Consider the following 245,000-nt stretch of genomic DNA (forward strand, 5'->3'; position numbering starts at 1 on the left):
AAAAAATCCTTGTTAAATATGCAGATATTTTCCTAAACATCAAAATATACTTGTGGCGGATGATCTATCGATTTTAGCTTCACTGGTATTTTGAAATCAGTAAATATTTATTTTATCATTATTACCAGCAATGGAAGATTTCACTTTAAATAAAATCAAATAAAAAAGACCATTAAAAGAATAGTTTTGGCATTGGAAAATAGGCATCAATTTTTCTGATTCCGATTAATCGTCACAACACTAATATATATATATATATATATATATATATATATATATATATATATATATATATATATATATATATGCACATAATGTTTATAACAGTATATAGGGCCTGAGCAAAGCCGGGCTGAACTGCTAGTTGACCATATAATTAAGAACGCAGACACAAGGCAAGGAAGGTAACGGCAAAAGAAAAGAGATGCCAATAGATTTTGTGTATTTTATTTACCACAGGAAAAAACAGTAAATCGTAAGGCAATAGAAATCATGTACCTGGATCATTTTGGAGTGAGGACAGGTGTCTCATGGGGTTGAAATTTATGCCTCCCTGAGGTAGAATGACATGCCTTAGGTTCGTCTGGGCTGCATAGATGGGATCTGATGCTGGAAACTGGTAACTAGACATCACTGGGCACTGAAACTGGTAGCCTGAACCACTGGAACTGTTAACTAGAACTGCTGGAGTTGCAGGAAGGTGGAGGAGTGAGTTGGAGCTGCTGGAGTCAGCTGGATTCACTGGAGTTGCAAGAAGCTGCCGGAGTGAGCTGGATTGACTGGAGTTGCAGGAAGCTGCAGAAGTAAGCTGAAGCTGCTGGAGTGAGCTGAAACCACTGAAGTTGGAAGTGCAGTCTGTGGGGGGGGGGGGCAGAAAACAGGCAGTAGCATTCAGTGAGTCGTCCTTACAAGAATAGTTTGAAATTCATTAATAGTTTGTTAGTTTGCCTTGAAAAGAGCTGTTTGACTACTGCTGCTGAATCCCTTGGCTGCTGGGCTCAATAATATGACAATAGCGTGTTAAAGATAGGATTTGGGAGTCTCCATGTTTCCAAGCTGTGCTGTAGGTTATTTATTTTTCTCCTACGGCAAAAATGAGACACAAGCGTCAGAAAGTGGAATTGAAAAAGTCAGGAGGAGCACTTTGACTTTGCATCAGCATTCTAAGCAGGGCATCTCAGGTGAGTAGAAATAAATTAATTCCTTCTCAAAGAGAGAAGACTAAGCCTGGAGAGGTGGACCTCCTAAAACTGTACAGAACCAGCATTATACTGCAATCAACAGGGAATATGTCATTACAGGAATGGTCTATTTACATTTTAGGGGCCGAGAGAAAAAAATCCCAAGCTGTGCTGAAGATTTTTACTGAAAAAATTGCCCACTTTATGAAAAGACGTTCAGGTTACAGAAATGGGTATGTTAAACATACAAATGACTAAAATTAATTCCAGGACGGATGTCTTACAGTTGAAAATGTCTTTGGTGTTTACTGAGTGTGCATATATTAATCTCGGTCCAACATTAAAGTTGGTTGATTTGTTTAATTCGACTAAAATGAAAATTTGAGTTTTTTTCCCTTTGTTATCAAAAAAGTTGTCACTATTTTTAGCATGCATGATCGGATGTGTTCGGGGAGTGTCAGCGAGTATGTTTGTGTTGTAAACAAAAATGAGAACAGTAATTTGACACCTCGACAAGGCTCACTACCTGGATAATTGATCATTATCAATTAGAAATAGACATATGTTTTGTATTTCTTCAGGACCGTAATTTTCCTTCCTAGACAGATCTCCCTGGTTAGAGTGATGGGTGCTTCTGGTAGTGACTCTAACATTAGTTGTGATGGTTGTGATTGTCTGGTTCTTGGGACAGGTTGGGCTTCTGGATGAGTCAAGATCGGTTCTGTCTCCTGTGGCGATTTTCCCAGAAAGCTGATTTGATTGTGTCAATAGAGATGGTGTCCATCTGATTTCCTCAGTCAGTGGTGAGATGCTTTTCTGAGCATTTTAAAACTTTGAAGGGACTCTGACATGTTGGTGTTAGTGGTCTCTTTACCGCATCATTTCAGACAAAAATGAACCCACAGTCCTGTAGCTGTTGAGTGACATAGATGATGGCTACATGGTCTTTACTTCAGTTGGGACATTTTATGGCATACTACCTGAATGAAAGGATATTCAATAGTGACGTTGAGTATGGTGTCATCAAAATATTGGCCGAGTAAAGAGAGTACTGTAATGAAAACTATTTCAGCTTGAGTTGCGGTGAATGAGGTTAATGTTCAACGTTAGTTTCTTGTTCCCATAAGTTTCTATGACAGAACCATTTTCTGCCTGAAATTGAAATGGAGTGGGTTTCACGGCAGATTTGTTAGTGTGATATCACGCAGATGGCTGCAACAGTGTCGACTAAGAATTTAAGACCATTCTTACAGTCCCACATGTAAAGGAAAAAATAATGTGAGTGTGTATTGACAGAGGTTGTCATCATTGCCTGTTGGTTTATTCATTTCCTTGGGTTTTATTATATCTGCAGGGAGAACAACACTTGTGGGTCGCATCACTGAAGCATTGGTAATACCAGCATTCATCAAGGTTGTTTCTTCGTTCTTAACTTGAGCTATGAATATGGTTTTGATTCTGGATGTGTGGTGCTAGGCTTAGGGAGAGTTTAAGGTCTCTCAATTCCTCATGTATTTGGGTTATCTCATCTTTGAGCCATTGTGTGTGGTTTCCGGCACAATTCTTGACTTGGTGAACCTTTTGCTGAGCCTGAAAGTTTATATTGTCAGCTGAATCGGCAACAATGTCTAGGGTTTCTACTGGCATTATGTTCGGTGCTAACCGATCCATCCATGGGCTTCAGGGGATGGTTTCTATCATAGCGTTGTTTCCGAGGCGGCTCTTCATTAGGCGCAAGAGCTCTAATGGGGTTCTATCACCCACAGACACATTAGTGAACAAGTCTCTGATGAGATCTTTATTAGAATATCCCGTTCGCTTGAGGCAAGTGTATGGGAGATGGTTTGGAGTGTCGAGAAGGATGTCTTTCACTTCTTCCACGGTTGATGATGGTAGGGATTGTACCATAGAGACATATTTTTGTTTTGTTGTGTGACTTTTCTAGCTGGAAATATTGCCTCGAGCTGAATGAACTAACTCTTGGTGTTGACTACATTTTATGGTGTCAACTTTATCAAGAAATCTGATGGGTTGATTTATCCAGAACACCTTGTATTTATTAAGTTCTATTTATTTTATTTTATTTATTGTTTGTTAGGACGATCAAATTGCATGGACACACATTAAGGAAAGCCGTTTTTATTAGGGGGTGGGGGCTTTGCCTGAGTGTAAAATACACTTAAATATGATATTTTAATTTGTCAAGATTTCATATATATTATTATAGAGTGATTTCAAAAGTAAAAAAAATAGTTAGGTGCCATCAGTTAGAATCGAAACCGAAACTATAGCATTCAAAGCTGGTGGTGTTACCACTGTAACTGCATCAACATAACATACATATAAAGTGATTAAAAATAAAAATAAACTAAGATGAATGTAAAAAATGTTTAACGACTTCATTTTGACTCGTTTTTGACCCCTTAAAAATAATTTTAGCTCGCTAAAGACCCATGAAAGAACGGCCCATAAAAACCCCAATCATTTGAGGCCCCTAGCGCCACTCTGCAAATTTTAGTTTTGGAGGAGATAGAGTTTGAAAATATGGAGACAGACAGACAGACAAAAAAGATATAGCCTTTTATATATTAGATTTTTCTTGTTTCCTGGAATATTATTATTTCTATTTTCAACAGGATCGTGATCGCACAGAGAGATTCAAGATAGACATAGAAGACTCGAAATTTGGGGCCAAATTTATTGATGACATCCCAAAATACCAAAGCTTAAAACAATTGCCAGGAGTTGACGGATTCGAAATGCCGGTTGACCCATTGTATAAGGTAAGCATAATAATCTATCTAAATTAAAATCAGTTTCATCTCCTCCAATACTTTTGTGATTAATAGATTTTTATTACTACAAGTTACATAAAAAAATCTGTTTTTCTCTTTTTTATATGCAAGGGAGTCACCACTTATCAAGGCCTGGAGGCCACTTGAGGATACGGATTAATGAATGTAAGGCGGTTACAGAGACAACAGTGTAGTGCTTGTTAGTGGTGGAAAATTGGGTAAAATTTGATTATTTAAGAAGAACTTGTTTACATTGGACTTGAAGACGACCATCTTGTAGTTAGCTGGAAAGCAGACCAGTGGAACAGAGTTCCATAGGCGGGCAGTTCTAGCAAAGAAGTTTTGTTCGTGGAATTTGTGTTTAGATTTAGGCACAGATAGAAAGTTGGGGAAATTGTTGATAGTGATTGTAGCTAGTCGAGTGTGAAGGTTTGGCAAGGAGAGGCCATAGATTGAAGCTCGGACGAGCCATTAACATGTAAATAATGATAGAGCAGAGACAGGCTCACAACGTCTCTTCTGCGAAAAAGAGGTTATAGGGAATAGAAAAAGGGCATCACCTATTAGGTTTCAAAGTCAGTTTTGAACTCTGTCACAACTCTGAGCAATTTCTGTTCAGATGTGGCAACAGTGCTCCATTTTAGGATATATTTGGCTCTTATATAGGTAGAGGACTGCGTTGGGAGTAAAATAAGTAAGAGCGATAGAATGATGCAACCAGAAGGTATCTCACTCCCAACGCAATCCTCAGTGATTTTATCAGCCATTTAGGGCAAATATGGGTCAGTGTTGTTAAAAATAAGAATTTCTAAAAGCTGTCCAACACATGCCAGCATGCCAAACTGAATATGATGATCATCTTCAAAAATGCTGATGAGCGCAGAGGAAGATTAAATCTGGACAGTATAGGGAAATATGAGCAGAAAAGTAGACTTTGATGGTATGGTCACATTGAAAGAATGGATGAGAGTTCTTAGGTTAGTAGATGTAACACAGTTGAGGTAGAAGGGTCAGTTGACAGGAGACCAAGGAAAACATGAGAGGAAGTGGTAAGGATGGATAGGAGAGAAAGAGACATAGATAAATACCTGGCCAGAGATAAGTTAATGTGGAAGTCATTTTCTAAAATTCGTTCAACGCATGCTAGCATGTAAAACAGACAATGGTGATGAAGGTTGTTGTTGAAAAGGAGGAGGGGGAGAGCATCATCATCATCATCATTCATGATTTTGTTGGTATTTGCTTCCCAGGCATCCCTCTATTAAGAATTCTTTCAAGAAAGACATTCAGTACTTACAGGAGGGGGGAGGTACACATGAAAGTTGCCAACGTTCCTAAGCGAAAGTGTTTCTGTGGAACGATATGGATTCGAATTTGGTATGGTCCCTCTGGCCTGACTTTCATGAAAACACTCATCTATCTGAAACCACAATCAATAATTTTCCCCACTCTTTATCTGTGCTTAAACCTAAATGTAGATACCATGAACAAAGCTTCTTTCTTAGAACTGCACGCTTGTGGAACTCTGTTCTGTTTTCCTGCTTTCCAACTGACTACAATAAAAGCGTTTATGGATATAATTGGAACATTAGGATGTTTCATCTGATGTTCCTTTTGGCTTCGTAGGCTCGAAGCATTTCCTTGAATAATGGTGATGGTGAGTCTCTCTTAAAACCATTTAATCAGTTTAACGTTTCATCTAGTGCCATTTGGGACATGATGCTGAAAATAGTCATGTAACGCACTCTTGCTATACCAAAGAACAAGAGGACTCAGTTTTCCTTCTCTTAGACCGGCTACTCCTTTCTTTCAATATGGTCGTCTTCAAATCCAACATGAACAAGTTCTTGATGAACCATTCCCTTAAGTAATACAATTTACCCCATTCCCACTACTAACGATATTACGTTCAAGAGGTAACAATTAAAATTATGAACGATATAAAATATGATTTTAAGAAAATGATATTTTCCTTTATTTTCAACAAAAACAAAATAAACAAAAGGAAAACAAACGAAAAAGGTTGGTTAACAAAAGATACAGTTGTTTAGAATTATTACTCTCAGTGCTAAAAAATAAAGACGGCTTGGTGAAACTCAGGTCAAAAAACAGGATGAGGAAGTGGAGGTTATGAGGGAGAAGAAAGGGTAGTCAAATTTTAGAACAGCCGGCAGGCCCAACTTCGAGTGACTCTTCACTCTATTAATAACGAAATTCAATGACAATAAGATTCCTTTTATTTTTTTGTTTTTCTTTTAAACGTTTGGTCAATAAGAAAATTTCAAAAATCTATTTACCACTAGTCCAGAGGGCAATTTCTGCAACTTTCCGTGGGTTGGGGGGGGGGATGTATTTTCCTTTTTTGTGTTTTGGATTCTTTCGGCTGGACTTATCCATGAATCAGGGACCAGAGTTACCTTATCGAGTATAAGCTGATAACTGATCTGTTTCCCTTTCCACATTTATTTATATGGCACCATAACCCATTCTAGGTTATTGCAGAACCCTCTGGAACCTTCTAGATCATTCTAGGTCCTTCTAAACTTTCTATTACTATACTCTGGTTTTTAAACTATTTCATGAATTAAAAACTTTTGAGATTTGATTATTAGGACTGCCTAAAATACTTTAGAACACATTTTAAACTGTTTTATTGATTTTTTATTATTATTTTATAGAAATGCTCCCTCATGAAAATGATTAGATTTTCTCATTAACCCTTATCCTCGATGTGGTGACTCCTTTGTAAAAAAAAAAAAAAACTAGGTTGGCAATCGATGTCGTTAACTACTTACCCACCATCATTTTCCTGCTGATGTTTAGCATCATTCACAATGCTTTTGTTGGCATTCGTTTCCCTGATATCTTTCTATGAAGAATTCTTACTTGAAGGATATCAGCTACTGATGAGAGGGACTATGTAAAAGTTGCCAACATCCCTAAGTCAAAGTGAAATGAACTGGGTTTGAACTTAGCACATCCAAGTTGTCAACCCAGGTCATTAACCACTGAGCCTCCATCATATCCAAGTCGTCATCATCATCGTTGTTATTATTATTATTGCTGTCAATATGATAAAAATAATTTTAAAAGGGTGTTTGAAGGCTTGTCAGTGCAGGTATTATTCAGTTGTTGAAAACAGATACATAATTATAAATAATTCAAAGGGTTCAATAATTTTCAATAAATATTCATTTACCTGACTGTAAATAGTATATTCCCTCATTTTCAAGAGGTAACAAATCTACATCAACTTTCTATGCTTTCTTTTATATAGATCAATTCTGGACATCAGTGGTTCCTACAAGTGTTGTACGTGATTGGTCCATCAAATGGTACCGTTCGCATCCGGCGTTCAGCCATACTGGCAAGCGGAGGGCAGAGTTTGTTGCAAAATGGTACCAACATGAAAATGCTGACGTTGGATGAGGAAGATTTGATCTCTCAGTCGACGGAGATCATCAGTACGATTGTTCCGGGCGTGGCACTTTTTCTTTTGTTCCTCGTTGTTATTGCATCGATTTTCATCTATAGACACTTCAAGCGGAATTAGGGTCAGCGTTAATCGATCATCAATTTCTAAGAATTAGTTGCTTTTTGTGGTTTTAAAAGGAAATATTAATACTTATGCAGAATATGGACTATGTTATCGTTGGCATATTCCAGTAGGTAAACTGTCCGTAGGTGCTAAATGAAAACTTTTGGATTTTTTTTTTTTTTTTTTTCAAAAATGTTGGCCAATGTTAAAACGCTAGCAAAAGTTAAAAATTAAAGAAAACACATAAATACAGAAGAAAACAGTCATCGTATGGTAATTTCAATGAAAAAATGTTGTTACAAAAAAAAAAAACGTACAATGAAAAATTTTAAGAAAATCAAAAGAAAAAAGTTCAAATAAAGTAAAAAATACTTATTGTATAAGTTTCATTAATAAATATTTATTTTCTTGCTAGCAGGCCACCTGGCATTGCCCAGTCGTAAAATGTGTTTAAATATATTTTGATTAATGCAGATTTCGTATTTATTATATGATACTGGACCCAATATATAAGAATGACTAAAAAAGTTAAAAGATTTGTGCACCACCACCGAGAATTGAAACTAAAACATTTAGCTTACAATTTACTTTTTCCTTTGCCATTAATGACGGAGTTATGAAGACATGTTTGTTACAAGGCTAAAAATTAAAACATGAACCAATAGCTATTACGTTATACATGCATACTCAGAATGCCGTCGTTCGACCTTCACCTGGCAAATTTAATTTTTTTTAATTTTCACAATTTTGCACGGATTTTCCTTGGCTAAATCACAAATATAAAGTTTTGCATGGGTTCGAATACTCTATTACTCTATATATTAAGTTTCATGTCTGAAGACCAAAAACTGACAGAGGAGTTTGGTAGGCAAAATTTTTTATACAAATATATATACACATACCTAAATATATATGGAAAGAGGTTTGTTTGCTATAACCTTTTTATGCACATATTACGCAAATATATATTATGTAGAATATCTGCATGAATATAATTACATTTAATAGTTAACTAAAGATGATCACCCCATAAGAAAACTGAAAGAACAATAGGGAATTAAAAGGAATGTTTAAAAGAATATGCAAATTAGCTAGATCTTTTGCAGATGAATGCAATTCCACGACCCATATATAACAAAGTATTTTCTTTTTAAATAGAGAAAAAGGGTTTTAATATGAATATCAATGCACAAAAAATAAAACAAATTTATAGGAATATATATATATATATATATATATAAGCATAAAAAAAAATTAACTATTATATATTGACTACATATCTATATAATTATAAAACTCAAATGACCTTGTAACGGATGTTGTAACCCCACATCTGGTTTACGACTTCCGGTTTCGCATGCATACATAATTGTTAATACTTCCTGCTTTTTTTTTTTTTTTTTTTTTTTTTTTACATCGTTCATTTCTGTATTACGTTTAAGTTATTTTAACAATTTTCTTACAAATAAATCAACTTTAACCCGTTGACAACCATAAGAGCATTTTGCAACAGCGATTTACCCACCGCCTCCCTTTTTTGTTTCATTTTTTTTTTTTTTTACATAGGCATCGCAACTTATCAAGGCCCAGAGACCACTCGAGGATAAGGGTTAAGAATTTATAGGAGTAAAGATGACGAAGGATTATATTGTCTGTTAGGGTTAGTTTGCCTTGCTATTTAGATTCATGCTGACTTTATTCAATTTTCATAAATTTATTTAATTTTCCACAATGTTTTTATCATGTTCCCAATGTCGGTTGCTAAGAAAGATTTCATTGGCTAAGCGTTTCGGTACCTTCCGGAACATACCAATCAAGCATCAGTCTTATCACGGTCCATATTCTGCCCAAGTACCAAAATATTATCGAACCTTGTAACTTTACCTTGAAGTTCCGTCATCTCCATGATGGTTTTGTTTGACCGTCAAGCTGCAAGTAATTTGCAAAGCAAAAGCAATATTGTGCAACTTTTGCGTCTTTTAATAAAATTTTATAAATTGTTTCAAACTTATTTCCTATTTATACATTTTTGAGATGAGGATTGGTTATTTCCATTATTTGGATCCATTGGACTACTATTCTTATTTTGAGTGTCATTTTCACGTTTCGGTTGATGTAACCTCCGACCTTCTTCAGGTGTATGTTTTTTTTTTTTTTTTTTTTTACACAGTGGTCACCACTTATCAAGGACCGGAAGCCACTCAGGGATGAGGGTTATTGCAAGTACATTACGTTAGTGTGGAGATTTGATGAAGTATTTACTTAAGGGGGTGGTTCATTAGGAATTTGTTAACGTTGGACTTGAAGCCATCCAAGTTGTAGTCAGGTGGGAAGCAGGCAGACGGAACAGAGTTCCACAGGTGTGCAGTTCTAAGAAAGTTATTCTCACATTTTGGTTGATGTAACCTCAAACCTTCTTCAGTACACATTGTTGAACTGGGTAATCTGAACAGAATTTTGTTGTTGCTGTACGTCATCCACCCTAGATAGGTTTGAATTAAATTCACAGGCCGTCCCCAGTAACGTGTAACGTTTGGTGCATTTTGGGTAAGAAAGCTAGTATCTTCAGACAACTTGTTGAACCCTGGAACGTTTCTGTTTAACTTGGGAATCTAGATGGAATTTCGAACAGAACCCTTTATTTGCTACCCCTGTGAAATAAATAAAAGGCTTCTGTTCGAAGTTCCGTCCAGATTCCTCGAAACGCTCCCGAGTTCGACAAGATACACCTGAAGATTGGAGATTACAGCGACAAAAACGTTGTGAAAATGACACTCATGATGAGAACAGTAGTTCAAAGATTCCGTATAATAGAAATAATTTATTCCCAATCTGAATGTTTCTTTTGTTTCAGAATTTTCCTAAGATGAGAATTTTTAATTTGGATTATTCGAACTCTTGTCTTCGATGTTATTCTCACGTTTTGGTTGATGTAACCTCAAACCTTCTTCAGGTACACCTTGTTGAACTCGTTAATCTGAACAGAATTTTGTTGTTGCTGTACGGCATCCACCCTAGACAGGTTTGAATTAAATTCACAGGCCGTCCCCAGTAATGTTTGGTGCATTTTGGGTCAGAAAGCTAGTATCTTCAGACAACCTGATCTAGTACCACCAGATGTCCTAAAAGGTATTAACACTCAGGGCCAAAGTCGACCTCGGAGCAATGGTAACTAAGGGACAACTCCACAGCCCTTAAATGGGGTCTTATCAATGGATATCTTTTGCAGTCAATATAAGGTCATAAGACTACACACCTAAAACAAAAATAGGTTTAAGGCTCCTAAAATTCATAGAAAAATTGTCCACAAGGATCTGTGGCGTAACGGATAAAGTGCTAAGTAAATCGGTTCTAAACGACAGTGTTGGAAATACAGTTAAAAATTACGTAAGACTGCTACCAGTCATAGTTGATGGAACAAGAGCAAACTACCCTTGTGGACTAAATAAATGGTTAAACAGATACATTGAGAGCATTGCCAAGGCTACTGCGAAGAAAGTGGGCTCTCTCTACCATGCTAGAAAGCTATTTACACCTGAAAGGATCCTGTATCTCTATAAAGCCACCATTCGCCTATGTATGGAGTATTGTTGCCACATTTGGATTCACGTATCTGCAACTAGTCTCACTCCTGGACAGGATTCAAGAGACTCGCCAACCTGATAGACCCTGAACTATCATCTAGGCTTCAGCCTCTATTCCAGCGATGAAACGTTGCATCCCTCTGCCTGTTCTATAAGTATTTTAATAGCGAATGCTCTGACGAACTACAAGCATTCGTACCCCCCCCCTTGACGTAAATACCCCCGACAATCAGCAAAGTCCCACCTCTTCGCAGTAGAGATCCTTAGGTATAAGAAAGCCTTCTACTCCACTAGTTTCTCTCTCAGAACTGCTAGACTTTGGAACTCTCTTCCGGGATTCTGCTTTCCCAAATGCGCCAACATACTGAAGTTCAAGTGTAATGTGAACAGACATCTTGCTGCTAATCTTTCTTCAACTTATGTCTCCAATAGTAGCCCCCTACTTCGAAGTGGCACTGTGCCTTGTTTGGGATAAAAATTGAATTTAAAAAAGGGGGGGGGTACAAAATAGAATTTGTGTAAAAGAATAAAGTGGGAGCTTAATTGCCAACCCAATATTTATTTACACACTCAATTGTAAGATATGTTTTGAGGTTGATAAACTGGCTTCGCTGCAGGTTTTGTAACCTAAATCATCAGACTCGCTCAATCAGCAACCAAAGTATTTAAAAACAGGCCACCTGGCATTGCTCGCTCGTAAAATATGCTCAAATATATTTTAATTTATGCAGATTTCGTATTTATTATTATAGAGACAATTATATATCGATTATTATATTGTACCCAATATATAGTAGTGATTTCAAAAATTAAAAAAGAAAAAAATTGATTAGAATTGAAACCAAAATATTTAGCTCTCCCATATTTTATTTATTCATTTTTACTTTTTTACATGGTAATCACCACTTACAAAGGCCCAGAAGCCACTCAGGGATAAGGGTTATTGCGTGTACAGTTGTTACACCCAAAAAGTAAATGCCAGGAAGATCAGAAAGGTTCTGATCTTATAAAAAAATAAATAAATAATTGTGAAGTCGGCCGTGAAGGGCTGACTGAAAGAGATATTTTGTGTTTTTTTAGCCTGATCTTTCTAGCCGTGTGGTTGTGTAGATGTAAAAATAAAAAATGTACTAAATTTTAAAATGCATACATTTTTTTTTGTGAAATATGGAAGGGAGGGATGTTACATGATAAGGGCTGTCCCCTTTTCATGTAAGTATAAAAATAGAGAGATTAGTTAAAATGTAAATGAAATAGCATAGGCGAAATTCGAACCTGGTAATTTAGGTTTAGAAATAGATTACGTGTGAGAATTTAAAAATGTAAAAAAAAACATTTGTTTAGAATATAGATAAATATTTCAAGGAAAGAATGTGAACTCTCAAGTTTGTTATGAAATTTTAAATTGAAAGAATGCAGCTTATAAGATAATGTTTTTAACATATTGGAAAAATAGGTTACTGAGAAATAGGAAAAGTTTTGGACACGTATGTCCAGAACACGTGAAAGAAGGCACATGTTTTAACATGTGTATGACGTCACGGAAAATAGAAAGTTCTAGGAATAGAGAAAAAACTTTAGAGTAGTCAGTCAGAGAAAAAACTCAGAGAGAGTCAGTCATCTAGGAGCGAGACGTCACTTCAAGAAAAAAATGTGAAACTTTGAATTCTTGGTGATGGAAACGGCCGGTCGTGACGAAATAAACCATTATGTGTTTTGTAAAGCTTGTCTTGTGTTTATGATTCTTACAAAAAGGTAAAGTTAAATTGTATTATATATGTGTGTTATAAAATGTCTTTTCATACACATCTCGACTTCTCATATCCACAATGTGAATCTATATCATGTCTACACAATGTCTGAACACTATGTCCTCACTCAAAGAGCTTTCTTCTTCTTCCAATCTACATATCTAAGGAATGAACATTTTAATATAAGAATCTCTCTAAGTCTCTTACAACAACATCTTTCTCTCGGAGTCGTTCTAAGCATCACTTCTAATAAGACTCTTTCTAAGAAATTCTCTCTAAGACTCTCTTTTGATGAAACCCCTATATGTAACACAGTAATCAATGGGATAATATCGTAGTAATCGTTAGTAATGGAGATTTGATAAAGTGTCTTACTTAAGGGGACAGTTTATCAGGAATTTGTTTATGTTGGACTTGAAGACACCCAAATTGTAGTCAGGTGGGAAACAGGCAAACGGAAGAGAGTTCCACAGGTGTGCGCTCTTCTAAGAAAGAAGCTTTGTTCATGGAATCTACATTTTGATTTAGGCACAGATAAAGAGTGGGAAAAATTATTGACAGTGGTTTCAGCTAAACGGGTGTTTTTTGTGAATGATTGGAGAGGGGGACCAGAGATTGGAGCTCAGACGAGCACTTGCCATGGAAATAACAATAAAACAAAGACAGACTCGCAACGTCTCTTCTGTGGGAGAGAGGTTGCAGGGAAGAGAAAAGCCACTAAGCCACAAAGTCTATTTTGTACTCTGTCAAGGCAGGATAGGCTGTTTTTAGCAGCTCCTGCCCAGATATGGCAGCAGTACTCCATCCTGTATTATTCACAACCATTTGAGCTAAAGCCACATACTCATCAATTTTACAAATAAGCAGCTTTTTTCCACAATAGTCTGGTGAAGACCGTTCTGCACCTACACACACACACACACACACACAAGTTCACTTTTATATATGTAAAAATAAAACATCTTTTTCGAGTGTGAAGTCATGGTAAGATTGCAAACCAAATAACTTGACAGAAAGATAGACTTCTTTTCTAGAGAAAACAATTATCAAGGTCCCAAAGCCCCTCTAGGGTTAATGATTGTCAGGTGGTCGATGAAACAACATCGTGATGATGATTGGTAGTGGTGCAAATTGGGCAGAATTTGATCATATAAGAGGACGCAACAAGAACTTGTTTAGATTGGGCTTGAAAATGATGTTATAGTCAGCTGGTAAGCAGCCCTACAGCATTATGTTTCATAGATGAGTAGTTCTAGGAAAGAAATTTTGCTCATGGAAGTCTTGCTTTGTTTTAGCCATAGAGAATAAGGGAAATTGTTAACAGTGGTTGTAGCTTGATGAGTTTGTTCCGAGTATTTTACGGGCGGGTGGGGGGAGGGTGCATAGCTTGAAGCTCAGTCAAGCAACTGCCATGAAAACAAGCCAAGCATGCAGGGTCCCTCTCCACGAGTGAAAAAATTTACTTTCACCATGACGAATGTTTGTGCAAAATTTCAATAAAATTCAAAGAGTGGTTATTGAGAAAAGTGCAAACAAACGAACAGACAAACGAGTGAATTACTAGGTCTAATCCCTCTGTTTCTTCGGGGGACTGATAACGATAAAGCAGAAAAAAGATGACAACATCTCTTCTGCAAGAAAGAGGTAGTTGGAAGGGGAAAAAATATCACCTACTAGATTTCAAAGCCACTTTTGTACACAGTCTGAGCAGGGCCTTCCCAGATTTGGTATCAATACTCCATCTTATTTGGCTTTTAATAACATAAAAGATTGTGTTGGAAGTGAAATATCTTTTGGAACGGAACCATCCAATCATTTTTCCAATGACCTTGGCAACAGATCTGATGTAAGTTTGCCATTTCAGGTCAATCCGAAAAGCTTGAGAAAATAAGATATTTCCTCAAGACAAGAGCCATATATATTAAATGAGATCAAATGGAGATCAGAGTTTAGTGGTTGGAAAAAAAAAAAAAAGCTAGAAGTTTGACTTTGGACACATTAAAGGAAATTTGTTCTTTCATAATGAATTGTGTATCAAATGTTTTTATTTTAAACTAGCAGGGCTACCCAGCATTGCTCAGGACAAGAATAACCTATTTTTATGAAAACACTGATCTCCCTGTAAATTCATAATTTTTAAAATAGACCAAGTGTTGTATTTAGAGGCTTGCAAAGAAAATAAAACCGAGATGAACGTTTTAGGTGAAAGAGAAGTTATTTTGTTCGGTTTTACAACATGACACAATATGTCCTCACTTTCTCTTTTCTATCAGTTTTGTTTTTAACGACACTTTGCTGTTGTGTTGCAATAATTCTCTCTAGGACCCACAGGTCAGCCGATTCATTTTCGAAGGAGGAGGAGACTCATGTGCTTGTTAAGCATACCTTCCAAATTGCTACACATCTTTTTCTCCTCTGGAGTAGTCCGGCAAAATTCGCCTATTGCAGCTGGTTGTTTCGCTTAGAGAAAATGTTAATGTGGAAAAAAAAAAAAAAAAAAACGACCATGCAAGTCGTCAATATGCATACGTGTCCTGGCTGAATCATTTAAATAACGGAACTAGTGACCATGTTACATCTCTACCCCTTTCTTATCATTCTCTCTCCAACCTTCTTTTCTTCTAGCCAGACCTCTTTAACTTGGCACACACACACACACACACACAAACATTTCTCCATTATATAATAGATTCCTTGAGGAATAATGGCATTTTCTTATCAAAACAATACATAACACAGAAAAACCCCTCCACACACTGATGATATTTTACCATTTTACCCTAGAGAATATTTTCCTAAATTTTGGATACAATAAAAGGGCAATGCAAATTAGGAATATATCAACTTTGTGGATGCTTGTTTAGTAGTTTTTGGCTTTTAGCTGGACATACAAACACACATACAACTGCCGTTTGTATAATAAATAAAACAATTTTAATTATAAACAAAAAAATAAAAGCTAAATTTGTTTTGTTAAACGTCCTTTATTGAATAGCCCATTCTGCCTGATCCTTCAGAAAAGCTACCCTGAGGAGAAACAAATAGTTTTTCTTTTTAAAAATATACATTTAACGTAAAATAAAAAAAATAAAAATAAAACAAGAATTTCACGACGAATCTGTAGTGGTCGATTTTGATGTGAATTTTCGAACTTTCAATTTTTTAATTTGATTCTGTAAGGAAGATTCCTGGAAAAGAAGAGAAAAGGGTAATTCCTTTAAATATACATTGATATATGGATAGTAGTGTTAGGATGCTTACTAGGCTATAAAAAAAAAAAAAAAAAAAAAAAAAAAAAGATTTTTGGAGATATTAATTAAAATTTAAGAATTAAAAATGTGCCCCTTTTTCAATGTCAAAAACAATTCTTTGGTTTGCTTTTGTTTAAAACTTAATTTTCTATTGCTAGCACTAATGATAAAATAAATATTGATTTTAAACTACCAATAAAATTTAAATGTATTTTAACGTTTGCAAACATACATGCACATATTACATGGGTTTTTACAACAAAAGAATAACAACTATGGCTAAATATTTAGATTTTAAAAGAATCGGAATCTATAATTGTATTGGAATCAGGGAAAATATAGGAATCATCCCATCGTTAATGGTTAGGCTAAATTTTAATGAGAATTTGAATACATGAATGCGAATAGCCAATGGAAAAAAAAAAAAACAAAGTAAAATTGAGATGAATGTCCAAACTAACTAGCATCTTCTACCCCCGTCCCTTTCATCAGCACATGTAAAATTGTATATTTTTTTAATTTTTTTTTTTTTTATTACATTTTCACCCCAAACAAGGCAAATTGCCACTTTAGTGTAGGGGGCTACTATCAGGGGCAACAACTACTGGGGTACTATGTAGGGATTTGGGCAGCAAGGTGTCGGTTCACGTTACACTTGAACTTCTGCACGTCAGTACTGTTGGGGAAGCAGGGACCTGGAATGGAATTCCAGAGTCTAGCGGTTCTGGGGAAGAAACTATTGGAGTAAAAAGATCTTTTACATCTAGGGATCTCTACAGTGTGGGGGTGGGATTTAGCAACCTGTCGGGTTTGTCGAGGGTGCTCACGTCGTGGGGGCACAAGTGATTGCAGTTCGTCAGAGCATTCACCACTAAAATACTTGTAGAAAAGGCAGAGGGATGCCACATTTCGTCGATGGGACAGAGGCTGGAGCTTAGATGCCAGTTCAGGGCCTATCAGGTTTGCGACTCTCTTTTGAACCTTGTCAAGGAGCGAGAGACTAGTAGCAGCCCAGATGTGACAGCAATAGTCCATACATGGGCGAATGGTGGGCTTATAGAGATACAGGATACTTTCGGGTGTTAGTAGTATATAAAATGATCAGTTTAGAGCCATTTAGCTTTTTAAGACAGTTTTTAAAAAAGATAATTGAGCATAACACAGCAGCTAAACTTTCAATCATCAGCGGGCGCTCGTATTGCTCAATTGAGGTATGGAAGAACAAAATAGAAACAATACTTCCGCTTTTCTCTGAAACTGTTTAATTTTTTTTTAATACTTATTTTCTATCACATATTTTCTTCTAAATAACTACGTTTTAGTTAATGTTATACATTTTGGTAAACTGTTTAGATATTAAAAAAAAATATAATATCTATCAACATAAATATAAAAGAAAAAACAATGTGTCGCATTGTGTTCCAGTTTAAAAAAACTTTTTTTTAAAAAGTGTCTGTTTCATTTATCTAGATATTCTGAAAATGTATTTATTTATAGAAACGTGAAATATTGTTTTGAATTCTAATACGATTATTCGTGCAAATATTAAACTATTTTCTTGCACATTCACCATTTTGTAACTGTTAAAACTGTAAAAACATGACACATTCATGGTTTTTGTTTTTGTAAATTAATTCATTTTTAAAACATCGGAGTAGTTTGCCAAAAATAAATAAAAACTGATTAAGTTTACAAATTCAACATTGTTTTTTCATGTTTCTGTTAATAAATATATTTTAAAACATCAATATATCAACACAAAATATCTTTATATTTTGCCCAAATATATAGCAGTTTTGGAGAAAAGCAGAAATATTGTTTACATTTTGGGCTTCTATACTTCAATTGAATGATGCTGTCTTTCTCTCTGAGCAAGAGTGGTATTTTATCTCCTTTCCTCCTAATGCTGCTGCTAATCTCCCCGCAAGCCAGCCACCCTTCACTGAGATCTTCCTACACGCTCTTATGCATTATGTTAGAATTCGACTTTGAATGCAAATCACTGATAAAACCAAATCTTTTGAGAAAACTGGAGTTAGCCCTTAACAGACTAAAATGTTTCAAAATCAGTATATTTATATTTTGCAATTACAGGTGCCATTCAAAATTTCTGGCACTTTTAACAAATTAACAGTTTCCAAACTTTAATTATTGTTATTGCAATATCATTTTCCCAGTTTTGCAAAACACTTATTTACAGCAAATGTATATTCAGGAAGAAAGAAAGAATTTTGACTTACTAATTCTTTGGGGTTGTACTGAATACCGAGTGCTTCAAGTTTAGCCTTTTTCTTGCCGATGCCTTTGAGGACTTTATTCATTGATGCTAACTGTTGGGTTCTGCTTTTTGGTTTGTTGTGCCGTTTGCGAGCAACCTTATGGGAAATAGGACGTCGGAACTCACGATTGCAGCCGATAAACAGTCCAGGTTTTACTTCGTCAGCAGGAATCACTCGACCTAGGTAAAAAAAAATAAATAAATAAAAAAAAAATAATCAAAATTACTAAACCATCTTTATCACTGAATAGAACAAAATTATGTGATGTAAGATATTGACACTAGGGTCGGGAAAGTCCTGCCCCGAATTAGGAGCACTCTGACCTGCAAAAAGTGCCTGGACAGCTCTGTTGGCATTCCCCAGTAGAAAGAAGTGCCTTAGGTTATTAGCAATAAACTAACCTTTTTTCAAAGAGAGAAGATAAAGTCGGACCTAGAACTGCACAGAACCAGTAACATACCGCAGTCAACCAAGAAAAGACCATTTCAGAAATGGTATAGACTTAATTTTGGTGCAGATAGAAAAATCCCCACAGCTGATTCCAAACGGATTTTTTCAAGATATCAAAACATTTTTTAGATATCCATACATAGTGTTGCATAAAAAAAACAAAAAAACAAATCAATAGTCTGAATATCGGAAGTTTTTTTTTTTTTTTTTTTTTTTTTTTGCTTTTTACAAAGGAGTCACCACTCATCAAGTCCAAGAGACTATTTGAGTATAAGGGTTAATGAGTGTACAGTCAATGGGACAATATCGTACTAATCGTTAGTAGTGGAAATTGGGTAAATTGGATTACTCAAGAATTTATGTTGAACTTGAAGACAACATATTGTAGTCAGTTGGAAAGCAGGGAAACGGAAGAGGTCCATAGACATGCAGTTCTAAGAAAGAAACTTTGCTCGTGGAATCAAAGTTTAGGTTTAGGCACAGATAAAAAGTGGGGGGAATTATTGGTAGTGGTTTCAGTAGACAAGTGTTTTTCATGAAAGTTTGGCAACGAGGGACCATAGATTAAGACTCAGACGAGCACTTGTCATAAAAATAATGATAAAGCAGAGACAGGCTTGTAACGTCTCTTCCGTGTGAAAGAGGTTGCAGGGAAGAAAAAAAAAGCATCCCCCCACTAGACTACGAAGTCTATTTTTAACTGTCAAGCCAGGATAAGCTGCTTATAGAAGTGCCTGCCCAGATGTGACAAAAATATTCCAGCCTTAGACGTACTTGGTCCTTATACAGGTAGAGAATTGCATCAGTAGTAAGATATCTACTGGAGCGGTAGAATGATCTCACCATTTTTCCAACGACCTTGGCAACGAATCTGATATATGTGTTCCATTTCAGATTAGGAGTAAAGGTCAGACCTAGAAGCTTGTCAAAATACAGAGCCTTCCTATGACGAGAGCCATTCATTTCAATTGATGCCAGATGAGGGATCAGAGCATTGATGATGTAAAGATAGAAGCTTGGTTTTAGATGCATTAAAATTAACCAGCCACGTCTTTCCCCATTGCACCACGAGCTCAAGATCAGAGGAAAGAGATTCAGAGTTGGAACTCTCTTGCACTTGATTCACTAGGAATATTCATCAGGTACTTTTTGAAACTCTTTTTTCATGAATCGGATAACTCCTATGATTTCTGAAACGATGATCTTAAGAATTCCAGTTTCTTCTTATGTTGTAAATATTTTCTCTCGATTCTTTAAGCTAGTATTATTAGGGACACTGAGTTTTATTAGAATTAATTCTCTCTCCTCTCCATGTCCCATTACAATGTTAAATAAAATTGCCCAGTAATTTATTAAATCTTTGCTTTTAAACAGAAGAGAGAAAAAATGTTTTAGATTCATGATTCTAAGACAAAAAAACAAGCTGCACGTGTGTGGTCCCCCTCTGGTGCTGCATGTGAGATGACACCACAAAAAATAGTGAAAAAATGATGAATGTGACAAGTGTGAAGAGCCAACTTTGCCTTCACATTTTCGCCAAGTTTCAGAAAAATTTAATGGATGGGGCAAAAGTTATGGAATAAAAACTGTCATTTTTTGCAATTTGGGGGTATTTGTGACCCCCTTTTGAACACCTGGGAATTCAAATCCCAGTGAAAATTTGGGAACATTGGGGGAATTTTCTTAAATTTTGTTACAATCAGACAAAATTTTTTTAGAACTTTAATGTTACAGATTTGATGCAAAATTGCCAGTTGAAAAGATTAAGATGGCTGATTCAGTTGAAACATTTTTTATTTGGTGCTATGACCAGGATAAACAATTACACCTGGAGAACTATATCTACACTTCATTTTAAAAGCACATCATTAGCAAACAATGTACAGCATCAGGAATGGTTGCAAATACTTACATTTTAAGAGTTTTTCATACATTAAATAGTTGTTCATGGTTTCCGCTACAATTTTAGCAACATCCTCGCAAGCAAATTCAATGAATGCAAATCCTTTCGAATTACCAGTCTGAAAAATACAAGATGAACAAAAATGAAGTTCTGTAAAAGCATCAAATGTCTCTTAATTGCTAATTTAAATGAACATGGGTGAGAAAATTAAACAGGCAACAATAGTTGAAACTAGCAGGACCTGTGGACATTCCACAGAACTCATAAATATGTAATATAGTGATGCTGGCATTCAGTGTAAATGGAGACGCATTTTTGTTAAAACTGCAAAAGTATTTATCTAAGCTAGCACGAACTCCCGGCAAAGCCCGGTCGTAAAGTATGCTTAAATGATATTTTAATTCTTGCAGATTTTGTATATATTATTATAGAGTTAATGTTCTATTGATTTTTATACATTATAAAGTTGCGATTTCACAAATAAAAAATCTATCCATATGACTTGGGTGCATTAGCTTGAATCGAAATCGAAATAAAAATTTATGAAAAAATATATATATATATATATATATATATATATAGATATATATATATATATATATATATATATGACTTAAGTGCCATCAGTTATAATCGAAATTGAAACCAAAATTATGAAGAATTCTTAGTAAAATTATTTATAAAAAAAATTAAATGACCTGCGTGCCATCAGCTATAATTGAAACCGAAACCAAAACTTATGAAGAATTCTTGGTAAAATTATTAATTACAAGAAATGGAAGTACATAACAATTAAACGACCCAGATGTAAGCGTGATATAGAAAATAACACACATGCTATCGTATTAATATAAAATAAATGTAGCTAGTATTGTCCAAATTGGAACCGTTATCATATAAGTGTATATTTTTAGACTATTCAAACTATTGTTCTCACATTTCGTCCAATGTAATCTCCGACTTTCTTCAGGTGTGTTATTGAACCAAGGGGAATCTTTCTGTCGAACTCAAGAATCTGCACAGAATTTCTAACAGAACACTTTATTTAATACATGGGTGTAGTATGCTCTCGTTCTGTCAGTCATGACCAGGTAGAAGTATCACTTGCATGTACGATTAAACCCTTAGGCTCTCAGAAGAGTGACACAACTAAATTCTATCAAGTATTTTATTCGTGGCACCACCTTACAGGCAATTCTAGTATGGATTTTGGAAGCCTTAAATGTATTTTTGCTAGAATTATTAATACAACCTTATACTTAATTCACAGGAGTAGCAAGGACCTGTGGTGTAACGGATATAAGTGATTATTAATAATCAATTCTAAGTGACAGTTTTCAGGTAATGCTAAAATTTCTTTCCAGTAATGGCTGATGGAAGGAGGACAAGCTATCCCCATAGATTAAATAAAAGGTTCTGTGCAGATCTCACGAGTCGGACAAGATACACCTGAAGAAAATCGCATGTTACATGGTCAGCATTATGAGCATAAAATCTAAGATAAAAATAATAGTCCAAATAATCAAATTCTCAATCCTCATTTCAAAATTCAAAAATATTAAACCTTCAATTTTTGGGATTGCTATATTTATTTCTGTTGATTCTATACTAAAAATACCAATCTGTATTTGTTTGGAAATAATTACCTTTGAAAAAAAACAAAAAAAAAAAACAACTTTTTTTCTGAATGTTTTGAAATAATTATTTTTAGAAAAAAAAAAAATAAAAAAATAATACTTTTTCTGAATGTTGTTTGAGAATTATTATTCACTACCAGAAGGAGGCTACATAGTAACTATGTTCGGAGCTTCATGCTGTATAGAGGTGAATGCTGAGCCAGAAATCCAGTCCTTATCTGTCTGACTTCAACACTGACAGTGCAATTATAAGGCGGATATACAAAGTTGGGTCAGGTGAATATTCAGCATTTTAGCTGATAAACTGCTGGCAACGTTGAATATACAAAAGCTTGATGAGCTCTTGATGGTCAGTCGATTATGTTGGTTTGACCAAGTCAAAATGAGCGTCAAGGTAAAGATCTGTCTTCATGTAAATGACTTCAAAAACTCTTTGCTTGCCGAATGGGTTCACCCTCGAAAGTCAGACTTTTTAATCCACTGCTGATGATCAACATGATACATGATCCATGTTGTTCGGTCGATGTGCAAATGTGTCAAGATAACGCTTCAATGATCGCGGCTTTTGAGCCGTGTCAAAATATTGACTGGTGATTTTGATTTCTCCATCCTCATCGACTCATTGAACAGGGTAAAAGTGTCGGTAATTGATCCGTTAATCTGCAACTTTTTTTGTGCAATCCAATTGTTTTGTCTTACACAAAATACAAACATCCCTCAAGCTTGAAACGTGTTTATTTGAATTTCAGATCCTTCAGCGTATTGTGTACAATAACATTGACCCCCACCCTCCCCAGTGTTAGGGATAAAAAAAAAAAAAGTATAACAAAAAAGAGGACATAAGTTTAGCAATAACAAAAGTATACAAAATAGGGTTAGTGGAAAGACAAATGCGTAGGAAGTAGTTTACAAAGGAACACAAAAGAAAGCTAGGATGGGAGTGTTGGTCAGCGTCAATGTAATGGGAATAAAAGGACTGACTATACATTTAGAGTTATTTTACGGACAGTTTTGAACAGTTTTTACAACAGTTGAAGATTGTCTTGGGTTTGTGGCAGTCCAGTTGAGAATTGGACAGAGTCGAAAACAAGTTGTGGCTCACAGCAGATGGAGAAATGAATTGATCAACTAACTGACAAAGAGGCATCGGCAGATGAATACTAAGAAATGGACCATAAACATGTAGAGCAGGGATTGGCAACTCATTCAGATGGTGTTATAATTATGAGTCACACGAAAGTTATTAATCAAAAATTGAGGAAAATTACATATACAGACTCCTGTCAAATATAAAAAACAATTAAAATAAACATTGAGTAATAAGAAAAACAAATGAAAACCTTAAATAAAAAAAATAAAAAAATAGCTGAAAATTAATTTTACTCAAAGAATGTCAAAATACTTCAAAGTGCAAAAAAATCAACCGAAGTGAAATCGGTGAAACTATGACGTGTATATTTAAAAAGCATTATTGAAAATTGTACCACAAATGAACCACACACAAACAAAAACGAAACACATATATAGAAGTACAAATAGCTGCAAGCATCTACACTTATGCATGTACACACGTGGTAACATCCACACATTCGTGAGGCCTGAAAGAGAAAGCTGACTGAGACAACATTGTCCCTTTGAAGCTGTTCTCGCCTAATGCCTGTCGTTGGTCAAATTGACTGTGTTTTACGTTTATTTTTTTTTAATACTTTATGCAGAAATTGAGATAGTTGGGTTGTGATAGTGTTTTTGCAGTCAGAGTATTCAAATTCTGCTGGGCAGATCAGAGGAAGATAACAACAGGTCATTTGTTGAATTCAAAAGTCTCATCTTTCATGTTAAAAATAGGGTCACTAGTAGGCTATCGGGCTAGTCAAAATGCATTTGCAGGCCAGATCTGGCCCATAGGCCATAGTTTGCTAACCTTTGGCATAGAGGATTAATGGTGTCACACACACAGTGTTACTGGTATTTGCAGAATGTGTTGGAGTTTGTTTTGTTTTTTTTTATACTTGTGAACCCGTTCACCCTCCCTCAGCAACTGACAATCTGAGAGATGACAACATGATTAGAAAAGAAGTCAAGGAGAAGAAGACCATAGGAACAGCCTTAGGGTTGTCAGCTGTTATCGAGCAGGGTAGTATACATCCTTTTACTGCCCAATAATATATTTACTTACAATTCGCTTTCGATGTTTTCTTTTTAAACTATGTAGCTGTTTTATTTTTTTGTTGAAATATCAGCAGACCTGTATGAGAGTGCCCATCCCCTAAAAATGCATGTTCTACACATTTTTTTAAACTTTTTTTTCTGACAAGTATCATATTAGCAGAAAAAAATTTGGAAAAAAAAATTTAATGAATTTTAAAAAGGAGGGTTCACTTTGTTTTATTTTTTTTATACTTGTGGATTCCCACCCCCATTCACCCTCAACAGCAACCAATGTGAGAGACAATGACACTGCCAGAAGAGAAGATGAAGGGGAAGACCATGTCACACAATATTGGGGAGCGGTGATGTTGGCAAGCAGGGCAACACACACTATCACAATTTCCTTGCCCATCATTATGTGATGACCTCAATTTTTACTTCTAGGTGTTATATAAACATTTAGAAGATTTTGTTTATTTTTAGTTAATAAATCATCATTATGAGATATTAGTGTCCAGCCATATAACTTTTTATGATACATTAGTAAATTGTGATCTTAGTGCCCAGTCATCCAACTTTTTATGATATATTGATTCTATTGAGGAAAAAAGAAGTTTCAATTTGTTTAAACTAGTTAGCTAGGAAAAAAATGTTGTCTTCATATAAAAATGAACCCGCTACTAGTCACAAAATGCGCCTAGCATATTTAAAATGGGTTGAGCCTTTTTCAAAAGGCTTTTTAGTATATGACTTTTAGCGGTTTTAGAGATATTTGCTGGTCAAGGCCAAAATATTTGGGTTGATTTCATGAAAAAAAAAAAAAAAAAAAAAAAAAAATTTTTTAAATAAATAAATAAAATAAAAAATTTGATCTGAAAATTTTATTTGTTTAATCTTTTCGGCTAAATTTCAACTTTTTTTTCTATTGAGAAGTCAAAACTATGCAACTTTGTCCATCCTGCAATTTCCTTCACATTAGGTGATCCATCAAACTAGAAAAGGTTAATTTTGACGCTGCAGATAATAGGTTTAGATAGTGAAAAAAAAAAAAGGCTTTAGATTACCATAAAAGCAATTCTAGAAATACTAGCTTCTTAAATTTCTTTGTTGTTTCAAAAATTTCAAAAGGGTTCAATTTATGAACAGAATTAACCATAGTGAAGACCAATATTTTTTGCTTATTTCCAAACTGTGTAATGTTACAGACCAGCATGAACCTGGTGAAGAGCCATATTCCAAATTCCAAGATGTTATTTATCTTACCATTCATTTCTTTCAACATGTCAGAATGTCAACTTTCTGACAACACTTGTTTCGTAGCACAGAAACAATCAATTATTATTATGTCAATTTTAAATATTTTCCACTCTTCAGAAAAGTAGGAACTTTTTAACTGTTGCTCGGGATTGAATGTTTCACACTCCAATATTTTTATTGCCATCGAAATCAGTGGAATTGCTTATTTTTCAGTCAAATCGATTGTTAACCCATTGCAGTGCACTGGGAGGAAGCTTTAAATGCCTGCCTGCAGGGACAGTCCACAACACATTGTAGTCTACATTGCACTGTAGAGAACCTGTTAATTTTATAAAAATATTTTTTTATATATAACGACTTGAATTAAAAGGTTAAAATGCAAAAGTCAAATATCATAGCTCGATTGTACTCTACACAGAAACACTCGAATGCATCCCTGTCACATCAAAGAACCTACTGTAGATTTTATATGCTAGGCCTTTCTGCTTGTTTGATAAAAATTTAAAATCAACTTGTGATGTTAGGTTGTACAAGGTGTTAACTTTGGTTCAAATCGCCTGTCTTTTCTTTCAGATTTATTTGATTATTGATACTTATTGAAGATATTCTGATACAAAAGCTATCTAAGAACACTGCCAGATACATGAAGTACATTTGTGTGAAATTCCATTAAAAAAAAAAAATCGACCCAACCATTTCGTAGTCCATAGGGAACAAACACACACAAAGTTCCTTTTATACACACACACACACACACACACACACACACACACACACACATTTCCCAAAAACCTCTGGCCTTGATGAAGGGGAGACTAAAACTTGCTGCTGTGGTTTCAAATGATCTGAAATAACAGCAAGGAGAGACTTCATTTCAAATATTTATCTCCCCTCTTTTGGAAATAGGACACGATTATGAATATCTCCAGTATCAAATAATCTTTATACACTGCGAAATTTACTTTATGTATGAAAACAAAAAGAACGGAAATATAACATATGAGAACTGTTTGAAATCAAGTCTCCCCTTGCTGTTATTTCAGATCATTTGAAACCATAGCAACAAATTTTAGTCTCCCTCCCTCAAGGCCAGAGGTTTTGAGGAAATATTAGATATTTTGTAATTCATAGACAAAACTAGGAAAACAAATGACTGATTGAAACATTTTATGGTTGTAAAAAAGTGCCAAAAATAGGCTCTGGATAATAGATGATCTCCTTAATGTGGGATCTTAAGGGCAAATGTCTCATAGCCCACTAAACAATTCAGGTCATAACCTTTCCAATGAGCCTTCATTTGTTAAATTCTGATCAAAAGTTGCTGGGATTTGGAACTTATAAAATTGCCCAAAAAAGGTAGTATACATATGCGTGTGTGTTTGTGTATATATATATATATATATATATATATATATATATACACACACACACACACACTGATAGCCAAATTGAACATTGAAATGCTCATATCTTTGGTTCTATGGGACGAAACTATATGAAAATTTGCAGGCTTTTTGAAGATTATAATATTATTCTATGGTCAAAATTTTATGACAATTGGTAAAAGAAAAACTATATTTTCAAACCAATAAAAAATGCTCAAATTTGCCTACATTTGTGTATATATATAGTGTCCTGGCAGGCTAGCTTCACTTTTGCTGCTTTAGGATGAATTTTCCTTAGGGTTTTTCTTTGCTTGGTTGTATCCCCTGTGGTCTCGTCAGGCCACTAATATATTTTATTCACTTTTAATGAACCAAATTTACATTTATATACACACACACATACTGGTAGCCAAATTGAACATTGAAATGCTCATATCTTTGGTTCTATATGATGAAACTATTTGAAAATTTGCAGGCTTTTTGAAGATTATAATGCTATTTTTGGTTAAAATTTTATGACAATTGTTATAAAAAAACCTATATTTTCAAACCAATAAAATATGCCCAAATTTGCATACATTTGTATATATAGTGTCCTGCAGACCAGCTTTAGTTTTGCTGCTTCGATTGTCTCCCTTGCCAGGTCACTAATGTGTGTGTGTGTGTATATATATATATATATATATATATATATATATATATACATACATACAAAGAAAAATGAGAGTTAAATTCTGTAAATTCAAATTTTGAGAAGGAATACAAAAATATGTACATAAAATAGAAAGTCAAACCTTTTTACTGCGTGCCAGTCGGAGACGTCTGACCTTTCCAAATTGGGCAAAAAATTCTCTCATCTGGTTTTCGTAAAATCCATGTGGAATTTCTCCAAGGTAAACAACACCTGGTTTTACTGTCTGCAAACAAAAAGAACACACTGTTAGAAATGAGCAGATTCGGAACAAATTCATTGGGTTATGGGTCAGTATGAGATCACAGAAACAGAAGAGAACTTGTCTGTGAAGTAATTCTATTTGGATGGTGAAGTTATTTAGAAGTTTTGTTACCATGGTGATAGGAATTGAGCATAGGGCGATTGCAAGAGTTACGAATGGATGGAGGAAGTTCAACTATTAATAAGCCATACAATGTTACCATTATCAACCAAGAAAGAATCTTGGAAACATAAGTGCTATGATGTATGGAAATGAAACCTAACCAGTGAGGGTCGAGGACATGTGTTGCATGGAGAGAAATGATACAAGAATAACATATATAATAACCAAGCGAGTCTAAAAGTGGAGGATTAAATCTGGACAATCTTTGTCAAAAAATGAATTCTTGCTTTTAGAATGTGTGCTGGCATGTACCCAACAGCAACGGAAACAGGCTCATGCAGTCATGTTGAAAATTCCTCAACTAGTAACGTCAACGCAGATCCGTTAGTTTCTACACAGACTTGACCAGTAACGCCAACCAGTCATCATAGGAGCAACTGGGCTTATGAAAAAGAACTTTAAAAAGTACATAGCAAGCATACCCGGTGAACCAAGTGCAAGTGAAATACAAATGATTGCACTGAAAGGGACGGCTAGAATCCTGAAAAGATCTCTTGGTTGGACTCACTAAAATAGGGGTAAATGTCAGACATCTGGTTGGATGTCCCATCCCCTAGAAGAAAAAGTTTAAGAAAAATGAAAAAAAAAAGAGAGAAACAATAACGTTAACTGACGAATGACTCTAGTGTTGATTTTATATCGCTTCTGGACAAGTGCATTCTTGTATCTAGAGGAACATCCAGTGGGAGCACACAAACCGTTCCCCAATGTTCAAGATTTTTCAAGGCCTTCTCCAGACAAAATTCAAGTTTTCAAAACAAGATTTGGGGTTTGTTTTACAAGCCACAGTAATTCAAAAAAGTGGTCAAAATACAACAAATAAACGTTACCATAACCAATAAAAGTTACTTTGCAACCTATCTGCATCATTTTTTGGTGTTTCTTTTAGTAGTTTTAAATGCTTTTTATTTCATCTCAAATATCAACTCCCTTTATGGCTTTTAAATATCCAACTAAAATGGCTGCTGCCTTGTCCATTTTTATTTTAAATTATCACAACTTTTTGAGGGGGGGGGTATTCGCCATTGGAGTCCCGTCCGCACAAGAAAAGTATTTTTAGAGGGGGAGGAGGCATAATTTTATTTATGGCGGCTTCCCCTACTCCTCCCCCTACAAAATTAAATTATAAATGAGAACATAAATAGACTGAGATTTGAATCTTTATCACAAAACTAGCCAAGTTAGTTTTCTGATAAAGGGACATAACTCTTGTATCCACAATAATACTATGCAATTTTAGAACAATGTATTTCGATTTTATTTTTAATATTTAAAAAAAATATTTTAATGGTATTTTTATTAATACTTAAAAAATAATGTAACATTATTTATTTCGATTTTATTCTTAATATTTTAATACAAATTTTACTAGACATAAAGAATACAATTTTCAAAGCCTTTTCAAGAAATTTTCAAGGTAATTTCAATGTAATAATAGAAATAAAGTCTTTTCAGGGCAAAAGTCAAAATTCAAGGACTTTTCAATTCTGTATGAAACCTGTTCTACATGAGTAAACATAAAATTTCTATATTGCAATGGGGGGGGGGGCAGATTACTTTTAATACGTCTAAAAAAGTTTCTTTCATTTCACTACTAATGCTTGGATCCTCACTTTTCCCCAAATGGATGACCCTACCATTAAGGAAGCTTTCTGCTTTGGTAAGATTCTGGGACTAAATTTCACTTCAGACTTGAAATGGAAAACTTACATCAAATCCATCGCCAATGGATAAATGGTTGGATCATTCTACCGCTCTAGAAGGTATCTCAACCCTGACGCAATGCTCCACCTGTATAAGAGTTAAAGAAGTTACGATGGAGTACTGTTGTTACATCTGAGGGGGGGGGGGCACCATTCAGAACACCTTTTCCCCATCCTGACAGATTATAAAATCAATTTTGAAATCTAGTGAGCAATATCCTTTTTCTCACAGTTGCTAATCTTTCTCTCCTCTCTCATGATTTTCATGGTATGTGCTCAATGGAGCTCCAATCTATGCTTGTTGCCGTAAAACATTCGCAGCAAGAACTTTGGAGATGATGGTGGTCTAATGGTTAATGATATTAACTCGGTATAGTTTGAATACAGTTCGTTCCACAAAAAAAAAAAAAAAAAAAATCACTTTCACTTAGGATGTTGGCAACCTTCATGTGGTCCCTCCTATAATCCCCAAAGTTTTTATAGAAAGAATTCTGACTAGAAAAATATTACGGACATCAATGGCAACAATAGAATCTTCGGATTCATATATGATTAACAAGAAATTTGTCTAGCTACAACCATTGTCAATAATTTCCCTTTCTCCCTCTGTGTACTTGAAGCTAAATTTTCGGCAAGACTGGAGTTTAGGTGGAAAAATAATCGCGAACCCTTTATCACATAAAAGGAACTAATTTCCCTAATCACCAGTACGTTACTATGTCAATAATATAGGTATTTCAGAAGTTGTTTTTGAAAACAACTTAAAGAAGCCCAACTTTTTACTTATTTATTTTAAAATGTTTCACGATATCTTTCTTCTCTCATTTTTTACTTCATTATTTTAAACATTTTTTAATTTTAATCAGAACGTTCCACGATATCTTAAACACCTTTTTTTTTAGCACGGAAACAAAAATACATAAGTACCGAAGGTTTTATAATTAATAAATTTAAATTTGAAATAGAGAAATAATAAATTGCAAGAGATTACGCGTGTTTAATATTAATTTGTATCGTTTATAACTACTCACGTAATTTAATAATAATCACGCGATTCAATTTTTAATTAAAAAAATATTGTTTAAACTTAAACTTTAAAAAGTCTGATAATTTATTATTTCTATTTATGTATGGTTTATCATTAAGGTACTAGTGCATAGAGCGATCCGGACGTAAATAATAACGTTATATTTAAAAAGCCATTCTTAATATGGGGAGGGGAGAGTGTTTTGTACTTCAACCTTACAATTGAATAAAAAACATAAAACTTTAATTAAATTTGGAAATACGATTTAAAAAAGCGCGGATCACTCTCTGCACTAGTACCTTCATTAAAAAAGGTATTCATTAAAAAACACACACACACACACACACACACACAGAACATATAAGACATTTAAATATGAATAGAACTTTTCATAATTGTAACCTACGAAAACTTTTTTTTATTTTAATTAAAAGCAATATAAAAAGAAGTTTTTTTTTTAAAAGTTGTTTTCAAAAACAACTTCTGAAATACCAATATTGTTTATATATTATTGACATAGTAACGTACACCGGTGATTAGGGAAATTAGTTCCTTTTATGTGATAAAGGGTTCGAGATTATTTTTCCACCTAAATTCCAGTCTTGCCAAATTTTTACGAGCAGAGTTTCTTTCCTAGAACTACTCATCTGTGGAACAGAATACCAGAGAGCGGGACATGATCAAAGTGTAGTATCTGTTCTTCAGATGCTGCACTTCTATTTCTTGTTCTCTTTCGGTGGAGGAGAAATCCTTCACGACTGAGACAATTTTTATTTTTGTACCTTTTCTCCACGTTAAAAAACGACCCTGGTGTCTAACTCTGTCCCGTGGGGAGGCATAGTAAATAGGTACAATATAGTCGTTTTTTCAAGTCCAATGTAAACAATTTTTGTTTAGCGTTCCTCTTATATAATCAAATTCTGACGGGTTACGAATCCTCATCATATCTCACAGTTCAGTTGACAAATTCATGTGGCCTTGGTAAGTAGTGATTTTCTAGTATCAAAAACAATTGTTCGGACAGGAAAAGGACACATACCCCTGTCACTTCAACACAAATCTCAAAGGTCCTTTTTCACACACAATAATCAACATTGCCATATTCACATACCAGCCAGAGGCACTGACCCTAGGCGGATTGAACCGATTTCCTACAAGAAGGAAGGGAATATCAAATTCACATACGGTTCGCAGCCGCATGTATATCTCGGTCACAAAAAATGACGTTATATTTTTAGGGTATGGCACTTCACGAGAAACGTGGACCCTGCATAAACGGTTTTTCTTTTTAATGGCTGCTCCCTGAAATGCGCAAAAGGTTTTCTTTCACTTCCTTTGTATATATCTTACAGATTTATTTATTTATTGTATTTAAATCGCGCATGCATTCATTTGGGTTTGCATTACTGTACACATAGATACGAAAAAGTTGTCAAAACAACAAATATATAACAAATAAATATTATCAAAGGCAAGTAAAGTTATTTTTCTACCGAACTGGATACATTTTTTGTGTTTTTATTCAATGTAACATGTTTATTCAGCTCGAAAAACATGCAGTGTTTACCGATCGGCGATGTATTGGAAAATTCAAAATGGCGCCCGACACTCTCTTTAACACGGTAAGTTTGGGAAAAGGTGTTATAAATAATAAACTAGACAAAATACTATTTAAAAAACACCGAATATATGTCAACTTATGTCACGGTAACATATATTGGGCGAATTTCTAACAGTATTTTGTCTAGTTTATTATTTATAACATCTTTTCCTGAACTTAACGTGTTAAAGAGAGACTCGGGCGCCATTTTGAATTTTCCAATACATCGGTAAACACTGTATGCTTTTCGAGCTGAATAAACATGTTACATTGAATAAAAACACTAAAAACATATCCAGTTAGGTAGAAAAGTAACTTGTCTTGCCTTTGATAACATTTATTTGTTATATATTTGTTGTTTTGACAACTTTTTCGAATCTATGTGTACAGTAATACAAACCCTAAATATTTTTATTTTGTTAGTTAGATTTTTTTTTCATACATATTCCACTAATGATTTGGGCCTTTTTTTTTTTTTTTTGCCTCAAATAGTACCTTCAAAAAAGTTTTTGTGATTAAATAAAACAAATGAAAACCTTTTGTGCGTGCGCTTTTAGGGAGCACAGCCTACAGCCATTAAAAAAAAAAAAAACACGTTTACGCAGGGTCAACGTTCCCCGTGAAGTACCTAGGATATTTAGCAGAGAAGACAACGAAGTAAAGGGCCAAAAATTCAAATACATAACAAATAAATGTTACCAAAGGCAAGATAAATTACTCTTCTACATACCCGGATAAGTTTTCTGTATTTTAACAGAATTTTAAACATTTATTCAATTCGAACGACAAGCCGCCGAATATATGTCAACCTATGTCACGGTAACATATTGAGCGAGTTTTTAACAGCATTTTGTCTAGTTTTTTTATTTATAACACCTTTTCCCAAACTTATCGTGTTAAAGGGAGAGTCAGGCGCCATCTTCAATTTTCTAATACATCGGTAAACACTGTATGTTTTTCCAGCTGAATAAACATGTTATATTGAATAAAAACACGAAAAAATATATCCAGTTTGGTAGAAAAGTAACTTATCTGGCCTTGGATAACATTTGTTATATAAACAAATATAACTTGGCACCTTTTTCGAATCTATGTGTACAGTAATACAAACTCCTGCGGTTTTACCTAAATTAATTTGGTCAATTTTTACGACGTGCCCCAGCGTATTATAAGCATCCCGACCTCCGTATGTTAAGAACGGTTTTCGGAATACCCCCAACCTCGAAAGCCGTTCTTAACATGGGGAAGTTGGGGCGCTTATAATACGCTGGAGTACGTCTTAAAAATTGACTATTAATTTTTGTTATTTAAATGTGAAATGATACAAAAAAATTGACAGACATTTGAACAATTTTAAAAACAACATGACACGTGGTGTTGAATATAAAAAAATATAGAAATCTCACATTGATAACTTCATTAAAAAAATACAGTAAATACATACAACTTTTTGTGGTGTGTTCTTTATCTTTTTCACAAAATCCTTCTGTTCGTTTACCTCAAGGGAAGCATTTTCAGGCATTTTTTGTTTTGCCTGTCGTTTACGCATGTTGTTAGGAGCCATTTTGCAAGAACTAAAGAGAATGACTACAGCGCATCCTAGCGGAAGTAAAGCAAACGACAAGCTACTAAGGGAGATAACTTTGTACGCACGCTATTCGATAAAAATTGGTTGAATGAAAATTAAATCAACCAAATTATGTTTTTACATTTAAATTTGTTATCATTATCAATAATTTTTGTTTCTCATTTTGAATTCAATCTAATAAAAAATAAAAAAAATACGGAAAAATCTGTATGATATACGTACTCGTCACAAAACGAAGATGTCTTATTCCAAAAATCACGAAAATGGATCAAGTAGTATAATTTTTAACTAGGAAAATCAGACACAATCTCTAACAATTGCGTTCCCAAAATTAAGACGGCGACACGGAAATCACTAAGCATGAAACGAAATACGAAACCATATAGTAATATTTTATTTCAAAAAATTATTTTAGTTTTAACACTTCTTGTGCTATCATAAAACAAAAGAAAACTTTTATTTTTGCTAAATAATTTTTTCAAAATATTTAAAATTTGGGAAACAATAAAAACTCATTTTTTTTTTTTACATTTCTATAAATAAAGTTTTCTTTAATAGTTTTTAAATTTCTTAGATACAATGTCTTCCATAAGTAGTTTAATTACATAATTTTGCCATAGCGTTTCATGCTTGCTTAGTGACTTCCACTCTGTAGTTACATTATAGATTAAGGGTGTGAGTCGGTGTTCACCAATTCATAATCGGGATCTATCAATTTTTAAGACCGAGGTCGCAGGTGCAGGAATCTCTAGAAGTCGAAAGTAGTAGAGTATCCACGGGACCGTTAAAGGTAAATTTAACCTAACCTCCAATTTGCAAAAGGTTTCCACCAAACCACATCCTCACACATATAAAATAAAAAAAGATATGAATAACTACAGAAAAAATTGACAAAAATTTGACAAGGAACTCCAGATCGCTGTATTGAAATGAAACAACATTTATTTAGGTGTTTAAGAAACATTAATTCAAATCATCCAAACATTAAGATTTTTTTTGCAATGAGTGTTCATTAGGCAGGCTTATCTAAATGAGTTCCTTGTGAAAAGGGCATGCAGTTTAAGATTACTGATTTTTATGAACAGAGGGACACACATGGTTATTTTTTGAGGGGAAAAGAAAGTCATTGAAACATGTAAGCGGGATGTGTGTGTTTGTGTGTTCATCGCATAAGAAAACAATACTTTGAAATAGTATTGGTGGAAAGAAGAATTAATTCTCGTTTGATATGGTAACTTTCCATGATGAGAATAAAGGTACATATTTCACAACATTCACAGCAAAGCTGTTTTATGTCTGAATTAATACAAAATAATGTCAGAGGTGTTGCGGACCAGGATATAAAATACCCTAACTCGCTACAAGAAAAAATAATGAAACGAATTGAATGAATAAAACACAGAACTCAAATGCTGGAATAAAATAAACATGTCGTTTATTTTCTGTTGAGAAATGATGGTCTTCATGTACACGTGGAAGGAATAGAGAAATGCGAAGTGGCAAGCCGGCTGTAGAAAGAAAGGGTTAAACTCAGTAGAAAGTCACGCACATGTCTGTGTCGATGGGCCAAAGCGAAGGGGAGATAGAGAGAGTAAGTCAATCCAGTTCATGGAGAGGGAAAGCATATTAAGTGTGCTTGCGCTTGCCCCACATTACAGTAGCAGGGAAAGTGACGTTAGAACATGCGGTCAGTTCGTCGACTAAGCAGATCGAACGCTGGTCCAGGCGCAAAAAGAGGAAGTTGACAGGTTTTGTTGACTTTTATACTGGGGTCAGTGTTCTGACTGCGCATGTCTGGCTTTCACTCTAAAGGAAGTGACGTTTCGCATGTGTGCATACTTGTGCGTGTATGTGTGCATATATGTGTGTACGTTAGCATGATGTGTGTGTGTGTGTGTGCACGTGAATGTGAGTGTATATGAGGCTGTGTATATGCGTGCGTGTGTGTATATGTGTGGGAAAATATGTTCGAACAAGACTCCCCCTCCTGGGAAGAAAAAAAATATATATATATACAAGAGAAGCATATTTCGTTTTTGTTTTTTATGTATTTTCTTTTTTTTAGTAAGTTATATATTGTTTGAAATGTTTTGGCCAATGAACTTTTTGACCAGTTTTTGTTGTTGTTTGTGGTGTGTTGTTTTTTGTAATTTCTTTGTCCGTTTCTGAGTGTGTATGTTCTTGTATTGGAGTAGGAGAAACGTGTAATTGTTCGTCTGTGTATGCAGGTTTAAGTCTGTCTATTGCTATAGTGTCTTTTTTTTCTTTTTTTAAAATGGTAAACTACTTTTTACTCCTGTCGAGAACTAAATAAGGTCCGGAATAGTTTGGACGTAGTGTTTTTTTTACTGCGTCGTATAGTGGTTTTTTACTGCGTCGTTCCTGATAAAAACGTATTTACATGTGTGAATATCACTTGGGACGAAAATGTTTGTGTCTGGCTTTTTCATCGGAGTAAATTTTAATTTTGACATTTTGTGTTTTAAGTCCGTCACAAAAGTTGTCGTTGGGGAAATGTCTGTATTGTTTTCACAGAATTGTCCTGGTAAAATCAGTGTTGATCCGAAAACTAATTCTGCAAGTGTGCTTTGCAAATCTTCCTTCACAGTGTTACGAATTGCTAAGAGAATGAGTGGCAAATTGTCTGACCAGTCTGATTTATTTTCGTTCATAGCCAAAGATGCTTTTAATTGTCTATGCAATCGTTCCACCATACCGTTTGCACAAGGATGATAGGCAGTAGTCTTAATGTGCCTTGTTCCCAACAAATGGCTGAATTCAGTGAAAAGTGTTGATTGGAACTGTGAGCCCCTGTCCGTTGTGATTACGGAAGGCACTCCGAATATGCTATCCAATCTTGTAAAATCGCTCTGACTATTGTTGCGGCTGATGTATCTTTCACTGGTATTACTGTCGGCCATCTGCTGAATCTATCGACTATAGTAAGGATGTGTGTATGTCCTTTTGAAGTGGGCAAGGGTCCAACCAAGTCGATATGCACATGAGTAAACCTAGCGTCTGGTACATTGAAAGTTCCTGAAAGTGATTTTGTGTGCCTGTGAACTTTGTTTTGTTGGCAAGGAATGCAAGTTTTGGTCCAACTACATATGTCCGTATTCATATTTGGCCAAACAAAACGTTCTGCTATTAATTTCACAGTGGCACGTTTTCCTGGGTGGGACAAATTGTGGAAGTGCTGGAAAACTTGTCGTCTGAGGCTGGGTGAAATATAAGGGCGAGGGTGTTTTTGTGAAACATCGCAATAGAAAGTTGTTGTTCCGAATGGTATCGGCATTTCTTTCAGCTTCAGTGAAGTTTTGTCCATTATAGCTGGGAGTGTGGTATCAGTTAATTGCTCTTGTGCTATTAATTCCATACTTAGTGGAGTGGAATTTACAGAAGCAATTGTTGCGCGAGATAAAGCATCAGCTACAACATTTTCCTGTCCTTTTACGAACCGTATATCGGTAGAATATTGGGCTATAAAGTCCAGGTGTCGAATTTCTTGTGGACCATATTTGTTGACATGTGTGTGTAGAGCAAATGTTAGAGGTTTATGGTCTGTATAAATGGAAAATTTTCTGCCTTCGAGATGTTTAAAGTGCTTAATTGCAAGGTAAATTGCAAGTAACTCTCTCGAGAAAGTGCTATATTTAGTCTGCGCTTTGTGTAACTTGGCAGAGAAGAATGAAATAGGGGTCATTTTGTTGTCAGAAATTTGGTGAATGACAGCTCCTACTGCTATTTCCGATGCGTCCGTCATAAGAGGGAGTTGTGTTGTATCGCTATCTTGGATATAAGTGAGTTTGGTGAAGTTTGCCAAAGCAGTTTTCGATTGTTCGAAGGCCTGTAGTGCAGGTCCTTCCAAAACTAACTGTTGGTTTTTAGTTCGTTTTTTTAACAAGTCCGTTAAAGGTGCGAGTAACGTGGAACAGTTAGGCAAAAAACGTCGGTAATAGTTAATTATGCCTACAAAACGGCGTACTTGTCTGACAGATGTCGGTAGAGGGAAATTCGAAATAGCACTTACTTTTTCAGGCAAAGGGGAGATTCCATCCTTGTCAATTAAATGTCCGAGAAATTGAACTTCTTGGTGGCCAAAAACACATTTATTGGTGTTTAGTTTAAGACCGAAATGTGACAGTCTTTCAAAAGTTTGTTCCAGGTGTAGCCGGTGTTCTTTGAGGTTTCTGCTGACGATTAAAACGTCGTCCATATAAGCAAATATGAACGTCAATCAAATGCTGGAAAGTTTGACAGGCGTTTCTCAACCCGAAAGGCATCCTTAGGAACTCGTAAACCCCAAATGGTGTGGTTAGTGCGGTTTTATGAATGTCTTCTTCCGCGACTGGAATTTGAAAATATGCCTTAACGAGGTCCAGTTTAGAGAAATGGTGGCGCCTTGGAGTCCGTTGGCAAAGTCATGGATATGGGGAATAGGATATCTATCTGGAACAGTTTTTGCATTTAAGCGTCTAAAATCTCCGCACGGTCGCCATGTGGTGTTGTCAGCTTTCTGCACCATGTGGAGTGGTGATGACCAAGCAGTTTTCGAGGGCCGTATTATTCCCATGTGTAGTAGGTTTTGGAACTCGGATTTTGCCAATTTGTATTTATCCGGTTTCAAACGTCTGGGGGTTGAATAGACGGGCGGTCCTGTTGTCTTAATATAGTGTTTAGTGCTGTGTTTGATGAGGTCCGTGTTTTTAAACGGCTGGGAAAGTTGAGGAAATTTTTGAAGTAACTGGCGGATGTGTAAATCTTCGGGTAGGGCAGTGCTGATTCCGGTGGTTAAAAATTTCGAGGTAGTTCCTCTCACCGAAATCTTCGTTTTGTTGTCTGTCAATGTGTGATGAGTCATGTCGACAGACAGGTTGAAGTGGACTAAAAAGTCTGCCCCCAAAATTGGAGTAGTCACGCTGGCTATGGTGAAATTCCATAAACAATTCCTCCGCATTCCAAGGTTCAAATTTAAGTTTTTTTTGCCAAAAGTGGATATCTTTGTACCGTTTGTGGCTTGTAAGTTGAAAAATTGGGTCCCTGTTGGATGGCCATGCGGTGTCTGTATGACGCTGATTTCCGCTCCGGTGTCTATTAAAAAGTTATATCCGTGAATTTTATCTTGGATATAAAATAGACGACCATTTATGTGTGCTCCAGCTACAGTCGTCGTCGTTACTGGCTGGAAGGTTCGTTTCCCTGTGCCGGTTTTTTGAACGTGCAGGGTGTAGTGCATCTTCTCACGTCGACGCCGAATCTCTTGTGGTAGAAACACACATCTTGTCTATCTCGTGACGTGGATCGGTTCCTGCTTGAACTTCTTCGTCTGTAATTTCGCTGCGTGTCGTCGTGATTTCTGTGAGAATGTTGACGCGTTTGAAGTATGTTGGCTAGCTGGTTCGAAAGCTTCTCAACCGCCGACTTTAATTCTGCTACTTCCTCGTCTCGGTTTCGATCAAGTTGCCGTTGGTGGGCGTATACTTGTCGGCTCCAGGAACGTTCGTGTATTCTGTCGGCTATGTCGGCAAGCTTTTCTGTTGCCGTCTCCTCCGACATCGGGGTGAGGATTTGTTTGGTAGTTGGGGGTAATTTACCCAACCATAGACTCTTCATAATGCTGTCCGACATTTTGTTGTCTCCCAGCAAGGCTTTCATGTGACGAAGTAGTTGAGAAGGCGTACGGTCTCCTAACTCCACTTGTGTGAACAAGTTACGAAGCATGGCTTCATTAGAAACACCGGTTCATTGCAGGATTGCTTGCTTCAACATGTCGTACGGTCTTTCCTCCGGTACATTTTCGAGGAAATCCGTGACTTCCTCTACGACCTCCAATGGCAGTTTTTCCACTAAATAACAGTAACGTGCTCGTTGTGACGTTACCCGTTTAGCGTCAAATATGGCTTGTAATTGGATGAACCATATTTTTGTATTTGTCAGGTTGAAGGGTGGAATATTTAATGCCATGGTTTCGTTGGAGTCCGTCTGTTGTAGTTCCATTTTGTCTTTGTTTTTGTGTTTTTTGTTTTTGTTTTTTTTGTGTTGAAATGTTTATATTTCAATGTCGTGTGCGCGGTTTGAAATTGTTCCTCCTTGTGGTCAACAAGTTTTTTTTTTTGTTTGTTAGAGAAAAATTGTTTTTTGTGCGTGCCGTGAATTTGTGTGGAAGGGTTTAGCTTACACTGCGTGTCTCTTTCACTCATTCATTTCATTTTAAATAAAGGAGGATCACCATTTCATGTTGCGGACCAGGATATAAAATACCCTAACTCGCTACAAGAAAAAATAATGAAACGAATTGAATGAATAAAACACAGAACTCAAATGCTGGAATAAAATAAACATGTCGTTTATTTTCTGTTGAGAAATGATGGTCTTCATGTACACGTGTTCATTCAGCCGTTGACGACTACGCGCGTGGAAGGAATAGAGAAATGAGAAGTGGCAAGCCGGCTGTAGAAAGGGTTAAACTCAGTAGAAAGTCGCACACATGTCTGTGTCGATGGGCCACAGCGAAGGGGAGATAGAGAGAGTAAGTCAATCCAGTTCATGGAGAGGGAAAGCGTATTAAGTGTGCTTGCACATGCCCCACATTACAGTAGCAGGGAAAGTGACATTAGAACATGTGGTCAGTTCATCGACTAAGCAGATCGAATGCTGGTCCAGACGCAAAAAGGGGAAGTTGACAGGTTTTGTTGACTTTTATACTGGGGTCAGTGTTCTGACTGCGCATGTCTGGCTTTCACTCTAAAGGAAGTGACGTTTCGCATGTGTGCGTACTTGTGCGCGTATGTGTGCGTATATGTTAACGTGTGTGCACGTGAATGTGAGTGTATATGAGGCTGCGCATATGCGTGTGTGTGTGTATATGTGTGGGAAAACATGTTCGAACAGAGGTAATGCTTCCGCCACCTGTGTCAAAAGTGTTCTCGTGCATGCTGATGAGACTTTGCCTGTTGCAGTTGAGCACATTACCAAACTAACTTGCAATGATCATGTAATGATACGATAGATATGCTCCTCAAAACTTGCTGATAAAACCACTTGATTTCATAGATGAGATCCTACGCTGGAATAGGTTGGGATGGTTTTGCTGCATCCGACGCATGGCAATCAACAAGTGGGCAAGAAAAAGCATTAACTGCGATGTCCCTGGAGCTTGTCCCAGGTGTCGGCCTAGAAAAAGGTGGAGTAATAATATTAAATTATTCGCAATGGATTGAATCAAGTAGAGAGATGCCATTTGACCAAATCGATGACCCAAAGGTCCAATCCTCCTCAAACTCGGAGAGCAAGTGATGATAAACAAGTAATAGTAGTAGTAGTAGTAGTAGTAGTAGTAGTAGTAGCAGTAATGTCAAAAATAATATCAATAAACATAAAATATTTGAATAGAAAAATTAGTGATAGGATGATTCCAATATTTTTCCCAATTCCGATACAATTACCGATTCTGTACTAAATTTCTGATTCCGATACAATTACTGATTCTGATTCCGATTCTTTATAAATCCTTAAATATTTAACAATAGAGTTGTTATTAATTCCCGATTACTGTAAAAACACGTTAAATGTGCAGATATTTTCTCAAACATAAAAATACACCTGTGGGGGCGTGGATGATCTATAGATTTTAGTTTTTGTGTTAATTTAAAATCAATCAATATTTATTACTTAAAATTAAAATTCTATTAACAGCGGAAGATTTTGCTTTAAACAAAATCAAATAAAAAAGACAATGAAAAGAATCGGTTTTGGCATCAGAAAATATGCACAAATTTTTCAGATTCTGATACCGATTCCAATACAGCAAAAAATTAAAAATTTTCTGAATCCCGATTCCGATTAATTATCCCAATACTAGTAAAAATATAATCAATGATTTCTCAAAATTGCAAGTGAATTCCTTAGAGGATCTTTTGCCAAATATAGTTCAATCAAAGAACCTGTCCAGAGCCTCCATCACAGCATTCAGGAGTACGCCCTTTATAAAGGTGTTGGTGTAAGACCAACTTCTACATATGAGGGTCATACTAAAAGAAGTACCTCCTATTTTTTAACTCAAAAACTAGAGCATTGAAGAGCAGACAAGAGTGATACTGTAGCAACTACGCCAGAACCAAACTTGACAAGGAATATTTTTTAGAAGTCATCGTTTGCGGTTCTCAAAAAAATCACGTGACAGGAAATAAGGGACTTTTCCCTTCCTCTTTAGAAGGCTAGAGTTCGACGTGGTAGGACGGGTTTCCCTTCATGGCACTAAGCAAAGCCTTCACCACGTGTGTATAAAATATATAATCCTCCAGGACTAAGACACCCAGAAAAAGGACTCTAAAAAAATGGCAACGCTTACAGCTAAAGTAAGGAAAGCCCCGCAGCATTTTCTTGTTGCAATTCGTAACGAACAAACGTTTAACTACTCCCATGAATTCTTATTTTAAAAAACACGTGTTTTCAACACATGCTCTTACCATGAACTCTAAACCCATGTGGATTTTAACTATTCTATGAGCTCCTCTTTTTAATAACCTTTACTCCTTAAACCAGCTATTAAAAAAAACAATTTCCTCCGTCAGAAGGATTTCTACCCTAACAACTCACTAGATAATAGACTTCTACTCCATGATAAATAAATCTACATCATTATTTTTTTTACGCCAATCTAACGGTATTTTTTAATTTATTTTTCCAAGAAATATTTGTAAGTGACTTGTTGCCACTTTATCTCCATCACCGGTAACAGGTCGCTTCAATACTTTGTGCTCCGGAATTTATTTTTCTACATAGTCACCATCATTCTCAATGCACTTTTGACAGCCTCTTTTAATGCCTCGGTTGTAAAATTCTGGATTATGCTTGGTCATGCACGTCTCTATCACCACTCTGAAATCGATGAACCCGTCTTCTAACTATACTGACATCAACTACACCGGCTTCATAAACATTCAAAATATTGATCGGTTTCATTTTTTGCTGCATAGAAGAATTTAATGATGGGTCCCTGCTTCTGGCACGCATGCATGACAGGAGTTGCTTTGTTAGAGTCTCACACTGTCAATATCTGCAACAGAGAGATGAAACTTTCATGCATGTTCAGTCATCATAACAATGTAATTTGCTATCCCTTCTTATCCATTCAGACAGAATAAAAAAAAATAGGAGGCATTACTTTTGGAACATATTCATTATATCTTAAGTAAGTGATGGAAACTATCACACAGAATGAAAAACAAAACCTTTTCCTTTTTTAGCAATACAAAAAGATTTATTCAATTACCTAAGTGGGGCAGTGTCCGAGTGAGGAAAAAAGTTAATTTGGAGCTGTTGAAAGTCTGAGAGTTAGTTTGGGGCAAAGATGCTCGAGGCTTGGACAGGAGAGTGTAGTGACTTAATCACAAAGCAATTTCAACGAATGCTCGAAAGCAAATTTTTTTTTTTACATAAGTATCACTTTTTATTAAGGCCCACAGGTCACTCGAGGATAAGAGTTAAAGAGTGTACAGTAGTCAATCGGACAATATAGTAATCATTATTAATGGAAATTCCGTAAATTTGTTAACTTAAGCTTATCAAGAACTTGTTTACGTTGGACTTGAAGACAATCATATTGTAGTCAGCTGGAAAGGAGGCAAACGGAAGACAGTTCCACAGGCATGCAGTTCTAAGAAAGAAGCTTTGTCGATCGAATCTATGTTTAGGTTTAGGCACAGATAAAGAGTGGGGGAAATTATTAATAGTGTTTTCAGCCAGACGAGTGTTTTTTGTGAAAGTTTGGGAGGGGGGACCATAGATTTGAGCTCAAATGATTCTAACTGCTTACCCTCTTTCTTTCTCCTCTCTTTCTAATGAAAATCGGTCTAAACCCAAAAAAAGTAACACATATACGTGAAAGTAATAAGCAAGTGAGACCCTAGTATCAGAATATGCCAGGGTTGAACATTGTGTCAAAAGGCAAAGAGGTTAGTTTTCTCAAATGTTTTAGTGATAGTTTTCAGAAAGAAGAGAGTAGAAGCGAGATTAATATAGAAATGAATGCAGCTCCGATTTATTGTCTCCCTATGAGGGCTACATGCGACAGGAGGTCAGTTTCATGCAGGGGGAAGGGTACTAGCTACCTTCAAAGAGGCACTCTGAGTGGAGGACCAAAAATTTGTAAGAGTAAATGTGTCAATGTCTATTTATGGTGGTTTTGATCACCAGTTACAGGAAGGAGGACATTAGCTTGTATGGATGAGATGGGTTCAGAGAAATATTTTCAGGGAAAAGGATTTGCAAGTTTATATGTTGAATTTTGGAAAAAAAAAAAACGTTATTGATAAACAAAGTTTTTTTGTAAAATGTTTTTGACTCCTAATGGGGGTATGAGATAAATGGATTCGCCAATCATTTTTATAACCAACGGCTGTGCTAAACAACCAATGAAAACGTTTCAAAATTATTATAAAAATTGTCGAATTTTGGATTCAATCAGTTCGCCATTTACTATGTCACGGACCGCATTTAATTCTTGGCCGCCATCTTGGTTACTGATCTGAACTACGCCGTCATCTTGGTTACTGGTCTGAACTATGCCGCCATCTTTGTTCAACACAATATCTCAGAACTTAACAGGTTAACTACACCACGGACCGCATTTGATTCTTGGCCGCCATCTTGGTTACTGATCTGAACTACGTCGCCATCTTTGTTCAACACAATGTCTCAAAACTTAACACCAGTTACAGGAAGGAGGACATTAGCTTGTATGGATGAAGGAGGACATTAGCTTGTATGGATGAGACGGATTCAGAGAAATATTTTCAAGGAAAAGGATTTGCAAATTTTATATGTTGAATTTTTGAAAAAAAAAAACAAACGGTTATTGATAAACAAAGTTTTGTTTTTTTTAATGGGTAAACATATGGCGGGGGTGGGGGAAGATAGTCATTGGTTTTTAGGGATGTGTTTCATGCCAATTTTGGTGTTTACTTTAGAGTATTTTGTAATGGAAGAAGTATTTTGGGATGTTCCGGGTTCAGAGAAATATTTTCAGTGAAAAAGATTTCCAAGTTTTATATTCAAACTAGCGAGGGTGTCCGGCAATGCTTGGATGTTTAGGTGGTATAGTAAGGATCTCTGAGCAGGATGGGGGTAGTCGTAAAAGCAACAGTAGCGGGGGTGCCCGGGTGTGTATAGGTGGTGTAGTCAGGAACCTGGAGGGGGGGAGAATAAAAATAAGTGATAGTAGCAGGGCGGGGGAATCAAAACAACAGTAGGCAGAGGTGTTAAAAAAACATGTGATAGTAGGCAGGAAGGCTCTACCCCATAACGCGAAGGAGGAAAAAAACAGACCTGACCTCTTAGTTGATGTCTACATCATGTGACTGGAAGTCAAGAGCGTTGAAATTAAGTGAAGTCAATCCAATGATGACAATGACTTTCTAAAATGTCGGCGAAAAAAATCGACCCCCTCCTTGTACTAAACTGCCCAGTTTAGGGTGAAGGAATTAATGTTTTTGGACAATTTTTCGATATTTGTTGTCCGAGATGTCGAGCTTTAAAGTGATATTGATCTTGTCAAGATCTGTTGCCTCTGTCAAAAGTTTTTGCGAGACATACAAACACACACATTTTGCCTTTTCTCGTATGTAGAAGATGTAAGAAAAACGAGACATTGCCATATGGTAAACAAAACAAAATAATGAGTTTGTGAGGATTCATGAAAACTCCCAACCGGATGTTTACACGTCGACTGTTACAGAGAAAGTGTGCAAACACATCACTATGCATAGGCTCGATACGACCATCTGGTCAAAAAGAGAACAATCTATATATATATAGAAGGCAAAATGTGTGTGTGTGTGTGTGTGTGTGTGTGTGTGTGTGTGTGTGTGTGTGTGTGCACTTTTAGTGTATGTCCGGCAAAGGCTTTTTGGGGGGGCGCTCTTGGTCGGGTGACTCCTTCTTAAAACTTTTTTTGTACTGTCTAAATCATAATATCTACAAGTTACGAACAGAGGGTGATTCTATCTTTAATTTGCCCGACTTTTGTACGTTATTTTCAAGATTTTTTTTCAATCGCTGCACCATCAATTCCCTGGCATTCATGGCAGAGATGTCCACAAAGCAAATCCGCTTGGATCAATGCAGCAAAAACCGTCATATCAGACAATTGCTTTTCAAACGGACACCCACATTTTTTATCTTGAGTAAACAAACAGCCAAAGTTGGGGAAAGAAAAACTGCCTCGCTGCAAAACTTGACTGCCAAATATGTTTGACCTCATTATCATGTAAGTCATGCACTTGTCAACTTTATAAGCCTTAAATTAAAACAGTTTTCACTTTCTATCCCCTCGTGGCCGAGCGGATTAGATGTCACATTTTTTCTCTTTCTTTTCCACCTTTGGGTTTGAGCCTACCTTCCTACTAAAACTTTTTTTTCCTTTTACACCTCCAAACGTAATGTACTTGCAATAACCCTTATCCCTGAGTGGCTTCCGGGCCTTGATAAGTGGTGATCACTGTGTAAAAAAAAAACAACAAAAAAAAACACCAGGGTTTTTTTTTAATCTACCCCTCCCACAACGCACACACCTACAAACACCCGGGCAACGCTGGGCACCCCTGCTAGTAATAAATATAATTAGCCAATGGGAGCAAGGAAGGATAAAAATAAGATTTACCAACCAAAGTGTATGTGGGAGCTGGTGACGTGTTTTGTAGTTGTCATTACCAAAACACGTTTTTTTGGTGTAACAAATATTAAAAAAATTGGGGGGAAAAAAATAAAACAAAATGCTGGAGAATTTTAAGCAAAGTCTCATGAATAAAGACAAAGTGATAATAAACAAAATGGAGGTAAAATATGGAAAAAAAGAAGCAAATGAAAACCAGACCTGAAAAGTATATTAATTTAGTCAAGTTTTATTGAAAGAAATAAATGCTGAATTGCTTTTATTTCCCAAATCAAGGGTTAACAATCAACCTCAAGTACAGTTATAAAGATTAAAAAAATAGAACATACAAAAAGAAGAGGGGTGTCTAGTTGAGAGAGTATTCTAGAATTAATTCTATCGAAAGGAACAACAAAGTTAAATTTATTGTCCAAATGATAGCAAATTAAAAACAGAAAAATATACTTTGTCCCTTTTAAAATAACGATACAGAAAAAGACAGTCTTACTTAATATGGTAAACCTGAATGGAAAGAAACATGCAAAAAGGAGTCTTTTAAAAATGTTCTCTCTCTTTCAGTTTTTTTCTTTGAGAGGCACTCTCTCAATTTTCTAGAATCTTCTGGTTCTAATGCAGTTTTTATTTTCTCTTTTAAAATAAAAATGTCCCGATGAGAAGGAAATTTTGGAAGAATTGCCTTCCAAGACGGCCTTATTACTAAGATCCTTTCATGGAGAATACATGCACCAATGTCTTGTCTCACAGGCTGGAAAATTTAATTTCTCTTCCTTACAGAAAAATATCTCAAAAACCAAACGATTCTTCCATTAGTCCTTTGAGACTAATAGTTTCCCAGTTGATAAGACCTTGTCGCCTTTTAATTAACTGGGAATGAAATAGAAAACGTTTTGCCCTAAAGGAGAAAAATACAGAACATAATATTAAACATCAAAAACTGTTTTTCTTGCTGGAATTACAGTCAGCTCATCCTTCCCAGAGACCTATGAAGCTTGAAACTGAGGAAAACAGGCAAAAGCCCTTCCTTTTTCACCCCCCCTCCCTCTGGTTAGAGCAAGCAGGGGTGACTGCGGGGAAAGTAATGATGATGATGATGATGCCAGGTCAAGAAGTATAGACATTCTACTCAACAAAGGTAAAAAGAGCCGAATCCCTCCTTGCCTCCTGGCACCGCTTGATGGCTGCTAAGATTAAAAAATAAATTTTCAAACCGGCAAAGAGAAATATAAACCCAGGATTTTTGTAAACGTGGAGAGAAAAAGAGACAAGACACCGAGAAAACAAGACACAGGTGCAGTCAAGCAAGAAGTAACACCATGTAGCAGTTAACAAACTATTTACTATAAGCGGGTCAATGCCCGGTGCCAAAGTGATTCGGCCACACTGACCAATCGGTTGGCAGGGCGCATTGATTTGAGCTGTCCCCTTAAGGACTATTTTTAGCCCTTTGGGATCTCAGCTGCGATCGCCAGAGAGTCGGCAGCAAGACCTCTCTCACTGCTACTTGTTGACGATTGCAGTCTGAACAAACTCAAACTATATATATATATATATATATATATATATATAAATATATATATATATATATATATATATATATATATATATATATATATATATATATATATATATAAAAACAAAAAAAAACTGAAGAACTTTGTTCCAAAAATATTTATTCAGTTATTTTTTAATGACCAACTACACTGTAAGTACAGTATTCACTTCATTTTTCACACACACACACACACACACACACACACACACACACACACACACACACACACACACACACACACACACACACAATTCTTAAATCTTTCCTTTTCCCAATCCATACTATTGCTATTATTTATTCTTATCTTACCTGTAATTTTTCTGACTTATTTTCCTTCGTTTTTCTATCTCTCATTCGTGTCTCTTTGAAGAAGTTTTTTTTTTCACTTTTCGACTTTTGATTTTTTAGTCTGTTCATTTTACTTATTAATCTAATGTCTACCACCTTGCCTGCTTATGTGGGTGACGTCCGAGTTTAGTTTGCTCAGCTTGAGTCGTATTTTTCAGCAAATGACGTTAAAGGGCATTGGCAATTGCCGATATTATTTAGTGCATTCCCTACGTCGTTGACGCCAGTGGTCAAAGACTTGATCACTGACACCCCTCCTAACTCCACATATGACTCGATGAAATGGGAGGTTCTGCTCCGGACGTCAGTGTCAGCAGGAAAATGCTTCCAAACGTTAGTCCATGACGAGCTCTTGGGAGACGGTTTGCCTAGTGAGCTACTCCGGCAAATGAGAGAGTTAGCTGAAGACGTCCCCGCTGACAGTGCCCTAATAAAACAGCTTTTCTTTTCGAGGCTGCCGGCACAGGTAAAAGCCATTTTATCTCCTATGTTGGAAAAAAACTCTGTCAACATTGTAGCGGTATCGGTAGATAAAGTTATGGACTTTACCAAGGGTCCTACCACCGCAGCTATCCCCCAGACTTCGGCCTAAGTCTTTACGCTCTCAGCCAAAGTTGGGGACTTCTTTGGCTATACTTGACGCTCTCGAGCGGCTTACCAGAGAGGTGAGGAATCTGAGTGTGGCCAGATCACAATCACCCAGATGCTGCCACAAGAGCCGTTTGCCATCCCTACATCACTGCCGTCACTCTAGCAAGCCAGGAATATGCTTTTATCATAGTCGTTTTGGCAAGGACGCATGGCGCTGTACAATGCCCTGTTCGTATTTGAACCAGGGAAACGATTGTCTGGAGAACTGAGCACGGCACATTCTCCACAGACCTCCCACAACCGTGCCTATTTTATCACTGACTTCTTATCCCAAGCGCATTGCTTGGTTGATACAGGAGCAGCATTTGGCCACTGAAACTCCTCACCGAGAAGCTGCCAGTTTCACCCATCACACTGCAAGGGGTAAATCACTTGTCTATTCCCACGTACGGTCAAATTTCTCGTTCCCTTGACTTGGAATTACGTAGAGACTTTATGTGGGTGTTTACGAAAGCTGATTTGTCCTATCCCGTTATAGGCGTGGACTTTCTGCATCACTTCAACCTATTAGTTGACATATGCAGACAACAGCTGATAGATGCTAATACGGAACTTTCCATCACGGGTTCAAAATCGAACTTCACATCTATGGCCCTGTATTTTTCATCGCTTCTGCCGATGATCCATATCATACATTATTAAACTCCTACCTGGAGTTAACTAACTTAAATTTTGTTGTGAGTGAACCACCTCATTCAACAGCTCACCATATTGAGACCACAGGTGCTCCTGTATTCTCATGATCTCGACGCCTCCCTGCTAACAAACTTAAAGCAGCGAAGGCAGAGTTCAACCATATGCTGCAATTGTGAATCATACGCCCCTCGTCCAGTCCATGGGCTTCCCCTTTGCATATGGTCCTGAAACGTTCCGGAGGTTGGCGTCCGACTGGGGACTACCGACGATTGAATGCCACTACGGTACCCGATCATTACCCAATCCCACACATACAGGACTTCGCTTCTTCACTGCACGGTTGTAAGATCTTCTCCAAACTAGATTTGGTTTAGGCATACCATCAGATTCCAGTGAATCCAGCTGACATCCCGAAAACTGCTGTAACAACTCCGTTTGGAGAATTTGGATTTTTAACTATGCCTTTTGGTTTGCGAAACGCGGCTAGTACCTTTCAACGCTTCATGGACGAGGTAGTGTGTGATTTAGACTTCATCTATAACTACATAGACGACATTCTAGTGGCAAGTGCCTCACCTCCGCCTACTGTTCGAACGGTTTCAACAGTACCAGGTTAGAATTAACCCTGGTAAATGTGTTTTTGGTGCTTCAGAGTTAGTTTTCCGGGGCCACATCATCAGCCCAGAGGGTATATCTCCCTTACCTGAAAAGGTTAAGGCTCTACAAGACCTTAAACCACCCACTTCACTTTGCCAACTAAGGCACTTCCTTGGCCTGCTAAATTACTACAGTAACTTCATCCCACACTGTGCGGATCTCTTGTCTCCTCTTTCTGACTTGTTACGTAACAGGGAGAAGAAAAATGAGCAGATTTCACTGAATGATATTCAGCTGAAAGCCTTTAAAGAAGTGAAGGAGAAACTAGCAACACACACATTACTTGCACATCCTGTGCCTGATGCCCTGTTTTCACTGGTTGTGGATGCATCGGGCACAGCTGTAGTTGCAGTGTTGCAACAACAGCACCAACAACAACTACAACCCCTCGCATATTTTTCGAGGCAGCTGCAACCGGCAGAACAACATTACAGCACATTTGACCGCGAACTTCTGGCTATGTACCTCGCAGTGAAACACTTTCAGCATTCACTCGAGGGCCGACAATTTGTGATCTACACTGATCACCGTCCGCTTACATTCGCACTGCGTGCTAAGCCGGACAAATATTCACCTCGCGAAACTCTCTCACTTGGATTTTCTTTTGCAAATTACCAGCGATATCCAACATATCTCTGGGGGGCAGAACACTGCAGCAGATGCTTTATCCCATCTCCCTATTAATTCTCTGTCCTCACCTTCGGATATCGATTTACAACAAATGGCCTTAGACGAGCAAAGTCTGGATACATTGGATCTGTTGTCACCTGAATTTGCAACTTGCAAATTCGCGTATCTGCCCGTGCCTACTTCGGACACACAGATCATATGTGACACTTCAACAGATTCACCTAGACTATTTGTTCCCATGACTCATCGTAGAGCTGTCTTTGACACACTACACAATCTGGCACACCCTGGATGCAAAGCCACAGTGAAGCTGATTACAGCTAGATTTTTCTGGCCTAATATGAGGCATGAAATCACTGCCTGGACACGTTCCTGCATTTCCTGTCAGAAGTCAAAGGTGCACAACCATATCCGTACACCCTTGGGAACATTCAACACCCCAGATGCTCGGTTCAGCCATGTTCACATCGATCTGGTTGGACCATGGCCAGTCAGCCAGGGATTTACTTATCTCCTGACCTGCATAGACCATTTCACACGGTGGCCTGAAGCTATTCCGCTTAAGGACATTTCGGCTGAATATGTAGCGAGAGCCCTTATATCGGGCTGGATATCGTGCTATGGAGTCCTCACAACAATTACCACAGACCGTGGAGCACAGTTTGAATCCCACCTGTTCCAGGAACTTTCCAGGATTTTAGGGATCGAACGTATTCGAACAACAAGCTATCATCCAGCTTCGAATGGGATGATAGAACGCTTCTATCGACAATTGAAAGCTGCCTTACGTGCTTACCTTGATCAATAGCGATGGAGCGAATACATACCTGTTATCCTTCCTGGCTGTCGTGCAGCTATCAAAGAGAACCTGGGGTACTCTCCAGCCGAACTTGTCTATGGAGTACCTCTATCGCTGCTAGGTCAGATGCTGATCCCGATAGAACTAGGATTGTCAGATCCAGATCTGTTTATAAACAGACTACAAGCTTACTTTAGTAAGCTTCTACCCATGAAACCTAGGAAGCAGACCATAAAATCTTTGGTCCTCAAAGACATTTCTTCATGGACACACGTGTTTTTTAGAAAAGACTGTGTGAAAGCCCCTCTAACACTGCCTTATACGGGTCCTTATCGCGTGTGATCACGCACTTCTACACTTTTCACCCTGGGGCAAAAAAGAAACAGTATCTGTTGACAGAGTTAAAAGAGCTTTTCTTGGCTCAGAAACACAAGACACACATATCCCACCTACATTCACACAGCATACACCTGAAGTGAATACTGAAAATGATAACTATGTCACTACTACACATAGTGGCCGCCATGTACATTGGCCCAAAAAATTATGCAAAACTTTAGATTTAAACCCCTGTAAATTCGGTTTATTTAAAAAAAAAAATTTTTTTAGCTGGAACTTTCTATTCTCATTATCCCTTTATATATTCTTTCTTTGGCAACATAAACTTCCAGACATTACGTTGCCTTGTGTTCTGTATTTTTCTAAAGACTGCTCCCTTGTTATTTTTCTTCATCAGCTTTTCGCCTAAGCAGGGAGTGATGTAGCAGTTAACAAACTATTTACTATAGGCGGATCAATGCCCGGTGCCAAAGTGATTCGGCCACACTGACCAATCGGTTAGCAGGCCGCATTGATTTGAGCTGTCCCCTTAAGGACTATTTTTAGCCCTTTGGGATCTCAGCTGCGATCGTCAGAGAGACGTCAGCTAGCGACCTATACAGACCTCTCTCACTCACCTCTCCCATTGCTACTTGTTGACGACTGCAGTCTGATGGCAGACGACACCTACAAACAGACATTTACACTTTCTTTCTTTCTCTTCAGTTTGAGATACAATCTTGCCTTTTTTAAATAAACCCTTTATTATTGTTTTGTTAAAAGCAATGTCGTTTGGCCTTGTGTTTATTTAAGTAATCATTAGGAGAGAAATGCACAACATTTAAATTTAATGCCCGCAAAGGGAAAAATTTGCATCTAATTTTATTGTGAATAAAATCTCTTCTTCGTTTCAAAGCAAGGCCTTTATATTTTATTCTTTAACCCCCCCCCACACACCTTTTATTTCATGCTGTCATTTTTTTTCATGTTAGTTACTTTAGCGCAGAATTTATCTGGAAGCAAGATAAATTTCCAACACCCTCAAAGATAATTCTTACTTGAGAAAAGAAAAATTTTCTCAGATTTGAAGGATTTGCCTCACACAGAGCAGAAAAGATTAAGTATCAGAACAGATACTACACTCCTATTTATTTTCTTTCCCATGTGACACAAGGTCGTTTTGAATGTGGGGAAATATCCAGCTCCTAATCCAGGGTACTCTGGATTAGGAGCAAAAATTAAAAATTGCCATAGTCTAAAAGGGTTTCTCCTTTACTGACTAAGTACAAAATTAACTGAGTGTATCATCAGAACAGATACTACACTCTGCCTGCAGCTAAATGACGTATCAGTGTGAAAATTAAATATAAATTTCTTGCAATTAAGTTTCAAAATTCTTAAAATGTTATTTAAATAATAAAAAAAATTATTAGACGTCATCGAATAAATTGTTTCGAAGTAATATAAAAAAAAGTAATTTATATATTTTACGGTAATCATTTAATAATTAAAGTTTATGAAATTCCAAAAAACGGAAGTCATCCCGCAGTGAAGGGAACGCAATAAAATTACCCATAATCCTTTGCGTCTTCCTCTTAGATACGGTGCCGAATTAAGGTAAGCCACTTGCATTTCATCGTCTTCTACAAAAAAGTTCAACGATTATTATTTCCAGTTTTAATAAAGCTTAATCGATTTCTTATTAAATTTAATTACCTTAATGCCTATTGATTAGTAAACTGTATATTTGATTAAAAAAGGAATCGATCTTTTGTGATTTTTCTTTTTACTGAACGTTGGACCCTCGAATGGGTCTTGTTTTTGTAACGACTGACTGCTTACGTGGCATTCATTTTACACTTGTGTTTTTGTTTTAAAGGATTTATTTTGATGTCCGGATTTTTAACAATTTTGTGTAGGTTGAAAAAAATATTTCAGTTTTAATAAAAAAAATAAATTTAATTTTTGTTAATAAAAGAAAAGGGTGCTAGTGCACTTACTGATCCGCGCTATTTTTTTTTTTTTAAATCGTATTTCCAAGTTTAATTAAAGTTTTATGATATGTATTTTTATTCAATTGTAAGGTTAAAGTATAGAATAGGTACAAAACACCCTCCCCATGTTAAGAATGGCTTTTTAAATAATAACGTTATTCTTGCAGAGTGCACTACCAAGAAAAGAAAGGTCGTTTCTTCCAATAATGCCATGTGAAATAAATAATGCACGCACGCCTCTTTTGAAACAAAAAACACTTCCATATGAAATTATAATTTTTCGATTTCCGGGTTTATTTTTTTAAAATTCTTTCTTTATTTGTTATGATGATATTCGGTAATTGTGCAGAATACGAACCGTGCCATTTTCTTTAGATAAGATTTTCAAGTTAAATCCAGATTTTACGGTATATTTCTATTAAATTGTTAGGTAAAAGTACAGAATAGTTATCAAAGCCCCTCCTCTCCTCCATGCTAAGAATGGTTTTCTTAATGGGTTCTCATGTAGCTGAGGTCTCTCTGATTCTACTTTCGCTTTTACTTGCTCACATGCTCCTATTCCGAATTTGTAACGGTGGCCGACATTGGTGAACTTTTTTTTTTTTTTTAATGTTTAACATATTTCAAACTGATATAAATTATTGTACAGTAAAAATAAATTAAAACAAAAATAATTTGATGGGTTTGTACACATAGATTCGAAAAAGTTGTCAGAAAACAAATATATAACAAATAAATGTTACCAAAGGCAAGACGTTACTTTTCTACCTAACTGGATAATTTTTTTAGTGTTTTTATTTAATGTAACATGTTTATTCAGCTCGAAAAACATAGTGTTTACCGATGTATCGGAAAATTTAAAATGGCGGCCGACTCTCTCTTTCACACGGTAAGTTTGGGAAAAGGAGTTAAAAATAAAAAAAACTAGACAAAATACTGTTAGAAACTATCTCAATATGTTACCGTGACATAGGCTGACATATATTCGGTGGGTTTCTATGTCACGGTAACATATTGAGATAGTTTCTAACAGTATTTTGTCTAGTTTTTATTTTTAACTCCTTTTCCCAAACTTACTGTGTGAAAGAGAGTCGGCCGTCATTTTTGACTTTCCAATACATCGGTAAACACTGTATGTTTTTCGATCTGAATAATCATTTTACATTAAATAAAAACACTAAAAACATATCCAGTTAGGTAGAAAAGTAACTTATCTTGCCTTTGGTAACATTTATTTGTTATATATTTTTTGATAACTTTTTCGAACCTGTGTACACAGTAATACAAACCTAATTTGATTTCAAATTATTATAATCAAGTAATAATTCCATTTTTACTTGATTGATCTAAAGTTATTTTAGCAAATTACCTAACAATTTAATAAACAAAAATATCGCAAAAATAAAACTGAATTTAACTTAAATACTATGAAAAATAGCTTTTTTAAATTTAGTAAAAAAAGTAAAAAAAAAAATGGAATTTTTACTTGATTAAATAATTCTGTACTTGAGTTTAATCAAAACCTTAAATGAAAATATTGAAAAAAATTAAATTGTACGTACTTGTTATGAATTAATGATTCATTAAAAAAAAAAATCACTTAATTTAATTAAGTAGGTTTTTAGAGGAGAATTAAATTTTAATGAGATCGATCGTATCGCGGACATCTTGCCTATTTAAAAATATTTTTGCTGCTAAGGCAGAGTGATCTGCGCTATTTTTTTAAAATTGTATTTCCACATTTAATTAAAGTTTTTAAAAAAATTTTTTTTTTATTCAATTGTAAGATTAAAGTACAGAAAAGGTACAAGACACCTTCCCCTCCGCATGTTAAGAATGGCTTTTTAAATAACGTGGTGCTAGTGCACTTACTGATCCACGCTATTTTTTAAATCGTATTTCCAAGTTTAATTAAAGTTTTCTGATATGTTTTTTATTCTACTGTATGATTAAAGTATAGAATAGGTACAAAACACCCTCCCCATGTTAAGAATGGCTTTTTAAATAACGTTATTATTTCAACACGGATCAATAAGTGTGCTAGTACCAATAACGTTATTATTCACGCACGGATCACTCTCTGCATGAGTACCAAATTTTTTACAGAAAAAAAAAATGTTAATGAGATCGATGGTGTCACGTCCATCTTGCGTATTTTGTGAACAAGGAGGGGGAGCGCCAGGGGAGATAATTCCATCATCCCTTAAAGTTTGTTAAAATTTGATGAGATGATTTTAAAAGTAAAAAATAAAAAAACTTGTGCACCACCACCGAGAATTGAAACCAAAACGTCCAGCTTATGATTTACTTTTTCCTTTGACATCAATGACTGAGGTATGAAGACATGTTTGCTGCATGGCTAAAAATTAAAACAGGAACCAATAGCTATTACGTTATGCATGCATATCGTAATCCTATCATTCGACCTTCGCCTGCCAAATTTCATTTGTTTTGTTTTTTTAATTTTCACACATTTGAACAGATTTTCCCAGCTAAAACCCAAATATAAAGTTTCACATGGGTTCGAATACCTTATATATTAAGTTTCATGTCTGTAGACCCAAAACTGACAGGAGTTTGGTAGACCAAAGTTTTTTTTTTTTTTTAACAAATGTATATATGCATACATAAATATATAAAGAGGTTTGTGTTTATTATAACCTTTGTACACAAATATTACTCAAGTAAATATGTAGAATATCTGCATGAATATAATTACACGTAATAGTTAACTAAAGATGATCATTCCATAAGAAAACTGAAAAAACTAATAGGAAATTAATTTAAAAAAAAATTAAAATATAGTTAAATTAGCTAGATCTTTTAAAGCTATAGGTAAATTAGCTAGATCTTTTAAAGCTATAGGTAAATTAGCTAGATCTTTTAAAGCTATAGGTAAATTAGCTAGATCTTTTAAAGCTATAGGTAAATTAGCTAGATCTTTTAAAGCTATAGGTAAATTAGCTAGATCTTTTGCAGATGAATGCAATTCCATAACTCAGATAACAAAGCTGTATTTTCTTCTATAATATTAATCTCACCTGTCTGTTTAAATGTATGCATGTATGTCTCGCAGAAACTTTCGACAGTGAAGACTGATTTTCACGAGATCAGTATCATTTTGAAGCTAGACCCTTCAGATGAGAAATATCGAAAAATTGTCCAGAAACATTAATTCCTTTACCCTCAACTAGGCACTTTTCTACAGGGAGGGTCGCTTTTTTTGCCGATACTTTTGAAAGTTATCCCCTCTTTTCGATTGTCTAGCTTTAATTTAAACCTACGTTACTTCTGGTTTGGTAATAGACACAACAGCAAACACGTCACATTTTTTTTTTTTTTTTTTTCACTTTCTTTTCCTCCTTCACGGTACCAGTTCGAGTCTGGCTGCCTACTATCACTTTTTTTTTTGCTCAACACACACCTCCAAGCACCCGGGCACTCAAATAGAAAAGGTTTTTTTTATATGAATATTAATACACACACAAAAAAAAAATTTATAGGAGTACAGATTTCTGAAGAGTTAGTAAAGTCAAAATGTTAGCAGTGTATTTTAATTTTATTTCTGTGCATCTTCAATTTCTTTTTCAGATCATGAATATTTTATTAGTGTGTTTAGTTGGGCTCCTCAGCTTCCATCTGAGTGGCGTGTCGGCAGCTGGGGAGGAGACGGAGAAGACGGCTCGCTTGCTCTCCACGAAAAATGTCATGAACCAATATTTGGTGGAAGGAAAAGATATCGTCATTGAATATAAAATCTACAATGTTGGTGACAGGTAAGAATGAAGGTGTATTCATCTATAAGGAATTATTGTACTACAGCTGAAGGACTCCATGTCTATTTCTAAATGTTCTTTTCTATCGCTATTATAGAAAAGTCACTGATTTTCGGACTGACTTCCTCATCTTGGTTGTTATAGTCACAATGTTTCGGCCGTTTTGCCCTCCGGCCTTCATCAGGTGTTTTGTATCGAACTGGGGAACCGTTTGTTAGGAGTCTCGAACTCAACCCTTTATTATTATTATTACGGGGGTACCGTGTTCGGACTCCAGCTAGGCTCTGGGACATAGTTGCTGATTCTCTGTTTTGAATGTTACTTTTCACTGCCTTTGTTCAGGATTGAACTTGGCACCTTTGGGTAACTGTAAACTTTGATACAACATCTAGGACCACTTGGCCATATGTCACTAGGAAAAATCTCAATCAATGAAAACACCTCATCTCAAAAATACAGACAATTACTATAAAAGTCACTGTGTGAGGGTTTTTATTTTTATTTTTTATACAAGTCATTACTTATCAAGGCCTGGAGGCCACTTGAAGGATAAGGGTTAATGAGTGTACGGTAGTCAGTGGGACAGTATCGTAGTAATCATTAGTAGTGGAAATTCGGTAACTTGGATTACTTAAGGGGATGGCTCCTCAAGAACTTGTTTACGTTGGACTTAAAGACAACCATATTGTAGTCGGTTGGAAAGCAGGGGAGCTGAAGAGAGTTCCGCAGGCGTGCAGTTCTAAGAAAGAAACTCTGTTCATGTAATTTATGTTTAGATTTAGGCTCAGATAAAGAATGGGAAATTATTGATAGTGGTTTTGGTTTCCGAAATTGCTGGGACGATTTTTTAAAAAATTTCACACAAATGTGGCTGGGAGTGTTCTTAGATAGGTTTTGTATAGGAATGTCTCCAATAATAGTGAAATTGATGATTGAAAACATCTGATTTAAAGAAGGAAGTTTGATTTTGACCAAAGTAAACACTTTTAGACAGCCTAACATCACAAGTGCGTTTGAGAAGTTTCATCATTGCAAAAACAGAAAGGCGCAGTGAATAAAATCAACAGTAGGTGTTTTTGATAAGACAGGGGCGTGTTCGAAATGAATGCTTCTGTTTAGAGCCCAATTGAATCATAATACTCGACTTTTACACTTTAAACTTTAATTCAAGCCATTATGTAAAAATAATTTTATAAAATCAACAGTAGGTTCTCTACAGCACAATGTAGACTACAATGTATTGTAGATTGTGTTGGGCTGATCACACCTTCCATTGTCAATGAGGTGATCTCTTTAGAGAAGTCATCGATCTGATTCCTCCTCGAGATTGGAAGAAGTGATGCAGCGACTAGCTAAAATCGTGGCTCAGAATGGTTAAGCAAGATACCAAAGAGATTCTGGGTCCAACAGTTTATAGTGTTCGCTGTTCGAACCGGGACTGGTTGTCGATGTCAGCATTGGCGATGGATCGCTGGGCTTGGTCATTTTTCATGCGAGATGCGATGAATTCATTGGAAGGAGCACATTTAACCAATTCAGGGTGAATGCCGCCCCAAGACAAGAATGTCTTGTAGACTAAGTCACTGCAGGGAGACGTGAAGCTTCTTCCCAGTGCACCGCAATAGACCCATAACTAAAGCAGGCAGTCAATCGAGTTGATTGAAAAATGGGTGATTTTACTGATTTTGATGACAAAGTATGGTAGAATAGAACATTTGTTAATCCTTGTTCCATCCTAGGTAACATCCGGTCTCCTTGCTAGTATACTTTAATGACACAAAATGTCTCTGAATTCATTCATCTTTGATTTTTTTTTTTTTTTCTACTATGCAAGTTGTATAAATATAAGCACAATTTTTGTATAGCTTAATATTTACTGTTCTTTTTTAGTGTGTGTGTTTTTCTGGTTATGTTATATCTCCTGTACTGATTTGATTATTATTTTATTTATTTGTCATTGCAGAACAATACCTGAATCAAAGTATTGTCTATAAGACTTCCTGTTATGGTAAAAAAAAAAAAACTATGTAATGAAATAGGTGTAAAAAAAAAAAAAAATAATCAAATAGGTGTAAAAAAAAAATGTAATGAAATAGGTGTTAAAAAAAAAATGTAATGAAATAGGTGTTAAAAAAAAAATGTAATGAAATAGGTGTTAAAAAAAAAATGTAATGAAATAGGTGTTAAAAAAAAAATGTAATGAAATAAGTGTTAAAAAAATGTAATGAAATAGGTGTTAAAAAAATGTAATGAAATAGGTGTTAAAAAAATATGTAATCAAATAAGTGTTAAAAAAATATGTAATCAAATAGGTGTTTAAAAAAAAATGTAATGAAATAGGTGTTAAAAAAATATGTAATCAAATGGGTGTTAAAAAAATATGTAATCAAATGGGTGTTAAAAAAAATATGTAATCAAATAAGTGTTAAAAAAATATGTAATCAAATAAGTGTTAAAAAAAAATATGTAATCAAATAAGTGTTAAAAAAAAATATGTAATCAAATAAGTGTTAAAAAAAATATGTAATCAAATAAGTGTTAAAAAAAATATGTAATCAAATAAGTGTTAAAAAAAAATATGTAATCAAATAAGTGTTAAAAAAAATATGTAATCAAATAAGTATTAAAAAAATATGTAATCAAATAAGTGTTAAAAAAAATATGTAATCAAATGGGTGTTAAAAAATATGTAATCAAATGGGTGTTAAAAAAAATATGTAATCAAATAAGTGTTAAAAAAATATGTAATCAAATAAGTGTTAAAAAAAAATATGTAATCAAATAAGTGTTAAAAAAAAATATGTAATCAAATAAGTGTTAAAAAAATATGTAATCAAATAAGTGTTAAAAAAAATATGTAATCAAATAAGTGTTAAAAAAAATATGTAATCAAATAAGTGTTAAAAAAATATGTAATCAAATAAGTGTTAAAAAAAAATATGTAATCAAATAAGTATTAAAAAAATATGTAATCAAATAAGTGTTAAAAAAAAATATGTAATCAAATAAGTGTTAAAAAAAATATGTAATCAAATAAGTGTTAAAAAAAAAAATGTAATCAAATAAGTGTTAAAGAAAACCAGGAAAAGTGTTATACAGTTTTTTATTTTAAATTATTTTTACAAAAATGATTATTTACTTAGGTGGTTTGATTTTTAGGATCAAATAGATATTTTACTTTATTTTAGAAATATAAAATGTTGATCAGAAAAATTTTATTTTACAGATTTTTTTTTAACTAAAACAAAGTCTTATATCCAATACTGTTTCTGTCATAATACAATTTTCTGCAAACTTCCAATTGGGTTTTATTAATTCTTTTTAGTATCATACCCAGTTTATTGACCATCTTTTTTACTATCCTCCTGTTGATTTCACCTTTGATTCTTGTCAAGCCAATTTTGAATCGATACAATTTCCTCCTTGAATATTCTCATTTTATTCACAATTGTTTTTTCTTTTCCAGTGCCGCAACTGATGTCAAATTGAAGGAAGAAGGCTTTCCTGAAACTGAGTTCAAAATTGTGCAAGGTTTCTTGGCTGTCCAGTGGGATAGAATTGCACCGTATCCTTTGTGAAGCTAATTTCTCTATTACAGCATTCACTTCTGGTCAAATTGATCCAGCTTCTTCTTTGGTCTACATCACATCTTAGAACCATGGCGACCCATGCACAGCAATCCTAATCAAGGTTGCATGAGATTGTTAACCAATCACGACTCTACAATCAAAGGTTGACCATCTGTGGACGTGAGACCTTGGCTAAGTCCTTGACAGTTGTTGCCTATGTTGTCAGCTGCTAACTGATATGTCTACATCACCTGGGCAGAGAGTGATGAGCCGAGGTGGACATATATTAGATATGGCTTGTGACTTGGTGGCTTTACCTGAATTCCACATGTGAACCAGATCTAAATTATTATCTGGGATTTTACCTTGTCACTGGAATTTGTTCCTAGGACCTTTTTATATCATTCTGTTCGCGTTTACTGGATACTGCAGGAAGTTGAGTGCATCTTTGAATTTGTACAGAATTTTGAACGCAACCTTTTATACAATGTACAGAGGTAGATTGTTCTTATTCGCTGGCTCCATATTCGTAGAGAAAGTTGATTAATAAATTTTAGGTTTTTGTCACAAATTTTTCCATATTAAAAAAAACAGAAAAATCTGTATGATATGTACCCATGATGCAACAAAAATATCATATTCCAAAAATTATGTAAATTGATCAAGTTTTATTTTAAAAGAGAATCAAATTTTAAAAGTAACCAAAGAACGGCTATGTTATCTGCTATTTGGAAAATAAAAACAAAACAAAGGGAGATAACTCAACATAATCCAAACTTGCAAGATTTATGTTGTAATGCCTACAAATTCCCATTAATCACTTAAAAATGATTTTCTTTATAAAAATAAAACTACTTGATCATTTGATATGATTTTTGGAATATATCCTCATTTCATCATGGCTACATCATATTAGTTTTTCCTTATTTTTGTTTTTTTTAATCTAAGAAGAATTCTGCACAAGAACTGTTATTCAGTTAGAAATTCTATATAGATTCCCGAGTTTAACAAAAAGATTCCCATGTTTCTGAATTTTTTTAGATGAAATTTGATAATTTGGGTTATTCGGACTGTTTGAGTTCAACAAGATACGCTGAAAGGTTGGAGTTTATATCTGACAAAACGTTTTGCAAATAACACTTAAGATGAGAACAATACAAAAGACTCCAAAGCTTGACAACCTGAATAAGTTTAGAAGACACATTGGCCAAAATATGAAAATAACTAAAATAAAACGGGTTTTGCCATCAGAACTTTTTTTTTTTTTTTTTTTTTTTTCAAATGATCAGGAAATTCTGAAATTCTGCATGGGTATGAACTTTGTAACAGAAGTAAATGAAATATGATTGACTGTTTTCTTATAGAGCTCATGTTGCACTGTGTGTGATATATGTTTATTATACAAAAATTACAGAACAAACAGAAGTGTTTCAGTGAAATCCTAATTTAGAGAGACCCAACTCATCAGACCGAAGAAAAGAAAAAAAGTGCACTGCCGCATTTTGGTCTGATAAGATGGGTCTCTCTAAATTGAGATTCCACTGAAACATGTATGCACATATGTAACCAATAATGCTGGTATAATAAACATACTATATACCGGTCTCTGTTCTCCGTTGAGCACTTTGTAATAATCACCCGGGTTTCAGTGGATCTACAGGAAACCAAGCTATACAACCATTATATATATATATATATATATATAAAAAATTTTTTTTTTTTTTTAAGGATTTCAACAGTGCTCTGTTATAAGGAAAAATCCGAAAATAGGAAGGTATTATGTTTTATTTACAGAAATTTTAGATGAGATAATTCATCGGTACTGTCGGTTTCAAACCTGATAATTAGGGATCGTTTTAGATATCCATATCGAGCTCTCTTCAGCCGATACTCATCTATCGGCTGAAGAGAGCTTGATATGGGTATCTAAAATGGTCCCTAATTATCAGGTTTGAAACCGACGGTACCGATGACTTCTCATCTAAAATTTTTGTAAATAAAACATTTATTGAAATGTTATACTGATTATGTATGGTTCTTTTTGTCTACACATTATTTGGGCAAGTATTTTTTGCTAGCCAATGAGACGAATGAATACACTGCCCTTCCCAAAGAGGAGATAATGCTTGGGAGGATAGTATCATTACAACAGAACAAATACATTATCCCCCCCCCTTTTGTTCCAGCTCTTTTGACTCTAGTGGTCTCCATCATCAATTCACTGTTGATATCTCAATGAATTTTAATGGAATGTGGTCAAACCAACTCTAAGCCCTTGATCCACGCAACGTAAATACTCCCAACTAACTCGACAAAAATCCCACCCCCTTCACTCTAGAGATCCCTAGATGCCGGAAAACCTACTCTAATAGTTTCTTCCGTTGAATTGCTAGATTTTGGAATTCCCTCCCAGGTCCCTGCTTCCCTGACATGCAGAAATTAAAGTGTAAAGAGGGTCTTGCTGCTCAACTCCCTACGTAGTGTCCGTGCAAATTTTGTCCCAAATACATACAAGTAGCACTGCGCCTGTTTGAAATAAGTAAAAAGAAAAATGTAGCATCTTATTCCAGCAGCTTCTTTCTAAGAATTGCAGGCTTGTGGAACTATTTCTACTATTTTTTCCTATCTTGGTCTTAATACTAGGGCATTTTCTGTTTTTGTGATAATCACCTTTTGTTCTTGTTGGTTTCTTAGATCAAGTGGCTTCATGCCATGTCTGGACCGTTTTTCAAACAAAAATATTTTCATTAAACACTTAGGTCTACATCTGAATCTAAAGTCTGTTTTAAAATTGTGGTTTGTTTTACATTTTTGAAAATTATGCACAAAGCATTTGAATTGGAATGCATTTTGTTTCAGTCTTTTTGAATCCTTAACTGATTTTCTCTCAGAAAAACCAATGTGTCGCATGCCATTGTGATGAAGCCCCTCAAATACGGCTTCGTAAACTTTACAGCTGCCGAACTGACCTATCTGCCCAAAGAAGATGCCACAGAAAGATTGGTAAGTCCAAATTTGTGATTCGTTTCTAAGAATTCATTATTTTGTAAAATTCAAGCTTTATTGCAAAACTAGCAGGCTGTCTAGCATTGCCTGGTCATAACATATGCTTAAATATGATATTTTGATTAATGCAGATTTTGTATTTATTATATTAGACCCAATACACAGTAATGATTTTTTTAAAAAATTTTCTTAAAAATGACTTGTGTGACACCACCGAGAATCAAAACCAAAACGTTTAGCTTACAATTTATTTTTTCCTTTGACATTAATGCCTGAGCTATGAAGACCTGTTTACTGCAAGTCTAAAAATTCAAACATGAACCAATAGCTATTAAGTTATGCATGAATATTCATAATGCTATCATTCGACCTCCATCTGGCAAATTCCATTTTATTTAATTTTCACACTTTTGCATTGATTTTTCCCCTAGTTGAAACCCAAATATAAAATTTCACATGGGTTCGAATACCCTTTATATTAAGTTTCATCTTTGTAGGCCAAAAACTGACAAAGGAGTTTGGTAGGCAAAATTTTAAAACATATATGCATACAAATATATATAGAAAGAGGTTTTCGACTATAACCTTTTTACGCAAATATTACTCAACTATAAATCATGTAGAATATCTGCATGAATATAATTACATAATAGTTAAGTAAAGATGATCATCCCATAAGAAAACTGAAAAAAAAAACTAATAGGGAATTAATTAAAATTAATCTTTAAAAATATGCAAATTAGCTGGATCTTTTGCAGATGAATGCAATTCCATGACCCATATATAACAAAGTTATATTTTCTTTTAGAATAAATGGAAAAAAGGGTTTTTAATATGAATATCAATGAAGGCAAAAAAAACAAACAAATTTATAAGAATATAGATTTGATCTGTAGTTGTTAGAAACTGATTAAGCAAGATTCCTTCAATTTCAATTTTTTAACTCCCTTTTTAAATTTGATACATTTTCTAGAATCAGTTATGTAATGGATTTTGTTCAAAATTAAATTAAGGATTCCAGATATAAGGTTTAGTATCATATTCTGATTAATATTCTAAGGCAGGATTTCCCAAATTTCAGGACACTTTCGAGCCACTGAGCAGAGCAAAGTTTTTTCACAAAGCACTAACAAGATAATTTCTAAAATAAATATAAAAATCATTAATTTCAAATTTTAACTTATACTTGTTCATTAGTTGTTTCTGTTCGTGGTTTTACTTTATTTTCATGTTTGCAACCATTTTTAGTTTTTGATTAATAAGTTGTTGCATTTTTTGTTAATTCAGTTTTTATTTAAGTTTTCATGAACCATCCTGAAACTCTTTACACCTGTAGTTACATATCATCTTTTTCCAGTAAAAAATTAAATGTCTGCAGCCATTTTAATTTTTCCATATAAAGCATTTGGTCCTTTTTAAAAAAAGCCTTACTCATGGAGCCCTGGGGCTCCAACTTTGGGAAACCCTCTAAGGGGGTATGTGGTACAAAATTTGTGTTCATGAATTGATTTTAGTTGTCCTAGGGCAGGTATTCTAGTATCTACGTCCATTTTTTTTAATCTTTTAATATAGTTTTTCAATATTTTATTTTTCCGTTCATACATTCTTTTCGATTTATCTGTTCATCAATTATCTTCCAGCTGACTATGTTTTGAAATTTGCTTTTGATGTTGGTGCTAGTTGGAATGAAAGCACACGCGTTAAAGTTTTAAAAAATTGCAGTCAAATGACTGAGGCTTCATGTGAAAGAATGCTGCCTGAATATAAAATTTCCAATATTTTCAATGTTTTTCATTTTGATTATTTTTACTTATTTCTATTAATTTTTTGACAAAAAAATGGAAGACTTCTCAAAAAAAATTACAAAACTGCCTTTATGCTTCTTACACCATTTATAATTCTGAATATCTATCTGATATCAAATATGTATAATTAGAAAATCTGACCATACTCTCAGAAATTAAAGAGGGTGCATATTTGTGCAGTGCGTATGGTAGAAAAGTTTTTGCCATCCTTTGAGTTAGGAAATGTTAATGGTGGTTTAAAAAAAAAAAAAAAGCTATCAATATCAGAATAGATGAATTTGTTTTCAATTTTTAATCTTTCATTAAAAAATCTCTTGATCGCAGGTTGGCTACACGAGTGCTCCAGGAAAAAGCGGTATTATTAATCAGAAGGATTTTGAAAGAAGATTCTCCCCACATGTGGTAAGTTCCGCAGATGCAGATTTAAAAAAAAAATTTTTTTTGTTTTTTACTCTCAGCTTAGGTGGGGGCTGTGCAAGTGGGCAAATTATAGACTAATATACCAAGGCCAGAAAGAAAAACCATTTATAGATGATTTGTTATTCCAGGGTTTTAGATACTAGCAGGGTAACCTGATACTGCCCGGGAATAGATGAGAATCAACAAATGTTCCATACTTCCAATAATTTTATTGTCATCGAAATTGGTGAAATCGACTATTTTTCAACTAAATCAATTGTCTGCTCTAGTCAAGAACCCACTGTGGTGCACCATGAGGAAGCTTCATGTGTTTCCTCACAATAATTAAGTTTACAATATATTGTAGTCTACATTGAACTAGAGAATCCACTGAGTTTATAAAATTATTTTTATTTAATGGCTTGAATTAGTTTAAAATGCAAAAGTCAAGTATCATGGTTTAATTGTCCTCCAAATAAATAAAATTGAACCTACCTGTCTTATCAAAGAACCTACTGTTGATTTTATAAGCTGGACTCATTTGCTTTGCATGATGAAAATATAATCTCAAATACACTTGTGAGGCTGTATAAGAGTATTAACTTAGGTCAAAATTGAACTGTTTTTTAATCAAATTTTTTTATTATTAATTTCCGATACTTATCAGAGGCATACCAATCTAAGAACACTCCCAGATACAAAGTACATTTGCATGAAATTTAAATATAATTTAAATATTGTAGCTGACCTGGCAAAAATAGCTGCTGTATCTAATTATATGCTGGTGGGTCTCTTAAAATAACAAAATTTCTCATTACCTCATATGCAAATGAGATGCTGCTGACTTGAATAAAGGTTTTTTTTTGTTGTTTTTTTTTTCAGATAGGGTGGGGCAAATTTGAAGTTGTGAGATTGGAAAGCAGTGTGACGAATCTATATATCTATAAAAGTGAAAGTGTCTGTGTATATTTCCCTACACAATAACTCTGTCAATTTTAAGTCTACAGACTCGAAATTTGATATACAGGGTATTGAGATTTGGGAAAATCTTTGTAATCGGTTTTCAGCCAGAAATTTGGCTGTTAAAGGGTCAAAGTTCAACGATTTAACCTTTGAGAACTCTACCAAACTCCTCTGCCAATTTTGGGTCTAAATTTGTGCCCAAAACAAATGTTAAGGGTCATAATAGGGGTCAAAGTTTAAAAAAAAAAAAAAAAAAAATTGACTGCTGCAGTCTCTACCAAATTACTCAGACAATTTCTGGTCCAAACATTTGAAATTTTACATAAAGGGTATTCAGAAATAGGGCAAGCTTTTTTATCGGTTTGGATCGAAAATTTGAGCTACCAATATATAAATGTATGTTTGCATGTCTGCCTAAAACTTTCGATAGGCGACTGATTTTCACAAGATCAGTATCGTTTTAAAGTTTGGCCTTTCAGACAACAAATACTGAAAAATCGGCTAAAAACATTAATTTCTTCACCCTCAACTGGGCACTTTTCTACAGAGAGGGGTCGCTTTTTTTGCCGATATTTTCAAAAGTCATCCCCTCTTTTCGATTGTCTTGCCTTAATTTAAACCTACGCCACTTCCGGTTTGGCAGTGGTCGTAACAGCAAAGACGTCACTTCACCCCCCCCCCCCCCGTTCTTTTCCTCTTTTGCGGTACGGGTTCAAGCTTGCCTTCCTCTTACCACTTTTTTTTTTTTTTGTTTTTTGCTCAACACACACCTCCAAACACCCGGGCAATACCAGGCACCCATGCTAGTTTAACTATAAAAATTGCTAGTTGAAAGTACAAAATAGTTAACAATTTAATATTTAACCACTATTTTAAAATTGTCATTATTTTTGTACCAAAATATTTTTAAAAAATCTCAATTAGGTGCATGTTAGAATTACTTTGAGCCTACTCTTGGCCTGCTAAATGATCAGGACATCTGATGAAAGCATATTGATTTGGAAAAGGGCCTTTTTTCACCACTTATGAAGGCCTGAAGGATATTCTATTAAATAACTATTTATTAAATATAATGTATAAATAAATTTCTTTTTCTTAAATTTCAGCTCGATTGGTTGGTGTTTGCCATCATGACTCTGCCGTCTTTGGGAATTCCTTACATGCTTTGGTACAGCAGTAAACGGAAATACGACACAATCAAGCCAAAACGAAATTAAGGATTTATTTAGTTTAATAAACTCAATTTTTTTTACAATTTTCGTTTTTTTTGTTTTTTTTTTTTTTTTTTTTGTATTTACAATCACTGATTGAAATGAAGAATTTAATTGTTTCATTTCCTCTTCATTAAAATTTAAAACTTTACACTTTCTCTAATATCAGTAGTAAGGGAACATTCATTATAGAAAGTTATGCTGTGTGTGTTTTTTTTTTTTTTTTTTTTTTTTTTTTTTTTTTCACATCTGGTTTGTTTTAGGAGCAAAAATTTGTTCAAGGAAGATAAATTTTTTTATTGTACAGAGATCAAGAGAAGTTTGTTGCTGTGAACGCTTTAATATGGGGGAGGAATTGGAGCTCGGTCGAGCACCTATCATGAATGATATAGTAGTGAATCTAGCAACATTTCTGCTGTATGAAAGATGCTGCAGGGATGGAGAGATGATCCTCCACTAGATTGAAGGAGTGATATTTTTACTGTCAAAACAGGAAAGAATGTTCAGCGTTCTTTGGCATAATCTGGCTCTTATGTAGGTAGAGGATGGTGACAGGAGTGAGATTTTTTGGAACAATAGAATGATTCAATAATTTTTCCAGCAACATTTGATGAAAGTCTATCCTAGAAGCTTCATTAAAGGAGGCTTTCTGGAGGAGTTATTCATTTCGACTGCAAATTAAGAATCAGTCTCAGTGGTGAAAAGTTTAGTTTTAGAGAAATTAAAGCAACTTTTTTTCTTTATTTTTTCTTCACCATACTTTAAAGTGTTGCCATAAATTGTCTATAGATGTCAACGAATGATCTTTTAATATGATTTGGAAGATCGTTAAGTGGGTTGGGCCAAGAATGGATTCTTGATGCACACCAACATGTGCCATCTGCTTTTTCAATTAGGGTCATTTACAAAAATGATTGCCTTTTACTGAGATATAACAAATGTTCAATAAAAAATAAAATTAAAAAAACTCTTATTTAATTATACATCTTCATCTCTAGCGTTAATCACAATCTTTGTAAAATTGAAACATTTCATAGATTTGCTAATCACACATTGTTTTTTTTTTTTGATAGACATAGAAGAGGAGTTAGTGACCGTGTTTGAATAAAAGAGAGGAGATATAGAAAGTGAAATTGACCCTAATCCAACAGCAACGCTGATAAGACCCAATGCAAACTTGAACAATAATGTTGATAATCATGAATGCTAACACAATCCAAGAGCAACCTGTGAAGTTGCTCCTGAATGACTTCAATGTTGTCTTTATATAACTCGAGTCCATTCTGGTATTTCAAGGGGTGGCCAATGAAAACCATACACACTGTTCTTGAGCACTTACATGCATGCCTTTCACAAAATCCGGAAGATAGTTGAGCCCAGACCGGAAAACTTGGACACCAACGTTGATGCTTGTGCTCATTAACTACTTTTATTAACTTGGTGGAGAGAAATAATATTCTGCCTTTTGATTAGTGTCATTAACAAAATAATTTTTTTTTTAATTATCATTTGTATTGTGTTAAATGCAAGCCTTGAAATTTGGATTATTCAAATAAGGTACTTGAAGAGTTTAATCAAGACATTAAAAAAATGGAAATATCGAAAAAAAAGGTTATATTGTACGTATCTGTTTTGGACTGAAGATCTCAAAAAAAAAAAAAAAAAAAAAATTTCACTTAATTTGATCAAGTAGTTTTTTACAGCGGAAAAACATTTTTATGACAGCATGTTGAAGGTAGCCATCTTGAATTTTTTGAACATGCCACGGGGAAATAACTTAATTTAAAGTGCCAACACTCCCTCCCCATCTTGAATACTAGCTTTTCTTTGTAAAAATCAAACCTTTTGCGCAGTATCATAACAAATTGTTTTTTCGCTGTAACAAAAAAAAAAAAAACTACTTGATGAAAGTGAATTTTTTTTTTTTTTTTGAGAACTTCATTCCATAACGGATATGTACAATATAAACTTTCTTTGATGTTTTCATTTTTTAATGTTTTTTAGTAAACTGTACAAGTACCTTCAAATAATTTCTCAATTTGAGTGTCAGTCACAATATCTTGGCTGATGTGATTCAGGAGCCAATGTCGTTGTTGATGGGAATGTGGTTTAGAGTCACTATGATGCTTCATAGATATTCATACGTACATTGCAACTCTAAATGACTTATTTTCCTCAGCAAGCTTTGAAGACAATCATTACAACGAATGGAAATATAGTCTCTCACTTTTCTCTCCATTAGCAATTACCAAATTAACTGAAATATAGGATGATTTTAATTTGGAAAAACAAACTCATTCAAGATGTGACATCTATAATATAAATCTCCCCTGTCTATTTAAATGTATGTATGTCTACCTAAAACTTTCGAGAGAGGCGACCGATTTTCACAAGATCGGTATCCTTTTTTAAGCTAAACCCTTCGGACGACAAATATCGAAAAATTGGCTAAAAACATTAATTCCTTCACTCTCAACTGGGCACTTTTCTACAGGGAGGAGTCGCATTTTTTTTACGATATTTTCAAAAGTCATCCCCTCTTTTCGATTGACTAGCCTTATGTCACTTCCTGTTTCACAATGGTTTTTTTTTTTTTTTTTTTTACTTTTTTGCACATTCTTTTCTTCCTTTGCAGTACAGGTTCGAGCCTGGCTGCCTACTATCACTTTTGTGTTTTTTGCTCAACACACACCTTCAAACACCCGGGCAAGGCCAGGTTCTCAGGCTAGTTTAACATATATGCTGAAAAGGAATTTAGAACCGTGAAAAACTCTTATAGTGTATGCTACTGATAAGATTCCTACCTTAACATCTTTTGGAAAATCTCAAGCGGATCATAATTACAATCTAGAGCCTCGTGTATTGCAACCATGTACATCACTAAACATGCCACAGTGTGCAAGTTTATCAATTTGTAAAAATAAATATAAAAGCACATTCAGGAGGAATCCTTCCAGGAGTTTATTTTTATTTATTCATTTAAAAAAAAAAAAAAAAAATTGTATTCAGTTAACTTGTTTTAAAGCCATCAACAGGATTAGAACACTGTGGAGCCCCTTTTTGTGTTTGTTTCTTGTGGTTGACAACCGGTTCTGGATCAAACCGCATGGAATTTCTTAACCAAACGGAACATTTTTCTGGTAGAAATTAGAAAAAATTAAATTTTAAATGTCATTAATTTATCTGCAGCAATTGAAAAAACAATAAAAACAATGGTGGATTCGAATCAATCTCATACAAATTAAAAATTATTTTCTTAATTCTATTTCTGCAATTTTGACATGAGGATTGGTTATTCATGTCTGGATTCTTTGAACTAATGTTTTCATCTTAAATATTTTCATATTCATAAAAATAAATAAAACAAAATGCAAGAAGAAAAACACAGACTCCAACAGTTTCTGGACTCTAGATGTGTGTGATACTATCGACTCTCTAAATGCTGACGTCCACATCTATACCTACTATAGAGGCTGTATTGGTTAGTCAGTTGAGCAATTCATTTCACCATCTGATCCGAGCCATGAGCTGTCTTCCTTGGAGTCTAACCTCTAATTGCTATCAAGTGTCCAACTGTCCTCCATTGGATTCTGTCATCCACTCCATAAAGTGCTTGCAAACCAAATCTAAATATATCTACGTTCATTATTTCATATTGTTACCAACATTGCTACCATTGTCAACCATATTAAGTTCTTTGGTTAACGATGAACTTGTTTTTCTTTTGTTATATTTCATTTTTCTTTTCTCGCTTGCTTCCTAACACTTGGGGACAGGCGAGTGGGGGAGGGAACAACGTCAATAGCATCTAGTGTTAGGACGATTAATTGGAATTAGGAATCAGAAAAATTGGAACTATTTGGGGTATCGGAATCAGGAAAATTTGTGCATATTTTCCGATGCCAAAATCGATTCCGTTAATTATCTTTTTTATTTGATTTTGTTTAAAACAAAATCTTCCACTGCTGATAATAATAATAAAATAATACACATTTATTGATTTTAAACTACCAGTAAAACTAAAATCTATAGATCACCCCCACTACACAAGTGTGTTTTTACGTTTGAGAAAATATATGCACATTTGGCATCTGATTTTACGGTAATCAGGAAGAATAATAACTCTATAATTAAATATTTAGACATCTATAATATAAAAGCGTAAATGTGTGTGTCCGGCAAAGACTTTTGGAGAGGGGGGCACTCGGTGGGGTTACTCATTCTTAAAACTTTTTATATGCTCCGTAGATTATAATATTTACGAAACGAGTTCGCGTGTATCTTTAATTTGAGCAACTTTTACATGCTATTTTCGAGATATTTCTTGGTCTACATGTGTTTGTTTGGCTTTTAGTATAAAAGCAAAACTGAATCCGTAGCATAAAGCAGCTCCCTGGCACTTGTGACAGGGACGTCCAGAAAAGCAATGAGGTTTGATTAATGCGGGGGAAATCCCTTATATCAGACAATTGCTATTCATGCGTGAGAAACGCAGACACTGGCTTGCAGCCAAAGTTAAGTTTCCCCATATGGCGTGATGTTTGACCTCCCGCACTTGTCATATAACTTTTTAATCGTTACATTAAAACGTTTTTCATTCCTCTCCCTTCGTGACCAAGTGGGTAAGATGTCAGGTTTTTTCCCTTTCTTTTCCACCTTAGCGTCAAGGCTTTGGGTTCAAGCCTACCTTCCTACCAAAACTTTTTTTTTTTCGTTTACACTTCCAAAACACCCGGGCAATGCTGGGCACCCCCACTAGTTTATAAAGAATCGAAATTGGGAATTTAGTACGGAATTGGTAATTGTATCGGAATTGGGAAAAATATTGGAAAAGTCCCATCACTAATAGTATCACAATATAGCGTTAAACTACCAGATCATATCTATTAAAAATATAAGAAGAAATAATACTTTTGCTTGTTTCTCTCTCCCCTACTGGTAGTGTACATCTCAACAAACTAATATCTGTTCCATAACTGTTTAGTGTCATTCTTTTAAACACAGCAGTTATACAACGATTGGGTTTTATGGCCTGTTAAACTATGTTGGGTATTTTTTATACTGAAACTGCATGTATGTTTGCATACATATCATTTGTAAATTAATTTGTTTTGTACTTTTAAAAATTTATAAATAGACAATCTGCAGGTGGGTGAGTTAGCTAGTTTTGATTATCGGGTGATATTTGTAGTGCAGAGTAAAAAAAAAAAAAAAATGCTCAAGGTCGTATGCTGCTTTATATGTTCGAAATGTTGAATGACTAGATTAGATATTTGTTTCATGTTACTTCATTTGAAAACAGATATTCAAACATTCCATTAAAGTTCCCGTTTTACCTCAAACACAGAGTAAAGAAGTTGAGAACAATTTTTCTTTCCTTAATTGACCATTTAAATATGTTATAGCATACCTTTTTTGTGGTGTCTTGTTCTTACTGGATTCTAGGATGAGAATTCATCTTGTCTGGTAGAATTATCTAGGTTCGTGCTATTACTTGCGATAACATCACTTGGAGAAGGTGCATCATTCCTTGTAAAAGCCAGTGTTGGTCAACTATACTAAGGAGATCTTATTTGTGCTTCAAATAGAATGTGATTTTGAATATTTAGTCAGGGTTTACTTGTAGGGGAAAAAGTATCCTCATGCCAGGTTGTCCTGACAAAACCTGCACATGAAAACCTTAGACGTGCGAGGGTAGTGTCTAGTAGGCATTCAAGTTTTCGTTTCATTTTTCTACATTCGAAATTCTCAGAAATCCAGGGGCTCCCTTCTTGAGTCTAACGCTTGACCTCTATATGAGATACGTAAATATTGGAATGTTCCAGTAAAGTTCTTTATCTCTCAAACATAAAGAAGTTGGATTATTATTTTCCTCTCGATAATCGACCATTTAAATATATTAGAGTATATCTTTCTTTTTAGTCTCTTGATCTTACTTGATTTAAAATTTTTTTTTTAAACACCTCTCTCCACCTGGGCTGCCTACTATTGTTTTGACCCCCCCCCCACTTTTTTTGTTTTTACATCCACCGGGGTTCCTGACTACACCACCTCTTAATACTTGGGCAATGCTGGGCATCCCCGCTAGTCATATATGAGATACAATGCATTAAGTAAAAAAAAAAAAAAACGATAAGGACCTTAGTATAGAACGACGTGATAAAAGAACATTCAATGTAACAGGTTATGTGAATGACAAGAAATAAGGAGTTAATAATGAATGCGTTAACAAATTAGTAGAATCAAGCAAGACATACTGAATTTGCATATCCTTTGTATTTATAGAAGTACTAGCAGGGGTGCCCGGCGTTGCTCGGGTGTTTGGAGGTGTATGCTGTGCAAAAAAAGCAAAAAAACAAAAAAAAATGGTTAATTCTTTTAAACTTTGACCCCTATTATGACCCCTTAAAATTTATTGTTTCGGGCTCAAATTACTTTATTAAGTTAGATCCAGGTTCAAGGAACCTATATCTAAAATTTCAAGTGTCTAGACCCAAAATTGTCGGAGGAGTTTGGTAGAGTTCTTAAAGGTCAAATCGTGTAAATTTGACCCCTTAACAGCCAAATTTCTGGCTGACACCCGTCACATCGATTTTCCCAAATCTCAGTACCCGGTATTTCAAATTTCGAGTCTATAGACTAAAAATTGACAGAGTTATTGCATAGGGAAATGTACACAGACAGACACACACACAGACAGACAGACAGACACGTTCACTTTTATAGATATATAGATTTAATAGGAGCCACAGGAGAAAACAGGTTTCGAATTTCCTAGGGAGAAAATTTAGATTTTGTTAACCAAACAGGATAAAGATTTTGAAAAATTCAGAATTTCATTTGACAAATTGGAATGATATACAAGCATATTGATATACCAAAGCTGATAATCTTTTTTTTCTTAAGACGAAGACAAAGTAGAAGATAATGAAGATGAAGACAAAAAAAAAATCGAAGATAAAGAAAAACGATAGATTAGTTTGGTTGTTCTGTTTTACGGTATATCAACCATTTTTGAAGTTGTTTAATGCCAAATCCAGCCATTTTGATGAAAAGATTTTATGCTTCAAGTTCTTTAAATATTTATTTGTAGAGTTTGGTTTGGTGGTTTTGTTTTTTTTAGCATATCAACCGTTTTTGAGGTTGTTTGATTACAAATCTAGTAATTTTGAAAAGAAAAATAGTTTTTATGCTTCAAGTTGTTTTAGATTTTCAAATATTTATTCATGGTGTTTGGTTTGCTTGCTTTGTGGAGAAAAATGTTTTTGTTTTTGGAAAACATGATCGAGTTTTGCAAATGAAAAAAAAAAAACACAACATTAATGTTTAATAAATTTAAGTCAGGAAGCCGATATCTTCAGACACCGGATCTGGTAGCACCAAGATGTAAAGAGGAGGAATCTGCACGCATACCTTTTGCAATGTCATTCGACTAGTGTGACATTATGGTAACGAAGAAAATAAAAGAAAAACAAACTTACCGTTTGTCTGCAACCTGAATGAAAGCAAAAACCGTAAATGCCATATTTATTTGGTTTCAACTTATTAATATCGTTAAAGCTGGGAACTGGAAACCAACAGAGGAGAAGGAAAAAAAAAAATTCAAATTCAAGTATGAAAACCAATGGAGAAGAAGGAAAAAAAAAGAAAAATATATTTAAATTCAAGTATGAGCATCCACATCAAACAGAATTTCCATGAACAGATGTTGCCTGCAGATTGCTTCCCTGAGGGCTACAATGTAGTCATCTTCAAATCCAATGTAAACAAATACTTGCTATAAACCGTCCTCATAAATATTCAAATTTTATTCATACTATTCATCAATTTCAATCAATGATATTCTTCAATATTTAACTGACAATCTATCTTATCAATACTTATACTTGAATTGCTTTTAGTTTTGATAAATAATGAATTTAAAATAAATACTAGCAGGGAGACCTGACATTGTCCGAGATTGAATTACAATCAATGAATGCTCTACACTTCTTATACTTTTAGTGCCATCGAAATCGGTGAAATTGCATATTTTTCATCACCAAGATGCACCAGGACGAACCTTACATGTCTCCTCGCTATGATTTTGTCTACAATACACTGTAGTCTACATTGCACTGTAAAGAACCTACTGCGGATTTTATAAAATTATTTTTATATATGGCTTTAATTAAAGTTTAAAATGCAAAAAGTGTTAAATGTTTTTGACTCCTGATGGGGTTATGACACCAATGATTTCGACGATCATTTTTATAACCACAAGTCATGGTGAGCAACCAATGAAAAACTTCCAAAGTTACTATAAAATTTGCCGAATTTTGGATTCAATCAGTTTTGCTGCCATCTTTGTTATTCGCAATTACACTCAGGATCTGATCTAAACTGCACTGCTTCTTTGCCACCATCTTTGTTACTGGCAACTAAATTCAGGATCGGACTGCACTGCTTCTTCACCGCCATCTTTGTTCAACATAATGTCTCAACACTTAACAGGTTATGGGCCCAGTATACTTCCACTGCGCATTTCTATCATGGTTTCATTGTGTTCTAAACAGAAACATTCATTTCAAATGCACTTCTGTCTTATCAGAGAACTTACTGCTGGTTGTATACGTCAGACTATTCTGCTTGTGCAGTGATAAAACTTCTAAAATGTACTTGTGATGTTAGGCTGTATAACAGAGTTAACATTGATCAAAATTGGTCTGTTCGTTCTTTTATGGGATTTTTTTAATTATTGATTTTTGATACTTATTGGAGAATTCTGATACAAAACCTGTCTTCAGCAGATACAACCCTGCAGAGAAGGAAGGTGTTCTAGTTACCATACCAAATAGTAATGCCGAATCCCTCCTTCCACTAATAAAAAATACATTTTGCCTGGGATAACAGTTGTATCAAATACATACGATGTGCCTTCAGTAAGTTTCCAGACATTTTGTGCAGATATTTAAAATTGTTGTAGATTCTTGAAAATTCAGTATGTTTTTGCTATGTACATTTTATGAGATGGCTGACTAATTTTTATGATTTCAGGTTCAAATGAACAGCTACAGTAAAAATTGAAATACACCCTACTAAAGCCTGATTGTCACAGCTGGTGAATTTCAAAAATGCAATCTAGACGTGAGGACACTTTAGAAGAATGATATGCAATAAAATTCTTTTTTAAATATGGGAAAAAATGCCACAGAAACGTATGGAATGCTTCAGACTGCTTTTAGACCATCTTGCATGAATCGAGCATCAGTTTCTGAGTGGCATAAGAGATTCAAAGAAGGCAGGGAGTCTGTGAGGGATGATGAGAGGTGTGAGAAAAGTAAGGAAGTCAGAATACCAGAGTTGATTGACCAAATGAAGAATTTCATGGATAAGGACCATCATGTGTCTATAGAGACAATAAGTACACACAGTTTGATGTTGGTGCGGGAACTATTACAATTTTCCACAAGGAACTGAAAATTTGGATAAAGTTTGTCTCAAGGGTGCTAAAAGAAGATCAGAAAAAAAGATGTTATCATGAACAAGATGGGCATCAAGACATTTCTCACTCTCTTTATAGTCCAGACTTTGCTACCTGTGACTTTTGTTTATTCCCTAAGCTCAAGGAAAACCTTGGAGGCTGTCGTTAAGAGACGATTGAGGAGATGAAAGAGGCTGTGACAAAGATCATTGACACGCTCACATAAAAGGACTTCCATGGGGCTTTCCAGAAGTTGTTGGAACGGTACAACAAGTGTATTGTAGCCGGAGGAGATTACTTTAAAGGCGGCTACAGTTTCATGTGTATACTATCAATAAAAGTGCCCACATGGAAAAAGTCTGGAAACTTATTTAAGACCCCTCATATATACACTTGTATATTAATGTTAGTTTTTTTTTTTTTAGTTATTTCATATCCGATTGATAATGGCTATGTGGTAACATCTCAGGCTGGAACACTATAAATTTTGTTTTTGGTTTCAGTTTCGATTCTAGCTGATGGCACCTATAATCTTTATTTTTTAACTTTTGAAATCAAGGCTATATATTGGGTACGATATAATATAAAATAATCGATACAAAATTGACTATAATAATATATATATATACAGAATCTGGATAAATTAAAATATCATATTCAAGCATATTTTACGACTGGGCAATGCCGGGTGTGTCTTGCTAGTAAAAAATAAAGCCAAGAATTTATTTCACTCTAATGGACACAAACAAAAAATATTTCCTTGTTCTTAAAATTTTAATGACTAAAATAGAAGTTAATCTACTGGTACACAAAACCTTTATTTACCGATTTAGCAGAGTGGAATAGATTTAGTTTTTATAAAATTTATTCAAGTATTTGTTCTTTAAATATGATTAAATTTGCGTATTTGACAAATGAACCTTGAGTTTATTTTCGGCAGCATTGTAACTCGTTTTCCTTATTTTGTCCTTTAGTTCTCACATTCCATGAATTTTGTTTCTGACAAAGGGGGGGGGATGATTATTTTCTGGGTTGGAATTAATCTATCGAACACTTATTTAATATTTTTTTTTTTTAGCACTGTATATCAAACACATTCATGCCATGTCTGGAGTGATTTTCATTGGAAAAAAAAAATGCAACTTTTACCTCAATTAGTTGTTTAATTTGTTTACAGTAAGATTTGGCTTGCATATGACAACATTAGGAAATTGGCAATATGGGCTTTTGTAGGTTTAATAACTGTACGAGCCTTTTTCAAGTCTCACACAAAACACACATTCATATTTCAAGCTGTCATATACATACGCGCACACAAACATACGCGCCCACGTCCACACATGTACACTTATTCACGTTCGCGTACATACACTCACATTCACGTATATATACACACACACTTACGTATACACATGTACTCACACACGCGAACACGAACACAGCACATGGACGACGTCACTTTCGCTTTCTAAGGAAATACACATGCGCAAAATACACTCTGGAAACGAGTATAAAAACAAGGCGATAAGCTGTTTCTAATTCTCTTTAGAACCAACTCTCAACGAGAGAGGTTGGGCTAACAAGCCGCCGCCGTTTCGGCGCGCGCGCACGCGTACCTCACACCCACTTCCTACTATGTATGGGGCATGAGCTAAAGACTGTATGTCTACATTCTCACTCTTTCTCTTTCCATCTACTACTGGCCACTAAGAACACCTTCGCGTCGCTGACTACTAACTGATGACAACTCTAATATCCTCTTCTTTGTCTACACGCTGGACTACCATTCTCAATTTTCCTACAACATTTATTTCTCTTCCCACACGCGAACAAACAATAGTGACCCGAACTTGAGATGAAAACACATTTCCTATTCTTGCTACAACACCAGTCCTGAAACGGACATTGGTTACATACGCGCGGACATGTTATAACTAAAACGTTCATTTCTTTCAACAGCAAATAAACGACATTTATCTTATCCATTAATTGAGTCTTTGTTTCCTTCAATTCCCATTCGTTTCATTATTCTTTTGTAACGGGATTGGGGTATTTATATATCCTAGTCCCCTACACTGCTGTCAAGTATAAACTTAAAATTGCTAAATGCAGATACAGAAACGAAATGCATTTTGATATTTTTAGATGCAAAAAAAAAAAAATAAAAATAAAGAAAAAAAAAAGAATAAAAAAGACAACCTCTCTTTTTTTTTTTTTTTTTTTTTTTTGCATCTTCTCTTTTTTCAGACAAGTTTTAAATTCGAATTTGTAAATAAAATAGTTATTTGGAAATAATTACACTCCACTTTAGTTTATTTCATTTGATAATGTTCCATAACGGATACGTGCAATATAACCTTTTTTCAATATTTTTATTTTTTAATGTCTTGATTAAACTGTACAAGTACTTTGTTTTTTTTTTTTTGTTTTTTTTTTTTTTTACAGAAGTAAATATTAAACCTTTTGGCAAAATTTAATTTTTATTTAAAAATGATATAATAATATAATTAAAAAGAATTTTTTTTTTTTTTTGGCAAAAATATTTTTTTTTACAAAAGTAAATTCTAAAAGGTAACAAAACTAAAAAGTACATTTTTTTGACAAAACTTATAATTTTTTTTTGGTGATAAATTAACTTTCTAGACATTAAAAAAGTTAAAAAGAAAAATTTACATTTTAAATATGAAAATATCTGAATGACAAGAATTAATAATAAATTATTTTCTCCTTGTCCCATAATGAATTACAAAATTCCAAAAGTATAAAATAAAAATATAAATACTTAAAAATAAAATATACTCAATCATTAAATCATTTCTCTCTGATAGGCTCATAAGAGTAGTGGTTGATGGGCAGAAATTAGAGGCCCACAGTATTAATGCTGGAGTCCCTCAGGGGTCCATCCTGGGGCCAACTCTCTTCCTGATCTACATCAATGATCTCCCAAAACACATACTTAAATCATTTGTTGACATCTATGCTGATGACACGACCATCTATGGCAACACATCTAAGGCCATAAATGACAAAGTTCTCTGATTCTCTCTCCTCTGAACTTGAGCGCATGGTACAGTGGGGGAAAGAGGTGACTGGTTATTTTTAATGCATCTAAAACCAAGCTCCAATCTTTAAATCATCAACGCTCTGATCCCCATCTGGCATCAATTAAAATGGATGGCTCCATGTTTCTGGGCTTGACCTTTACTCCTGACCTGAAATCGAACACGTACATCAAGTCAGTTGCCAAGGTCGCTGGAAAAATGGTAGGATCCTTCTACCGCTCCAGAAGATATCTCACTCTCACTACTGATGCAATTCTCTATCTATATAAAAGCCAAGTACGTCCAAGGATGGAGTACTGCTGCCACATTTGGGCAGGAGCTGCTAAAAACAGCCTATCCTGCCTTGACAGAGTACAAAATAAACTTTGTGGCTTAGTGGGGGATGCTCTTTTCTTTTCCCTGCAACCTCTCTCCCACAGAAGAGACGTTGCGAGTCTGTCTTTGTTTTATCGTTATTTCCATGGCAAGTGCTCGTCTGAGCTCCAATCTCTGGTCCCCCCCTCGCCAAGCTTTCACGATAAACACCCGTCTAGTTGAAACCACTGTCAAAAATTTTCCCCACTCTTTATCTGTGCCAGAACCAAAACGTAGATTCCATGAACAAAGCTTCTTTCTTAGAAGTGCATGTGGAATAATCGGAATTATCTCCCTTGGACTGTTAACCCTCTTTCCTCTTATTTGAACTCTTTTGGAATGGGAGACCAAAGAAATGTAATGTAATCGAGGCCCACGCGGGCTGGAAGAGGAGTCAATAAATCCTGTATTATTTCATATTTCTCTTTTTGTTCTGTTCTTATATTAAACCCTTCAAAACATTACATGATGTCAGAAGTAGGATCGAAAAAAAAAGAAAAAGAAGAATTTTATATATAAAAGGAAAAAAGAAAGACATCAAAACAGCAAACAAACCCGGACAACCGAAGTAAATTACCAAAAAAAAAAAAAAAAAAAAAAAAAAAAGTTTCGTCAGAAAACTAGTAAGTTTGTTTTATTTTTACAAAAAAAAAAAAGAAATAAAGAAAAAAAAAAAGAAAGAAAGAAAATTATGGCTCAAAGAAATTTCAACGCCAATATACCGCCCCCGGCAAAAATGTCTCTGTCAGGAAATGTTGCAAACAATTGGAGGAAATTTAAACGAAATTTTTTGAATTATTCTGTGGCCAGTCGATTGTCAAACGAGGTTGATTCAGTATATCAGACTTCTGTTTTCCTTTCTATAATCGGTGAGGAATGTTTCGATATTTTTGAAGGGTTACATTTTAATTCGGAGGAGGATCGAAATAATCTTCAAAAAGTCTTGCAAAAATTTGAGGACTTCTTTGTTGGAGAAACGCATGAAGCGTACGAGTCATACAAATTTCACCTTCGAAAGCAGGAACCGGAAGAAAATATAGAAACCTATATAGCGGTTCTACGCCAGCTTGCAAAAAGTTGCAATTTTGGACAATTAACGAACAGATTAATTAGGGATCAAGTTGTTGTTGGGGTGAAGGATGATATGTTAAGGGAAAAATTTTTAGCCGATAAAACCTTAACTCTAGATAAATGCCTGCAAATGGGTAGAGCACATGAAACCTCAAAGCAACAGTCACAAGCTATATCCTCGGCAGAACCAGATACACAAATAAACCGTGTATTTAGAAGAAATAATTTTCAGTATAATAATAAAATGACTAAAAGAAAGTGCATACGATGTGGATATTTTACTTCACACGGCAGAGATGACTGCCCAGCGATGCATGCAACATGCAATAAATGTAAAAAACTAGGACATTATGCATCGGAATGTAGAACAAAATCGGTAAGGGGAGTTGCAAAAGAAGAAAATGACTTCCTAGGGTCGATCTCATTGGGAAACATTAAAAACGGTGAAGAGGAAGGAAAAATTGACTGGCAAGCCAATATAAAGGTCACCACCGCGAAGAACAGCAGAATAGTCAACTTCAGATTGGACACAGGCGCTGATGTTACTGTAGTGCCGGACCGGTTCTTTAGGAAAAATTCTCCTATAATAAAGCAGACGGATAAAAGACTATATGGACCAGGTCAGAACAAGATAAAGGTGATTGGAAAAGTAGATGCTACACTTTGTTATAGAGAAAAAAATTCACTGCAAGAGTTGTACATCGTTAAGGACTTGATGGAACCATTGTTGGGTGGACCAGCAATTAAAGCTTTGAACTTGTTGAGCAAGATCAACTCTATAGAAGGCAGAGATCACCAGTACAAAAAAATTTTTTCAAAAGTATTTACGGGACTAGGAAAACTGAAGCATGTTTATAAAATACATTTGGATAAGAATGCTCAACCTTTTTCAATTACAACTCCCAGACGACTAGCCATTCCTATGAAACAAAAAGTCCAGGAGGAGCTTAAAAGATTAGAAAGTGAAGATATCATCCGCCCAATCGAAATGCCTACTGATTGGTGTGCTCCTATTGTAGCAGTTCCAAAGAAGGATGGTAAAATCAGACTTTGTGTTGACTTCACTAAACTTAATGAAAGTGTGAAGCGTGAACATTTCCCACTGCCTTCTTCGGACCAGTTATTAGCTCAACTTGATGGAGCCAAGATATTTAGTAAACTGGACTGCAACAGCGGATTCCATCAAATTATGTTGCATGAAGATTCTCAGAAGCTTACCACTTTTATTACGCCATTTGGAAGATATTGCTATAAGCGCCTACCATTTGGAATAAGTTCAGGCCCTGAAATTTTTCACCGCGAAATGACACACATTTTGTCAGGAATACCAGGAGTCATCTGTGACATAGATGATGTTCTTGTCAGTGGGAGAAGCCAACAGGAGCATGACCGTCGTTTAAAAATAGTGCTAGAGAGAATGGAGGCAGCAGGAATAACATTAAATGATAAATGTGTATTCTCTGTTAGCAAAATTAAATTTATCGGGCAACTCATTTCCGAAGAAGGTATCCAAATAGACCCAGAGAAGATTAACGCAATCATGAACATGACCAGACCACAAAACGTGTCTGAACTGCGACGACTGCTAGGGATGGCAAATCATGTTGGTAAATTTGCTAAAAATTTAGCAGAGACCACAAAACCACTCAGAGATCTCCTGAGGAAAGACAATGCATGGATTTGGGATGAGCCTCAGGAAACTGCATTTAAAACACTAAAGAAAAATCTGAGTTCTGCACCGGTACTGCTCCATTATAGTGCTGATAAGCCAACAAAAATTTCGGCTGATGCATCTTCCTATGGCTTGGGAGGAGTACTGCTCCAGAAACAAGGGAATGACTGGAGACCTGTATTTTATGCATCGAGAGCACTTACTGAAACGGAACAGAGATATGCTCAGGTTGAGAAAGAAGCCCTTGCAGTCACTTGGTGTTGCGAAAAATTTGCCGACTTTTTGATTGGGCTGCATAAGTTCATAATTGAAACGGATCACAAGCCATTATTGGCATTATTAAAAACAAAACGGCTTGATGAACTAACCCCAAGGATACAACGTTTCCGTATGCGCTTAATGAGATTCACTTATGAAATCATGCATACCGCTGGGAAAAATCTCATTACAGCAGACACTCTATCTAGAGCTCCAAACAGCCTACCAACCAAACATGAATTTGAGCAGGAGACAGAGACAGACATGTTCATCCGTTCAATTATACAAAACATCTCTGTTACCGACAGGAGATTGGAAGAAATAAGGGTGAAACAACACTCTGACAAAATCTGCAGTCAAGTCATGAACTATTATAAAATGGACCATTGGCCTGAAGCCGCTACACGAGACCCTCAGCTAAGACCCTACTGGTTTATAAGGCAGGACCTTACAGTCTGCCAAGGACTTTTACTGTATCAGAACCGACTAATCATCCCTGTGGATCTTCAAAAAGACATCTTGGATCGTCTTCATGAGGGACACCAAGGTATCGTGAAATGTAGAGCGTTGGCACGGAGTAATGTTTGGTGGCCAGGACTTTCAAAGCAAATAGGGGAGAAAATAGAAAAATGTAGTATTTGTGAAAAAGAAAGAAGATATCCGCCAGAACCCCTACAACCAACCAAGTTGCCAGACTACCCTTGGCAAAAAGTTGCAATGGATTTATTTGAATTTAATGGCCACAAATACCTCATAGTTATAGACTATTATTCAAGATGGATAGAAATATCACATCTTGAAAATACCAATGCAAGTTGTATCGTAAACCACTGCAAATCAATATTTGCTAAGTACGGTATACCTGAAATGATAATAAGTGACAATGGCCCTCAATTTATATCTAAAGATTTCCTGGAGTTTGCAAAAATCTATGGTTTTATTCACCTTACCAGCAGTCCACACCATCCTCAAGGCAATGGCGAAGCAGAACGTGCTGTTCAGACAGTCAAAAATCTTTTTAAAAAGTCAAAGGATCCTTACATTGCTTTACTTAATTACCGTACTACTCCACTACAGCATGGCCAAAGCCCTGCAGAATTGTTGATGAATAGGAAACTCAGGACTCGCATTCCAGCACTTCCTCATCAAAATGAAAATTATCAACAAAGTGTCGAAAAATTCAAAGAAGCAGACGCTCGGGTCAAAATGAAACAGAAGTTGTATTTTGATAAAAGTCATAGAACTAGAGAACAAACCCCTGTTTCCCAAGGACAGGCAGTTTGGGTGAAAACACCCAAAACGAGCCCAGCCAAAGTGGTAGATACTGTTACTCCAAGATCAGTCCTGGTTGAAACGGACTCAGGATTGTTTCGTAGAAACAGAAACCATCTTCGAAAAAGAAATGAGCACATCGATTTTCCTCAAATAGCTGCACCGACAGAATTATCTGTCTTACCAAATGCATCCAGAGACATTCCTGAGTGCAGCTACAATAATTTAATGGGACAAACTAACCAAACAGATGTGCAGTCAACTGTACATGAGGATATCCAATCCTTTAACTCAGAAAGTCCCAAAGTAAAATATACAAAGAGTGGTAGAAAAATTCAACCACCAGAGAAACTTTCACTATGAATTTGGGACCTGAAAGGGGGATGTGGAATAATCGGAATTATCTCCCTTGGACTGTTAACCCTCTTTCCTCTTATTTGAACTCTTTTGGAATGGGAGACCAAAGAAATGTAATGTAATCGAGGCCCACGCGGGCTGGAAGAGGAGTCAATAAATCCTGTATTATTTCATATTTCTCTTTTTGTTCTGTTCTTATATTAAACCCTTCAAAACATTACAGTGCACGCCTGTGGAACTCTCTTCCGTTTGCCTGTTTCCCACCTGACTACAATTTGGGTGTCTTCAAGTCCAACATAAACAAATTCCTGATGAACCGGAACCGCCCCCTTAAGTAAGACACTTTATCAAATTTCCAATACTAACGATTACTACGATACTATCCCATTGATTACTGTACACGCAATAACCTTTATCCCCGAGTGGCTTCCGGGCTTTGATAAGAGGTGATTACCTCGTAAAAAAAAAAAAAGTTGGCTTCTTTCAAAGATTGAAGAGGAAAAAGTGTATTAGAATTATACGAAACTAACTTAAAAGCTATTCTCTTAATTATATAGATTTAATATATTAAAAAAAAAAAATACATACTTCATTTTTAATTTAAAATAATTTTAAGACATGACCTACATTAATATTAATATAGAAATTCATATGTTGAATTTATATACAATATCAAAATTATTTGGTAATAATTCTTTCGTAGCATTAATTTATTTTGTTTTTTAAAGCTATTTTTTGGGAAACAAGGAAGCTCATATAAATGCTAACTTTACTGTCTGTAAGAAAATGGCGCTGGATTTATCCAAAAACTTCTTATAGGTTTGTTAATGTTGTTTTTTTTTCGTTATTTTATTTTATTTTATTCTCTTGGTAATTATTATTTTAAAATCTTTGTTAGCTATTTGTTGCTAAAACTTAAATGAGTTTTTTTTTTTTTTTAAATCTTATAATCCTTTTTGTTTTGAATTTATGATTTGATCACATAACAAAAATCGTTATCGTTTCACTCCATACCAGCAGTCCAGCACGTGTATGTTAAGTTTTAATTGTAACAAAATGATTCTTTTGTTATTTGTTTTTTACAAAACAAAATGAAAAACAGTATTTATTCTGGTTTACGAAAGTAATTTTAAGTCGGTATTTACTTTCATATTCCAATGAAAAACGTATTAGTTTACATTAGCAATTGCAAAGTAAAACTACTTTTTAATCAAAGTCAAATCGCGACATGAGTTTTGCGAGAAAAACAATTCGGTTTGTATTACTGTACACATAGATTCGAAAAAGTTGTCAAAAAAACAAATATATAACAAATGTTATCAAAGGCAAGATAAGTTACTTTTCTACCTAACTGGATATATTTTTCGTGTTTTTATTCAATGTAACATGTTTATTCAGCTCGAAAAACATAGTGTTTACCGATGTATTGGAAAATTCAAAATGGCGGTCGACTCTCTCTTTAACACGGTAAGTTCAGGAAAAAATGTTATAAATAAAAAACTAGACAAAATACTGTTAGAAATTCCCTCATTATATGTTACCGTGACATAAGTTGACATATATTCGGTGTTTTTTTAAAATAGTATTTTGTTTAGTTTATTATTTATAACACCTTTTCCCAAACTTACCATGTTAAAGAGAGTGTCGGGCGCCATTTTGAATTTTTCAATACATCGGTAAACACTACATGTTTTTCAAGCTGAACATTGAATACAAACAAAAAAAATGTGTCCAGTTTGGTAGAAAAGTAACTTATCTTGCCTTTGATAATATTTATTTGTTATATATTTGTTTTTTGACAACTTTTTCGAATCTGTGTACAGTAATACAAACCCAAAAAACAAAACTTTGGGTTTGTATTACTGTACACATAGATTCGAAAAAGTTGTCAAAAAACAAATATATAACAAATAAATGTTATCAAAGGCAAGATAAGTTACTTTTCTGCCAAACTGGATATATTTTTTGTGTTTTTATTCAATGTAACATATTTATTAAGCTCGAAAAACGTACAGTGTTTACCGATGTATGTATTCGAAAATTCAAGATGGCGTCTCGTCTCACATCCTCTTTAAAACCGTAAGTTTGGGAAAAGGTGTTACAATTAAAAAACTACACAAAATACTATTAAAAATCCGCCGAATATATGTCAACCTATGTCACGGTAATGAGCGAGTTTTTAACAGTATTTTATCCGTTTTTTTTATAACACCTTTTCCCAAACTTACCGTGTTAAAGAGAGAATAAGACGCCATCTTGAATGTTTCGGTAAACACTGTATGGTTTTCGAGCTGAATAAACATGTTACATTGAATAAAAATACGAAAAATATATCCAGTTTGGTAGAAAAGTAACTTATCTTGCCTTTGATAACATTTATTTAATTAAACTTGGAAATACGATCTAAAAAATAGCGCGGATCAGTAGGTGTATCAGAATTTTTGTAGGAATTTTTGAAACCCCTAACACGAAATTGCGAATAAAATATAAAAATCTCGTAATTTCTCTGTTAAAAGTGGGTTGTTTATTTTCTTTATGGATTATACTTCCAAAATAAACTATTAAAGTTGTTTTAAAAATAATAGAAATATATATATATATATATATATATATATATATATATATATATTTAAAACAGTAATGAATTTTCCGAACTCAATATTTTTCAATTTTTAAACTTTAAAAATCTATCAAAATTTTTCTATTGATTCTATTTTTACGATATTTTCAGGGTCAATGTGAAATTTTATGTTCTTTCCAATAAACCGAATATAATATTTTAGACAAACGAGTTTTTTTAAATTCACGCCCCCCCCCCTATTTTCAAGTGTCTATTAAAATTAAATAATTAATTTACTCACAAATTGAAGAGAAAAGGTCAATAAATAATATATTCAAATTTAAAAAAAAAAAAGTGTTTTTTTAGAATTTTACCTGTAAAGTTTGAAGTTTAAAACCTTTTTTTTTTTTTTTTTTAAAACCACGTTATTTTAAAAAAAATTTTTTTTAATGGAACCTTGGTCCTTGCTCCTTTTAATTGAAAAAAAAATTAGGGCTTGAATTACATTTTTCGAGGAGTTATAAGCTTGGAAAGACAGGGGGTCGAATAATTCACGCCTCCCATTTTGAAATGTCTATTAAAAAGTAAATAATTAATTTATGTACCAAAGTCTTACATATCACAAATTGAAGAGAAAAGGTGAATAAATAATATATTCAAATTTAAAACAAAAAAAGTACTGTTTTTTAGAAATTTACCTGTAAAGTTCGAAGTTTAAAACCTTTTTTAAAAAAAAAAAAAACACATTGTTTTTTTTTTAATTTATTTATTTTTTTTATTTATTTTTATTTTTTTAATGAAACTTTGGTCCTTGGTCCTTTAATTTGAAAAAAAAAAAATAGGGCTTGAATTACATTTTTCGAGGAGTTATAAGCTATTCACTATTTTCACGAAATTTCTGACACACCTAGCGGATCAGTAAGTACATTAGCACCAAAACTTTTATTGAAGAAATCAATTCAGGAAACTTGATTATATAGTAGAGGTGATATCTATTCAATGTAACCGCCTTCAACCTCAATCATCGCCTTGATAAGAGTCCAGAACTGGGAGCATGTTTCTTCCACAAGCGTCGGCGATCAGGCTGGCTGCGTTGTGGTGGGAGGTCATGTTAGTGATGTTCTCAACATATGATCAAATGAAGTAGTCTAGTCGTAGGCGTATCAGAAAGCGGACATTAAAAATAATCAGAACTTTAATAATTCAAGTTAGTATTTTTCGAAGCTTATAACTACTTGAAAAATGTAATTCAAACCCTAATTTTTTTTCAATTAAAGGAGCAAAGACCAAATTTTAAAAAAATAACAGGATTAATAGCAAATTATGCCATATTTTTTTTTTTTTTTTAAAGCGGTTTTCTTTAAAAAAGATATAAAGAAAATCAACATATTTTGTCTTGCTTCGATAAATATATGTATATATAAATGCCAAAAAAATCACTTACCTATAAAAAATACTATTAAATGGGTAGTTCCATTCTTCATTGTTAAGAATTTATCCATATTTATATTTTAAATTCCATGTATTTTTTAAATAAAAGGATTTTTTAAAGCGAGGGTCATAGAAAATCGCATTTTCATAACGTGTTTTGCGCCAAGCTTAAAAGATCTCCTCCTGCTACTATGAAATTTATCAAATATGGATTCGTCAAAGGGACATAAATGTCTTTTTTTTTATTGCGTGTGTTAACCATAGGGACTGCCAAAAGTCACCACAGAATTATCCCACCCTATATGTAACACGATGTAATTTTACTATAAATTAATATTATCAGTATAACTTTTGTACCGTTTAAAAGAAGGGCAAACTAAACCAGTAATAATTAAAAAAATGTTTTTCATCGAACGAAAATAATGAAATTGCGAGACGAAAATCGTGTTCACATAATTGGCGCTTTAAAATAACGTTCGCATGTAGTAGACATTCTGAACGTGACAACATACCCATATTTAATAAATCTAGCCAAAATCAACTAATGGTCAGATTTTCGTGAAATTTTCAATACTTATCCATTTTAGAATGAAATTACATATAAAATGCAGTTTTCGTAAAATATACGAGGGGAAATATTTTTTTAGTGCGTGTTCCCCCACCCCATTTAATTTTTCGAAATTCGAACAAAATATATTTAAATCTATCGAAATTTCTATTTATTATGAAACATAAGTTCAAATAAGTAAAAAATATTTATTTTTTTAAAATTTAAATACACATATTGAACAAAAATTTACAATTAAAAAACTTAATATTATTTTTTTAAATTAATATATACTATAATCAGTTGAATTGCCAAGAAAAAGAAACTTCATAAACATTAATTTTTAAAAGATTAAAACGATTAGAATTCCATTATTTCAAAATATTCCGTTACAACATAAATTTTTAATTAATTGTGTTTCAATTTTTTTTAAATGTTCAGTTTTAATATAAACATGACTCTTGTCAGCTATTTTATCACCAGATTAAAACCAATTTGAAAATATTGCACAAATATCAGCATTTTGTAGACCCCCCACTCATATTTTGTTTGTCTCTTTTTATCGAACAAAATATGGAACCCTGTAGGTAACCAAAAGAACATTCAGTAAAACTGTATTTCATATTTAATATACAAATGTTCATAATATTATTAATCATTAAACTGTGTAAATCTTAAAACCTAACAAAATTATAACAAAGATTAATTATTAATTACAGTTTAAAAACGATAAATAAAGGTTTTAAAAAATCATTAAGTCGCTTCTGCTTTTCCATAGTTTGTATAGTTAACACAAATCTGACGTCACAGAAACATGTGGTCCAATCTTCACAATCGTTCGGCAGTCCCTAGTTAACCAAAATTAGTATTTTTCGTCCTCCGTAGTTAAAAAGAAACACACATTCACTTATAAGTTTTTTCCCCTAAAACTAAAAATCCAGTTCACCGATTTTTAAAAAAATTTTTTATTTTTTTATTTATTTATTTTTTTAATTTATTTTTAATTTAATTTTTTTAATGAAATACACGAGTTTTTGATTGATATATTTTAATATTAATACTTCTTTATCGACTGATTTTTTTTTTTTTTTTTTTTTTTTTTTTTTTAAATAAATATCTAAAAAAAAAAACATTGAATGAAATATAAAAATTTGCCATCAGCGTCCGGTATTTGACGATATAAGCATAACATGAGCTTTCATTTAAAAAAAAGAATAAAAATCGTGTTTTTTTAAAAAAAAAAAGAAAAAAAAAGGTTTTATACTTTGGACTTTACAGGTAAATTTCCAAAAAACTTTTTGTTTTTATTTTAAATTAGAATATTTTCTTTATTGATCTTTTTATCTTCAATTTGTGATATATAAAACTTTGGTACATAAATTAATTATTAAAATTTTGATAGACATTTCAAAATGGGGGGGGGTGAATTAAAAAAAAGACGTTTGCCTAAAATATTATATTTGGTTTATTGGAAAGAGCATAAAGTTTCACATTGACTCTGAAAATATTGTAAAAATTGAACCAATAGAAAAATTTTGATAGATTTTTAAAGTTTAAAAATTGAAAAATATTTAACTCGTAAAATTCAATTGATTTCATTACGTAAAAAAAATGGCTGTACGAAGGCGCGACGGCATTTTGTAAACACTGTTTTTTAAAAAATAAAAAATAGTATTTCTATTATTTTTTAAAACAACTTTAATAGTTTATTTTGGAAGTATATTCCATACAGAAAATAAACAACCCACTTTAAAAAGAGAAATTACGAGTTTTTTTGTATTTTATTCACAGTTTTCTGTTAGGGGTGTCAAAAATTCCTCCAAATTTCTGATACACCTAGTCTAGCAGGTTCAGGTTGGGGAAGGAGGGAAGTTAGTGAGAGAAGGGTACAAAGTTGTAGCACCCGTTCTGAAGCCAAGCGTGGGTCCCTTTGGACTCGTGGGTCAGGCCGGTGCTGTATCTTGCTGCCACACTTAGTCTGCCAGTGGCCACCTGATTGCACCAAAGGATCACCACACTCTTCAGCACATCCAAGTACACTTTGGTGTTGACTTTCAAGCCGACTCTCAAGTGAGGTGGCATGATTTGGCCCTCACTTGAAAGCGCACCAAAGACCACAACCGTTGTCCGAAACTTTTTCATTGCCCTGGGCACGTTCCTGTTCGTGGCAATCCAGCGATGCATTTTGAGGGTCCTGTTGTCATAACTGGAATCGGTAGAGAGTATGAGTTGTACAGCAGCTCTCATTAAACATTATGTTACTTAATAGAAGCCTTCTATCGCTCTTGGGATTTGTACACAATTGGCCAACTAGTAGATGCCAAAAAAAAAAAACAAAAAAAAAACCCCAAAAAAACGATTTTCATCAAATGGAAATGGAATCATGTCGTCTCTTCTAGGGCGATAATTTTATCGTTCCACCCTGTATCCAAGATTTTGATAAACTCAATGTGATATTTTCGTCCATATTTATTCACTTGTGCCGTTTTTTTTTTTTTTTTTTTATACCCAAGTTTGTTATTTTGATCTATAATTTCTAGTTTTATTGATAGATTTAAAATCAATAAATATATATTATTTTATCATTAGTACCAGCAATCGGAAATTAAGTTAAAAAATTAAAAGAATTGTTTTGGGAATCAGAAATTAGGTTATTTTTTTTTTTTCAGATTCCGATTTAAAAGTTTCGATTTTTCTGTTTGCGATTTAATCGTTCCAACACTAATTAAAAGCTGATCTCAATGGGTCACAAATATTTCTGAAACTCATGTGATGTCATAATAGATTCTCGTCGATCTCTTTAAGACGTCATCCATCTTCAAGTAGTATTTCAGAAGTACATATATACATTTCTCAGCAAAGTCACTAAATTACTGCGTGAATTTTTTTTTGAAGGAAAAAAAAATCTGTGTAGGCTTTAAACTTTTTGAAACTTTGCAGTTTAGATAAACAAAAATATGAGGAAAATACTGGGATATATTTAGGGGTACACCGTTTTTAACCTAATTTGATTGGCTGTTGAAATTGACGTAATTATTGTAAAAAAATTTTTTTTTTAATTTAAATTAGTGTAAAATAACTTTTAAAAAGTTAAATTATTGTAAAAGAATTTAAAAAAAAGTTAAATTGTCAAATAATTTAATTATCAATTATTTAATAATTACTATAATAAAAATATTTTTATTTAAAATTAAAAAAAAGTTAGTTATATTTAATTAAAACAATTTGATTAGCTATTGAAAGTTAAACATTTTACTTTATTTTAAGATTAGAAAAAAATCAGTAAATCTCGTTAAATCATTAATAAGCAAAAAATGGAAAATGCAACATGAACAAGGAGGCTTAGAACAAATTATTGATCATGTATTAATGTCGCAAGAATTACATGACGTAAAACTATACACGCTATAACCCTTATCCCCGAGTGCCTTCCGGGCCTTGATAAGTGGTGACCTCTATCTAAAAAAAACCCGGAACTTTTTAATGTTATGGAAAGGTTTTTTTTGTTTTTTTTTTTGTTCTTTTTTAACAAACGAGACACCACTTATCAAGGCCCAGTGGCCACTCGAGGATAAGGGTTAAAGAGTTTATAGTAGTTAATGAGACTATCATAATAATCGTTAGTAAATTTGGTAAATTGGATTACTTAAGGGGAACTGCTCATTAAGAATTTGTTTACATTGGACTTGAAGACGACCATATTGTAGTCAGCTGGAAAGCAGGCAAACGGAAAAGTTCCACACGTTTGCAGTTCTAAGAAAGAAACTTTGTTCATGGAATTGTTGAGATGAAGTTCATATGGCAGCATTAATAGGATTAATCCGTAACTCCAACAAGTGTGAATCTGGCCAAATACCCATGTGTTGTTACAAAAATCGGTACTCTTGCATAATTTGACCCGAATTCTCATGAATTCCCGTCAAGCATGGATCGGGCAAGACCGGCAATTAGCGGTGTCCAGCCGAGCGCGTCGTAACAGACGCAGACTAATGAAAAAACAAAACAAACCGGAAAAAATGCAAATGCAAATAATAAAAAATAACAATAAAAAAAACCTACCTTGAAAAATGAAAATGTTTATTTCATTTTAGTATTTAATTTTTTTTTATCTCCAAGAAAAGATTTTAACAACTGTATAATTGTTAGGTGTAAGTATAAGTTTTTTTTTTTGTTTTCTTTTCTTTTTTGTTACCGTATTTTTATTTTTATTTTCAAGACTTGTTGTTCAAATTCTTTTGGTGGCACTGTCCATTTGTACATCTCCAGGAGAAACCATCCTTTACACACAATCTTTTTTTAAGTAAACATTTGTGTTTAATGTTGCACTTAATTTTTGGGGGACAGCAATTTCTTCTGACAATATGAGATTGTCTGCATCGACGTTTTCATTTCTTTTTCTAACATGTATAGATTTATTTTCTTGCCTGTCATTTTTCTGTTTGGCGAGTGTGAAAATATATTTGTTTGTCAGCTTTTCTTTTTTTTCTTTTTTTTTTGTTGTTTTAGTCGCTTTTTTTCCAATTCGAATGTCATCTGCTTCCATTTAGATAGTACTTTTCCTTTGGCTAATCAAACTCACAAAAATTCAATTAAAAAAAAAATAATAAATAAGTAACTAATCAGAAAATAAAAAATCACCCCCCCCCTAATATCACTTTAAAAATTACTAAAAACATAACAGAAAAAAAAATTAAATAAATAAAATAAAAAGTCGAGTTAGCGTTTCAACATTTGAACAACGCTCGGCTGACACCGATGATTGCCCGATCCATGCTTGACGGGAATTCACGAGAATTCGGGTCAAATTATGCAAGAGTACCCAAAAATCCGTCTCGGATCCGAGAACAATTTAACTTCTATTCATGTTTGTTTCTGTATTTAATAAAAATTATTTAAATATTCTGTTTTCTAATATTGTTCCAATTTAATTTTATCATGGCAATTTCTATATTATTTCAATTTAATAAAAAAAATTTTTTTGCAATAATTGTCAATTTCACTAGCCAATCAAATGACATTCTTACAGACGGTGTACCGCCAAATATGTCCCTGTATTTTTCTCATATTTTTGTTTATCTAACCTGCTAGAGGACTCCTTTTGATTTTTCTTTATTGTAGCAAAATCCGACAGCCAAAAAAATGAATTTTCGTGAAAATAAACAATAACTACTTAGTGTTTTTATCAATTTCAACAATAAGAAACGTTATCCACCCAATTGTCATGTCACAATTTGTTAAATATTACTGCATTATTACATAAAACATGTACTTTGTACAAATAGATGATTGTGTGACACCCACCATTATTGTAACAAGATGGACGGAGTTACTTCCCTTGACTTGATGCTATTAATTTATATACACACTTGAATTTTTTTTTTTTTGAAAACTATTTTCATTAATAATTAATTTTTGGGTTTGTATTACTGTACACATAAATTCGAAAAAGTTGTCAAAAACAAATATATAACATCAAAGGCAAGATAGTTACTTTTCTACCTAACTGGATAATTTTTTAGTGTTTTTATTTAATGTAACATGTTTATTCAGCTTGAAAAACAGTGTTTACCGATGTATTGGAAAATTTTAAATGGCGTCGGACTCTCTGTTGAACACAAGTTTGGGAAAATGAGTTAAAAATGAAAAACTATACAAAATACTGTTAGAAACTCCCTCAATATGTTATTGTGACACAGGCTGACATATATTCAGTGGGTTTCTAACAGTATTTATGAATATCAGGAATAATAATGGTCTGAGGATTGACCCCTGTGACACACCCACATTTAAAACCTCATTATGATACAGCTTCTTATTCCAGTAGCTTCTTTCCAAGGACTGCAAAGTTATGGAACTCTTTTCCTGCTCATTTGTCTTTTTAAGATTAAGGTCAATAAGCATCTCCTGTCTTTGCAATAATCAGCTTTTGTTCTTATTAGCTCTTTTCATCAAGTGGCTTCATGCCTTGTCTTGAACGCTTTCCATAAAAAAAATAGTACATAAAATGGATGACCTCCTCCCCATCCCTCATGAAACCTGACCTAGTTGATCCCAAAGAATGAATAATTTTTTAATTTTGTATATTAGTCATTCAAATCACTGCTGATCAAAAATATACAAACTTTGTGTGTGTTTGTTTTGTAGTTCTTGTCTTTTTAGCTAGACACACACACACACACACACACACACACACACACACACACACACACACACACACACATAGCTTTCCTTTATATAATAAAAGATACCAAAACATGAAAGATTAAATGTAGACGTATTATTTGTATTCTTAAGTGTGATTTTCACAACTTTTTTCGATCGATATAACCTCCAACCTTCTTTAGGTATTTCTTGTTGAATTCGGGGAATCTGTATAGAATTTTGAACAGAATCTTTTTATTTAATCCACGAGGTAGCATACTCTCGTTTCATCAGTCATGACTGGGTAGAAATCCTAAGTAAATCACAGTTGTATTTTTGAGTGTTGCCTGCACTGAGGATTGAACCTTCAACCTCCAGAAGAGTGTCACTTTCAACTGAATTTTGCTAAGTATTTTATCTACTTGCGCTCAAAATTACAATTGCAAATTATTCAAAATTTCTACCCAGTCATTGTTGATGGAATGAGAACATGCTACTCGAGTTCCATTTGAAGTTCCATGCAAATTTCAGTTCGACAAGATACGACTGAAACGTTGTGAAAATAATACTCAAGATGAAAACAGTTATCCAAAGAATCCAAAATTCATAATTTTCATTTTCATTTCTAAAAAAGCAGCCAGCTGTTTTAGCAACTGCCTTTCACTCTTTATGATGTCATCCATTTTCACTTAAATATATTTCTTTTAATGAAAGGATCTCATGCTACACTTCACCTTTTCTGACCTCGGTCAGTGGAGGAGAATTCCTTCATGACTGAGACAATGTTTATTAAAATATGCATCAAGCGTGCTTGAAAGCCAAATCACAATGTAATATAAGGAAAATAAACAAATATTTTACTTGTTTGAAATTTATTTCGGAGGTATACTCCATCTTCAGTGTGCTGTTTCGTTTCTTTTTTCTTCTTCTTCCTTGCCATGTAAATTTGGAGAAAGAAGTCTGTTTGTAAAGAGCCACGCGTTGTATCTAGCGGATGTATTTTGAAATGTTTGAACTGTGTGTAGGCAACGCGAGAATAACGTCAAGGATGAAAGTTCATATAGAAACGTTTTAATTTGAATAAAATAAAATATACATCAAGTGCGCTTGACGTTTCTATATGAACTCTCATCCTTGACACAAGTTTTATTTTTGTTCCTATCCAGAGTGCCCCTTTTTTTTGGGGGGGGGGGCTGGATTTTTCCCCACATTAAAAAATGAACTTGTGTCTAACTCTGCCTTCGTGGTTAAGCAAGTAAATATGAACAAGATAGTATATCAATAGATATAGTTCTTCTGTTGTTTGTTAACATATTTTCTTGTTACTAAAAATATATTTAATTTTATTTTATTTATTATGTAAGAATCAGTTTAATAAAAAAAATGAATTCAAATTTTTTTTTCTATTAAACCATATAATTAAAAAAAAATAAACATGAAATAAATGAATTACAAACATTTAGGAAAAACACTTGTTATAGTTTACTTTTCATTCAGCAGCTGCTAGGTATGGGCAATTTAATGGCTGCTTCGGTAGAGGGACATGGTTTTTAACGCCAGTTAATCATAATTTTTTTAATTTTCGATTTCTTTTTTTATTCTATTTGAAAGATTATAGTTTAAAGTTAATTTCTCAAAGAAAAAAGTGTGAAATAAAAAAAAAAAAATACATGAAATAATTTTATTTCAAAGCTGAAAAACCCTACATTTCACATAAAAATTAATTATGGTAAAAATCGCGTCTACATTTTTCTGGCAAGAAAAATATAAGTTTTCTGAAATTATTTCCAAGTTAAGTATTAAGTTAGTCTTAAGATAATGAATTAATACAATAAATGTACTTAACTTTTGCTAAAAAAAAAGTAATAATTATCCAAAAATGTATCACTGGTAGGAACGAGACTTGTTTATCGTATCAAAAAAAACTCTGGCAGCAAAATTCAAATATGTATGGAAGGACAAATTAGACATAATTTATTTCTTTATAACATTATTCATACCTTTTTTTTTTTTTTTTTTTTATAGTCGCAGACCCAACTTCCTTTATTTAAAAATGCATAAAAGTTAATTAAATTCATTAATTATACTACTGACAATTTATTCATTGAAAAAAAAAAGTTAGCACCATTATTTATTAATATTAATACAGAATTACAATTGGTTAAGAAAACAATTTATAATCATTGAAAAAAATTACACACTAAAAAAAATACAGACTTACCCGTTAGAATTTATCAGAATGTAATGTTTACGTGAAATTTAAAGTTGATAAACACAAACAGGCGGGTAGTTGAAGAGAGAAAGAGGGTGGGCAAAACAGACTGGTTTTCTTTTCACCTCTGCGCATCCGTACTTACCGAGATGGAATTTTCGTATAATTTTTTGCCATTTTTTAATTAAATTACTGTTCTATGTTCCTGTTTTTCAATTTATTTATTTATTTATTTTTTTTTTTTACTTTATTTTCCAAGATTATATGAACATTATCTTACGTTGATAATTATACGTTCTTGTGTGCAATGGAAATATTAGAGTCTTACATGTAAAGATTGTTAAAAATGTAAGTGTAAAAAAAAAAAGTACAAATAATTTTTGCAATTATAATCTTTTGTGTGAAAATATTGAAACAATGCTTAATTCAATGATAATATTGGTAGTTCGGGAAATTAATTTTTCTAAGATTTATATCAATTTTGTTAATGCGGACTTTAGGGTTTTTTTTTTTTTTTTGTAATGTTCCTGTAAAAATTATTTTATTTTTATTTTATTGTTATAAATTACGATGCCTTATTTACATAAAAAAAAACAAAAATAAATTGTGTTTTTTTTTTTATTTACTTCTGAAAACCATAACTTTAGTAAAGTTATTTTTTGTTTAAACAAACAAGTTCAACAAGATACACCTGAAGAAGACTGAAGATGACATCAACCGAAATGTTGTGTAAATAACGCTCAAAATGAGAACATTAGTCCGAAGATTCAAAATAATACGAGTCTAATCCTAATCTAAAAAATTCAGAAACAAAATGAGGCTATTTGTTGGCTATGGGTGGTGACCCATGAAGACATAGGATTGTATTCTGGTGACTGGGTATTCATCCATTTCGGCCCTTTATTTGGTTAGACAGGCGGTTGGAGAAACCTGATTGGATTAGTTGGCTGGTCATGTGATGCCCTAGTATCTATTAGTTCATCCCCAACCATTACTACGATATTTTCCCATTGGCTTTTGTACACTTATTAACCCTTATCCTCGAGTGGCCTCCGGGCCTTGGTAAATGGTGACTCCTTTGTAAAAAAAAAAAAAAAAAAAAAAAAATTATTTTTTCAAAAGCAATGAAAACCTTATTTCTCCTTTTTATTTTTCTCCGCAATTGAATATTAGAAAGTGATTGTATTCCAGAGGTTCTCAAATGGGTAAGTTTACCTCTTGAGGTAAAAAGTTATATCCAAAATGTAGAGTCATGGTAATCTTAGGAAGACAAGTAAAAACAGTAGTTTTCTGTTGCTTTCCATCTTGACTTGTGAGAACGCAAAGTCACTTGTATGGCCTACCATTTAGTTTCTCGATTTTTTTTTTTTTTTTTTTTTTCCATTTTTGTCTTCAAGGTGGTATCTACTAATTTTCAAAGTTGCAATACCAGTCCTATGAAAGAAGCTATCGGAGTAGAAAATCTTTTGGCATCTAGGAGGGGGGGGGCTATACAGTGAAGGGGTGGGATTTTGTTACCAACCAGGTGGGTTGGGGTAATTCTATTTAGAGGATACAAATGCAGTAAGTTCTCTGGAGCACATTCTATGGAAATACTTATAAAAGCAGAACAGGGATAAAACACTGCAGTGATGCGATAGGGTTCAGAACTTAGCAGACAATGCACATTGGAAATTTTTTTTTTTGCACACTGTCCAAAAGATGAAGGCTAAGGATTGATGCACCAGGTACTATTGTAACACGAATTTAATCTTAATTTTTTCTTTCCTTTCACAGGTAATATAAACATTACAGTGACTTGTTTCTTTTTCCTTATAAAAAAATAAAAGTCAATCATGTACGGAGTTTACAGGCCGACACATACCCCAACGGGGATTGAACATTGTATCTACTGCAACTTTTTCAACAACTTTGAAAAATCCTTAGTCATTGCTGGAGTAAACCAGTTGAATGTATTCCGCCTCACACCTGAAGAAGTAAGTACATTTTATTTTGATGCATTCTTATGTGTTTGTATTTGTTGGTGCTTGTATAGACCGCTGCCCATGGACAAATTTGTAACTTGAAAGAAATTGCTAGTTATCAAAATGTCAGTATCAAAAGGATAAATTGATGCTTGAATTTCAAAAAAGATGGAGATTATGTTCAGGAAGTGGATGATCATTTTATTTTATGTCCTTGCTTGTAAAATTTTTTAGGTCTTGATTTGGAATATGAATCTAACTCGAGTTAAGTCTCCTTGTGATGTTAAACTGGAGCCATCTAAATGGTTTTGTAATCCTCGAAATAAGTGATAATATCAAATCCGTTGCCATGGCTGCTGGAAAGATGGTGGGAGCATTCTACCGCTCCAGTAGATATCTCACTGCTGATGCAATTCTCTACCTGTATAAGAGCCAAGTACGTCCAACGATGGAGTACTGTTGCCACATCCGGGCAGAAGCTGCTAGAAGCAGCTTATCTTGCCTTGACAGAGTTCAAAACAGACTTTGTAGCCTAGTAAAGGATGCTCTTTTCTCTTCCCTGCAACCTTTTTCCCATAGAAGAGACGTGAGCTTGTCTCTGCTTTATCGTTATTTTCATGGCAAGTGCTCCACTCTATGGTCCCCACTGTCCTGACTTTCATGAAAAACACTCGTCTAGCTGAAAACACTCTTTATCTGTGTCTAAACCTAAACGTAGATGCCATGAACAAAGCTTCTTTCTTAGAACTGCACGCCTGTGGAACTCTGTTCTGTTTTCCTGCTTTCCAACTGACTGCAATATGTCAAGTCCAATGTAGACAAATTCTTGATGAGCCATCTCCTTAAGTAATCCAATTTACCAAATTTCCACTACTAATGATGACTAACATGTTCCGTTTGACCACTGTTCACTCATTAACCCTTATCCTTGAGTGACCTCCGGGCTTTGATAAGTGGTGACTCCTTTGTGGTTAGTCGTGCATTGTGAGGACATACATTATCATGATAGAAGATAACAACCTTTCTATTGACTAAAGAAAGTCATTTTTGAGTCAACATGTGTGAAAATATTGCAGAAAAATATGAATGAGAATATATATGTAACTGGGAACTGCTTGTGAATTTCATATTCCTATGAAATAGGGATGGGATGATTCCAATATTTTTCTCGATTCTGATTCTTTAGAGATCTCTAAATATTTAACTATAAAAGTATCTTTTTCCGATTATTGTAAAAAAAAAAAAAAAAAAAAAAAGTAGTTTAAAATCAATAAATATTTATCATAGCATCATCAATACAATGGAATATTTTGCTTTAAACCGTATCAAACATAAAAGAAAATTTAAAAAATCGTTTTTGGCATCGGGAACTAGACACAAATTGTTCCGATTCTGATAACCGCAAATGTTTCGAGTTTTCTGATTCCCAATTCCAACTAATCATCCCAATACTACTATGAAACTTCTTCATTTGGAGGAACGTAATTCAACCTGCCTAGAGTAAGTGCTGCTGGCCCTTTGGGCCAAGATCAAAGTGTAATATCTCTTCTGATGCTACACTTAAGATAATTTGTCTTAGTTAATGGAGGGGAAACTCTCTATACTGAGACAATTATTATTTTTGGTCCCTACCGGAGTGCCCCTTTTGCCTTTTTTTCGGGGAGCTGGTTTAACCCCACATTAAAAATGACCTTGTGTCACATTTTGCTTTTGTGGGGAAGCAATTAAATACTAATAATATCTACATTATATATATATATATATATATATATATATATATTTGTAGTCATCGACATACAGTCCTGTTTCGTATCACAACTCATCAGTGCCGCTAGACTAGCATCTCTCCCAAGCCAAGGATTGAACCTAGAACTGTCGTGTTGACAGTCGGCAATTCTCCCACTCGACCATGGAATTGATGCCCGTAAATAACTCATCGGAATGTCTATTTAAATAGACACCCGCCACCACTTTTATAGTGCTCAAGTCGCATGTTTGCAAACAAACAAACAACGAGCTTCGCATTTTCAGCCAATCAACATTTTATTACGCCACCATAGCTATATATATATATATATGGTGGCGTGATAAAAGGTAATTGCAGCTTCTCTCCCAATTTTCGGATTTTGTAATCATGCCCAAATGCATTTATTTTCTTTTAAAATTGCTAAGTGTTTTTTCTTTTGATGAGTTTTGGGGCAAAATAAATTCATTGATTGATATAATAATTAAATGAATGATTTTGCGCTACGAAACAGATGCTGTCAAGAATTGTGCATGTCAACTTACTTAAAGGAATAAATGGTAAGATGGTCAACAGCTTGAAATTTGGAATATAGTCTTTTATTTGTTTTATATATAATTTTTTTTTTTTTTTTTTTTTTTAATAAAAATCTGGAAAAGACGCTTTATGTTGATGAAAACTCTCCTACTTTGTGGAAAGGGAGTTAGAAACAACTCCATCTTTTTTTTTTTTTTGTTACTTGTAAGAATTGGGCACACAAGAAGATGATAATCAATTTCTCTGCAAAATTGATAAAAACTAAATGAAAAGTGTATCTGGATGAAAAGGCTATTGAGGTTGTGTTACCTTTGTTGTACAGTCATAGCCTATGCATATATACTCTCCTACAGCCCATATCACCGGACCAATACGGACCAAACCAGACATTATGATGGTCTCTGACCTAGGGATGGTGTACACTATTTTTCAAGGTCACAGCTAAATAAAAATAAATGCTCCCGGACAACACCGGGTAAGTAAAGTTAATTTAAAAAAAAACTAAATTCAAACTGACGGTTCCATGATCATAGAAAATTGGTTAATCAGATCCTTAAAATAAATAAAGGTACTCATGCACTTATTGATCTGTGCTGAAATAATGTTATTTAAAAAGCCATTCTTAACATGGTGGGGGGTGTTTTGTACCTATTCTGTACTTTAACCTTAAAATTGAATTAAAAAAAAACATATAAAACTTTAATTAAACTTGGAAATACGATTTAAAAAATAGCACGGATCAGTAAGTGCACTAGCACCGAAATAAAAAGAAATCTAGGTTACCCTAGATTGATTGCTGAACATCACATTGAAGCAAAGGAATGTAAAAAAAAAAAAAAAAAAAAAAAAAAAAAAAAAGTTGACCCCCCACCCCCGAGAAAGATGAAATTAAGACATTATAGAGATTATGTGCAGAACAGAAGACTAGAAGACTTTGTTGGTTTGGTTGCATCGAAAAAAAAAATGGATGAGAATGCTTGGATTAGTAGATGTAGAAAGATTAAGGTAGCAGAGTTGGTTAGGGGAGGGGTTATGAAAACAAGTGATAAAGAAGGATTTGAGAGAGAGAGAAATAAATAAAAACCTGGCCAGAGATAGGTTTTGAAATCAATTTCTAAAACCCGTCTAACACATACCAGCATATAAAACAGACATTCAGCTGAATATGATTATGAATAAAAATGTTTTTTTTTTCTTTTTAGAGTATAGCCCTTGCCGACAAACCACCAGAAAGAATTGGAGGTAAGTATCTTTTTTGTTTTTAAGCATTATCTTTATTGTTAACTGTTTTTTTTTTTTTTTATTTTATAGCTGCAGGTGTAGTCCTGCGCTCTCATGAAAATATATATATATATATATATATATATATATATTCATCTCCAAGATTAAGAAAGCAATTTGTATACATAGGCGAATAGAAAATTGACCTTTAGTTTTCTTTTAGCAACCTCGTAATTCTTACTTTCCTTATTTTGTCCTTTAGTCCTCACATTTCATGCGTAATGTTTCTGGCAAAAAGGGAAGAATTGCTGTTTTCTGGGTTTGCCTAGCTTTTGACTTTGAAGTAATATTTGCCTTTTTTTTTTTTTTTTTTTTTTTTGTTAGCCCTTTACATTAAGTGGCTTTATGTCTTGTCTGGAGTGATTTCCATAAAAAAAAATTTCTACAAAGTTTTTCATGTCATAAAGTTTAGTAATTTATAAAGTAGTTTGCAAACAGATTTATTTATCATGCCTGTCACGATTCGAAGATCGGGAAGAAAACTGAGACTCCGGAGTGGACGCAAATCAAATAGTGGACCTAAGTCTATGGCAGAGTGAAAACAACGGTGATGCTGCTGGGGTCAAGCTATTTTTAGGAATCAATGTGAGGTCATGCCGAAGCCGTAAGGAACACTAGCAGCAGCCGAAAAGTGGGGAATAGAAGCAGTCAGAACTCGCGTGTCGGCGAGGGAGGGCGAGGTTTTTGTTTTCTTGGTTTATGGAGGGAGAGGCAAAAAAAAAACGAATGATACCTTAAAAACGAAAAAAACATTGTACGGTTGAATCTGAGTTAGCCATGAAGAGCAACGAATGTTTCTCTCTTTTTTTGTTTTTACTGGGTTCCGAAAAGAAAAAGAACGGAGAAGGTAATGGAATTTCAAGAAAAAAAAAAATGTTATATGTGGTAACATATTACCCCGAAATGGAAATAAGAAGCTTCGATTTGGACTCGCTTGAGAAACGGGTTTGTGAATTTCTCCTCCACTGTTTCCCCATCAAAAAGACTTTTGTGTTATTGCAATCTGGCAGATGCTTGACCGAAGTTTACCATGCGGATGGGCCGTTAAACAAACTATTGACTCCATCTCAGGACTAACTAAGTAGCCGTCCCTCATGGTAAATTTCCTTACCCTTCTCTAAGCCAGGTGCACGCACTAACCCTAAATCCGTGTGCTGGAGTTAAAGTTACTGCTGTGCATTTAAACCTGGACCAAGGATGTACTCGTAACCTGCCTTATTGGACATCTCTTATTATAATTGATAAATTAAGATTTAAAAAAAAAAGTTGTCTCCTTCTTGGATCACTACTCTTTTAATAATGTAAAGAATTATTACTCATAGACTTTGTTGCATCAACTCCCAGCCTACGTAGGATAAGAACGGTTAATCATTTATAGATTTGGGCTGTGATACTATCGACTTTTTCCCTCCCAGGTGTAAGGAAAAGGAAAAACTATAACAGAAGGAAATGAGGTTATTAGAAAGACAGTGAAGGGCACACAAAGGTAGCTGAAATAGGATTGTTGATCAAGGTATGGCAGTGAGTTATTTTTTTTTAATGGAAATTGCTCCAGACAAGGTATGAAACCACTTGATGTAAAGAGCTGAAAATGAAAAAAATATATATCACTCCGAGGTCAAAAACCAGCCAACGATAAGTATTAGATGGATAGACTACTCTAACTCAGAAAACGGCAATTCTCCTCCTTTTGTCAGAAACATCACTGTGATGACTAAAAGACAAAATAAGGGAAGTGAGTTACAAGGCTACTGAAATTAAATCCAAGGTTCACATTTTATACAGACCGCTTACAGTTGGGGATAGTGAAAGACAGATCGGAGGTGCCCCCAAGAGCAATCGAAGGGATTGAAATTGAAGCTGGACGAAAGTAGATTGGGCTAGAAAGAAAATTCTTGAAGATGGACAATGTTTAGGTTTCCTTTTTCTATGTTATGTGATAATATCACACACACACACACGCACACACGGAGTATGTAAATTTCTCCACTGGATGATCTGTAAAAAGTTGAATATCGAATGCAGCAGCAAGTTATGGGAACATGTTTACCAGAAAGAACAGTTGGAAATAAGTCGTACACCATCCACTATGACTATGCGATTCTTACAGCTACGTACCTTGAAAACAAAGCAATTAAACCTGACATAGTGATATGGGACAAGAAGGAGAAAGAAGCAACCTTAGAAGTCAGTGTCTCCAATGAGGCTGGGTTAAATAGGGCTGAGAGGGAAAAGACGAGGATGTTGCACACTATTTTTCAAAATAATGTCATAATTTTTTTTTATTGAATGAATGAATGAATGAAATCATTTTCATACAAATTTTTTTTTAGTTTCTTCTCTTCATTTTGTTGGTAATATCAAAATTTCTTCTCTTCATTTTGTTGGTAATATCAAAATTTCTTCTCTTCATTTTGTTGGTAATATCAAAATTTCTTCTCTTCATTTTGTTGGTAATATCAAAATTTCTTCTCTTCATTTTGTTGGTAATATCAAAATTTCTTCTCTTTATTTTGTTGGTTGTAATATCAAAATTTCTTCTCTTCATTTTGTTGGTTGTAATATCAAAATTTCTTCTCTTCATTTTGTTGGTAATATCAAAATTTCTTCTCTTCATTTTGTTGGTAATATCAAAATTTCTTCTCTTCATTTTGTTGGTAATATCAAAATTTCTTCTCTTCATTTTGTTGGTAATATCAAAATTTCTTCTCTTCATTTTGTTGGTAATATCAAAATTTCTTCTCTTCATTTTGTTGGTAATATCAAAACCAAGGTTAAAATTTACTTTACCATTATTTGATCAAGTAAGTTCTGGTAGAGTTTCATGTCTAGAATAACTTTTCATAACATCCTATTCTTTATAATCTAGAATTTTTTTTTTTTTTTTTTCTTCAAATTATTTAATTATGAGCACAGAAAATTAACTGGATCATATTTTTTTGCTGGCCTTGGGGAGTGTGGATCCACCCTTTAACTGCCATTGCTCCCAGGTCCACTCTGACCCAGAGTGGTAGTACCTGTTAGGGTCTCAACTATGGGTTAAATAGAATCCGACTTAAAAAAAATATATACTCCATTAAAAATCGTTCCTCAAAATAACTAGATTCGGCATTAAATAACCTGAAAAAGGTTGATATGCCTTAAAACAAAAACAACCAACCAACTAAATTCAAACTGACAGTTCCATGATCACAGAAAATTTGTTAATCAGATCCTTCTTTAAAAAAAAAAAAATAAATAAAAACTCAGGTTGTCCTAGATTGCTGAATATCGATGCAGCATCACATTAATGCAAATGTGCTCCTGTGATCGCTTCTTGAATCTTTATTGTTTTTGATTTTCAGAAAAGACCACTGTGATGCAATTGTGTTTTGAGATGTGTCTTGGATTGTATGCCATGTCTAAATCCTGGAGACAAAGAATTTTCAGTGGGTAGCCCTTCTGTGCTGGTTCTGGACTTTGTAATTTTGCAGGCGAAGAGCAAAAGATCGTTCTCGTGTTGGACATGAAAAAATCATGTGCTGGAATGCTAAGATTCAATTTTTATGGGGCAATTCTGGTTTCTGATTGGTTGATAGCAGAACGTGGTTCAATTTGATTCATCAGTTCCTATCGGTAGTGTTTATAAATAGAATCTCCCAACTTTCAGGGATCGTACCCCCGTAATATATCGAAAATATTGCAACAATGGGTCTATTTACTGATGACACGAGGTCAGATTGAATGAACATATGTTTTAGGCAATAGCTTAAGAGTTAGAAAATGACTTCTAGTCTGTAGTGGAAGGGAAGCCAGAAACAAATCAAATCCTCTTAACAAAAAAAAAAAAAAAAAAAAAAAAAAAAAAGATCCAGATTGTCCTAGAGTGCTGAACATCTATAGTATATATAGCATATACAGCATAATCAAGTTGACACACCAGTTCTCATTAGATCACCGAAGTTAAGCAATGTTGAGCCTGGTCAGTACCAAATGGGTGACCAATTTAGGAATTCCAGGCGCTGTATGTTGCAGGATGTCTACACCTCCCTACAAGAGTTGCAAAAACCTAACGTTGTCCTCTCCCCTAAAAGGGATATACATGCGTCTGTGGACCATTTGTGAATTTCATACTCCCATGGAACTTCCTCCTTTAGAGGAAACTGGTTAAACCCAAATAGTTAGTGCTGTTTTCATATCCATTTTTTTTTTTTTTTTCATATTATTCTGAGTGTGCTCCAGTGACCGATTCTTGAACCTTTATTGTTTGTGGTTTTCAGAAAAGACTTCTGTGATACAATTATGTCTGAGATGGGTATATTTACTGATGACACCATTCTCTATTCTCAACATGAGGGCAAATCAAATGCGCACACATTGTAGGCAGTAGCTTAATCATTAGAAAATGACTTTCAGTCTGTTGTGAAATGGAGCCAGAAACAAATGGTTACATTTAATAATACTAAGATAAAACTCCTTTCCGTTAGCAATTATAAGGAAAATTACCATCTACCAATCGCCATAGCTGATAACGTTCTTTCTGAGAATCCAACATTCACTGGTAACATAAATTGGAATAAATACAAAGAAGATACTGCCAAATCTGCTGTAAAGAAGGTGGTCCTCCTCTGCCAGGATAGTAAACTTCTCACACCTGCCAGTCTACTATATCTCTATAACACCGCTATTCATCCATGCATGGCATATTGTTGCCACATCTGGACTGGTGCACCAACCACTAATCTCTCCCTTTTGGGATAGGGTAAAAAAAAAACAAAATCACCTCTAATTTAATAGGTCTCACATTGTCTACTAAGTTCCAGCCTCTGTCTCATCGTCAGAACGGTGCATATCTGTGCTTGTTTTAGTAGTACTTTTGTGAATGTGTTCTAACAAATTTGCTACATTTATACCTTTTTAATGTAAATACTTCCGACCAGCCCAACAAGCAGCAAAATCCCACCCTTTCACCATAGATGCTAGAAGGCTTTCAACGATGTGACCATGTTGATAGTTGAAGTGATGTTGGGTAAAAAAAATCTTTATACGCCATAAGATGAGTGCGGTTGCCACGTCTGGGGAGGAGCTGCTCAGAACACCTTTTCCTGTCTTAACAGCAAGACTGAACGTTAAAAAAAGCAATTTGATCTAATTTTCTTGTGTTTTACAAATGTTGTTAACAAAATTTCTTTTTTTCTTCAGAAATACGAAAGAAACTAAAGCTTGAATGCATGTCTACATTCAGTCTGTTTGGGAATGTCATGTCGGTGAAATCCGTGAAATTGGTTGGAGCACAACGAGATGCTTTACTCCTTAGTTTTATGGATGCAAAGGTGAGATAAATGGCAGCTGTATACTTTTGGATTAAGAATTGGATTCTGCTAGAATCATAGAGATTCAACGTCTTTATCCACTGCGGGGCCCATGGCGTAATGGATTGAGACATTGAATTTTTACGGTTCCAGGTGAGCATTGTCTGAAGATAGCGGTTTCAATCCTACCCGAAGCCGGCCAGAGGATTAGTTGGCCAAAACGTAGTGAGACGACAACAACTATGGAAGGCAGTAATTGCTGAGGATACAGTTAAGAGATTCAGCATTCCTATCCCTTCGCGGTTAACCACCTGACGAAAACCAGAAGAATAGTTGATCAAAACGCTATGAAACAACAGCTATAAAAATGAGGATGATAGTCCGCAAATAAATAAATAAATAAATATAAAATGACTCATCTCAAAGAATTCCAATAATTAAATGAAATCATATTCATTTGTTTTATTTTACTTTATTATATTTAAAAAAAATATTGTACATTCTATATTTCTGTAAAAAATATTTCTGTAAACATATAAAAAAAATGCTTAATCTAAAGAATCAGTTTATGGATATTCTTATATTTTAACCTATGTTTTTGTAAGATCTTCAAATTAACTAACGCTGTTTATTTCCGAGGACTTAAAAAAAGCGGAACTTGTTTGGCCACAACATTTAAGTGTTCAATTTTTTTAAAGGGAAATGTAAAGAAAGAATCAACTACATTTTTAAAAATTTAATTTAATTTTTTACATTATGTATAAAATGAATAGGAAAAACAATAACAAAATTAAGGAATATTTTAGCATGTATTTTGTATTATAAAAGTATATAGGAACATTTTTAGGAATTTTAGGAAACATTCACTCAAAATTAAATTTATACAGATAATGTAGCCAGACTTTGTGGACACTCTGTAGATTATGTAGCCAGACTTTGTGGACACCCTTTAGATTATGTAGCCAGACTTTGTGGACACCCTGTATATTGTATTTTGGTTAAAGTCAGCTAACATACTTTCTAATCTCTGGCGTAGCGCAACCGGAAGCAGTGGCAAGGTGAATAAGTTGTTTTGCTTTTTTTTTCTCTTGCATCTATAGATTATTTGTTATTTTGATTTCAATAATTTTATTTTTATACTTTCATAAACAGATATATATTATGTAAATTTAAATAAAAACTTATTTTTAAAATTTCATAGTTATGTATTTCTTATAAAATTTCTAATAAAATAAAAACTTATTTTTTAATTTAGTTATCAAAAGTGCAAATAAAAACTAATTGTGTTATTTTTATCTGTATAATTTTGTTAATTTTTATTGTATACTTTTTAATATTCTTTTCTTATATTTTATATCAATAAATCGCTTCACAATAGAAAAACTGAAGAGCAATGAAAGTGAAGGAACTGATTTGCTTTGTCACTGTTTCTGGCAATACTACGCCAGAAATTAGGAAGTACGTTAGCTAACTATAGCCTGTATTTTTTTAATAAAACGAAATAGAATAATTTCTTATATTTCTTTAAAGAGGTTTCAGATGAAAATGTTAAAAAGATAATTTTTTAATAAATACATTTTATTGTAGAACAATATCGTAGTATTATATATTCATACATTCCAACAATTAATATAAAATATTTAAATTGAGTTTAATAAAAATAAATAAAACTCATTTTCTTTTATTACCCCTGCCATTTTCATGGTTCCTGCTATTTTTGATTGTTTGAATTATTTTTTTCTAGTTATCTCTTGTGGAATATGATCCAGGCACACACGATTTGAAAACCTTATCTCTACATTATTTTGAAGAACCAGAGTTGAGGGTAAGAATCTGATTATTCTTTTGATAATTTTTCATGTTTTTATTCTTTTCTGTTTTTGATATTTTTTTGTGTCATTTCCTGTTTTTGATATTTTTTTGTGTCATTTCCTGTTTTGGATATTTTTTTGTGTCATTTCCTGTTTTGGATATTTTTTTGTGTCATTTCCTGTTTTGGATATTTTTTTGTGTCATTTCCTGTTTTGGATATTTTTTTGTGTCATTTCCTGTTTTGGATATTTTTTTGTGTCATTTCCTGTTTTGGATATTTTTTTGTGTCATTTCTTGTTTTGGATATTTTTTTGTGTCATTTCCTGTCTTGAATGTTTTTTTTGTGTCATTTCCTGTTTTGAATGTTTTTTTTGTGTCATTTCCTGTCTTGAATGTTTTTTTTGTGTCATTTCCTGTCTTGAATGTTTTTTTTGTGTCATTTCCTGTCTTGAATGTTTTTTTTGTGTCATTTCCTGTCTTGAATGTTTTTTTTGTGTCATTTCCTGTCTTGAATGTTTTTTTTGTGTCATTTCCTGTCTTGAATGTTTTTTTGTGTCATTTCCTGTCTTGAATGTTTTTTTTGTGTCATTTCCTGTCTTGAATGTTTTTTTTGTGTCATTTCCTGTCTTGAATGTTTTTTTTGTGTCATTTCCTGTCTTGAATGTTTTTTTTGTGTCATTTCCTGTCTTGAATGTTTTTTTTGTGTCATTTCCTGTCTTGAATGTTTTTTTTGTGTCATTTCCTGTCTTGAATGTTTTTTTTGTGTCATTTCCTGTCTTGAATGTTTTTTTTTTGTCATTTCCTGTCTTGAATGTTTTTTTTTTTGTCATTTCCTGTCTTGAATGTTTTTTTTTTTGTCATTTCCTGTCTTGAATGTTTTTTTTTTGTCATTTCCTGTCTTGAATGTTTTTTTTTTGTCATTTCCTGTCTTGAATGTTTTTTTTTTGTCATTTCCTGTCTTGAATGTTTTTTTTTTGTCATTTCCTGTCTTGAATGTTTTTTTTTTGTCATTTCCTGTCTTGAATGTTTTTTTTTTGTCATTTCCTGTCTTGAATGTTTTTTTTTTTTTTTTTTTTGTCATTTCCTGTCTTGGATATTTTTTTTTTTTTGTTTGTTTTTGTCATTTCCTGTCTTGGATATTTTTTTTTTTTGTTTTTGTCATTTCCTGTCTTGGATATTTTTATTTTTTTTATTTTTGTCATTTCCTGTCTTGGATATTTTTTGTTTGTTTTTGTCATTTCCTGTCTTGGATATTTTTTGTTTTTGTCATTTCCTGTCTTGGATATTTTTTGTTTTTGTCATTTCCTGTCTTGGATATTTTTTTTTTTTGTTTTTGTCATTTCCTGTCTTGGATATTTTTTTTTTTATTTTTGTCATTTCCTGTCTTGGATATTTTTTTTTTGTTTTTGTCTGTTTTGGATATTTTTTATCTTTTGTTAGTTTTCGAAAATTTTTGGTCCTTTTTTTTTGTTTTTGATGTGTTTTGTGTTTTTTTTTTTGGGGTTTGTATATGTTTTGTGGCTTTTTTTTCGGTTTGATATGTTTCTGTCCATTTTTTGTAATACTTTTTTTTTTTGTCCATTTTTTTTTTTTTTTTTTTTTTTTTTTTTTTTTTTTTTTGGGATATTTTTGTTTTTGTTTGTATAAAAAGAAATACTATTTGATACAAATGAAAGACAATAAATAAATGATTAAAAATAAGGAAAATTCTGACAAAAATATTCATAGTTCTATACCACCCGCTCGGGTTCTTGATTCGTCCTGTGAATATTTTCCACTATTCATCGGGCTTGAGAGGAAGATGTTCTCTTAAGTCCATTTTCAGGTACAAAAAACTTGAAGATAGAGGCAACAACCATTCCATCATGTATTATGACTTAGAACTAATTGTAATTCAGCACTTGTATCCATTATGCCACAGGTCTTGTTTCGAAACGTGAGATAAAAAAAAATGCAAATGTTTTTTATTGTTGAAACTTTTTTGTTATTCTTTAGATTTTAGTTTTGGCTTTTTTTTTTTTATTTAGTGCGGATTTGTTGAAAACCGACATCTTCCTTGTGTGCGTGTGGATCCTGATGGACGCTGTGCAGCAATGTTGATGTACGGCCGACATCTCACCATTCTTCCCTTCCGTCATGATGTCAGTCTAGAAGAAGGAGATACTGGACTCGGATGGTAAGTAATGTTTGCTTGATAGAAAATTATATCACAGCTTTATTTCTCTTATTGAGAAAACTGCAGTAACCGATGCCATGACTCTTGTTGACTTTAAATATTAAAAAAAAAAGCAAACAGATCTAACATGGTTACCTGGTGTTGCATAAAGGAACATGGATAAAAAATTTCAAAATTCAAAAAAAGTAAATATGATAACATTTATCTTTAGAAATCTCTCTCTCTGCTTCTCTCTCTTTCTCCCCCTCTTTCTATCTCCCTGGTTTTCTCTCCTTTCTCTTTCTATCTTTATGTTTATCTTCTCTCTTTCTTCCTCTTTTCTTTCTCTCTCTTTTTATCTCTCTCTTTCTCCACACATACATGCGTTGTTAATCACGATACTTTTTAAACATTTCTTTCTTCACTACACCTACCTTCCCCTCTATTTTACAACTTGTTAATTGTATAAAAGAAAAAAAACTTAGAAAAAACACCATTTTGAAAAGTGGCAGTGTCGGTTGTATGAATTATTTAAGTTGTTCAAAATGTTTTCTTTTCTCCTAAGTTTTTTAAGGTGAACGTCTGAGTACATGACTAAAAATGTAGCAAAGATAATTTTGCAGACTTGTTAGATGCAATACGTAACAATATTGTATTGGTTAATTTTGAAAAGTAATAAATGACTGAGAAAACTTGATCGTACTTGTACAGTTTAATCAAGACATTAAAAAATGAAAATATTGAAGAAAAAGTTATATTGTACATATCCGTTTTGACATGAAGATCTCTGAAAAAAAATTTCACTTAATTTGATCAAATAGTTTTTTTTTTTTTTTTTTTTACAGCCGAAAAACATGTTTTTATGAGAGCACATTGAAGGCCGACATCTTGGTTTTGTTTTAAATTTTTGTTTGTATTTTAGAAACGACTCAGGAGATAACTCAATGTAAAGCACCGACACTCCCTCCCCATCTTTAATACTAGCTTTTTTTCCTAAAAATCGAACCTTTTGCTCGGTATCATAACATTGTTTTTTCGTTGTAAAATAAAAACTATTCGATGAAATTAAGTGAAATTTTTTTTCGGAGAACTTCATTCCATAACAGATACGTACAATTAAAAAATTTTTTTTTTTCGATATTTTCATTTTTTTAATGTCTTGACTAAACTGTACAAGTACCAACTTGATATTTTGAACTTGGAGAATTATTATATTACATTATATATATATAAAATTGACAAGGAATAAAGTTAAAAAAAATTTTTTTTTTCTTACTGCAGCAAACCCCCGATTCTTTCTTCCTACCTGATCGATTTGCGGATCATGGATGAGAAAATAACAAACGTCTCTGACATTCAGTTTCTCCATGGTTATTACGAACCCACAATATTCATTCTATACGAACCTCTTCAAACCTGGTCAGGGTGAGTACCTTTCTCTCTTTCTTTTGTGAATCTCATTTTTCATTTGATAGGTGTTGGTTGACAGTGGTAATGCTCTGCTGGTTAGTAATGATAGAAGTTCCCTGAATTCTTGCAATCACACTAGCATCTGCTCTACCCTGTGTTTCAATGGTATTACAAAGGTAGCAGAACTTCTTGACAAGTTATGAAAGGAAATATTGACTTTTTTGTGGGGAAAGAACATTCTGATGACAAAAGTCAAGAAATCGATCCAGTAAATCTTATTATACAATATATATATATATATATATATATATATATATATATATGGTTACTTCATTTAATCACATAAATTAATATACGAAAGTATAAATTTATGCATAAATTTTAAGTATTTACTTCAACAGTGCTCAATACTTAGGTAGAGCTAGGTAGTAAGTTATAAAATATATATGGCAATTAAGCTACACAGAATATTCTGCGTTTAATCCATGTTGCATTCGAAATGAATGTTTCTGTTTAGATCACAATTGAACCATGTTACTTGATATTTGCATTTTAAACTTTAATTCAAGCCATTATATATAAAAAATAATTTTATAAAATCACCAGTAGGTTCTCTACAGTGCAATGTAGACTACAATATATTGTGACTAAGTCACTGCGGGGAGGATTAAAAAATAATAAATTTTACTGATTTCTTTGATGACCATAAAATATGTGAGGGTAAAACGTTAATCCTCATTCATTCCCGAGCAACATATGGCCTCTCTACTATATATATATATATATATATATATATTTATATATTTATATATTTTTCCCCCGTTTGCTCTGCTTCACTATTTTTTTAAAACTTTTACCAAGTAAGCTCTCTGGCTTACTACTTGTAGTTTTGTTAAATACTTTGCAAGCAAAATCCGATTCCGCATTTTTTGCTAATTCCTACCCTCTGATGAGAAGGAAAGTATTTCTTTCAAAACTCCGCGGATTAAGGACAATCCACTTAATTTGTTTCCTTTTTGAAAATGAAATGTTTTTAACTCTTGTTAAAGTGTTTTTAACATGTTTTATTTATTCTTTGTTCTTATATATTTTTGTGATTGGGTGATATATTTTTCTTTTTTGTCCAGAATTAATTCTTAGTTTAGTCATGTAAATTCTTGGGAGTTAAGAACAAATAACGTCCAAGTTGTTTTCACGTTTCTCCCACAATGAAAAGTTGGCTTATTCTTTCCACCACTCACTCGCTTTTTCTCCAATCAGCCATCATATTTTTTCTTTTTTGTCCTCTTCCCAACTCACAACAATATATATATATATATATATATATATTTCAACTTATGCTGAGGAAATCTGAACATTTGCACTCTTTACTGTTGCAGCTGAAATTTTTTATTTTCAAGAGATCCATCTGATTTAAAAGATGTTTAAAAATTTTTTGCTCTTAATGTCCAGTGTTGACTTTTGTTTCCATTTGTCATTTTAGACGTACAGCCGTGAGAACAGACACTTGCAGCATTGTGGCAATATCGTTAAATATCCAACAAAAGGTGCACCCTGTTATTTGGTCTCTCAATAATTTACCATTCGATTGTTTTGCTGCTTTACCTATCCCGAAACCAATTGGTGAGTTAAAATCTTTTCCTTTCTTATTTTTTATACACTAACAAATTACTCCTTATCAAGACTCATAGACCACTCAAGGATAATGAATATTTCATGATAATGTGAAAGATTTTCTATGGTTTTTTTTTTTTTTTTTTTTTTTTTTTTTTGTGATTGAGTTATATATTTTTTTTTTTTTTTTTTTTTTTGATTAGGTGATATATATTTTTTTTGTGATTGGGTGATATATATATATATATATATATATATTTATTTATTTTTTTTCCGGAATTAATTTTTAGTTTAGTCATGTAAATTCTTGGGAGTTAAGAAGAAATAACGTCCAAATTGTTTTCATGTTTCTCCCACGATGAAAAGTTGGCTTATTCTTTTCCACCACTCACTCGCTTTTTCTCCAATCAGCCGTCATATTTTTCTTTTTGTCCTCTTCCCAACTCACAACAACCTGCCATGCACAAGATAATATCATTACCTCGCAAAAAATAAAATGTCTTTGAATGCTGCCATCTCAACCTCCAATAATGCCTAAATTTACATTTATCGTCTTATTCTCATATTACCTTTTGTATCGGACGGTTTCCATGTTCGAATGCCAATGCTTCTCAACAGAGTGCACATCAACCGTAGGTGTTTACTGGTGTGACTTTCCACACTGTTATTATATAATGGTTGTGACAAATTGTTTAAGAGGACGGCTCAACAATGATTTGTTTACAGTAAACTTTTTTGTTTTTGTTATATCGCTCCAGACAAGGCATGAAGCTATTTAATGTAAAGAGTTAAAAAAAAAATATTTTGAAGTCAGAAACTAGCCAATGTGTATGATGAATAGATTGTAACCCAGGAAACAATAATTCTTCCTTCTCTGTCAGAAACTTACTTATTATATAAATTCAGATAAAAAAACTTATTTTAAAATCTAAAAATATTTATTTTTTATAATTTCGGAAACATATTTCTTTTAAAATTTCAAATGAAATAAAAACTTTTATTTTTTAAATTTTGTTATTAAAAGTGTAAATAAAGGCTAATTGTGTTATTTTTAGTTGTATAATTTTGTTAATTTTTATTGAATACTTTTTAAATAATGTCCTCTTATATTTTATTTCATTAAATCGCTTCACGATAGAAATCATGAAGAAGTAACTGATTTGCCTTGTCACCGCTTCCAGTAGCAGCCAGGCTGGGAGTTAGGAAGTACGTTAGCTGACTATAACCAAAGTTTTAGCTGAGAAAATTATCAACCAAAATTTGTAAAAAAAAAAAAAAAAAAAAAAAAAATGTACACTATGAGACTAGAAAAGTAGTGGAAAGTGAAATTTTTTTTTTTTTTTTTTTGTGTCATAGAAATATATGAGAGAAGAAAGACTAGAAACAAATTTTGATTTACTCAGATTTTGTATAATAAAAAAGGTATACTTTATTAATTTGCATAAAAATTGGTTATTTGCAGGTGGTGTGGTTGTGTTTGCTGTCAACTCGTTATTGTACCTGAACCAAAGTGTGCCTCCCTATGGTGTCTCATTAAACAGCATATCACAGAGTTGTACAGCTTTCCCACTAAGTAAGCCTTGTTTTTTTTTCTATATTTTTTGTCTGGGTTATACTTTTCTTATACAAAAAATATTTCAATGTTAGAAAAAACAACAGAACATGTCTTCTTGTAACATTGGGTCAGTAATACTTCAATCTTCACTTGGTATTCTGTAATCTTCTTATCACCAGAAACGGCTGTTTGTTTTTTTTGACATATAAGTAGTTGGCTTATTGTGTAATGATGTCTCTGATCAGTGATTGTATAAGTCGTAGAGATATTTCACTTTTCTTTTTATTTGTAGCTGGAATAATGGAACCAATTAAAAAGAACAGCAAATAACTTCATTATTTGCTGTGTGTGTGTGTGTTTTTTTTTTTTTTTTTTTTTTTTTTTTTTTTTTTTTTTTTTACAGCAATTACATTCAGATAAACTGCATCTTCCTGACCAACTCCGTGGTGATTATGGTGCTGGTCGAAAATCCTCAAACATTAATGCCTATTCATCTTAACGTAAAACACCCAAAAAGCAGAACCAGTTTCTCTCTTCTACTATATACTTCCTCCCATGATGCAACTTCCAGTACACATAAACCTAACCTCTAACTTACTTTCTGGTGGAAAATTTCTTTCCAATTTTATTTCTTTTTGTGGCTGCAATAATGGAATTGATTAAAAAGAACAAATGTCCGTTTTCACAGTAATTTAAAACAATTTAAAAAAATTTCTTTTTAAATTTGGATACTAATTTTATTTATAAAAACTTTAATTGAAACTAAAGTTTAACAAATTTATAGCAATAAGTAAAATTGGGACTTTCTGGGGAATTGATATAAGAAAAAAAAATTTGCTTTTTTTTTTTTTTTTTTGTTTTGAAACCTAATTTTCTGTTGCTGGTACTGATTATATAAAGGGCAAATGTCTGTGTGTATGTTTGTCTAGTTAAAAGTGAAAAAACAAACTACTAAACAAACACCCACAAAGTTTGTAGTTTCTTAATCCGTGTTGTCCTGGATGAATAAAATTTAAAATTTAGTAAAAAATATTCATTCATAAGGGATCAACTGGGCTGGGGTTCACCAGGCAAATCAGTTTTACAATGTTATGTACTGATTTGATAAGAACATGTAAACTCATTTCTCAAAAAATCTATTATATAAAAGAAAAGTTCTGTGTGTATGTGTAGGTCCAGCTAGAGAGGAATGGGCTGGGCAGCGAAGGAAGAATGGGTTGGAGAGAGAGGGGGGGATTTTCATAGAAATAGATTACTTTTGCTCCAAGCAACACTGAGTAGCCCTGTTCTTATTCAGGCTTCCATCATATCTAGCATCATGTCTGCCTGTTTCATCAGCTTCTGGTTCTCTTAATCACTTGACTCCTTTGTGACACCTTGTCTAAAACATTTTCTATTTCTCTATTTTTTGTCTGGATCATAATTTCTTTTACAAAAACATTTCAATGTCGGTATATTTAAAACACACACACACACAAGAACATGTCTTTTTGTAACATTGGGTGAGTAGTTTTTCAATCTTCACTTGGCATCCTGTAATTTGTCAACAGAAACAGCTGTTTGTCTCTTTGACTTATAAGTAGTTGGCTTAATGAGTAGTGACATCTCTTTGCAGTAACAGATATTTATCTTTTACTTTTCGTGGCTGAAATAATGGAAGCAATTAGAAAATGACCTTTTACAGCAGTACTGTTTTTCTCATTTTGGAAAAAATGTGGTACTAATTATGATTATAGAAAGGTTAGTTTAAACTAGTGTTAAGATGATTAATCCGAGTCAAAACCTCTAAAATATATAAATCCTAATTAGGGCTATGACAACAGCATATTCTTTTCATTGTTTTTACTGTTGATTATATATCCGACAGACACAATCAATCAACCGAGGATCACCTCACTCTACATAAAAACATAAGATATCAATGGATATATACCAGAGAATCAAAACAAGGAAAAGAATATGTTGTTGTCACAGCCCTAATCATAACATGTTTGTGTAAAAATAGTATCAGAAAACAATGACCTCCATAAAAAATACCATAAATGCGGAAAAATAATGACACAAGTGAAAAATATAGCTCAAAGTCTCATAGTAAGTTTATACTGTCAAGTGTTGAACCATTATGTTGAACAAAGATGGTGGCAGTAAATCAAATCGGCAAAGAATCAATGCAGTCACGATCTTGAGTGTTGAGTAATTCTTAATAACAAAGATGGCGGCAAAGAATCAATGCAGTCACAATTCCATCGTTTCAAGATGGAGGTTGACAACAAACTGACTTGAATCCAAAATTTGATATTTTTATTATAAGGTTGGAGGCTTCTCATTGATTGATTGTCCAAACCATAATTTATAAATAGGGTCGTCGAAATCATTGGGGTTATACCCTCATTATTAATCAAAAACATTTTAATATATATAAATCTTGGATACAGTACATCAATTAATAAGTTTGTCAAATTAAAAAGAAAGTTAGGTTCTTTTTCATTATAATAGCAAAATTCGAAATCTTTAAATATTGAATTTCAAGTGAAACCAATGGTATCTACTTAATTGTCGTGTCACAGTAATGAACATATCCAAAAATGACAAACGATAAGGTACAAAATTATTAATGAAAACAGTTTTCGAAGACGATTCGTGAAAATTAAGTTTTGCTAAATTGGCCAAAGGTTTTTAGTTTTCAGAAAATGTTTACCTTTTTTTTTTTTTTTTTACATGGAGGTCACCACGTATCAAGGCCCAGAAGCCACTCTGAGATAAGGGTTATTTTGTGTACAGTAATCAATGGGATAGTATTACAGTATTCATTAGTATTGGAGATTTGATAAAGTGTCATTACTTAAGGGAGTGGTTCATCAGGAATTTGTTTATGTTGGACTTGAAGACATCTATGTTGAAGTCAGGAGGGAAACAGGCAAGCGGTAGAGAGTTCCAAGTTGAACTCTTGGTTTCTTTTTTTGCAAAACTGCATTTTCGCTAATTGTCTTCAAAAACTATTTTCATTAATAATTTCTACCTTATCATTTTGCGTAATTTTTGGATATGTTCATCACTGTGACATGACAATTGATTTACTTGAAATTCAATCAATTTTTGCTATTATAAAAAAAAACAAAAAACTTATGTTGACTTTTAAAAGTAGAGGAGGATTCCCAAGCCCCAAAGAAAAATGAAATTTTATTTTTTTAAACAATATCAGAATAGGAAGCTGGAATTTAGACAGTTGTGAATGGGCATATTTAACGCAGTTTTATTTACAATCGTGTTTTGTTATACACGTTATTAATTCAACAAAATGTTTGTACATATAATCCTTTTTGGTGATGCAGAAGAACAGGCAGTTCGAAGTTTGCAGGAAACTGTGTCGGATAAAAAATCTGCATGGATATACCAGACTTCCTGTTTTAGTTAAAAAAAAAAAATAAATAAATAAATAACTTTCATATCATGCACGCCAAGCGTTCTCTTTTTGCATTTCAAAATAACATCGCACACAGACCAACACGTGGAATCTTTACTGTTTGTTCTTTTTTTCTTCGATTTAACATCATAGCAAGGAAAAAAAAAAGGAAAAATGTCTGAAGATGCCATACAGCACCGAAATATTAATTTAAAACATAAATATTTGTCTATTTTCATAATATTGCGTTGTAATTTGGCTTTCAAACATATTTTATACATATTTTATTTTAAAATTCAATCAACGTTTCTGTCACGGAAAACACAACTGACTTCAAAATTTATCGAATTATAGTTTTATTGTAGGTTTTAATGTGGAACAGTTCTTTGTGACCAACTAATTTATCTCCCTGTCTTTCAATTAAAATCTGCCATTGCAAAATACAAAATGTCTGACTGAATTTTATCTTTTTTTCTAATGATTCTTGTTTTTTTTTCTTACAAGGGTTTTCGTTTTCAATAGACGATCCAATATTTCTAAATGATTTTTGCTGTGTTTAATTTTTCAGAACCTCAAGATGGAGTTCGTATAAGTTTGGACTGTTGCCAAGCGGCTTTGATTTCTTTTGATAAATTAGTTTTGTCTCTGAAAGGAGGTGAACTGTGAGTATTTCATACTTTGTTTTTTAGCGATTTTGGTTAATTTGGGTTTCTCAAACGTTTCACTTTTACAAAGTTATAAAGTACAACCCACATTATGGTGGAATTATTAAAGTTGGACACAAAAATAAAATGGATCCTTTTTCAAGTGAATTTGCACTTTTGATGAGTAAAAATTTTCCATTAGAAATTAAGTGAACATGTGTGAAAGAAAGTGACATTACAGGCAGTGATTGGGCGATTTTGATTGATTTTGGCCGGGTCTAAATTCTATGATTCCGATTCTTCTAAAATCGCTAAATATTTAGTTGTAGAATTGCTGATTTTATTTATTTTATTTTTTCAGATTATTGTTAAAACCCATGTAATATGTGCATATATTTTAGCAAATATAAAAATACACTTTTGGGGGATGATTTATAGATTTTAGCTTTACTGGTTGTTCAATATTTATCATTTTATTAGCAATGGAAAATTAAGTTTTAAACAAAACAAACAAACAAAAACAAAAGAATCGTTTTTGGCATTGGAAAATAGGCACATGCTTTTTCGATAGTTTTAAAGTTGATTTTTTCGATTCAGGATTCTGTTACAGGAATTGTCTTGTAAGACGTAGCAAATGAGCTAAAAATGTTTTTCCCTTTCTAGCAGATTTCTGCTTTTTTAATAAAAAAAAAAAAAAAAAAAAAAAAAAAAGCACATTTCTACTTAAGTTGTTGGAGCTTTTTGATTTGATTGAAATTTTATTTTTAAAGCATGAAAAACTGATTTCTGACAAGTTGTTAGTTTTACCTCCTTATTTCTTAATCTTTTTTGTCTGGATTTTATTTCTTTCTCAAAGCCATATTAGGGGATCAGTTGATGATTTATCTGATTCTGGCAGACAGCATAAATGAAACGGCAACAGGCAATTAGAATAGAAGTGGGTCCTTGTCCCAAATTCTCCATATATTAACAAAAAAAAGCAAAAACTAATGTATGTAATCGTAATGAAATAATGTCATATCCTAAAAATCGCATGAATTGATCAAGTAGTTTTATTTTTAAATACAAAAATCAAATTAAGTATATGAGGAGTGAAAAAAAAAATCTAAAAAGAGAGATAACTCAACAATAATTCATACTTGCAAGATTTATGTTGTAATGTCTTCGAATTCCCATTAATCATTTAAAATGATTTTCTTTATAAAAATAAAAGTACTTGATCAATTTACATGCTTTTTGGAATATGATATCATTTCATCACAGATGCGTACCTCATACAGATTTTTCTTTATTTTTGTTTATTTCAATATCGGGGAAATTCTGAACAAGAATCTAAAAATGTTATTAAGGGGTCCATGGCTTGGAATAAATTTGATTTTCAGGAAATGCTTAAGAAATGCTTAAGAGTTGAAAACTAAAATTTTACTGAAATTTACTTGAATAAATGCTGCTTTACTTACACTTGTTCCCATCCAAGAAATGCGATGGACATTCATGGGCCCCACTCTGAAAATTAAACACATGGAAAGAAAACGTAACATAATGCTATAGGCTGAAGACAAATCATAGGGTTTTACATTTCCGTTACTGGGTCTTCTTGGTAATAATTATCAGATTAAAAATCTGTATAAATGTCCTTTAAAGGTCAAAAAAGTTTCAATTAATCCCAAGCAAGTCTAGGTCATCTTGCATAGTAAATAAAAATATTCGGCACTTATGCAGGCAATGGGGCAAAAATAAAAATAAAAATTGCAAGTAAAAATTCTTCAATATACTTATGTATCAGGCAAAAATAAGTATCCTTGCCAAAACTTGAAAAAAAATGATTGAGTAGAATTTTAATTAAAAGTAAAAATCAGTTTTCGATTTTTGCTGATTCATTATTGATTAAATGACAAATAACTTCTCTTCCCCTGTTAGGTTGTGGGGAGGTATAAGGTGTGTGTATGTATATATATATATGTGTGTGTGTGTAAGGCACTATATATAAAGTGCGTTGGGTATAAGTTGTTTGTATCGTGAAGTTTCTTCTTGTTTAGTGTTCATAAATGCTTACATAAATATATTACACATACATGGAGTTTAATGGGACATTTCTCAACAAATCTTTCCTTAACAACAAAGGGAAAAACCATCTGGGGGAATTGTATCTTGCCAAACAGGGAAACATTACCTTCATTCATCTGGAGTTTTGGTTGACGAATCTGCCAAAAGCTGAAATGAACATTTCTTCCAAAGAACCGACCAGGATTTCTAGACAGCTTTTATTCCAAATGTGTTCCTTGTTGGAAGATTGTATGCTTGTCTTAGTCTCTGCTGCATCCTCATACAGGATCATTACAAGCTCTGCCTCGAACACTCTTCGTCCGTGTAGCCCTCTCTCCTCTATCTCCAAACTCTCTTGTAGATATTTAACTATTCTTGGTTATGATGTAATTGAACTCACAAAGACCTAACACGTGACTTTCAATCACGTTTTCTGGCTAAATTTATTATTTTTATCCCAACGTTTGAAAACCCACTCTGCTTATTTCCACCGCATTCTTTCCTTGTTATTGTTTCAAAGTTAACCAAAATATTTTACTAAACATTCCTTGGATTTCAAGTCCAACATAAACAAATTCCTGATGAACCACCCTTTAAGTAAGACATTTTATCAGATCTCCATTACTAACGATTACTACGATATTGTCCCATTGATTACTGTACACACAATAACCCTTATCCCCGAGTGGCCTCCAGGCCTTGATAAGTGGTGACTTCCATGTAAAAAAAAAAAACAAAAAAAACAAACATTCTGTCTGCCTACCTTTTTTTTCTACATAAGTTACAAAGCAATAATAATTTTTATCTAACATTTTACGTTTTTAATAAGTTGATGTTCACAATTGATTATCAGTAAGGCCACTCGATGTTACCCAGCATAACATAACACTCTTGCTTTTGCTTTGCCAAAATAATGTGGATTCCAAATAGGGTTTCTCAATTAATCCCAGACAATTCCAGATCATCTTGCAAATAAATAAAGATATTGTCTTTCAATAAAAATATTACTGTTGGCCAGAATAAAACCTTTATAAAAAAAAAAAAATACAGAATTTGTATTATTTGGATTCTTTAGACTACTCTTCTCATCTTAAGTGTCATTTTCACAACGCTTCGGTTGATGTGACTTCTGACCTTCTTCGGGTGTATCCTACTGAACTTGGGAATTTGGATGAAATTTCGAATGGAACCCTTTATTTACTTCACAGGATAGCACGCTCTCGTTCCGTCAGCCACGCATGGATAGAGGTCCTAAGTAATTCGCAGTTATATTATTCAGTTGCCCACACTGAGAATTAAACCTTCAAACTTCAGGAGAATATCACTTTTACAAATGATTTTTATCAAGTATTTTAACCACTGCGCCATGGGTCCTTGCAACTCCCATGAAGCAAATAAAGGGTTCTGTTCAAATTCCCAAGTTTGACGGAAACGTTCCCGAGTTTGACGGGATACACCTAAAGAAGGTCAGATGTTACATTGACCGAAACGTTGTCAAAATGACACTCAAGATGAGAACAACGGTCTGAATAATACAAATTAGATTTTTTGATGTACATACCTGCTGTGGTCTGAAAATGTCATATTCTAAAAATCATGTAAATTAATCAAGCAGTTTTTTATATATAGAAAATGTTTTTTTTTTTTTTTTAGTGATTGATAGAAAATTGTAGCACTTACAAGGCAGATTTTGATCTTAATAGTTCAAATTTAGTTGTCTCCGTTATTTATTTCAGATGACAGAGATACAGACTCTCTTTGCTTCCTCATAAAATTTGATTTTCTTAGTAAAAAAAATACAATCAATTTATGTGATTTTTGGAATATTACATTCTCATTCTGTGACGAGTCCGTATATCATACAGATTTGCCAAGACTAAACTGGTTTCCTTCAATAATTACAAGAAATCTTCTCTGCCACCAATAGCAATGGCCAGTGATTCCCTGTCCGAGAGTACATCTTTCAAACTGCTTGGCCTAACGTTCACAGGAAACATGAGTTGGAACAATTATATTGAAGGCATTGCCAGGGCCACTGCAAAGAAGGTAGGCTCTCTTTACCGTGCTAGAAAACTACTGACATCTGAAAGTATCCTGTACCTCTATAAGGCCACCATTCGCCCATGTATGAAGTATTGCTGTCACATTTGGGCTGGTGCATCTGCTACTAGTCTCTCGCTCCTAGACAAGGTTCAAAAGAGTCACCAATCTGATAGGCCCTGAACTAGCATCTAAGCTTCAGCTTCTGTCCCATCGACGAAACGTTGGATCCCTCTGCCTGTTCTATAAGTATTTTAATGGTGAATGCTCTGGCGAACTGCAGACACTTGTGCCCCCACAACGTAGACACCCTCGACAAATCTGACAGGCAGCTAATCCCACCCCCACACAGTAAAGATCCCTAGATGTAAAAGATCTTTCTACTCCAGTAGTTTCTTCCCCAGAACCGCTAGACTCTGGAATTGCATTCCAGGTCCCTGCTTCCCCAACTGTACTGACATGCAGAAGTTCAAGTGTAATGTGAACCAACAAATTGCTGCCCAAATCCCAACATAGTTTCCCAGTAGTTGTTGCCCCTGATAGTATCCCCTACATCACAGTGGCAATGTGCCTTGTTTGGGGTGAAAATGTAATAAAAAAAAATTAAAAAAAATTTTTTTTTTTAATTAGGCTAAATTCTGGACAAGAAATAAAAAAAAATATTTGTACAAAATTTTCTGATTGATTATGTTAGCGAATTTCTGTGAGATTATTTGTGATTTTAATTTTTTTTTTTTTTTTTTTCCCCAGTTATGTCTTAACATTAGTTGTGGACGGGATGAGAAGTGTGAAAAGTTTTCACTTTGATAAAGCTGCATCCAGTGTTCTTACGACCTGTGTAAGTTTTTCTTCAGTTTTGTTTCTTTTTTCATTTCATGAGAAAATTGAATTAGAAATTAAAAAAAAAAAAAAAAAAGAAAAGTAATTGAAGTATTTCAATGGTACAAGTTTTTATTTATTTTTTATTTTTTTGTGGAGAGGAATAAGTAGGGGGTATCTTGAGAATTTTAAACCAAACATTTTTCACCATTCACCGATAACATCAAGTGTGAATGCACCTAAAGATTGTCGGCGGTTAAATCGGCCAAAATATTGTGAGAAAAACAACCAAGATGAGAATAATAGTCCAAAACATGCAAAAAATAATTATCAATCATCTCAAAAATATGCAAACATCATACCAAAAAAAACGGAATGGACCTGGATTTATTTAAAAAAGAAATAGACTTGTTTTCTCTTAACCGACATCTAGTTACATATTACACTTCCAAAAATGGATTTAGAAACATATTAATAAAAAATACTGCCATTCTAGCCGTCTCATATTGTAACATGCGCCTCTCAATCATAGAAGCTCTACTCATTTGCATGAACAAACCGATCATGAGTCGGCTCAATATGAAGGAGAGGGTATGCTTAAATGCTTTTAAACGATTTTAATCGTCTTTTTCAATGAGTTCACTAAACGCAATTTTTTAATTCATCATTTGCTTGATGACAACTCATAGAAGTTGAAAATCTTTGCGACTTTGGTGAATTTCTTTTTACACTTGAACAGAACCTTCGAACATTGGCCCACCAGATGGAAAAGTTGGATCGTAAGAGAAACAAACAGGAATTATCCTTGCTGGTCAATGGAGCACACACACACACACACACACACACACACACACACACACACACATATATATGGGAGGAGACTAGAAAGCTGAGAGAAAATGCTGTCCAATTATATACAATATAGAAAATATGCATAAATAAAACATTTTTTTTTTTTTTTTTTTTATTACATTTTCAACCCAAACAAGGCACATTGCCACTTTGGTGTAGGGGGCTACTATCAGGGGCAACAACTATTGGGGTACTATGTTGGGATTTGGGCAGCAAGATGTCTGTTCACGTTACACTTGAACTTCTGCACGTCAGTACAGTTGGGGAAGCAGGGACCTGGAATGTAATTCCAGAGTCTAGCGGTTCTGGGGAAGAAACTACTGGAGTAGAAAGATCTTTTACATCTAGGGATCTCTACTGTGTGGGGGTGGGATTTAGCTGCCTGTCGGGTTTGTCGAGGGTGTCTACGTCGTGGGGGCACAAGTGTCTGCAGTTCGCCAGAGCATTCACCATTAAAATACTCATAGAACAGGCAGAGGGATGCAATGTTTCGTCGATGGGACAGAGGCTGAAGCTTAGATGCTAGTTCAGGGCCTATCAGATTGGTGACTCTCTTTTGAACCTTGTCTAGGAGCGAGAGACTAGTAACAAATGCACCAGCCCAAATGTGACAGCAATACTTCATACATGGGCGAATGGTGGCCTTATAGAGGTACAGGATACTTTCAGGTGTTACTAGTTTTCTAGCATGGTAGAGAGAGCCTACCTTCTTCGCAGCGGCCCTGGCAATGCCTTCAATATAATTGTTCCAACTCCTGTTTCCTGTGAACGTTAGACCAAGCAGTTTGAAAGAACTGAGCATAATAGTTAAATGAGACCAATCATCCAGTAAGAAACCATAAAAAAATAAGTAATTAATGTAAGTTCGTTTTTCAAGGAAATATGCAAATTAGTTAGCTTTTATGAAGTCGCTTGTATATCCATGATTTAGTATAATGAGAAGTTTGTTTTAATAATTTTTCGGTAGTGAACATATGCTTTTAATAGCAATGAAATGCTGCAAAAAATTCAATTTAATGTGTGCATAGATGTAAAAACTCGAACAATCTTTTTTGTTATATGACTCTTTCTTGTATGTGTGTGTGTGTGTGTATATATATATATATATATATATATATATATTTTTATTAATTTTATGTATTCTTTTTTTTTTATTCTTTATTTGTCATATTATATATATATATATATATATATATATTATAAGAAATATGCACCAAGTGCGCTTGAAAGGCAAATCACACTCCTGACATATGTATATAAAAAGCACACATCAAGTGCATTTGAAATTGCAATGCAATTTTATGAAAATAAACAAATATTTTGCTTGTTTGAAATTTATAATTTAAATATATTTCGGGCTCAAACTCCATCCTCAGTATTTTGTTTCTTTCTTTTTCTTTTTTGCTATGTTGTAAAGTTGGAGAAAAGAAAGTTGTCTCCCAGCCGTTGTATTTTGAAATGTGGGGGACGGTGCGTTGGATGTGAGTTCCGTTATAAAAATTATTATTCAAATTAAATCAACGCTTCTATAACAGAACTTACACCCCTGACATATATATATATATAGTGTTTTTTTTTTTTTTTTTTTTTTTTTTTTTTTTCAAATTTCATTCAGAAAAATGATTTTTCAGAACAGGAATTTATTGTTTGGACAAAGAATACAATTCAGAGATTTTTCCTTAACCCATGGATTTTCGATGTAGGCTCATCTCCTCAGAGGAAAAATCATTAGTAAATATTAGATCTAATTCGAAATAATTTTGCTATTCAGCACATACAAAGAAAATTAAAAATTAATTACATCTTTTTGAGGGACAAAGATAAAGAAAATAGAGTAATAAAAGTAGGAACAATGGAAGGATATGAATTTATGGTATCCGGGTGTTGTGATAATCCTTGTTATAGAGTGGTATAATATGGTCGGTCTGGGTTTGTTGAATAAATCCACATTGTAGGTAGATTCCACTTTATTGTAAAACATTCTTGATCCTTAGTGATAATCCTTTGCGTATGGAAGGTCCGAGATTTATTCCGCCTCATTTGTAGGTTGTGTAATCCCTGTATGAAGTGTCCGCTGAAAGTTATTCTCTATTATAGATTACAATTATATTAAAAATCATCCGTAAATACTTTGATACCAGACGATTCATTAATCTGTGTGCCTATTCTCCTCAGAATTCTGATATATGTATGTGTGTACATGTGCTCAACTTTATATGTGTAAAGATGTTAAAACTCTAAGGATCTTGTAGGTTATATAATCTTGTTTTACCATATTATTTCCACTCTTTTCAGATGTGCCAGTGCGAAGAAGGCTATTTATTTTTAGGATCGAGACTTGGTAATTCCTTGCTTTTAAAATATACAGAAAAAATGCTTGAGGCTTCCGTCCCGAAAACTGATACAGATGGCAAGAAGGTGAGTTGATGTTTTAAATTTTTTCTTTATCTTATGGCGGCAGATTATGTAAGCAGCTAAAAAAAAAAAAAAAAGACGCAAAGTCTGCCAAATGATAAATTCAAAATGCAGCATCCCCTCCACCTTCCCATGTTTTTTTTTTTTTTTTGTCATCCCTTATCAAGGCCCAGAGGCCACTCAAGGATAAAGGTTAATGGGTAAACATTAGTCGTTGTGATTATAGCATAGCAAATATAAGTAGTGGGAATTTGTGAATTGGATTACTTAGGGGGGGCAGTTCATCAAGAATTTGTTTACGTTGGACTTGAAGACAATCAAATTGTAGTTAGTTGGAAAGCAGGCAAATGGAAGAGAATTTTACAGGTGTGCAGTTCTAAGAAAAAAGCTTTGTTCATGGAATCTGCATTTAGGTTTAGGCACAGATAAAGAGTATGAGAAATTATTGATAGTGGTTTTGGCTAGACTAGTGTTTTTCGTGAATGTCTGGCGAGGGGGGGGGGTCATCGATTGAAGTTCAGATGAGCACTTGCCATGAAAATAACGATGACTGGTTTTCAATTTAGAAAACCATTCATAACATGATGAAAGTGGGGGCGGGGTAAATGATTTCACGTTGACATAATGTGTCGAAAGTCATTTTTGGTTTAAAAAAATTTTTTTTCTTGGTTTAATCAGTTTTACACTTTCATTGAAACTTGTCGCCTTATAACAAAATTTCTTTCAAACTTTTAAACTTCATGCGCTAGCCACCAATGAAAGAAGCATAAAAAAGATAAACGATTATTAAGATAAACGACTTTATGCTAGACATCTGATTTCACCAGATTCAACCATATTGGATGTCTTGCCGATCTCAGACAAAATGAGAGGAAAATCGTCTTAGCTAGTATGGACTTGTAATGCACACAAACGGCAGCACTATTGCGAAAAATGAGACTTAGAATGGAAGCCTCTGGAATAAGGTTGAGAAGATGGCTTAAACAAAAGTAGTTGGATGTCTTAAAATAAGATCTCAAGACAACCAAACTTTTGACCATATAATGTCGAAGTGTTCTTTGGTAAATGTGCTACTTAGAAATCAGTTTTAGAAAAATTTTGAAAATATTTACTTGTGACGTTCAAAACAATACCAGGAATGTAAATTTCTAGAAAACAATTCTTTTTAGGAATTAAGTTTTTAAGTATTCAACTTAAGTGAATATTTTGTTAAATATATGAGGCCTGCAATTAGTAACTGTCACTAAGTGTCCTGTTTCTTGATATTTGTATATAATCTTAGTAACAAGATGGTCTCTTCAATTTGATTCAACCCGCTTAAAGTGAGTGTCATTTCCATAAGTAATAAAAATGGTCTTAAGGCTGTCTAGTATATTATAATATGTAATTGATCTAACCTAAATCTATTGTTTCTTTTTTCTTTCCATAGTGTGAACCACCTTCAAAAAAGAAGAAAATGGACAGTTCTGAAGTGATGGGTGAGTTTAATCTTTTGCTTAAACTGCTGATGGCAACTCAGTAACATTGTATTTACTCATTTTTTGAATAATTTTTATTGCAGAGCTTGAAGAATGGGTCATTTGTTCAAATTCTGCTTTTTTTTCAAACCATACTGCTCGTTAAGTGTTAGCAGGACATTTGCGTTAGATGGTCTCTTTTTCAGACGCATGGTTTTAAATCCTGTACAAATCTTATTTTTCACTTTGTTACTTTCCTTATTTATTCATTTATCTTTTTTATTGGATTTCATTTTAGCAGACGTTGATGTCACCTTTGCTAGGTTAAACAAGCATAGTTGGGAGATGGACATGACTGATTTTGGGATTTTACTAATTCTGTATGACAAGAACAAGATTTATAATTTAGTGGCATTTTTTTTTTTTCTAAAAATCTTTGTAAAAAAAATAAACAAGTTCTTTTTATAGTTGTGAATCGAGATTTGGGAGAATTAAAGGCACTTGTACAGTTTAGTCAAGACATTAAAAAATGAAAATGTCGAAAAAAGGTTATATTGTATGTATTCGTTTTGGACTGAAGATCTCCGAAAAAAAAATTTCATTTAATTTGATTGAGTAGTTTTTTTTTTTTTTTTTTTTTTTTTTACAATGGAAAAAACACATTCTTATGAGAGCGCGTTAAAGTCAGCCATTGTGAAATTTACTAAAGCGGAACAACACACCACAGAGAGATAACTCCATGTAAAGTGCCGATACTCTCTCTCCATCCTTAATTCTAGCTTTTCTTCCTAAAAATCAAACCTTTTGCTCGGTATCATAACAAATTGTTTTTTCGCTGTAAAATGATGAAATTAAGTGAAATTTTTTTTCGGAGAACTTTGTTCCATAACGGATGCGTGCAATATAACCTTTTTTCGATATTTTTTTTTTAATGTCTTGACTAAACCTGTACAAGTACCGAATTAAATAATTTGTTGATGTATTTACTTTTCATTCTTGTTTCGTTGGTAAACATTTAGGCGGAGTCACTAAATCACGGTCTGACTTCATTGCGAGGAAAATAATTCTGTGTAGCCATTAAAAATTTTATTTGTTGGTTTTGTTAAATATTATTGTATGAGAAATCTTTTCGAGTTAAAATCTATTGAGAATATACATCTTGTATTGAGAAATACGCGCTTTAAATATCTATACATCAAATAATGAATAACAAGTTTTCGGGCTTATAGCTTGTTGATGTAAAACACAAAATGCTATGATGCGAAAATGAACCCAAAAATAAAATGAGAAAATGTTAGCTGGAAATCAAGTGTGGTTTCAGTTTTCATTTTTGCTTCAAGTTTTCAATTTTGGGTGTTTCGTTTACTGTTTTCGATCGCAGCATTTTTTTTTTTTTTTTTTTTTTACATGGGGGTCACCACTTATCAAGGCCCGAAGGCCACTCAGTCAGGGATAAGGGTTATTGTGTGTACAGTAATCAATGAGATAGTATTGTAGTAATCATTAATATTGGGGGTTTTGATTGAGTGTCTTACTTAAGGGGGCGATTTGTCAGGAGTTTGTTTATGTTGGACTTGAAGACATCCAAGTTGTAGTCAGGTGGGAAACAGGCAAACTTGTTATTCATTACATAATGTTTAGATATTTTAAGTGTATCTCTCAATACAATATATATATTTCTCAATAGATTTTAACTAAAAAAAAATTTTTTTTTAATGGCTACACCTTGATTTAGTGACTTTGCCAACATTTATGACCTGGTTAGACTAATTTGTTCAGTCTTAAATCTATACTCTTATAAATAAAATCTAATATAAATAAATATAAATTACCTCCAACCCCTTTATGACCTAATTGAACTAATTCATTCAGTTGTAAATAAGTAAATATAACGGCATAAAGTGGAAATTGATTCAAACATGCCTTGTATGTATTAGTTCAGTATGCCAGATACCTCCCAATTGCAACTGTCCATTGCTTACATTCAGAATGCCACCATCTAAAATTAACAAATATTTTTTTTTAATAATTTACATCATAATTCAGCTCATAAAGGGTTAAAATACAAAAAAAAACAAAACAAAAATGCTTACTATGAAAAAAAAAAAAAAAATGGACGATTTTAAAAAAGTAAACAAATTTATCCTGCCTAAATATCATGTGAATAGAAAATCAGCAGAAGCAGTTGTGCTGTACTATACATTTGTCATACCTTAATTTACATAAATAGTAAAACCTGAATAATTTAGATTTCTCAAAAAAAAGTGATTCTTTCTACAATCATGATTTAGTTGATGTACTCATCATCTCTTTTATCGCGATTGTTTGCTTTTCATCTTTTTGTTGGAATTGTTAATGAAAACGGGGCACATTATTTAGTGTACCGAATTTCCGTGAATATCGTTGGCTCTGGCTCAACTGGAAACTGACATAAACTACCAGGATGTGCTTAGTGCTGATCAAGTTGGCCAGCCAATGAAAATGCGATAAGACACGTTTAACCAATAAAAATTGAAGCAGACGACTTTTATTAAATTGGAAGAAAATAAATTAGTTTTAATCCTGCACAAATTTAATCAGTCCAACCCATTTTCATTTGAAAAAAAAAAATGTTTCTATTTATTTAAAACAAAAAATAAACTTATGAAAATAACAAATTATTTCTTTAAAATTCTCTTAGAAAAAAAGCGTCTATTAATTTAAAAAAAAAACAACAAAACATTTACATTTATTCATGATACTTACTGTAGGTTGTTATATCTCACTGTTTTTTCATTGTAATTATTATTCGATAAATGTTATTTTTTGTTTCCTAGCGTTTTCAAATTTGATCAGCGGTTGGCATATTTCAGCTGTTTATGTCAGCTGCCAGGTGAACCTGAGTCAACATCATGGAAATCTGGTGTGCTAAATGCTGTGGTACTCATTACTGATCCCCCGATAAAGGAGTATTTGGGCCTAGTAATTCACACCTGTTCGTCCATTCACACTTTTCTCATAACCATGCCTTCGATATTTTTTAAATTGTGCATAGACATTAGTCATGGTGAAAGTAAATTTTTTATAGAATGGATTTTCCGGGATAACTCTGGTTGCCCCCCCCCTCCCCTCCCCCAGGGGCCATTATAGGGGTAAAATTACCCTCGAATCATTTGTCTGTTCGTTTGTTTGCACTTTTCTCAATAACCTTTTCCTTTTTTGAAATTTTGCGCAAACATTAGTCATGGTGAAAGTAAATTTTTGCCAGAATGGATTTTCCGAGATAACTTCCCCCCTTCCCAGGGGCCATTATAGGGGTAAAATTTCCCTCAAATCATTCATCTGTTCGTTTATTTGCACTTTTCTCAACCATTTCCTTTTTTGAAATTTTGCACAAACATTAGTTATGGTGAAAGTAAATTTTTCACCCATGGAGGGGGACTTCGCATGCTTGGCTTGTTTATATAGAAACTATTATTTACATACCATTTATTTATATAGAAACTATTCTTGGAGCATCTTGTGAGCATTTAGTTCTTAACAGATGGGTTGATTGCTTATGATTTCTTTTACAATAGGTATCCAAGTTCTTTTTTAGAATATACTAGACTATACTTAGTCGATGTTGCCTGGGATGCAATGAAGTCATTTAAATTTTTATTTGCTTGCATATTTTTAAACTTATACAAAAAAAGAGATTAAATTTTACTTGTAAGGGGATAACTCTTTTCAAATTCTTCAAATAGACATGTGTTGTTCCCCTTGCTGATTTTGAGTTTTGATCATAATTGAGAAATGTTTCCATATTACCAGTTGTCCGGATAGGACTACATATATTTTTTAAATGAAACTCTAGCGGCCTACATTATTATAGTGGCAATAACATGGTATAAAAATAAATAAAAATTCGCTAGTCAAAATCAAATTGTTATATGTCAGCTTCAACAAGTCCAACTTTTAATGCATTTTTATAAGGATTTTGTTGATATGTATTTTTTGTTTTTCTCAGCATCGGATGTATCTCAGATTGATGATCTTGATGAGTTGGAAGTCTACGGAGAAGGAGATCTGAGTGGCACAACAATTACTTCATTCACATTTGAGGTAAAAAATCTTTTTTCCAAAATATTGAGCACGTTTAAGTTTTCTAATAAATGTTCACCTTTAATCTAGACGGTAAATTCTGTTGCATTACAGAAGATTTGGGTTGCTTTATTCCCTGTCTAGATGTACGAGATTAGATATGGCTGTCACAGTTTTCAAAGACAATTGTGATGTAGCCAAGTGAACATTAATAGTTTCTTCTCATCAGCCAAGAAAAACAAACTCACAATACAAATTCGTTTGTTAGAAAAATATAAAATTATTTTATTTCTTGCCTTGGGTGCATGCTTCCAAACAGTAAATGGAGGGGAAAGCAGGAGGCGGATTTAGTAGTGGCTCATGCTATTGTTGCTTTTTGACTGGTTGGCTCTTGTGCTTCACCTGCTTATATATATATATATATATTAACCTGTTCTCTAGCAGGTGTTCACACCCCAACAGCTGTAAGGGTCAGTTATTTGACCTATTCACCTCCAGCAACATCAGTTTTGACAGCTTCATCCCATCACTTGGTGCTTCTTAGCTTCAAACTGTCACACATGTGAGTGTATACAGTCTCAACATGCAACACAATTAGCGAAAAGTGAGTTTTGCTAAATTGGCTTAGGATTTTCAAAATTTTCAAAAAATACCTTCCTTGTTACAATTCAAACCTTCCTGTTTATCTTTTTTTTTTTTTAATCAAAACTTCGTTTCCTCTAATTTTCTTCAAAAGCTATTTTTCAATTAAATTTCTACTTTATCGTTTTTCCAAATTTTTGGGTATGTTCATTACTGCAATATTTAAATTCTGCTCTAATAACGAAGAAATGCCAAAAATCTTTACGGTGTACCCATGACAGAAAGAAAATATACCATAAAAATGATATAAATTGATTAGATAGTTTTATTTAAAAAAAAAAAAAAAAAAAAATTAAATTTTATGGATGGACAAGGATTTGACCTTTCAATGACATTTTGCAATTAGTTTGAAGGACAAGGGAGATAATTCCAAATAATTTGTGAGAGTTTGGAAAGCTATTCGGTGCTTGTTAAGATATAGTTGACATCAGTTTTTTAAATATATCGTTTAAAAAAAAAATATTACAAAGGTAAGTGTCATGTCGAAAATAGTAATATATCTAAAAATTATGAAAATTCATTGAGTAGAACAACTGCTATTGTGTTTTTAGTAAAAAAAAATATCTATTCCTATAGACAACGAATATTGCAGTCGTGACACAAGTAACCTAAAATATCCATTCGGAATAATGTCCTGCCTACTTTATAACGTCTAAGAAAAATTTGATTTTACTCAATTTTTCGTAAAAATTACTTTCAACTAGAAATAACTTTCTACTCAATGATTTTTCATAATTTTTGGATATATTACTATTTTCGGCATGACAATTAAGTACGTAATATCATTTTTGCTTAAAACGACACATTTAAAAATAAAAAAAAAACGATCTCTCGACTGTATTTTAACAAGCATCAGCCATTCTTAACATGGGGAGGGAGGAGGAAGTATTGGAAAAACTCAAATTCATCACAGGTTAACTTCCCTTTAAAACATCCTACAAAAATAATATAAAATCAGCCTTATACATCATCGTAATGCCCATGAATTCCCATTAATTGCTTAAAAATGATTTTCTTCATAAAACTAAAACTACTTGATCAATTTATGTGATTTTTAGTCTAATATTTTTGTTACACTACAAGTATGTACAGCATACAGGTTTTTCTTTTAGTTTTGTTTTTTTCTTGGTGGAGGAAGGTTATGAACTAGAACTGATATATTTTTTTTGATTACCAATTTATATTTGATTTTTCTTTTTTCTTTATTTTCTTTTTTCTGTTTTTTTTTTTTTTTTTTACCAACCTATATTTAATAATTTTTCTTTATCTTTATTTTTTAAATTCTATTTTATTGCGGCCTTCTAGGTGTGTGACAGTATTCTTAACATTGGACCGTGTGGCCGAATGGTTATGGGTGAACCAGCATTTTTATCGGAAGAATTTTGTAACACGATTGACCCCGACTTGGAATTAGTTACGACTTCCGGTTACAGCAAGAACGGAGCTCTGTCAGTTTTACAGGTCAGTCTTAAAAATATTGAGTACATATTAGAAAGGCTTAAGGAAAAAAAAAAAATTTTTTTTAGAAAATTAAATATCTTTTATCGGACAAGCTATCCCAGTTATTACCTGAGGGAAGATCTATGATAGTTGTGTTGGACCCTCACCCAGATCACACTTGCCTAACTTGGAAAAAAAAAAAAAAAAAAAAAAAAATGACAGAGCAATGATTAGGTGGACACGCAGCGTAAAGCCAGACCGTATCAAGAACATTAGATCAGACACTAATTGAAAAATTAACCATCCCAAAATTTGAATTCCTAATAAAGGTTAACTATTTTCATGGCACGTCGAAACAAGTAAATCAACATTTTCAGAGACCTAAGACTGGTTAGCAAAAGAAAGCCAAGTGCCCTAAGAAAGCATGAAAAAAAATCACGCAAGACCGTAAACAGTGGCAAATGGACACAGTTAATTCCCACGATCATGATCACTGGAGACATAGTACAAGGACAGCTAGACACAGACGATAAATCTGGATGGTGTGAGTGTTTAATATTTACTAGCAGGCCGCCCGGCATTGCCCGGTTGTAAAATACACTTAAATATGATATTTTGATTAATGCAGATTTTGTATTATTATATTATAATGGACCCAATATATAGTAATGATATAAAAAAAAGAAAAAAAAAAAAAAATGACTCATCCGCCACCACCGAGAATTGAAACCAAAATATTTAGCTTATAATTTACTTTTTCCTTTGACATTAATGCCTGAGCTATGAAAACATGTTTGCTGCAAGGCTAAAAATTAAAACATGAACCAATAGCTATCATGTTGCGCATGCATATTTGTAATGCGGTCGTTCGACTTTCACCTGACAAATTCCATTTTTTTAAATTTTCACACTTTTGCACTGATTTTCCCCGGCTAAAGCACAACCTTTACTCCTGATCTGAAATGGAACACGTGCATCAAATCTGGTGCCATGGTCGCTGGAAAAAATGGTGGGATCCTTCTATCGATCCAGTAGATCTCTCACTGTGGATGCAATTCTCTACCTATTTAAGAGCCAGGTACATCCAAAGATGGAGTACTGTTGCCACATCTGGGCAGGAGCTGATAGAAAGACCTTATCCTGCCTTGATAGAGTTCAAAATAGACTTCGTAACTTAGTAGGGGATGCTCTTTTTTCTTCCTGCAACCTTTTTTCCAAAGAAGAAATGTTACGAGCCTGTCTCTGTTTTATCGTTGTTTTCATGGCAAGTGCTTGTCTGAGCGCCAATCTATGGTCCCCCCTTGCCAAACTTTTACAAGAAACACTCGTCTAGCTGAAAACAGTATCAATAATTTCCCCTGCTCTTTATCTGTATCTAAACCTAAACGTAGATTCCATAAACAAACTTTCTTTCTTAGAACTGCACGCCTGTGGAATTGTCTTCCATTTTCCTGCTTTCCAGCTGACTACAATATGGTCGTCTTCAAGTCCAACATAATCAAGTTCCTGATGAGCCGTTCACTTAGTTAACAAATTTACCGAATTTCCACTACTAACGATTACTATGATATTGTCCCATTGACTATTGCACACTCTTTAACCCTTATCCTCGACTGGCCTCTGGGCCTTGATAAGTGCTGACGCCTATGTAAAAAAAAATATATATATATATATATATAGTTTCACAGAGGTTTGAATACCCTATATATGAAGTGTCATGTCTGTAGACCAAAACCTGGCAGAGGATATTGGTAGGCAAAATTTTTTAAACAAATATATATATACGCATACATAATATATATAGAAAGAGTTTTGTGTTTACTATATCCTTTTTATGCAAATACTTCGTAAATATAAATCACGTAGAGTATCTGCATGAATATAATTACACGTAATAGTTAACTGAAGATCATCATCCCATAAGAAAACCGAAAAACTAGTAGGGAATTAAAATAAATGTTTAAAAGAATATGCAAATTAGCTAGATTTTTTTGCAGATAAATGCAAGGTACTTGTACAGTTTAACCAAAACGTTAAAAAATGAAAATATCGAAAAAGGTTATATTGTACGTATCCGTTTTGAACTGAAAATCTCCGAAAAAAATTTCACTTAATTTGATTGAGTAGTTTTTTTTTTTTTTTTTTTTTTTTCACAGCGGAAAAACATGTTTTTATGAAAGCGTGTTGAAGGCAGCATCTTGGATTTGTTCTTACTTTTTGTTTGGACTTTAGAAACGTCATGGGGAGATAACTCCAGTTAAAGTGCCGACGCTCCCTCCCCATCTTTAATTCTAGCTTTTCTTCCTAAAAATCGAACCTTTTGCCCGGTATCATAACAAATTGTTTTTTCACTGTAAAAAAAAAAAAATACTTGATGAAAATAAGTGAAATATTTTTCGGAGAACTTCATTCCATAACGGAAACGTACAATTTAAACTTTTTTTTTCGATATTTTCATTTTTTTAATGTCTTGACTAAACTGTACAAGTACCAAATATAATTCCATGACCCATATGTAACAAAGTTGTATTTTCTTTTTAAATAAATAGAAACAAGGGTTTTTAATATGAATATCAATACGCAAAAAATAAAAACCCCAGAAAATTCATAGGAATATAGATTCTCTTCTGGACTTCGGAGCACATTATGGTTTAAAACTTAAAAATTTTATTAAGTTTACATAGAGATTTTTGTTGTGATAAAGTTGAAGGACAACTTACTGTATTGTTTTCTTTTATTATTACTAGTGGGGTTGCGCCAGGCATTGCCCGGTTATAAAATACGCTTAAATATATTTTAATTTATGCAGATTTTATATTATTATGAGCCAATTCTCTATTAAATATTATATGTACTACTGATTTCGGCTCTTGCACAGTTTAAGCAAGACATCAAAAAATGAAAATATTGAAAAAAGGTTATATTGTACGTATCCATTTTGGACTGAAGATCTCCAAAAAAAAAATTTCATTTAATTTGATCGAGTATTTTTTTTTTTTTACTGCGTGTTTTAGTCAGCCAGTATGGAAATTTTTAACATGCCATGGGAGATAACTCCATGTAAAGCGCTGAGACTCCCTCCCCATCTTTAATACTAGCTTTTCTTCTCAAAAATCAAACGTTTTGCTCGGTATCATAACAAATTGTTTTTTCGCCGTAAAAAAAAAAACCTACTTGCTTGATGAAATTAAGTGAAATTTTTTTTTCAGAGAACTTCGTTCCATAATGGATGCATACAATATAACCTTTTTTCGATGTTTTCATTTTTTAAAGTCTTGATTAAACTGTGCAAGTATCCTGATTTCAAATGTTCTTTAAAACAAAATGACTTTGATGCCATTACCTAGAATTGAAGCCTAAATCATTTAGCGATCCAGCCACATTCCCTATCGTTTGAGCTATCAGCAGATTGATAAGAAAGATTTAAAATTAAACAACTTCAAGCTATGAATTTCTGCAAGTTGAAATGAACATTTTGCATTTCAACTTGCCAGCATATTTCTGTATGTATTATTCATCCATCCAAACAAAGGTTTTGCTCGTTATAAACCATCCTTAGTGTATGATTACTATTTTCTGTTAATTTCAGTGTCATGTGACCAGTAGTTCAAGAGTTTGTCAGTAAAATATTCACACACACACACACACACTGTTTAATTAGATTTTTATTATTAAAATATTTTAAGTGATAGAATTTGTTTCTTAAATACAAACAAGTCTTTTGAAACGGCTCCTGCCGACTACAATGGTAGCGAAAGCATTAGAAAAGTAGAAAGTGGATCTTGGGTTTATTTTCTGGAGCTTTGTAACTGTTGCTTCTCTTATTTTGTCCTTTAGTCCTCACATTCAATAAGTGATATTTCTGACAAAGGGGAATATAGTTGCTGTTTTCTAAGTTGAAATCTATACAAGTTATTCTTGGCTAGTTTTTCACTTTGAATTAGTATTTAGAAATAATTCTCTTTTAGAAGTCCTTCCATCAAATAGCTTTGATGCTAGTAGTAATTATTATAATATAGGATAAATATAATAATTATTAATTATGCTATATATATATATATATATATATATATATATATATATATATAATGCTTAAATGTTGGCTAATGTGTTACTTTTTCCTTTCTATTTTAGAGAAGCATTCGTCCACAGGTTGTGACAACATTTGAGTTGTTTGATTGCCTGGATATGTGGACTGTATTTGGACCTAAACCCGCATTAACGGAAGAAGAGGAAGTACTGGTAAGTAGTAAGAACATTGATTTTTCTCTTTCTCATATATATGTATATATGTGTGTGTGTGTGTGTGTATTTTGTAAGGAAAAAATATATACATTTTTATATTCACTGAAATATATATATATATATATATATATATATATATGTATATATAAATTTTGAGTAAATATAAAAATGTACATTTTTCCTTATAAGATAGTCGAAACTATTACGAATAATAAGCTTAATGAAGATGTATTGGTGCCTCTTTGTTATTAAAATGAAAATAGTAAAAATCAAAATATCGAATTTCAAGTGAAGCAATCTACTTAACTGTCATGTCACAGTAATGAACATATCCAAAAATTACAAAAAAACGATAAGGTACAAAATTAATTTCTTGAATTTTGCACTAATAATAAAGAAGTAGCAATGTATTAATGGCTTTCGGAGCATATACATGTACGATTGCATTCCAGCTACTACAAAAGTCGATCCATAAACAACATAATTTTTTTTTAATATATAAACACATTTTCATATTTATTTTTGCCATAAGTGTCTTACATATGTTTCATTGTACATATAGCCGTTGTTGCCATCACACAAATCCAAGTCTTTATCAGGTATGTGTGCACAGTGTGATGTAAAGAAGTGAAACCTGGCCAGTAGGGGTTGAGGATATGTGTTGCATGAAGAGAAATGAGGTGATGCATGTGTAATGTGAATCTTAAAGACAGGCTTAAATCTGATGACCTTGGAGCAATATTAAACTTAGACAGTATAGGGAGATGTGTGCATAAAAGTAGACTTTGATGGTATGGTCACGTTGAAAGAATGGATGAGAATTCTTGGGTTAGTAGATGTAGAATGGTTAAGGTAGCAGGTTCAGTGCACTAAGAAAAACATGGGAGGAAGTTATAAAAGTGTACTTGAGAGAAAGAGGGATAAATGAAGACCTGGTCAGAGATAGGTTAGTTTGGATGCCAATTTCTAAAAGCTATCCAACACATGCCAGCATGTAAAAATGGATGCTTAACTGAATATAATGATGATGAAATAAAATGGATGTCATTTTTTAAAATTTATTTAAAATAGTTACAATTAGGAATATGTTAAAATTGCATGACCCTCCCCCCCCAAAAAAAAAATAAAAAAAAAATTCGGTACTTGTGCAGTTTACTGACCATACTTTCTTTTTTTTTTTTTTTTTTTGAAAGAATTTTCCAATTAAATTCAATTTTTATGGTCTCTTTTGTTAAATTGTCAGAATGGTTAAAAAGTACTCCTGTTATATTAGGATCAAATTCACATTTGTTGTATATGGCATTGAATCTTACCTGTGTTGTGTGTGTACTGTTTGTGTTCTTATCATAAAGGACTATATCTATGTAACTATGCACATTGTGTTTGTGATATATAACGGATTGTTGTCCTAAATGTCTATCTTAACGGCCCGTGATTCATCTAGTTTTTATGTGTGCATGTCGGAACATATGATACACAAAACGAAGACGACATATCTGTCTGCTGTTGGCTGCCTCTGTCTTTTGGCTGCTGCCTGGAGAATTCGTCATTCATTTTGGGTGGAGCCGGACCTGTTTAAAGAAAATGCTTCAAATGAGGTACCCAAGATGAATGAGTGTTTTTAATATATATTTTATTTCCTCCTTGGGCATCTTGTCACAACAGAACTAGAGTGAATCTTGGCTTGTGGGTTTTTTTATTTGAGACCATTAGTTCTCCCATAGAGAGACCTTCTTAACCCATCTTGCTTGTTCGGCATCTCAAATCCAACTCACTAAACTTAACTCAGCTTATTCAAACCGGAACATGTGACATGTCACGATTGTCCCCATTTGGATACTTCCGGTACAAATGATCAGTTACAAAGTTTGATACATGTCAAAACATGATCATTCAATTCTCTGTTTACTGTTTGCTAGATAGATAAACAGTTAATTAACATCTCTCTCCATATTAATGATAATAAACTAGCAGGACCTGTGGAAATTCCACAGGGCACTCCTTCATATGTAATATATTGCTGTTGGCATTCTGTGAATGTTCAGCTTAAATGAAGACGCCTTGGTATTATTGTAGCTCTTTTGTTAAAACTGCAAAAGTATTTTCTAAACTAGCAGAGACACCTTGCATAGCCCAGTTGTAAAGTATGCTTAAATATGATATTTTAATTCTTGCAGATTTTGTATATATATTATTATAGAGTTAATGTTCTCTCGATTTTTATATGTTATAAAGTTGTGATTTCAAAAATAAAAAAATATGTCCATATGACTTGGGTGCATCAGCTTAAACTAAAACTTATAAAAACAAGTGCATGCATAGTCCTTCATGAGTGTACAGTAAACGAGACTCCCCCAAAAAATGATTAAGTTCAGCATTGCCCCCCTCCCGGCCCCATTTAGTCTCAAAAGTCCCTAGGGGACGTCAAATCCTGGTGAAAATGAATAAACGGTGCAGTTTTAGACATTAACATATGTAAATTTGAGTTCTGCACCATGCAAAAAAAGAAATGACTTAGTTCATCATTTGCCCCCCACCACCTCACCCCCTCTATTTAGCCCCAAAAGTGTGCAAGGCCTTAACATATTTAAATTAGAGTTGAGCACCATGCAAAACTGCTAAATAGACATGCGCAGAAAATTTTGGACAAATATAGTAAAATAGTCTCCAAAATGGAGTGTGTTTATTAGCCCTAAAAGAGCTCCTGGGGCACACCCAAGAGTTATCGCAAAGTATAGACAAACAAAATTATATAAAAATCAGATAGTTATAACTTTTCAGAAAGTTTTATAAAAATCCAAGGCATTAATTTTTTTTTTTTAATAAGCACAAAAGTGTTCATTTTAGCCATTTAAACCCGAAAGGCACCCCTGGGAGTGGGGGGGGGGTCTGGAGTTTTCCGTTACTTTTTTACTCGTATCATGTTTAATGTTTGTGCAAAGTTTTAAAAAATTCTAGTTATTGAGAAAAGTGTGCACAAACGTAAATTTACAGGTTCACCCTCCTTTTGTCGGGGGAACCAAATATATATATATATATATATAAACTTTGATTTCTTCAGCTATAATCAAAACTGAAACCAAAACTTAATGATGGTAAAATTATTAAAAAAGATGGAAGTCCATAACAAATGATAATTACTCATATATAAGCGTGACACACAAAATAAATAACGTACATGCAATATATAGATAATAATGTTATTCGTTTAACACAGTAAACTGCACAAGTACCAAGAATGCAAATTGGTTAAATCGACGAGCCAAACAATTAGATTTTGGAACAATTCATTTTAAAACATTTTTTTTACCTTAGCAACCCCAGTTAATTTTCAATTATTTGCATGTTTCATCTTCTGCGATTGAACAATCTCATTTTTAAAACTGCATATTAAAGATTTTTTTTTTTATCAACAAGGCAAATTACCACTAAGACCTACGGAGAATTAAGTGCCAAATTTACAGAGGCATCCTAAGTGGAGAATTGTGCAGCAAGTTGTTTGTTCACATTACATTTGAACTTTTGATACAGCTAGGGAAACCAGGAGCAAGGAAGAAATTTCAAAGCCAAGCAGTTTTAGAAAAAGAAGCTTTTAGAGTAGAAACCTTTTCTTATATCTGGGGGCCTCTATGGTAAAGGGGTGTGATTTTGCTGGTTGTTGCATTGGTCATAAAACATTTCATTGAACTACTTGTAAAACAAGAACAGGGAGTCAACATTGTAACAATGGGGGCTGGAGCTTGGTAGACAGTGTTGGAGATTCTTATTTGGACTGCAGTGTTGTTTGATGTAGAATTTTTCTAGCCAGGTAAAAGGAGCCCACCTTTCATAGAGCAAACTTCTAAATTTCTATCATTCATGTTTTGCAGAAAAGAGCTGAAGATGATGATGAAGATAAAGTGAAAGAAGAGAACGAGGAAAAGAAAGAAAAGCCGGAAGAGGAAGACATTGAAGATGGACACGCCTTTTTGATTCTCAGTAAAACCGATTCAAGTATGGTTAGTATTTTGGCTAGTCTTAGTTGTGTCCTTGCATTTCTCTTAGAGGCTTTGTCCGTCTTTCATCAGTGTCACTTTGTTATATACTAGTGTCATTGAACCCCCCCCCCCATATGACTGAAGATAGAATGTTAGCTGTCAAAAGTTCAAGACTCAAATATGAGAGGCATGAGTACCGAAAATAGACAAAACATGTCTTACATACAAGGAAAGTTTAAAATCAGGAGAAATGCTATTAAAAATGTAAAATAAAATCCTAAAAAAATAGCAAGTCTTTTTTTTTTTTTTTTTCTGCTTTTATCTTTTCTTGTCACTTTTTCTCTCTCTTTCTCCGCCCTCTCTTTCTCTTCCCTCTTTCTCTTTCCTCTTTTTTGTCCCTCACCTCTTTTTCTTACTCTTTTTTCCTTTTCTTTTTTTCTTTTTTTTCCTCTTTTTCTTTTTCCTTCTCTCTCTCTCAGCTAAAGAGGGATAACTCTGATCCAGACAAACTTCTTCGGTTATTTCGCTAAACAGTTTTGTTCACAAATTAATTTCATGTTTAAGACATCGGTTCAAAAACAAAGAATTGTTTTGAATTGCAAACTACGATATTGAAAATGAACATAAAAACTAATATTTCTTCATTTCTAAATATTTTTATTCTTTCACAGATTCTGCAGACTGGACAGGAGATAATGGAATTGGACCACAGCGGCTTTAGCACTCAAGCCCCAACGATATTCGCAGGAAATATTGGCAACAACCGATATATTGTTCAAGTCTCTCCTATGGGAGTCCGTTTGCTGGAAGGCGGTAACTTTCTTTTATGATCTTTCTCCCACTGCTGCCCCCCCCCCCCCATCTTTTCATTATCGAATGATTGATTTCGAATCACAGATAGTGTGTCTTGGTACTTTTCTCGGGAGGTTTGTATGTTCTTGAAGTAGGAGACAATAATTTTTAAATATTCCCCCTCTACATTCAGGGTAAGTTGTAGTATAGCAGTTATGTCAATGGTTTCATGTTATATAGCAGTGAATACCGAGTTCAACCATTCCTCTTTTGCTTAATTGCAGCACAATGACAGGTGCGTGATCTACAATATGATTGGTTTGGTTTGGCTTAATTTGATTTGGTTATTTTACTGCATATCAACCCTTTTCAGGTTATTTAATGCTGAATCCAGTTATTTCGGAAACAATTTTTTTGCTTCAAGTTCTTTTATATCTTTAAATATTTATTTGTAGAGTTTGGTTTAATTGTTTTGTTTTTTGGGTTATTTAATACTGAATCCAGTTATTTTGTAGAATGGTTTTTATTCTTCAAGCTCTTTGTATCTTCAATCGCTAGTTTGTAGTGTTTGGCTTGTTTGTTTTATAGTGGATTTGATCGTCTTTGTTTCCTGCCCTGCAGAACATGAATGAGTTTTGCAATGGGAGAGGGAAAATGGTTACAGTATTAATGTTTGGTACATTTTATGTTAGAAAACCAGTCAAGAAGTGGGGGAGATAGAAAAAGAAAGGGGAAATGAAAAGGGGGAAAAGGTGGGTTGTTGTTTTTGGTTTTGTTTATGCAGAACATGATTAAGTTTTTCAAAAGGAAGTAGAAAAACAAAAAGCATCAATGTTAGGTGCATTTCATCTCGGGAAGCCTCTACAATGTAAAATCCACCAAACCCAACACACACTGTAGTAATAAGAACATTACATTTCTGAACTTTTCGGATGAGGATTGCAAGGACCCGTGGTATAGTGGTTAGAGTACTTGGAAAAATTAATTGTAAAAGTGACCTTCTCCTGAAGGTTGAAGGTTCAATCCTCAGTATGGGCAACTGAAAAATACAATTGAAAATTACTTAGAACTTCTATCCAGTCATGGCTGATGGAACGAAGGCATACTACCCCCGTGAAATAAATAAAGGGTTCCGTTCAAAATGACATCATTTCAGTTTCTTTGCAAGTCCTACATAAAACCTTGGTATTTTGGAACCTTTTTCCCTCTCAGCTCTATTTAATTCGTTATCATTGAGGACACTAAGTACTAGTAAGGTTGCTTCTTTTTCCTTGTCTGATATAAGTATGTTGGGGTTAAAAGCTGTTTTTAGGTGCATTGCTGCAGGAATTGCATAGTTATATGAAATTTAAAGAAGTTTTAACGAAAACAAAACTATTTGAACAGTTGGGCTTAAAAATCTATCAATGAGCAAGGAGAGATATAAATGTTATGACTGATAGAATATTGAAAGAGAATGAAGGGTTGATGTAAGAGAATAAGAAAAGCTGCGCAAAAAAAATTGAGATGAAAAAAAATGTTTAAATGTATCTTGAAACACGTGTTATGAAGATTGTCAAGAAGAAAAAAACTGATGTTATTCAAGTAAAAATATCCCGTTTTAGTTTAATAAATGAATTTTCAGACAAATGTATTCTTGTACAACCAAGCTGAAACACTTTGACACTGTTTCAGTGAAATTTCTGAGAATACATAAACAAAAACATACAATCTTACTATTTAAGCAGTTCACTGAAAATTTCGACACTGCTTCAGTAAAATTTCTGAAAATGAAAAAAAAAACATTCTTATTTAAATAGTTCACTGAGTTTTTTTCTTTCAACATATTAAAATGTTGCCTTGAAATATTTGGAAGAATATGCTGAAATTCCTTTATTTTTACAAATGCAAAAAAAAGAAAGAATAAATAAGGGAAGGAACTTTGTACGAAAAAAAGTATAAAATAGAAAATATTGAACAGACTATATGCTAAGGCATTTTTATCGAACAGACTATATGCTAAGGCATTTTTATCGAACAGACTATATGCTAAGGCATTTTTATCGAACAGACTATATGCTAAGGCATTTTTATCGAACAGACTATATGCTAAGGCATTTTTATCAAACAGACTATATGCTAAGGCATTTTTATCGAACAGACTATATGTTACATGATAAGGGCTGTCCCCTGTTCATGTAAGTATAAAAATAGAGAGATTAGTTAAAATGAAAATAAGAGAAAGCAGAAATCGAACCCTGGACATAAGTTTTAAAGAACAATAGGTTTAAATGGAATGTCCAGTAAATTGTTAATTCGGATGAAATAAATAATAAATAAACTATTCAATTGTTAAAAGAATGTGGATAATAAAATATGGGTTAAATAAATTAGATATGTAGGTTGAATTTCTTTGTGGAAACAACACAAGAAAAAATAGGTTATTGGGAAATCAATGTCGGAAACGTACAAAGTCGCGCATGTTGAAACAGGTTAATTTTGCTCACGTGGCCGGGATGCATGGATTTCTCAATATAGGAGTGAGAGTTAGTTGGTCGGGGAGACCGTCAGGGGAGACGGTCAGTGAGAAAACTCAGAGACAGGCGGACGTCTGAAGCGAGACGTCACTTCAGAAACTAAAATGTGAAACTTTGAATTCTTAATGAGGAAATCACGATCGGTCGTAAAGAAATAAATTCATCATGTGTTTTGTGATAAAGCTCATCTTTGTGTTTGTGATTTCTACAAAAAGGTAAATTGTATTGTTATTATATGTCTGTGTTATAAAATGTCATTACAACAACATCTCTCTCTCTAAGATACAACATCATATGTAATAAGACAAGAACTCTCACTAAGACTCATATCTTTACTAATAAGAACTCACGTAACATACGCGCACAAGTGGTATCGTCTAATACTAATAATGATAACAATATAACATATATGCTAAGGCATTTTTATCGAACAGACTATATGCTAAGGCATTTTTATCAAACAGGCTATATGCTAAGGCATTTTTATCGAACAGACTATATGCTAAGGCATTTTTATCGAACAGACTATATGCTAAGGCATTTTTATCGAACAGACTATATGCTAAGGCATTTTTATCGAACAGACTATATGCTAAGGCATTTTTATCGAACAGACTATATGCTAAGGCATTTTTATCGAACAGACTATATGCTAAGGCATTTTTATCGAACAGACTATATGCTAAGGCATTTTTATCGAACAGGCTATATGCTAAGGCATTTTTATCGAACAGGCTATATGCTAAGGCATTTTTATCGAACAGACTATATGCTAAGGCATTTTTATCGAACAGACTATATGCTAAGGCATTTTTATCGAACAGACTATATGCTAAGGCATTTTTATCGAACAGACTATATGCTAAGGCATTTTTATCGAACAGACTATATGCTAAGGCATTTTTATCGAACAGACTATATGCTAAGGCATTTTTATCGAACAGACTATATGCTAAGGCATTTTTATCGAACAGGCTATATGCTAAGGCATTTTTATCGAACAGACTATATGCTAAGGCATTTTTATCGAACAGGCTATATGCTAAGGCATTTTTATCGAACAGACTATATGCTAAGGCATTTTTATCGAACAGGCTATATGCTAAGGCATTTTTATCGAACAGACTATATGCTAAGGCATTTTTATCGAACAGGCTATATGCTAAGGCATTTTTATCGAACAGACTATATGCTAAGGCATTTTTATCGAACAGACTATATGCTAAGGCATTTTTATCGAACAGGCTATATGCTAAGGCATTTTTATCGAACAGACTATATGCTAAGGCATTTTTATCGAACAGACTATATGCTAAGGCATTTTTATCGAACAGGCTATATGCTAAGGCATTTTTATCGAACAGACTATATGCTAAGGCATTTTTATCGAACAGGCTATATGCTAAGGCATTTTTATCGAACAGGCTATATGCTAAGGCATTTTTATCGAACAGGCTATATGCTAAGGCATTTTTATCGAACAGACTATATGCTAAGGCATTTTTATCGAACAGACTATATGCTAAGGCATTTTTATCGAACAGACTATATGCTAAGGCATTTTTATCGAACAGACTATATGCTAAGGCATTTTTATCGAACAGACTATATGCTAAGGCATTTTTATCGAACAGGCTATATGCTAAGGCATTTTTATCGAACAGGCTATATGCTAAGGCATTTTTATCGAACAGACTATATGCTAAGGCATTTTTATCGAACAGACTATATGCTAAGGCATTTTTATCGAACAGACTATATGCTAAGGCATTTTTATCGAACAGACTATATGCTAAGGCATTTTTATCGAACAGACTATATGCTAAGGCATTTTTATCGAACAGACTATATGCTAAGGCATTTTTATCGAACAGACTATATGCTAAGGCATTTTTATCGAACAGACTATATGCTAAGGCATTTTTATCGAACAGACTATATGCTAAGGCATTTTTATCGAACAGACTATATGCTAAGGCATTTTTATCGAACAGACTATATGCTAAGGCATTTTTATCGAACAGACTATATGCTAAGGCATTTTTATCGAACAGACTATATGCTAAGGCATTTTTATCGAACAGGCTATATGCTAAGGCATTTTTATCGAACAGACTATATGCTAAGGCATTTTTATCGAACAGACTATATGCTAAGGCATTTTTATCGAACAGGCTATATGCTAAGGCATTTTTATCGAACAGACTATATGCTAAGGCATTTTTATCGAACAGGCTATATGCTAAGGCATTTTTATCGAACAGACTATATGCTAAGGCATTTTTATCGAACAGGCTATATGCTAAGGCATTTTTATCGAACAGGCTATATGCTAAGGCATTTTTATCGAACAGACTATATGCTAAGGCATTTTTATCGAACAGGCTATATGCTAAGGCATTTTTATCGAACAGGCTATATGCTAAGGCATTTTTATCGAACAGACTATATGCTAAGGCATTTTTATCGAACAGACTATATGCTAAGGCATTTTTATCGAACAGACTATATGCTAAGGCATTTTTATCGAACAGACTATATGCTAAGGCATTTTTATCGAACAGACTATATGCTAAGGCATTTTTATCGAACAGACTATATGCTAAGGCATTTTTATCGAACAGACTATATGCTAAGGCATTTTTATCGAACAGACTATATGCTAAGGCATTTTTATCGAACAGACTATATGCTAAGGCATTTTTATCGAACAGACTATATGCTAAGGCATTTTTATCGAACAGACTATATGCTAAGGCATTTTTATCGAACAGACTATATGCTAAGGCATTTTTATCGAACAGACTATATGCTAAGGCATTTTTATCGAACAGACTATATGCTAAGGCATTTTTATCGAACAGGCTATATGCTAAGGCATTTTTATCGAACAGACTATATGCTAAGGCATTTTTATCGAACAGACTATATGCTAAGGCATTTTTATCGAACAGGCTATATGCTAAGGCATTTTTATCGAACAGGCTATATGCTAAGGCATTTTTATCGAACAGACTATATGCTAAGGCATTTTTATCGAACAGGCTATATGCTAAGGCATTTTTATCGAACAGACTATATGCTAAGGCATTTTTATCGAACAGGCTATATGCTAAGGCATTTTTATCGAACAGACTATATGCTAAGGCATTTTTATCGAACAGACTATATGCTAAGGCATTTTTATCGAACAGACTATATGCTAAGGCATTTTTATCGAACAGACTATATGCTAAGGCATTTTTATCGAACAGGCTATATGCTAAGGCATTTTTATCGAACAGGCTATATGCTAAGGCATTTTTATCGAACAGACTATATGCTAAGGCATTTTTATCGAACAGACTATATGCTAAGGCATTTTTATCGAACAGGCTATATGCTAAGGCATTTTTATCGAACAGACTATATGCTAAGGCATTTTTATCGAACAGGCTATATGCTAAGGCATTTTTATCGAACAGACTATATGCTAAGGCATTTTTATCGAACAGGCTATATGCTAAGGCATTTTTATCGAACAGGCTATATGCTAAGGCATTTTTATCGAACAGGCTATATGCTAAGGCATTTTTATCGAACAGACTATATGCTAAGGCATTTTTATCGAACAGACTATATGCTAAGGCATTTTTATCGAACAGACTATATACTAAGGAAAGTATAAAATAAAAAATATTGAACAGACTATATACTAAGGCATTTTTATTTGGATTTCATTGTTCTTGTGTTATTGTTTTCTTTTATTGCCTCAGGCAGGTTTAATTAAATTCTTGTAAAGGTGTGTAACGTAGTGTGTGTGAGCGCGTGGAAAGTATCAGCAGCAGCGAAGGATGCAGGACTCTACATTACGAGTGAAACAGTCGCATTTGCGAGTGATTTTTTAAAGTGGCAACTAGAAATAATGAAACCCTTATCTTTTGGCAATTGTATTTCTTTCATTAACAATCTTTGAAAGCTCGCTACTGAGTGAAAAATATCTTTTCAACTTTTTTTTTTTTTTTTTTTTTAATGCACAAAATAAAATTATTTAAACAACAAAAGTTTAATAGAACAATATACTATTTTTAACAAAGGATGTTTAAAAAACACATCTGAAGAAATTAGAATGTTTATACCTTCAAGTATCAACGTAAAATTTGTTGTATATTTAGAATTGCACTTGTTAAAAAAAAAAAAAACATAGAAAAATCTTTATGTACATACTCGTCACAGAATGAAGATGTCATATTCTAAAAATCATGTGGGTTTGGCTAGTAACTTTTCTATTTGGCTAGTAAATGAAAATATTTAGTTGTCAAAGGTCAACTTAAGATAAATTTGTCCGTAGAGCCCTGGGATGGTCAGCATGTGAACATCAGCAATAGTCAAAATAAAGGGGCTCCTTCAGTCTTTGACAGACTATGGATACCCACGAAAGGGTGCCTGCGCGTGAAATTTTTGTGGTAGGAGGTGCGTTATCTCCAACAACATCTCTTGTGAGTCAACATTGTTAAACACCAGTGGCAAGTAGAGAGTATATGCAGGACGACTGGAAACAAATGCAGAGATAAGCGGAGATCACATACAGCGCCTAGAATTCCCAAATGGTCACCCATCTGGTACTATCCAGGCTCAACGTTGCTTAACTTCAGTGATCTGACGAGAACCAGTGCAACGTGATTATGCTGTGTATTCAAAAGTAGTCAAAATACCTCATATACAAATTGGGAAGTGTGCGCGAGAAGAGGAATGAAAAAAATGGAGAAAAAATGAAACATTTGCTCGCAAGGAAAAGAAAGACGAGATCGAAGAGATGGACGTGTAAGTGAAGGCGAGAAACGGCTAGTGCGGCTGGCATGCAGTGGAGGAAGGAGAACCGCTACCGAGTAAAACAACATGTGGCAGCGAGAGACTACCTTTTAAGTGGTGTCGAAACAATTATAACGGCAATGAAAAAAACTTTTGTTCAAAAAGAAAAATGCCGACCCCAATATTTTATTTATTTGCTTTATTTGTTAATTTGCGACGTAACAGTCACGTTACTCTTTTACTTTTCATATATTTATACTATTATATAAAGGCCACAGTGTGAGTTTCTTCCTCATAGGTTCCAAAACGGCTAAACCTATCTTTTGCAAATTTCACACAAATCTGATTTATGTTTGGCAATGTTCTTAAGATATGTTTTGTAAAGAAATTAATCCGATAATTATTGAAAATCGAAAAAAATCCAATCTTAAAAATAATTTTTCTCTCTTATAGATAAAAATAATTTTTACAGGGGACTGTTTTACATTACACTGGCCAAGGGAGATAATAAAATTCCAGCAAATCATTTCTTTTTAAAAAAACAGATTTATTATAATCTGGAGATATAGCTTTGTGGTAGAACATTCGACTACAGATTGAATGATTCCCTGTTCAAACCCAAGTGTACCTCACCATTTTATTTTAATTTTTTCTTATTAATGAGTTCAATTTACAATAAAAGAAAAGGTACCATTTAAAATCGCCACAAATTATTTCTTCATTAAAACAAAAGAACCAAACGAAACTCTACAAATAAATATTTGAAGCTATAAAGAACTTGAAGCATAAAAACTTTTTTCCAAAATAACTGGATTCGGCATTAAATAACCTGAAAAGGGTTAATATGCCAGAAAAACAAAACAGCCAACCATTTATAAGACGATCTAAAAGACCTCTTTGAAAAGGAAAACTGTGATAATATCCTAAACTTCTTAAAAAGAGCAAATTTTTGCCACAAAATATAAATCCCTCACAAACAATATCAAAACATCACTCAAATACTATTAGTGACAATGAACCTTGAAAACAACTAACTATCCGAAGACAACAAATATAGAAGGCAAATTTTTATGGCAAGTGTTCAACTGAACTCCAATCTATAATCCCTTCTCTTGCCAAACTTTCACAAAAAAATACTTGACTAACTACAACCACTTTATATGATATCCTCCTATACTCTGTGCTTAAATCTAAACGCTGATTCCATGAACAAAGCTTTTTCCTAGAACTACTCGCCTGTGGAACACTATTCTGCTGGCCTGCTTCCTAATTGAATACAACATGGTAGTCATCAAATCCAATGTAAACAAGTTGAGGTATGACTATAAATAATCAAATTCTACCCAATTTGCACCGTTGATGATTACTACACTTCCACCTTGCATTCATTAACCTTTATCCTTGAATGGCCTCTAGGCCTTGATAAGTAGTGACTTTAGTAAAAAAAAAAATAAAACAAAGCAAACAAACCTTATATACAGCATTAAATGACCCAAAGAAGATTGATATGAGAGTTAAACAAACCAACCAACCAACCAATCTGTTTGCTCTTCTGTACTGACCTTGTGTCAGGATGAAGCTAATGTTTATAATTTGGTAAGTGGAAGTATTTACATTAATTTTTTTTTTTTTTTTTTTTTTTTTGCAGTGAAACAGTTGCAGCACATTCCAATCGATGTGGGTTCTGCGATCGTCCATTGTTCGGTGGCCGATCCGTTCTTGTTAGTGATGAGCCAAGAAGGTCAATTGGTGCTCTTATCATTGAGGGCAGACAGTTTTGGGAGTGGGGTTCGTTTGGCAGTCACCAAACCCCAACTTCAACAGGTAACTCAATTTGTTTTTTTTAATTTAATTTAAAAAAAAAAAAAAAAAAAATTCTTAACTTTTAGTATAGGAACACTGACAAAGAGTAACCTCAGGGAGACGTGTAAGGGGTGATACAAGTTTGTACAGAAAAGCAAGAAAGACAAATATAATAGTCAACAAATAATGCCTATGAATATAATATCGGATATATATTAAATTTGTATTATTTATAAAATTCTTGTATTTGGCACATTAAGAAAATATCTTAGTGTGCCACATGCAAATATCAGTTTGTATAATTTTGTGATAAAAATGCCTCGGATCAGCTTTTATTTATAGTGAATCATTCAACTTATATGTATGCGCTAGAAAAAAAAACTCGCATAGTACATGACAAGGGCCAAATACGAGATAAGTCGTAAACATACGATTCAATATGTGTTATTTTGAGATGCCATTCCAAGTTAGACAAGTTGATATGCCGTAGAACAAAAATAACCAACCAAGTTAAAGATGGTTATCGTACGTGCATTAAGTAATAGAAAAAGAATTTTGTTACTACAAGTTTATTTGTAGCGGGCAAAGCTAAGCAAATGCCAGGGTACAAGAATACTTGGAGTTGGCAGCGAATGTGTGAAGAGATTTTTAGGGGATATAATATCGGCAAAACGTCCTATTTAAAATGTAAAATATGAAATCAATTGACTCCTAATCTTTAAATGTCTAATATGTGAATGATATCATTTTTATGGATTTAGTCCTTTGGCATACATTTGATTTTACTGAAATTTTTCCTCCTTTTTTTAAAAAGGAGTCTCAACTTATCAAGGCCTGGAGGCAATTTGAGGATAATTGTTAATGAGTGCACAGTAGTCAATATCGTAGTCATCGTTAGTAGTTGGCAGTGAATGTGTTAACATCCGGGATGAGAACAGTATTCTGAATAATCCAAATTATCCAGATTATTTTCTTAAAGCTAACATTGAATTCTTTTGCCTTTTGGCTAGAAGTAAAGTGTAGTATCTGTTCTATCCTTGGTCAGTGAAGGAGAAACATCTCGACTAAGCCAATTTTTATTTTTGTTTCAATCCAAGGTACCTTTTTTGGCAGATGGATTTTTTTCCTGCATTTAAAACCGACCTTGTGTCTAACTTTACCTTTGTAGAGAGGTAAGTTAATAGGGACATTGTATTGGGTTGTGATTATTTTCCTTAGTATTTTAGGATTTGGCGATGGTAGAGAAACTATCAAAGGGAAATTACTCATCAAGTATGAACTACATCTGAGTTATCGCCCTTGCAACATTTTTAAATATTTATTGCACAACCTATAAAATGTTTAATATTTGAACAAATTAGGCACAAGGCTATTCAAAAATGTGGGGAAAATAGGTGCCATTGATCGTCCTTTGTCACCATGATTAGAAAATGTATATCTTACTCTTAATTAGAATTATCAATCACCATAATACCACATTTAATCTAGGAGGCCGTCCTACTTAAAATTTACCAAATTGTTCAGAAATTTTTACTGAAGATAAATACATCATTCTGATCTATTAATTAATGGGCATTATAACCACCAATCACACTAATTTTGTTTTTTGATTTTCAGAAAAACAGAATCATCACAATGTGTGTTTACAAGGACCTAAGTGGCCTCTTTTCAACGGCACCAGTCAAATCTGAAAACTACAACCCAAACACATCGGATTTCAGCAGACCACCGCCGAAAATCCACGACGACCAACTTTCTACTTCTACTCCAAGTTTGGCCAACACGTAAGCAAACATGATTCACACTTTTGAGTTAAAACTATTTTACGCTTCTACAGAATTGGGACAAAATTTTGTAGTCAATTAATGGAGTTTTCAGATAAAAAATAATGGTTTCAACTGATTTTTTTTTGTTGTCAATTCTAATAAATTACAATGTTAGCTTCCAAATTATGCAGTCGAAATTATCCGAATATTACTGAATTATTAAACAAAACAACTTTAATCGTGTTAGCAGGTGAAAAGTTTCTGCCATCTTGTTTAAATCAAAACAGAAAATTACCTCCCTGTTTAATTCTATGTTTTACAATGATTTTCATCAAATTCTATTTTTATTTTCTTCATAAAATAATTTTCTACCTTATCGATTTTTATAATCATCTTAAAAATACGAGGATTACGTAGATACAATTGTTTTCATGTGAAATTCACTATTATGACTTCTGAAATTTCATCCCAGTAGTGTAGAAGCACCAACTATTTTCCTTTTCTTTTGTTGGTTGTCCTAAGAAAGTTTGAAGGAATTAAAGTATTTTTAATCAAAAGTCTCTTACACGGAGTAACTGCTCCCTTCCCAAAAATGCCATCCATGGGATCGTTAATAAAATTCAAAATCCTTTTTGAAGTTCAATAATACCAATAAATGTCAGTCTAAGCTGATTTGTCCACCAAGTTTTAATCATGAATATGCAACAGTCTTTATCTTATTGTTACTTCAATGATATGTGGGGACACTTTGGTGATCATTTCATCAGTAAGAGATGTGATTCATGGCTCTTATACTTGTTAGATTTTACTTGCCAAAATTTTTATCTGTAAGGTTATTTCAAAGTTAATGTCTTCCAATTCAATCCCCAGACGATTCTTTAACTGAAGAGTGCTATCACAGCTCAAATCAGAATAGTACCATGAAAGGAATGCCAAAATTATTTGGAATCTTGCTCGTCATATCCAAATGTTGGATGTCTATTAATGAAACTTGATGAATAACTCCGTCATTTCTCGCCATGCAATGCATGTCCTCAACTCTCACTTACCCGGTTTCACTTTCATACATCATCACATTTTGTACACTAGCCTGACAAATGCTTTTGGTCCCCCGATAAAAGGAAGGTGGACCTGTAAATTCATCCTTGTCCGTTCGTCTGTCCACACTTTTCTCAATAACTATGCCGTGGAGTTTTTTAAATTTTGCATAAACATTAAACATGATGTGAGTAAAAAAGTAACAGAACAGATTTTCCAGGGAAAACTCCAGCCCCCCCCCCGGTGCCTTTTGGGTTCAAATAGCTATGTTAAGGCCTAAAACTACACCGTTTGTTCATTTTAACTAGGATTTGACGTCCCCTGGGGACTTTTAGGGCTAAATCAGAAGGGGGTGGGTGTCAGTGCTGAACTTAGTGATTTTTTTCATGCCTTGTTCACTGGGCACTTGTTTGTAATTTAATCTCTAAATTTTAAGTTTCTTTCAATTTAATCTTTTTTATTTACAATCCCGATTATATTAGCAAGTTCATATTTACTGATTTGTATATGTGAATAATATGTGAAAATATACGAAGATTTATGATCTAAATATACAAAGATTTATGATCTAAATATACAAAGATTTATGATCTAAACATACAAAGATTTATGATCTAAATACAACCTTTGTTCTTTGGACTGTTTTGTGCATGATATCACTTTAACACCCTAATATTCTACATTGCTAACAGCCTTCACAGACTTGCATAATCTTTTTTAATTCAAATTTTATTTAATTCAAAATTGTTTTTTTATTTATTCAAAATTGTTTTTTTTTTATTCAAAATTGTTTTTTTTTTTTTTATTCCAAATTGTTTTTTTATTTATTCAAAATTGTTTTTGTTTATTTTTAAAATTTGATTTATTTAATTAATCTTATGTTTTAATTTTATTTTATAATTTCATATTTCAGTTTTGTTGATGATGAAGACGAACTTCTGTATGGAGATTCAAAGTCTACATTCAGTAAACCCCAAAATTCTACTACAAAGCCTTTGCCAAAACCAAGGTAATTACTTTTAGCTACTGCCTTTTTTTAAAAAAATTTTGTTACATTGTAACCTTATTTTTTTTAAAATTTTGTTACGTTGTAACCTTATTTTTTTTAAAAAAATTTTGTTACGTTGTAACCTTATTTTTTTTAAAAATTTTGTTACGTTGTAACCTTTTTTTTTTTTAAATTTTGTTACGTTGTAACCTTATTTTTTAAAAAAATTTTGTTACGTTGTAACCTTTTTTTTTTTTAAATTTTGTTACGTTGTAACCTTATTTTTTTAAAAAAATTTTGTTACGTTGTAACCTTATTTTTTTAAAAGAAAATATGTTGTAAAATGATTCGTACAATTTCAGTTTGCAATTAAGGGCAGCTTATTTTAAATCATACATGCTGTATATCAGATCATATGACCATAAAATATATTTAAATATGATATTTTAATTTATGCAGATTTCGTATTATATATAGAGCCAATTCTTTATTGATTATCATATTGTACCCAATATAAAATAGTGATTCCAAAAGTTTAGAAAAAATGACTTTGATGCCAAAAAAATTAATTCTCTAGCAACATTTGCTACCATCTGCATATCAAAACTTGACAAATTAACGCAGTTAAATGTATAAATGTATATTTGCGCATGCGTAGAGCATTCAGATTACATTGAACTATGCCTGCCAAGTTCCAATTTTTACTCATTAGCAGCTATTTTTCTGGTTAAAAATAATATTGATTTTGTTCCACAGGTTTGAATACCCCATGTATCAAGTTTCAAGTACTTAGACCAAAAATTGATATTAGTTTATTATAGATTGTTCTACAGATTTACACTAAATGCAACATCAAATGCAATTATGCACAATAAAGAAAATATGCAAAAGAAGAACCAAGCATAATATTGAAATGGAGCTAATCGTCCAATAAGAAAACAGAAAAAAGTGAACAGAAAATTGATAAGTTTGTTTTTTAAAGGAAAATGCAAATTAGTTATCCTTTTTGAAGTTGCTCTCGTCTTAAGCTAAGATCTAATTGTAGTATCTGTTCTGATGCTACACTTAATTTGTCCTTAGTCAATGTGGGTGGGTGGGGGGGAAACCCTTCTATACTAAGGCAATTTGTATTTTTGTTTACTGAAAGAGTGCCCTTTTTTGGGGAAACTGGTTTTCCCTAACATTAAAAACGACCTTGTCACATTTTGTTACTGTAGATGAGCCATTAAATACAAAAAAAAAAAAAAAAAAAAAATGTATGCTTTTAATACCAATAACATTGTAACAAATAAATTAAATTTACACGCACGCACACACACACACACACACACACACACATATATATTTATAATTAAATAATAATTCATTTTTACTTACAAAAGCTAATGTTTCATGCTTACACAATCATCATTGTAGAGTAACAATTCCTCTCAGTCATGAGATTTGAACTCGGTTACAAAGCCATCTTTTGCTCCATTTGCCGAGCCTCTACCTCAGGGCCACCAAACAATTGCCGCAGGAATGAAGGGAATTAAGAACAGCTGAATTACACACACACACACACACACACACTATAAGAAAATGGCTGGTCTACAAAAAAAACGACCAATGCAAATTCTGTCACTCAGCTGTTGAAAGCCCAAGCCACCTAATGTCTAGATGCAAGATCCTTCTAGCCGATGGTCATTACACTGCTCGCCACAACAAAGTATGTAGATACTTACATTGGAAGATCTGTGGAGATATGCAACTAGATAGGTCGTCGAACATCTGGGAACATGAACCACCACCGATAACATCAAATGGAAAAGTGACAAGTGTTCTACAACAAAGACATGAAGCCAGATATAGTAATATGAAACAAGCCTGGAAGAACTGCAATCATTATCGACGTCACAGTTCCAAACGACTTTGGCCTTAATAGAGCAGAACGGGAAAAGATAACAAAATATCAGGACCTAAAAAATGATCTAAAAACAACATGGTTTCTGAAAGAAATAAACATACTAGTTGTGACAGGAGCAACTGGCCTAATAAAAAAGAACCTTCAAAAATACTTAGAAGCAATCCCTGGAAAACCAAGCTGTAAAGAAATACAGATAGCAGCCATAAAGGGAACAGTGTCTATTCTTAAAAGAGCCCTCGGATATAAATTTAAACTATAATAGAATCAAGTATTAGCCCCAGGAAGGAGCCCCTTGATCTCTTCAAACTAACAAAAGTAAGATCTTATGTGGTGAACAGTGACTATCATATTTGTTTTCTTTGTTATCTAATAATGTATTATAGATAGCAAGGGGCATAACTCTAGGTATTTCTTGCACATCACTACAAAGTAATAATTGAAACTTCGGTTATGGCTACATAGGAATGATTAATAAAGAGAAAGTTATCGATAACGCGCAAGTTTATTCACTTCTGAGCAAGAAAACGATTGATATAAAGCAAAGAGGAAAAGAAGAACATGGAAATTCATAGAAGTATATGAACGTCAGCCTGACGAGGGGTGCAAATACAAAGATAACAAAATAATAATCAAAGCTTTTTTACACATCATTATAAAGATTTGCATCACCTGAAAACAAACTTTATAACAAGCAGCCATTTTGTTAGTGTTATGGAGTTAAATGGTAATAAACGAAAGGAACATAGGATTTTTAGAAACTAACATGTATTCACATATATTACAGGCAAAGACCGGTTGGGAATACCATTCCTCAATGGCTTCATCGCATACCAATCTCAGACTGCCAGGCACCGGTACTCTATACCGGAAGTGACGTCATGAGATAGTCCATTAATCCCCTGGAGGGGCGTCTTCAACAGTTTGATCAACAGTGTCTGTATTATTTGCATTCTTCGGATGACGGTCCTGAATTTGACCTAAAACTATATCCGATGGTGAGGCCCCAGCTTGCGGGTCTTGGGGAGTGTGGAGCCACCCTTTAATTGCCATTGCTCCCAGGTCCACTCTGACCCGGAGTGGTAGTACCTGTTAGGGTCCCAACTATGGGTTAAATAGAATCCGACTTAAAAAACAAATATACTCCATTAAAAATCGTTCCTCAAAATAACTAGATTCGGCATTAAATAACCTGAAAAAGGTTGATATGCCGTAAAACAAAAACAACCAACCATCTTCAGATGACTGCTTTCATCTTGTCATTTTCACGTTTCGGTTAATGTGACCTCTGACCTTTTCTGGCGTATCTTTTTGAACTCAGAAAATGATTCTGTCAAACTTGGGAATCTTCACAGAATTCTGAATGGAACCCTTTATTTACATCATAAGGGTAGCTTGCTCTTGTTCTGTCAACCATGACTGGATAGAAATCTAATATATAAAAAGCTATACAGTAGACCCCCGATATACGGCATTAAAAATTAATAACAAATTACAGTACAGTATATTATACACATGTATATAACCAAATAACGTTATTATTAACACCATAAGGTGGGGCAAATACTGTAATCAGGAACCGGAACAACATCGTATTCCACATCATAACCTGAAAAAAAAAACATATCCTAGGGCCACTGTATCCCGGGATTCTACAATATGTCTGTCTCCATATTTTCAACCTCTATCTCTTCTGAAACTAAAAGTTGCAAAGCAGCACTAGGAGTCTCAAATGATAAGATTTTTTACGGAGTGTTCTGTAATGGGTCTTTAGCCGGTTAAATAGTTTTTAAGGGCTCAAAAATGGGTCAAAATTAAAAAAAAATTCTTATACATTTTGTACATTCATCTTAGTTTATTTTTAATCAGTTCATATACGTGTCATGTTGGTACAGTGGTAACGTCACTAGCTTTGAATGCTACAGTTTCGGTTTCGATTCTAGCTGATGGCACCCAAATACTTTTTTTTACATTTAAAATCACGACGATAATATATGAAATGTGGACAAATTAAAATATCTTATTTAAGTGAATTTTGCACCTGCCCAAAAAGCCCCCCTCCCCAGTCCTAAGTAATTTGCAATTGTATTTTTCGATCACTCACTGAGGATTAAACCGTCTAGAGAATATCACTTCACAACTGAATTTTTCCGATCCAAACAATACAAATAGCCAAACCTCATCTAAAAAATTCATACTTCTCTATTATAATGAAAAAAAAATATTGAATTTCAAATAAAACCAGTGATACCTACATAGTTATGTCAAAAAATAGTAACATATCCAAAAATGACAGAAAAACAATAAGATAGAAAAATAATTATTAATGAAAAATGGTTTTCAATAATGTTTAGATGGGAATAAAATTACGCTTATCAATCTGACGTAAGCAATAAAACTTAATTATCTCCCCTGTCAACTTATCCCTCAGTGTAATACAGTGATTTCACAAATTTCTTTTTTATTAATAATTATTTTTCTACCTGATCGTTTGTGATAATTTTTGGAGATGTTACTATGGTACGTGTAGGTACCATTTGTTTCACTTGAAAATTCAATATTTTTTTTTTGTTATTATAATAGAGAAGCACCCAGAAATGTAATATTAAGTTATGATTTGACAGCTGGAATTAATAATTTCAGTTCAATATTGTTTTCTCACCCCTTTTTCTTTTTCCGTTTCTCTTTTTAATTAAGGTCCTGTATATGATCTTAAACTATATTCGATTGTGAGGCCCCAGCTTGTGGGCTTCGGGGAGTGTGGAGCCACCCCTTAATTGCCATTGCTCTGACCCATAGTGGTAGTACCTGTTAGGGTCTCAACTATGGGTTAAATAGAAACTGACGTGAAAAAAAACCCAAATATATTCTATTCAAAAATTTTTTTCTTCAAAATCATTGGATTCGGCATTAAATAACCTCAAAAAGGGTTGATATGTCATAAAACAAAACCAACCAACCAACCAACCAATCAACCAACTTTTTCATTAAATTTTGAATTCTTTTTATTTCTAAAAAAAAAAAAAAAAAAAAATTTATGCGTTATTGTCTTTTCTTCTTTCAGTCTTTTTGAAGGACAACAAAAACGAGACACAAAAGCAACATTTTGGGCCATTGTTTGTCGAGAGAATGGAGTCTTAGAAGTACGTATTCTATTGTTTATGATATTTTCTTGTTGTCTACCACTTTATGTAATCGGCAAATGTGTATATGAAAACATGTTTTATTACGTCACAATGATAGATGTAATTTAAAATGTCAGACAAATTTTAGTCCCATATAAACTTAATCAGGAGAAGGAGAAACACGGACCGTGTTAGATGGACATGTGGCAGCGAGAGACTTTTTAAGTGGTGTTGAAATAGGAAAGTAATGGTAATAAATGCTTTTGTTAAAAAAATTTTTTAAAAATGCCAACCCAGATTTTTATTTCTTTTATTTGTATCTGCAACGTTACAATCTTCCACAATTAAAGCATACGATAAAACTCGATAATTCGATGAATTTTAGTTTTACTTTAATTATTTTTATACTGGATATTTTTTTTATAATTTTTAGAATTTATACTAATGTATGAGATAATGTTTTCACTTTGTTTGAAATTCCACTATACTGCACAAGCACTGCACATTTTTATTGAAAAACATTATTTGATTGTGATGAGAAGTAGTATAGGTCTATTACAGTTTTTTTTCATGTGAAAAATATTTGGACGACTATTCTCATCTTGATTATTATTTTAGATCACCAAAGTTAAGCAACGTAGAGCTTGGTCAGTACTAAAGTTTGGCAATTCCAGATGAGATGCTGTATGTGCTCTCTGCTTTTTCCTCATAATTACAAGCGCAGCTACCCTTAGAGGGGTATCCATTGCCTCTTGAGACTGAAGAGGCATCAGTATTATTTTTACAATATTTCAGCTAATATAAATATAGTTTTACAATATTTCAGCTAATATAAATATAGTTTTACAATATTTCAGCTAATATAGATATACAGCTAAAGAAAGTTAGAGGTTATATTATTTGAATTCTGAAACCAATATGAAGTTTCAAACTGAACCTATCATTTAATTCATGAGGGTAGATTGTTCTTGTTCAATTGAGCCATGACGTGGTAGAATTAATAATTAAGCATTGTTGATGAAATGAGAATGATTTCCTATGGATTTAAGAAAGAGTTCAATTTGAAATTCAATATGGGTGCCAAAATTCGGCAAAGATTCTGAATGTTATTTAATGAATTGGAATTCTTGTTGAGACGAGTAATTTGTACTTCATTGAGATGAGTATTATTTATCCATTTTATTTATTGCGCACTATTATCCTCATCTTTATAGTTGTTTCATGATGTTTCGGTCAACTATTCCTCTGACCTTCATCAAGTGGTTTACCGTGACAGGATAGAAACGCCAAATCTAACTGCATCCTCAGCAATTACTGCCTTCCATAGTTGTTGTTGTCTCACGACGTTTTGACTAACTAATCTTCTGACCGGCTTTGGGTAGGATTGAAACCGCTATCTTAAGACAGTGCTCACCTGGAACCGTAGAGATTCAATGTTTCTATCCACTGTGCCACAGACTCTGAAGGGTGATCACGGTTGGATTTTTTGGCCTCATAAATCTATGTTTATTTGGTATCTGATTAAATAATATCCCATCGCAGTTAATCACCTGACGAAGGCCAGAGAAATAGTGGGTTGAAACGTTGTGAAGCAACAACTAGAAGATGAGGATAAAAAAAGATTCTGAAGTTCAAAAAAGATGTATCTGAAAAAAATCCGAGGTTACATCGGTTGAAACGTGAAAATAGTGATGCGAATATTCCAACTTATTAATCTTTTATCTAAAAAATTCCAAAACATGAAAGAAATTTTACATAAAATTTTTTTATATCTTTTTTTGTTCCAGATCTACACCCTTCCTGATTTCCGAATGACGTACTACGTGAAAAATTTCCCAATGGGACAGAAAGTGTTGGTCGACAGCATTCAGATGACTGAATCTTCCGTGAAACTAGGGTATGCCCACTTTTCTGGTTTGTTTATTTTAGCAAGTAAATTTTTCTGTCAACCGGCAGTTTTACTCTATTGCAATAATCAGATAATTTCGATATGCAAGCTGTCAGTGCCTCGTATTCCCATCAACTTTATGAAGCCCTGTAACAAGATTAAACAGAACGAAGGGAAATCTCCCTTACTTAGGTTGTGGAAAGGGAATCTGGTGCAATTCAATCTTTATGTAATACTTAATGTAACATTCAAATTTCATCTTTTAAAAGTATTCTAAACGACAACCGTACAGTTCCTATCATATATTTATCATGTGTGATTAAAAGCAGATATTAAAAAAATTGATGCTTCTTCGTTATAATACCAAAATCTGAAAGGCAAAAAAAAAAAAAAAAATTTTCATTAAAACCAATGTTATCTAATTAATTGTCATGCCACTATTAGTTAAATATTACTGCATTGTTACATAAAACATGTACTTTGACGAATCAATGATTCAGTGACATCTGCCATTGTTATATAGTCAGGTGGGAGATATATATTATAAAACATGTCATGTTGTATGTAAATATATTTCATAATGACGTACGCATTTAATAGTTGGGTTTATCTTTTTCTCTGTATATTCGTGTATGTGTAAATGCGTGTATGTATATATACGTCGTATCATTTAGTTGATCGTCTAGTGTGTATATTTTAACATTTATGCAACAGTTCGAACAGGAAACAACTGACATGGACGTATCGAAACAGTTGTAGACAAACAGTTCTTTTAACAGATGTAAATAACACAACGCATACCTGAATTATTTTCGAAAATTTATTTTTATGATCCTACCGGAATTTTCAGAGATTACACGTTGTTTACATCTTGGCTGTCCAAAGTGACGCCGCTTCCCACGTCATCTTGAGTCATCTGTTCTCTCTGATGTCCAGCTAACAACTGCTTAGAATCTCCCCAAATCTACATACATCACATGTTTAACCCCAATCTAGTTATTTGTTTATGCAAACCCCAAAATAATGTTTACATTTATTTTCTATTTTCACATTCCTTTTGCGATTTTTTTTATATTATATGTCAATCATTTTTTCCCAATTCAATTGTTTGTTCTTCTAATCATGATAATTGATCCAGCGACCCACGCCGTCGCTCAAATCAATAATAATCATAATGTTTTGGCCCTGCTTGCCACAGTTAACAGATACTATGCTATGATCACAGCCCAGTGGGTCATAGCATTACATCATTACTTGTAACAAGACAAAGTTACTTCCCCTGATTTCATGCTGTTTATTTATATAAACTGAAATTTATTTCAAAACCTATTTTCATTAATAATTTTCTATCTTATCGTTTTTTTGTTATAATTTTTGGATATGTTACTAAATTTGATGACAATTTAGATATCGTTGGTTTTACTTGAAATGCACTGTTTCAAATTCCGCTATTATAACTGAACAGCACCAAGAAATTAATATGCTTCACTAGGCTTCTCATACTACGATTATAGCTAGTCATATTTAAACGACTTATCCATAACAGGGGAAAGCCTTCTGGAGCATATTGAATTTTTGAACATCTGCTTTTAACCACAGAACTTTTTTTCTCAAGTGCAAGGATGCTACATTGCAGTGATGGGTCAGTTCTTGGAAAGTCTGCTCGCCTTTGTCGCATCTGCAGAATGGGGAATTTGTGATGCTGATGTCAGCATTCTATTTTCCTGTCATCCACCCGCAGCAAAGATCTATTTGTTAGCAAAATCTCATGCCACACAAATCTTGCATCAGAAATGAGATCAAAGGTTTCAAACATCCTCCACTTGATAATAAAGAGCAATGTGTAGTTATTGGCACACACACACACACACACACACACACACACACACACACACACACACACACACACACACATTTAGTTATTTACACACACACACACACAGATATATATGGATGTACTTGGCTTTGTAATCGGTAATGGTAAAAAAATGTAATCGGCAAATGTGTGTATGAAAATACGTTTGATTACGTCACAATGATAGATGTAATTTAAAATGTCGGACAAATTTTAGTCCCATATAAACTTAATCAGAAGGAGAAACACGGACCATGTTAGATGGACATGTGGCAGCGAGAGACTTTTTAAGTGTTGTTGAAATGGGAAAGTAATGGTAATAAATGCTTTTGTTAAAAAAATTTTTAAAAATGCCAACCCAGATTTTTATTTCTTTTATTTGTATCTGTAATGTTACAATCTTCCACAATTAAATTTCAATTTCCACTTGATAATAAAGAGCAATGTGTAGTTATTGACACACACACACACACACACACACACACACACACACACACACACACACACACAGATATATATATATATATATATATATATATAATATATATATATATATACGTTCTAGACATTAATATAAAAGTTAATTTCAACTGTATTTCTTGTGGTTAACGTTGACCGTGTGGTTTGTTCCTTGCTACTGGAGTCGGAGATGGCTTTGTGGCTGGCTCCGAATTTCCCAACTGGCTGTAATTGTAATTCCCTGCACTGATGATTCCCGAAAGGATGAAACACTAATGTCTATAGGTATTAAAAATTAACTGTAGTAATAATTATATATCTGTTCGGTCACACAAACTGTTGCAAACAGATATATGGCTCCCGTGGATTGGTGTTAAAAGCCAGTTTTCACATAAATTTCTACAGCTGTTTCGCGTTGTTATTTTTCAACTAAGGTTCGAGCAGTATTTGGGCTGAGAAGCGTTTTCCCCTCCTTTTGCAAGGATGCTATCCCTGCCACTTAATACAATATGGTAGCTTATTGTTTTAATGGTCAGTGCGAGGCTGATTACGTGAGGCATACAATTCAGTGCTTGGAGGTTAGAATTTCTCAACATGTCTCCCTTCAATATGTAGGCACAAAAACCTGGCCAACATCCTGGTGTGTACAAACTCATAAGTCTTCTATTGGTGAGCATTTAGTGCAGTGGCAGATCTGCAATGGAGGGTACACAGATGAAGCTTTATCTATCTTACAGAGAAACTGCTTGAAAACCTATGAAAAAATTCTCGCAGCAGTTTCTATTATGTCAACCGTCTCTTTGTAGGCAAAAAGAACTTAGCCATAATTTAGAACTTATGGATGTTCATTGAGATTGTTTCTTGCTATCCTTTCTTCTATACTATTTTTTTATTTTTGTTTGCCTTTGCTAATAATTTATTTTGACCATGTTTTAAAACAATGATGTTGTCTCTTGTTGCCACCATTTATTTTGAACAGTCTTGGCTGAAAGATGTCTTAGTAGAGTCTTATTTTTTTCTTTTTAATTATTATTTCTCTACTTTCCCTCTTGTCCCACCCTATTTGTTTAATGTGCTTTTTTTTATATTTAAATATTGATTTGAAGTAAAGGCGACCACGTTTTTAAACGATGATGTCTCTTGTTGCCGTTATTTATTTTGAAAAGTATCTGCTGAAAGATGTCTAAGTACATTTTTTTTTTTTTTTTTTTTTTTTTTGGTATTTGTACAGTTTAATCAAGACATTAAAAAAATGAAAATATCGAAAAAAGATTAAATTGCACGTATCCGTTATGGAATGAAGTTCTCCAAAAAAAAAAATTTCACTTAATTTCATCAAGTAGGGTTTTTTTTTTTTTTTTTTTTTTCGTTGCAAAAAAAAAAAAAAAAAAAAATTTATGATACCAAGCAAAAGGTTTGATTTTTAGGAAGAAAAGCTCATAATAAAGATGGGGAGGGAGTATCGGCGCTTTACATGGAGTTATCTCCCCCGTGGTGTGTTAAAAATTTCCATAATGGCTGACTTCAACAAGCTCTCATAAGAACGTGTTTTTCCGCTGTAAAAAAAAAAAGAAAAAAGAAAAGTCTATTCAATCAAATTAAATTTTTTTTTCGGAGATCTTCAGTCCAAAACAGATACGTGCAATATAACCTTTTTTTGATATTTCATTTTTGAATGTCTTGATTAAACTGTACAAGTACCTTTTTTTTTTTAGTTATTATCTCTCTACTTTCCCCCTTGTTATACTCCACTTGCTTAATGTGCTTTTTTTTTTATTTAAACATTGATTTGAAGTAAAGGAGAAAAAATATTTGTCTTTTAGTTTCCATTTGTAATCACACTTTTTCTTCTTTAATAATATATGTTAGAAGTATAAAATAAAAAATAATACCTCAATAATTGTTAGAGCATGGATAGAGAGAGAGATGGGAGATGTGTGAGTTATAGTGTAGACACGTTGACCGGAAGTTAAGATTGGATTGCGTGTGAGTCATGTGATCAGGTTAGCTGAATCGAGGAGATTTGCTTGGAACTTGGAAGAGAGCGGACGGCTTCGCCGTTGTCTCCTCCCCTTAGCTGGGGGTGGGGAACGAACGCTGACGTGGTAGAAATAAGACCTACAACAAAGGCTAAATTCACTTTCCAAACTTCTGCGAACGATCTGGAGGGTGAATAAAAAAAACTATAGAACCAATGTCTTGTCTTGGAGTGAAATAAATCTTTGTCCCCAAAAACAGGTATCAAGTCTCCCTCCCAGACGAGAATTTCCAGATGGCCAACAAAATGGCAGAAGGTATGTTCAAATGACATGTCACACACATATTCACACTTAACAGCATATGAACATATGTAATAGAAAGACCACTAGACGATCACACACACAACGACATTAACTCTGATAAGATAATCAAACGCAACAATCTTTTATAAATAGACATGTTTTAATATGTTATCTCCATTCCAATTTCAACCAATATATAACAAACGTTCATTTTATGATACGGCAACGTAACAATAATGACATTATGCCCAGTATTATTCAAATCTTTAATATATTAATCTATCCAGCCACACAATCTGGTTCTAACAGATCAGGCTGTCTAAAGATATCGGCTTCCTAACTTAAATGTACCAAACATTGATGTTAGTGTTTTTTTCCCTTTTCCTTTGCAAAACTCAATCATGTTCTGCAAAATCCAAAAGAAAATCATTAATTTTTCCCTACAAAACAAATTAAACACTATAAACACTTGAACTGTACAAACTTGTTCTAAAATGACTGGATTCAGCATGAAATATTCTGAATAGGGTATGATATGCCATAAAACAAAACCACCAAACCAATCGCACAAAATCTATCGATTCTGAAACATACTAAGTTCTTTTAATTTGTTCTTTTTTAGCACTACCAGCACAAGTAGTGATCGTCAGGAGAAAGTGATTGGTGATATGCCAGTCATCAAGGAGCTATTGTTAGTAGGACTTGGTTGCCGGCGTTCCAGACCTCATCTTCTGGTTTGTACATTTATAAAAGACTTATACAATTTTTTTTTTTTTTTTTTTTTTTTTTTTGGCACAAACATTAAACATGATATGAGTAAAAAAGTAACAGAATGGATTTTCCGGGAAAACTCTGGTTGCCCCCTTAGGGGTGCCTTTTGGATTAAAATGGTTAAAATTTACACTTTTGTACTTATTAAAAATAATTGATAGCTTGTATTTTTATAAAACTTTATGAAAAGTTGTAACTAACTGATTTCTATATAATTTTGTTTGTTTATACTTCGCGATAACTCTTGGGTGTACCCCAGGTGCTCTTTTAGGGCTAATAAATACATTCCATTTTTGGGACTATTTTATTTGTCCAAAATTTTCTGTGTATGTCTATTTATTAGCAGTTTTGCATGGTACTGAACTTCAATTTAAATAGATTAAGGCCTTGGGGACTTTTGGGGCTAAATGGGGTATGGGCAAATGATGGACTTAGTCATTTCTTTTTTTGCATGGTGCAGAACTACAATTTACATATATTACATTTTCACCAGGATTTGACGTCCCCTGGGGAGGGACTTTTGGGACTAAATGGGGGAGGGGGGATCAAATGCTGAAATTAGTCATTTTTTTATGCATTTTTCATTGTGCACTCACGAGGAACCATGTATGCTTCACTTCTTTTTTTAAAGAATGATGTAGTTTGCCTGAAACAGTGAGTATGTTGTATAAAGTGGTTATAGAAGGTCATGACAATGCGTAGCAAACATGATATGAGAATGATACGATGCCTGTGTAATGTGAATCTTAAAGATTGGCTTAGATCTGATGACCTCAGTATAAGGAGATTTGTATAGAACAGTAAACTGCGATGGCATGTCCACATTGAAAGAATGGCTGACAGTTCTTGGGTTAATAGATATATTCAAGCAAGGAAGATTATTACAATGGAGATAATTTTAAATAATGGCTTAAAAAGCTTGTAATGTAAGAGAGATAACTCCTATTTTAATTTAAAACTTGGAATAGGAGTTATCTTCCTTATCTGATACTATTAACGTCCTCATCCCTCAAGTGTTAGGAAGTAGGGAATAATTTTGAGAAACTTTTATCTATAATATTTCGACTTTTTCATTATTCGGCGTGACTTTTAATTCTATGTTTTTTTTTTCACCAAGTTTTTATCTTTTTTTTTTTTAAATCTTTTTTTGTTTTTTTATTGTTTTTTTTTATTTTGTTTTTTTTATTTTGTTTTTTATTTATTTATTTTTTTTATTTCAGGCTCGTGTGGATGAAGAATTATTAATCTACGAAGCGTTTCCATTTTATCAAACGCAAATTGATAATCATTTGAAGATTCGTTTCAAGAAGATTCAACATAATCTGATCCTGAGAGTAAAGCGTCTGTCTCGCGCCCGCAAGAAAGTTGTTGAAATACCCGATGAGACTGGCATGCTTCAAGAAAACCATGTCTGCATGATGCGATATTTTGAAGATATCTCTGGATATTCGGGGGTCAGTTTCATTTGTGCATTTAAAAAATTTTTCTGTCAACCTCTGGAATCTACACAGCATTTTTAACAGAACCCTTTATTTAATCCATGGGGTTAGTTTGCTCTCTTTCTGTTAGCCATGACCAGGTAGAAGTTTTAAGCAATTCACAATTGTATTCTTAATATCGCCCATGAACCTTCAACCTCCAGAAGATTGTCACTTAGAACTGAATTTGACTTAGTACTTTATCCATTACGCCATGGGTTCTTGTTTAGTTTTACTTTTGTGTTTTTTCTGTAATCTAAGCGATTTATGGAAATTAGGACCCATCCAAAGGTGGGTAGCTATGCTAGTTATAAAATGTGAGATGTAATTTTCAAAATTTTTTATATCAATAAATTTACATTATGTTATTGAGTTTTTTAGATGAGGATTGATTATTTGTATTATTTTGACTACTGTTTTCATCTTGGTATTTTTACGTTTCAGCCGCGGTAACATCCGTGGTGTGGTGGATAAAGTTTGTTAAAATACAGTTGTAAGTTACTCTTCTGGAGATTGAAGGTTCAATCTTCAGTTCGAACAACATTCAAAATACAATTGTGAATGACTTAGGACTTCTACTCAATCATGACTGACGGAATGATAACATGCTCACTCCATGAATTAAATAAATTAAATAAAGTGTTCCATTTAAAATTCCATGAAGATTTCCGAGTTTGACGGAAAGATTTCCGAGTTTGACGGAAAGATTTCCGAGTTTGACGGAAAGATTTCCGAGTTTGACGGAAAGATTTCCGAGTTTGACGGAAAGATTTCCGAGTTTGACGGAAAGATTTCCGAGTTTGACGGAAAGATTTCCGAGTTTGATAAAATAGCCTTGAAGAATGTTTTTCGGTTATATCAACCGAAACGTAAAAATGATATTCAAGATGAAAACAGTAGTTCAAAGAATCCAAAATAATACAAATACATTTTCAGTGCAAGAAGAAATACTACAAAAATATCACATATTAAATGTGAATTATTTTTTTGCTTTTTTGTATCGATTTTAGTATCAATACTCTATTAAAAAAAACCCATTAATTTTGATTGTTGTTTTTGTTGCAGGTTTTCATCTGTGGTGCTTATCCTCATTGGATCATTATGACAGCTCGCGGATCTTTACGGATTCATCCGATGAGCATTGATGGTCCAATCACCTGTTTTGCTCCATTCCATAATATCAATTGCCCTAAAGGATTTCTTTACTTCAACAAAGTTGTAAGTATAAAAACTGTGATTCGTATCTAGAATACACCAGCAATCAAATTTCTTTCCTTTCTTCGTTTGTGAACAAAGGAAAGAAATTTGATTGCTTTTTTTTTAAGTTGAAATAAAAGGCATTTATTTAGGGTACTTTCTAAACTAATTTCGCATCATGGTTTTACAAGTTTCTTCTGGCCGGCCATTCATTCATCCGAACCGTGACGACCCATCCATCTTCCAAGGAATTTGTTTGTCAGCCATTCACGAACAACAACAATAGCAAAGTATGGAGGTACCTCACTATGTTGAGAGATGAAATTTGGCCAATTATTAGCATTTGGGGCATTATTGGAAACTTTATTTTTTAAAATTTTTTTTATTTATTTATTTTTTTTTTTTGCAAGATGGAGCTTGTCCATACTTTGCTATTGTTGTTCATGAATGGTTGAATGGCCAATTCACTGGAAGATGTATGGGTCATTGCTGTTCACACGGAACGGCTAGCTAGAAGTCCCGACTTAACGTCCTGCAACTTTTTTCTCTGAGGTTGGCTGAAAGAACAAGTTTACTCAACCAAACCAAGAAATTTAGAAACTTGAAAGAATATGTGAATTTATGATCACCATTCCACAAGAGTTTCTTGTGAAATCAGTTGATGTGATTCCTGGTCGACTTGAAATGCTGGTGACGAATGAAGACACTTGTATTGAATTTTAAGTCCACGCATTATATTTTCTTCTCATATTCATTAATTGTATAAATTATTTAAAATTTTTTTTATATATTTTAAAATACGGTGTTATTTTTAAATCACATTGTGTATATATATATATATATATATACTAGCATTTCAGCCTTGCATTGCCTGGGTGTTTGGAGGTGTATGTTGAGCAAAAAAAAAAAAAAGCGTTCAATTTTTTTTAACTTTGACCCCTATTATGACCCCTTAATATTTATTGTTTTAGGCTCAAATCAAGTTATTAAGTTAGATCCATGTCCAAGGAATCTATATCTAAAATTTCAAGTGTTTAAACCCAAAATTGGCGGAGGAGTTTGGTAGAGTTCTCCAAAGTCAAATCATTGAACTTTGACCCCTTAACAGCCAAATTTATGGCCGAAAACGGATTACAAAGATTTTCCCAAATCTCAGTACCCTGTATATCAAATTTCGAGTCTGTAGACTGAAAATTGACAGTTATTGCGTAGGGAAATGTACACACACACACAGACACGTTCACTTTTATATGTATATGTGTGTATACATATATATATATATATATATATATATATATATAGTAGAACCCTAGGATACTGCATTAATCTGTTCCGAGGTTGGGATTGTAAGGTAAAATCGCCATACGGTGGGGCCTAAGCAAAATTTTATATGGTACATATTAAAAATTAGTAACAAAATACAGTACAGCATATAATACACATGTATATAATCAAATAACATTATAAATAATATTGTATCCAGGGGGCCATAAAATTTTCGTAACCTGAAAAAACCATATCCTGTGGCCACCGTATTCCAAGGTTCTACTGTATATATAAAAACGTTTTTTTTTTCTGTTTAACAGGGTGAACTTCGTATTTGTGTATTGCCTACTCATTTAACCTATGATTCCCCTTGGCCCGTGCGGAAAGTGCCTTTACGCGCAACTCCTTATTTTGTTATTTATCATCCAGAAAGCAAGGTAAGTTCACTTATGATATGCTTGATATTATTCGTTGAATTACATATCGATTATCTGAATGCATCGGTTGTGACCGTTCATTCTGTTTACTTGCTGTACCATACTAATCTGTTGGACGAACAGAAATCTAAAAAAATATGCAGATAGAAACAATATTTTATTGTTAAATCTGATGTCACATTCTACAGTAGGAGTTATCTCCCTTATCTCTGATAATATCATTAAAGAAAATTTAAATAACTGGTAACAGTTTAATCAAGACATTAAAAAAATAAAAACAAAAAAAAAAGTTATATTGTCCATATCCGTTATGGAATGAAGTTCTTTGAAAAAAAATTTTCACTTAATTTGATCAATTTTTTTTTTTTTTTTTTTTTTTAAGAACGAAAGAAAAGCTAGTATTTAAGACGGGGAGGGGGTGTTGGCGCTTTAGACGGAGTTATCTCCCCGTGATGTGTTCTAAAAATCCAAACCTGGCTGCCTCCAGCATGCTGTCTTATAAATATGTTTTTCTGCTGTAAAAAAAAAAAAAAAAAAAAAAAAAAACTTGATCAAATTAAGTGAATTTTTTCCCCCCGGAAAACTTCAGTCCAAAACAGATACATACAATATAACTTTTTTTTTTCGATATTTTGATTTTTTTTATTAAACTGTACAAGTATCAAATAACGTTTGAATTCACAATTATAAACATTTTAATTCTTTTGTTATGAGTTTAAGAAAAGAATGAATTGCTTTTCTTACCTTTTCAAGATATCAGGAATTTTTAAGCATTTAAACTGCTGAATAGAACATCATTTTTTGGCTTTGAAATGTTTACCAAATTCTCTTTTACTCCCCAATAACTTTTATAAATAGGGATTAAAACATTACTGTAAGAATTATAGTTTTATAATCATTTATTTCAATTAATTAATTACCAATTGATATTATAATCAAATTTAACTTTCCAAATATTTTTTATTAATGTATTATTTTTTTTTATAAAAAAAACATTTTAATCTTTTATTGATATTTACAAACGGAATGAATCACATTTATGATCCTTGGAAAATTTAAAACGAATTTGGAAGCATTTATCTATTAAATGAAAAGTCATTGTAACTATAAAATATTTAGCAGATTCTCATTAAAAGATTAAGAGTTTTGGAAACTACTGACGTACAATAATTTTATGAATAGACATAGAGTCCTGGATATGACCATAAAATATATCCGATGATGAGGCCCCAGCTTGTGGGCTTTGGGGAGTGTAGAACCACCCTTTAATTGCCATTGCTCCCAGGTCCACTCTGACCCGGAGTGGTAGTAACTGTTAGGGTTACAACTATGGGTTGAATAGAAAATGACTTGAAAAAAAAATATATTCTATTAAAATTTTTTTTCTTCAATATCACTGGATTCAGCATTAAATAACCTGAAAAGGGTTGATATGCCATAAAACAAAAATGGCCAAATGACTAAATAGACATAAAAACAATGATTAGTTCAATTAATAGTTTAATCACAAAATGATACTATAATAATTATATTAACTTTCAAAATCTTTAAAAAAACAAAAAGCAAAACAACAATCCTTATAAAATTATAAAAATATAGTAAAATATTCATTTTTATTTGATCCCCCCCCAAAAAATCATTTAAATATTTTATCAAAAAATAATTAATATATTGCTTGAAAATGAGGAAAAATTTTTATCAGAATATAATAAAAATATTCTGTCAAAAATAATTTAAATATTTTTTCCAAAAAGAATTTAAGAATAATGTATTTTGTCAAAGAAAAAAATGTTGATTATCAATTGCAGTAGACTCTATTTTAGCAATCAGATGAGATCAGAAAGATTAATCCTCCAATAAAAACCAAGAGATGAAAAAAAGAAATATTGAATAATTCTTCTTTATTTATATTTGTTGTCTTTTGGTCAACACAAGTTTTGTTTGTTCTTAATTGTGATTTGTCTTTTTGTAGACTTACGCTGTTGTCAGTAGCATGCAAGAACCTTCAAATAAATTACCACGGACCACTGCAGATGATCGCGAGTTTGAGGTCATTGATAGAGGTAAGATTATACTTGGAACATTGTTTCATCTCTCGAAGACATTGCACATTTCTTTGAGAATAATACCGGAAACGATTCCACTATAAATGATGAACAACTTTCTGAAGAACCAAAGCCATGTTTTTTTCAAACAAACTCAAGAGTCGAGTTATTTCTGTTTGGTCCCCTGACAAAAGGAGAGTGGACCTGTAAATTCACCCTTGTCTTTTTGTCTGTCCACACTTTTCTCGATAACTACGCCTTGAAATTAAAAAAAATTTTTGCACAAACATTAAACATGATAAAAAAGTAACAGAAGGGATTTTTTGAGAAAACTCTGGTTGCCCTCCCCCCTAGGGGTCCCTTTTGTGTTAAAATGGCTAAAATTGACACTTTTGTGTTTATTAAAAACAATTGATGCCTTGGATTCTTATAAAACTTTCTGAAAAGTTGTAACTGATTTCTATATAATTTTGTTTGTCTTTACTTCACAATAACTCTTGGGTGTGCTTTTACAAAAAATAAGCTGACAAGTTGTTTGTACAAAACTTCATTTAGTTCACACAACGACTTGTGTATAGAGAGACAGAGGTGTGTGGTAGAAGTGGCTTGGTGATGACGATGACAACTCTGTCAGCGCTCTCTTGTTCTACCCTTTTGCCCTGGTTAGCATCTGTTTATATTGACAATTTCCCAGTTAGGAATTCATTTGATATTCCCAACCAAAACCAAAAACATTCCGATGTTGATTGTTCAATATCTGGGTCAGTATTAAAAATGTTGTTCTTCCTGCATTTTAACTCTACTTGGAATGTCTCTTTGTCAAGAATCCACTGCATGTGTGCACAGCCAGTGATAATTCTGGTGTTTCCCCACTCAATATGCAACACAGAGCCAATTCTCTATTGAATATTATATTGTACCTAATATATACTAGTGATTTCAAAAGTAAAAAAAAAATGACTTGGGTGCCGTAAGGTAGAACCAAAACCAAAATATTTTGCGCACCAGCCATGTCCTCTATCGATGTAGATATGGATAGATGAGAAAGATTTCATATTAAATGACTTGAAGAAAGGAATTGAATTTATGTATGTGCAGAAAGTAATAGAAATATATCGGCAAGTTGAAATGAACGTTTTTGCATTTCAACTTGTTGACATATTTCTGCATTTATTATTCATTCATCCAAACAAAGATTTTACTTGTTATAGGCCATCCTTGGTGTATGATTACTATTTCATATTAATTTAGTGTTATGTGACCAGTAGTTTAAGAGTTTATTGGTTAAATATTTTCACACAGAAACACACGCATACATCTACTGTTTTATTTATATAGATTGGATTATTAAACTAAAATGGTTAGTTGAGATTAAGTGAACTGTATTTATTTATTTTTTCAAAGGAGGCACCACTTATCAAGGCCCAGAGGCCACTCGAGGATAAGGGTTAATGGGTATACATTAGTCAATGGGATTATAATGTAGTAATCATAAGTAGTGGGAATTTTGTAAATTGGATTACTTAGGGGGACGGTTCATCAAGAATTGTTTACGTTGGACTTGAAGACAACCAAATTGTAGTCAGCTGGAAAGCAGGCAATCGGAAGAGTTCCACTTTATGGTGGGATTATTAGACTGTGGTAATTTAGAAATGGATATGATATTACATGATTCAAAGAGGGAGTGAGGGAGGAAGACAATCAGTTCCTTGGAAGCACGCCATGTCTGAACATGTTAAACTGAAATATATTGATAAGATGTAATTAAACAGTGTTTATTGATTTTTGTCTCCTCCTCTTCCTCATCCTACGAGCCAGTGATTTAGAACGGAGACCAAGTTGAATAAACCTCCTGTCTTCCAACAGTTTTGTCTTGACTTTGTATTTTTTTTTAGGGTGTACGAGGTGCCTTCAATAAGTTTACAGACTTTTTTCGTATGCGCAGTTTTCTTGACAGTACACACATGAAACTCTAGTCACCTTAAAAGTAATTTTCTCCGGCTGCAAGGCACTTGTACCGTTCCAACAACTTCTGGAAGCGTGTCAATGACCCTCGTCACAGCCTCTTTCATTTCCTCAATTGTCTCATAACGACAGCCTCTGGGGATTTTCCTTTAGCTTAGGTAATAACTAGGGCTAGGACAACAGAACATTCTCATCACCTTTTTGACTCTCGAGGATATATCCGACACACTTAGACACAGTGAATCAACCGAAAACCTCATCACTTTATATAAAAATATATAAGATATCAACGGATATATACTTGAGAGTCAAGACAATGAAAAGAATATTCTGTTGTTCTAGCCCTAGTAATAACCAAAAGTCACAGGAAGCAAGGTCTGGCCTAAAGAGACTGTGAGGAACTGACTTTATGCCCATCTTGGTCAAATAGTCTGTGACAAGGATTGAGTTGTGGACTGGTGCATTTGCACATATCTTATATGCATCTTCAGTTCCTCACGAATAATCATGTGTGCAGTTTCCACACTAATATCAAGCTGTGCACTTATTGCCTCTATAGACACACGACAATCCTTACCCATGAAATTCTTTATTTGGCCAATCAACTCTGGTGTTCTGACTTCCTTACTCATCCCTCACCTCACATCATCCCTGCTTTCCTTGAATCTCTTATGCTATTCAAAAATTGATGCTCGATTCATACAAGATGGTCCAAAAGCAGTCTGAAGCATTCCATACATATCTGTGGCATTTTTCCTAAGTTTAAAACAGAATTTTATTGCATATCGTTCTTCTAAAGTGTCCTCACATCCAGATTGCAATTTTGAAATTCACCAGCTGTCACAATCAGGCTTTAGTAAGGTGCATTCCAGTTCCTACTGTAGCTGTTCATTTGAATCTGAAATCATAAAAATTGGTCAGTCATCTCATAAGATGTATAGCAATAACATACTGAATTTTCAAGAGTTCATGACAATTTTAAATATTTGTACAAAAATGTCTGTAAACTTATTTAAAATCTCCTTGTAAATGAGGAGCGTAGATTTCAGGATGGTGGGTCCTCTGTATGAAAGGACCGTGGGAATGGCACGTTAAAGAACAAGCTGTGGATGATAATTATTATGAACTTTGTGTCTGTGTAATAATGATATCAAACTTGGTTTTTCTGCAAGTTTGGCCAAAGTTGAAATGCAACAATTACAACTTTTACAATTGTTGTTAACAATTATAACAATAATGGAAAAAAAAGAAGGAAGACTCCTACTAGAACACGTCATTATATCAAGGCGTTGATTGGTTAAAAGATTATGTACTAGAATGTTGTGAAGTCTACCATGCAATATTTCAATAGAACGATACTAAACAATGTTCTGACCTTTTTTTTTTAAAGTATTTCACCCCTTTTCTTTTTTTTTTTTTTTCAGATGACCGATTTGTTTATCCTATGATGGAAAGGTATAGCGTCCAGTTGTTCTCACCAGTCAGTTGGGAAGTCATCCCTAATACAAAGTAAGATACTTTCTCTTCATCTTCGGCATCGATTTGGTTTTTGCAGAGCCAACTAGGAAGGGTCACTAACGTGGGTTATGCAAATGGCTTACTGAGGTCAAATCTAGTAGAATCGATTTTATTTATTTTTGTATCATCATTAGGCAACATTTTTTAATCCTTGATTCTATAATAAAAGCCAATGTGTATTTATGTGTGTGTGTGTGTAAATATCTACAGTCATGATCATATTTATTGGCATGGTCCAATAAAAACCTCCATTTTGTTTTAAAAAATTCTTCAGAAAAGGGTTAAATCAAAGGAAATCACAAAGTATAATATATATTTTGAACTGCTCTTTCCAACTCAACAATCGAATTTCCAAAAAAAAATGAATAATAAGGAAATTACAAACAATATTTCAAAATTCCCTTGTTCAAATTTATTGGCACCGTAATTCTATTTATCGATTGTATGGTCTTCAGCCTTAATTACTTGCTGTAGTCGTTTATTATAGTTTTCCACTAACTTGTAGCATTCTTCAGCAGTAAATTTAGCCCATTCCTCCTGACAATAATCCCCCACAAATATCCAATGGGATTGAGGTCCGGGCTCTTGAATGGCCACTCCAAAACATTGATATTGTTGTCCTCAAGCTATTTCTTAGTCAGATTAGCCGAATGCTTTGGGTCATTATCTTGCATGAAGCACCAACGTCGACTAAGTGACAACTTTCTAGCAGAGTCCTCCAGGTTTTCGTTCAGGATTTTAACATAATCTTCTTTTTTCATGATGCCTGTGACCATAACAAGTCATCCTGGTCCAGTGACAGCAAAGAATCCCCAAAACATCAAACTGCCTCTGCCGTGCTTCACAGTTGGTATGGTGTTCTTAGGTAAGAAAGCTTCGCCAGATTTCTTGTAAACAGAAGAAACACTATTATGGCTGATTAACTCAAATTTCGTTTTGTCAAACCATATAACATGTTTCCAGAAGGCAGCATCTTTATCAATATGGCGCTTTGCGAACTCTAACCTTGCTTTCAGATGCACTGGTTTCAGTAAGGGAGTCTTCCTCGGGCGACATGCTTTCGAACCAGCTCTCTTCAAAACTCTACCAACTGTGTGTCGAGACACATTCATTACAGAGCTTCTCTATTCCTCTACAATCTCCCCAGCAGTGATCCTTCGGTTTTGGTTGACACGTTGAAATATTTTTCGCTCTGCTCTTGCGGACAGTAGCCTTTTTCTCCCTGACCTTCCAAATTCATAACGTGACCTTGTGATTGGAACTTCTTTACGATGACTCAAACGGTGGATTTGGGAAGGTTTAGCTTCTTAGAAATTTTATCATAGCCTCTCCTTTGGAATGACACACTATCACACGCTTCCCGAGGTCTTCACTGTGTTCCTTAGTCTTAACGAGATTGAAAATTCCTTGATTTAAATTCAAAGCTGTCTAAAATTTATCTGAAAAAGAAAAATTTTTTAAAATTAACATTAAATAAGCATAATAAGGCTACAAAAAGGTAACGAAACCATGTCAAACATGAGATTGGTTGTAATAGATGAAAATAATAAGCCGTGTCAATAATTTTGAACACGGTAATTTAGAAATTTCATTTGTAATTTCTTTAGTATTCAGTTTTTTTTGAAATCCAATTATTGCATCGGAAAGAGCAGTTCAAAATACATATGATACTAAATAATAACCTTCGATTTTGACCATTTTTTATGAGATTTTATTAACAAAATATGATTTTTATTGGACTGTGCCAATAAATATGATCACGACTGTATGTATGTAATACATATATATATATATATATGATACTCCCGTCAATTTCAACTTATGAGGTTTGTCACAACACTGAAGTTGTTCGGAAATCCACATGAGCAATTTGTTTATAGTGGTGAAGGCTTTGTACAGGACCAACTACATTTTTGATGCAACTGCTAATCTCAGTTAATGCAATAGCTGCCACAAGACAGAGCAGACAGTAGACCTTTGCTATTTCTTCTGGATGCTGGATTCTACAATATTGGAATCATTAACCATTATAGAATATAAAAATAATCTTTATCTCTATTTCTGGGTGCCATTCGAATCGTGAACTTTGAATAAATATCCTTTTTCTTATTTAATCCAATTCTCCCATTTGATCACCTTAAAATGATGTCGTTTTCTATGTTCCTTTAAAAATATTTTTAATTAATTTTCAAAATATGTGCTAAAAAGCAAAATTATATTTATCCATAATGATTATTTTGCTAAAATCATTTCCTCTGAAGAAATGAGCCATGTATTGAAAATCCATGGATTAAGAAAAAACTTGAAATTTCTTGTTTCTTGTATTCCTTGTTTCAAATAATAAATTAAAAAAATAAAAAAAATTCTATATTTTACTGCACAAAATTTCAATATAAATTCTACAATATATATATATAAGCAGGCTGCTTGGCCTTGCAGATTTTGTATTTATTATTATAGTCAATTATCAATTATTTTGTATCCAATATATGTGTCCCCCCCACCACTTCTCCCAGTGCATCTCACATTCCCGTCTGTATACAGTATCTAATATTCTCAAATGGTCACTCATCCAGTACTATCTAAAGTCATCGTTGCTTAACTTTGGTGATCTAATGAGAATCAGTGTTGACATGATTATGTTGTGTGTGTGTGTGATGAGAATAGTGATCCAAATATCAAAAAAAATTCTGTTGGAACTTCATCATAAATAAATTCAGATTGTATTAAAAAAATTTGTTTTTTTTTCCCCAGAATTGAACTGCTGGAATGGGAACATGTCACAGCTTTGGTCAGTGTGTCTTTGAGATCTGAAGGAACCATTTCCGGTTTCAAAGGTTACTGTGCCATGGGAACTAATTTTTCTCTTGGAGAAGAAGTACAATCTCGTGGACGAGTAAGTAAAAAAAATAAAATAAAAAAAAATGTCGTTTTTTTTTTTTTCTTTTTCGAGCATAATTCAGTTTTCATTAGTTTACGCTTGGACATAGAAATTTCGTTATAAAACTCGGTAACACAAATGCGGCAGATGCAGTCATTGTCAAATTGACCTCTTAACATTTTTTTAACCAGGTTTTTATTTATGCCTCTTTCTCTCAAACCCATCCTTATCTCTTTCTCCTAGGTTTTCTTTGACCATACCAATTTGACCCTGCTATTTCGGCTACTAACTTGAGCACTTTTGTCCATTTTTCCAATCTGACCAAACCAACAAAATCCCTGTTTAGTTTTTGTATTATATTCTTCAATTTGAAATATGGGTTATCCTCCTTGCTATTTTTTTAAAAATGTGTCCTTGTTGTCCAGAATTCCCCTGTATTAAAAAGCAAGAATACAAAAAATCTTTGTATACACCTGTGATAGAATGAAACGATCATGTTCCAAAAATCATGTAAATTGATCAAGTAGATTTATTTTTATAAAGAAAATCATTTTAAATGATTTTAACCAATTAGTGGGAAATTGTAGAAATTACAAGGTTGATCTTGCAAGTTTGAATTATTGTGGAGTTATATGCCCTAGTTTTTTTAGGATGGCGATGTAAGGTGGTCCCTTTTTGCTTACTCATGAATTAGTTTGTTTTTTTTTAGTTAAAAATAAAACTACTTGATCAAATTATGTAAATTTTGGAGTATGACATTTTCGTTCTGTTACGGGTATGTGTATCAAGGTATTTTTTTTTTTTTTTGAGGAATTCTGGACAAGCACCAATGTTTCATATTAGAAGTTTCTATACTCGATTAAGTAATTTAGAGTTTAGAAAATAAATTGTAGCAAAGTATGCTCTTATACTTAAAATCCAAAATGTTGTTTCTTGAGAGTAAATTTCGGTCAAAATGATAAGAATTGCATTAAACAAGAAACCCAATGTTTTAATTTCACAAGAATTAATTTTTTTGAAGTAATTTTTTTTTTTTCAATGTTTTTTTTTTTTTTTTTCAGATTATCATTTTTGACATCATTGAAGTTGTGCCTGAACCTGGTCAACCATTGACAAAAAATAAAATTAAGGTAATTTTTCACACTTATCTGTCTCCATCTAAAGTGTAACTTACAAAAAAGGTATATATGTTATAAACAAAACCAATCAACACCTCTTTACAATAGGTATTTTATTTCATCCTTACTATGCATCAAACAGATATCACAATACTTAATTTGCCGCACCTTATCATGAAAAAGGTCCATACAAAATTTCAGCCAGATCGGCCCAGTAGTTTTTGAGAAAAAGTAAATGTGGTATTGTGGGGACTAATTACTATTAATTCCTAACTGTGTGCTAACAGGTACCATAATACTTAGTTTGCTGCACCTTATCATAGCAAAGGTGCCTAAAAAATTTCAGCCAGATAGTTCCAGTAGCTTCCAAGAAAAAGTGGAACAGGCAAAAAGGAATTTGATATAGATGTTAAATAACCCAAGATTTTTTTGTATATCCATATTTTGTGAAAATTTTTTTTTTTTTAAGAAGTTGAAAAGACATTATTTTCCTAAAGGAACTACTTGTAATGTATTTCAAATAGTTATGTCTGATGGTGCTACTAATAGTTATGTGTCATGTATTCAGCATCTTTATTGAGGAAATTTGCTCGTAACTCGTCAAGATGCTGTTTATCAAAAAAAAAAAAAGACTGCAAATATGCGCTTACTTGGTTTCTTCCTCCGTCATTCGGCAATCAATCGTTTATTATTTTGGGAAGTATTTTCTCCAGCAAGTTAAAGCACAACAAAAATTCAAAATGGAGGGATTTTACATTGTCTAAAATTTTTATTGCTTACTCTCACATTTGTATCTGCATAATTTATTTTGTAAGGTATAGTCATTCCAGACAAGGTATGAAGCCACTTAATGTAAGAAGATAATCCTAATAATAAAAAGGGAGAGGAAGGAAGAATCAATTCAAGTTAAACTAAGAGATGTCGCCACCTGTGTTCAATCTCTTCAATTCCAAACAGGCTAGCCAAAATGTACGCTTTTCAAAACGAAGGAAGTGCGCTACAAGACTGACAAAGTCTAAACTGGTTATATGTCCATAGCCCTTGAGCCCCTGGAGGAGTATAGGCCATCTACAACTTTTTTGTAGCGAGGAGTTTTTTATACAGGGTGAGTGTGCTGGCCCCACACCCAACCTTCCCAGAAGGTACATACAGCGCCTAACCTTCCCAAGTGATCACCCATCTGGTACTGGCCAGGCTCAACATTGCTTAACTTTGGTGATCTGGTGAGAACCGGTGTGTCAACGTGATTGTGCTGTACAAACTGGTTATGTGGCAGTGTTTTTTTTATAACATGATCACCAAAACATCAAGGGTGAAATTTTTTTAAAATATTTGAAGTAGCAATGGGAGCAAGATACCATTTAGTGATTCCCTTAACAGAGACTCTACTAGGGGAGGGAGGCAGACAGCGTGGAATATTCTCTCTGGTCAAAATCAATTAAACCTCTTACCCCATTTTCTGATCAGCTTCTTGTATTTATCAGAATACAATTAATGGAGAGTAGATAATACAGTGGATGTGTTATCGGCAGCTCCAGTAACTCTCGCTTCTCCTTTTTTGTCTCTCAGTCCTCATGCAAATGAGTGATTTTTCTGACAAAGGGTGAAGAAAAAGCAGCTTTAAAGGTCGGTAGTACTTGGTAAACAGTAGTCTGAGATGTCGGAAATTTTTCTGTCTCTATGTCTATCCTTGTGGCCAATGTCACTCACTAGTAAAGGTGCTGGAGGTAAGCGTTTTGTCTGGGCTGATGTTATCCGCCTGATAGTCAGTGACCCGAACCTTGGATTAACCACTAAGGAGACTGTCCTATTAGCAGGCGCAAACTACTGGGACTGCTGTATTGCCATTTGGTGAGTGGACTCTGGACTATGCAGTAGTCTCTGGTGGGGCCTCTCGATGCCATACTAAAATGTAAAAAAAAAAAAAAAAAAAAAAAAAGAGTGTTTTTATTTTTACACATTAAGATTAGAGATAATTCTAAAGTTATAATAAATAAATAAATAAAATTTATTAAAGGGCTCTTGGCCATCTCAATATTATGAATCTAAGACATTATATTCCAGCTCATAAAACAATAAGTTTTAAAAAATGTTTTGTTTTTTTTTTAATTTAAAAAGAAAACCTCTTTCCCTCTCTTTGTTTTTACTATGTTTTTTTTTTTTTAAATTTTTTAAAATTATTTTAAGGTGTTGAATTTTATAAAACATCTGGAAACAATTTTTCTGTTTTAGTTAATGTATGAAAAAGAACAGAAAGGACCCGTGACTGCCCTTGCTCAAGTTGAAGGTTGTCTTTTATCAGCTATTGGCCAGAAGGTAAGGAACCCCTACCCATTGTCCTATATAGATATATATTTCTCTCTCTATTTGCTTATCAGCTATTGGTAAAAATTAAGGACACTCCCCTTTTATTAGTTATTGGTCAAAAATTGAGAACACTCCCCTTTTATTAGTTATTGGTCAAAAATTGAGAACACTCCCCTTTTATTAGTTATTCGTCAGAAATTGTGGACGCTCCCATTTATTATCTACTAGCGGGGGTACCTGGCATTACCCGGGTTTTTAGAGGTGTGTGTGTGTGGGGGGGGGGGTAAAATGAAAACAAAGCGAAGTAATAACCCTGTTTAAATATTATAAAAACAAACAATGTTAAAACTTCTAAAAAAAAACAAAAACAAAAAATGAACGGCCTGGCGGTGCTATTTGAAAAAAACAAAACAAAAAAAGTCGGGGGGGGGGGGCGAACTCGAATCCTTGAGGCGAAAAAAAAAAAAGTGATGAATTAACTAAAAAGTGAATTAGGTCAAATATCAATCCCGCAGTCAAGTTTGTTTTGGTTTAGTTTCCCCAAGATGTTGGGTTGAAAACCAGCTCCCCATACAAAATAGGGGTGTCCATATGAAAGCAATTGTCTGATATAAGGTTTCCACTGCATTGATCAAAAGCTGATTGCTTTCTGGACGTTTGGGCGCGAAAGCTGAGAACACACACCATTTGAATTTAGTTTCACTTTATTTATACTAAAAAGCAGGACAAACAAGCGACACAGCGAAATAGCGCGATTTTTATAAAAGTCGATGTAAATAAATCTAGATGCAACCCGCGTTCCCAAATCCTAGATATTATTATCTAGAGGGTATATAAACAGTTCTAAGCGATAGTACCCCCCCCCCTCCCCCGGAGAATCGCAGCGAAAATAGCCTTTTTGAGACATACAAAAATGCACGTGACGCATTTGCCTTTTATATATATATATATATATAGACTAGCGGGGGTACACACATACATACATTTTCTTTTATATATTTATATATATAGATTGTTTAGAAAAATTTATATGTATAGATTGTTTAGGAAAATTTATATATATAGATTGTTTAGGAAAATTTATATATATAGATTGTTTAGGAAAATTTATATATATAGATTGTTTAGAAAAATTTATATATATAGATTGTTTAGAAAAATTTATATATATAGATTGTTTAGAAAAATTTATATATATAGATTGTTTAGAAAAATTTATATATATAGATTGTTTAGAAAAATTTATGTATATAGATTGTTTAGAAAAATTTATGTATATAGATTGTTTAGAAAAATTTATGTATATAGATTGTTTAGAAAAATTTATATGTATAGATTGTTTAGGAAAATTTATATATATAGATTGTTTAGAAAAATTTATATATATAGATTGTTTAGAAAAATTTACATGTATAGATTGTTTAGGAAAATTTATATATATAGATTGTTTAGAAAAATTTATATATATAGATTGTTTAGAAAAATTTATATATATAGATTGTTTAGAAAAATTTATATATATAGATTGTTTAGAAAAATTTATATATATAGATTGTTTAGAAAAATTTATATATATAGATTGTTTAGAAAAATTTATATGTATAGATTGTTTAGGAAAATTTATATGTATAGATTGTTTAGGAAAATTTATATGTATAGATTGTTTAGGAAAATTTATATGTATAGATTGTTTAGAAAATCAGGACACTGCAATGTTTTAACTATTGGTTATAAATTACATTCTCTTTTATCTTTGTTGCTGCAATTCTCACTATCTGTAGGCTGTTGTTCTCTTCGACTTTCTAATGTTGCTTTTGTCATAGCCTTTTTATCATTTCTATATTATTTTTTATTATTTTGATCTGAACTCTTTATTTCACCTGTACGACGAGGGACTCTTAAAAAAAACAAAAAAAAAACATTTTCTTTATTATTATTAGTATAAACTAGTTATACTTAATTTTATTTTTAAATTTTTGTTTACATAGTTTTTTTAAACTCTACATAGACAGCACCTATTATATTCAGATGTAAAATATGATTTATAGGTGATTATATACAAATGTTGTGTATTAGCATTCGTCGGGTGGATTAAGTAATTCAAAAAAAAAAAATTACAGAAAAGTATATTGCCAATAACACAATACAACAATAAAAATTATCTAGTCAGAATCAAAGTTTGATTTGTCAGCCTAAATGCTATTTGTGTCTGACTTTGAAAATCCGACAAGATAACTGTATATATTAGACTAGTAGGCTAACCAGTGTTGTCTAGTTTTAAAAATACGCTTAAATATGATAGTTCAATTTGTGCAGGTTTCGTATTATAGATCCAATTCTCTATTGATTATTATCTTGTACCCAATATAGTAATGATTTCAAAAGTAAAAAGTGTAGTTTTGTAGAGAGATGGTCACATATATAGATACTTATATTTATTACTAGCATTTCAGCCCGACATTGCCCGGGTGTTTGGAGGTGTATGTTGAGCAAAAAAAAAAAAAAAAAAAAAAAAAGGGTCAATTTTTTTAAAAAACTTTGACTCCTATTATGACCCCTTAACATTTATTGTTTTTGGCTCAGATCAAGTTAATATCCATGTCCAAGGAATCGCTATATAAAATTTCAAGTGTTTAGACCCAAAATTGGTGGAGGAGTTTGGTAGAGTTCTCAAAAGGTCAACTCATTGAACTTTGATCCCTTAACAGTCAAATTTCTGGTTGAAAACGAATTACAAAGATTTTCCCAAATCTCAATAGCCTGTATATCAAATTTTGTGTCTGTAGACTGAAAATTGACAGAGTTATTGCGTAGGGAAATGTACACACACACACACACAGACAGACAAACACTTTCACTTTTGTAGATATATAGATCTGAATCTTAGCTGTCTGAGCATTTGTATGTTCAGCTAAAAGTCAAAATGCAGAAAAGGGACCACCATGAATCGTTAATCTTTCAGGCGTGCAATGTCGAAAATTCAGAAAAAAATTAATATTTTTCTACTTTTAACGGCTGCAAAATCTGATGGAAGGGGATCACGTAAAATCGTCTCCTAAACAATTTCAACATCTGCATATGCATGAATACTATTCGTCTCTCGCATACGTTAAATACTAAAATTTGCAATGTCATGTTATATCGTTGTAGTCAATTGGGTTAGAGGGTTGTCTTACAGCATCTGTTTTGTTTTTTCTTTTGCATTTAAACAGGTTAAAAAATTAAAAAAAAATATTTTTGTTTTATATTTACTTGGCATTTTTATTGGCAATTAATTCTATTAGAATAAATTCTTCTCTTTGTATCCAGTCTGCCGAAGAATCTGGTGAGGAGATGATCAGGTACTTCTTTTTTGGGGTGATTACATTTTTGTGTTTTCATCCATTTTTTAAAGTAGGATTATCGTATATTCAAACTAGTCTGGGTGCCCGACATTGCCCAGGTGTTTGGAGGTGTGTGTTGAGAAAAAAAAAAGAAAAGTTGTAGGAGGCAGGCAGGCAGGCAGGCAGGCTTGAACCCATACCGCAAAGGACGAAAAGAATGTGAAAAAAAAAAGTGACATCTTTGCTGTTGCATCTATCACCAAACCGAAAGTGACGAAGGTTTAAATTAAGGCTAGTCAATCGGAAAGAGGGGACAACTTTCAAAAATATCCGCGAAAAAAGCGACCCCTTCCTGTAGAAAAGTGCCCAGTTTAGGGTGAAGGAATTAATGTTTTTAGCCAATTTTTTTATATTTGTTGTTCGAAGGGTCGAGTTTCAAAATGATACTGATCTTGTGAAAATCTGTTGCCTCTTTTGAAAGTTTTAGGCAGACATACATACATTTAAATAAAAAGGTGAGATTTATATTATAGATGCCACCTCCATACACTCGGATAGGGGTGGGTGGGGCTATTGATGTTGGCCATAATGGAATCGACATATATTTCTTCTATTTATTATTTGTAGACCTGGGCAATGCTAGGTATCCCTGCTAGTATATGTGTAAAACACACTTCAGCTCCTCCATTCATCTGAAGATGTAATGTTTGTTCTCTTTGCTTTCATCTTAATTGTTTGAAATATTCTTTTTTTCAGCTCTACATCTGGTCACTAAAAGACAACGACTTGTCAGGTGTTGCATTCATTGATACCTACATTTATATCCATTCCCTCAGTACGTTGAAGAACATCATTCTGGCTGGGGACCTGCTGAAGAGCGTTTCTGTGTACAGATATCAAGAAGAACTTAAAGTGTTATCACTTGTCAGCAGGGTGAGTAGAAAGTTTAATCTTTTTTTGACCAATGTGCTCTGTTACGCTAACTTCAGATGCTGAAACTTTTTATTAAAAAATTCAGACTTTTATAGGTTTTAAGGTATGCTGAAAACGAATATCGCAGGCAAAATTAGTGCAGGCAAATAGTTTTCAAGATATAAATACCTGTATTATGCAATGTCATTTCTAGTAGTTTGAATTGGCCGCCATCTTTATTGTTTGAATGAAATGGTTCAGTGAGCATGCGCAGACGAACTGTAAAGTTAAGTCTACGAAATGCAAACCTTTATTCAACGTCATTTCTGGTTAATTCCACCCCCAAAATTACTTTCAAGAATTCAAATTCGAGAAAATTTGGCCAATGTGCACTGGTTGTCCAACCTGTTTATTCCGGAAGCCATTCTTAATGCGGGGAGGTTGAAAATAAGAAAATGCCTTTTGGAATACCCCCCCCCCCCATCCAAGTTAAGAACGGCTTTTTTGGAATAAACACCTTCAACCTCCTCATATTAAGAACGGCTTTCGGAATTACACTGAAAAATAAAAACTGAGGGTTTGCCGCTTTCGTATGCCGCTTGTTCAAACATGGCCGCCAGTGATTGACATTTCAAAATACAGATATATATATATACATGGAAAACTATTTGTCTGCGCTAATTTTCTCTGCGATATTCCTTTTTAGGATACCTGAAAACCTTTAAAAATCGTTGATTTATAGAAAAATGTTGAGTCGTCTTTAGTTGGCGTAATAGAGCACATTAACCCCCCCCCTTTTTTTTTTTTAAAATACAAATATCGACTCTGCTGGGTATTTATATGAAAGTAAATTACAAATCATGATTTGGTGTTGAAAGTGGTATATTTCTAAAGAAATTGTATACGTTTCAAATTTAGTATATTTCCCAATACGCCACAGTGTCAAATTTATGGTCCTTGCTGAATTATTGTCAACATATTTTGGTTAGATTACGTAAACTGCCGTGACTCTCGTTGCATGGAGAGAAATGATATGTGACTGATACGATAGATGTGTAATGTTGAGTCTTAAAGACAGGCTTAGTTTAGGAAACTTAAATCTGGACATGGAGATGTTTGCAGAGCAGGAGACTTTAATGGTATGGCCATAGTGAAAGAATGAATGAGAGTTCTTGGATTAGTAGATGTAGAACAGTTGAGGTGTTAACGAGCATCTCCCCCCCCCCCTCTCTGGCTTTCTTACTCTTTCTGTTTTCTCTTTCTGTTTTCTCTTTCTGTTTTCTCTTTCTGTTTTCTCTCTCTGTGTCTCTATAAGAGAATAGAGAGAGAGAGAGAGAGAGAGGTGAGTAAACGTGGAGGTAGACACGTTTACCAGAACCAAAGGTCAGCTGACCAAATTACGTATGTGTGACGTGGTTGGCTAGATCTGTGAGATTTGATTTGAGCTTTGAAGAAGACGGACGTTTTTCCGTGGTCTCCCCCTCTTAACTGGGGGGGGGGAGACAACGCTGACGTGTGTGAAGAAGAACCACACAAGCAGATTTCACTTTACACCTGCTGCAGGACCTCTGGGGAAAGTGAAATAAAATCTATAAAAAACATTCATCGTCTTGGAGTGATAAATCTTCGTCAAACAGGTATCAAGTCTCCCTCCAGGATGAGAAATTTCCAGATGGTTCAACAGCGAGAAACAGAGGTAGGTTCAGAAATTACATGTCACACACATGATTCCCTTTATGATAATCAAACACACAACCATTTATGTTAGAGACAATCACACGGAATCTTTCTTATGTTATATAGAAAAACGTAAAAAGTGCCCCTCAATGATTTAAATGGTGCCCCTAAATGAAGAACTCTATATAACATATTCAAATGTAACGAAAGCTCAATTTGGAACCCCTCAAGGATAACCTCGATGATAATGAATATATAACATATTCAATTTGGTGCTTGTCGATCAGTCGCATCACCGATGCGATAATCGAACCTGTGTTTAAGAAAATACAACGTGGAAGCATGGAGATTTAGTGTCAAAAAAAAAGAAATAGAAAAAAAAAAAGAAAGAAAAAAAGGACAAGAAAAACAATAAAAGGTATGGAAAAAAAGAAAAAGAAAGAACAGTAAAAAAAAAAAAATACAAATCAACACACACACAACGTAGGTCCATTAAAACACTAGGCGAATTAGAAAAATAATTAAGAAAAAAAAAAGAAAAAAAAAAGAAAAGCAATACACACGTACAACCTTTTCACGAAGAAAGAAAAGGAAGACATACAGACACACAGATGTAAAACTTTATATATAGAAAATAGTTAAAAAAAAATGTTTATCGTATTGGGAATTAGCTCGTTATGAACGAAGAAAAATATCACTTAATGTAAAAGTTAGAAGGGAAAAACAAAGAATGAGTCTTTCAGTTTACCAAAAAGATAAACATGTCAATCACAAATATGTGTTATGAATATTTTGTGTCATTTTTAAACTGTGAACTAAGCGTAACTTTTAAGGAAAAACAATATGTACTTTTGATGAAAAACAATGGATAGGTTCTGAAATGTGATTTTTTTTTCCTTTTTTCACTAATTGTACGATTTTATTTCTTAGGAATTTTTTTTTTTTTTTCTGACATGGACAATTTTTAGTTCCATCGAGTTGTCTGAGACTTTATAAGTGAGTCGTTTTATTTTATTTTAGAAACGACTGTATTTTAATTGTAAATGTCTAGGTATTTTTTTTTGTAAACGACTGTGATTTTTCTTTAATTTTGAATTCTGTGGAATGGTAAAAGATGATGCACTATGCAGCCGACTTACTTGATGACGTGGTCAAAAGGAGTATCCACGAATCTGTTTTGTTATTTGGAATTTTGTTGTTAGTGAGATGGGACTTTGTGATTGCTTATAGGATATTTTTGTATTTTTTTAATTTATTATTTTTATGCAATTGATGTGTTGTCAAACGGTATTGGCAGAATTTTCTTGTTCTTTGACATGTATTTTTTTTTCGCAGAATGGGGAGGTGAAATCTTTGTTTGTGGGGTCTATTGAAAGAATGATTAATAAAAGAAAGAACGTGTTTCTAATTAATTAATTAATAATCATAATAGTAATAATAAAATTGGGAAAAAGAGAAAGAAATAAGATTTAAACAGTGTAATAAATAATAATAAAGTTTCGGAAGAGTCAAAGGTTCAGTCGGTATTAATTTCAATTTTCGAAATGTAGAATAAATGTTCTATTCGACATGAGTGACGTTTTGACCACATAAGTAAGGTAGAAAAAAAAAGGATAAATATAGGGTTAAATAAACTATATGAAGAAATGAAAGAAAAAAAGTGGGGCGTGAATGGAATTTAAATTCTGTGGCAAGCATGTTAGAATTTTGGAGAGGTGTTGAATTACATGGGTAGTTATTAATTTCATTATTCTCGGGAAATGATTCGAATTTTATTTTTTTTATCGTGATTTCTGTTGATTTCGAGTAGAATCAACATGGAGCAAGTTTGAGTATTTCATGTGTGGAAATCCGATGTTTTCCGTGAAGCTATGTGTCTTCAAGGCAGGTTGCGCTTACCGACTTTGGAAAAAAAAAGTTTTTTCTGACATGTATTCTGTCCAGCGTGAGCGGATCTAGTTGTAATCAACTTCAGAGAGCAAATGAAATGCCCTCTGACATGGCGTAAGGGGCAGAGGGGGTGCAATGGCTTACGTGGCCATTATGTTACGAATCGCTCAAGAGAAGATGAATGAAATATGTATGCAAGTACTTAGGAAAATAGAAGGCTACCCACCATATGGAATGTTAAGAGGTTTTTTGTTTCCCACAAAATACTAGTAATAAGAGTAGGCTTATGATGAATAGGATAAGGTTTGGGATGGAAAAATTCTTTAAAGTGTAAAAAAAACAAAAAAAAAAACATGCTGGGTGAATTTAATTGGTATTATTAAATTAAATTATTTTGGAATAGATTTGGTTGGTTTAGTTATATTTTAGGGACGTTTAGCGCGTAGTTGCATTTTTTTTCATGAGAATTACAAGGCGATTAGGCTGTAGAAAGCAGTTTTTTCTGTTTTATTTTTTTTATAAGCCACGGTATTGTCACAAATTAGAAAATTTGGCAGGGGAAATACTATTTTAGAGTAATGAGTACCCTGTTAAAACAATACTAGTGGTTCCAGTGAGTTGGAAGATGCCACGTAGGCCCAAGCAACGGCAATAAGTCTTGTCCAACAAAAGTCTGGCGTGCGAGGTCGCGATAATTCCTCAGGGTACGGAGCGACTGGACAGTCGGTACCAAGCCTAATCACGGGGAGATAGAAGAACGGGAAAGATGCAGATTACGTAAGGGACAAGATAGAGCCTTATTATTTTTTTATTTTTTTAGAGGAATGTGTGAGGGATATCTGGGTTGGAATCTTGGGACTTGCTGGGAATGCGGAAAAATCACAAAGGGAAAGCTACTTAGTTAGAAATCAATGCGCAAGTAAGCTTTGGCGCATTAGTTAGGGAGTGATGATTCCGTATCTTGTCGGGTTCCAGGAACTCAAACAGGCTCCGAGTGAATCAGTGTGAAGGCGTATCTTGGCTTAGACCAACCAAGGAAGTTAATAGAAGAGCTTTGTGAAGTCCCGAAGTAGTAGATAGAATAGAACAAAGCTCCAGTAATAGGACCACTCAGAGAAAGACGTCAGGGCATTACAGTAAAGGAAAAAAAAACTGGGACTTAGGCCTATGCTGAAAGTCGAGAACGCGAGTGGGATGGTTGGGTCGGTAGAGCATCAGACTTTTAATCTGAGGGTCTGGGGTTCGAGTCCCCATGCGATAAAGCTACCACCAACATGGAGCATCCGACATTCTGGTCGTAATTGCGATATGCTGGCCCCATTTCGAAAAAGTGATCGAAAATGGAGTCTCCATTTGTTTGGCCAAGTGGTCCAAATAAAGAGCAGAGTCAGTGGAAAATATCCAACAATGCGACCGCCTAGACAAGATGTATATCTGCAAAGCTGTATCTTTGTCTAACTTGGAAGCAAGTTAATGTCGAGAGGGACTTTCGAGAAGCAGCAGAAGGGTTGATAGTGTAGTAGAAGAGTACTGGTGCCTGATCTTTCTTTGAAAAGGGGTGAGTCCGGAAAGTGAAAAAATAAAGATGTACTTCGGACATAATTATTTTTTTTAGTTAGTTAGTTATTAAAAATGTATGGTTTGCCATACATTTTGATAAAAAAGGGGTGGAGGAATGTTAACGAGCATCTCTCCCCCCCTCTCTGGCTTTCTTACTCTTTCTGTTTTCTCTCTCTGTGTCTCTATAAGAGAATAGAGAGGGAGAGAGAGAGAGAGAGAGAGAGAGAGAGAGGTGAGTAAACGTGGAGGTAGACACGTTTACCAGAACCAAAGGTCAGCTGACCAAATTACGTATGTGTGACGTGGTTGGCTAGATCTGTGAGATTTGATTTGAGCTTTGAAGAAGACGGACGTTTTTCCGTGGTCTCCCCCTCTTAACTGGGGAGGGGGGAGACAACGCTGACGTGTGTGAAGAAGAACCACACAAGCAGATTTCACTTTACACCTGCTGCAGGACCTCTGGGGAAAGTGAAATAAAATCTATAAAAAACATTCATCGTCTTGGAGTGATAAATCTTCGTCAAACAGGTATCAAGTCTCCCTCCAGGATGAGAAATTTCCAGATGGTTCAACAGCGAGAAACAGAGGTAGGTTCAGAAATTACATGTCACACACACGATTCCCTTTATGATAATCAAACACACAACCATTTATATTAGAGACAATCATACGCACACGGAATCTTTGATGTTATACAGTGTATACACCCAAACGTAAAAAGTGCCCCTAAATGAAGAACTCTATATAACATATTCAAATGTAACGAAAGCTCAATTTGGTACCCCTCAAGGATAACCTCGATGATAACGAATATATAACAGAGGTAGCAAGTTTAGTTGACAGAAGAAAGCCAAAGAAAACATGGATGGAACTTGGGAAAAGACCTGGCAGAGATACGAGGTGCCTTAAATAAGTTTCCAGACTTTTTTACGTATGGGCACTTATTTATAGTAAACACCTGAAACTCTAGTGTTGCGTTGTTATATCATAGAGGTCACCAAAATTGTATTTGTTGTATCATAAAAGGGATCATGTGTGATCATCTAATCAGAGTTAATGTCGTGTAATCGTCTAGTGGTCCAGTCTATTAAATGATATATTCATATACTGTTGTGTGTGTGATGCATGTATTTTTCAACATACCTTCTGCGTCTTGGATGTTGGTCCATCTGGAACATCTCGTGTCTTGGGGGGGAGACGATGCCTGTTTTGGACAAAGGTTCATTCACTCCAACACGATGAATTTGTTTTATAGTTTTTATTTCACTTTCCAGATGTCTCGCAGAAGATGGAAAGTGAATCTCTGGCTTGCGTGGTACTCGTCTCGTTTCTACACACGTCAGCCTGTGAAGGGGAGGAGACGTCTAAAGCCGTCCGTTGCCTTCTAAGCCCAAACCAAATCTTCGCGATTCAGCTAACCTGATCACGTGACTCGCACGCAATCCGATCAGCTGATCTTGACTTCCGGTCAACGTGTCTACAATATAATTTACCCATCCCCCTCTCTCTCGTCATTCTATAACACTAGCCGCTTCTACTCCGGCCGCAATGACTTGTACCGTAAATGTAAGGACACACGTGTGTGTGTGTGGGGGGGGGATTTATAGATTTTGGTTTTACTAGTCGTTTAAAATCAAGAAAAAGCCGTCCAACACATGCCAGCATGTAAAACGGACGTTAAAGCGAATATTATGATGAGACGTTAGGATGGTTATTTATTTATTTATTTTTTTTGATTGCAGGACATTCGACCAATGGAAGTATATACTGTTGATTTTATGGTTGACAATGCCAACCTTTGCTTTGTGGGTAAGTTGACATGTTTTTAATTTTTTTAAACATACATAATTTAAAATTTTTTTTTCATTTTATCGCAGTTGTCTTTCTGTAGTTGCATCACTGTCATATCTACTAGCAGGCTGGCCAGCATCACTTGGTTGTAAAATATGCTTAAATATGATATTTTTATTTATATAGATTTCATATTTATTATCATAGAGCTAGTTCTCTCGATGATCGATTGATCACTCGCTGCCTCTGTTCAGTCTCAAAAAAACAAAGGATACCCCCTGTAGGGGCAGCTGCACATGTAATTGTGAGGCAATTGTAGTTCAATTACCAACCACACCTCTCCTGAATCGGTACTGTTTGAGTCCAGTGGCAAGGAGAAGTCCAGGATGACTGGAAATAATGCTGAGATAAGCAGAGAGCACATACAGAACCTGGAAGTCCCAAATGGTCACCCATTTAGTATTGACCAGGTTCAACATTGCTTAACTTCAGTGATCCACTCGCAGACAATATCACTTTTAGATACAAGGTGTCTAAAAAGTCACTGGAGGGTTTTGAACTTAAATAGATTCTTTATGTTTTTGATATCTTTATGTAATTTTAACACAATCTGACTAAGGCATTTGGGAAATTAAAAAAAAAACGATGCAAAATTCAAACAATCTTTATTTATGAAAAATAATATCTTTTAAATGTTGCCCATTTTCAGCTTCGTATATTTGTGCTCTTTCCAAAACATTATTCATGACAGATTGCAGAATCTCTGGATTGCGATTTCACTCCTTTATTTCGTTCCTGATGTTTTCCTTCAATTCTTGCAGGGATTGCACAATGTTTCGAATTGTGTTGTGACTCGAGCTATCTGATGCATAAAAATGCCGTCAATAAGTTCTTTGAGTCAAACAGTTAACCACTGATTTTGGTAGAACAATTTCACAACTTGTGTACATTGTTCAATGCTATACTTATCCATAATTTATTTCCAAAATATTATCTGTAAAATATTTGAAATAAAGAAAAAAATAATCATTAATGGAAAAATGACTAAGGTTTTCAACCATTCAGTGACTTTTTGGACACCCTATATATTATATATATATATATATATATATAATATGAGCTGTATTTACTCAATGTTGTCTAGACGGAGACAGTGTGGAATGTAGGGCTTAGAGAAAATCATAATTCCAAATATATCAAGTCAGTTCATTTTCAGGATACATACACTCGACTGTGTTACTATCTCCTATGATGTGGAACAGACATTGGATTTTGTGAGACGTAAATATTGTCAATTTATGTCTATGTTCGCTGTAGATAAAGTAGAAACTGCCACATTATGACGTGTTCTTCAGAATTGTCTAATCTATTGCCTGCTTCCTTTGTTCCAGTTCGTTTGACTCGTCTTCACTAATTTACTATCTTCATACTTTGTTATTACAACGTTCTAGTAGCTTCTTTCCTTAGACATTTTTTTTTTTTTTTTTTACTCTTTTTCACTCCAAGCAAGGCATACTGTCACTTAAAATATAAAGCTGGTGCTGCCAGATCAGGCTGTCTGAAGATATTGGCTTCTTGAGACGACATGCACCTAACATTGATGCTTTTTGTTTTTTTACTTTTTTTTGCAAAACTTAATTATGTTTTACAAAAACAACAACCTACTTTTTCCCTCTTTTTCCTTCTTCCCATTTCCCCTTTCTCTTTCTATCTCCCCCTACTTTCTGACTGGTTTCCTAACTTAAAATATACCAAATATTAATACTGTTACTCTTTTCCCTCTCCCATTGCAAAACTCATTCATGTTTTGCAGGGCAAGGAACAAAAACGATAAAATCCACTATAAAACAACCAAACCAAACCAAACACTACAAACTAGCGATTGAAGATACAAACAGTTTGAAGAATAAAAACCTTCTACAAAATAACTGGATGCAACATGAATTCTATTTCCAAAATAACTGGATTCAGCATTAAATAACCGGGAAAGGGTTGATATGCCGTAGAACAAAACAATCAGCAAAACCTAAAATGTAAAAGCTACTTATTGGGATTATGTGTAACAGGGGACTGTGGGGAGTTGAGCAGCAAGATATCTGTTCACAGTACATTTAAACTTCAGCAGGGTAGTACAGTTAGAGAAGCAAGAAACAGGTGGGGAATTATTCTTTCCTTGTTTTCTCAAAGTCTTTCAGTATCTGATATATTTGTCATTAATGTTTTTTGTTTTGTTTTCAGTGACTGACATATATTTGTCATTAATGTTTTTTGTTTTGTTTTCAGTGACTGACATATATTTGTCATTAATGTTTTTTGTTTTGTTTTCAGTGACTGACATATATTTGTCATTAATGTTTTTTGTTTTGCTTTCAGTGACTGACATATATTTGTCATTAATGTTTTTTGTTTTGCTTTCAGTGACTGACAGATTGAAAAATTTATTAGTTTACTCTTATCAACCAGAAGGTAAGAAACTTCAATTTAACATCTAAAATTTATTTTTTATGTATGTTATGTTCTAGGAACCCTATGGCAATAGCGATTAAGTTAGTGCGAATTTTGACAAGAGTCATACTGAGTGTGTGTCATAAATAACCTAAATCTTGCAAAACAGAATCATTCCCAGCGTTGAATCATAAGGTCAAAAGTTAAGCGGCATAGACAAAACGCAGGTATGAATTAAGATGACGAATGACGTCACGTTTTTCAAGCTGAGAGGAAAAAGATTTTCAAACCAGTCTCTGTGGAAGACGTACAACAAGTTCACCAATAGTGGGAGTCTGTCTGGGAAGCAGTACGAGACACACTGTTGATAATACTGTAATAAATGTGTGAAATGTTACCTTGCTATCACTGCCCCGTATGTTGTTTCAGTTAAGAAGTAACTAAATAACTAAATATTAGTCTCTCTCTTTCCTGGGATGATTCTCTCCAAAATAAAACCTTTAAGAAAACTCAGCATACACTTCCTTGTGTATTTCTTGTATGAAAAGAAACTTATTTTTTAAAGTAACCACTAGACAAAATTGCGACGATGAAGAGACATAGCAGTGTCAGACAAGGCGGTAATAGACCCAAGCACGTAGGTACAAGGGTTGTTCCAAAAGTAAAACCTCCCATTTTATTTTTAACTTAAAAATATTGAAGGGCTACAAAGACGGGAGTAGTACCATTAATATGAGTGACCTTATGTGCTCCAGAATTTATTTTTCTACATAGTCACTATCATTCTCAGTGCACTTTTGCCAGTTATGAATGACTGTGCATGGGCGTCCGAAGTGTGCTTTGTTATTTGAAGGTCGTTCCAAAAGTAAAGCCTCCCTTTCTTTCTTATTTTTTGTAATTCAAAAAGTTGCCAGGAATTCAATGATGCATCTCTGCTTCTGATGCACACCCATGATGAGTTGCTTTCTTAGTCTTGCACCGTCAATATCTGCAACAGAGAGATGAAACTTTCAAATCATGAATGCAAGAGTTCAGTCATCATAACGATGCAGTTTACAATCCTCTCTGATCCCTTCGGACGGAATAGACAAAGAAAAGGAGGCATTACTTTTGGAATGCCCCTCGGATAAAGAATCTCGTTAATAAAAACATCTAGGCAAAGAGAACATGAGTGAAATATCCCATGGTCGACATTTTTACTCCCATGCATTAAAATTGTTATTGTTTTTTTTTTTTTTTTTAAATTTTATTTTAAAGCTCGGAAAAGCTGCGGTGGAATGCGACTGTTGCGTTGTGCAGATATGAATATTGGTTCCCATGTTTTGAGTACATTCCGTGTTCGTTGCAAACTTTCTGACCAATCAATCGATCGGAAGATGATCAGTGTGGCCGAAAAGAGACATATCACATTTTTTGGTGAGTCATCCACGTTTTTCTCTCCCCCCACCCCCATGCGTATAAATTTGTTTTGAGATGGAAACATTGCATCCGATTATTCCGATACAGCAATATAAAAAAATATGGATGTGCAAAAAAAAAAAAAAAAAAAAAAAAAATGCTATCACCTCGCCGCAAATGTTTTTGCTGGTTTGTCATTGGGGGGCATTTAAAATTTTATTTTATGCATATTTTTATTATTTGAAACATGACACCATGATTAATTTCTAACGTTTTCTTTCACATTATTAAAGCATCATTCATATTTTTAATGCAGTATTCTCGTGCATGTTGACCCCTAAATGACTTTCTTTAGTTAACTGAGAGTTATCTTCCGTATAATGATACTTGTCTTAACACAGGATTACTGAATTTGATTGGGAAATCTTGCCCCATCCTACATATGTAACGTTGTATGCACATTTACACATACAAAGCAGAGTATGTTGGAAGAAACAGAAGACAAGTAATAACTTAACTTTTTTTTTTTTTTTTTTGTAACAATGACATTTATTTCCTCATTCTCCTGCCATACTTACTTAACCCACTCATATCTCCTAAAAAAAGAAAGCCAACCCATCTGTATACCTTGTCAAACACCACTCACAATCAAACACATTAATCAAATGTACTGATTTTGTAACCGTAAGAAATCGATTCTACAAAGAAAACAATATTAAAGAGTTATTTGATAAAAATAATCCCCACACCATACTCTCGTATCTTAAAAAAATTGGCCTTTATAAAAAAATTTAAAAAGAACCCTTTATACAACGGTCTTGGATATGACCTTAAAATATATCCAATGGCGAGGCCCACCTTGCAGGCCTTGGGGAGTGTGGAGCCACCCTTTAATTGCCATTGCTCCCAGGTCCACTCTGATCCGGAGTGGTAGTACCTGTTAGGGTCCCAACTATGGGTTAAATAGAATCCGACTTAAAATCGTTCCTCAAAATAACTAGATTTGGCATTAAATAACCTGAAAAAGGTTGATATGCCGTAAAACAAAAGCAACCAATCAACCAATCCATATAAGGTTTGTAAAAGCAGAGAAGTGGAAAATTTCGTTCGTAGTTACGTTACGTGTCTGGCTGTTATATCACTGAAAGTCACGAGAGACCTGTAATAGTTGAGAAAATCTGATTAATAACGAGTTTAAAGACGTAAATATAATACAATACAAAATGAATGAGTTTAAAGACGTAAATATAATACAATACAAAATGGTTTTATCTTGAACTCATGAATTTTGCTGTTGAACTCTGGAATCTACGTAAAATTTTGAGTAACTTTTTATTGAATCCATGGATGTAACATTCTCTTGTTCTAACAGCCATGATTGTGTAGAAGTTTAAAGTAATTTGCAGTTGTATTCTTAAGAATACTGAAGAAGGTAGGAGGTTACATCAGTCGAAATGTGAAAATAACATTAAAGATGAAAACAGTAGTCCAAAGAATCCAAATTTTGTTTTTTTATGATCATCATATTTAAAAGACAAATTAATTTGAGTAATAAATCAGACCATTCCTTCTTTAGATGGATTTTTCGATTATTGACATTTAACAAAGGCATTCTGATATAAAACCTATCTAAGAACATTCCCAGACACAGGAAGTACATTTGTGTGTAATTGAAAATAAATCTTGGCCCAACCATTTCCCTAAAGTCCATAGTGAACACACACACACAAACACACAAAGTGCCTTTTATATATCAATAGAGATACTTGTTATATACCTCCCTAACATTGCTTGGTAGTTTTTACTTTTATTTTGTTTTTTTTTAAACTGTTTTTTTTTTTTTGTTTTTTTAAAAAAAATTGTTTTTAAATTTAATTATGACAATATTATTTAGTCGTTAAATATTAATTGAATCAAATTAACTAGTTTTTGTCAAGATAATGTTGTTTTGGTCTCTATTTGTAAAAGCAGATGTAAATAGAAAAAAAAAACGTTAGGTTTTGTTTTATCTTTTTAAAAAAAATTATTAACATACGATCGTGATCGATTTTATTTTTACAATTTTATTTATATATGGTCATATTTGATCTTATATTTTAAAATTTTATTGATATACGGTCATGTTTGATTTTATTTAAAATCTTTTTATTTATATACAGTCATGTTCGATTTTATTTTTACAATTTTATTTTATACAGTCATGTTCAATTTTATATTTTTAAATTTTATTAATATACGGCCATGTTCGATTTTATTTTAAAATTTATTAATATATGATCTTGTTTGATTCTATTTATTTAATTTTTATTTATATACGATCATGTTTGATTTTATTTATTATAAAAAAATATTTTTTCCAGCTACATTAGACGGGAGTATTTTTATTTATACATGTTTGATTTTATTTATTATAAAAAATCATTTTTTCCAGCTACATTAGACGGGAGTATTGGCAACGTGATGCCAATCTCGGAGAAAGTTTATCGTCGATTACTCATGTTGCAGAATGCGATGGCGACACACATCCCACACATTGCAGGACTTAATCCAAAAGCTTACAGGTACGACGACTTGTTTGATAGGTTGTGATTCTGTTTTTGGGATAGGAGAGTGGTATATGACCAATTTCTTTATTCAAAAAAGAAAAAAGGCCACTAAAATGTATTATCTTCCTTTTTTGGTAGTAATGATAAGGTAGTATCTGTTCATTAGTTTCTTTCTTAGAACTGCACGCCTGTGGAACTCTGTTCCGTCTGCCTGCTTCCCACCGGACTACAACTTGGATGTCTTCAAGTCCAATGTTAACAAATTCCTAATGAACCGCCCCCTTAAATAAACACTTCATCAAATCTCCACACTAACGTAATGTACTTGCAATAACCCTTATCCCTGAGTGGCTTCCGGGCCTTGATAAGTGGTGATCACTGTGTAAAAAAAAAAAAAAATGTGAGAACAATATCACAGGAATTACCATCACTTTTATGGGGGAGGATAGTTTAGTATCTGTTCTGTTATGAGACAATCCTCTCAGGCATTATCTCCTCCATTTATGAGGCGTTTTTCCACTTTTTGTTTGAATTCAGAAAAAGTGTTTTTTATTAAAACTGATTTCTACAAAATTTTTTTGTAATTTTATTTCTCTTTCTGTTTCTTTGTCTTTCACACTTTATTTTTTTCCTTCCTGTTTGGCTTTTTACATTTTTTTATTATTATTAAATGAAATAACAAAATACAAAGCATAATTTCCAATTCTTAAATGAATATAATTAAACAATTAGATAAAAAGCAATTACAAATCAATTACAAAGTATAAATTAAAATTCTTAAGTGAATAACTACAAATGAAGTTCTGCTTCCACTGGATCATGCTGTGGTGGTTACCTCTTCTCTGCACCTGCTGCTGCTCTACTAACTCTTTTATTCTTGCTGCGTGCCTTCTCTGCTCTCCTAGTCTCATCAATATTCAAAGTTGAATACTCTTAAGCTGCAATGAAGAAACCTTAGTCTCCCCATTCTCAGAACATAGCCTGTTCCTCATAGGTTCATACAGATTATCACCTGTACTAAACAGCCTCTCACTCTCCACAGATGAAGCCAGTTTACTTGGCAGTGGTAAGGTCTTCTGCGTCTTTTTTCACCACTGAAATGGATCATCACCTTTTGAAAGTAGTCGTAAAGCTACATAATGATTAACTTCTTTTGTGCATTTATGAATAATAGATATTAATTTTGTTGTATTTACAGTCATAGTTTCCAAGTTTAAATAAACCTCTACCTGCTAGATTTTAGATGTTTTAGATTTATTACTGTAGACTTATTTGAAACTAATTCATCAAACAGACTTGACTTTCAGTTTGACCTTTTGACCCTCAGCATAGCTTAAAGAAGTATATTCTGATTCTGCTTTATAATCATTAGTAGAAAGTAGATCCATCCAGCGCGGCCGTAGTTGAGATTGAACTCACTACACGAGTTTGTAGTGTAATTCAAATCTTGTTGGTAGCTGAATACTTGATGCTTCGTCAGGGCTATCAAGGGTATTTTTTTTTTATTGTGACGCCATCACTAGACGGGGTGCCTACCACTGGGTCCTGGATATGACCTAAAACTATATCCGATGGTGAAGCCCCAGCTTGCGGGCCTTGGGGAGTGTGGAGCCACCCTTTAACTGCCATTGCTCCCAGGTCCACTCTGACCCCGAGTGGTAGTACCTGTTAGGGTCTCAACTATGGGTTAAATAGAAACCGACGTAAAAAAACAAATATACTCCATTAAAAATCGTTCCTCAAAATAACTAGATTCGGCATTAAATAACCTGAAAAAGGTTGATATGCCGTAAAACAAAAACAACCAACCAACCAGCCTACCACGGCTTAAGAGTCTCCTCTACCCCCGAGAGAAGGATAGACTGCACCAATTTCCCAACCTGGTATTTTACCTCGCGGTTTTATTATCTCCCTTAGATCATTTTAATGCAAAATAGTCTCGTTTTACTTGTGTTTACAAATTTATTTTCTTTTATAACTCCATTCGCTTTTTCCTTACACTTTTCTTTTTTTTATTTAAATAATGTGTATGTTGCTGAATATCTCTAGACGCAAACACGTAACATATATATTAAAGAAAAACAGTTTGCACAGAATTGAAAAATCCTTGAATTTTGGACTTTTACCTTGAAAAGGTCTTATTTCTATTATTACCTTGAAAAATCCTTGAAAATATGGAAAATTTCTTAGAAATGTCTTAAATTGTATTATGTCCAGTAACAATTTGTCCAAATATTAAAAATAAAATTGAAATAAATACCATTAAATCAGTTTAAGTATTCATAAAAATACCATAAATATTTTTTAAATATTAAAAACAAAATCAAAATACATTTTGAAATTGCATCGTTTTATTGTGGATACAAGAATTACGCCCCATTATCACAAAGGAACGTAACTCCATTTTTCTTTCTGGGCTATCTAGTTTTCGGTTATACGAAATTTTTTTTCTCGCATATTTTTTTTTTTTTTTTTTTTTTTTTTTTTTGGAGGTGGGTTGTTATTTCTAATATCCCTCTCTATTTTTGCTTTCATTTATAAAAATATGCAGGTAGGTTGCAAAGTAACTTTTTTTTTTTTTTTTTTTTTTTTTTAACCATTTTTTCGAATTGCTATGGATTGTAAAACAAACTCCAAATTTTGTTTTGAAAATTTGAATTTTGTCAAAAGAAGGCCTTGAAAAACATTAAAAAAAAAAAAATCTTGAAAAGTCTTTGAAAATAGACATTGGAAATCTGTACGACCCCCGTAGAAGTAGAATCCAATTTTTAATGATGTTTTCCATGTTATTTTTAAAATTTTTAAATTTATATTTAAATCTTGGATCTAGGAAAGTAGACAGTTTTTATCATTTAGATGGGATGAAAATACCTAAACTACTACTATTACTGAAATTAGCAAGAAAAAGTAATCACACGCCAAGGTTTATAACGCATACAGAAATGTCAACAAGTTTAATCGCAAAATGTTTATTTCAACTAAAGACGTAATTCCTTTGCTTTTGCTCATGTGCAAATTCATTTATAACTTAAAGTAGTTTAATTTAATCTTTCTTATCTATCTGTAGATAGCTCAAATGGTGGGGAACGTGGCTGGAGCGGTAAATGTTTTGGTTTTGATTCTAGCTGATAGCACCCAAGTCATTTTTTATATCTCTTGAAATCACTACTATATATTAGGTACAATATAATATTCAATAGATAATTGACTCTTCAATAATAAATACAAAATCTGCACGAACTAAAATAGATTTAAGTATATTTTACAACCAGGCAAGGCAGGCAACTCCTACTAGTCAGTAATAAAATTTGTCAAAAGTTCTTGGAAGCGTCTTTAAGAAAAATTGAAATTTGGAATAAATAGACAAAATGTATTTGAAATCAAGTTTAAGATTTTAATAAAAATCATTAATTTTTAAAAAAATTATTTTTGTCATTAATTTTGGATAGTAAAATATCTCTCATCAGAGATAGTGATTGAAAAAAAAAAATTTTTTTTTCCCAGAATTAGAAATGTCTTTACCTCGTGTTGTTGTTGAGGCAGCAGTAGGATGGCATTGATTGATACTTTCAGTATTGCTCTTTTGTTGCATGCATGCAGCGGCCCTGCTGTTTTAACAGCGTTGGCGACCACAGCTCTTCAAATTGTAGAGCCATGGTAATCTTGGGAAGACAAGTAAAAACCGTAATTTCTCATTGCTTTCTATCTTGATTCAGGGGTGTATCTCCCTCTATGAGTTAAACGCACCCCCAGATACCAGGAAAATCCCACCTCTTTATTGTTGAGGTCCCTTGATACAGGAAAATCTTCTACTCTAATAGTTTCTTTTCTCAGACTGCTGAACTTTAGAACTCCCTCCCTGTTTTCTGCTACCTTGACTGCTAATTTTTCTGTTTTCTCCTTCCTTGACTGGAAATTTCTACCACTCTGCACAGTACATACAGTACCTGCCCTTCCCAAATGGGCAGATTCATCGTTGCTTAACTTTGCTGATCTGGCGAGAACCGGTGTGTCAATGTGATTGTGTCATATATTTTGTGCTCTTTTGTTAACTGCCCTAAAAAGCTAGAATGGCTTGGAAATGGAAGATCATGTTACGATAAATTTCACACATTGGAGGAGATAATTCGGTGTTTATTTAGAATCACACTTGATTAAAAAAGATAAAATTACAAAGAAATCTTTATGGTTTACATACTTGTCATGGGACGAAATGTTGGCAAATTGGTTTCGTTTAAAAGAAATTGTGAAACATGAAAATCTTGTTATATTCATTTTGTATTTTCTGAATTTTTTGATTTTCTGTTTATTTTTAAAAAAATATTTCAGAGCTGTCAAGACGACCATTCCCGAGCTCTTTAATCCGAGCCGAAATATTCTCGACGGTGAATTATTGTGGAAGTACACGAATCTGAGTGTTATTGAGAAAAGTGAAGTTGCGCGAAGAATCGGCATTACAGTTGATCAGGTAAGTTTTTTGCTTCTCTGTCCTAACCATTATCGCTGTTTCCCAGAATGAAATGGTCCTGGATACGACCTTAAACTATATCCAGTGGTGAGGCCCCCGCTTGCGGGCTTTGGGGAGTGTGGAGGCACCCCTAAATTGCCATTGCTCCCAGTTCTACTCTGACCTGGAGTGGTAGTACCTGTTAGGGTCCCAACTATGGGTTAAATAGAAACCGACGTGAAAACAACAAATATATTCTATTAAAAAATTTTTTCTTCAGAATCTTTGGATTCGGCATTAAATAACCTGAAAAGGGTTGATATGCCGTAAAACAACCAACGAACCCAGAATGAATATTAATTCTTCATTCCATCATCCCAAACACGATAGAAGATAAATAATAATCCGATATCTTTTAGAGGATGTGTATAACTTTGCCTGCATCCTTGAACTGGTCCTTCACTTAAAATGTGTGTGTCCTAGTCTTATTATTGTGACCATGTTGATTATAAACTTGGTGGTCACCGAGCATACATGAAGCTTTTAAAATAAAATAAAAACAACAAACATATTTTATACAAGTGACTGTTGAACGTGCGTGTGTGTTGTTGGATAAAGACCTAAACGCTATTTCTTTTGGGGTCCAGTGACCACATTCTTTATGCCACACTAAAAGTCAACATCACCAGATCATGGTGTGAGTTCATTGCAAAAAAATAATTCTTAGTAGTCATTAAAAAGAATTTCTTTTTGAGTTAAAATCTATTGAGAAATACACATTTTGTGTTGAGAAATTCACACTTTAAATATATAAACATTAGATAAAGAATAACTAGTTATCCAAAATGGCTGTCTATTTTTGGACCATGTTGTTTAACTTTACTTATGTTTACATATTCAAAGCATGTATTTCTCAGTATATTTTAACCTGAAAAATTTAAAAAACAAGTGAAACATGTATAGTCCCCCGTCAGCCACAGTGAACAAGGCATAAAAAAATGTCTAAGTTCAGCTCCCCTCCCCATTTAGCCCCAAAACTCCTCAAGACCTTAACATATTTAAATTTGAGTTCAACACCATGCAAAACTGCTAAATAGGCATACACAGAAAATGTTGGACAAATATGGTAAAATAGTCCCAAAAATGGAGTGTTTTTATTAGCCCTAAAAGAGCCCCTAGGGCACACCCAAGAGTTATCGCTAAAGTATAGAAAAACAAAATTATATAGAAATCAGTTAGTTAGAACTTTTCAGAAAGTTTTATAAAAACCCAAGGCATCAATTTTTTTAATAAGAACAAAAGTGTCAATTTTAGCCATACCTGAACTTGTTGCATATGTTTGTTGCTTAGTTTACGTTCTCCATTGCTATCTGATCACCTGGAAAGTTAACAAACGACTGTTGTGGCATCTTTGGTCTGTATAGTGCAATGTATCTGTTGTTTCATATTGTCATTTACTTCCTAACTAATCTCCACTAGCGGATGTGGTTCCAGTTATGAGGGTGGCATAGTCTACATTATCACAGACGATGACAATGAAAACTAATGTTTTTTTTTTATTTAGATTATATTCTAAAACAACCTGTATATAATGAACTCCTCATCTGGCATCAATTGAAATGAACGGCTCTTGTCTTGAGGGGACTCCATGTTTTGACAAGCTTCTGGACTTGACCTTTACTCCTGATCTGAAATAAAACGCATACATCAAATCTGTTGCCAAGGCCGCTGGAAAAATGGTAGGATCCTTCTACCGCTCCAGTAGATATCTCACTTCTGATGCAATTCTCTACCTATATAAAAGCCAGGTACAGCTAATGATGGAGTACTGTTGCCACATCAGGGCAGGAGCTGCTAGAGGCAACTTATCCTGCCTTAACAGAGTTCAAAATAGACTTTGTAGCCTAGATAGGGATGCCCTTTTCTCTTTTCTGCAACTTTTTTCCCACAGAAAAGACGTTGCAAGCCTGTCTCTGCTTTATCATTATTTCCATGACAAGTATTCGTCTGAGCTTCAATCTATAGTCCTCCAAACTTTCACAAAAAACACTCGTGTAGCCAAAACCACTATTAATAATTTTCCATACTCTTTATCTGTGCCTAAACCTAAACGTAGATTCCATTCTTTCTTAGAACTGCACGCCTGTGGAACCCTTTTCCGTTTGCTTGCTTTCCAGCTGACTACAATTTGATTGTCTTCAAGTCCAACATAAACAAATTCTTGATGAACTGTCCCCCTAAGTAATCCAATTTACAACATTTCCACTACTCATGATTACTACGTTATAATCCCATTGACTAATGTATACCCATTAACCCTTATCCTCGAGTGGCCTCCAGGCCTTGATAAGTGGAGACTCCTTTGAAAAAAAAACAAAACAAAAAAAAAACTTATGACTAGAAGGGGAGGATTTAATAACTTCAGTCTCCTATTTAAAATCTGTTACAACAGTGAAAAACCAGTTGACTAGCCGATTACCTTGAGGAAAATGAATAGTTTTTTATGATTTTTTATGGAACTAATATTAAGCCATGATTCTAGAAGAGGTTTTAAACAAGGCAATTACAGGGTTGTTGTGTATGGAAGTGGACAGATTCTGGTAATTAGAAAAACCAAGTAAGTAAGATTGAAAATGATATTTTTTAAAGGAAAAGGCAGGAATCGAACCCAGTATTCAAGAGTTGAAAAGAATACATATTGCAATTTAGATACGATTATAGGAATGTGGAGCAGTGTCCATTGTGTTCGAAATAACGATACAACTAGTTGGGTCAGAGTTAGGACAATGGAAATTAAACTTAAGAATGCCTTTGTGTTGTCAAAAATGTATTGGAGATGTGTATATAAATCCACGTGAGGAGACAATCACATGGTTAAGCACATTTCTGATGTCACAAAGAAAGATAGATAACAATATCTTCAGTTAAGTTAGTCAATCAGAGAGAAGTTCGAGGGGAGTTCTTTTTTAGAAGTGCATGCCTGTGGAACTCTCTTCCGTCTGCCTGTTTCCCACCTGACTACAACTTGAATGTCTTCAAATCCAACATAAACAAATTCCTGATGAACCGCCCTCTTAAGTAAGACACTTTATCAAATCTCCAACACTAACGATTACTACGATACTATCCCATTGATTACTGTACATGCAATAACCCCCATCCCTTAGTAGCTTCCGGGATAAGTGGTGACCTCTATGTAAAAAAAAAAAAAAAAAGTGAAGTTGACAGTTAGTCGGAAGCGTGAGTTAGCTAAACCCCTTTTAGAAGCGAACCAGAAAGAGAGGCAAGACAATGTAATTCTGCAAGGCAATCAAATCCCTGATCATTCTAACTGGAATAATTAATATCATCATGTAATAAGTAAGCCTTTGTCTTCGTTTGTCATCATTTCAACCGCAAGGTAATGTGTCTTTGTGATTCGTCTTGTAAATAATGAATTCCCCTCTTCATGTTAAAAGGAACTGTTACTATATCTGTCACATGTATATCCCTTTTACAAATAATGAACTCAACAAGTAATTGTCATCGTGTATGTATATATATATATATATATATATATATATATATATATATGCTTTATATAAATGTCTCCTCATCCTTCCATTATATGTCTTGTTCCCGTCATGTACTCCACTACACAACAGGGTGACCCTACCCCAGTGCTCACATTTTGTAACGTATTTTTACGTGACCTGTTGCACATTTTCTTAATAAATTTGATTTGATTTTACTGGGATAAGTATATTTCACTTTGATTATAGAGGTGCACTATTAGTGTGGTTCTGAATTCATATAAAGGAACTGCAATTTTTATTTCATTATTTATATATGGAAAAATTATAAAAATAAAAAAAAAAACAAATGAAAACAGATTTGCTAATAAGAGGTTAAGGGCTTGGAGCAGAAGTGCATTGGGTTTGTTTTTGATTGTTAGGTAATGTTTAGCGTTCCTCAATGGCGTTAAAAACTATAGCTTTACTAAAATCCAGGATTAAAGCTCTTGCACAAAACATTCAGATAATATATTGGTGAACACATCTTTTATCATCTTACTTATTGCAACTCGCTATTTTTTTGCCAATAAATTTGATCTGATTGATTTGATAAAATAAAGACATTTTTGCAATAATGACGTCAGCAGTTTATGATAAGCAATTAGGCTTTAATTATACTTATTTCTTGAAATTACTTGTGCATCATAGTAGTATGGAGCTGCTAAAAACAGCCTATCCTGCCTTGACAGAGTACAAAATAGACTTCGTGGCTTAGTGGGGGATGCCCTTTTCTCTACCCTGCAACCTCTCTCCCACAGAAGAGACGTTGCGAGCCTATCCTTGTTTTATCGTTATTTCCATGGCAGGTGCTCGTCTGAACTCCAATCTCTTGTCCCCCCTCGCCAATCTTTCACGAAAAACACCCGTCTAGCTGAATCTACTGTCAAAAGTTTTCCCCACTCTTTATCTGTGCCTAAATCAAAACGTAGATTCCATGAACAAAGCTTCTTTCTTAGAATTGCACGCCTGTGGAACTCTGTTCCGTCTGCCTGCTTCCCACCTGACTACAACTTGGATGTGTTCAAGCCCAACGTTAACAAGTTCCTAATGAACGTCCCCCTTAAGTAAACACTTCATCAAATCTCCACACTAACGTAATGTACTTGCAATAACCCTTATCCCTGAGTGGCTTCCGGGCCTTGATAAGTGGTGACCACCATGTAAAAAAAAAAAGTATTAAAAAGATTTTCTTTTACACAACTAATTAAAATGGTTTTTCAGTGAAAAGATACAAGCTGCTGATTATTAATTCTTAATAATGGATTTTAAATGACATAAGCAAATGCGTATTGATCCAGAAATATGGATTCTTTTCATAGTGAGTTTCATAAAGTACAGTTCTTTACACAAAATAATTGCCATGTGTTTTCCTTTATCATCTTCTGTTTTGGTCATCTTAAATATTAATCAAATGTTTTTATTTTTCAGATCATTGACGATTTGATGGAAATTGATCGACTTAGTGGACATTTTTGAGAATATTAGAGAGAAAAAAAAAAAAAATTCCAAAGAATTTCATCTCATTTACAAGGTTCTGAATGACAACAACTGTTACATATGTTGAAAACTACAAACTTTTTGATAATCACTCTCCTCCCACTCTGACCCCCTTTTCCATCAACATATCTTTCAACAACAAACTAGAGCCCCTCCCCTTCCTCCTCTTTATTTAGCACCACCTCCCCACCATTTCCCTTTTTTCTATCTCCATTATCTTTCTGTTTTTCAAGTCAGACTGAATCATCCAACCGTTTCCTGAATTGGAAAGAAGGTGAAGGAGGGGGGGGTCCGTTCTTTTATATGACAGAGGCACATCATAAAATCAATGGTTTTCTTTTGGTTTAAATGCACAAATTAACTACAATGCTTGACTTTCCCCTTTAAACTTTAATTCTATTCTAGACAGAAATTATTTTTGGTACTTGTAAAGTTTAATCAAGACCTTAAAAAATGAAAATATCGAAAAAAGGTTATATTGTACGTATCTGTTCTTTCACTTGATTTGATCGAGTAGTTTTTTTTTTTTTTTTTACAGCGGAAAAACACGTTTTTATGACAGCACGTTGAAGGCAGTCATCTTGGATTTTTTCTTAATTTTTGTTTGGAGTTTAGAAACGCTATGGGAGATAACTCCAGTTAAAATGCCGACACTCCCTCCCCATCTTTAATACTATCTTTCTTTCCTAAAAATCGAACCTTTTGCTCGGTATCATAACAAATTGTTTTTTCGCTGTAAAACAAAAACTATTCGATAAAATTAAGTGAAATTTTTTTTCGGAGAACTTCATTCCATAACAGATACGTAGAATTTAAACTTTTTTCAATAATTTCATTTTTTAATATCTTCATTAAACTGTACAAGTACCTTATTTTTTAAAAAGAATGGAATTATGAGGGCACTATCGGATAAAGTATTTGATAAGATTTGTATATTGATATGATCTGTGCACAGGGTTTAGTACGGCATAATCACGTTGATACACCAGTTCTCATAGATTACCAGAGTTAATGTTGAGCCTGGCCAGTACTAGATAGGTAATCATTTGAGAATATCGAGCACTGTATGTAGGAGGACATTCACATATCCCTGCAAGGAAGTGGATTAAATAAAAAGTTCCATGTGAAATTTCATGACAAGATGCACGTGAAGGTTGGATGAAAATGTGAGAATAACTTTTGCATTTACCAACCCAGGGTTTCCACAAAGTTTATCAAATGTGCTCGGTTGCTGACGGGAATAACCAGAAGCATCCGATTACAAAACGTTAAACCGTTACAAGAAAATGATAATGCTAAACAGGAAAAACATGGAAATACTATAAATAAAATTACAAACATGTATCTAACACTAATCCGTGCGATTAGAATTAATTTTTTTGATTTCTTCAAATTTATAAAAAAAAAGTAGCCTTCATAGATTCGTACTAGCTAAAAAAAACAAAAAAACATGTTTGTTAAAATCTGAGGAATGCTCTGCTGCCCTTTTTTCAGTTATTTTCCAGCCAATTTTGTGGAAATTGCGGGTCAGTAAAGACAGAAGTACCAAAGTTGAATAAAGTAACTAATTAGGTTTAAATAGTCAGCGAATATTGTATTTTTATATAGGAAATTAAGGAACACTTAGTCGACCTTTTCCGATTATTTCCGGCAGCTGCTGCCCGAGCCCGAGCCAACTTTGTGGAAATCGTGGGTGGGTAAATGCAGAAGCACCAGAATAACATCCAAGAACTTCTAGTAATTCAAACTAAATCAAGTGTACGAAACAAATAATCAACAGATTTCAAAATCATTTTCGAATTTTGAAGCATCACAAAATAAACCCTGTCGATAAATTTTTTTTTTTTTTTAAATCTAACCTATACAATTATTAATTTATTTGCGAATTATTATCCTCATCTTTCTTAGTTGTTGTTTCACGACGTTCCGGACAACTATTCCTCTGGCCTTCATCAGGTGGTAACCACGATGGGATAGAAACTCTGAATCTCCTAACTGCATCCTCAGCAATTACTGACATCCATATTTGTTGTCGTCTCGCCACGTTACTTGGCCAAGTAACGTGGCGAGACGACAACAAATATGGATGGCAGTAATTGCTTAGAATGCAGTTAGGAGATTCAGAGTTTCTATCCCATCGTGGTTACCACTTCATCTCAATAATCAATTCCAATTAAATAATATATATACCATTTGGTACGGACCCGACCATGGAAGATCAGATAATGAATAAACGTGGATTTATAAGACCAAAAAATCTAACCTTGATCGCCCTTCGGGGCCCCATGGCATAGTGGATATAGATGTGGATCTCTATGGTTCCAGGTGAGAATTGTCTGAAGATAGTGGTTTCAATCCTACCCAAAGCCGGCCAGAGGTTTACTTGGCCAAAACGTGGTGAGACGACAACAACTATGGATGGCAGTAATTGCTGAGAATGCAGTTAGGAGATTCGGTGTTCCTATCCCATCGTGGTTACTACCTGAGGAATAGTTGACCGAAACGTCGTGAAAAAACAATTAAGAAAGATGAGGATAATAGTCAGCAATAAATCTATATCTAGAAAAGTGAAAATGTCTGTGTGCGTGTCTGTCTGTGTACATTTCCCTACACAATAACTCTGTCAATTTTCAGTCTACAGACTCGAAATTTGATATGCAGGATACTGAGATTTGGGAAAATCTTTGTAATCCGTTTCTGGTCAGAAATTTGGCTGTTAAGGGGTTAAAGTTCAATGATTTGACCTTTGAGAACTTCTCCGCCAATTTTGGGTCTAAACACTTGAAATTTTAGATATAGGTTCCTTGGACATGGATCTAACTTAATAACTTGATTTGAGCCCAAAACAATAAATGTGAAGGGGTCATAATAGGGGTCAAAGTTAAAAAAAAAATTGACCTCTGCGGTGTCTACCAATTTACTCAGACAATTTCTGGTCTAAACATTTAAAATTTTACATAAAGGGTATTCAGAGATAGGGCAAGCTTTTTAATTCGTTTTTGGCTGCCAAGGGGGTCAAAGTTCAAAAGATTTGACTTTTGCGGTCTCTAGCAAACTATTCAGCCAATTTTGGATCTAAACATTTGAAATTTTACATAAAGTGTACTGTGACATGCAGCAAGCTTTTAAATTAGTTTTTGGGCGAAAGTTTCGCTGCCAAGAGGTCAAGGTTGAAATAGTTAACCATTGCAGACTCTACCAAACTCCTTTGCCAATTTTGGGTCTAAACACTTGAAATTTTAGATGTAGGTTACCTGGACATGGGTCAAACATTTTAATTTGATTTAAACTGAAAGCAATAAATATTAAGGGGTCAGAATTTCGGTCAAAGTTTAAAAACTTTTTACCTCTGCAGTCTTTACTAATTTTTCTCTACAGTAGATAAGGAAGTCTATTGTATAGAAAGGCATTACTGTACATATGCACACTTTTTAATATATATATATATATATATATATATATATACGCATATAAAGTTATGAACAGTACATAGGGCCCGAGCAAAGCCGGGCTGAACTTCTAGTAAATTAATAAATAATACTCATCTTAATAAGGAATTTCAATGAAATAATCTATAAAATTATCTTGTGAGATTTTTAAAGTTGGACCTTAATAGCGTTTAAGCTGACATATTAAATTTTTATTCTGACCAGCCAATTTTTATTTCTTATTGTTGTACCATGTTATTGGTAATATAATGTATTTTTCTACAGTTTATTTTAAAAAAAATTTATTCCAGCCCAGACAATTGGTAATAAATATTATTTAATTGGAATTCATTATTGGGATGAGTATTATTGTTACCACCTGCCGAAGGCCAGAGGAATAGTTGGCCGGAACGTTGTGAAACAACAACTAAAAAAAGATGAGGATGAAAGTCCGTAAATAAATAAATTGGTAATATGTTTGTTTATCCAGACTTATTGTTTATGTTCCATTCAACAGGTGCTGACTGGCTGTCCTTATGCCAAGTCTCCAATGATCACCAATCCTGGATATGACCATAAACTATATCCGATGGTCAGGCCCCAGCTGGCGGGCTTTGGGGAGTGTGGAGCCACCCTTTAATTACCATTGCTCCCAGGTCCACTTTGACCTGGAGTGGTAGTACCTGTTAGGGTCCCAACTATGGGTTAAATAGAAACTGATTTAAAAAAAAATATATATATTCTATTAAAAATTTTTTCTTCAAAATTACTGGATTCGGCATTAAATAACCTGAAAAGAGTTGATATGCCATAAAACAAAAAAAACAATCAACCAATGATCACCGCATATTAAAAACCATAGCATTATGGGGATCGGCTTTTTTTCAATTACAACCAAAAAATCTAAATCTTTTATTTTAGTTATCTGTATATGTTTAAAGTGTGCAAATAAATAAAACGTAAAAAACTAAAATGATTTCATTGCATTCTGGGAAATGCCAGGGTAGTTACAGCTAGTTAATAACATATTAAAATGGCTGACATCTGTTTACTTTGTGAATAATAAGGCTAATACGTCACTTTATAAAAAGTGACGTATTAGTCTTTAGATTAAAGTAATTATTGGCTGGAAGTTTAAAGGGAAAAATAAACTATCATCGTTTATGCTTAAAAAAAAGAAGAAAATATGCAATTTTTAACTGTGCCACTGTTGTATAAAAGAACAATTACATGAAATCATGTAAATAACCAAAAAAAAAAAAATACATATGAAAAAAAAAATTAAAATTTTGTTTTTCTTTTTTATTTTCGCTTGTAATAATTTTTTTGTTCTCTTATGTCCAAACTAGCTTGGGTGCCCGATGTTGCCCAGGTGTTTGGAGGTGTGTGTTGAGCAAAAAAAAAAAAAAAAGTGGTAGTAGGCAGGCAGGCTCGAACCCGTACCGTGAAGGAGGAAAGAAATATGGAAAAAAAAGTGACGTCTTTGCTGTTGTATCCATCACCAAACTGGAAGTGATGTAGGTTTACATTAAGACTAGTCAATTGAAAAGAGAGAATGATTTTTTAAAATATCGTCGAAAAAAGCCACCCTTCCCAGTTGAGGGTGAAAGAAATAATGGTTTTAGCCAATTTTTTGATATTTGTCGTCCGAAGGGTCGAGCTTCAAAATGATACCTATCTCATGAAAATCCGTTGCCTCTGTTGAAAGTTTTAGGCAAACATGCAAACATATTCATTTAAACAGACAGGTGAGATTTATATTATGGATGACTCAAGTTTGAAAAAACTGAACCTGAAGAAAGTTGACTGAAACATGTGAATAGACCATTTTCATTGCAAGGTATAGTCTGTGTAACTATCTGCCAACTTTGAAAGAAACACAGGGTTGATGCTTCATACTGAATAAAGACCTGACCAGAGATAGATTAGCTTGGAAGACAATTTCTTAAAGATATCTAACACATACAAGCATATAAAACAGATATAAGACTAGTGATGAAACGATTCCAATATTTTCCCCTGATTCCAATACAATTATTGATTTCAATTCTGTATAAATCTTTAAATATTTAACAACAGAGTTGTTATATATTCGCAATTATTGTAAAAACACACTAAATGTGCACATATTTCCTTGATCATAAAAACACATTTGTGAGGGGGGGAGGGTGATCTGTAGATTTTAGTTTTAAAATTAACTTAAAAATCAATACTTATTTTATTATTACCAGCAGTGGAAGATTTTGCTTTAAACAAAATCAAATAAGAGAAAAGAATCGTTTTTGGCATCAGAAAATAGGCACAGATTTTTCTGATAGCCCCAAAAGTTCTCATTTTCAAAAGTAATCCATTGGAGCAAAATAATAAATAGGAGGCATTACTTTTGGAACATCCGTTGCATATACATGGCACAATCACGTTGACACACTGATTCTCACCAGATCAATAAAGTTAAGCAACGTTGAGCCTGGCCAGTACCAGATGGGTAACCATTTAGGAAGGCTAGGTGCTGTATGTAATGCGTAGTCATAGAAATTTTCAGGTTGGTATCTGGGGGCGCATTAATTCATGGAGAGAGATGCACCTCCAGTCTTCGTTAAGACATGCATCTTGGAGAAGATAACTCTGATTTAAAAATCTGCGGTCTACTGTATACTCTGTCCTATGGCAGTCATTTGCACCGACAAAGGTTAGCAGTAATACCAAAAAGTGTGGTTGGTTCTGCACAAAGCCTTCACCAGCCTTCACCACTATAAACAAATCATCTGTGTGGATTTCCGTGCAACTTAGTTGTTGTGGCGGAAGCTCATATGTCGAAATCGACGAGAGAGTACATCATATATAAACATTGTGAGGAGTCTACATAATCAATAAGGAGTCTACATAGATCAATGATCATTTCAACATTTCCATGTCTCATCAGAACACCAAATGAAACTTGCTGTCAGAAAATAACTTTAGAATAAAATTTTTCCAGAATGTAGTCAAATGTTTATAGTTAATACTTATTTCACCTTTTTGTCGAAATAATCTAATTATAGCTAATTTCTCGTTGAGACATTGAAAATTTTGAGATTGCAGCTTTCTTTAGGATCCTTCATCTCGATACGTGTATTACATTATTTTCTTTAAAAGATAACATATCCTTGGATAATGAGGTGTCCCCACCACTATCTGAGTTACTAAATGAATTTTTATGGTTTCTATATCTATTTTTAAATTCAGTATATGTACTGTCTATGTAATATTTTTCTAGATTAGGATTATTTTCTAGGAACACAGTCCCCAAGTAAAGTACACTTTTTCTTAAACATTTTCCCTGTAGTGGGCATTCATTTTATTTCTACAGTTACACTCTATACTGTTGTTGCTATTTTGTGTATTGCTAGTTTATAGTTTTTCGATTATTAGTACAACTGTAATTAAGTTTCACAGTGTTTTTGTTTAGTGTTCTATGTGGAGGATTATTTATCGAGAAGTGCTAATTTAATAGATTAAAAGATGTATGTCCAATTTTGGATTAAACCAGTAGGTTCAAAGGGGGAGTATACCGAGTAATTTTTCAGCTTCTAATTTTCCTTCTGTTGCTACTCTTATTTCTTAGTTTTAGTATTAACATAACCATTATTATTATTATGTTTTTTTCAAGCATCGTTGTATGTGTGACTATTAGTTGAGAATTTTCTATACTTTTATTTTATTTCTATTTACCTATTTGTTTACTCACGTGGACAGTGTTGGAGTGACTGAAATTGTGGGTGATTGTCTGGCATCCAGTAGGCTGCTGCATACTCAGGAAAAACAAAATCATAAAATTAAAACAAAAGGGACAGGTCACATGCTTCTGAAATATGTGCGTGATCATTTTTACAGAAAAGTACTTTTGAACTGCTACTGTTCAAAAACTACCTGACAAATAAACCCGGTGAACCAAGTGCAAGAGATATTCAAACAATTGCACTTAAAGGGATGGCCAGAACAGAAAACACATACTGATGGTCAACTGGGGAGAGGAAAATTATGTTCCCATCTTCTTTACTAACTCGGTGTTTGAGATGTTAATGAGAAATTTGCTTGAATATTTGAATATCTAGATCTCATATAGAAATCAAATGTTTATCCTAGGGAGGGGCCCCTTCATTTCTGTGAACTTTGAAGTAAAGTAAAACACATGGCCGACCTACACTGACTTTTACAAAGTGATGCTACCTCAAGTAACAACACAAAGCTGGACACTCCACCAAACTAGATGAATTCTTGTTCTGGAATCCACTAAGGCCAAGAGACCACAAGAAAGATATACTTTAACATATTTAAGTGGCCAACTTTGTGTTTGAATGGTAAAGGAAAACTTGAATAGAACAATTGCATATCTATGGATCTCATACAGAGATCATGTGTTAGCCTCCAGGAAGCCCCAGCCCCACCCCCATCCCAATTTCTGAGAATTTTGATTGAAGTAGAATGAAACGAGCTACCTGTTGAATATACCCGGTGAACCAAGTGCAAGAGAAACAAACAATTGCACTCAAAGAAAATGTTAGAATCTTAAAAAGATCTCTCGGTTGGAGGAACTGAAATTGTGAGCGATTGCCTGACATCCGGTAGGATACTCCATCCCTATGAAAAACAAAATGATGAGAAAATCAAAACAAAAGAGAATACAAGTTAGAAAAGCATTTCATCCAAGGCATGAAAATTGTTATAGGCTTTAAAAATAAAGGTACAAGATTCAATTTGAAATTTATTTATCTTCAAAGTGTACTTTTATACATTTTACAAAGTAAGGTATGCAAATTTAATACCTTACTTTGTAAAATGTATAAAAGTACACTTTGAAGATAAATAAATTTCAAATTGAATCTTGTACCTTTATTTTTAAAGCCTATAGTAAAAACATTTTGTTTAAGAATTTTCATGCCTTGGATGAAATGCTTTTCTAACTTGTATCCTATCTTTTTAAGATTATATTTTGTTTAATTTATTAATTTGGATTTAAAAAAAGATGAATGTCATTTTGTATGGATTTATAAAAACTCTCCTCTCTATTTCAGATTGTATTTCTCCTCACACCACAACTCATTTTTGCAACCCCCTCTTTGTATTATTACAAGTCTGAATATTCTCTCTGTTTCAGTTTGTAATTCTCCTCACACTACAACTTTTTTGCAACTCTCTCTTTTTCATACATGTCTGAATAATAAGAAAATCTGATTTTTTTTAACAAAAACTTTAAAATAACTTTTTTAGATTCATTTTTTAAAAACTTCTTTCAGAATAGAAAATCTTTACAATTTAATAAGGAACATATTTCATATAGGTTTCATCAAAAATATTCGGTACATAACGAAAAAAATCGAGATGAAAATTTCAAAAGGAGTGTATAACTGGTTACGCTCAATAGTAGTCCTCACTAGCGAAAGAATTTGTTATTGTTACTCTTATAATTATTCACAACATTGTGTGTCATGCGCTTTTGCGCGAGGACTAATATTAGAGATGTGCACAAACATTTATACATGCGTGGTGTATATATATATATATATATATATATATAGAATAAGTTAAAAAGATAAAGCGTGAAGTTACATAGGCACTTTATTACATACAAGTCAATAAGAGTTAGAGGAAGAAGAATAAAGGAGAAACCTCTTTAGGCATTTCGAAGCTAAATGTTTCTGGCGATGAGAGGAGAAAAAGCCGACAGGTAAAAAAGCAACACCGACTTTGACAACATTCAGATTAGAAATTGCAAAATTTTGGTGATTAGAATTAAGAAAATAAAATTGTTTATATAGGGACCATATGATTGGTGGTAAAAGAGTGAAGGGACAGAAAAGAACAATAAATTCTAAAACAAAAATTTATAAGAAAATGAAATACTAAGAAAAAAAATATATGCGCACATATATATGTGTGTGTGTATGTATATATATATATATATGTATATATATAATAAATTCCACAGCCAAACAACGTCGCAGCCCACAAGAGCTATGACAGTCAAAGAACCGGAAGTCCAAGACTCGAGTTTCGCCCTCATTCAACGTTGTTTGGCTGTGGAATTTATTATATACAATCTCTCACATTCTGAAAATCCTATCATAAGTTGCTCGCTTGGTTAGTATTGCTGGATGGCATCGTCCTTTCGAGTTAAAACTCCTACTTGTGAGACATCAGCTTGGGGTTATTAGCTGGTTGGATGACCGCGTCCCTTGTTGAGACGAAGTAGGTTCATTTCACAGTCGGATTTCGGCGCGGTTTGCTTGATCTGTGTTGGTTAATTGAAATTCTTGTGTGCAGGGCGTTTGCTCAGTTGGTAGAGTGCTTGCCTTGCATGCAAGAGGCTTGGGTTTCGAATTCTGAGTTCGGATGTGTCTAACTGATGAGCCCAAATGAGGGCGAAACTCGAGTCTTGGACTTCCGGTTCTTTGACTGTCATAGCTCTTGTGGGCTGCGACGTTGTTTGGCTGTGAAATTTATTATATACAATCTCTCACATACTGAAAATCATATGTATATATATATATATATAATGTTCGCGATACCTTTGGAATAAATTCAATCATTTATACGTAAGTGCATTTTTACCTAAATGGGGAGTGGCATATGTTATTTTTTTAAATATGATTATCTACTGACATGTGTTTCGTCATCTACGACTCATCAGAGTGGTTGAATCTAACAAGATTCGAAATCGGGACCCCATGGAAAGAAGCCTAAACCTCTACCACTGTCCTATCTCACGCGACTGCTGGATATCGTGATTTCTTATGTAGATGTTATTTATTTGTTTTGGGGGTAACAAATTGGTAAAAGGGAAAATTGTTTCCAACTCGCATTTAGGTAAAAATGCACTTGCATATAAATCATTGAATTCATTCAAAAAGTATTGCGAACAAAAACAAATATGACACACTGGTTCTTGTTAGATTTCCAAAGTTAAACAACATTTAACCATATCAGTACCTAATTTGTGACCTATTCTGAAATACCAGGCACTGTATGCAGGCGGACGCCGACATTTCCCTACAAGAGTTTCAAAAATCTAATGTCATCTCTGCTGATGGAGGTATATGTGACTAAACCACTTTCGAATTTCATACTCCCATGAAACTTCCTCCTATGGAGGAAGCTAGTTCAACTCACCTAATGTTAGTACTGCTTCGGCATAGGAGGTGTGATAAGTTGCATAACAAATTCATCAGAACCCTATAAAAATCCAGTAGTTTTCTAAATATTTTATTTACAAAAGTACTGTATTTTTTTTTTTATAGAGATCGAACGAATCCATTATACAAATTATTTATTGACGAAAGACATAACACGACTAAGAACATTTTTAACATAAAGAGGTTAATAAAGAGAAAGTAATTTGGAGCAAACAAAACAAAAAAACTGATATCCTAAATGTTTTTTTATTTATTTTACTTTTAAAGGAGGTGGTGTTTTATCAACACTGCTGGATAGCCATGAAATATAATATTGTTTTTAACTCCACAAAAGATTTTTTTATCATAAACAACTGATGATCCTTATAATATTAAGACTTACGTTGATTCGTGAAAGCAGACTTGTTGCAGGCGGCCAAGATCAGGTTATAGTGTTGATCGACCATACATCTAAGAAAGTAGACACAGGCAAAAAAAAAAAAAAAAAATCGATAAATAACAAAAAAAGAGAGGACAAACGCAAATGAATAGTTATGTGAAGGAAATTTGTGTTCATTTCGGCATAAATACACAAGGTCGATCGAAGAAGAAGCAGGAAGGTTGGAGAATGAAAAGTATTGTGCTTCGATAGACACACTGACTTCATGGACAGGAATGCAGACACTGGATAGCTAGAAATGTTAAATAATTTTTTTAAGAGAGTCACCACTTAGCATTGCTCGAGGATAATGGTTATGGAAGTTGGATAGAATTTTACTATTTGAGGGGGCAGTCAAACAAGAATTTGTTTACATTAGACTTGAAGACGATAATGTTGTAGTCAGCTGGAAAGCAGGCTATCGGAATTGAGTTCCACGAGTGGGCAGTTCTAGGAAAGAAGTTTTGGTCGTGGAAGTTGCATTTAGATTTACACACAAATAAAGTGGCAGGGGGGAATTGTTGATAGTGGTTGTAACTAAACGAGAGCTTTTTGTGAAAATTTGGGGACCATAGATTAAAGCTCAAACGAGCACATGCTATGAAAATAACAATAGGACCGAGCTCGGCCCACAACATCTCTTCTATAGGACAGAGGTTGCAGGGGAGGAGAAAAGGGGTATCCCTTATCAGATTTCGAAGTCGATTTTGAACTATATCAAGGCAGGAGAGGGTGCTTCGAGTGGCTTCTCCCCAGATGTGGCAACAGCACTCCATTTTATATTGTATTTGGTTCTTCTATAGGTAGAGGATTGCAACAGGAGGGAGATATCTTCTGGAGCAGTAGAATGATGCAACACTTTTTTTCAGCTATATTGGCAACAGATTTGATGTAAGTCATCCATTTCAGGTCAGAAGTGAAGTTCAGTGCAGTAAGCTTCTACAAGCAGGGTGCTTCTTTGAAACGAGAGCCATTCATATCGACGGGGGCCAAGTGAGGATCAGAGCGTTGGTAGTGAAAAGATAGATGCCTGGTTTTGTATGCGTAAAAATTAACCAGTCACCTTTTGGCCCACTGTACGATGTTCTCAAGGTCAGAGGATAGAGACTCAGAGTCGTTGCTAGCATTTGAAGGATTGTTGAAGATGGTAGTGTTGTCTACGCATATATCGACGAATGAACTTAAGAATGTGGTTTGGGAAATCATTGATGAAGATAAGAAAGAGAGTGAGGCCAAGGAAGGATTCCTGAAGCACGCCAGCATTGATACTTTAAGCTTAAAACTTCTGTCCGTCGACGACTACTTGTATAAACCTATCGGAAAGAAAGAATTTGATGGTTGAGAAGACATTTGCAGATATCCCAGAGCCTGAAACCTTGTGCCAAACCCTATCAAATGCTTTTCTTGAGAAGAAATCCCCGTCGATAGCTTCACTGATCCTATGTGAAATTACAGTCAGTACATCAGCTGTAGACCTCGCCGGACGGAAACTATATTACTCACCGAAATATGAAAACTTGATCCTGCACGATAGAGGATGACGTCACAAAGAAATTGACATGGACGTGATGAGGTGTAATAGAAAGCCACAGGGAGGTCCACTCAGCAAGCACGTGACCAAGGGTTGAATCGAAAGGAATCAAAGTCGCAGAAATGGAACCAACCAAGGGAAGATGAAAACGCTTGTTGAAGATGGCACCTACAAAACCCATCAAAGCAACAGAAATAAAAGAGAAAATTGGAAAATGAGAAGAACAAGAAAACTCCTAGAAACTTCAATCTATTTTTCGGTACTTATGCACTTATTGAACAAGACGTAACTCAGTGTTTACTCGGCTTTCTCCGGAACATGACGTCAACAGCCGGATAATGCCGAGCATTGCTGATGAAATAAAAACAGCGCTACGTAAAATTTTTTTTTTTTTTTTTTACATGGGTGTCACCACTTATCCTTGAGTGGCCTCTGGGCCTTGATAAGGGTTAATAGGTATACATTAGTCATTGTGATTTTAGCATAGTAAACAGTGGGAATTTTGTAACTTGGATTACTTAGGGGGACGATTCAATTAGAACTTGTTCACATTAGACTTTTTCATTTTTTTTTTTTTTTTTTCATAGGTATCAACACATTATCAAGGCCAAGAGGCCACTCAAGGATAAGGGTTAAAGAGTGTGCAGTAGAAATTGGACAATATAATAATCATTAGTAATGAAAATTTGTTAAATTTGATAACTTATATGGAACGGCTCATCAAGAACTTATTTACGTTAGACTTGAAGACAACCATATTGTAGCCGGCCGGAAAGCAGGAAAACGGAAGACAATTCCACAGGCGTGCAGTTCTAATAAAAAAGCTTTGTTCATGGAATCTACGTTTAGGTTTAGGCACAGATAAAGAGTGGGGGGAATTATTGATAGTGTTTACAGCTAGACGAGTGTTTCTTGTGAAAGTTTTGCGAGGGGGGACCATAGATTGAAGCTCAGTCAAACACTTTCCATGAAAATAACGATACATCAGAGACAAACTCGCAACATCTCTTCTGTGAGATAGGGGTTGCAAGGAAGAGAAAAGGACATCTCCTACGAGGCTACGAAGTCTATTTTGAACTCTATCAAGGCAGGACAAGTCATTTCTAGCAGCTCCTGTCCAGATGTGGCAACAGTATTCCATCCTTGGACGTACCTGGCTCTTATATAAATAGAGAATTGCATCAGCAGTGAGATATCTACTGGATCGATAGAAAGATCCCACCATTTTTCCAGCGGCCTTGGCAACAGATTTGATGTACGTGTTCCATTTAAGATTAAAAAAGGAAATTTTAAATGTAGAAAATCAACAGAAAAAAAAGCAAAAGTTTACAGTAATTTTTAATTTTCATTAACTGTGTTTTTTGTTTGTGTCAAATAAATAATTGTCAAGCAATTATTTTTTTTTTCGAATAAATAATTATTAGCAAATGTTTTTTCTTGTTCGATAAATAATTTGAAGCAAATGTTTTCGATGATTATTTTTTCAAGTATTTTTTTTATTTTTATATTATTATTTTAGGGTCAAGTATTTTATATATATATATATATATATATATATATATATATATATATATATATAAACAAAACAGTTTTGTAGTATATATATATATATATATATATATAAAACAAAAAAAGTTTTGTAGTATATATATATATATATAAAACAAAAAAGTTTTGTAGTATATATATATATATATAAAACAAAAAAGTTTTGTAGTGTATATATATATATATATATATATATATATATATATATATATATATATATATATATATAACAAAAAAAGTTTTGTAGTATACATATATATATATATATATATATATATATATATATCTATATATCTATAAAAGTGAACGTGTCTGTCTGTCTGTCTATCTGTCTGTGTACATTTCCCTACGCAATAACTCTGTCAATTTTTAGTCTATAGACTCGAAATTTGAAATACTGGGTACTGAGATTTGGGAAAATCGATGTGACGGGTGTCAGCCAGAAATTTGGCTGTTAAGGGGTCAAATTTCAACGATTTGACCTTTAAGAACTCTACCAAACTCCTCCGACAGTTTTGGGTCTAGATACTTGAAATTTTAGATATAGGTTCCTTGAACCTGGATCTAAGTTAATAAAGTGATTTGAGCCCGAAACTATAAATTTTAAGGGGTCATAATAGGGGTCAAATTTAAAAAAAAATTGTCGTCTACGGTCTATACCAAATTACTCACACAATTTCTGGTCTAAACATTTGAAATTTTACATAAAGTGTATTCAGAGATAGGGCAAGCTTTTTTATCAGTTTGGGTCGAAAATTTTTAGTTACCAACATATAAATGTATGTATGTATGTCTGTTTGCATGTCTGCCTTAAACTTTCAATAGAGGCGACGGATTTTTTCAAGATCAGTATCGTTTTAAAGTTCGATATTTCATACGACAAATATCGAAAAATTGACTAAAAACATTAATATCTTCCCCTTCAACTAGGCACTTTTCTACAGGGGGGTCACTTTTTTCGCCGATATTTTTGAAAGTTATATCTCCTTTATATTATCGAGCCTTAATTTTTAAAAATGTCGCTTCCGGTTTGGCGGTGGTCGTAATAGCATGAACGTTAGGTTTTACTCCGTTCTTTTCCTCCTTTGCGGTACGGGTTCGAGCCTGCCTTCCTACTACCACTTTTTTTTTTTTTTGCTCAGCATACACATCCAAACACCCGGGCAACACCGGGCGCCCATGCTAGTATATATATATATATATATATATAAATATATAACAAAAAACGTTTTACAGTATATATATACATATATATATATATATATATATATATATATATATATATATATATATATATATATATATATGAAGGAAAACGGGAACGAAAAATTGAAACATTTTTTGTTGTCGCAAGTATTTGTGTATCAAACAAACAAGTGTTTTTTTTTGTTTTTTTTATCCTTGCGAGTAGTTGGAAAGTTTTTGTTTTATTTTTCAATGCCAGAATAATTTTCTTGGGAAGATGTTTTTTCCTCAGATTTTTGGACGGCATCAGACGTGTAGCGAACCAGAGTATAATACCCTAGCCCACCACAAGAAAATAATGAAACGAATGGAATTGAAGGAAACAAAGACTCAATTGATGGATAAGATAAACGTCGTTTTTTTTTGCTGTTGAACGTTTTAGTTATAACATGTGTTCATGTCCGTGCGTTTGTAACCAATGTTCGTTGCACGACTGGTGTTGTAGAAAGAAAAGGAAATGTGCGTTCGTCTCAAGTTCGGGTCACTATCGTTTGTTCGCGCGTGGGAAGAGAAATAAGTGTTGTAGTGGAAATGAGAATGCTAGTCCAGCGTGTAGACAAAGAAGAGGATATGAGAGTTGACATCAGTTAGTAGTCAGCTACACGAAGGTGTTCTCAGGGACCAGTAGTAGATAGAGAGAGAAAGAGTGGGAATGTGTACATACAGTCTGTTAGCTCGTGCCCCATACATAGTAGTAAGTGGGCGTGAGGTACGCATGTGCGCGCGCCGTAACGGCGGCGGCTAGCGCGCCGACCAGCCACCTAAGAGGCTAGTCTCGAAAAGGAAGAAGCCGATTGTTGCTCCTTGTTTTATACTTGTTTCTGGTGGTCATTTGCGCATGTGTATATTTCCCTAGGAAGCGGAAGTGACGTCGTCCATGTGTGCGTTCGTGTGCACATGTGTGAGTACATATGTGTGCGTTAGCGCGTGTGTATATACACGTGAATATGAGTGTATGTACGCGAACGTGAATATGTGTACATGTGTGGACATGGGCGCGTATGTTTGTGTGCGCGTATGTATATGACATAGCTTGAAATGTGAATGTGTGTTTTTGTGTGAGACTTGAAAAAGGCTCGTACAGACGACAAAGTGAACGGAGAACAGGTAGCAGACGTGTAGCTTTCGGCGATGTGAGTTAATATGGAGGGAAACGGATCGCTACCAAGTTTTTTCCTACACACAAACTCTAAAAGATATGGTTGGTTCCGCATTCTTGTTTATTGCACTGCTTTGTTTCCTTCTACATTCGCTTCACATGATTGCATGCGTTTCAGGATCTACAACGTTAAGACTGTGATTCACCGTTAAATGGTGATACCCCTCTTCTCCCACTTTGTTATATGCCCTCCAACAGTCTGATACGATCGTGGTCCCCGACAGAAAATACTTTTTATTAGTAAAAAGAGGGTTTCTGCATTTCTGTCTGGTACGCTCACCAAGAAATCCTCCTTATCGACGGGATCGTATCTACCGAGGACCCAGACTGGTGTGAGAAGTTTGCCAACGTTATGTTTGTGTCGGTTGAAAACACACTCGTCTATCTCAACCGTATTGTCTGGAACTCGTATCTGCCGGGGATTCCTGAGAAAATAATCTCGGCAAATGTCTCGAAGTAAATTCTTCTAATCAACATTGTGTGGCATGAGACCAACCCACAATCGCGCTGGAGTTTTTTTGTTGTTGCCATCTCGAACGGCCACAGGTAAATCAATTTCAGGATGCATGCAATCTTCAGCCGTGAGTTGGCAAAGAAGTTCCCTGCCCGAACAGTTGTCCGTATTTCACGTTGCCACATCCTCCATCAATACCCGTCTGTTATGTTTCCTCGTTTGGCTAGCATTCCTGACCACAGGTTGAATAGGCTATCGAATTTACCATCAATTTTCTTTGCTGTATTTATGGCCTCGGTATTCATAAAAAGGCTTAGAGGTGGGAAAGGGTGCCATAGAGGTCACAACAAAGAATACATGAAATGAACAACGTTGGAAGTGTGTAGATTCTGACTCCATATAATTAAAGACAAATATTGAAGGTTGAGAACCGATTTTATTTACTACCAACAATTTGTATTAGAAGAGGCAAAGTGTTCGTAGGATGGAATGTGATTTAACGAAGAATGGATTGTCCGATGGAGATATTTGACAGTTTGTATTACGGTGAAATGTTCGTAGAATGTTTGCAGGTATGTACGATTTAACAAGGAATGAATGTTCGTAAAATGTTTGTAGGTATGCGTGACTTGACAAGGAATGAATGTTCGTAAAATGTTTGTAGGTATGCGTGAATTGACAAGGAATGAATGTTCGTAAACTGTTTGTAGGTATGTATGAATTGACAAGGAATGAATGTTCGTAAAATGTAACTTATCTTTTGGACGATGGAGATGGTTAGGGTAGGCGGGTCATCCTGCTGTCGGTGATGCGTGTCCTGGCTTGTAACTGGAAAGCGGGTGACTTTTTCATCAGCAGCTAGCAGCCCGGTGTCTTCGTCTTCTTTTTCCTCCTCTCTTCTTTGGTTTGTGTGAATTAGGCAGTGTTTAGAATTTAAGGCGTTTGGCCCATAACATGAGAGCGTAATCGGCTTCAGTTCACTGGTGCCTTATTTCTTTTTCTTCCTTATGTCTCTTCAGGTTTCGTGACAGAATCCGTCCATACGTTCACTGACACAGCGGGGCGAGTTCTCTTCTCTTCATCTCTTTAGGTCGGGTGGGAGATTCTGTCCGTGCGTTCACTGACGCAGCAGGGAGAATCTCCTCTTCCCTCTTTTTGGTTCCCGCAAATCCCTCGTTTTATAGTGGCAACCTGGCTCCCAGTGTCTGTGATATTTTAGGTGTTTATTTTAGGCGCGGAGCTCTGCCATTGGTCGAGAATTATTTTGTGGTTATCTTATTTTTTTTCTTCCCAAGCGGAAGCGATGTGTGGAGCCCTGTGCAAAAGACGATTTTTCTTTTTTGTCTCTCATGGTGGATGCGTTAACATCCGGTTCGCTGCTAATCCTCATCATGTTCCCACATATTACGGCTTCCGGTGTCTGGAGCTGGTGTGATAATATGGTCAAATTCATTGTTTCAAAAAATAACCTCAGGGTTTCTTAATTTTCAATAAGAAATTATGGATTTTTGTTTCTTGTTTTTTTTTTTTCTCGTCCAATTCGTATCGGAATTCTCGTCTGCTGCTCGAGCGCGCGCATGAGCGTCGAGTTGAAACTCAGTGCGCGGCATTGTGATTGGCTGATCGCTATGTTACGTCAGACATCAGCGAAATCGAAGCTGTTGACGTCGTGTTCCGGGAAAAAGTCGAGCCGAACGCTGAGTAACGTCTGGTTCAATAAATGCATAAGTACCTATTTTTTTAAATTTCAAACTTTGCCTTATCATCCTCTCCCTTCTTTCCTCTGTCTTTTTTCTTTAACGTCTAAAATCAGCCGGCTATGAATGACTGTGTCACATTGATACTCAAATCCCCAAAACTATTGCGAGTTAGTCTATAAATAGAATCCTCTAGTTCTAAACTCAATATTTTAAATTTTATTTATATTTTAATCTTTGATGGGATTGTATGGAATTTTCTTTTTCAAGTAGTGAACAAATATACTATCATTATATTTTTAATATATTAATTTAATTTATACTAATTTTATAACTAATTTTCAGTCAATATAATCTAACTAGTTTTTCAGAAGATTTTTTTCTTACAGCAAATTTTGTGGGAATGTTACCATTTGCAATGGATTTTACCCTATCATAAAACAACAAAAAAAATTTCAAAGTATCTTTTAAAAATTATTTGTCTCATCACAAAGGGCAAGTTAGACCCAATTTCGGTTTTCAATCTTGATAAAAAATAACGTTGGTTCTTTTTCTTTAACTAACCTGGGTGTCCGACGTTGCCCTGGTGTTTGGAGGTGTGTGTTGAGCAAAAAAAAAAAAAATGTTAGTAGGAAGGCAGGCTCGAACCCGTACCAACAATATTGTACAATTTGTAATCTTCAATTATTTCAAATTTTTTTATGTGCGCTAAATTATATGATTCTTCATGACCTTGGATTTCACAACTGTGCTTTTGCTTTTCTTCATTGAGCCCGACTTCACCCTGAAAACCCGCTTTTTAAAAATCTTAGCCTCTTATAAATTTTTATGAAAACTTTAGTTTTCAATTTATGGGCTAAACAGTAATTCTGTAAATTAGAACTTTACGACAAATTTATTATTCGACAAAGAATACAGAGAGTCGCTCTCTGACTGCCTGGCTCTGACTCTGTTTGCTAACTGGCTCGAACCTATCTCAATGTATTGGGAATTCCCTTTCCTTATGACGTCAAAGCGTGGCCAACAATGTGATTCCTTCACGTTTTCAAATTACACGTGCCCTAATCACGTTTGGTAATAAAGAAAATCCTAAATGAATTATTTCATTTATAACCTTTTTATTTCATCAATATTGCTAACTTGTATTGTCCATTCTTTTAACTGACATATTTAATATCCAGTTATTTCTAAAACAATGAACAATCGCTGCATTCCTAAATTGAATATCTCTATTATCTTTTAACTCCTGATTACTGGGACCGATTTTCTTTTTTTTAGATAGGCATCACCACTTATCAAGGCCCAGAGACCACTCGAAGACAAGGGTTAAGAGTACACAGTAGACAATTGGACAATAGATTGTAAATCTAGCAGAACGGAAACCATATTTTGTGTCACTAAGAATTTATTTTTGATGAGATGGTTGATTACTTCTCTATTTAACACAGATTCCAGCAACTTACTCATGACGCACAGGAGACTTATTGGCCAGTACTAAGAGGGAGAGGAGCGATCACTTTAATTCTTAAATACAGGGCATACTGATGAGATTTTCTAGGGTGATGGGAAGCAATTCACCTTAAGACAACGTTTAAACAGTTTTGTAAGTATGGGCGCTAGTTCAGGTTGAAGGTTTTTGAGTACTATAATTGGAATACCGTCAGAACCGGTTGCTTTACTGGAATCAAGGATTTTGATTAGCTTGGCAACATCACGTACAGATATTTATATGTCGCATAGCGTGTTTTCTGATACAGGAGGAAATATTGGAGGTTGGCGGCCTTGGTTGCAAAGGGTAGAATTAGCTGCAAAGTTATTGGCACAGAGTTTGGCTTTGTCTGATGCTGACGAAATTACCTCAGGTCCATTGATGATAGTTTGATAGAGCACACGCTTCTGTTCAGGATTCTGTTTGCTATTTGCCAAAACTAGTGGGAACCAAGCTGCTGCTCAGCTATTTTGAACTTGACGGACTGAGCATACAACTCTCTCGCATTCTTTATTACTTTCTTACAATGGTTGCTGGCAGTCCTGAAAGCGGCTTTAGTCTCAATAATCTATTACGTTGGAAGCAAGGGAGAAAAATGATTTCTGTGCGCAATGACAGCAGCACATTCTGCGTTTTTAAACGCAAGTGTTCGACTGAGCTCTAATTTATGATCCCTCCTTGCCAATCTTTCACAAAAGAACTCTCGTTTTTCTAAAACCACTATCAATAAATTCCCTCACTCTCTTTCGGTGCCTAACCATAAAAGTGGATTTCATCAATAAAGTTTCTTTCCTAAAACTGTTCGTCTGTGGAACTCTGTTCCGCTGGTCTGCTTTACAGCTGACTACAATATTATCGTTTTCAAGTCCAACGTAAACAAGTTCTTATTAAACCGCCCTTACAAATAATCTGCTTATACCAAATTTCCATCACAAACGATTACTACACTACTGTCCTAGTGACTATAATACAAACATTAACCCTTATCCTCGAGTAGCCTCCGGGCCTTGATATATGGTAATCCCTTTGTAAAAAGAAAAAAACTTTACAGACTAACAGAAAATGATATTTCAAATTAATCCCACACAAATAATATTTCAGATCAAATGAAAATCAAATTTCAAATTAGGCCTGACACATCGACACAAATGATATGCCAGATCAAACGTGACAGACAAAAATATGATATTTCATTTAGGCCAAACAGACCGAAAAAATGGTATATTCGATCAAACTTTAAAGACCAAAAAAATAATATTTCAGATTAGGGCGGACACATGGGCAGAAATAATATTTCAAATCAAACGTGACCGACCAATGAAAGCGATGTTTCAAATTAGTTCAGGTAGATTGAGACGCACTAAATGCCAGATCAAGTGTGACAGATCAATGATAATAATATTTACAATTAGGCCTGACACAATGATTCAAATGATATTTCAAATTGAGCCTAACACACTGACACAAATGATATGTCCTATCAAACGTAACACACTAACAAAAAGAATATTTCAAATTAGGCCTGATACAATGATACAAATGATATTTCAGATCAAACGTGACAGATTAACGCAAGTGATATTTCAAAATTAGGCGTGACAGACTGGCATAAATGATATGTGATATCCCACGTGACAGATGAAGGAAAATTTGGTTTCAAATAAGGTTTGCATATTGACACAAATGTTATTTCAACTCAAACGTGACAGTCCAACAAAAATGGTATTTCAAATTAGGCCCGAGACACCGAGACAAATGATGTTTGAGATCAAATTTGACAGCCCAATAAAAATGAGAGTTTTTGATAAGTGTATCGACAATAACTTCCCAGCTGAAGGATATTATGTTTTTAAATGTCAATCTTTATATAAAACGCAATTTTGAACACTTCAATTAAATTAAATCATCTTTTTAGCTAAGTAGTTTTTTTTTTTTTTTGGAGGTCAGTTAATCCCCGCATGATTGTTGCGAAATAAATATCAAATATTTTTCGTGATACTTAACCAAGTATTGTTAACATTCACTTTAATTACCAGCAAGTTGTAGTTAGCAAGGAAGTTGTCGAATGATAACAGGTTCCATATGCGTGTAGTTCTTTTGGTGGCAGGGGGTATCTGTTCATAGAAATTTCGCCTGTAGCTAGGAAGACAGCCGGTAAAAGAAAGTTATTTCCAGTTCAGGCAGAAATACGAGTTTTTGCTTTGAATGTCTTGCAAGAAGAACCAGAGAATGAAGCTGAGTCGAGTCTTAAAAATAACGATAAAGTAGATAAAGGATAGCAAAGAGATTCTAAGAGAGAGAAGATACTATGCCCATTAGATTACAAAGTCGGCAAGTTATCACCTGGACATTTCAGCGGTCAACACGTTTGAATTCAATAGCCTCTCATTATTCTCTTTAGTAAAGTAGTTAAAACCTAATGAGCTTTTTAATGCGGCTAATAAATTATTATCATGAAGGTATTTAGTTCTCCCCCATTGCAGGACCTATGCCACCAGGGTTGGAAAGTGAGATTGAGAAGCCAGCGCCGCCGAGGTGGGGCATTTTGACCTGCAAAAAGTGTCTGGCATTCCCCGGGCGCATCAGTCGATAAAAAAAGCTTCTTTCCCATAATTGCTCGACTGTGGAACACTGTTCCACTGGACTGCTTCCCCGCTGAGTACAACATGGTAGCCTTCAAATCCAATGTAAACAAGTTCTTGTTGAGATGCTCCTATAAATAATCACATTTTATCCAATTTACACCATCGACGATTATTACACTGCTACCTTACCTTCATTAACCCTTATCCTCGAGTGGCCGTCAGGCTTTGATAAGTGGCGACACATGTAAAAAAGCGATTAGCAATAAACTAACCTCTTCTCAAGAAGAGAAGGCAAAGCCTAGAAGGGTGGACCTCCTAGAACTGCACGGAAACAGCGCAATCGACAGGAACCAGATTATTCCAGGAATGGTCTAATCTTCGTGACAGGGTTCTTAATCAGAAATCCATCATCAGGAAGACTTGAGTACAGTTTACGCCACTAAGATTTGTGGCGCCATGAATAAAAATGAGAAGTGGTACATTAATTGTTTATTTGCCTTAAAAAAGATCCACTCAGTAGAGGTGCGGTCAGTTTTTAAAATAGTTATTTTTACTAAACTAAAGTAGATCATTTCCCAATAAATTAATGACGTACTTTGGTCTGGAAATGACCTCTTGAGATCTTGAGATTATATCGAATTTGCTGATAATTCTACTCCACTTTTTCCTGGTCTTCACAATTTAAGATCCTGTTTTCCCCTATATATAGTCAAAAACAGATCATTGAACGCTATCTTGGCATCTAACTGGACGAACGCAGTTGCTAAATTGCCAAGAAAAAAACCCCAAAACTTTTATTGATAATTGGTGTTTCGTAATTTTGAAGAAAAACTATCATGAACAAACAGGCATTTTATCGTCTGCTTAATCTTGGCGTTCTTCTATCGGTAAGTTAACATGTTTTTTTCCCTTATTCTCATTCATTTTATGTCATTTTATTTATTGAATATAAAGTTATGTCAGACAGATTTTAAAAGTTGGACCAAAACAGGATTTAAGCTGACAAATCAAGCTTTGATTCTGGCCAGCCAATTTTCATTTGATATTGTTTTATCATGTTATTGGCTATAATAGTACCATCTATTCAATATCACTTAATCGTGTTCGGCACTGTGCTAATAACCCCCCCCCCACACACAAAGAACTTGAATGCCTACTAGACACTATCCTCGAGTGTCTAAGGTCTCTCTGTAAAGGGGTTTGTCAAAACAACCAGGTATGAGGATACTTTCTTCCTAGAAATAAAACCCTGACCAAATATTCAAAATCACATAGTATTCACTGCCCAAACAAGATCTCCTCACTATGGCTAACCCACATTTGTTTTTCCAAGGAAGGTTGCACCTTCTCCAAGTGATGTTATTTCAAATAATAGCACGAAGCTGGATACTCCACCAGACTAGATAAATTCTTGTCCTGGAATCCAGTAAGACTAAGAGACCAAAACGAAAGGTATACTACAGCGTATGAAAATGGTTAATTGGTGAGAGAAAAATTATGTTCTCAATTTCTTTACTAACTCATTGTTTGAGAAATAACGAACTTAAATGTGACATTCGAATATCTATGTATCTCATATAGATTTCAAGTGTTAACCCCAGATTGTGGGCCTCTTGACGTCTGAGAACTTCGACTGGAGTAAAATAAAGCAAGAAAGGGAAAAACAGACCAAAGACTCATGTACGATATGAAAAGAAACTGGAATCTTGGGGAGATATCAATCATACCAGTTATTATAGGTGTCACAGGGCTTCTGAAGAAGAACCTGGAGTCCTACCTGACTAATATTTCTGGTGAACCAAGTGCAAAAGAGATCCAGACAATTGCACTTAAGGGAACAACGAGGATACTAAAGAGAGCTCTCGGTTGGTTTCAATAAAAATCAGGGCAATGTTGGCAGCTGGTTTGGCTGCCCCATACCCAACGTTACAATTTTCAAAAGAGGAAAATTAAAACACACACACACACATATGTATGTATGTATGTATGTATGTATGTATGCGTGTGTGTGTTTAAAAAACCGTTGCAACTACATTATAAGAATGAAATTTGGAAAATGCGAAATCGATTTAATAAAAAACAAAACAAAAAAACAATGGTATCTACTGACTTTTTGTGTTAATTTCAACTAAAAGCAATAATATCTACTTAATTATCATGTCAAAAGCACTTAATATTCCCGAATTATTAAAAAAAAAAAAAAACACGAGTTTTCGATCTTTATCGTAAACAGCTGTCCTCATATTTCTTCGGGAAGACATGACGTAATAGCAAGGGAAGCAACTCAGTTTATGCTAAAAATTTACACAATTTATTAAAAAATTTGCAACAGTTATACGCTATTTACCTCCCTTTGGAACTCTCCGGTGTTTTTAAGGCAAATATTTTATTTTCGCTAATTTTCGTCAAATTTTTTTTTTTTTAAATAATGTTTTTCTACCTTATCGTTTTTCATAATTTATGGATATATTAATTACTACAACATGACAAATAACCTACTAAGATCATCTTTGAGTGTCTTCGATCACTCTGTACAAGTGTTTTTGAGGAAAATCTGACATGAGGAAACTTCCGCCTACAAGTAATCTTCTATAATATAAACCTCACTTGTCTGTTTAAATGTATGTATGTATGTATGTATGTATGTATGTATGTATGCATGTATGTATTTATTTATGTATGTCTAAAACTTTCGACAGAGGCGACGAATTTTCACGAGATCGGTATCGTTTTGAAGCTCGGCCCTTCGGACAACAAATATTAAAAAATTGGCTAAAAACATTAATTCCTTTACCCTCAACTGAGTACTTTTCTACAAGGAGGGGTCACTTTTTTCGCGGATATTTTCGAAAGTCATCCCCTCTTTTCGAATGACTACCCTTAATTTAAACTTTCGACACTTCTGGGTTGGCAACGGACGCAACGGCAAAGACGTCACTTTTTTTTACGTTCTTTTCCTCCTTCGCGGTACGAGTTCGAGTCCGCCTGCCTACTACCACTTTTTAAATTGTTTTTTTTTTTGCTCAACACACACCTCCAAACACCCGGGCAACGCCAGGCATCCAGGCTAGTATGGCATAAATAGAGGAGGCCTGTTGTGTTCACTTCTAGATCCACCCGTAACTTCTTATGCTTTGAATTATGATATTTGTAGTTATTGTCTTGGCATTAGGTCTAGATTCTGGTTAAACAATGATAAATCTTTAGGACAACGATTCTTTTTGGATTCAAACTGACGCATCTGTCTGGGGGTAATGTTATTGTGAACACGAATTTAGAGCCCGTGAAGATTTTATTCGCAAAATTAAAAGCTTTGTGAACAATATTCCAACATACTGTGGATACAATCGGTATTCGATGTAGAATACGCGAGGAGTAGTACGCATTCTAGTGATGTTACCGCTATTAACAGCACTTAGATGGATTCTCTACCAAACTAGATGAATTCTAGTCCCGGCTTGCTTGACATGTCGGCCACAAAAGAGGAGGAGGAGGAGGAGGCGGCTGAGCGCTGATTGGGTGTTTTAGGATAAAATACTCCTTCCTGACTTTTTCGCGTTTCGCGAATTTCCTCCCAGACGAAAGCTTGTGTTTTTGTTTTTAACTTTTTTTTTTTTTCCCGTTTGTATAATAAGATACGTACATTAAAAGTTTCGACCAGCTCGGCCTGAATACAGGAAAAAAGTGGCTTTGGCTATCCCCAAAAGCGAAATTTTCCTTTAAAAGGAAACAAAAATTGAAAGAAAAAATCCCTTTTCACGAAAAACAGATTATCAATTTGAATGAAAGACAATTACAATTTTTTTATTGCCAAGAACCAAGAAATCCTAAACGAAAATGTCATACATGAAGCAGTTTGATACATATATATATATATATATATATATATATATATATATATATATATATATATATATATATATATATAAAGCTGGACGTCTGAGTGTGTGTCTGGTCACGAATAGGCTCCTATATTGTTGACTATTATAGAAAACTGATCACATATAATGATAGAAGAACGCGCCTGGTCCACAAAGTATGGAAATAAAAAATTTAAAAATAAAAAAAAAAACGTTTACAAGTGTTTTTGATATAGATGCCCATAATAATACTTTGATAAGTATGTTTTAACTTAAATAGGGATGCTATAATAAAATTGTTATAATGAAGTCGCTCGCATATCCATGATTGAATATATTAAGAAGTCTATTTTACAAGTTTTTAAACAGAAAAATTAGCAGTGTTTGGACGATTAATCGGAATCGGGAATCGGAAGGTTCGTCCCTATTTTCTGATGCCATAAACGATTCCTTTAATTATATTTTTTAAAATTTTATTTTGTTTTAAAAAAAAATCTTCCACTGCTGGTAGTAATAATAAAATAATAAATATTTATTGATTTTAAATTACCAGTAAGACTTAAATCTATAGATCAGCCCCCCCCTCACAAGTGTGTTTTTACGCTTGAAAAAATACATGCACATTTAACATGCGTTTTTACGGTAATCCACACAAAATAACCATTTTATAGTTAAATATATAAAGAATCGGAATCGGTAATTGTATCGGAATCGGGAAAATGTCAAGATCGTCCCAGCACTAAAAAAGTAGGCTATTAATATCAATGCCAGTGCGACAAAATAACTTAACTTTATGTGTGTACTAGCGGGGAGACCTGTCGTTGCCCGGGATTAAATGAGGATCAACGAATGTTTCATACTGCCAATCCTTTATTGCCATCGGGGTCGGTGAAATCGACCATTTTTCATTCAAATCGATTAAGGGCTCGCTTCTGTGTATCAATAGAAAGCTTTACGTATCTCCTCGCAATGATTTAGTTTATAATACATTATAGTCTACATTGCACTGTAGAGAACCTCCTCTTGATTTTATGAAATCATTTTTATTTAATGGGCTGAATTAAAGTTTAATATGCAAAAGCCAAACATCATAGTTCGGTTGTGCTCTAAACAACAAACATTCAATTCGAACACGCCTCTGTCTTATCAAAGAACATACTGTTGATTTTATACGTCGGTCCCTTCTGCTTGTACGATGATAAAACTTTTCAAAAGCCCTCGTGACGTCAAGTTTTATAAGGGTGCTAACTTTGGTCAAAATCGGGCTGTTGGGTCTTTAAATCGGATTTTTTCGATTTTAAATACTTATCGGAGGTATTCCGGTACAAAACACCAAGAACACTGCCAGAAATATGAAAGGACCTTTGTGTGAAAAAAAATAAATAAATAAAATAAAAAAATTCAGCCCAGAGCCCAGTCGTTTCGGAGTCCATAGAAAACGAACTCACACACAGACGCACACACACGCGCGCTTGCGCGCACGCACACACACATACACACACGCGCGTGCGCACACACACACGCGCAAAGTGCCTGTTCATACATAGATAGAGATTGCACGTCGCTTCGTTTTCAGCTTTATCATTCAATTTAAAACTTAAAATATTGCAGCATTAAGAATTGATTATATAATGTCAAATTGAATTTAAAAAAACGTCTTAATGCTGCAATATTTTAAGTTATAAATTTATCATATATTTTACTAGAATATCTTATCTTTTTTTTCTAGTTTTAACAACTAGTCCTTTTGCATTTCCATGTTTAAACTTAACCATATTACTTTTTATGCTCGCATTTTTCTATGTAATCCAAGTAAGACTGTTTTGATTTTGGTCTAAAAACGAGACCATGTTCTTCTAGATTAATCAATGAACTGAACATTGTCGCTCGATGGGGACAATTATTATTATTTTCTTTTAAAGAATTGTCTCTTATGTAGACACTCCTTTTTTATGAATTCATATCGTGTTTTTTTTTTTTAATTGTTACAAAGTTAACCGCGCTTTCGGAAATAAAACAACAGCTTTTATTTCTTAATATGAATAAATTAATGAATTTAATTATATCTTTTGTCTAATTTATTATTTGCTTCTTTTTTTGTATCTTTGATGTTTCCGCATTTTTTTTTTTTTGATAACGGCCACATAATTCACCCACTGTATATTAGTGGCCTGGCAAGGCCACAGGGGAGACAACTA

The 245,000-nt window shown here is 33.8% G+C and overlaps 5 protein-coding genes across 6 annotated transcripts in view; 4 read left to right on the top strand and 1 right to left on the bottom strand.

Annotated features, from left to right (window-relative positions):
• The window catches only part of LOC145259601 (extracellular matrix organizing protein FRAS1-like), a 294,783-nt gene extending 287,084 nt beyond the window's left edge, over positions 1–7,699 (top strand). Inside the window, exons 63-64 of the mRNA XM_080117256.1 lie at positions 3,818–3,964; positions 7,254–7,699. Of these exons, the coding sequence (XP_079973382.1) occupies positions 3,818–3,964; positions 7,254–7,529 (423 nt within the window). The 3' untranslated portion in view covers positions 7,530–7,699. The remainder of the gene's footprint in view (positions 1–3,817; positions 3,965–7,253) is intronic.
• Positions 7,700–15,813: 8,114 nt separating this feature from the next.
• LOC145259813 (MKI67 FHA domain-interacting nucleolar phosphoprotein-like) lies at positions 15,814–34,208 on the bottom strand. Its single transcript, XM_080117613.1, has 5 exons — positions 34,052–34,208; positions 27,954–28,076; positions 20,742–20,850; positions 18,341–18,558; positions 15,814–16,037 (listed from the first exon to the last, which is right to left on the bottom strand). The coding sequence occupies exons 1-5, from the start codon at positions 34,169–34,171 to the stop codon at positions 15,957–15,959; spliced, it is 651 nt and encodes a 216-aa protein (XP_079973739.1). The 5' UTR covers positions 34,172–34,208; the 3' UTR covers positions 15,814–15,956.
• A 19,741-nt stretch (positions 34,209–53,949) lies between these two features.
• LOC145259814 (translocon-associated protein subunit beta-like) lies at positions 53,950–69,224 on the top strand. Of its 2 annotated transcripts, none has more exons than XM_080117614.1 (6): positions 53,950–54,076; positions 58,045–58,229; positions 61,696–61,794; positions 64,690–64,801; positions 66,934–67,011; positions 69,078–69,224. In XM_080117614.1, exons 2-6 carry the CDS (start codon positions 58,048–58,050, stop codon positions 69,186–69,188), a joined length of 582 nt encoding a protein of 193 aa, XP_079973740.1. In that variant the 5' UTR covers positions 53,950–54,076; positions 58,045–58,047; the 3' UTR covers positions 69,189–69,224. The 2 variants fall into 2 exon arrangements, with proteins under 2 accessions (XP_079973740.1, XP_079973741.1); XM_080117615.1 differs by having other exon boundaries at positions 54,074–54,374.
• Positions 69,225–87,431: 18,207 nt separating this feature from the next.
• On the top strand, positions 87,432–217,665 carry LOC145259815 (cleavage and polyadenylation specificity factor subunit 1-like). The gene is made up of 39 exons (XM_080117616.1): positions 87,432–87,510; positions 101,359–101,558; positions 105,030–105,069; positions 110,290–110,420; positions 112,144–112,224; positions 114,239–114,387; positions 115,648–115,791; positions 117,260–117,399; positions 118,853–118,963; positions 122,917–123,010; positions 127,829–127,916; positions 131,045–131,167; positions 132,594–132,642; positions 136,610–136,704; positions 138,631–138,786; positions 142,900–143,007; positions 146,880–147,008; positions 147,659–147,800; positions 156,735–156,910; positions 158,507–158,673; positions 160,607–160,702; positions 165,649–165,727; positions 167,497–167,606; positions 172,816–172,927; positions 174,185–174,418; positions 175,508–175,660; positions 177,226–177,342; positions 179,315–179,405; positions 182,777–182,861; positions 185,625–185,766; positions 186,813–186,881; positions 189,102–189,185; positions 193,256–193,432; positions 200,281–200,347; positions 202,748–202,795; positions 204,032–204,190; positions 206,604–206,733; positions 211,048–211,186; positions 216,148–217,665. The coding sequence occupies exons 2-39, from the start codon at positions 101,418–101,420 to the stop codon at positions 216,193–216,195; spliced, it is 4,404 nt and encodes a 1,467-aa protein (XP_079973742.1). The 5' UTR covers positions 87,432–87,510; positions 101,359–101,417; the 3' UTR covers positions 216,196–217,665.
• A 21,998-nt stretch (positions 217,666–239,663) lies between these two features.
• LOC145259816 (collagen alpha-6(VI) chain-like) overlaps positions 239,664–245,000 on the top strand; it is a 30,079-nt gene continuing 24,742 nt past the window's right edge. Inside the window, exon 1 of the mRNA XM_080117617.1 lies at positions 239,664–239,829. Coding sequence (XP_079973743.1) covers positions 239,779–239,829 — 51 coding nt within the window. The 5' untranslated portion in view covers positions 239,664–239,778. The remainder of the gene's footprint in view (positions 239,830–245,000) is intronic.

This window comes from Euprymna scolopes, chromosome 35 (assembly GCF_053919585.1).
Source record: "Euprymna scolopes isolate OS-2025 chromosome 35, ASM5391958v1, whole genome shotgun sequence".
NCBI classification, from domain to species: domain Eukaryota; kingdom Metazoa; phylum Mollusca; class Cephalopoda; order Sepiida; family Sepiolidae; genus Euprymna; species Euprymna scolopes.

Bases quoted from the DNA above. Each gene is read 5' to 3' on its own strand.
- LOC145259813 (XM_080117613.1), bottom strand. From the start codon at position 34,171: ATGGCTCCTAACAACATGCGTAAACGACAGGCAAAACAAAAAATGCCT. The intron at 18,559-20,741 runs GTAAGTATTTGC...TTTTTTACCTAG, and splicing joins GTATGAAAAACTCTTAAAAT to GTCGAGTGATTCCTGCTGAC. The intron at 16,038-18,340 runs GTAAGTCAAAAT...CTTCTTTTCCAG, and splicing joins AGTACAACCCCAAAGAATTA to GAATCTTCCTTACAGAATCA.
- LOC145259814 (XM_080117614.1), top strand. From the start codon at position 58,048: ATGAATATTTTATTAGTGTGTTTAGTTGGGCTCCTCAGCTTCCATCTG. The intron at 58,230-61,695 runs GTAAGAATGAAG...TTTCTTTTCCAG, and splicing joins ATCTACAATGTTGGTGACAG to TGCCGCAACTGATGTCAAAT. The intron at 67,012-69,077 runs GTAAGTTCCGCA...CTTAAATTTCAG, and splicing joins GAAGATTCTCCCCACATGTG to CTCGATTGGTTGGTGTTTGC.
- LOC145259815 (XM_080117616.1), top strand. From the start codon at position 101,418: ATGTACGGAGTTTACAGGCCGACACATACCCCAACGGGGATTGAACAT. The intron at 172,928-174,184 runs GTTTGTACATTT...TTTTTATTTCAG, and splicing joins GTTCCAGACCTCATCTTCTG to GCTCGTGTGGATGAAGAATT. The intron at 200,348-202,747 runs GTAAGTTGACAT...TTTTGCTTTCAG, and splicing joins TGCCAACCTTTGCTTTGTGG to TGACTGACAGATTGAAAAAT.